The sequence below is a fragment of the Gorilla gorilla genome, chromosome 7 (genome assembly GCF_029281585.2).
Source record: "Gorilla gorilla gorilla isolate KB3781 chromosome 7, NHGRI_mGorGor1-v2.1_pri, whole genome shotgun sequence".
In the NCBI taxonomy this organism is placed as follows: domain Eukaryota; kingdom Metazoa; phylum Chordata; class Mammalia; order Primates; family Hominidae; genus Gorilla; species Gorilla gorilla.
In genome coordinates this window covers 78,861,390-79,138,612 of record NC_073231.2, presented here as the reverse complement: position 1 = coordinate 79,138,612, position 277,223 = coordinate 78,861,390, and the positions used below count along the sequence as shown (strand labels likewise).

Here is a 277,223-nt window from a genome sequence, read left to right as displayed (position 1 = left end):
TAGATACATTTTTTCCTCTCAGTAAGTACAGCTAAACTCCTTGGTCACATAAACAAACACAAGACTCTGAAAGGTAGAGATAAGACGGAAGACTATCCCTGGACCTTGGGATCTGAGGAAGGACTCTGGTAGTTATTCCGTGGCTTTTCTTTTTGTCTCAAGGTTGAGTGCTGGCTTCGGAAGGCCAAGGCGGGCGGATCAGGAGGTCAGGAGTTTGAGACCAGCCTGACCAACATGGTGAAACCCCATCTCTACTAAAAATACAAAAATTAGCCGGGTGTGGTGGCATGCGGCTGTAATCCCAGCTACTCAGGAGGCTGAGGCAGGAGAATCGCTTGAACCCGGGAGGCGGAGGTTGCAGTGAGCCAAGATCATGCCACTGCATGGGTGACAGAGCAAGACTCTGTCTCAAAAAAAAAAAGATATGAGTGCTGGAGAAGCCAACCAATGGGCACAGACAAGAAAGCCTGCTCTCTCTACCTGCGTTAGTTTCCTAGACCTGCCCTAGCTAGTTACCACAACTTTGGTGGCTTAAATGACAGAAACTTATTCTCTCCCAGTTCCGGAGGCCAGAAGTCTGAAATAAAGGTGTGAACAGGACCACACCTCTTCTGAAGGCTCTAGGGAGGTTCTGTCCCTGGTGGGGTCCAGCTTCTGTTGGCTTTAGGCAATCCTTGGCTTGTGACTGCATCTCTGCCCCTGGGTCATATTGCTGCCGCTTTCTCTGTCACATCTCTGCTGTGTATCTCTTACAAGAATACTTGCCATTGGATTTAGAGCCAATTTGAAAAATCCAGGGTAAGCACTTTGTCTCAAGATGTTTCATGTAATCACAGTTTGCCATATGAGGTAATGTTCACAGGCTGTGGAGATTATGATGTGGACATCTTGGGGGCCACCATTCAGCCCACTACAGTCCACCCTCTGGCACCCCAAAATCCATATTTGTCCTACATGAAAAAGACATTTATTCCTCCCAACATCTCCCAAAGTCTCAACTCATACAGCATGAACTAAGACCAAATTTGCATCTATATATTAGCTCAGAAGTCCTGCATCTCATCATCTAAGTCAGATGTGGGTGAGACCCCGTGCATGATTCATTTTACGATTAAATTTCTCTGGCTGTGGACCTGTGATACTACAGGTTATCAGCTTCCAAATAACTTTGGAATTTGGATAAATAAATTTATTTAAAATGATGTAATAGGCATATGATAGATGTTCTCATTCTGAAAGGGAAAATTGGAAGGGATAAAGAAGTCACCATTCCCAACCAATTTTGATCTAGCAGAGAAAATTCCATTGGGATTCAAGGCCTGCAAATAATTCCCTAGCTTGAAGTGCCGCCCACTGGGCCCACAGCAGTTGTGCAGACCTTTGTGTCTGCTCACAGCAGAACCATGGGCCTCTCTGTACCCATGGTGGATCCATAGGCCTCTGAGTCTGCTCACAGTGACCTCATAGGCCTGTGTCTCTGCATCCATCACTTCTGTCTGCTCCTCTGGCCTCTGCCTCTGTGCCCCTGGCTCTGCCCTTGGAGTCATTCTTGCTTTTTCTTGAAGGATAGCATGTTTGCAGCCCAGTAGCTCTATCAGCCCATTTCTTGCCTGTAGCAGTTTGGATTTCAACAGCCTTTTCTCATTTCACACTGTCTCTGTCACTTCCAGGCTAAGCTGTCTCTGCTGATGTAACATTCTCAAAAATCTTGTGAGTCCCCTGTGTAATGTCATGGAGTTCAATGCCATTAGACAAGAGGGTCCTTCACAAATTTTCTGGGATAATCCCATCTCTATTCCTGACTTCTACTGAGATGGTTGAGTGAGTCCAAGAGTCCCATGCTTCATCTCTTCGTGCCACCACACCCAGTACATTTTTCTTATTTTTGTAAAAGAGATGGGGTCTCGCCATGTTGCCCAGTCTGGTCTTGAACTCCTGGGCTCGATCCTCCTGCCTCCACCTCCCAGAGTGCTGGGATTACAGGTGGCCGTGTTTGACACTTCAGCAAAACTGCAATTTAAGTTATTAACTTTATTGAGTACTTATGTGGAAACAAAAATTAAGTCCCTTCTCCCGTGGAGCTGGTATTGCACACTGGTGGGAGGAGGAGCGAGCAGGGAGTGCATAATGTGCAACCACGTGTGAAAGTTTCCAGTCGTTCTTAGTACTGTGAAGGAAACACACAAGTAAAAACCTGGGCCTGGTCCAGGAACGTGACAAGGGTGTGACTGCCAGGCTGGGACCTGAATGATGAGAAGAAGGCAGCCAGGGAAAGAACCATACAATGAGGGGACAACGCTGAGCAGGCACATGTATGTATGAAATACGGGCGTGCGTGTGTCCTAAACAATGAGAAAAGTGGCAAGAAATGCAGTAGGAGAGCAGGCAGGAGGTGGATCACATAAGGCCTTGTGGGCCATGAAAAGGAGCTTGGATTTTTTTTTTTTTTTTTTTTGAGACTCACTCTTGTTGCCCAGGCTGGAGTTCAGTGGCCTGATCTTGGCTCACTGCAACCTCCACCTCCAGGGTTCAACCTCCCTGCCTCAACTTCCCAAGTAGCTGGGATTACAGGCGCCCACGACCACACCTGGCTAATTTTTGTATTTTTAGTAGAAATGGGGTTTCACCATGTTGGCCAGGCTGACCTTGAACTCCTGACCTCAGGTGATCCGCCTGCCTCAGCCTCCCAAAGTGCTGGAATTACAGCTGTGAGCCACTGCGCCCTGCCAGGAGCTTGGATTTTATCCTAAGTGCAGTGGGAGGGTGTATAAATAGGGACATATTTTGATACTACATCCTAAAAAGATCACCCTTCCTGTTTGGGGAATGTTCTATAAGAGGACAAGAGCAGAAGCAGGAAGCCCGCTGAGGAGGCTTTGGCAACAGTTCAGGAGGTCATGGGAGTTTGATCTAGGGCAGTGGCAGCTCGGGATGAGAGGTCATCCAGTTCAGCACATACTCCTGGGACAGAACAGACAAGGTCTGCTGGCAGACGGGATGTGGGGTGTGAAAAGAGCAATTAAAAATGACTCCTATGGGTTTGGCCTGATAGCAGGGTGGATTAAAATGCTATTAACTGAGATGGGGGAAAGTTAAGGAGAAGCTGGTGGGGCAAGAGTCAGGAGTTCTTTAGGACATTTTATCTTTGAGATGCCTATTATGGACTAGAGCTATCCAGTAGACAGCCTGATATATGAGACTGGAACTCAAGGGAGAGGTCAAGACTTGAACTATGAGTTTAGGAGACTTTCAAGCTAGACATGCCATTTAAACAGGTAAAACTGGACAAGTTGGAAAAGCTGGTTAGAAGACTGAAGTGTGAAGCCATTTCCCATAAAGGCTGGAGAGTGGAGGAGGAGCTGGGAACCAGTGCTCAGGCGCACATGCGCGCGCACACACACACCCTGCTGAGGACTGGCCAGTGAGGAAAAAGGAAACCCAGAGCATGTGGAATCTTAGAAGCCAATTGAAGCAAGTTATTTCAAGAAGAACTTTGTGAAGCAGATCAAATGTCGGTTGTTCTAAGACGATAAGGACAGACAATGGATTATTTTCCTTGGTTTCTCTGGCACTAATTTTAAAAATATAATATTTGTAAAAATGGGCTGGGTGCAGTGGCTCACGCCTGTAATCTAGCACTTTAATAGGCCAAGGCGGGTGGATCACTTGAGGTCAGGAGACCAGCCTGGCCAACATGGTGAAACCCCATCTCTACTAAAAATTAGCTGGGCATGGTGGCGGGATCCTGTAATCCCAGCTACTCGGGAGGCTGAGGCAGGAGAATCACTTGAACCCGGGAGGCAGAGGTTGCAGTGAGCCGAGATCGTGCCATTGCACTCTGGCCTGGGGGACAAGAGTGAAACTCTGTCTCAAAAAAACAAAAAAAATTTGTAAAACTGATCCCACAATTCCCTACATTTGTAACTTTTAAAATTCAAAGGTAAATACATTTTTATTTAAGGAGGAATAATTCTTCAGAGCAAAATAATCTGAATATCACCTGGAATAGAGATTGGACAGAAAAAAATGTGAACAGGGAAAACTAGGACAAGTCATATATGTAAATGAGAGTATAAAGAGAGTAAATGAGAGTGGTCACAGCTCACTGCAGCTTAACTAATCAGATAAGTTGCAGGCATAAAGTTTTTTTTAACTTTTATTCCTCAAGTAATAAATTGAGGAAAATACAAATATGTACAAAATTTTTACAAAAGCTATCCATAAAAGGGCAAGTAGTAATATATAGAAAAGATCTACCAGATTAGTAACAAACTACCCCCATTAGGAAAATGAGTAAATGATATGAATAGGAAATTCAAAAAAAGAAGAATTACAGATTTCCAATAAGCATAACTTAAGATATACACTGATATTGTAAGGAAACACAATCACCACAACCTTGCTAATCAAAGAAACTAATGATATTTATTGGAAAATAATCGGAATTTTTAATAGACTGGGTTAGAAGACTAGAAGTGTACGTCCCAAAATATTAATAGTTCAGCTGTAGGGTGAGATCACTGATTTTAATTTTCTCCTTTTATACATTTTTCCAGATTTCTCTACAGCAACTACGTATCATTTTGTAATAAATTTTAATTTTTCGATGCACAAAGCAATTGCCTGGAATTGCAGTTCGATATGAACCCAGGAGTTACGCTTGTAAAATAAACTATTGCTGATGTGACATTTCCATTTCTCAAGCAGACTGTAAATTTCTCAGATGTAGGTCATCATGTTATAATTAGGGTTCCATTGCTCATGATCTAGATAAAACACTTCTCCCTTTCTTGTGGTCTCTTCATTAATTTGGTCCCTACCGCAAAGGCAGGGGGATTAAAAATAAAATATCTTTTGACACTGGTTGGCAGGTGTACTAACACGTTGTGTGCGGGAGGATTCCTGTTCTCGGCATGGTTCACGCCGGGCTCCGGCAGCGCCCTAGTACGTAAGGGGCTGCACTGGAGTGTGGACTGCCCGGTATCCTTAGAGAAAGTTTTGACAGTGTGACGCCAGTGTCGCCTCTAACCACGTACAAAACGCGCCATGCATTGGGTAGCTATTACAGTGCACATTTTTGTGCAGGAAGCTACCCCACCAGCTCAAGTATTTCAGAATCAAGATCGCACTCCCGTTTCCCCTTCTAGGGAAAGGATTCCAGATAAACACTGAGAAAACAGATTTAATATCTTAGGTCAAAACTCCAGGTCTTCCAATAGGAAGGCCCCTGGGCTGTCATTCTGAGGTGCCTAGTTCCCCCGCGCCGTGTCCACGTCCACGAGTCCACGAACCCTCCGGGTTCTCTCTCCTCACCTGCTGAGGGCTCGCCCCTCTAGCCCCGCCCCGCCCCGCCCAGGACGCGTGACGTCACAACAAGCGCCGTGCGCCCCGCCCCCCGTCGGGGGCAACCATTGTTCTGCCGGTCACGCCGGTGGCGCCGGAGCTGGGTTGCTCCTGCGCCGGTCTCCAAGTCCTGGTACCTCCTTCAAGCTGGGAGAGGGCTCTAGTCCCTGGTTCTGAACACTCTGGGGTTCTCGGGTGCAGGCCGCCATGAGCAAACGGAAGGCGCCGCAGGAGACTCTCAACGGGGGAATCACCGACATGCTCACAGGTTAGCACCGGGCCGGGCCCCGCTGGCTTTCTTCTTTCCTTCCAGCCCCTTCCCCTGCCTTCCTTCTCTCCCACACCGACAGTACAGTGGGTGGGGTAGGTTCCTTGCAGCGGGTCGTCTTCCGTGGGGATCTCCCTCCGGCGCCCCTGGCTGGTTGTCAGTCCTGCCGGCTACACCTGGGCCATCGCTTGGGCTGCTTTTGGTCTGGCCCTTGGAGGAAACGGGTGGTCACTGTCTCTTAGAGGCTGCCATATCCCCTTCCAGAAAACAGTTCTCGTTTGTTTACTCGTGGTTCTTGTTCACCCGAGCCTTCTGTTGCCTTTCAGAACTCGCAAACTTTGAGAAGAACGTGAGCCAAGCTATCCACAAGTACAATGCTTACAGGTGGGACAGTGCAGCATTCTCGGGTAGCATACGTTCTGGGATACCCTGTTTAGTGTGGCAATTAACAGGACTGAGGGCCCAGTGGATATTTGGTCCATCTGCAAGAGCGGGAAAAAGCAAGAATCGAGGCTGGTACCTTACTATTTCTTGAAGAATGTGGGCAGTGCGTTATAGGATCAGTTCAGATAAGTTCCCAATTCTGATTGCAGATAGCTGTAGCCTGATACGTATTTTGTCATCATCAAACATGAATTACTAGAAATGCGGTGTAATTTTAACGGTAATGAAAGACAGCGGATGAAGTCCATACTGTGAAATATATGTGGTTCAAGGAATCACATTTTTTCTTTTGGTTGGTCTGAAACTGATCCTGTGGGATCCTGATCTCACCTTCATGGGGTCCTGTCCTTGTTCATCTCACCAGGGGCCTTATCCTATTCATTCTTTCCACATCCACCTGCTTCTACTCCTTAGCCTATATTTATTTATTTATTTATTTATTTTTATTTGAGACGGGGTCTCGCTGTGGCATGATCATGGCTCACTGCAGCTTCAACCTTCCAGCCTCAAGTGATCTTCCCATCTCAGCCTCCTGAGTGGCTGGGACTACTACAGGTGCACGCCACCACACCCAGCTAATTTTTTTTTCTTTCTTTCTTTTTCATTTTTTTTTGTAGAGACCGGGTTTTGCTATGTTGTCCAGGCTGGTCTCCAACTCCTAAACTCAAATGGTCCACACACCTTGGTCTCCCAGAGTGCTGGGATTCCAGGCATCAGCCTCGGTGCCAGCTCTCCTTAGCCTATAAATATGTCCAAGTCCCTCAGCTCTTAAAAGCAAAACCAAAACAATCTTAACTTCCCTCTAGCTAGCACCTTCCCTCTTTTCTCACTTTATGGTGAATCTTCTTGAAAAATCTTCATTCCTTGCCTGGACTTCTTAATACCTAATCATTTACTCAAGAAGTCCCAGTCCTTGCCTGGACCTACCACTGCTCTGAAAATCCGCTCACCTACGTCTCATCTTATTGGACTCTCTGTGGCATTCACCCCTGGCTCATGCTGTGAATATCTCTTGACTTCTGTAATGGCACTCTTTCTGGTCTTTCATCTCTTCTTCTGTCTTACCTTTTAATGTTGGTATAGGTTGAGCATCCCTAATCTGAAAATTTGAAATGCTCTAAAATCTGGATGATTGCCGACATGATGACACAAGTGGAAAATTCCACATCCGATCTCATGTAGTAGGTGGCAGTCAAAATGGTCAAAACTTTGTTTCATGCACAAAATTATTAAAACGACTATATAAGATTACCTTCAGGGTATGTGCGTAAGGTGTGTGAGAAATATGACTGAATTTTGTGTTTAGACTTGTATCTCCCATATCCCTAAGATATCTTATTATGTATACGCAAATATTCCAAACCCTGAAAAAAATTCAAAATCTGAAACAATGCTGGTACCAGGCATTTCAGATAAGGGATAGTTAACCTGTGGTTCCGGGGAGTCTGCCTGCCCTTAGCCCTCTTTTCTTACTTCTGTAGTTTCCCTGGCAATCTTGCCATTCTTGACTTTGAAATGCCACTTATGTCAGTGACTCCAAATCTGTGTATCACTGGACTTTTTTCCACATTTTTAGCCCTATACTGTCTTTATCCCAAGTCAGCTCCCTTCTTCCATTCCCACTCCACACAGTTCAGAGCTGATTGTGCTCCCTCCTTCCCTTACTTCTGTGACTTCTTCTGTAAATTAAAATAATTGTATTATCATCCATACATTTGATGATTCAAAATTACAGAGATATTCAACTTTGTATTCTATTTGGATCACAGCAGGCCTCAGAAAGGAGGTGTTTAGTTTGAAGAAGCTCATCAGGGGATAAGTGAGAGGGCCAGCAGTCTAGACAAATAAAATGTGCCAAAGCATTGAGACATGAAGGGTATAACGTTTTCTGGAAGTCAGGTGTTCAGTTTGCTTAAGGGGTATGGTATGAGTGGGAAATAAGTCTGGAAAAGCAGGTGATTCCCTACCACTCCTGCATGCTCCTCCCTACCCCAGTAGACATTTCTGTTGATTGTGGCCAAAGTATTCTTTTGAAAATAGTTATCTGATCTTGTCATTCAAATAATTAAATAATATTTTCTCTTTACCTTGATAAAACCCAAATACATCATAGCATACAAAAGGCCTTCCATCTGATTCTTCTTCCCTTTTAGGCTTTGCCTCACAGTGCCAATGACCTGGAACTACTTGCCTTTCCTGAAATGATCCCCTCCATAAACTGTGCTTGCCTGCTCCTTTACTTATAAATATGTCTTTTCAGATTCATCACCAGTCATGTGCTTAGAGAGAAGTTCAAATCCAAATATAAAGGGTTATTTGTGCTATAACAGAATGAAAATCCAAGGTTCCAAAGACTATCCAGTGTTTATGCTTTTGACTTAGCTGTACTGTCACTTCTCATCAGCATCAACTCTGAATTACATTTTGCATTGAAATTATAGACAGAATACCATCAGCGAGCTCCCAGGGTGTATCCAATCTGTCACCAGATTAACAAACTGGATATGTGCGGAGGTGGGCAAGAATTATAGGTCACCGCTTTATGCTGAACTGCAGTGGGAACAATTTTTTTTTTTCTGTCCGTAAGTTTATTGTCTTTATCTGAAAAATCCTCATAGAAAATTGTTTGGTTTAGCTCTCAGCAGCCCGCTCCTGAGCCCTGGGGAAGCTTGCCTTCTTTTGAGCTATGCGATCTTTCTTCTGAGCAAGGGACATTTTGGGACAGTTCCACCTCTTTTTAACTTCTTTCTTGAGCTTCTTTTCATAGACTGGATTCTCTCCTATAGCAGCATGAGCTTTCATCTCCTTCATCATGTCTGAAGTTATGCTATTCTTTATGTATTGAGAGAACTGTTTCTTGTAAGCATCTTTATCTTCCATTAAGTAGTGCATGTAATCTGCAACATTCTGGCCTATGATGTGCTTCTGGTGTAATTCTGCATTGAATTCCTTGCTTTCAGAATCATAACCAGGGAATCATTTGGTACTTTGAGGGATAGACAAGCCTCCATCCAGGTCGCCAAAAACTTTATTGCCAGTGGTAGTTCTGGCAAGGCCTGCATCCAAATAGCAGGTGAAAGCACCTGGCTGACCATCAATGCTTTCTACGTTGTATTCATCGCCAGTCACCTCCACTTGGCCTTCATAGATCTTGTCCATGCCAAACCTATTGAGAAGCCTGTGGGCCAGCAGCGGGCCAGTACAATATGTTGCAGCATAATTTGTCAGGCCAACCTTCACACCATATTTTGGCAGTTCGTGTGCATATGCTGCGCAGACTATCATATCCCCCTCTATACGGGCATAAGCAATCTGACAATTGATATCTCTTTGTTATATGAACTATCATCCTGTATTTGGGTGTGTTGTATTTATTTTTATCCTGTATTACCAAGCGTTTCTGAGCATAGTAATCAGTTTTACCATCTTGTCATCTTTAAGTTTCATTTGGTATCTCTTAAAGTAGGCCTTGTTCTTAACAACTTTAACAAAGTCCATCCTGTGGAACAGAGACCTGCAGGCCCAGCAGCACTAGGGGGTGGAAAGGCGGGAACAATTTTTAAAAACTGATGTAGGGGCCAGGCACAGTGGCTCACGTCTGTAATCCCAACACTTTGGGAGGCCAAGGCGGGTGGATGGCATGAACCCAGGAGTTAAAGACCAACCTGGGCAACATAGCAACACCCCATCTGCATTAAAAAAAAAAATTGATATAGGGACCTAAGGGAATGCAGTTTGAAACTGTGAATTTTAAAATAGCTATCCAAGGGCTGCGTGTGGTGGCTCATGCCTGTAATCCTAGCACTTTGGGAGAACGAGGCAGGTGGATCATTTGAGGTCAGGAGTTGGAAACCAGCCTGGCCAACATGGTGAAGACCTGTCTCTACTAAAAATAAAAATTGGCTGGGCGCAGTGGCTAACGCCTGTAATCCCAGCACTTTGGGAGGCCAAGGCAGGCAGATCACAAGGTCAGGAGATCGAGACCATCCTGGCTAACATGGTGAAACCCCATCTTTACTAAAAATGCAAAACATTAGCCAGGCGTGGTGGCGGGTGCCTGTAGTCCCAGCTACTCAGGAGGCTGAGGCAGGAGAATGGCATGAACCCGGGAGGCAGAGCTTGCAGTGAGCCGAGATTGCGCCACTGCACTCCAGTCTGGGAGACAGAGCGAGACTGCGTCTCAAAAAAAAAAAAAAAAAAAAAATATATATATATATACACAAAATTAGCCAGGTGTGGTAGCATACACCTGTAATCCCAGCAACTCAGGAGGCTGAGGCAGGAGAATGGCATGAACCCGGGAGGCGGAGCTTGCAGTGAGCCGAAATTGCGCCACTGCACTCCAGTTTGGGAGACAGAGCGAGACTGCATCTCAAAAAAAAAAAAAAAAAAAAAAAAAAAAATATATATATATATATATATATATATATATATATATATATATGCAAAATTAGCCAGGTGTGGTAGCATACACCTGTAATCCCAGCTACTCAGGAGGCTAAGGCAGGATAATCGCTTGAACCTGGGAGGCAGAGGCTACAGTGAGTCAAGATGGCGCCACTGCACTCCAGCCTGGGTGACTCCATCTCAAAAAAAAAGTAACATAGCTGTCCATAAGCAGATCTGGTGTCTAATAATTCAAATGTGGCACATTTTTATGAGGAAGTTATGAACAGTTTCTAAAAACTGGCTATTTTTAAAAAGGGGGCCCAATGATAATTTCTACTTACTCCCAAAGAAAGACAGCTGGTCTCCCCATCCCTGGAGTATTATGTATACAGTTTAAATCACTTTGTTACTCAGCACAAATCAAAACAAATCACTTTGTTACTCAGTACAAATCATACTCTTTGACGTATAGAGTTTAAATTCAGTTATTCTCAAATGTGGAGCTTTTCAAGATACTTTAAAAGTTAGACGTAGGCCAGGCGTGGTGGCTCACGCCTGCAACCCAGCACTTTTGGAGGCCAAGGTGGGCAGATCACAAGGTCAGGAGTTCGAGATGAGCCTGGCCAACATGGTGAAACCCTGTCTGTACTAAAAATACAAAAAAAATTAGCCAGGTGTGGTGGCGCATGCCTGTAATCCCAGCTACTCAGGAGGCTGAGGTAGGAGGATTGCTTAAACCTGGGAAGCGGAGGTGACAGTGAGCTGAGATCACGCCGCTGCACTCCAGACTGGGCGAGACTCCGTCTCAAAAAAAAAAAAAAGAAGTGGCCGGGAGTGGCGGTTCACGCCTGTAATCCTAGCTGGTTCACACCTGTAATCCTAGCCTCCTTTGGGAGGCTGAGGCTGGTGGATCACCTGAGGTCAGAGTTTGAGACCAGCCTGGCCAACATGGAGAAACCCCATCTCTACTAAAAATACAAAAAATTAGCCAGGCATGGTGGCGGGTACCTATAATCCCAGCAACTTGGGAAGCTAAGGCAGGAGAATCGATTGAACCCCGGAGGTGGAGGTTGTGGTGAGCCGAGATTGCGCCATTGCACTCCAGCCTGGGCAACAAGAGCAAAACTCCATCTCAAAAAAAAAAAAAAAGTTAGACATATATTAGGTGGTCTGTCAGCTCATCTGAGTTTTAATTTCCATATGGAGGTAGAAAATTAGGCCAGGCGCAGCGGCTCACTCCTGTAATCCCCGCACTTTGGGAAGCCAAGGCGGGTGGATCACGAGGTCAGGAGATCGAGACCATCCTGGCCAACATGGTGAAACATCATCTCCACTAAAATACAAGAAGGTGCGCCTGTAGTCCCAGCTACTCGGGAGGCTTAGGCAAGGGAATCACTTGAACCCAGGAGGCGGAGGTTCCAGTGAGCTGAGATCGCGCTGCTGCACTCCAGCCTGGCAACAGAGGGAGACTGTCTCAAAAAAAAAACAAAAAAAAAGAAAATTAGTTATCTTGGTGAAAGCATAAGCATAGATATTTGCTTGTATATGTATTCCAGTTTAAGAAAAATTAAGGCCTTGCTGGATTTCTAATTGGTTTTCCTTTTCTTCTTTCCTTATAGAAAAGCAGCATCTGTTATAGCAAAATACCCACACAAAATAAAGAGTGGAGCTGAAGCTAAGAAATTGGTAAGTTTAGTTAGCATGTTGATCGAAGAGTTCACACGTGTCCAAATTTGGTGGGTTCCCTCCAAACCAAACTTGCCTGTCTGAAGCAGCCTTGACCCTCACAGGCTGATTTCACTACTCCTGATTTCTTGGAATAACATTCATGCTGTTTCATACACACTTTTTCAAGCTCAAAATGTTTTCATTTGGGGGAAGATGGGTTAAAATTTTTAAAAATATATGTAATTACAGTTTTCTTTCTCTCTGTTACAATATATACATGTACTCACGTTGAATTTCAACTTGAGTGTTGGTTTTTAAGAAGAGTGACCAAGTGGTACTAGCATATCTGGTCCCACCTATTTTTCTCTGATCCCCAGGTGTAGGAACCTATGTGAGTTAGTGAGAGTGCGTGTTCCCCAGAGAGATCTTACTAATAAGCACATGATTAAGACCCTTTTGTTTTATGGCATTTAGCCCTGTTCTCTGTAATTTCCACGAAGCCTTGTGTACTATGTCACAGTTTCTAGAGGGTCACATGCCTTGTTAATTTGTAATATAATACCCCTTATCTGAAATGCTTGGGAACAGAAGTATTTTGGATTTTGGATTTTTTTTTTTGAATATTTGTATTTGGTTGAATATTCCTAACCGAAAAATCTGAAATCCAAAATGCTCCAATGAGCATTTCCTTTTGAGTGTCATGTCAGCACTCAAAATGCTTCAGATTTTGGACATTCTGGAATGTGGATTTTTGGATTAGTGATACTCAACCTGTAATATCACTGAGAATATCCTGAGATGGTCTATCTATTGATAATCAGATTGTTGTCTCATCTAAATCTTACTAAATGATTCAAAGTTCCTTAAATTTAAGGACCATATCTTATTCATCTTTTGTGAAAGATGTCACATTATCATGGCTTTTTTGTTTGTTGGTTTTGAGACAGAGTCTCACCCTGTTGCTCAGGCTGGAGTGCAGTGGCACGATCTTGGGTCACTGCAGCCTCCGCCTCCAGGGTTCAGGTGATTCTCCTGCCTCAGCCTCCCGAGTAGCTGGGACTACAGGCATGCGCCACCACGCCCAGCTGATTTTTGTATTTTTGGTAGAGACAGGGTTTCACTGTGTTGGCCAGGCTGGTCTCAAACTCCTGACTTCAGGTGATCCACCGCCTTGAGCCTCCCAAAGTGCTGGGATTATAGTCGTGAACCACTGCACCCAGCCTGAGATGCCTTTTGAGTAGTCCAGGTCCTGATAGTTATCACCTCCTTTTGTTCTTTACCTATTAATGTTTCACAAACGTCCTCTGGAATTTAAGAATTAATATTTGATTATCTTTAACCTTCTCAGGAGATGAGCCATAATTGCCCTTTTTTTTCTTTTTTTTTTTTTTTTGAGACAGGATCTTGCTCTGTCACTCAGGCTGGAGTGCAGTGGTGGCATAATCACAGCTTACTGCTGCAGCCTTGACCCTCCCAGCCAAGCAATCCTCCCACCTCAGCCTCCTGAGTAGCTGGGACTACAGGCATGCACCATCACACTCAGATATTTTTTTTTTTCAATTTATTTCTTTTGTAGAGATTGGATCTCATTATGTTGCCCAGGCTAGTCTTGAACTCTTGGGCTCAAGTGATCCTCCTGCCTCAGCCTCCCAAAGTGCTGGGATTACAAGTGTGAGCCACCATGCCTGGACCATAACTGCCGTTACATTTTTGCCCTTCAGAGTCATAACATTACCATAAATCTTGGACATCGTGTGATTTAGTGACAGATTGTCCACATTCAACATGTGCCACATCTTAACCTTGACTTCGCTACTCAGTACAAATCATGCTCTGATATATAGGCTTTAAATCCTTGTGGCATAGACAGTTCTCAGCATCAGTATATCCTCCTTAAATAGACTAGCCAAGTAAGTTATTACTTTAGACTTTAATTCTGAGTTTCTGTCTTGGTGAACTGACCCATTGATAGTCTCAGGAACTACTCCTGCTTCCATTCACTTCCTCTTTTATCCCTACAGTACTTCCTTTTTTATGTTTATTGCAAATAGCCTGCTCATTTCTTAGAGAAAAACTGAAAAGCTCTGATACACTTCATCTCAAATCTGCGCTTATGGTATATTCCTAAAAAGAATATAAAGGTATCCAAAATTCCTTTTGCATAAGACTGGTTGTAAAAATCTCATCATTATTCCTTTTCACAATTATTGAAGAATCACAGAGTTGCTATCTAGCCCATTTCTAGAATTACTCCTCAGTAATTCTAGAAATTATTCTAGAATTAATTCTCAGTAATTCTAGAAATTATTCTAGATTATCTAATCTATTCCTTCTTAGTAACGGAAGTAATGGATTCTTCTTAGATTATCTAATCTGTTACTTCTCAGTAATTCTAGAAATCTGAAATTTCCAGAATGAGTAGTTTGTCTTTTATTCCTTAATGTTTGGTATAGAAAGTAGCTTGGGTCTAAATTGCTTGAGGTCAGTATGTTATTGAGTAAAATTATTGTAGCACTATGTGTAAAGGGAAAAATAATTACCCTTTAAAAAAATATTGTGATACAGGAAATGAGCCTGAGCAGTTTCCTTTTTCTAATCTATTCTGCTTCCTAAATCTTTTGTTCATTTCTATCTGGTAATTGCTGTTTTCCAAGCTTGAATATGCTTTCAGTAATTTGGGGACATTTATTAAACATTAAATAAATCAAGAATATTGATGAGTGAACCTAGGCCTGAGAGGCAGTAGGAGATAACTGGCACACCTGTTATTAAGCATGCTGAATGTTTAACTAAAAAGGACAGGACATTTTTCAATACACATGAAAAAAGTTCAATTTTACTGATACCAAAGTTGCAAATTAAACAAGACACTATATAGTGCCCATCAAATACATGCAGTGTGGAGAAAGATGTGAAAAAAAGGACCCTCATTTATTGCCCATGAAAGTGTTGGTTGTTACAGCCTTTCTGAAGGCTGCTTTGTCAGAATGTATATATCCTTTGACCTAGCAATTCCACTTTGACGTATGTTTCATAAGGAAAGTAATAGAGATATGTATCTACTAGGATTCATTAATTCATAATTTTTGATCACCTGTATGCCAGTCACTAGGGATAAAAAAATGAAAAGACAGGATCTCTGCTCTCCCAAAACTTAGATTCTAGAGAAGTGCTGCCCAATACAGCAACCACGAGCCACATTTGGCCATTGAGTTCTTGAAACGTGGATGTTGTGACTGAAGAATGGAATTTTAAATTGTAATTAATCTAAACTTAAATTGTCATATGTGGCTAGTGTACCATGTTGGAATGTGCAGTTCCAGAGCAGCACTTCTTAGAACAAGGTGTCTAGGCCAGCAGCATCAGCGTCCCCTGAGAACTTAGGCATATTCTTGGCCCTACTCCAGACATGGTGAATGAGAAACTCTAGGGTGGGACTTACATTCTGTGTTTTACGAAGTGCCCCCATGTGATGCTGATGTATGCAGAAGCTTGACAACCTCTGTTCTAAAGGAAGTTATGAATATTATTATACTGTCAAATAATTGGAAACAATCTACATGTTTACCTGTAGGGTATTTGCTAATTAAATTATTATGCATTTATACAATGATATACTGTGTAGCCATAAAACAAAAGTTAATTTTAAATGAGATATAATTATTTTCTCAGAGTTTCCCTTTTGTCATTCATGTAAGCAGTCTGTCTTTGGGAGAATTTATTTTCACTGGGGTTCAATTTTCTGTGTCCTTTATTTCAAACCTTATCACATGGTATTCATTTGTTTTTCATTTTCTGCTTTTTACTTTATCTTTTAGTGATTTGATAAGCATTATATTCATATGACTTTTATATTTCTAATTTTCCATGTAGCCTGGAGTAGGAACAAAAATTGCTGAAAAGATTGATGAGTTTTTAGCAACTGGAAAATTACGTAAACTGGAAAAGGTAAAATTTTAACTTGTTTACTTCATTAATTATAGTATCTGCCTTTATGGCCACTATGTAGCGTCATTGCAGGGTGACCAATGCCATTCACTGTAGTGAGACTCACAGGAAATGAGGTGAGTGGAGTTGATGGCTTTAACTTTTTGAATGTTATTTCCATAAAATGTTCACTTGTTTTATGTGGCATTTAAGAGACTATTAACACCCGTAATAGAGTTGGCTCATCGTTTTCAGTACTATTCAGAAAAGAGATTATAAACTTTGACTGAAAGATCGTTATCTTTTAGAATTTCTTTATTTCTTTATTTATGTTTTTGAGATGGAGTCTTGCTCTGTCGCCCAGGCTGGAGGGCAGTGGCGTGATCTTGGCTCACTGCAAGCTCCGCCTCCTGGGCTCATGCCATTCTCCTGCCTCAGCCTCCTGAGTAGCTGGGACTACAGGCACCTGCCACCACACCCAGCTAATTTTTTGCATTTTTAGTAGAGACGGGGTTTCACCATGTTAGCCAGGATGGTCTCGATCTCCTGACCTCGTGATCTGCCCGCCTCGGCCTCCCAAAGTGCTGGGATTACAGGCATGAGCCACCGCACCCGGCCATCTTTTAGACTTTCTATGTTTACACTCTCCCAAGCATTTTTATGGTTTTATTTCACCCCATGATAGTAATTATATCACTTCTGATCTGTTAAGAATAGACCTTTTAAAAGTATTGGATAACTTAGAGATGAGACATCTTCAGTTACTCTGTTATTCACCTATTACTCCTTAGGTTACTTGTGAATAATTTTGTGTGGGTCACCCAGGCAAATGTAAATAGCTCTTCATGTCTTTTAGCAGACTGGTATGTTTCCAATAAGATCATTTAAGTCCTCAAAGCATTCCTAAATCATTGTTAAGACTTTTTTTTTTCTTAAAGATTCGGCAGGATGATACGAGTTCATCCATCAATTTTCTGACTCGAGTTAGTGGCATTGGGTAAGAACTATTTTTTAAGCAGACACAATCGTCAGTTAGTTTATTTTTCCTCTTAGCCAAAGTAAATTACATGCTGTTTCTCAAAACCTGTACTTCACCACCTCTGTACCTTAGCCATACAGTTCACCCTTCCATAGCTTATGATCTGAGGCCGATTCTTCAGATAGTGTCTCTAGTGTAAGGTCCCCATCCAAGGCAGATGTTACCTCCTTCATGAAACCAGTTTGGTTACCCAGCCAGAAAGAACCTCTCCCTCCTCTGAACTCCACTACCACTTCCTCCGTGTGCATCTATTTCCTGCTCCAGCTTGGCCTCTTTTGTTTCTCTGAGCATGATATTTATCATAGCACCTCATGAATTTGGAACAAGCCCTCAAGCTTTTTTTAAATTATTTTTTGAGACAGGGTTGCTATGTTGCCCATGCTGGTCTTGAACTCCTGGGCTTAAGTGATTCTTCCTCCTCAGCATCCCGAGTAGCCTGGATTATAGGTGCACGCCCCCTTGCCCAGCTTCAAGCATTTTTAAATGAAGGAATTATTATCTTAAAATTTGAGCTGGTACCAAGGTGGGCTTTTTTGACACTGGCTGAAGTAAAGATTAACATTGAAATATTAAGGCTTTAGTGCTCTCATCTTTATGGCATGGGGCATTCCTTTAAATATAATGATTTGTTCTTTAAATGGCAGCATTTTCAGTGAAAGTTATTCTAAAACATATTAAATTCTTAAACCTAGTATATTGAAAATGAAAATGACTGCTTGGGGACTCAAGGCCGTTATAAAATTTTCACTGGAAGAATTACAAAAATTTTTTTTTTTTAGAGATAGTGTCTTACTCTGCTATCTAGGCTGGAGTGCAGTGGTGCTATTATACCTCACTGTAACCTTGAACTCTTGGGGTAAAATGACTCTCCTGCCTTAGTACTCCTTTTGAGTAGCTGAGACTACAGGCTTGCGCAACCATGTGTGGCCAATTTTTGTATTTTTTGTAGAGAAGAGGTCTCCCTATGTTGCCTAGACTGGTCTTGAACTCCTGGCCTCAAGCCTTCCTCCCACTTAAGCCTCCCAGAGTGCTAGGATTATAGGTGTGAACCACAAGGTGTTTTAGAGAGCATCTATTATCCTTTTTTTCTAGGCAAGAGAACTGAAAGTTGAATATAGAACATGAGTAACCATGGCAGAGCCAGATTTGAACCCATATCTTCTGACTCCGAGTTCAGTTCTGTTTCTTCTATGCTGCATTGCCTTCCTAACATCAGTATCAGTTTCTATATCACAATATAATGTGATGATATTTGCATAGCTTACTGAATGATACAGGTTTATTTGTCCCGAAACACTGTGGCCCCAGACTATTGTGCTTGTATGTTTATATGTGTGTGTATGCATTTCTTTCTGTTCCCCGCTCCTGCTTTATTATGCTGTAAACTGGTACGGTGAGAAGATAGTCAGGAAATCTGGATAATGGTCTAGAGCTAGCACCAGCTAGATTTGTGACCTTAGCAAATCGCTTCATCTTTCTAGGTTTCAGTGTCCTTCCTTATGAAATAAGAGAGAAATTTGGTTAATCAGTAAGCTTCCTTCTGTCCCCATCCTATAAGAGCATCTTCAGTCATTTCTGACATTCTGATTTATTTATATGAATAAAGTGATATTTTAGAAACCTAAATCAGATTTTATCATTGCTTTGTGCAGTGTCCTCTAATAGCTTTCCATTGCACTCAGAATAAAATCCAAACCTATCACCATGGCTCTAAAAGCACAGTAGAGTGTAACACCTGCGTACTGTTCCATAGCACCTCATACCATCACTTACATCACTCTATGCATCCTAGTTTTTCTCTTCTCTTGAACAGGCCAAGCTCATGCCAGCCTTAAGGCCCTTGCACTAATTGTTTCCTTTTCCCAAAATGTTTTTCTCTTTGATCCCCTAGATAGCTGGTTCTTTAGTCATTCAAACCTCAGCTTAGATACCATCTCAGAGACCTTCTACCACTCAGTCTAAAGTAGGACCCAGCCATTCTGTCATATCATTCTATTTTAATTTATCCACCTGATTTTTTCTTGTTTATGTAACTAACTATTGTCTCTATCTACCCACTTATATTCTTATTCCTGCTACATTTTCAGCACCCAGGAAAGTATCTGACACATAATGGCCCTCAGTAAATCTTAGTTCAATGAATGAACAGTTTTCAAGTGCCATCTGTACATGGGCACTATGACAGCAGCTGCTTAGACATCCTTTTTATGTCTGAGTTCACAGTTGTCTTCCTAATGATTGAAGCTTCAATAATTCGTACTTCGGATACAGTTGAACATTACCAACGTAGCCATGCAACATTTTAGCAGGTCTTGTTTAGCTTAATAGCAACTCTTCTTACTATTAAGACATGGTTGTTACAAGGATCCCAAGTTTCACCCAATATTGAGATAATGCTTTTCTTTTTATAGTCCATCTGCTGCAAGGAAGTTTGTAGATGAAGGAATTAAAACACTAGAAGGTGAGTATGACTGTAGGTCACTAATTCCAGATTAAATATGGTCCTGAAGGACCGTTAGTGCTCTAACAAACTTCAACTTGAAAAACCCATTCTCAATCAGTAGATACAAATGATAAGATTTTCTTTATAACTCTGTAGTACAGTAGATATAGGGTATAGTTTATATTACCATCATAAACATTTTTAGGTTTGTAACTAACTCAGAGAAAACTAAGAAGACCAAGAACCAGGGCCAGGCGTGGTGGCTCATGCCTGTAGTCCCAGCACTTTGGGAGGCGGGTGGATCACTTGAGGTCAGGGGTTCAAGACCAGTCTGGCCAACATGGTGAAACCCCATCTCTACTAAAAATACAAAATTAGCCGGGTGTGGTGGCAGGCACCTGTAATCCCAGCTACTCAGGAGGCTGAGGCAGGAGAATTGCTTGAACCCGGGAGGCAGAGGTTGCATTGAGCCGAGGTGGTGCCACTGCACTCCAGCCTGGGTGACAGAGTAAGACTCTGTCTCAAAAAAAAAAAGAAGAAGACCAAGAACCAACCTCTTGACTTAAAAGCAATGAAATAGTTATCATTTGCAGATTTTTCAAATATCTAAATTGCCTTTATTTCTTTTTTTTTTTTGCTCTGCCTCTCAGGTTCATGCCATTCTCCTGCCTCAGCCTCCCAAGTAGCTGGGACTACAGGCGCCCACCACCACACCCGGCTAATTTTTTTTTTGTATTTTTAATAGAGACAGGGTTTCACTGTGTTAGCCAGGATGGTCTTGGTCTGACCTCATGATCTGCCCACCTCAGCCTCCCAAAGTGCTGGGATTACAGGCGTGAGCCACCGCGCCTGGCCCCCTTTATTTCTTTAATAAAATTTTAGGCAATAAAATCTTATATCAGATTAAAAGCTAAGTTATATATTATTGAAAAAGATTCTGTAAGAGATTTGTAATGGTTATTAAAGGAATTTTTGCTTTCAAAGAAAAGATAAAAATAGAACCTAACAAGTAATTACAAAACGTTTTCCTTAACTATAGTAATCCTTTACATGTAATTTATCTCTTTATACTTTTCATGGGTGTATGTATACATATGGATTCATTACAGCATATCCATGGCATTTGGGATTTAGTATTTGTGAGTATTTGCAAGCAGCCCAATGGTTAGGTAGGCAGGTTTTGGAGACTGACCTGGCTTTGAATCCCACCTCCACTACTTTATTAGAGTGGGATGACCTTATTGCGTCAGTTTCACACCTACAAAATGGGTATTTCTGCCTCATACAATTAAGTGCAATAAAATATGTAAAGCACTTAGAGTGCTTGGTACATAGTAAGTACTACTTAAAAATGGTAACCAACTCTTATGAGGCATGATTAGTAGTATTACTAAGTTAAGAATTTGTGTGAGCCACATTGCTAGAGAATGAACTCTACATGTGCATCTCATACAGGGTTTATGCTTTGATGCCTGTGGTATAGACAGCTTAAATGAGAGAATTGATTGGCTAAAGAGGTCAAGAATCTGTGGGTTTCTTGGAGGTATTGAGTTGCATCTCTTGGGAGTGTCAAGGATCTACTGTTCTGGTTTTTATATTTCACAATTCACACATAAGGAATACAACTATTGATATCTGTAACTATATCTGTATAACATACTCAGTATTTCCACTTCTTCAGTTTTAGTTGTATACTTTAGCGTTTTCTACGTGCACATAACCATAGGAAATATTAAGTGCTCTATATTTCATAAAGATGCTTATTTTTCTCCATTTTATATCTCCAGAGGGAATGTGTATATTTGTGACTATAAGGGGGCTTGTAGGAATTGCTTTTGAAGCATGCTTATCTTGCTGTTTAACAAGGCTCACAGCTGGATTCATGCCCAGTAAAGGGACACCTGAATGGAACTGAGTCACTTTTAGACTTAATATGGGATGTTATGACAATTCTTAAGTTAAAAAATGCAGGTACAGTAATAATTTTCCTTTCAATGGAATTTTTTTTTTTTTTTTTTTTTGAGACACAGTCTTGCTCTGTCTGCCCAGAAGTACAGTGGCGCAATCTTGGTTCACTGCAACCTCCGCCACCTGGGTTCAAGTGATTCTCCTGCCTCAGCCTCCTGAGTAGCTGGGATTACAGGCGCGCACCACCACGCCTGGCTAATTTTTGAAGTTTTAGTAGAGACAGAGTTTCACCATGTTGGTCAGGCTGGTCTCGAACTCCTGACCTCATGATCCTCCCACCTCAGTCTCCCAAAGTGCTGGGATTACAGTCATGAGCCACTGCGCCCGGCTCAACAGGATTTTGAGCACAACGACTGCACAAATCTACTACTCAGTACTAATGGAATGAAAGAGTGAAAGAACAAATAAACAATATGAATAAACCTAGTTAATCAGAAAACATTCAGAAGTTATGGTTACTACTGTTGCTCTTAACAATAAATTAAACCATATTGGTTCTTATAAGGTTGATTTTTGCTGTAGTCAGTAAAATTTGGTGTGATTCTGGTTTTTTTTGTTGTCGTTGTTGTTTTTTGAGACGGGGTCTTGCTCTGTTGCCCAGGCTGGATTGCAGTGGTGCAATCTCGGCTCACTGCAGCTTCCACCTCCCAGGTTCAAGCGATTCTCTTGCCTCAGCCTCCCAAGTAGCTGGGATTACAGGGACACACCACCATGCCTCGCTAATTTTTTGCATTTTTAGTAGAGATGGGGTTTCACCATGTTGGCCAGGCTGGTCTCGAACTCCTGACCTTGTGATCCGCCCGCCTCGGCCTCCCAGAGTGCTGGGATTACAGGTGTGAGCCACCACGCCTGGCCCTGAAGAGTCACTTTTATCTAGCTCTTCATATCTGAAATTTTTGTCTCATTGTGTTTTCAGTCATTTCAATGTATTTGTTCCCCAGGTGGTTCTTTATAAAAAGGGTCATTGAGTTTAGCATTTTCCCCCCAAAAAGCATTTAAATTAACATGTCAACTTTATTTATCTTCTATACAGATCTCAGAAAAAATGAAGATAAATTGAACCATCATCAGCGAATTGGGCTGAAGTAAGATGGCAGATTTTCTTTTGACACTTGAGATATAAAAGTAAATTTTTTATAGACATTCTTTTATACACCAGAAGGACTCTTCAAACGTAGCTAAACCACAACCATTTTCCTATTCAGAAGTGCTAAGATTTGTGGACTCTTACAGAGTATCTGCCTGTGTTCACACAATGCTTTCACTTTTGCTTTCTAGTTTACTTGTTTTGAGGATTTCCCTTATTCTTTTGACTTTAGCAGGGAACTTCCTCTTAAAATACCTAAGACTGAGTGTATCAGGCAGTCAGCGGGTGTTTATTTCATGCTGACATTGTACAAAGCACTACACTAGGTCTAGGGTAAAGATACAGAGAGGTTGAGTGTAGCTTTTAAGGAGTTTATAGTCTACCCGAGAAGATAGGACATGAATATGAAAAACTAAATTTAAAAAAAGGGCAAACCTCATACCTAAATAACCATATAGGAATAACTACTAGGCATGTTTCTATATCAGCATCAATAATTATTTTGTGTGCCAGATATAGTCTGGGAACCCCTTTTCTAATTATTTACAGTTATAGTGCATAAGCACTATATGTATCTCTTCTGGCATTATATAGTGTTGTGAGTGATTCAGTCCTAATTACCTTTTGAATTTTCCTGTTGATGCTTTACCATAATATTTTAAACTTATACTCCCATTCCAAAATCTTGAGCCAGTAAGAGACCTGGATGGTATGGTTCTTGCTCTCCTGGCATTTCTGTAGTAAATGGAGGTGTTCTGAAGAACTGGTTTGCTGAGAATTGGCTGTGAATAGGCGCTTCATCATGCTGAAGCATATGCTTAGTTGCTGTTTCACACTGAATTTCCTAACAGCCTTATTGAGATGTAATTCATATGTCCTGTAATTCATCCATTTAAAATATACAATTCAGTGACTTTTAGTATATTCACAGAGTTGTGCACAGTGTAGGAACCATCACTACAGTCAGTTTTAGGACATTTTTGTTATCTCAGAAAGAACCCTGTACCTATTACTAGTCATTCCCCCATTACCTCCCCTTACCCCCACCTCAGACCTAGGCAGCTGCTCATCTACTTTCTGTCTGTACGGATTTGCCTATTCTGGACACTTAATGTAAATGAAGTCATATAGTATGTGGTCTTTTGTGACTGACTTCTTTCACTTAGCATATTGTTGTCTGAGTTTATGTTGCAGGATAGTATTTGAAAATATAATTTTGCAGGATATAAGAGCGGTAAACTGTAACCCCTTGCCTTGTCAGTAGACAGCAGTCTACTTTGAAAATAATGCCCTAACTTAAATATATTTATTTACTCTTGTTACATGAACACATAGTTTATTTACAAATAAGTTTAGATGGAGCCTTTGAAATATTACAAAGGATGACACTTAAGGATTTTTATCCAGTTTAGGAATAAACCTCCCCCCATTCACTCCACCCCCAATTTTGCTGTTGTCATCTCAATGAATTCGTTCTAGCCTTGATTTGTGAGAATGATCTGCTGGTATGGCACGGACAATTGTTATAAAAGGCAATTTAATTTTTAAGGAGATTTAAATTTTACGAAAATCTTTTGTCTACTTATTCTGTCTTTATAGATATTTTGGGGACTTTGAGAAAAGAATTCCTCGTGAAGAGATGTTACAAATGCAAGTAAGATGTGTCAAATTATATTCTTTGATTAGAATTGAGAGTGTCACTTGGTGAAAAGCCATTTTGGGAATACTGACTTAATTTTTCTTCTATTAGGATATTGTACTAAATGAAGTTAAAAAAGTGGATTCTGAATACATTGCTACGGTCTGTGGCAGTTTCAGAAGAGGTAACATACTTCCTAATCTTGGGTTATTTTTGCCCTGATGTTAAAATTGCCTAATATGTGGGAAGAATTTGGATTAAAAAGATGTAATTTGTGGTACCTCATAGACTCGCTAAGACCCAGTAGTATTAGTTAAGGGTATTTGTTTATAGATGGGAATATGTAACTAGGGGAAATTCATCCTGATTTTATTATAGGATGATATTTTAATGACTAGTTTTAACGATGTTTATTAAATGACTTTAAGTATATTGAAATGCTAGTAATGGTTGTCTTTGGCTTTTTGGCTAGATGATAATGAAGTTGTGGGTAGTTTTGTTAATTTACCTTTCTTTTTCCTTTTTTTTTTTTTTTTGAGACAGAGTCTCACTCTCTCGCCACGCTGGAGTGCAGCGGCACCATCTCGGCTCACTGCAACCTCCGCCTCCCGGGTTCAAGTGATTCTCCTGCCTCAGCCTCCTGAGTAGCTGGGACTACAGGCACGTGCCACCATGCCCAGCTGATTTTTGTATTTTTAGTAGAAACGGGGTTTCACCATGTTTGCCAGGATGGTCTCAATCTCTTGGCCTCGTGATCCACCCACCTCGACCTCCCAAAGTGCTGGGATTACAGGCGTGAGCCACCGTGCCCAATTGCCCAAGTTTTCTATAAGAGAGCTAAGAATAATGTCTTAGAAGTACCAGTTCAAAACCAATTCTTACAACAACCGGGTTCATCAGAAGAGTTCTGCTTAGTGTGTGAATGTGAGCAAAGTAAGAACCATATAATCCTGGTGTCTTACTGGTTTAAAATGTTGAAAAGCTCATACATGCTTAAAAATATTAACTTTTGGCCAGGCGCGGTGGCTCACGCCTATAATCCCAGCACTTTGGGAGGCCGAGCCAGGCGGATCACAAGGTCAGGAGATCGAGACTATCCTGGCTAACACGGTGAAACCCCATCTCTACTAAAAATACAAAAAATTAGCCAAGCGTAGTGATGGGCACCTGTAGTCCCAGCTACTCGGGCGGCTGAGGCAGGAGAATGGCATGAACCTGGGAGGCGGAGCTTGCAGTGAGCCGAGATCAAGCCGCTGCACTCCAGCCTGGGTGACAGAGCGAGACTCCATCTCCAAAAAAAAAGAAATTAACTTTTAAAATTGGAATAGAAAAACCTTATTTGAAACATTTTAGAGTAGATAGAGTAGATACCTGAACTGAATCTCTGGCCACCTATGGAGTTTTGTCTAGGAAGTAGGTGATGGCCTATCAGGAATACTCTGGGTAGCTGATGTAAGAATCTAGAGTTGGAGAGAGAAAACTAAATCCATACTCACCGATCAGTAGAAAGAACATTGGACTGGGGTCAAAAGACCTGGGGTCTGAGGCCAAATCTACCACTATTATGTCTCTCCTGATCTTAGATTCCATACTCGCAAAATGAGAGAACTGAAGTTAACCAGATTTTCAAGTATGTCTGCATCAGAAATACCTAGGACTTAAAAAAAAATACATATTGTTGTACCCTTCTGCAAATAAGAATCTCCTTAGGTGGGAACTGGGATTCTGTATTTTCAAAATGTAGATTTGGAAGCACAGCAAGCCAAATGCATGCTATGTTGGCTATGACAGCCTTCCTGGATTTATTTATTTCTATTTTAATTTTACTTTTTTGGGGTATGTTGTATGGTTATATGCTTTCACATAAAAAGGTATACTCTAAGACATCTCACTTCCACAGTCCCTGTGCACTCTTTCCTACTCCTGCCTGCTAAGTCCCATTAAGAACCACTTCCCTATGGATTCTTGTAATGTTTCTTCATGAAAATACAACTAAATACTAGTATACCATCTTTATTTCTTTCTTCTCCCTTTCTTTCATAAAGTTACATAATATATATGCAATACTATACGTTGCTTTTTTCACTTACAAATAACATCCTAGAGATTTTTCCATATCAATATATAGAAAACTTCCTTATTTATTTATTTTTTGAGATAGGGTCCCTCTCTGTCACCCAGGCTGGAGTGTAGTGGTGTGATCTCGGCTCACTGCAACCTCCGCCTCCTGGGCTGAAGTGATCCTCCCACTTCAGCCTCCAGAGTAGCTGGGACCACAGGCACGTGCCACCACACCCGGCTAATTTTTTTTTTTATTTTTGATAGGGACATGGTTTTACTATGTTGCCTGGGCTGGTCTCAAACTCTTGGCTTAAGTGATCCGCCCACCTTAGCCTCCCACAGTGCTGATATTACAGGCATGAATCACCATGCCCGGCCCCTTATTCTTTTTTGTAGCTGTGTAACATTCAGTTGCATGCATGTATCATACTTCATTTATTTATCCAGCCCACTATTAATGGACCCTTGGGTTGTTTCTGTTTCTTTGCTCATACAGTTTGTTTTTGTTTTTTTTAAATAAAGTGAAACATTTTTGTTGGTAGGCGGACAGTGAAAGACATCTAGCTTTTAGGAGAAGGAAATGAGAAGAAGAGAAGGCAATAGAATTTTCTTGATTAAAATAGCTTCCATGGATGTCCAGTACACATTCAGTCTAGTCTTCTTTTTTTTTTTTTTTTTTTTTTTTTTTTGAGGCAGAGTTTCGCTTTGTCGCCCAGGCTGGAGTGCAGTGGTGTGATCTCAGCTCACTGCAACTTCCACTTCCCAGGTTCAAGCAATTCTCCTGCCTCAGCCTCCCGAGTAGCTGAGGTTACAGGCATACACCACCATGCCCAGCTAATTTTTGTATTTTTTTTTTTTTTAGTAGAAAAGGGGTTTCACCATGTTGGCCAGGCTGGTCTTGAACTCCTGACCTCAAGTGATCCGCCCACCTTGGCCTCCCAAAGTGCTAGGATTACACGTGTGAGCCACTATGCCCGGCCTGGCCTTCTTTATATTTAAATATTTGGTTAAGGCACTGTGGCTCATGCTTGTAATCCCAGCACTTTGGGAGGCTGAAGTGGGAGGATCGCAAAGACACTGCAAGCTCTTTAGTTACCAAAAGTGTGTTTGGCCTCTGTTGTACTTATCAAAATGAAAGGGAGGAGATAGATTGGATTCTTTTATGCTGTATACCAGGCACTATAGTGGATGCTTTTACATATGTTCTTATTTACTTACACAATAGCATATGAAGTAGTTTTTAGTAGTTTACGTATAAGAAAACTTGAGGTCTAGAGGAATGAAGAGTCCTCACTTGCAACACTGAAAAAAAAGTAAAATGAAAAAATTCCATCTCAGTGGAGACAGAATTTCATAGAATATAGGAAAAGAAAGGTTTAAATAGCTGTATATAACTTGCCTGAAGCTATGTGGTTGTAGAGTATAGATCTATTAATTGAGTTCAATCATAAGAATTGAAATGAGTTTTCTTTTAAAAAAAAAAAAAAGAGAGCGCCTGGGTCTCTCTGTGTTGACTGAGTTGGTCTCGAACTCCTGGGCTCAGCGATCCTCTGGCCTCAGCCTCTCAAAGTGCTGGGATTACAGGCATGAGCCACCGTGCCCGGCCGAAATGAGTTTTCTGATTAACCTTTATAGAGTTAGAGTATATTGTTTAATTTGAGATTTTTACATATAGAGTTGTTCATAGGTGTATTTTAAAGCTATTTTAAAATATTGTTTTTATTCATTATTGAGTAGTTACTTAGGTGCATTTTTAATACATTAAATTAACTCGTTGTATGCAATGTATATCTAATGCCGATTACTGTTGTCATCACAGATTCTGCTGTCTACATCAATACACCTGAATAGTTGGACAGAAAATTGAAATCTTTTAACTAATTCTGACTATGAAGCACAGTGAAATAGAAAGTTAGGCTGTAAGAAGTAAGGCTCTTCTGTGTGTCATCAGCTTGGTTCCATTTGCCCAATTGATACATTTACATGGACAATCTCATATGTGTCTTCTGTCATCGCAGGTGCAGAGTCCAGTGGTGACATGGATGTTCTCCTGACCCATCCCAGCTTCACTTCAGAATCAACCAAACAGGTGCCTCAGAGTTTATAATCAATGGTGATCAGTCTTACACAACAGTGAATTTCACTTTTTAAGTGATAGTTGGGTATTTTCAGAATAAGTTTTGTTTTCGCCTTCCTGAAAAGTCTGAAGAGCTTTGTACTGATTGAATTCTGCGAAAGGCAAATTTCTCGAAAGGGATACCTATTATTCTTCCATGAGTTGCTGGGAGGACAGTCTAACATTTGAAAGAGATAATATTGAATACAATAGTTTTAGAACGATTTACTGTCTGTGATAAATAGTTTAGAAATACTATAATCAGATTTTCATTAAATTTTATCTTAAAAAATGAAATATTGAGAAACCTTACTTCTATTAGAAAACCTGTGAAGGCAAAACATTTTTTATTTTAGAATATATGCCTTTGGAAGGTGAAACAGCTGACTCTTTGATTTTTTTTTTTCCCCGTGAGCCATTTCAAGAACAGGAAAACTCTTTGATTTAAGGAAACAGATAAATACAACTGATCATTGTTTTTACAATCGTAATACCTTAAACAGTGGTTTCTAAAAATATGTTTCATTTGATAAGATGAATTTTCTATTAGAGGGAAAAAGTACTTGCTCAGAACATTAGAAAACATAGAGATGGCCGGGCACGGTGGCTCACGCCTGTAATCCCAACACTTTGGGAGGCCAAGGCAGGTGGATCACGAGGTCAGGAGATCAAGACCATCCTGCCCAACATGGTGAAACCCCGTCTCCACTAAAAATACAAAAATTAACCGGGCGTGGTGGTGCGCGCCTGTAGTCCCAGCTACTCGGGAGGCTGAGGCAGGAGAATCGCTTGAACCCGGGAGGCAAAGGTTGCAGTGAGCCGAGATCGTGCCACTGCACTCCAGCCTGGCAACAGAACGAGACTCCATCTAAAAAAAATAAAATAAAATAAAATAAAATAGAGATTTCTCCATAAATAATCAGAAAACTCATGTTAAAAATGTTTTCTTCCTGGGCTCGATTCCCTGCCAAAAAAAAAAAAAGTTTTCTTATTCAGGCATGATGTTGTTCCTGGTACTCTGGATGCTGAGGTGGGAGGATCACTTGAGTCCAGGAGTTCAAGGCTATAGTTTGCCTTGATTGTACCTGTGAATGGCACAGTCTCCAGCCTGTGCAATATAGCAAGACTGTGTCTCTAAAAATATTGTTAAATATTTTCTTGCCATTACAAAGTAATTACTCTTTTTCTTATTCCCTAATTATGATTCTACAGCCAAAACTGTTACATCAGGTTGTGGAGCAGTTACAAAAGGTTCATTTTATCACAGATACCCTGTCGAAGGGTGAGACAAAGTTCATGGTAAGTACTTGTTAGAGTTAGCACATCTAAAAAAAAACTTGGAGACTGTTCAGTAACCATTCTGAGTGTGTGACTTCATGGTAGCTTTGAATTACAGTCACCAAATAGAGCATCCATGAGACTTTAAAGAAAAATAATAGCAGGGGCTGGGCGCGGTGGCTCACGCCTGTGATCCCGGCCCTTTGGGAGGCCGAGGCGGGCGGATCGCCTGAGGTCGGGAGCTCAAGACCATGCTGACCAACATGGAGAAACCCTGTCTCTACTAAAAACACAAAATTGGCCGGGCGTGGTGGCGCATGTCTGTAATCCCAGCTACTCGGGAGGATGAGGCGGGAAAATCACTTGAACCCAGGAGACGGAGGTGCGGTGAGCGGAGATCGTGCCACTGCACTTCAGCCTGGGCCACAAGAGAGAAACTCCGCCAAAAAAAAAAAGAAAGAAAAATAATCAGCAGGATGCCTGATTCTCATAGCTACTCTCAGAATATTTTAGGAAAGAATTTTCTTTTAATTCTCCACTTGTAAATAACACGTGTCATCAGAATAGTTAATTAGGCCTGGGCACGGTGGTGTAGTCCCAGCTCTTTGGGAGGCCGAGGTCAGCGGATTACAAGGTCAGGTGATCAAGACCATCCTGGCGAACATGGTGAAACCCCGTCTCTACTAAAAATACAAAAAATTAGCTGGGCTTGGTGGTGTGCGCCTGTAGTCCCAGCTTTTCGGGAGGCTGAGGCAGGAGAATCACTTGAACCCGGGAGGCAGAGGTTGCTCTGAGCTGAGATTGCACCACTGCACTCCAGCCTGGGTGACAGACCGAGACTCTGTCTCAAAAAAAAAAAAAAAGAATGGTTAATTAGGCATAATCTGCTTTTTGAAAATACCAGTAATGACTTTGACACACAGTAAGTTTTTCCCTAAAATAGCAAATGGTTCTCATCTTCTCTGACTCAGAATTCTTCAGTAACTAAAGTAGTTAGAATTGATTGAAAAATATTAATCTATTTCAACCCCAAAGAAAGAAAAGTCATCAGGGTCTGTGATAGAACACTCAGGGGAAGAAACATGTTACATGGAATGATAACGAGGGAAGTTGATTGGGGGGGAATTAAGACTTAATAATTCAAGATGAATGGCTAGTGGATTAAAAGCAGATTAATAAATGATTCTGTATAAACACCAACAGGAAGGCAGATAGAAATCTAGAATTACAATTCTTTTTTTTTTTTTTTTTTTTAAAGGAGTTTCACTCTTGTCACCCGGGCTGGAGTGCAGTAGGGAGATCTCGGCTCACTGTAACCTCTACCTCCCGGGTTCAGGCAGTTCTCCTGCTTCACCCTCCCGAGTAGCTGGAATTTCAGGTGCCTGCCATCACGTCCAGCTAATTTTTGTATTTTTAGTAGAGACCAGGTTTCACCATGTTGGCTGGGCTGGTCTCAAACTCCTGACCTCAGGTGATCCGCCTGCCTCAGCCTTCCAAAGTACTGGGATTGCAGGCATGAACCACCGTGCCCAGCCTAAAATTAAGATTCTTAGTTCCTTTTTTTTTTGAAACAGGGTCTTGCTCTGTCACCCAGGCTGTAGTGCAGTGGCGAAACATGGCTCACTGCAGCCTCACCTTCCAGGGTTCAAGCAATCCTCCCACCTAGTAGCTGGGACTACAGGTGCGCACCACCATACCTGGCTAATTTTTGTATTTTTTGTAGAGGTGGGGTTTCACCATGTTGCTCACACTGGTCTCGAACTCCTCAGCTCAAGTGATCCACCCTCCTTGGCCTCCCAAAGTACTGGGATTACATGTATGAGCCACTGTGCCCGGGCCTCTTCTTTCTTAAGGTGACATTTAGTGTTCTGTCACCTATATATATCATTTGAGTCCATTTTCTCCACACCCCACATTTCCCGGGTGATATGACTGAAAGGAAAGAGACTGTGCTTTTGGAGAGTGGATGTGCTAAAATTAGTAAGAGTCTCAGTGCATAGATTTGACAAGAGTTTTAGCCAAAACTAGAAGATAGTTGAGAAAGATAATTAAATTGTCATGTCATTCAGAAAGTAGAGTGGTGTTTGCCAGGGCCTGGAAGGAGGGGGTAATAGGGAGTTCCTGTTTAAATGGCACAGAGTTTCAGTTGGGGAAGATGAAAACATTCTGGAGATGGATGGCGGTGATGGTTGCACAACGTGAATGTACTTAATGCCACAGAATGGTACACTTAAAAATGGTTAAAATAGTAGTCAGGCGCAGTGGCTCATGTCTATAATCCCAGTGACTTGGGAGGCTAAGGTGGGAGAATGGCTTGAGCTCGGGAGTTCGAGGGTATAGTGAGCCATGATCGCACTACTGCACTCCAGCCTGGGTGACAGAGCAAGACCCCATCTCAAAAAAGAAAAAAAAAAATTGATGGCCAATAGATGGTAAATTGTATGTTGTGTATATTTAACCCACACACATACAAAAAATCATGTCATTAAGTTCAGCATGGTGATATTAGTGGGCTGTGAAAGTGTATTTTCTAAGCTGGTCACACTTTAACAATGCTTCCAAACGAACTTTGGAAAGATAAAAGTAAAGGTTCTAGTCAGTCTTGGAAATTAAATCTCTGATTTGTTCTCTTGACTCTGTCAAGTTTTGAAGTCTTACTCTGTTCCCAAAAGTATATACATACATGAGATGGTATTAAAAATAGGGCTTGTGTATGCCCCATGAATAGCCTTTTCAAATTTAGGTGGATTTTAATTCACTCAAAATGAATGTGCATGAATCTTACATTTAAGAATATTCAGTCAGATAAAATCCTAAAAACAGTATCTGCTAGACAAGTTGGATGTTGTGCACAGTAGAAAAGTGTCTTGCTACATCTGGGCATATTTTGGGGACCTCTCTGGCCTAAATCTTTCTCAAGTATCATCCCTGTGAAAGTCACTAGAAATCCTTACTGGGAAGTGTGCCAACTGTTTTCAAAGTTAATGACCAGGAAGGTATTTCCACACTACCATGGCAGAAGATGTTTTTTTATAATCTTAATGGTGTTCTGCTGTGCTCGAAGAGAGATCCAGAGGAAAAACCAACAGAAGCTATAGGAATCCAGCTAGCAAGAATACAAGGTAAAAGGGCCAGGCATGGTGGCTCACGCCTGTAATCCCAGCACTTTGGGAGGCTGAGGCAGGTGAATCACCTGAGGTCAGGAGTTCAAGACCAGCCTGGCCAACATGGCGAAACCCCATCTCTACTAAAAATACAAAAACTAGCCGGGCGTGGTGGCGGGCGCCTGTAGTCCCAGCTACTGGCGAGGCTGAGGTGGAAGGATCGCTTGAACCAAGAAGGCAGTGGTTGCAGTGAGCTGAGATTGTGCCACTGCATTCCAGCCCTGGCGACAGAGCAAGACTCCCTCCCAAAGGAAAAAAAAAAAAAGGAAAAAGTATAATCTAGTGGGCTGGATGTAACCTGAAAAGGAAAGGTGGTGGGTAGCCAAGTCTTTGTGATCTTGTTGATAGTGTTGGACTTGGGTTATCCCAGTACATGTGCCACAGGAAAGAATACTAAGGCCACTCACCCATCCTAGGATAGACCCTATCTTGACTTCCCTGTCTTTCAATCATACATCTGGCAGCACATCTACCGGTATTGCCAGGAAAGGCATCCCCCAGACATATTTCCAGAAGAAAACAGGCTAAAAAACAAGAAGACTGGGTTTGTTTACTTGTTTTTAAAGTATAGAAGATTCAGGTGACAATAAGAACAAGAAACTAAGGCCTTTATGTTGCGACATAGGAATCCATCTCAGTGGGTGGTTTTTGACAAAGTTTGGATGTTATACCTGTGGTTCATAGTCCCTGGAACTTAAAAAAATACCATAGTTGAGTATGCTGTTTTGACATTTGTAATCATTGTTAGGAAGAGAAGCACTCGAGGTCAACTTTCAAATCAATTTTAGAGACAGGTAAGAGGTGGTTTGTATCTTTCATTATAGAAGAATAAATTTGGATACAGAAGATAGAGGGTCTTATTCTGGCTCCATTACTAATACTCTGTATGGCATTGGGAAGGTGGATTTACTTCTAAAAGGCCTGAGTTTTATCTTTAAAATTGATATTTGCCCTACGTCAGAAGACCGTTATGCAGATCAAAATTAAATAGTATATGTGGAAACTTTGAAGAGTTTGTACAAATATTTGATGTACAAATAAGAATTTGCACAACTTCAAAGATAATGGATCTTCCAAGAGTTGTACAAAGAGAGCTGCACAAATATAAGATGTCATCTGTGTGGAAATGGGTCAGTAGAGGCAGGTGACCTGGTAAGGGTTAGATTGGGGAACAAAAGAAGGCATAGAAAGAGAGAGGATGGTGCCATGAAAGGAGAACAGAATGTGGAGAGTGAGCACCCCCAGGGCAGCAGTTGTATTCAGTCAGTTCAGCAAATACATACAAGCATGTCCTCCATTCCAGGCACTGTTCTCGAAGCTTGGGATGTAGCCATGAATTTAAGTAAAACTCATATTTGAGGACTGTGGGAAGGGACTGATAGTTAACAATGAACATAATAAATATGTGAATTATATAATAGGTTGGGTAGTAAGTGTTATTTTTTAAAAAGGAAGAACAGGGTGTAGGGGAGAGGAGAGTGAAGGAGGCAGTATTAAATAGTGTGGTTGGAGGCAGCCTCATTGAGAACATGAGACTTAGGGAATGACATAGGGAGTTAGCTAAGCAGGTATCTGAGGGAAGAGATAGCCAGGCAGGAGTCCAAGCACCAAGCCTATGGGAATGAGCATGAGCAAGATATCTAAAGAAGCTAAGAGCTCTAGACTTCTAAAAGGAAATTGGCTGCAAAATGAATTCAACTTAGGTAGTGAAATAAACCATTCTCATTCCATATCCCCTTTTTTTGCAAAACCTCTTCTTGCTATCACCACTTACTAGTCTTAAAGGTATGCCTCTTCATGTGTTTTTCAAGTTATATGCAAGACACAAATTCCTTTAAGCTAATAGTAATCAAACCTTAGGAAAGCCATGGTTATTCCAGATCATCTTGTGCAATCATAGTCTTTAGATAATTGAGCTATACTATATTCCTGTGAATATAGTAACACTCAGAAGAAAAAAAGTTTCCTCTGCATTTAACTATTGGTTTTATATAAGGTGAGTGCCATTCAAATTTCAGTATTTTGTGCAAGTTTGGCCTTGGGTGATTTTCTGTGAAATATCTGCAGTAAGAATTCAAGGGACAATAGGAGATACCATGGCTACCCCGAGGAAATGAAAGAGGCTTTATTTCCGACACTCAGTATGAAGCTACCCAAATGAAATGCCAAACAAAGCTAATCCACTCAATCTAATACAGAATTTACAGTAAAACAGAGAAATTCTTTAACATTAGCACTTCAGAAAAAGTGCAGGAAATAAAATTAGCCTTGAGGAAAGGAACAAAGCCATGAGATAAAATCCTATTACTGATGTGACAAACAGCAACATCATTCCCTGTGGTATCTAGACATCCGCATCCGCAAGGTAATACCTCCTGGTAATTCCAGGTGGAAATGACTTCTGATCCACTTGAAGGTGGAAGTTGAGTTGGAACTTGTTAGTGCCTAAGAAGGTAGGTTTCATATTTTGAAGGTAAACATATTTCATTAATCTTTCTTCCATAGGAACAGCTAAAGAATTAGTTTAGATTTTAATTTTTCTATTTTGCTGAGTGAAAAAGTATGGCTTTTAGTGGCATGTGTTAACTTGACCACTCTTGAGGACCAGAAGCTTGTCACTTGTGTATTTTTCTTAGAATGTAGCATTTGATACTTTTAATTGGAAATTTGGTGGTGCTTATATCTTGTTTTACATATGTATGGGTTGCTGACCAGTCCAGATTTTTTGTCCATTTTTCAGGAAAGGGAAAAGATAAAACAGACTTGGATAACTTTTGTTTGGAAATTGTAGAAGTATAATGAAAAATTACCTGTGAAGGAAGAAAGTGATCCTCTCATTTTCTGATCTCATATTTTTCTTATTTTCCGTGTCTTTCTCCCTTCTAGTGTCTGAGAGATTTCTTCAATTTCAAACTCTTTTACTTCTGCTACCTATCATTTTAAATTTTGATTTAAACCTTTCCCTGAGGGTTTTCTGTAGTATTCTGTTCTTACTTCATGGATAGAATATCTTCCGTTATTACTGGAAGCTTTTTTGTTTGAGACTATACTGGTAGCTTTTTTGTTTTCTTCTTCCTGCATAATCATCGTTTCTTCCACGTTGCTCTCTTCTGTTTATTTTGATGTCTGTGTTTCGTGTTCAGTGTTTTCTTTGATTAGTTTCTTGCTTAGAATCACACAAAGGCCAAATCCTCATAAAGAGAATCCTTATTTGCAGTTTTGTATAGTTCTCTAATTATCATGAAGTGTAATAGAAAGATGGGGATAGTGTATTGCTCACAGAAGCTGCTAAGTTAAAAGTGCTCAGAATTCTAGAGCTGCTAACATTAAAAACAAAAATGGCCTTGTGTTTTACTTGATTAAAATTAAGCCTTAAGTTTAGAACATCTTTAAACTTGGTTTAAAATATTCATTTTAGGGTGTTTGCCAGCTTCCCAGTAAAAATGATGAAAAAGAATATCCACACAGAAGAATTGATATCAGGTATTGTTCAGACTTTGTTGCTGACCTGTTAACTTTTCCAAACTTGTCTCGTTTTCTCCCTCCCTGTTTGTATCTTGGAGTTCACATTCATATCTAGAGCCTTTTTTACTCCCGAGAGCCATATGTTCTTGCCAAATGCAATGTTTAGCTCCAAAGTACGTAAAGAATAATGACTGTCTACAGACTCCGATTTATTTTCTCTAGATTTGCACCTCACCATGATGCCTTCCACAGCTCAAAAGTCATTTCCTGCCTGGGCTAAGTTAGTTGTAATAAGTGATAATGCAGTTTCATTTCTCCACATCTCTTTCAGAACAAAGTTCACAGAAACCTAAACAAATTACAAGGTTGGGGTGATTTGAGCAGTCTACCTCATGATAGTCTTCTCTTCAAATTATTAGACCACTTAGGCTTATCTTTGGTATTTTGTTCCTTATTGATTTTAGGAGTCCTAGATTTGCTAAACTTGAAATGCATGGTAAAAAAATGTATCTACTGTCCATTTTTTTTAGGTTGATACCCAAAGATCAGTATTACTGTGGTGTTCTCTATTTCACTGGGAGTGATATTTTCAATAAGAATATGAGGGCTCATGCCCTAGAAAAGGGTTTCACAATCAATGAGTACACCATCCGTCCCTTGGGAGTCACTGGTGAGTGTCCATGTGTGTATTAGAGATCATCTCTCATCTAGAGAGAAGGTTATTTTCAAAGATACTTTGGTTTAGTAAACCTAATAACTATGCCAGTTAGTGTAGTTTCTTTGTATTTTTAGTCCTTCAGGCAACAAGAGAGGATTTAACGCATAACATGCTCCTAGGCCCTCAGTTGAAGGCCATCAAGGCAAGCGTTAGTTCCAGCTTTGTTAAAATGGATTAAATCCTTGCATGCTCAGTAAAATATCTTATTCATCTAAAAGGGTTTTTTTTTTTTTTTTTTTTTTTTTTTGCTGTTGTTTAATGTACCTCTAGGACCCCTGAAAAACTCAAGTATCATTGTTTTCAGTGCCACATACTTTGCTTTTAGTGCCATGGTATCTTTGGCCCCATGCTTTTAAAGTTTAAAGAATAAGGATTGCTGAATCTATGCTTAATGGGTCCTGTTAACATTTCACAGTATACTATGTGGTTTACTGTTCTCTACTAGGAGAATGAATTTTTGTCATTTTGTCCTCAAAGTATAAAATACTTTGTCCTCACAGTATAAAATACTTTGTCCTCACAGTATAAAATACTTTGTCCTCACAGTATAAAATACTTTGTCCTCACAGTATAAAATACTTTGTCCTCACAGTATAAAATACTTTGTCCTCACAGTATAAAATACTTTGTCCTCACAGTATAAAATACCTCATCCCTGGTAGACTAGGGCAGTGCTTCTCACAATTCAGTGTGCATACCAGCAACATGGGGGCCTCACTAAATTCAGATTCTAATTCCTTTGGCTTGCAGTGGGGCTCAGGATTCTGCATTTCTAGTAAGCTTCTAGATCAGAGCTTACCAATCTTTTAGCTTCCCTGGGTCACATTGGAAGAAGAGTAATTGTCTTGGGCTACACATAAAATACACTAACACTCACGATAGCTGATGAGCTTTAAAGAAAAAAATCACAAAAACATCTCATCGTGTTTTAAGACAGTTTATGAATTTGTGTTGGGCCACATTCAGAGTGGTGCTGGGCCACATGCAGCCGGCGGGCCATGGGTTGGGTAAGCTTGTTCTAGATAATGCCAGTGCTGCTAGTCCAAGAACCGAGTTGCAAAGGAACTCACTAGAGTATATAATACATAGTGGCTCCAGCAGAAAGGACAATCATGAGTGAGGATGACTTGAGTGGCCCTAGCTGGGATCCCCAGGTTCCCTTTGTGGCACTGATGACTCACGAGATGAAGCTCCAGCACAGGCTCCTGGGAGAGGATAGAGGTAGTCAGTGTCTTTTTTTCTGAAATGGAGTTTCGCTCTTGTTGTCTAGGCTGGAGTGCAATGGCACATTCTCGGCTCACTGCAACCTCTGCCTCCCAGGTTCAAGCGATTCTCCTGCCTCAGCCTCCCGAGTAGCTGGAATTACAGGCATGCGCCACCACGCCTGGCTAATTTTGTATTTTTAGTAGAGATGGGGTTTCTCCATGTTGGTCAGGCTGGTCTCAAACTCCTGACCTCAGGCGATCTGCCTGCCTCGACCTCCCAAAGTGCTGGGATTACAGGCGTGAGCTACCACATCCGCCAGTCTTTTTTTTTTTAGTGACTTGGTTACCATTTTCTTTTTTCTTCTGAAAGCAAGTCCCACACAGCTCTTAATCTTGAACCCTCTATAACTAAACTATAAAACTGGTTCTTACAATAAGTTTTTTCTCTCTGTACTTGCAGGAGTTGCAGGAGAACCCCTGCCAGTGGATAGTGAAAAAGACATCTTTGATTACATCCAGTGGAAATACCGGGAACCCAAGGACCGGAGCGAATGAGGCCTGTATCCTCCCTGGCAGACACAACCCAATAGGAGTCTTAATTTATTTCTTAACCTTTGCTATGTAAGGGTCTTTGGTGTTTTTAAATGATTGTTTCTTCTTCATGCTTTTGCTTGCAATGTAGTCAATAAAACCTCATGTACTATTATTGGATGATGATGATCTTATTTTCTTAGCAAGTATGTTTAGTTTAAATTTTCATATTGTGTTCATGATCATACTTTACTATGGGTTTTGTAGAGAGAAATATGAGATGATAGCAGATCTTTAATGGGAATTTTTATTTTCTCATATTCTGCTCTATGCTATAAACCACATTACCCCTACTTACTGATCAAAAATTAGTTAATTAAGGTACACCCAGAGACTAGCCTCTGGAAGACTGTTCAATATTTTCTAGAAACTGGGGGGGCCGGGCACGGGGGTTCATGTCTGTAATCCCAGTACTTTGGGAGGCTGGGGCAGGTGGATCGCCTGAGGTCAGCAGTTGGAGACCAGCCTGGCCAACATGGTGAAACCCTGTCTCTAACAAAAATACAAAAATTAGCTGAGGGTGGTGGCATATGCCTGTAATCCCAGCTACTTAGGAGGCTGAGGTGGGAAAATTGCTTGAACCCGGGAGGCGGAGGCTGCAGTGAGGCAAGATCACACCAGTGTACTCTAGTCTGGGCGACAGAGTGAGACTCCATCCCAAAAAAATAAACTAGGGACCTTCATAAATTTAGTTTTTTGTTGGGCCCATATTTGATTGTGTCAGTCCATTCTTGCATTGCTCTAAAAGAATACTGGAGACTGGGTAGTTTATGAAGGAAAAAGGTTTAATTGGCTCATGGTTCTGCTGACTGTATAGGAAGCATGGCACTGGCATCTGCTAAGCTTCTTGGGAGGCCTCAGGAAGGTTTTACTCATGGTGGGAGATGAAGTGGGAGCAGGCACTTCACATGGTGAAAGCAGGAGCGAGAGAGAGGAGGTGCCACACTTTTAAACAACCAGATCTTGTGTCAACTAACAGAACTCACTCATCACCAAGGGGATGGTGCTGAGCCATTCATGAGGAATCCGCCCCCATGGTCCAGTCACCTCCCACCAGGCCCCACCTCCAATACTGGAGGTCACATTTCAACCATGAAATACAGAGGGGATAAACGTCCAAACCATATCATTGAATCTTGTAATATAAACTTATAACCTGAATAGAAAAACAGGTGTATGATTTATCTCTTAAATCTGTAGCACTTGCTTGAAATCCACTAGAAAGAGCTCCCCTAAGCACAACCACTTCTATGCACAAAATACAGCCCTTTTAAACTTCAAACAAACAAAAATTTCACTTTTTTGCCGGAGTTCTCCTCTGGGCTTTTAAGCGCAAGTGGTCAAAATGTGTAAGTAAAAACACTCCTTGAAAGCCCTGCCTTTCAAATATTAAAATTATATAAATATATACAAAGTTATCACATGGTAAGTAAAGCTACTGAAGACGTGAAAATGCTTTATAACTTGCAAAGGACTATACAAACATAAGATATATTTTGAAACTTCTTTATTAACCAAATTATTTTGTAGTGAAATGCCATTTCCCTTCTAAGAAATGAATGGAAATAAACAATAGAGTTATTAAGGAAAAATATAGTATTTGCCGTGATAATTTTCCTGGTAAGATATAAGAATTAATTTACTTTTAACTTCAGATGCTATCATTTTTTACCCCCTAGGATACTGTCAGGCACCAGCCCTTCACCAGAAATTGTTTAAAGATTTATTTGGAGAGAGAGATGTGGCTTGGTTATAGTATATGTATTTCAAAACATCACACAGTACACTTTAAATATATACAATTTCAATTCTTCTTGTTGTTGTTGTTTTGAGACCGAGTCTCGTACTGTCACCCGGGCTGGAGTGCAATGGTGCGATCTTGGCTCATTGCAACCTCCGCCTCCCGGGTTCAAGCAATTCTCCTGCCTCAGCCTCCCGAGTAGCTGGGATTACAGACATCTGCCACCATGCCCAGCTAATTTTTTGTATTTTTTAGTAGAGACAGGGTTTTACTGTGTTGGCCAGTCTGGTCTCAAACTCTTGACCTCGTGATCCACCCACCTCGGCCTCCCAAAGTGCTGGGATTACAGGCGTGAGCCACCACGCCTGGCTTCAGTTCTTAAAGATTTGAATTAATTGAGTCCCTAGATTAGAAATAATTTTTTTGTTAACAGAGTCCCGTCAGTTTTCTGGAAAAACGGACAAAAGGCTAAAGCTAGTTTCATTCATCACAAGGTCGCCATCTCTTAGTTCTATAGTTTCAGGCTATTTCACTTGCTACAAGATTTGATTTTAAGAGAGATCTGTATGGAAGCATTTTAAAGTTAATGTCCAAGATTGAGCTCAAATGCAATGTGGATTCTTCTTTATTTTGAAATATTTATAGCTTTTCTATTTTTTGGCATACTCTTAATCGAGCATGCTGCTGATTGCTGGTCAATTGGCTTCGACACAGTAGTCCAGGGCCACAGTCGCAACGCTGGAAGATTTCTGGAGCTTGAGCAGTGTCTTTATGCCCTCTCCTGGAGCAGACCTGTCCCTCCAAAAGGACTGGCTTACAAATTTTCGTCCAAAAATGACGAGCACAGCAAAGTCCAGGGCCACAGTCAAAAGTTCTCAGACAACTTTCTCCCTCTTGTCCTGTAACAAGGTTAATGCGGGCTTTAGTGATAAATAAGGAAAGTGGCCTGCTGGGGGTTTGCTACTGGGATAAGGGAATGGGACCTATGACTGACAGCCACAAAGTAAAAACAGACACAGCACGCAGGTCTCACAGAGCTAGGTGTTATGCTAAAAGCAGTAATGCCATGGACTCCACCCCTACCCATCAGAATTGATCGTTGTTACTGGCTGCAGACTACCTTAGGCTACTCTCTATGTGACCCCCACAGCTTCTTACAGAAAGAGATAACAAACAGCACATGCTTCCTAAATGTTTCTGGGATGGAGAAGAATAAAATCAGTCTCACCCTATCCTTAAGAGGCTGGGAGGAGAAAATGCATTTCTGAAATAAAATATCCTGCGAATGCTGTTCTTACCCTTCCTGCCTTGTGATTTCTTAATACTTGGCTTCCTTTTGGGTTGGTTTTCCTGGACTGGGTGCCCAGTTGTTCCTTCTGCATGTGTGCCATCTTGCTCATCAAGCTGCCTTTCTAATATTGGGGTTGCATCTTCCATCGTAGTACAAACATCTGAGGGACAACCAGGTGTAACTAGAATTATTAACTTCAAGGGGGAGAACCACAGACACACTAATTATCCTACTGTTGCATAGTTTGGCAGCACCTCTGCCTTCAGTTTATATATAACTTTCTAGATTTCTGGAACATGTGCTAGATATTTACATGCTCGCATGTGGCAGAGAAAGTAGCTAAGTGGAAATTGGATTCCATTAAAGGTAGTTAATGGTATCCAAGTGGAAATGGAAGTATTTGAATGATTACAACTTGAGTCTTTCCTTTAAAATCATTATCTCCAAGTCATTGGCAAGAGCTGTTGCCAGGAAATAAATTATTTTGTCTCATTAAGAAAAGGCAGGCCGGGTCAGGTGGCTTACGCTTGTAATCCCAGCACTTTGGGAGGCCGAGGTAGGTGGATCACCTGAGGTCAGGAGTTCGAGACTAGCCTGACCAACCTATCTCTACTAAAAATACAAAAATTACCCGGGCATGGTGGTACATGCCTGTAGTCCCAGTTACTCCAGAGGCTGAGGCAGGAGAACCACCTGAACCCGGAGGCCGAGGCTGCAGTGAGCTGTGGACAACAAGGGCGAAAGTCCGCCTCAGAAAAAAAAAAAAAAAAAAAAGGAAAAGAAAAGGCAGCTGCATACATTTACTTCAAGCATGAATCTAGGAAGCACCATTAGAGAGTGCCTACCCTGGAATATTCTAGTCTATGGGGCTTAGACACTACCTTCGGTTTAAAAACCACTGTTGGCGTTATGTCACTCACCGTTCACACAGAGTGTCCCAGGGCAGCACATGGCATCTCGCTGGCACCTCCTCCGCAACCCACGACATGTAGCACAGAACGGCTTCTCATTGTGGGGCTGGAGGCAGAACTTTCTGGTATTGCAGTCCGTGTCAGACAGGCACTGTGAGCCCTGTGGAGGGAATCTGTTATCACAAGGCTAGGAAACCCGACACGATGGAAGATGACTTATTATTGAAGGCAGGAGGCGGAGGGAGCCAAAGGACAGTAGCGCTGTGACAAACCCTGGGCAGCATCTTACTCTCCAGTGGAAATGGTTTTCTCCCACAAAGGGAAGCTCACGTCACCCAGGGAGACCTAGGCGCTGCAAAGGCTATTTGAGTTTGAAAAATTGACTTAACTCAGAATTTAGTTTTCCTGTGCTCTTTGTGAAAATGGGAAAAAATGTTTTCCTATGTGTGTCTTAACAGGTGAGTATGAGATTTTCAATATATCTTAACTCTAGAAGCTGGCTACAGTTTCATTAAACATACTATTGATGTTTGTGGCATTCCTATTTGATTTTTTACTCTAGTGAATCACATTTAGCTTAGAGACCCTTCCCTAAGTGAACTGTCCTTTGATTTTCAATGATGCCTCATTGACATAGAGAAAGAGATACCGAAGATCAATTGTTCTCATACACAGTTGATGCTTCTACATAGACATACAACGTAGGTATAGCATATATGATATATGTAATAATATATAAGATATATAATAACATATACACATACATAAAGCGATTCCTAAAACAACCCTCTCTCTGAAGTTAGATGGTGACAAGGCAATGCATCATGGCCCTCTGTTTAAATTCTCATTCCCATGTTTGCTTGCTGGCTGTGTGAGCTTGGGTAAGCTCTTCAACATCTCTGAGTCTTATTTCCTCATCTGGAATTAGGGGATGTTTCACCTATCTCAAATTGTGAGGAAGAGTACATGAGGTATTACATGTAAAAGAGCTGGCACATAGTAGAGCTTCCAAAGTGTTCGTTTATTCCGTGATTTATAGACAAACGTATGGCCGAATGATGTGAAAAGCCACTGTGTTTATTTCATACATTCACACTAAGGCCACTGATCCTACCAGGATGCCCTCCCAAATCCGAAACCAATTCAATTTACCTGCTAGGTAAGACATTTCACACATGAATCAGAATGACTTACTAAAGCCTAAACAAAACACCCCAGCTGTCAGCAGTCCCGTACCTCGCCCCCCTCCCTAGCAGCCTTACCTTCCGGGCCCCATGCAGGTCAGCAGAGCTCCTGATGTTGTTGAAGTCCAGGACCAGAGCTCCCAGAGGAGAGCAGAGCCAGCTCAGCCCCAGCAGGACGGCCGCCACCATCCTTCAATCCCGGGGCTCCTGGAGGGTCCCAGCACTGTGCGTCACCAAAGCGAGGCTGCTCTCCACCCAGAGCAGAGCTTCCACTAAGCTGGCAGCTCAGCACATCGTCTGTTTGTCACTGCTTTTTCTGAAAGAGAAGTAAACCTTAGTCTGAGTAAGGTGCGTGAAATCGGCTGAGCAAAGTCTGACCAGCAGGTTCCTCCTGAAACTATTTATAACCAGATGTGCCTCCTCCTCACTCTGTTCCTTCCTCCTGCCCCACACAGGCTTCAACAAATCCCTTCAAATCTGTTTGATCAATAGTTCAAAACAAGGACTCAATAGAAGGAGAGAAGAGGCAGGGCCATGTGGCTTCTCCTCCAGGGGTTCAATCCCTCTTAATTATTGCATATCAAAGTTAGTTCAAAGGGCCACGGCAGAGCAGGATGTCTGTATCAAAGGCAAACTCTGATAATCACCTGCATTTCCTACCTTCAGTAATCCTTTGGGGGTAGGGAGGGAGTCTGCCCTAAGATCTGTTTTCACAGCTAATTGTGCTCAAAGAAAGGATGAATCATACTGGCCAATATGCTATAGAGGATGCCAAAAACTAATGAGGTACAAAATACACTGAGAAGCTGTAAACTGGGCTTCAGATAGTGAGGACAGATAGAAAAAGAGAAAACGCCCCCTGATTAGCTCTGGCATCCAGATGTCAAAATCCCAACAGCTTAAAAGTTGTGAACGTAACAGCACCTGTTCTGACTAAATGCCATTTGGGAAATTACTTTCCTTTAAATGAAAATTGAACTGTTTGAAGTTAGGGTTATTAGGAAAATAATGTAATTTATGAAAATCCCATTTTTCAATGGTGGGAACAATGATAGCGCATTTTACACAATTCAGTACGAAGCTTTGGGTCCATTTTATCAGCAACATATTTAATTTGTGTTGCATTATGTAAAACTCACTTAAGCAGAACAAGGATCCAAGTCTCTGGCTGATTTCAGATGAAATTTCATGTATTTCCAATTTTCCTAATATGAATTTTTTAAAACTTCTGCTTTATCCCTTTCCTGACTGATTTTTTTCCATTTGGACTATTAGTCAGGTAATTTAGACATGTGCTTATCACTGTCTTAAATACTTTAAGGGTAGAACAATCTAGATCTGGATCAAAAAATCATTTTTTCTCTTCATTGTTTCATTGCTCTTAGCATAGAGTCATCTAAAATGCATTTTTTCTATGCCATAAATGATAATCTTATTATTTACTACATTTTCCTGCAGAACAACCTAACATCAATTCATTGACATGAATCTCAGCATTCTGTGCATGGGAACATTCTCAATTTTGAGTAATGCAGTGCCATTCCGAAGGTGATGCAGGTGATTCGAGCCTTCCCACTACTTGGCCCTCGTCCTTGGGTTGGTATTGCTTGTCTACCTCTCGTACGGAAGTTACTTATTTTAATCCCTTAAACTGACATCAAACAACACCCTTTGATAGCATGATAACCCTGGTGACTAGGGGTGTTACAGAATTTATTTTGAAGTTGTACAATTATGACCAAGGATAAAGGAAAGAGCCTCAGGGTTCTGTCTCTGCTGGGTTTCTCTGCTTCCTGCTGCCTCACTGTAAGGGAATTTCAGGTTACCAAAGGCCCCTGGCAATATACACAGGCGAAAGAACTGACGGGAACTCCTGTAACACGGCACAAAGAGCCACTGCGCACTTAGAGCACTTGGCATGGAACAGAGCCTCGGATTACATGTTAGGAATAAAATTTGAAACTCCAATGGCCAGGCACAGTGGCTCACACCTGTAATCCCAGCACTTTGGGAGGCCAAGGTGGGAAGATCTCCTGAGCTCAGGAGTTCAAGACGAGCCTGGGCAACATATTGAGATCCTGTCTCCACACACACACACAAAAAAAGTAGGCCATGTGTGGTGGCTGATGCCTGTAATCTCACCACTTTGGGAGGCTGAGGTGGATGGATCACCTGAGGTCAGGAGTTCGAGACCAGCCTGGCCAATATGGTGAAACCCTGTCTCTACTAAAAATATAAAAACTAGTCGGGCGTGGTGGTGGTCACCTGTAATCCCAGCTACTCGGGAGGCTGAGGCAGGAGAATTGTTTGAACCTAGGAGACCGAGGTTGCAGTGAGCCAACACGGTGCCACTGCACTCCAGCCTCGGCAACACAGTGAGACTCCATCTCAAAAAAAAAAAAAAAAATTAGTCAGTCATAGTGGTGTTCACCTGTAGTTTCAGCAACTCAGGAAGCTGAGGTGGGAGAATCATTTAAGCCCAGGAGATTGAGGCTATATATATATAGAGAGAGAGAGAGAGAGAGAAAGATCCAGACAGAAAACTTGTATGTATGGATGACACAGCCTGGGTGACAGAGAGAGAGAGAGAGAGAGATCCAGATAGAAGACATGTACATATGGATGATTTCAATGTATTATGACAAGCACTAAAATAAAGGTATAAATGTAAGGGTGGAGGACTTATGAAGATATAAATACAGATGAAGGCATGATTTAGACTTTCTAGAGAAATAAAGGAATGTGTTTACAGATGAGGTAATATTTGAGCTGAATTTTGTCGGTTGCATAGGAGCTTCCTAGGTTGGGAAGTCGGAGATATCCTCACCTGGGCTCAGAGGGTGAGGTGTGTGCAAGAGGGAGGAGGTGCACTCAGGTGCTAGTGAGAGATTGTGTGGCTGCGGCAGATGATGGAAGGATGAGATGAAGCAAGATGCAGACCCTGATATGCTGTGCTAAGAAAATCAGATTCTATTCTCTGCACAATGTAAAGTCATTGGAGATATATCAGACTGAGAATGCCATGATCCGCTGCGTGCAGTGGCTCATGCTTGTACCCAGCACTTCGTGAGGAGGATAAAGCAAGAGGACCACTTGAGGCCAGGGAGCAGCCTGAACAACATACCAAGACCCTGTCTCCACAAAAAATAAAAAACCTGGGCATGCCAGTACTTGCCTGTAGTCTCTGTTACTTGGGAGGGTGAGGTGGGAGGATCACTTGAAGCCAGGAGTTCAAGAGCAGCCTGGGCAACATAACAAGAACCCATCTCTACGAAAAATACAAAAATTACCCTGGTGTGGTGGCACGTGTCTGCAGTCCTAGCTATTCAGGAGGCTGAGGTAAGAGGATTGCTTGAGCCTAGGAGGTCAAGGCTGCATGATCCTATCACTGCACTCAAGCCTGGGTGACAGAGCAAGACCCTGTCCTCCCACCAACAAGAAGGAAGGGAGGGAGGGAGGGAAAGAGAGAAAGAGAGGCAGAGAGAGAGAAAGAAAGGAAGGAAGGAAAAAAGAAAAAAAAGAAAGAAAAGAAAGAAGGGAAAGAAAGAAGAGAGAGAGGAAGGAAGGAAGGGAGGGAAGGAGAGAGGGAGGGAGGGGGAGAGAGAGAGAGAAAGGAAGAAAAGAAAAGAAAGAAGAGAGGAAGGAAGGAAGGGTGAAAGGAAGGAAGGAAGAAAAAATGAAAGGAAGACAAGCGGAAGGAAGGAGAGAGAAGGGAAGGAGAAAGAAAAAGAGGAAGAAAGAAAGAGGAAAGAAAGTGAGAGAAAGGAAGGAAGAAAGGAAGAAAAAGAAAGAAAAGAAAAGAAAGAAGGGAGGAAAAAAGGAAGGAAGGAGAGAGTGGAAGGAGAAAGAGAGAGAGAGAAAGAGGAAAAACGTGAGAGAAAGAAAGGAAGAAAGAAAGAAAGAAAAGGAAGGAAGGAAGGGAGGAAAAAATAAATGAAAAAAGGAAGGAAGGAGAGAGAAAGGAAGGAGAAAGAAGGAGAAAGAGAAAGAGAAAGAAAGTGAGAGAAAGAAAGAAAAAGAAGGAAAGAACGAACAAACGAAAGAAAGAGAGAAAGAAAAAGAAAGACACTGGTGTGATCTAATTTGCTTTCAGGGCACAATGCTGGTGGCAGTGTGGTGCTTAGGTTGCACTGGGAGAGAGGGGAGGCTGGGGGCCACTTAGGACTCAGTTGTCATTGCCCCGATGACAATGAAGAGGTCCAATTTGAGGCAGTGACACAGTGACAATTGGAACCAAGCAAAGGATGGGAGTCTGAAGTTCGAGCTGCATCACTGGATGTGGGAGTGGGGAGGGAGGGGAGGAGGAGCTGGGATGATCCTGCCTTCTCTGATTTGGTGCACTGGGTGGGTAGAGGTGGGCCTAGAGACAGAGAATTCAGGATGAAAATCAGGTTGGGGGAGCAAGATAAGAGGGTGCCTTGAGAAAAGCTGTCCGCACAATCAACTGTTTGCAGGATATCTACTGTGGAGATATAAGAGTAGCCATTGTGTCTTCCACGAACCAGGCTCTCCGTTTTGCCTCTGAGAGACAGAGAGGAGTGGGTGCAGGCACCAGATGCCAGAGGATCACCAACAGAGGGTGAACAACACTGAAGAGCGACCCTGTGCCTGTCTGTGTCTGTCCATCTCTGTCTCTGTCTCAGCACTGAGAGAATGTGGGCTTTGGGGCCGGGCCTGACTCTATTACCAGCTGGGCCTCCTCTCCCCTGTCTGCCCTGATCTGTGCATACGTCAGCCTGTCACAGCGCTTCTAAAACCCCACTGCAATCGCCTACTTCTTTGTCTCTACAACTAGACCATGAGCTCGAGCCAGGCGCGGTGGCTCACGCCTGTAATGCAAGCACTTTGGGAGGCCGAGGAAGGTGGATCACTTGAGATCAGGAGTTCGAGACCAACCTGGCCAACATGGTGAAACTCCGTCTCTACCAAAATACAAAAATTAGCTGGGCATGATGGCACACACCTGTAATCCCAGTTACTCGGGAGGCTGAGGCAGGAGAATTGCTTGAGCCCAGGAGGCAGAGGTCGCAGTGAGCCAAGACTACACTACTGCACTCCAGCCTGGGCGACAGAGCAAGACTCCATCTAAAAAACAAAAACAAAAACACGACAAAAAAACCTCTAAACAAATGCCTCTCATCCATTTTCCAGGCCAGAACTTTCCATCTTCCATAGACTTTAGTGCCTAGCATCTCCCATGGCCCTGCCTTAGCAGGCTGTCAATGGACATGTGTTCGATACAACTCATCAAAGAAAAACCTCCCTTAATCTGAGGCCTCATTTTGCAATAAGACTAGGGTTACGGTCTCTAAAAAGCCAGAGCAATTTTGGAGGAAAGTAGGTATGTGAAGTAGTTTTGGGAAAATGACATTCGGTATATTTTCAGATTTCCCAAGGCTGCTTGCCTGCTACTAATCAGCGCAGTGTCCCTCAGCGAGAATGCCAACAACTGAAATGAGATGCCCCCCTGTGGCAGTGTCTACTGCCAGGAGCCCGCATCTCCATGATCTGGGGACTAGAGATGATGGGGCAGTGGGGAGAGGATGCACGGTGAAGCAGGTGTGGAGAGGAAAACTTAAAAAATGTTTCTGCTTAAAGGGCATCCTCTCTGCTCTTAGGTCAGGCCACAAGCTTCACGGCACAGGCCACAGCAGCAATGACCTCGCAGAATTCACTCCACAAGGCCTCCTGAGCGGCACCCGGAGCCGTGGCTGTCTTTTGAAAAGCGGCACCACAAGACACTCCTTTAGCCACAGAACAAAGGAAGCCGTCGTGCGAAGTTCTGGCCAAGGTGCTGCCACACTGACGCCCCCTGGCAAGGATTATGGGTTAACTGAAAAATCTCAGGCTGATGCTTCAAGTTTTGCAGTGAGCACCTAGCCCATGGGAACACTAAAATCGAGTAATACTGACTAAGCTTAGAGGAAATGAAATTTCTCAAAAAGAAATTTCCAGAGGTCCCAGTTTCTGCACTGATTCCACTCTTTGGGTAAAAATTGCAGACTCGTGTTTGAGACCTGCCACCTGTGTCCTCCCTCGTGACAGCTGCTGTGGTTCATGTCAAAGGCTGGGTGTCAGAACCGATGATTTATACTCACTCGGGAATGGAAATTTTTATTTGTTATGCCTCCTGTGTCAAAACCAGTCTGATTTCCATAAATTTTGCTTTCCTTGAAACAAAATCAAAGTAACGGAAGCAAGCAGGTCCTTGGCAGAATCTCACAGGAAATGTTCCATCAAATAAAAGATGAGAAGGGGCATGTTGATGGGGCAGGCAGACAAACCACAGGATGTGATCACAGAGATGACAGAAATGTTGCCATTTGGTTCCCTGAGGTCAGAAGGTAAGGGCAGCCCTCCACAAGGCTGGGGAGTGAAGGGCAGCACCCAGGGACAGCACAGGGGGGACGCCAGGGTGGCTGGTGCCAGCCACTTTTGCAGATGGTATAGCCTCTGGCAGGTCATGTCACACTCAGCCTCAGTTCCTTCTGGTCTTGAGGGCCTTTTACACACCAGTGTTCTGGGAGATTGGGCTGGCATCTGCCATGGCCTCCAAGTTGCTCAGCTCCAGGAGGCACCTTTGGACCATGTTCCATGCACGTGGCCCACGCCTTTGGAGCTGTGCAATGTGCTGGTGCAGGGAACCTCCCTTTCCAGCAGCAACAGCCTTGGAGTTGTCCTGACTCCACATCAGGCATCTGGCTGGGAATAGCACCAGGGTCCCTGGACCCTCCTTCCTCAAAGATAGGCTCTGCCATTGTTTTGTTTTAAAATAAAATCAGGTTGGCCGGGCACGGTGGCTCACACCTGTAATCCCAGCACTTTGCGAGTCCGAGGCGGGCAGATCACTGGAGGTCAGGAGTTCGAGACCAGACTGGCCAACATGGCGAAACCCCATCTCTACTAAAAATACAAAAATTTGCCAGGCATGGTGGTGCGCGCCTGTAATCCCCGCTACTCAGGAGGGTGAGGCAGAAGAATCACTTGAACCTGGGAGGCAGAGGTTGCCGTGAGCCAAGATCATGCCACTGCACTCCAGCCTGGGGAACAGAGCAAGACTCTGTCTCAAAAAAGAAAAAAAAATCAAGTTGTGTCCATTTCTGCCTTCCTAGGTCCTAAGGGCCACACCCCCCGCACCCCCCTACCCTGTTCCTGGGCACTATCCCGCTTTCCTTTCTGTGTGCCACGCTGCGGCTGACATGTTCATGGGACACAAAACATGGTGGGGGAGGTCTGCCCTCTTTGGATCTGGGCCCTAAGATGCAGACCAAACTGGGTCTCATTCTTCAATTCTTTATTTTTAGGGACAGGGTCTCATTTTGTCACCTGGGCTGGAGTGCAGTGGTGCAAGCACAGCTCACTGTAGCCTCAAACTCCTGGGCTCAGCTCCCCGAGTAGCTGGGATTATAGGCGCATGCCACCGCAACAGCTAATTTTTGTATTTTTTGTAGAGATGGGGTCTTGCTATGTTGCCCAGGCTGGTCTTGAACTCTTGGGCTCAAGCGATCCTCCCACCTTGGCCTCCCAAAGTGCTAGGATTACAGTCATGAGCCACAGTGCCCAGCTACATCTGATTCTTTTGTTTAGATTTAAGTGGTGAATCCTGTTGCGTTAGGAAACCCAGTCTTTCTAGGTGTTGAGGTGTATCTGGTTCAGCGGGTGTGATCTTGGCCCCTCTGTCCCAGGCTCCTACCTTGAGTGTCGTCCAGGCCTTCCCAGGACTTTGGCCAAAGAAAGCCACCTGCAGCTGAAGCCTCTCTCTTGGGGGACCTTACCCAGCCAGGAGTTTCCCTCTGGGTGTCTCCATGTTAAAAATGAAGACACCGAGACTCGGAGGGACCACTAATCTGCCACAGGCCCACAACGAGGGGGCTGCAGACCTGGGATCTGAACACAAGAATTCTGGTTTCAAAGTTCATTCTTTCCTCTATGCCTGCTACACATGTCACTAACTGACGTCTATTTCCAAACACCAAGTTGATGAAAACAACATAAAATCACAAGGAACACTGCCTAGGCTATTTTCCAATTACGACTCTGGTTGTATGTCACCTCCTTCTTTCCCAAACTGTCTCTGATTAAATGGAAGCTAGAGCTTCACTAGGAAGTGACTGAGACTAAATGACTTGTAGGTGGTGTCATCAGGGCTGTAACATATCTGTGTGTGGTATGGTGACAACATTGGTTTCTCCATAAAACAACTTAGTAATTACTTGCTGCCCTTCTGACATTCAAATTAGACTTGTGGCCAGGCACTCTAATTCCAGCACTTTGGGAGGACAAGGCAGGAGGATTGCTTGAGCCCAGTAGTTTAAGACCAGTCTGGGCAACATAGTGAGACCCCATTTCTACAAAAAAATAGAAAAATTAGCCTGGTGTGGTGGTTCACACCTGTAGTCCCAGCTACTCGGGAGGCTGAGGTGGGAGGATCGCTTGAGCCTAGGAGGTTGAGGCTGCACTGAGCTGAGATGGCACTGCTGCACTCCAGCCTGGGCAACAGAGTGACACCCCGTCTCAAAAAAAGAGAAAAAAAAATCTAAAAACGATACACAAATTAGATTCTGACTTTGGTAGAAAGTCCTCAGACACAGCTCAGATCCTAATTCATAGCTGTGTTCATAACCTCATGAAGATCTTGGGTGAGGCTCTGCGGACACATGGGGAGTGGGAGGGGAGTTTGTCACCTTGGCCCCCCCATACCGCCCCTGCCCCCACAGGTCTGGCTTCTCTTTTACCTTGTCTCCTTGCTCCCCCTTGTGGCAAAGAGTGAGGTGCACATTCAGAAGGCCCAGCACAAAGTCCAGGCTCGTGATTCCAGGAGCATTTCCCAATTTCTGGTGGAAATTTCCCATGGAATAGCACTGTCCTTCTCATACATCTAGGTTCTTCCCCAACTTATGCAAGTGAGCCTCACTTTTTCAATTATAAAAGAAATACATTCCCAAATCTTAGAAATGTTGGAAAATACAGAAAAGTATGAGGAAGAAAATTAAAGTCAGATATCTAGAAATTTTGGTAAAATTTTCCCAATCTTTCTCTATGCAGTCATGTATACATATGTACATGCAGCATTTATTTAATATGCAATATAATTAATCTACTATCAGTTCCAAAATTAGCCATTACTAATGCCTACATCTGCTCATGTGCGCCTCTTCTTCCCACTCCCTCTGTCTGCCTCCCCGGATTGGAGGTATACACTGAGGTTGCTGTTTTCAGAGACGAAGTCTCACTGTGTTGCCCAGGCTGGAGTGCAGTGGCCATTCACAGGCAGGATCAGAGTGCACTACAGCCTGAAACTTCTGGGCTCAAGTGATCCTCCCGCCTCAGCCTCCCAAGTAGCTGGGGATATAGGTGTGCACCACTGCACCCAACTTGATGTTTATGTTTATTGCTCCCTTGCTTCTTAAAATTACAATACACACACACACACACACACAATTGGGATTACACTGTACATATACTTTTGTTCCCTCCTTTTTCTTTTTTCAATGAGCCTTTCTTCAAGATCATCAAATATTATCAGAACCCATGGCTATACCACAACCCAGAATATGGATGTATTATAGTTTATTTAATGTCCTCTAGATGTTGGCCATTTGGGTTCTTTTGGCTTTGCTTTGTTTTTGTTTTGAGATGGTGTCTCACTGTGTCACCCAGGCTGGAGTGCAGTGGCGCCATCTCGGCTCACTGTAGCCTCAATCTCCTGGTCTCAAGCGATCCTCCCAGCCCCTCCTGAGTAGCTGGGAACACAGACGTGCGCCACCAAGCTCAGCTAATTTTTTATTTTTTATAGAGATGGGGGTCTCGCTATATTTTTCAGGCTGATCTTGAACTCTTGGCCTTAAGCGATCTTCCTGCCTCAACTTCCTGAGGTGCTGGGATTACAGGCGTGAGCCACCATGCCAGGCCAGCCCTTTTTCTTTAAAGAAACGGAATTGAACTACACAGCTGGCTTCAGAATCATATCCTACACTCAGGGTAATTGAGCTATGAAGTCTTTACAGAAGAGCTGCTGTTCTCAGCTGTTTTTTCAATCTCTGAGAGTAAAACTATACTAACCTTCCAAGATTTTTCTCTGAACGAGGCCACAGGGGGTTACCTTGGCTCAGCGGGTGACCTGGGCTGGGAGCCTGCTCCCTTGGGGACAGCATCTCCCTGGGCCTCTGCACTCAGATGCTCTGGGTGTTTCCCTGGATGGCAGCTCTGAGCACTGTCATTGTGCCCTGGACACGAAAGACGCTTAGCAAACATCCCTCAAAGGAAGGCATTGAGAGTCCCTTCCCAGTTCTAAAATTCTGATTCTATTGATTTGACAGGAGAATGCCATGGGTATTGGTATCAGGATTCGGACTGAGAAAGCCCTTTCCACACTTCCCAAGAGTTTAGATCGCAGTGTGGGTGGGGAATGAGAATGTGAGAACGAGTGCATTATTTGGCTGTAGTTCTGAGGTAGTGAAGGCCAGTCTTTTTTTTTTTGAGATGGAGTTTCACTCTTGTTGCCCAGGCTGGAGTGCAATGGCACGATCTCTGCTCAATGCAATCACCACCTCCCGGGTTCAAGTTATTCTCCTGCCTCAGCCTCCTGAGTAGCTGGGATTACAGGTGCCCTCCACCATGCCCAGCTAATGTTTTTGTATTTTTAGTAGAGACAGGGTTTCACCATGTTGGCCAGGCTGGTCTCAAACTCCTGACCTTAGGTGATCCACCTGCTTCAGCCTCCCAAAGTGTTGGGATTACAGGTGTGAGCCACTGCGCCCAGCCAATGAAAGCCAGTCTTGATAAGGACATTAAGTGTGAATCTAGACCGAGCTAACTGGACAGGACTAGAGGGACAGGAAGCAAAGGATGGATCCTTCCTGCAGCAGCTGACTTCCTCCACGGTTTTCTCATCACCTTCTTGCTTCAGGTCTTTCTGGATTACCTGGGACTCGTGTTGTCAGGTTCTTTCAGAAGAAAGACCTTCAGATAACAGAATGTTGTGAAATTTCCATTAAAAAATTTTTTTTTAACAGATAAGGATCTTGGTCTGTCACTCAGGCTGTGGTACAGTGTATGATCATAGCTCATTGTAGCCTTGACCTCCCATCCCAGGCTCAAGCCATCCATCCTCCCACCTCTGCCTGCTCAGTAGTCAGGACTACAGGAGGCCACCATCACCCTCAGCTAATTAAAAATGTTTTTTTTAGAGACAGGGTCTCACTATGTTGCTCCGCCTACACTTGTACTCCTCGCCTCACAGGATAGTCTGAAGTTGTGGCTCTAATATTCACATGTATATGAATAAATGTGAGTTTTGCCTCTATAGCTTTTAAATTCCTTTCTTTTCTTTCTTTTTGTTTTGTTTTATTTGAGAGGGAGTTTCGCTCTGTTGCCCAGGCTAGAGTGAAGTGGGGCAATCTCAGCTCACTGCAACCTCTACCTCCCAGGTTCAAGCAATTCTCCTGCCTCAGTCTCCTGAGTAGCTGGTACTACAGGCATGTGCCACCACGCTCGGCTAATTTTTGTATTTTTAGTAGAGATGGGGTTTCACCATGTTGGCCAGGCTGGTCTCGAACTCCTTATCTCGGGTGATCCACCCGCCTGAGCCTCCCAAAGTGCTAGGATTATAGGTGCAAGGCACCGCACCTGGTCTAAACTCCTTTCTTTTCTTTTCTTCTTTTATTCAATTTAATTAATTAATTAATTAATTTTTGAGATGGAGTCTCACTCTGTCGCCAGGCTGGAGTGCAGTAGCATGATCTTGGCTCAGTGCGACCTCCGCCTCCCAGGTTCAAGTGATTCTCCTCCCTCAGCCTCCCGAGTAGCTGGGACTACAGGCGTGCACCACCATGCCCAGCTAATTTTTGTATTTTTAGTAGAGACGGGGTTTCACCATGTTGGCCAGGATGGTCTCGATCTCTTGGCCTTGTGATCTGCCTGCCTTGGCCTCCCAAAGTGCTGGGATTACAGGCGTGAGCCACTGCGCCCAGCCAACTCCGTTATTTTCATGTGTTATTTACTGATGAACATTTTCTATAAGCCAGGTAAATTATGCACTATGGTTACATTATTTGTTTGTTTTTGGAGATGGTGTCTCCCTCTGTCGTCCAGGCTGTAGTGCAGTGGCGCAATCACAACTCACAGCAGCCTTGACCTCCCTGGGCTCAAGTGATCTTCCCACCTCAGCCTCTCAAGTAGCTGGGACTACAGGCACATGCCACCCATGCCTGGCTAATTTTTGTATTTTTTGTAGAGATGGGGTTCAACATATTGCCCAGGCTTCTCTCAAACTCCTGGGCTCAAGCAATCCACTGCCTCAGTCTTCCAAACTGCTAGGATTACAGGAGTGAGCCATGGCACCCGGCCTGGATACATTATTTGATTTAAGATCCACTACAATCCTGAGTAGATATTAAGTTAGTTCTGTTTCACAGATGTGGAAACTGAGGCAGAGAGAGGTTAATGCTTGCCGAAGACCACAGAGTTGGCAAAGCTGAGACACAAATTCAGCTCTTTGGACTCCTAAGCTCACTTTATTTCGGCTACTAGGTTATACTACTTTGCTTATGACATTGACCATATTTGGCCTCGTTCAGCAGATATTTGTCCAAGTCTTACATTATGAGTCTCCTGGGGACATGTATCTTACTTATCTCTTATTAACTTCAAATACCATTCACACAGCAGTCAAATCTGATATTTGCCTTTTGATTCAAGCAGCAACTTGGTATTGTGTACTGTGGAGTATCACAGACTTTGTGGGGGACTTTTCGTCTCTTTTTATTTCAAAAAAAATTTTAAACTCAGTGGAAAATTTCAAGAATAGTTCAATGAAAACACATATACGTTACACCTCGATTAACCAATTGTTAACATTTTATCATATTTGCTTTTTCTTTTTTTCTGGATCATTTGAGGGTTAGTTGCAGCTACATGATATTTCACTTCTAAATACTTCAGCATGCATCTCCTAAAATCAAGGCCATTTCTGCATAACCAACGTACACTATCCTTAGAATTTTTTTTTTTTTAGACGGAGTCTTGCCCTGTCACCCAGGCTGGAGTGCAATGGCACGATCTTGGCTCACTGCAACGTCCACCTCCTGGGTTCAAGTGATTCTCCTGCTTCAGCCTCCCCAGTAGCTGGGATTACAGGCACCCGCCACCATGCCCAGCTAATTTTCTGTATTTTTACTAGAGTCGGAGTTTCACCATGTTGGCCAGGCTGGTCTCGAACTCCTGACCTCAAGCGATCCGCCCCCCTTGGCCTCCCAAAGTGCTAGGATTACAGGCGTGAGCCACCGCGCCCGGGGCCCCCTCAGAAAATTTTACATTGTTGCCATACTAATCTACTCTCCATTCAAATTTCCCCGATTGTCCCAATAACGTTCCTCAGTAGCTGGTTTTGTTTGTTTGGTTTTTATTCAGGGTCTAATTTAGGATCACACGTTGCTTTTAGTGTCATATCTTTTGCTTCCTTTAACCTAGAGCAGTTCACTAGCCTTTTTCCTAATCTTTCACGAAACTGACATTTTTGAAGACTGGGCAGTTGTCTTGCAGGTCTCTCAGTTTGGATTTGCCTGATTGTTTCGTCCTGAAGAGAGGCAAATTACACACTTTTACAAGAATATTATCTCTGCGTCCCTCTCTGTGCCTCACACCGGGGGCATATGTCAGTCCCTACCATCCCCCGTTTGATCAATCTCTTTGATGTGAAGGTACCTTCACATTTTCTCTTTAGTGAGTAATCTATGGGGGGTGATACTTTGAAACCATATGAACATCCTCAACGGTCCACTGATCATTTCAGCCTGAATCAATTATTATCATGGTGGTTCCAAGACGATGATTTTCTATTTCTGTCATCTATTCTACCTTTATTAGTTGGTCTTCTCCTCTACAGAAGAGCTTTTTCTCCTTCACATCCTCTGCCCCTTTGAATTATCATCTCTCACTACTTGTGGGATCTTGAATCAACCACTTACTCCCTGGGGACCTGTGTATTCTCATCCTTAAGACGAGATGACCTAAGAGTGACACTCTTGAAGTCTTGTCAGTCTGAAATGAAATTCCCATAAGGGGCTGGGCGTGGGCTCAGGCCTGTGATCCCAGCACTCTGGTAGGCGCAGGCGGGCGGATCACTTATGCCGTGGAGTTCGAGACCAGCCTGGAAACATAGGGAGATTCCCGTCTTTACCAAAAAAAAAAAAAAAAAAAAAATTAAATTAGTCGGGCGTGGTGGCGCGCTTCTGTGGACCCTCCTACTCAGGAGGCTGAGGCAGGAGGACGGCTTGAGCCCAGGAGGTCGAGGCTCCAGTGAGCCAAGATCGCGCCACTACACTCCGGCCTGCGGCATGCCTCAAACCTGGGGTCCGGCACCCCGCGGCCTTTTCGCGGCCGCACCCATGGCACCAGTTAACTAGCAACCTCGCGCATTCTCGCGAGAATGAGTCCCCTCAAGGGCACAGGTGCGGTCCCCGGCCTCTTGGGCCCCCAGTCAACCTCACTGTCCACACCGAGCCCTCCTGCGCACGCGCGCTGCGGAGCCGGACAGTTGGTGGTGCTGGCTTGGCTCAGCTGTTCGTCTCCGCGTCTTACTCCGAAGCGCGCGACCGTGGCGCGACACACCGACGCACAGGCGCTCTCGGGGAGGGGCGGCGCGCAGGCGCGGCTGGGGGTGCGAGGCTGCGCAGGCGCGGACGGCGTTGGTTTGAAGACCTTCAGCGTTGCCCTGGCGGAGCAGAGACAGGCCCTCGGGGTGGAGGTGAGGAGAGCTGAGGCCGCGCGGGCTCCAGTCCCGGAGAGCGGTGGGCCGCGGCCGAGCAGAGCGCCAGGCGGGAGGCGGGCCTAACGGAGGCTCTGTGGGCAGGGAGCAGGCTACCGGGGCGCGGGGGGCCGGGGCCGCTCGCTCCCGCCGGGACCCGCCCGGGCCACCTCAGGCGATGGAGCCGCAGCACGGCGGGGCAAGTGGCCTCCGGGCGCGGGCAGCGACCTATCCCGCTGGCGTGTGGACCGCACTTTCCTCCCAGGGGTCAGCTAGAAAGGAGATCGGTTCTAGGGAAGTTGGATCCTCGAACCCCACACCCGTCTCCCGCCCGCCCCTGCCCCCTCCTTACGGCCGAGGGAGGGTGCCCTGCGTGCAATTCAAAACGGAGAAGCGAGGAACGAAAAGGGCTCTGTACTGGCTGTCAAGTTAGTGGCTTTGTAAAGCAGTAGCACCCAGCTAACGCCTTTCCCCGTCTGCGTCTCCTGCAGCCCCTGTGCAGTGTGCACATCTATGGGCAGGTGCATTCTGTAGAGCTGGTGGAGACGTGTGGTTGTAGCTTTACTCTCGAGGAACATGAAGTTTCTGTTGTTCTCGATTTTTGCTTGATCATACTAGCAGCGCATTTCCCATCAGAGTCATAGGCCTGAAAAAGTCAGCTTGAACTAGGCAGAATTGAGGTCAGTTAGTATACTAAACCAGCTACGTGACTTTTGCATAGTATCTGGTACTGGTTTTGAAAAATAACAAAACAAAATGCTGAAATATTGTAAATAGTCCCTAGACGTATATATGGTGCTTCTAAACATTTCAGTGTATCTTTTCTCGGCAGTATGAAAAACCAGACTGTAAAGCTTTAACATTTCTATTTCAATATATACTGCCTGCATTTCTATACTTACTTCCCAAATTACAGACTTCTGGCAAAATTTCAACAAATATCAACATCAGTTGTAATCATAAAGAGTAATATCAAATTGCAATTGGGATAATATAAAAAGCCTAGAATTGATCACTTTAGTACAAGGGATTGAATTGTAAAATAATCGTTCTGTAAGTGAATTATGAAACCTGGTAGCTTAGAGCAAAGTTTTACTATGGAATGAGTCAGTACATTTATACCACCGTTTCCTCTAATTTTTTTCTTTTTAGTTTTTTATACTAGTCTCTTTATATCATAGTGTCTGTCATATTTGACAGGTTTATGTTAAGGAACAAAACTTAAATGCATTCCCATTTAAGTGCATCATATGTATATGTTTGGTATGATGGGGTAGGCAGAAGCTTAGCAGAAGTCTGGATTAAGAACTGGGCTATATATAAATAAATATGAGCTTAAATGTGTAGATCATTCAGGCGTAGCAATTGCAAGGGCTAGCTGGTACTCTGGATTTTTCTGACATATGGGCTAACGGCACTGCTAGAGGTGGCTCTGTAATTGGTTAGACATAGCTTTTGAGTCTGCGAGAGGAATACAGAAGAACCTGCTGCAGAAAGATTTCCCATGATACAAAGAGGGCAAAGGAATGAGATAATCATCAGTGTTGATAGCTCTGAGAATTTGATATGAGGGTCATATTACCAGTAGCAAAGCTGGGCAGATTTTTAGTAGGCAAGATGAAAAATCAAGGCACCTGAGGTTTTTGAAGGCTTTAACTTCAGAGTTTACACTAACTTTTGGTAAGCAGGTTGCTGCAGGTAGAATCTATCATATTTCTGGTTAATGGGTAAAATTATAGCACTTTAAGAAGAGCTTTGAGAGAAGATATATTCTAGATGAATACACTTCAATTCGTATGGTAAATTCTTATTTTAAGAACTGAATTTTAGAGGAGAAAAATGTTAACCCTGAGGATTTTGATTGCATCTTTCAACAGTTTCTTTAAAAATTTCCATTGTTGTCTTATACAGGTCTTTGGTTTCATAAGAGCCTGAGAGAGATTTTTCTAAGGTAAATTTTGCATATATTTTTAAAAGAAGTCCAGTTTAACATAGCATCTTTTTCATCCTGTAAGAACTTACTTTTCTTTGAAATGCAATCAGAAAGATGACCTCTGAATCTCACAGGAAAACTGTTTTATTCTCAGTATTCTGGAAAGGTCTGTTTTTTAAGGAGCAGACTGCTGTCTCATACCTTTGATTGCATTAAAGCATTAATGATACACAGGAAGAGAAAACTGTATACCCCTTCTCACAGGATTAAACAGCAGAAGAACTGTGGGTGAATAAATACTAAATGGTTATTTTTATTCCTTTGCCCTGTTTTTCTTTATAAGATATGTGTAACACACCAACGTACTGTGACCTAGGAAAGGCTGCTAAGGATGTCTTCAACAAAGGATATGGTAAGTATGCTATTGTAACTTTCCAATTTGGGGTAAAGGTTAGTGTTGAATGCCTACTGTGTGTAAATACTGTGTTAGTAAAATAAGGGTAAGTCAGCATTATTCCACTTCACAAGATTTAAGGGGATAACTATTAACAGGCTATTAGACCTCATTCTTTAGAGGCAGAACCCCTTACAAGCATTAAAAGCAATTATATACATATACAGATGCATATACATGTCCATATTTAATGTTATCTGGAATGTAGAATAATATATATAACATTTATGTCTCTTTGTCTGGCCCTGAGGACAATTAAATTAGGGGGTAGAACTTTTCCTCCCTCCAAACAGTGGCATTGTTTTTATGAAAGTGACAACATAACTTTTGACTTCTTTGGAGTAATGTATATTCTGATCCTAAATAAATATTTTTTAGGTTTTAAAATTTAACTTAAATTTATGTGCTGTACGTATTTGATTTTTTCTTATTAACTAGTAATGTTAACTATATTTTAAACGATATATACAGCAGCACACTATTTTCAGCAATTTTGATTCTTGGAATAGTGCATATTCCTTTCATTTATTTTTTTCTTTAACTTACATTTTAAAAGTATATCTGTATTCATTTTGAGTGCTTGAAAATTACACTGCATTTATTTGGTTATAATTCAGTTTCTTGAGGAACTCTCACCCAATGAAAATACTATGCATTTTTCATATGGAAGGTACTATAGGCTATTTCATAATTTCTGAGTTGCAAAAACTAGTGAATGTCACATTTTGTACATTACTGTGTTTTTGTGTGTGTGTATAGGCTTTGGCATGGTCAAGATAGACCTGAAAACCAAGTCTTGTAGTGGAGTGGTGAGTATCTAATATATTTTTAATGAATGTAACATAATTAACTTAAAGGAATCTGTTTAAAATCATGACAGTCTAGTTACTTGAACCAGCACCATGCTGTCTTCCCCACAGCTTTGTCCTCTCAGATTCTAAACAGCATTCTTAGCCAATTAAAATAAACAACCAAGTTGAATTTTTGAAGAGACCTTTTGTGTTTCTCAGAGTATACTACAGCTTTCACTCAGAAGATGTAGAATATATATTTTTTGACCCATGTCATATGTTTATACTTTCATGAATATGTATATGGGCACCACAAAACCTTACTTCCATGATAATGGGTTCATGGAAATTTTATTACCCTTTTACAAAAACAAATTAACTTTACTCTGCCCCTTCATGATTAGTTGAAACAAAATATGTAAATAAAATGTATTTCTGCATGTATGCATGTACATTATTCTACAGTTTTTAACTGATGTTTATAAAGTTTTTTTTATTGGAAGTAAAGACTATAGTAAAGGCTATGTTGGCATATTTTCAAAGTATTATTAACAATAGCTTTTGGCTGGGCGCAGCGGCTCACACCTGTAATCCCAGCACTTTGGGAGGCCGAGGTGGGCGGGTCACGAGGTCAGGAGTTCGAGACCAGCCTGGTCAACATAGTGAAACCCCGTCTCTACTAAAAATATACAAAAAATTAGCTGGGTGTGGTGGCACGCGCATAGTCCCAGCTACTCGGGAGGCTGAGGCGGGAGAATCTCTTGAACCTGGGAGGTGGAGGTTTCAGTGAGCCGAGACCAAGCCATTGCACTCCAGCCTGGGTGACAGAGTGAGACTTTGTCTTAAAAAAAAAAAAAAAAAAAAAGGCCAGGTGCGGTGGCTCACGCCTGTGATCCCAGCACTTTGGGAGGCCGAGGCGGGCGGATCACGAGGTCAGGAGATCGAGACCATCCTGGCTAATATGGTGAAACCCCGTCTCTACTAAAAATACAAAAAAATTAGCCAGACCTGATGGCGGGTGCCTGTAGTCCTGGCTACTTGGGAGGCTGAGGCAGGAGAATGGCATGAACCCAGGAGGCAGAGGTTGCAGTGAGCAGAGATCGTGCCACTGCACTCCATCCAGCCTGGGCAACAGTGCAAGACTCCGTCTCAAAAAAAAATTGTTTTTATTTAATCTCAGCAAGTAGGTTAAGTTTTAATTTACTTTACTCTGATTTCTCCTCATTGGCTGCATCGTTTTTGGTATTTATGCATTCAAACCCATGCAAATTTTATTTCTGAATGTATAATTAGAAGGACAAAGGCATGTGGAATTCTAATGATACTGTGTATAATCATGGTTTGTGACCATCATTCTTTCCCTGGGTTTCTCTAAAGTAAATAAATATATATGCACCTCCCTTACTAAGATGGGCACACTGTATATATAGTTCTGTTAAAATAGAAGAATCATTCTCATTTTGTGTAGGTTCTAGAATTTGCTCATTAGGTTTGTGTTGCAAAAATTATCAACTAAAATTTTATCTCCCTTTCATGCTGCTGTTGTGTGGTAATATTCATTCAGATGGTAAGAAAAAAAAGCTTATTCGTATGCTTGTTTTTATGGCTGCTTTTGGTTTCTGGTATTGATTTAGGATAAATTTCAATCATTGTTCCAAATTTCTTAGATTGTGTCTTGATATTTTTCTCATATGCCATCTACTTAACAGTAACATTTTTGTTTGTTTTGTTGCTTACTAAGCATTTAATGTAGAGCTGTATGCATGTTATATGCATGTTATAAATGTGTTTTGCACTTGTTTGACCAAATTATGAAATTAGACACAAACTGAACTGTGAATCGTGAGCCTGGAACTCAACTTAGAACAATTCTAGCCTTTTTTTTCTGAGATTTGTACCTGTGGCATTTTAGATTCGTGACAGACCTTCAAACTAAGAATTGATGCTGACAAGGGAGAAATGTAGACTACCTTAATTTTGTGCATAAGGTTTTTCTAACACCAAAATTAAGATTTGCATTTGTTATACTTGTCAAGTTTGTGAAAAGTAAATGTAAAAAATAAAACACTAGATAGTTGGATCTACTAAAAGAAAAATGATTGTCACATTAAAATAATTATGTGAACAGTTAAACATGATTAACATGTTATCATTTTTTTTTACTAAGGCCTTCCCCTAAATGTGCAGCATGATACTCTCTTTGAAACCATTCTGTGTGGTGTTGATAAACAGAACATAGCTTCCCAGTTGTCTCATCTGCCTGTAGAACTAGAGTTAGGGGGCAAGGCATTTGTTAAGGAGAGGATTCATGTTGCAGGCAGTGAAAAAGACTGGTCAGGGTTGGCAGCATCTCATTACTGTTGGCAGGATTTCAGAAATGCTCCCTAAAACAGGACCAATCAGAATGTTTTTTCTTGACAGTTCATAGATTGTCAGTGACAGGTGCTGTCTGCTTTCCCCAGAAGGAGGTCTATTTCTAATTGCTTATTGTCATATGACTTAAAGGGCACTGAACTAGGGCAAAGGATGTATTTTATTTTATTTTATTTTTTTGAAACAGAGTCTCATTCATAGTAACTGTTTGATAGAAAGCACTCTTAAAGGCAGACAGGATAGAAAGGGGGAAAGAAGGATAAATTATAGCATTCTACTTTATTTTGAAAAATGGGTAGTACTTTCAAATATTGAAATTGTCTAAGCAGAAGTTTTGCAGTTTTGCACACAAAAGCATTAAAGTTTTCGCAGCAGTGTGACTGTACTTAATGCCACTTCACTGTACACTTAAAACATTATTAAAATGGTAAAATGTATGTTACATGTATTTACCACAATAAAAAAAACCATATTTTTAAAAGGAAGTAGTAAAGTGTTGACCCTATTAAAAAGGAGGAGGGCAGTATTTTGGGATTTTTAAGGACCTTGAAATTAACTGATAGTTTGAAACATATAGCAGAGAACTGATAATCTTTTTTTAGGTCATGAAAGTAAAATGTTTAAGATACAATATTTTTGGTCTTTTTAGTAAAGGCATTTGTTTTCAGTAAAGATACTTCTTTTTTAAAGGAGAGAATTTAGGATTACCATTTAGTAAGAGAGTATATGGAACAAGAGATATCAATAAGAGAAGTAGAGTAATGGAAAGATCTGAAACTGGTATTGAGCTGTCTCACTCCGTTGCCCAGGCTAGGGTGAAGTGGCATGATCTCGGCTCACTGCAACCTCTGCCTCCTGGGCTCAGGCTGGGACTACAGTCGCGTGCCATCATGCCTGGCTAATTTTTTGTATTTTTTGTAGAGATGGGGTTTCGCCATGTTGCGCAGGCTGGTCTTGAGCTCCTGGACTCAAGGGATCCACTCGCCTTGGCCTCGTAACATGCTGGGATTACAGGCATGAGCCACTGCGCCTGGCAGAACTGGTTAAAATATTTAGGGACTGGAAAAGCAAGGGGAAAGGAGGAAAGAAGTTGCTCTAGAGTAGGGCTGTGGCAAGCAGTAAATGGTATTGTTTTTGATGCATTGAACACTGCTTTCCAAAGTGAATATTTTCTATTTGATGAGCTAATTTTAAAGTAATTATTTTTTCTTGCTTACCAGGAATTTTCTACTTCTGGTCATGCTTACACTGATACAGGGAAAGCATCAGGCAACCTAGAAACCAAATATAAGGTCTGTAACTATGGACTTACCTTCACCCAGAAATGGAACACAGACAATACTCTAGGGACAGAAATCTCTTGGGAGAATAAGGTAAGAGAACGCATTAGAAGTTATTCATAGGTTCAATTTATCCTGTAGATTGAATGATGAACATACCCCAAATATAATCAAAAGAGATCTTACAACCTATCTAGTAGCCATATTTTTTCTCTGCATGTGGCCTTTTTTGATGTCTTATGTTTCTAGAAAATAAGGCTTTGTTTGTGAGTACTCTAATTACTATATTACATCTTTGTTCTGACTGGTTCTCTGTTACACAGCTGAGCTTCTCCTGGGTAGAACAAACTATTTGCGGAAATTTGGTTTAGTTTTGTAATTGTTGAAAAATTGGCTTGACAGAAAAATTTTTCTAAAATGTTCTCATGTTTTCAAGGAGAAAATCTATTAGATATTTGTCAAGTGCCCACTATGTACAGGGCACTGTTTTTGATAGAGATACCATGTATAGATAATGTACATGCAAAGCTGAGTAAAATGACTTAGCTTGCTTGTTAACTGTCAGGTTATCTCATTACCGCTCTTTCAAGAGAGTATCAAGATGATTTTGTTGTATGGGAATTCTGTTTGGTTTTGAACTGTATTTTATGTAACTTGCTAAAATAGGATTTGCCCCATTTTTTGGTGGGAGAACCATGATGAAGGCTGGGGTGAGGGGACAGGAGGATGGAGAGCTTACTTATTACATAATTTAATATTTTGCTTTCTTGAATGACTTCTTTTTTTTTGTTAAAGAACTCAGGAAACTATAGAATTGGTTTCTTGGAGTTGGATAAATGATTGAAAATTACTAATTATTTATTTTAAATCTTTATTTTTCAGTTGGCTGAAGGGTTGAAACTGACTCTTGATACCATATTTGTACCGAACACAGGGTAATTATTCAAATCCCATTTCCTGAAACATTTTTGGAGCCTGAAAGGGTAGAGAGCTTTAGAATAAGGAGATACAGTGCAAAGTTCAGAGGCAGGAAGAACTCAGAAGGTTGCTATAAGTAATATTGGAGACCTTGTATAGGTAATACAGATAAAGGAAGATCCCTCCCCACCAAGGCAGGATGAACAATTTGAAAACTGAATAGATGAGCAAAAATGTATAAATGTATTTCAGAGAGACACATGGTAGAAAAAATTTAGGAGCTAGAAGAGTCTTGAGACCATAGATGAATCTTAAGCAATTCTGAAGATTGATGGACATGGTATTCTGCTGAGAAAGTTAATTCCTTTTGGCTGGGCGTGGTGGCTCACGCCTGTAATCCCAGCACTTTGGGAGGCCGAGATGGGCGGATCATGAGGTCCGGAGATGGAGACCATCCTGGCTAACACGGTGAAACCCCATCTCTACTAAAAAATACAAAAAATTAGCCAGGCATGGTGGTGGGCGCCTGTAGTCCCAGCTACTCAGGAGGCTGAGGCAGGAGAATGGCATGAACCCAGGAGGCGGAGCTTGCAGTGAGCCGAGATGCACTCCAGCCTGGGCAACAGAGCGAGACTCTGTCTCAAAAAAAAAAAAAAAGTTAATTCCTTTTTTTTTTCCCCTCACCCTCTCTTATGGTGCTGAAAAGTTAATTTCTTAAGAAGGTGTTCTGGCTCTCAGATGCTATAATGATTAGTTCTGCTGCCTACTTGATTTCTTAGCCTCTGTAAATCCCCCAACTTCTTGACCTCAATTTCCTCGTGAAAAAAAGGGGGATTGTGTCATTTCCTATCTGCCTAATGTGGGTCCATGCTATCTGAAGGACGGAGGTTGCTAGATGAATGCAAAGTGACATTTGTCTCAGCCGTAACAACAGGTGTGTTCTTTTTGCCACACACTTCAGTTATCTTTAGGACAAATATTCTTTTTTTTTTTTTTTTTTTTTTTTTTGAGATGGAGTCTTGCTCTGTCACCCCGGCTGGAGTATAGTGGCACTATCTCAGCTCACTGCAAACTCTGCCTCCTGGGTTCAAGCAATTTTCCTGCCTCAGCCTCCCAAATAGCTGGGACTACAGGCATGCACCACCACGCCCAGCTAATTTTTGTATTTTTAGTAGAGACGGAGTTTTACCATGTTGGCCAGGATGGTCTCTGTCTTGACCTCGTGTTCCTCCTGGCTTGGCCTCCCAGAATGCTGGGATTACAGGCATGAGCCACTGTGCCCGGCCAGGACAAATATTCCTACAAGAGGCTTGATTGGAATAGGGTTATTAAGAACTAATTTCGTTTTTTCAGTATTGTCCTTCAAAAAAGCATGCTTCTCTCCATGATATGTTAATAATGTATATTGGGGGTTAATTCTTTGTGGCATTTGGCATTTGGAAACATTTAAAGAGATTTGGCTTCTTGTACATCTGTATACATACACCTTCAGATTATTAATTTGGCACTGAAATATCTTATTCATTCTTTTTTTTTTCTTTTGAGACGAGTCTCGCTCTGTCGCCAGGCTGGAGTACAGTGGCATGATCTTGGCTCACTGCAACCTCTGCCTCCCAGGTTCAAGTGATTCTCCTGCCTCAGCCTCCCAAGTAGCTGGGACTACAGGCGTGTGCCACCACGCCCAGCTAATTTTTGTATTTTTAGTAGAAACGGGGTTTCACCATGTTGGCCAGGATGGTCTCAATCTCCTGACCTCGTCATCTGCCCACTTTGGCCTCCCAAAGTGCTGGGATTACAGGTGTGAGCCACCGCACCCAGCTTCTTATTCATTCTTATACTTTTGTTCATGCTTTTATGAAATAAATCATGAAGTATCCTATCATTTGAACTTATAATGAGTAATAGATGATAGTAGTCTATACATGTCTAATCCTAACAAAATTATATTTGTAGAACTAGGTCATTTGAAATGTTTTTACTATATATGTGGCATGTACCAAAATAATATTTACATTGGGAGATGAGAGAGAGGATCTTACTCTAAAAATTCCTAGACAGTAGTAAGAACTCATGTTGTTTTCATCATTTGCTTTTGTTTGTTTGTTTGTTGCAGAAAGAAGAGTGGGAAATTGAAGGCCTCCTATAAACGGGATTGTTTTAGTGTTGGCAGTAATGTTGATATAGATTTTTCTGGACCAACCATCTATGGCTGGGCTGTGTTGGCCTTCGAAGGGTGGCTTGCTGGCTATCAGATGAGTTTTGACACAGCCAAATCCAAACTGTCACAGAATAATTTCGCCCTGGGTTACAAGGCTGCGGACTTCCAGCTGCACACACATGTGTGAGTGTTTATAATTTATTCCTTAATATCAGTGCAGTTGCCCAAAATATTGTAGCCATTAGCATGCTGAGAAGTGATGGTACTTAGATTTAGCATGCCTTGGTGAATATCCATCCTTGTGGTGCTATCCTCATAGCAAAACCTTGCCAGGAGGCTGGTGCACGTGGTGTGCAGGCTGTGCTGCTGGTGGTCACTGGCCCCTCAGCCTGCACCCCAAACTTGAGGAAGCTCCAGCCTCTGTAGAAGAACCACTGGGATGGAGGGAGCCCAGAGCATGGCTTACCTCATGGTAAGATGACCCTTTGGAGATGTTACTGCTTCCTCTGCTGCCCTCTCATCTTGACAGTATCTGGAAGCAGGTCTGTTTGGGTCACCAACAACCACCACCAAATTGATCTGAGCATCCTGGGACATCCCGGTAATTCTGTGGAGGTTTCAGGTATTGGTATTCTCGGTTGGAACCCAGGTACCGCTAATGCATTCAGAAGTAACAGGTGCTCTGAAAGAGTCCTGGGATTCAGTTATGTAGGCTGCACCATGTTGGTGGGATGAATCGGAACTTTTACGTAGTATTTTATGTTGAGCCTACTGGACACTGCTACTATACCAGGAAGAAAAAGCAAAGGGCAAACTATGTGTTTTTAAACTGTTGCAGATTCCTCTCTGCTAGATGCTCTAATTTACTTATGATGGCTAAAACAAAGGCAAGCAGTGGTATAGACAGTTACTGAAATTGATGAAACAGTATTATCAGGAAAACCATGTGAAAACCCAAGGACTCACCTCTGGCATGCTTGGAAGCAATAACTAAGGTGGTTTTCTGGAGCAGTGCACCCTAGGTATTGTAGGAGGGTGCTTTCTAACTGTAGGATTGTGTTTTAAAGGAAATCCAGAATTGGTTTTATTCCTATACCTCTACCTTTTTATTTTTTTGCAGAATCTTTATTGAACTCTACTTTGAAGTTTCTAAGTTCTATGAACTTCTCAGAGACCTATAGATTATACTTACCCGAGGTGTCTGCCTTTGTGCTTAATTGAATTGTCTTAAGAAACTCACATCATGTGGAGGAGCCAAGTAAATGGATCAAGTGTTAACGTTTTAATTAAGCAGTCATTACTGGCATAGCTGGATTTAGTTCTGTGTTTTGTTTAGTAGTCATTTATGCTAGAAATTTGCTGAAATCTATAGTTACAAAATGGGATCCTTGTTTAGATAGTCTTAGAATTTGTTTTCATACCATAATAACAATGGTACAAACTAGATATTTATGACGTTTTCTTATCTATGAAAACAGGAACGATGGCACTGAATTTGGAGGTTCTATCTACCAGAAGGTGAATGAGAAGATTGAAACATCCATAAACCTTGCTTGGACAGCTGGGAGTAACAACACCCGTTTTGGCATTGCTGCTAAGTACATGCTGGATTGTAGAACTTCTCTCTCTGTAAGAATGTGCTGCCAGATTGGATCTGCTCTTATGTTTGTGTCTAAGTTTTCAGAGAATGTTGTGATATGAGTGTAGTTTGCTTGTTCTTTATTAATTTTAATAAGCCAGCTCATTGTGTAGTGAAAGGAATATAATGTGGCCAGGCTCACGCCTGTATTCCCAGCACTTTGGGAGGCCAAGGTGCATGAATCACCTGAGGTCAGGAGTTCAAGACCAGCCTAGCCAACAAGGTGAAACCCTGTCTTCACTAAAAATACAAAAATTAGGTGGGCGTGGTAGGTGACGCCTGTAGTCCCAGCTACTAGGGAGGCTGAGGCAGGAGAATTGCTTGAACCCTGCAGATGCAGAGGTTGCAGTGAGCCAAGATCACACCATTGCACTCCAGCCTGGGTGACAGAGCGAGAGCCTATCTCAAAAAAAAAAAAAAAAAAAAAAATTATGCTTGACGTCAGGAAATAGGGGTTCTTCTAGTCCTAGCTCTTCCTGTGTATCTGTTGTCTGACCTTGTCATTTTATCACTTTGGCCTCAGAATTTTCTTATTTGGAAATTCATGGGATTAGATGACTATTTCTGTTGCTATAGTAACTCATTAAAAATAACACTGAGCTGTTAAATTTCATGTACTGTGCTAAGGGCTTTATGTATATTATGTCATTTAACGCTCACAACCACTCCATGTGGCGATTAGTGTTATCCTCATCCCTGTTTTACAGATGAGAAAACTGAGCCTTAGAAAGGTCAGCTAACTTGCCTAAGGTCACATAGTAACTGGCAGTGCCACAATTGAACCTAGGTCTGTTTTTCTGTCACCCAAGTTCATGCCGTAACCACTGTGAGAGATTGTCAGCTGGTATCTCAGAGAATTCAGGGTGTTTGGTTGTGGTTGTGTAGTGTTTAAAAATTTTGCTTGAGGCCTTGAAGCATGCATTCTCAGGGTACGTCCTACCCCTACAAGTCCTACTGACTTCTTAATCAGTAATTCCGGCTGGGCACGGTGGGTCACGCCTGTAATCCCAGCACTTTGGGAGGCTGAGGCAGGGGATCACCTGAGGTCAGGAGTTTGAGACCAGCCTGGACAACATGGTGAAACCCCGTCTCTACTAAAAATACAAAATTAGCCGGGCATGGGGGCGCATGCCTGTAATCCCAGCTACTTGGGAGGCTGAGGCAGGAGAATGGCTTGGACGTGGGAAGCGGAGGTTGCAGTGAGCCAAGATCGTGCCATCGCACTCCAGCATGGGTGACAAGAACAAAACTTCATCTCAAAAAAAAAAAAAAAAAAAATCAGTAATTCTAGATTGGCCCTAGGGTGCTTTTAGCATTGGAAACCTAATGCACAAAGTGATGGTTAATTGGACTGATCTGTAATTCACTGTTTTCTGTTATTATTCTATCTCTTAATCTTAGGCTAAAGTAAATAATGCCAGCTTGATTGGACTGGGTTATACTCAGACCCTTCGACCAGGTAAGTAAAGGAATTAGTAACGGAGGGGTTGAGGTGGAAGGTGATAGAGAAAACAATGAAAATAACCTGCAGAACAACCTGTAGTCACTGTAAGTTGATTCGGACCATTTTGTAACATTTGGTTGTTCAGACAGAAAACAATACAGATCAAATACTTTTGCATTAAAAAAGTATGTATTTCTAACTATAATGTGGTCACTTTGGCCTTTGAGTTTGGTTGATCACTCATTGCCCTTAACCCTGAACTTCAGAGAAAGTTTGCCATGATCATGCTTTCCTCGTTACACATCAGATAGTTATAAATAACCGATTGAGTAATAGCTGTTTGCTTATAGCTCGTATACCCAGCTACAATCCACACCATTGATTCCATCTGTTGTTTCTAGAAAGTTCAGATCTAATTGTAATACTTGTTTCAAGTGATTGTGGTGTTTTCTTCTTCCTAGGAGTCAAATTGACTTTATCAGCTTTAATCGATGGGAAGAACTTCAGTGCAGGAGGTCACAAGGTTGGCTTGGGATTTGAACTGGAAGCTTAATGTGGTTTGAGGAAAGCATCAGATTTGTCCATGGAAGTGAAGAGAAATGAACCCATTATGTTTTGGCCTTAAAATTCTTCTGTGAAATTTCAAAAGTGTGAACTTTTTATTCTTCCAAAGAATTGTAATCCTCCCCACACTGAAGTCTAGGGGTTGCGAATCCCTCCTGAGGGAGACGCTTGAAGGCATGCCTGGAAGTTGTCATGTTTGTGCCACGTTTCAGTTCAGTTCTGAAGTGTTATTAAATGTGTTCCTCAGCGACAGTGTAGTGTCATGTTAGAGGAGACGATCTGACCCACCAGTTTGTACATCACGTCCTGCATGTCCCACACCATTTTTTCATGACCTTGTAATATACTGGTCTCTGTGCTATAGTGGAATCTTTGGTTTTGCATCAGAGTAAAATAAAATAAACCCATCACATTTGGAACATAACTGCTCATCTGACTTGCTGGTGATGGTTTTCTTACCTTTGATGTGATTTGTTTTAAGAAGCACTTTCACAGGCGAGATTTGTGTCTAAAGTATCAGGGCTGCCGTCTGTCCCTTTCACTTCTCTGACCCCTGCTCTTCTCTTGCTCTCACAGGGCAGGCTGAGGAAGGAAGCAGTGAACATGGTTGTGCTGGGGAGTGGCACATCTGTTGTGCTTGTGGTGTGACAGGGTTGCTTCACCCCGGGAGTTGTGTGCAGCTGCTGAGAAAGTGTGGATGTGAACGGGTGAAAAGACGGTTGAGGGACGAGTGCATTTGGGGAAGCATGGGGAGGAGAGACGGTGGGAGGAGGCCAGAGCTGGGTGGACACTTCTGGGGCTCCTCCTGGGCTTCAGAAACATGATTTTTGATTACTAGTATAGAAAAATGATAACCAAGGAATGAAGTACCAGTTTAGAGAAGAAATGAGCAGACTATAAAATCCTCAGGGCTCACTGGTAAATCATCTTCCTAAAAGTAGAACTCCTTTTGAAAATCTTTTTTTTTTTTTTGAGTTTAAGAGCAGAGGTTTAATAGGTGAGAGAGAAGAGAAAAGCTGTCTCTTGCAGAGAGAGAGGGGGTTCCTGAGTGGGTCTTCAGTTTTGTGATGAAACGCACAGGGTTTTATAGGCTAGCTTGAGGAGGTGGTGTCTGATTTACATTGGGTCTGAGAGATTGATAGGACCAGGTGTGCTGTTTGCACAAAGAAGCTGGCCATCCCACCCTAATCTTTTATTATGCTGATGGGGTCTCTACCTGGCTGGTGCCATGTTGCCTGCCTTTTTACTGCACATGTGACAAAAAGGAAGAGGGAGCCTCCATGTTGAACATGCCTGGCCCCCCAGATAGCCTTTTCCTGTTGGCACAGCTGCTGGCATGCACCTGTGCAAGCTTCCAGCTTGCTTATCTATGCTTGCAGCTTGATTTTCTTCAGGCTGCTTTTTGTTAGAAATGATTTGGGGGCTGCTTTTTATTGAAAAGAAACCTTACCAACGACTCTCTTACCCTCACTATCTGCCTAAATAACTTCTTTCTAGCTCCGGTATCATTTCCCCTATAAGGAGTGGTAACTCACTGCTGTTAGGGGGTGTTGGATGATGACTCTTTCTGGCTACTTCCTGCTGAAGAGGGGTGTCATGTGGGGAACAGCAGTTAAGGCTCCTCCTGGGGTTGATTTAAGGGTCCTTGGAAGAAAGGTGTGTCCATGCGTGGCTCCATCTGTAGCACCATCTGGATGTTCCATCTTCAACATTCTTTCCGATAAATGTACTTTCCAATCCTGGACGGGGCCCCAAAATGAAGTGGCGTTGTTGTCTGGGGTAAATACCCAAGGTTCGTTGTCCCATGCCAAGGAAATCGAGGACATGGACACACAAGAAGTGAGTTTAAGAGTGAAGGTTTAATAGGCAAGAGAAAGGAAAGAAAAGCTCTCTCCTGCAGAGAGGGGCTCCTGAGTGGGTCTTCCCTGCATATCTCTTTTTAAAAATTACAGCAATGCAGTTTGCTGTTTGAATTTGTTTCTAAACAAGTTCAATTTAGAAGTAAATAAAAGTGAAAATTCTCATTCTTCTAATTCCTGTTTCTTCTGCCACTGACAGTTTGATATGTCCTTGAAGATATGTTTCAGTATTATGTAAATATCTATTTATATATACAAAACGTTAAAATGGATACCTTGGCCAGGCGCAGTGGCTCACTCCTGTAATTCCAGCACTTTGGGAGGCTGAGGCGGGTGGATCACCTGAGGTCAGAAGTTCGAGACAAGCCTGGCCACATGGTGAAACCCCATCTCTACTAAAAATACAAAAATTAGCTGGGCATGGTGGTGGGTGCCTGTAATCCCAGCTACTCAGGAGGCTGAGGCATGAGAATCGCTTGAACCCAGGAGGCGGAGGTGGCAGGGAGCCGAGATTGCGCCATTGCACTCCAGCCTGGGTGACAAGAGTGAGACTCCCATCTAAAAAAAAAAAAAAGGATATCTTGTTTTGCAGTATACTATTTGTTCACATCTGCTTCATATTTTTGTTATTTGCATGCTTTAGTATAAATGTGACATTATTTAACTATTCCCCTTTTTTGCTTATATTCAGTTTTTTGCTTTATAAACAGTGCTGCGTTGAATGTCCTTGTCTTTTTTTTTTTTCTTTCTCTTTTTCGACATTGAGGCTCGCTCTGTCTCCCAGGCTGGAGTACAGTGGCACAATCTTGGCCCTCTGCAACCTCTGCCTCCTGGGTTTAGGCAATTATCCTGCCTCAGCCTCCTGAGTAGCTGGGACTACAGGCGTCTGCCATGATGCCTGGCTAATTTTTTTAGTAGAGATGGGGTTTCACCATGTTGGCCAGGCTGGTCTTGGACTCCTGACCTCAAGGAATCTGCCTGCCTTGGCCTCCCAAAGTGCTGGGATTACGGGTGTGTGCCACCGTTCCTGGCCCCTTGTCTATTTCTGTGACTGTTCCTGTGCCAGCACTGCCCAGCAGAGCTTTCTGGGTGATGAAGGTGATCTGTCTCTGCACTCTCCTGTGTGGCAGGCACTAGCCACATAGGACTGTGGAGCACTTGAAATGCAACTAGGGGAACTGAAGAACTAAGATTTTAATTTAAATTAAGTTTTTGAGACAGTCTTGCTGTGTTGCCTAGGCTGGAATGCAGTGCTGTGATCATGACTCACTGCAGCCTCAACCTCCCCAGGCTCAGGTGATCCTCCCATCTCAGCCTCCTGAGTAGCTGGGACTACAGGCTCATGCCAGCACACTTGGCTAATTTTTGTATTTTTTTTTTGTAGAGGTTGGGTTTCACCATGTAGCCCAGGCTTAATTTAATTTTAATTAAATTTAAATAACGTGGCCAGTGGCTACTATATTGGATATTGGACAGTGTAGTTCTGTAAGATAGATTTCTAGAATTGAAATTGCTGAGCCGTAGGGCATATGCATTTGCTAAGTAGTACAGACTTGCCCTCCAAAAATTTTGTACCAATTTCTGTTTATACCAGTGGTGTTTGAGTGTCCATTTCCCCACATCCTCAGGTTTGTTTTTTTTTTTAATTTTAATTTTTATTTATTTTTCGAGACGAGTGTTGCTCCAGTCACCCAGGCTGGAGTGCAATGGGGTGATCTTGGCTCACTGCAACCTCCGCCTCCCAGGTTCAAGCAATTCTGCCTCAGCCTCCTGAGTAACTGGGATTATAGATGCGTGCCACCACGCCAGGCTAATTTTTCTATTTTTAGTAGATGTGGGGTTTCACCATGTTGGCCAGGCTGCTCTCGAACTCCCAACCTCATGATCCTCCCGCCTCAGTCTCCCAAAGTGCTGGGATTACAGGCGTGAGCCACAGTGCCCCGCCCATCCTCAGTAATATTTTGACTGTTACCTAATTTTGAAGTTTTTACGTTTTATGGGTGGGAACGATTGTTTTATTTTGCTTTCCCTCCATGGCCAGTGAGATGGAACTGTGTTGACTGGTTATTTACAGTTCTCCTTTGCCCGTTCAGATTCCTTGCTGCATTTCCAGATGAGTTGTCTTACAACTAGACACATTTGCTTTTTGAAAAATGTCAGTGCAAGGTATCCCCCCCAAAGATGATCTTAACTAGACAATATCCTTTACCCAAATTAGGGGTAACTGGGTAGGAACTAGATGGCATGTATGTCAGAAAACATCTATGATACCAACCACATGACAGTTTTATTTCTCTGACGTTATCTTTGTGAGTTGAACCACCATTACCAGAGATAAAGTAAAACAAATGGAAAAGGGGTGAGAAGGGGTGAACTGTAACTTAGTATGAGTCCAATTCACCTTGTGTCTTACTGGAAAGCCCTTCCCTGTAGCGCGAGTGTGGAGGGAGCCCCATGGGCTGACCGTGGCTGCAGGCATCCCTCTGGGGTGTGGGGGATGAATGAGCTGCCCAGGACCCTGGCTCTGTGTCAGAGGCAGGACTGTTCCACCTGCACGTAAGGGACAGAGAGGAAGTGGCAGCAGAGGAACCCTGAGGCCTCTTTGTTCCTTGGGCAGAAGTTATTTGTATTGATGGCCTGAAGTGGATGAAAGGGATATGCCTCTAGGTTTGTATTAATATTTTATTTTTAAAAATGTGAATGCAAATATAGAAGAAAATGCTCCAAAATGTTAATATTCATTATTTCAGGAAGGTGGAATTATAAATATCCTTATTTACTGTATACTTTTCCAGTTTTCTAAAGCAAGTTTTGCATTATTTCTGTAATCAGGAAAAAGCTCTTAGGACTGTTACAGTTTGGAGGAGGCAGAGGCCCAGCGGCTGCACGGGCGGGCGGGCATCCCACGTGGAGCACGGTTCCAGCCTAGGCGAGACGCCCTGGCTTCCGCTCGCCGCCCTTAGCGAGGCTACCCCGATGGAGGGTGACGCAGGAGGACGAGTGTTTCTTGTGGTAAGAGACTAACAAGCATGGGGTTTTTCTTTTCTTTTCTTTTCTTTTTTTTTGTTTTTTGAGACGGAGTCTCAGTCTCAGTCTGTCGCCCAGGCTGCACGATTTCGGTCCCTGCAACTTCTGCCTCCTGGGTTCAAGCAATTCTCCTGCCTCAGCCTCCTGAGTAGCTGGGATTACAGGTGCCTGCCACCACGCCCAGGTAATTTTTCGTATTTTTAGTAGAGGTTGGGGGTTTCACCATGTTGGCCAGGCTGGTCTCGAACTCCTGACCTCGGGTGATCCGCCCGCCTCGGCCTCCCAAAGTGCTGGGATTACGGGCATGAGCCAAATGTTAAGGGAACGCATCCTATTTTACATACCGATTTTCCCGCAAGTCACCGGGAGGATGTCACTGTGCATAGCTGACCGTCGTCCTGTGCCGAGGGTCTGCTCAAGGGACAGAGGAGGACGGTGCTGTCCTGGGGTTTCGTCTGGCTTCCTGTGCCTGTCCTCGGAGGCTCGCTGTTACCTTTCTGAGCCTCAGCTTCTAGCGCAGGGGCTGGGAAGGGAGCTCAGAAGGGGCCGGAGCGGCGCGGCCCCCTGAGCGTTCTCGGTAAACGCTCGGGGTCCCCACTCCAAGCCCGGCCTTCCGCATGCCGCTTCCTCGGCTACCCTTGAGAAGCAAAGCCCCCTTTTCCCTTGCCCACCACGCCAGTGCTGGCGCTCAGGTGCTGCCTCCCCTGTAACCCACAACCCGGTTCTGGGTGCAGGCGTGTGTGTTAGCGCGAGGGGCGTTTTCACATCCCGCGCGCCCTTAATCGTGGGCTCCTCTGCGCCCCAGCGGCCTCTCAGGTAAGGGTGGTCGGATACTAGCGCCACCGGCCTTGCCCAGCTTTGAACAAATCGTGGCCGCGCGGTGGTTCACGCCGGGAATCCTAAAACTTTCGGAGCCAGAGGAGCCCTTAAGCCTAGGGATTCTAGACCAGCCTGGGCAACATAATGAGAACCCCGTCTCTTAAAAAACAAAACGAATTGTAAATTAGGACAGGGTGCCATTGGATGGACCTCCATGAATGTCGCTTTTCCCACTGAGAAAGGCCCGGTGAGGCTGTGGCTTAGGGTGAGTCACCAGCAATGTCGGGCTGGGCAGGCCTCCCCTCCTGCCGAGGTTGGGTGGCGGGGAGGAGACGGGGGCGCCTCCCAAGGGGGGCTGACTCCAATACGCCCAGTTCCTTCTTCCCCAACGTAGTTACCGAATACACTCCTTTCCTCTGGCGGAGTGGATTAAAGGGGGTAGGAAGCAAAAGTGGATTCCAAATGGGGTCCAGTCACGTGGAAGGAAGGTTAAGGACGGGGCTCAGCATTCCCGTGCAGTGTAGGCACAGTCAGCTCTGCCCCTCTCCGGGATCTGGCGGCCCACCTGGGGTGGGCGTCCAGGCCTGGGGCTAGGAGAGTGGAGCGTGTTCTGCCCGCCTTCCGACCGGGCTCATAACCCGCCCTGCTCCGTAAACTGCCACTCCCACCTGCCTCCCGGACGGCTGCCTCCTGAAGCTCTTTCCCGAAGCATTTCTCCATCGCAGAACTCCCTCTTGAACTCCAAACCTTTATTTCAAGCTGCCTGGCAGACGTCTCTTCTCAGAGATTCTGCAGGCATCCAGAAGTCACCGTTCCCCAGGCGGAAACCGCGCTGGGTGCCCTTCGCACGTGGAGTCTCGGCCGCATTGCCGCCTCTGCTCTGACAATTCCTCCTGACCTCCCAGCTCCAGTGAACACAGCCTCGGCAGCAAGCGTTGTGCTGCAGCTGCGTGCCTGTCTCCCCTCTGCCCATGAGCGCTGGAGGCCTCTCTGTCTTCATTCCAGCAGCGGCCAGGCTGGCGTGTGCCAGGTGATAGGCACTGGTGGATGATGATTGCTGAACAGGAGCCCTCAGGCAAGCGGGCTTGGTCGGGCCTCCCAGGCAAGGGGATTTCTGCTTAGGGACCGAGGTTCTCCTTCAGCAGGCGCTCATAGTTCCCTGTGACCACCAAAGAAACACAGACCATTCCTGGCACTTCTGAGCATCTCTTGCAACTCTGAATTATGGTATAATTAACACTCAGTGAGGTGACTTCACTGCTGCAATTGAAAGGGCCAGAGATAGTCTGATAGGCCAGAGATAGTTGCAATTAAACTCGACCCCACCAGGTGCCGCTGTTGTTGCTGCCAAACAGAGATGCCCACAGCTTCCTCGTCCGTGCTTTCTGCCTGGAGCCCTTTAAGTCCCTCTTTTGACCTCCTTGCCCCACTCCCTACCACTCATTGCAGTCTCTAATTAGGGTCAAGTTTAACCTCTAAATGGCAAGTCTTGGGAAAAGCAAGGAAATTCTCCATCTTACTCTGGCCCAAATCCCTTTCGCTGTGTAAGCAGATTTTGTTCTAGCCACACGGAGAGCAGATGGTCATCCTCACTGAGTCTGAAACCCTTCACTTAAGATCATATTGAATTCTCGTGTTTCCTTTATAAAAACAGGCGGAATGAGCCCTCACCCTCTCTTCCTAGGCTTCCTTTCCAAGCTCCTAATCACCTCTTGCAGTGCTCCTTCCTGGAACTTCCTCCCGGGCCTACCCACAGTCCCCTTTTATGGAGACCACAGCTGTGGACGGGCCTGGCCGCTGCTGAATCGGAAGACTCCAGATAAGGTCAGGAAGCCTGAGGCCTGCCCTGGCCCCGGATGAGTTGGCCCCGAAACTTTTTCTCATTCTGGGCTTTGGTGCCTGCAGTGGCCGGCCAGCTCCACATGTTTCAAAGATCCAGTAAAATAAGGGAAATGAAAATGTTTCAGAAGGGTGGTGGCAGGATGATGGGATGTAGGTGACTTTTTTTTTTTTCATAATATTAGTCATGCTTTTTTTTTTTTTTTTTTTTTTTTGAGACAGAGTTTCGCTCTCGTTGCCCAGGCTGGAGTGCAATGGCATGATCTCGGCTCACTGCAACCTCTGCCTCCTGGGTTCAAGCGATTCTCCTGCCTCAGACTCCGGAGTAGCTGGGGTTATAGGTGTGCACCACCATATCTGGCTAATTTTTTTGTATTTTTAGTAGAGACGGGGTTTCACCATTTTGTCCAGGCTGGTCTTGAACTTCTGCCCTCAAGTGATCCACCCGCCACGGCCTCACAAAGTGCTGGGGTTACAGTCGTGAGCCACTGCGGCTGGCCTATTGTTTTTGCAATATAATGAAGGATAAAAATATTTAAGAGGGTGACAGTTAATCCAAGAGCAGAGCTCCACTGCCTGCTTATGTAACCACATTCTATGGGTTTCCCCAGTCCCCCATCATGCAGGGAACTGATTTGCTAGCGTCCTTGTCTCTAGTGGTTTTGTTTAACTGTGGTCTCTTTTCTATTCCTTTTCTTCATCATCCCATTAATGCTCTCCTGAGAGCCATCCTCCTGAGGGGACTCACCCATAAAAATAAAGGATTCACCCACAAGAGAGGGACAAATGCTTGCCCGAGGAGCCCGTTTGGTGCCAGGCCCTGGGGTGATCCCTTTTTCATGCCGATGCCCTGATTCCTCACACTCCCGGGAAAGGGTCCCTTGGCCCATTTTGTACACAAGAAAACTGGCTCTAATAGGAGCGATGGAAGTGGCCCAGGGTTAGTGAAGCAGGAGCTGAACTCTGAGCCTGGTTCCGCCAGACTCCAGGAGCCTTCAAGGCACCAGCAAGTGTGATCCCCCACGGGCAAGCACAGTCCAGCAACAGCCTTGTCCTGGGATGCCTCAAAACTCACTTTGCCAGCTACACAGAGGGCCTTTTCACCACCTCACTTTGTCATCAAATAAACCCAGAGGCCAGAGATCTTTACATGTCATCCTGAACTGACTTTAAATGTTTGCTGATTTTAAATGTTTATTCTGCAGCTTGAGATCTCTACTGCTTAAGAATTCAGCTTCTTTTAAGAAGGCGAGGTGGAGAGGGCTTATTTAAAAAATTGTCTTGTTGAAAATGAATCCATTGTGTTTAGATATTTGCTCAAAAGAAGTTCATTCCTGGCCCGAAGTGGTGGCTCACACCTATAATCCCAGCACTTTGGGAGGCCGAGGCGGGTGGATCATGAGGTCAGGAGTTCAAGACCAGCCTGACCAAGACGGCGAAACCCCGTCTCTACTAAAAACACACAAAAAATTAGCCGGGTGCGGTGGCAGGCACCTGTAGTCCCCACTACTCAGGAGGCTGAGGCAGGAGAATTGCTTGAACCTGGGTGGCAGACGTTGCAGTGAGCCGAGATTGTGCCATTGCACTCCAGCCTGGGCGACATAGTGAGTCTCCGTCTCAAAAAAACAAAAACAAAAACAAAAAAATACAAAAAAAAATTAGCCGGGTGTGGTGGTGGGTGCCTGTAGTCCCAGCTACTCAGGAGGCTGATGCATGAGAATCGCTTGAGCACGGGAGGCAAAGGTTGCAGTGAGCTGAGATCACACCATTGTACTCCAGCTTGGGCTACAGAGACTGTCTCAAAAAAAAAAAAAAAAAATTCATTCCCTTTGGAAAAGCAATAATAAAGTAAAAGACCATTGTCTCAGAACTCAAGCTCCTCTGACAGCATCCAGATTTTCCCCCCTCAGAGGAGCCCAGACAGCAGGAAAGAGGCGTCTCTAGGCCTCCCCATGGTTCTGTCAGGTGGAGTAAAGGGATCCCATGAAAAGAATCGCAGTGAGCAGCACTGCCCACACCGTCTGTGTGAGGTTCCCTCTGTCTGAGGACTCTGCATTATTAGAGGAAGAAGCTGGTGAACTCAGGAAAGATTCTCTGGGTAGAACTGTGGGCTGGTGGCCCAAGACAGGGAGCCTCTGCCAGTGTCCCCTCCAGCTTGGAGATGGTCCATGCTTGGCCTCAGCTGACCAAACCCTCCCAACCACCTCGCTTGGCTCCCTGGGCACTCTGCTTTCCCGCCCTTGGCTTGCAGCACCCCCAGCCACCCACAGGAGCCACCTTGCAGAGGGAGGGGTCCCAGGTGAAGTGACTTCCCTCCCTCGCAGGCGATCGGCTGGCCAGGTGGCCCTGTGTGTCAGATCACAGTGAGGCCGGGCAGGGGTGTGGGTAGGCGAGGCTTCTCCCAGAACTGCCACTGAGGCGCCTGTGCTCAGTCATGAGAATGCTCAACGTGGTGAGTGTGGCCTGTTTCCCTCTCACCCCAAGATGCTGCCTCTGCTGTCCTGCCTGCTGGGCCGGGCCGGGGCTCCCAGGTGGCAGCCCTCCTCCCTGGACAGGGGTGGCTAGCGTCTCTGCCTGAATCCCGCAGACTGCTTAGGCTGCACAAGGTTCACCTGCATTGTGTTGTGCTGTTACTTGAAGGAAATGAAGGGCTGAAGGTGCCATTTTAAACACCAGAAAGGGCAGGGCTCTTAGTGGAGATGCATTTTTTTTTTTTTTGAGATGGAGTCTGTCTCTGTCGCCAGGCTAGCGTGCAGTGGCGTGATCTTGGCTCACTGCAACCTCCGCCTCCCGGGTTCAAGCAATTCCCCTGCCTCAGCCTCCCAAGTAGCTGGGACTACAGGTGCATGCCACCACGCCAGGCTAATTTTTTTGTATTTTAGTAGAGATGGGGTTTCACTATGTTGGCCAGGAAGGTTTCCATCTTCTGACCTCATGATCCACCCACCTCAGCCTCACAAAGTGTTGGGATTACAGGCGTGAGCCACCGTGCCCGGCCACAAGATGCATTTTTCACACCTGCCACTTTGCCTCATCTGTCACCTTCACAGCTCCTAAGGGAGTCGGAGCTTGTGCCACCACCGCTACAGAGGATTAAGGGGTTTCCCTCTGGGGGCTCCAGAATATGCAAGCCAGGGTGTTTTTGGCTGCCTGAGCAAAGGATAAGACCTGCACTTCCCTGCTCGGTCCTCAGCCCTGAACATGGCAACCGACTGCTCCATGAGCTGCTGACTGCGGGTTTCTGAATGCGGGGCGGGGACGCCGTGCCTCCCTTTCCTGCTCACCTGTGTTTTCTGTACAAGCCCGTAACAGTAGTCAAATAAGGGAAACCAACAAAAGGTATGTGAAAAATACAAGGGCCAAATTATATAGCTTTGGTTTTTGTGGAAACTCTGAAAGAAAAATTGTCAATATTGAGAAAAAGGCTTCAGAGGCAAACTTCTGAGGGGCATTTTTTATTATAAATTTAATATGGTTGATTAATGAAAAATGACAATGAAGTACCAAGAAAATGTTTGTCAATATAAAAATTTTAGCAGCATTTCCATAGTTTCAGGCTCCAACATTAGTCGTACTTCCTCCCTCCCACTATCAAAAAAAGAAGAGACTCCAATGGGATGGAGTAGAGCCTGGGGGTGTCCAGCTTTGTGTGGGCCTCAGAGAAATACTCCATCCAGCATCCAGGATTCTCCCTCCCTCTCATCCCTGAACTGCTAGAATGTCAAAGCACAGAAAAAGCCTCCTTTGTGCTGACATTGGAGATAAGGATCCGTTCTTCAGGCTGCAGGGAGAATTGGGATAGAAACTGACCCTGGACTTGACATGTAGTGCTCAGCCACACGCCCTCACCAACACCTGTGCATTCTCTACTCTGATGACAAGGAAAGGCCACTGCAAGGTGGGCGGGATCTGGGGTGTGGTGGCAGTGGCACTGCTGGTGGGAGCCATGGCGTGGCGCATGCTGGGTGACGGTGTCACCCCCACACGCTGCTCCAGGGCAGGCATGATTAGTGAGGGTGGGAGACACACAATGTGAAAACGTAACACTGGCCAATGATTCCCCTGCTTCTTTGGTACTTTCCAAAATTCTCTGATCAAAAAAGTATAAGGGAAGCACACCATTAAAAAATTACAGTTTTACGTATTTACAAAAGCAATGATGATATATTACACAAGAATCAATACACAGTATATGAACAAATCTTCAGTGAAAGCACTTGTGAGCTCCCGTCCCGCTGTCATCCCACAGCACGTGACCTCTGCAGGGTCAGGTCGCCTGTTCTGAAGCTCATTACCTTACAGTATATTAGAAGGGAAAAACATCATTTGGAAAAAAAATCATTTTCCAATCTACACTTTCCTTTTAGAAGGCTTAACATTTGCCATCGAAATAGTTATGTACAAGATTTATTGAATATTGACTTCTAGGCAATGATCTCCACTCCCAACTTGAATATGTTTGAAATAATGCTGCCTATTCTATGGATACAATAGATATTTAATATATAAGTAACCGCACCACATTATATCACCACGATACCAGTTTAATACATATTATTATGTACAGTAGTTAAGTTAGCTCGGGAAGGTGAGTCTCCGCAGCCTGGGTGAACAGTGTGGGATGGAGGCTCCTGGAAGGGAGGCAGAGAGCTGGTCATGAGAGAGCCGTGCACGGCCAGGATGTGTATGTGCGGCACGAGCACACATGTCTCCCACACGCCAACACCAGACCATCCCTTTAGCTGTTTGCAGCTGGAAGAAGACAAATCACACATATGGAAGGATCCCATACATGAGAAGAGCCATGACAGCAGCGCTGAACAGCCCAGCCACAGGGACGGTCACGAACCAGGCCACGAAGATGTTCCGAAAGAGGCGCCAGTCCACAGCCTTGCGGGAGCGGATCCAGCCCACGGCCACCACCGAGCCCACCTGTGGGAGCACAGACATTGCAAAGTAAAAACAGGTGAGCCACAAAGGCTACACTCTACCAATGTACATGGGCTAATCTCAGAAACAAGCTCTAGTACAACATTACCCAGTCCCCTACATTTGTTAAAGCTTTTAAAATAGCTTAGATTTTAGGTAGAATTGTTTGGGGATTCTTCTCTTCAGCATATAGCTCTTTATATAGTTGTTTTATATAGTTGTTTTGAGACAGAGTCTCACTCTGTCACCCAGGCTGGAGTGCAGTGGTGTGATCTCAGCTTACTGCAACCTCCATCTCCCAGGTTCAAGCAATTCTCCTGCCTCAGCCTCCTGAGCAGCTGAGATTACAGGCGCATGCCACCACCCTTGGCTAATTTTCATATTTTTAGTAGAGACGGGGTTTCACCATGTTGGCCACGCTGATGTGGAACTCCTCACCTCAAGTGACCCTCCCTCCTCGGCCTCCCAAAGTGCTGGAGTACAGTGGTGCAATCTCAGCTCACTGCAAGCTATGTCTCCCAGGTTCAAGCGATTCTCCTGTCTCAGCCTCCTGAGTAGGTGGGATTACAGGCAAGCACCACCACATCCAGCGAATTTTCATATTTTTTAGTAGAGATGGGGTTTCGCCATGTTGGTCAGGCTGGTCTCAAACTCCTGGCCTCAAGTGATCAGCCCACCTCGGCCTCCCAAAGTGCTGGGATTACAGGCGTGAGCCACTGTGCCCAGGCTGGATTTTGGCTTTAAAAATAATATTCCCGGCCGTGCGCGGTGGCTTCCGCCTGTAATCCCAGCACTTTGGGAGGCTGAGGCGGGCGGATCATGAGGTCAGGAGATGGAGACCATCCTGGCTAACACGGTGAAACCCCGTCTCTACTAAGAATACAAAAAATTAGCCAGGCGTGGTGGCAGGCGCCTGTAGTCCCAGCTACTTGGGAGGCTGAGGCGGGAGAATGGCGTGAACCTGGGAGGCAGAGCTTGCACTGAGCTTGCAGTGAGCGGAGATCATGCCACTGCACTCCAACCTAGGCGACAGAGAGAGACTCTGTCTCAAAAAAAAAAATTCCCTGAAATCGACTGTAGTTAACAGGGAACATTTAAAATGTATCTTGAAATAATTCAAAACTTAGAGAAAAGCTGCAAGAACTCCTGTTTCCTCTTTACCCAAATTCACTATTTTTTGACATTTGCCACAATCTGTGAAGAGACATTTTAATATGATTAAAATATCCTGCATCTTATCAAACCTCACTTTCCCGTTCTGCTAAAGATTTCACAATCCAATGTTTATGACGATGGCTATAAAATGGTGATTTACCAGGCCGGGCATGGTGGCTCATGCCTGTAATCTCAGCACTTTAGGAGGCCGAGGCGGGTGGATCACCTGAGGTCAGGAGTTCAAGACCAGCCTGACCAACATGGTGAAACCCTGTCTCTACTAAAAATAAAAAAAATTAGCCAGGTGTGGTGGTGCATACCTGGAATCCCAGCTACTCGCTTGAACCTGGGAGGTGGAGGTTGCAGTGAGCCAAGATCGCGATACTGCACTCCAGCCTGGGCAACAGAATGAGACTCAGTCTCAAAAAAAATAAAATAAAAAATAAATAAAATAAAATGGTGATTTACCAAAGTCCATTCCAATTTCTCACATGGAGTTCTACTTCAAGGAAGAGCTCTTTCCTCTCCCAACGTGTTTTAGGACCTTAATACATAATGACAAATAGTTTTATAAATAGCTGTTAATGTAGTGTCATCCATAATCTGTGAATATCAGCACATGATATCATGTAAGTTGCTCTTTTTTTGGCTAATTAACCGGCAAAAAGATGCACTGTTGCTGCTTTAATTTGCGTATCTTTAATTACAATTAAGGCTGAACTTTAAAAAATATATTTACTGAATTTCACTCTCTCTAGCTTTCACATATACAAATTGTCGGCCAGGTGCAGTGGCTCATGCTTGTAATCCCAGCACTTTGGGAGGCCAAGGCGGGCGGATACAAGGTCAGGAGATCAAGACCATGCTGGCTAACAGGGTGAAACCCCGTCTCTACTAAAAATACAAAAAATTAGCTGGGCGTGGTGGCGCACACCTGTAGTCCCAGCTACTCGGGTGGCTGAGGCAGGAGAATCGCTTGAACTGGGGAGGTGGAGGTTGCAGTGAGCCGAGATGGCACCACTACACTCCAGCCTGGGTGACAGAGTAAAACTCCGTCTCAAAAAAAAAAAAAAAAAAAAAAAATTGTCTCTTCATGTATTTTGTCTATTTACATACTAAAATCTAATGTGTTCCTTATTTATTTATGTGTAGTCTTCACTGAATAATATTAACTCTGTGATATCGAATACACATTTTCTTAAGGTAGTATTTTGCTTTGTTTCACTTTCAAGTTTCTAACTTCATGCAATAAAATATGCTATAATTTTCTTCTGTGATTTATCCTTGGCTTGAATATTTGATAAATATTTAATTCCATTTTATTTTTCTAAAATAAAATTCCATTTTACTCTAAATTTAAGAATATTTTAAAAATATTATTTAAGCCATCAGATTTATGTTCATGTATTTTGAGAGTGGTCTAATTTTGTTTTTCTAGACTGACAGTCAGCTATCCAACCTTTCAAACACTTACTGGTTAAATTTTCCCTTTTTCAAAATACATGCTCATATAGAACAGGTTCCATCCATTGCTATCTACTCTGTTCTTGTCCAGGTATCTACTTTTAAAAATTATTGTGGTAAGATATACATAACATAAAACTTACAGTTTTAGTAATTTTTCAGCATACCATTTAGAGGCATTAAGTACAATCACATTGTTTTGCAAACCATCACCACAATCTGTCTCCAGAACTTTTTCATCATCCCACATGGAAACTGCCCCATAAAACACTAACACCCAGTTCTAGCCCCTCCTCCCAGGACCTACTCTTGACTTTTGTTTCCTTATATGACTTTATACGTCAGGTAAGGCTAGTTCCTCCTTTCAGTTTTCTTGTTAGATCATTTTATATTGCTGATAATTTATTTCACCAAAATGTATTCTTTAGTCTCGTTTTGTAAAATTCCAAATAAAATCCTGTTCAGGTTGTATTTAGGGAGAAGTGACTTCATTACAACATCTGGTTTTCCCATCCAATAGCACATTACGTCTCATATTCAGATTATCTTTTTATACCTCTGAGCAGTTTTCTGCCTCTTCCATATATATCACTCATATTTCTTTTCTAAAAAATTATTTGTTTAGTTATTTAGAGATGGGGTCTTACTATGTTGCCTAGACTGGTCTTGAACTCCTGGGTTCAGGCTGTCCTCGTACCTTCAGCCTCCTGAGTAGCTGGGACTATAAGAACACACTATGTGCCTGATGCCACTCACAGTGCTTATTAGGATTATTCTGAGATAACTTTTATTTTTGCTGCAATTATGGTGGCAGTTTTTTTCCCTCCTGTTACATTTTCTAATTGACTATTGCTGATGAACAAGTGCTGGATTTTTCTATTTTTACCTTGGACTTGGTCACTCTTACGAACTCTAGTAGTGTTTTAGAAATACTGAATATCGGCCGGGTGCGGTGGCTCATGCCTGTAATCCCAGCACTTTGGGAGGCCAAGGCGGGCAGATCACCTGAGGTCAGGAGTTCGAGACCAGCCTGACCAACATGGAGAAACCCCGTCTCTACTAAAAATACAAAATTAGCTGGGTGTGGTGCTGCACACCTGTAATCCCAGCTACTCGGGAGGCTGAGGCAGGAGAATTGCTTGAACCCGGGAGGTGGAGGTTGTGGTGAGCTGAGATCATGCCATTATGGCACTCCAGCCTGGGTAACGAGTGAAACTCCGTCTCAAAAAAAAAGAAATACTGAATATCATCAAATGTCTTTTTGGCTTATATCTCAACAGAGATCTTTTTTTTTTTTCAAGTGGATTGCTAAGGCATATTATACTGAAGCTGCCTATATACCCAACTTGAGCCCCTGCGAGGACCTTGCCCTGCACAGCCTGCTGGTGGTGGGTGATGCAGTCCTGCCCTGTCATGAAGGGAGCCCACTTTCTGGTAATCTTGATCAATTTGGTCCTGCTGAAAGGTTCTTGTATAGTATTGTTTTGTTTTGAGATGGAGTCTTGCACTGTTGCCCAGGCTGGAGTGCAGTGGCACAGTCTCAGCTCACTGCAACCTCCACCTCCTGGGTTCAAGCGATTCTCCTGCCTCAGCCTCCCTAGTAGCTGGGATTACAGGCACCCACCGCCACACTTGCCTAATTTTTATATTTTTAGTAGAGACGGGGTTTTGCGATGTTGGCCAGGCTGGTCTCGAACTCCTGACCTCAGATGATCTGCCCACCTCAGCCTCCCAAAGTGCTGGGATTACAGGCACGAGCCACCATGCCCAGCCAAATATTGTTGATGTCATTTTTCAGCATCTTGCTTAAAGTTTTTACAATCAATATTCATCGGTAAACATAGATTTCATTGTTTGTGATATTTTAAATTAGGTTTGGTATTAGCGTTATTCAGTGTATGCCATAGCACAAATGGGAGAGGTTTTTTAGTTTTGTTTTTCTTCCTACATTGTGGGAAAGTTGAGATCGTGTGAGAGCTGGGTTTTTTTTTTGTTTAAATGGAAAAGATTCTAATGAATTCATCTAGTCAGCAGTATCCTCACCCGTCCCACCCCTAGCCCCTTTTTGCTTTTTTAGGTGGGAACAATTATTTTTGGAGAACTCCCTTAATTTCATCCTATTGTTCTGGGTCAGATTTTCCACTTTTTTCTACTTCTTAGGCCAATATTTCTTTGTCACGTATATTGTTGCAGAAAATAATTCACATGGGTTTTCAAATTCTTAGCATATAGCTGTGTGGTTTATTTAATAATGGAAACAGTTCTCTTCTCTGTTGTTACAATGTCTTCCTCCTTCCCCTCCCTCTTTTCCTTAATGTGATCTGATATTTTATTAGTAGCCACTTTCCTCTCCCCTTCTTATTTTGTTTTAAATTAATTTTGCTTCTATATTTCTTACAACCTGTTTCCTCAATTCTTACTGTCCTGGACTTTTTACAAAATCCTAATTTTAATACTTGGTTATTTTATTTTCCCTTTGATCAATTAAACCATTTAAAGATATGAATTTTCATCTTAGCATAACTTGGTTGCCACAGGTTTTGCTGTTTGTATCCACCCACAGACACACAAATTTGGTTTTTATTATTTTCCAAGAAAGCTATCCTTGTATTTTTCTAAACTCCTTAATTCAATTGTTACCTTAAAAAAGCATTAAAAAGTCTCCATTGGGATACATTCTTATTTCAATATACAATTAATTTCTAGTTTAATTTTATTGTAATTAGAGATCATGGTTAGCACAACTTATGTTTAAACTTTTTTTTTAATTTAAATTTTAACTTTTATAAAATAGAGACAGGGTCTCACTATGTTGCCCAGGCTGGTTTCAAACTACTGGGCTCAAGCGATCCTCCTACCTCTGCCTCCCAAAGTGCTGGGATTACAGGTGTGAGCCACCATGCCAGGTCTGTTTTTAAAATTTTATAGAGATTTTTATCATGGTCTTCTGATTTTAGGATTTTTATAAATGTTTCACGATGCTTGACAGGAAGGCATATGATCAGTAGGGTAAAAACTTGTACATATTTATTAATTATGCTGTTCTAAATAAACGTTCAAATTCTTCATATTCCCACATACTTTTTCTATACTTCATTTATCATACGCTAAGACAGTAATTTCTGAGTTCTTAACAATTTTATGTATTTAGTTACATGTTATTTGATTCATAAAAGATCCAGAGTACTATGTCTTTGCTACTGATCATGTCTTCTGTGAATGTAAAATGGTATTTTTTTGCTGTGTTCTAACTTCCCTTTTAATAAATCGAGTGTGTTTCCAGTTTAAGGCCATCATCAGGTACTTATAGCAAAAAATTGTTGAGAAGAAGGGGGACCAGAGAGCAAGAATTAGAAATTAAATTAGAAATTATAATCCTACATTTGAAATCAGTAGTGTTCCCTGTATGCTGTTCCAAATTGAAATGGTGGTTGAATCATCATCTATGTCATCAGTGAGGATTGACAATGTGGGTGATCCACAAACAGGAATAATCTCGATCCACCCAGTATGGAATTAAAACATTCTGCAGAACATGACTTCCAAATTCCTATTAAAGAGCACACACATGAGCAACTGTGCTCAGTAGTGGCACTGTGTGTTATCTGGTAGGGCTAAAGACCAAAGGTGATTAAGGGTCACAGAAGGGAAGAATGATGAACGAATTGCTGAAACATAACATCTGAGGATTCTTTTATTTTCAAAACCGGTTTCTATGTCTTCGATTAAGGCTTTTTTGGGGGGGCGCGGGGGCGGGGGTAGTTTTGCTCTTGTTGCCCAGGCTGGAGTGCAATGGTGCAATCTCCACTCACGACAACCTCCGCCTCCCGGGTTCAAGCAATTCTCCGGCCTCAGCCTCCCGAGTAGCTAGGATTACAGGCATGAGCCACCATGCCTGGCTAATTCAGGCTTTTGACCCTACTCAAAGGTATTATTCCAGGAAAATATCTGATAAACTGAGTCCTCTGATATGAAATACAAAAAGTATAAAACCAGAATACATACAGAGGGTGTAACTCATCAAACAGACTGCCTTATATATGCCTTCTGGAATAAAATGTGATAACAGGACTTTTCTAATTGTTTTTTCCCAAGTTATACATTCAGTTCATATATCACATAATATAGTATGGTTTCATAAATGTTTTGAAATAGGCTACGACAAAATTTAAACTATGCACTTAGGCCGGGCGCACTGGCTCATGCCTGTAATTCCAGCACTTTGGGAGGCCGAGGCAGGCAGACCACTTGAGGTCAGGAGTTCAAGACCAGCCTGGCTAACATGGAGAAACCCCATTTCTACTAAAAATACAAAAATTAGCCAAGCATGGTGGTGCATGCCTGTAATCTCAGCTACTCAGGAGGCTGAGGCAGGAAAACTGCTTGAACCCAGGAAGCGGAGGTCGCAGTGAGCCAAGATCAAGCCACTGCACTCCAGCCTGGGCGACAAAGCAAGACTCTGTCTCAAACAAAACAAAACAAAACAAAACAAATCTATGCACTTAGCCATGTACGCTTAGAAGGAAGCATAAATCAATAACATCAACCTAGATACATGAAAAACCTCATTTTAAACAACAGTTTCCATCTTATTTCCTGCCAAGTCCCCAACTTCTCCCTACTTTCTATTAGATGGCTCTAAGCATGAAACTTAAAAATCAAACACAGGATAATTATCCTGAAAACTGATGCAATTCAACTATGACTCTATGTGGACATCAATACCCTTTCAATGTTTCCAGATTCACAGTCTCACTTACAGAGGGCCCCATTCTTCACGCCATCCCACAGCTCTCATAGTTCATCCCACATTTGCCATTTGGGGACTGTTGTGTGCAGGGGAAATATGTGATATGAGAGAATAAGTGTTATGGGGTAATGACAACTGTGAGCTCTTCTCAGCACTTCTATTATTTGGACTCTGATGAGAGCCATCTGCTCTCCAACTACACTGCAAGTTCCTGAGAGCTGAGACTCTGTCCTTAGTGCTCACAGGGAATAGCTCTAGGCTTTGTCCAGAAGTCCACGATCAATGATATCGGACAAACTTACTCAAATCCAAGTTGTGACCTGTCTTGTCGATTTTATAGATGGCACCCTGCTGCAGTCCCATTCAGGGAGACCTGCTTTAAGTGCCAAGAAGCTATCCTAATACTACTCATCACCAGCTCAAAGGAAACAAAACTGGCTGGGCACGGTGGCTCATGTCTGTAATCCCAGCACTTTGGGAGGCTGAGGCGGGCGGATCACGAGGTCAGGAGATCGGGACCATCCTGGCTAACACAGTGAAACCCCGTCTCTACTAAAAATATAAAAAAGTAGCGTGGTGGTGGGCACCTGTAGTCCCAGCTACTCAGGAAGCTGAGGCAGGAGAATGGCATGAACCCAGGAGGCGGAGCTTGCAGTGAGTGGAGATGGCGCCACTGCACTCCAGCCTGGGCGACAGAGCGAGACTCCATCTCAAAAAAAAACCTTATCATGTACTTTGTACAGGTATTTTAGGATAATGATAACATATACATCTATTCACTAAGGTCCTGTACAAACTGGATGTAAATCTCTTAGTCACGCATCATTATAGTATATATATCAATACAGTATTGGGGAAATCACACATATAGATAATTCAAGAGTTTGGCTTTTTAAATAAGCATTTTATACTTTTCATCTATTCCTATAAACTGTATTCTAGAGTTTAGTGTTATTAGCAAAATCAGTACTGTCCATTCCAACACTGTATACAGTATACATACAAACAGATTAGACTGCTCATACAGTTAGCTAAGTAGCACCAACCTGGAAGAACCAAACCTGTGCTGGTTTTTCAAAAGCTCTTTCAGGCCAGGCACGGTGGCTCACGCCTGTAATCCCAGCACTTTGGGAGGCCGAGGCAGGCAGATCACCTGAAGTCAGGAGTTCGAGACCAGCCTTGCCAACATGGTGAAGCCACGTCTCTACTAAAAATACAAAAATTAGCTGGGTGTGGTGGCGCATGCCTGTAATCTCAGCTACCCGGAGGCTGAGGCAGGAGAACTGCTTGAACTCAGGAGGCAGAGGCTGCGGTGAGCTGGGACCATGCCACCGCACTCCAGCCTGGATGAGAGTGAGACTCCATCTCAAAAAAAAAAAAAAAACAAAACAAAACAAAAAAAGCTATTTCAACTGGTGTAGAAGAGTCTGCCTTCAGCAGTCTTGCTTTAGTGTAGGTTAATCATTAAAAAGATGGCATTACATCTGTTTAAAAGCATTCCAAAAGACAACTGATGCCTATAGAAAAGTCATAAGCCCGTGTCCTTGGAAAAGAATGTATTTAGCGACACGCGTCTCCTCCACGCTCCACACACCACAGTGAATGGAAGTGACGTGGAGTCCAGGGAAGATGTCACTTTTCATTCCTTATAGTCTTGTATTGTTTGAAATATTTCAGTGAATATGTGCTTCTCTGGTAAGTTTTAAATAACCCACATTAGGAAACTCACAATGAATGGGTGGCGGGCACACCTGCACCTCTTCCTGCCTTCCTCCCCCATGCTTGCCAGGCGGAGCCGGGGAGGAGGACGCTGGCCATGCCGTCCATGTGGGAGCCTCAGCTGGGCTGCTCCCTGGCTGTGTAATCTCGGGCATGTTACTTAACTTTCCTCTGCCTCAGTTTCCTCATCTATGAAGCTGGGGAAGCTTCTTGGGGAGACCGCCAGTGGAGTGCTTGCCCCAGGCACCTTGGCCATGGTCGGGCACCACGATGGTGCTGATGGGGACCTGAACGAGAAGGTGTGTGGCCTGAGGTGAAGATCTGAATCCTGGATCTATGACATGTGGCCGTGTGCAAGTGGGAAGCGGCTCAGCTCTGAGGGAACCCAGTCTCCTCACCCGTGGACTGGGAGTGACAGTTCCGCCCCCAGAGACTTGCTGTGGAGAGGGAACGGTGCGCCATGCGTGTGGTGTTGAGCACGGTACCCAGCACTCTCCTGATGATCAGTAAGTGGGGGGATTTGTATACAGAAACTTTGCGGAAATTGAAGTATTTCTGTATATGGTAGCAAAAAAGGAAAAAACAAACTCTTTCCACTGAGGCTGATTCTTCATGCGCGGAGCCCCAGCTTTGAAACACGCTGCTGGGCCACTCCAGATACTCTTGTGAGGGCCACCTGACCTGGGTGTTTGAAGCATGAAGCCACTTGCCTTTGCTTGGCATTGTCTTTTAAACATACTGGCTGGAATCTTAAAATTGTGAGTAAATACAAACGTGGTGGCTCTGTCTGTTTTGAGGGCTCATATATTCCTCCTGGTGCTGAGAGCTCTGCTCCCAAGCAGCAAACACCAATTAGTTTTTCTTGAATAATACAAATGAATGAACCTAGGAAAAATCTCAAAGTGACTTTCGCTTTGTTGAGACTGGTGAGTTTGTCTGTACACAGAGGCTCACCTGAGCTATTTTAGAAGTATCTGCAGATACTGGGCAGAGTTGGGTGATGAGACTGGGGCTCTGGTCCTCCCCACCTGGGTTCTGGTCCTCCCCACCCTGGCCACCTGTGGATCACTCCCTGAAACTCCCGGAACCCACTTCCTCTTCACTGGTCTTCAGGGCTCCTCCCTGCAGCTCCAACTTTCCACACCATGACCAGGAGCCCTCTCTTGTCCAGGTGCAGGTTTCAGAGCACTCCGCAGTGGTCAGTATCAGCAATTACCCCTCGTGGGGAATTTATGGCAATATAGTCACTTTGAACATCATATAAGGAACAAAACCAGAAACAACTGTGTCCTACAATTCCACAGAGATGATTTGTGTTAATTTCTAACACTGTCAACCCCCAGTCCCCTCATTGGCTGGACCAAGTGGCAGGCTCCCAAGTGAGCCCACAGGTATGCCCAGCGCACACAGGACGCCAATCAAACTCCACCGTGGAAACAGTGGGAGGATAGCAGGCCAGTCCCAGGCAGGCCAGCCCTGGCATTCTGCCTTGGAAAAGCCAGGTCTGAACGAGAGATAGTGTCATCCTGCCGAGAGGAGGACGGTGGAGGGGACAGATGGAGGAATACAAGGTCCTGGAGACCTGGAGAACCTGGAGCTGCATTTTGCACAACCATCTACAGAGCCCTACAGCTTCCCTTGCATGCGCTCCGGTGGCCCTGGACCTGTCCCAGCGGCCTGGGGAAGGGCTCCCGGCTAGCAGGGGCCTACCTTACAGTGCGTGGTGCTGACTGGAAGCCCGATGTTGGAGGCGATCACCACCGTGAAGGCTGAGGCCAGCTCGATCGTGAAGCCGCTGTGGGGGGCGCATGAGACACGTCACAGGTGCCCTCTGTATCAGCCTCCCTGACACCCCGTGGGTGCCAGAGGCTCACCAGAACATTCTCTGGGGTGACTGCCAACTGCTGACTGGGCAAGATCAATTTTAACAGAATAAGAGGCCGCTGCTCAACAACAGCGATTCCCACTGCATTTTCCTGTGCATGGGCCCTCAGCAGCCTGGCCTTCTGATACGTTTTCAAAGACCACACACTGCAGTAACTGGGCCAGACATTCCTGCTGTGCAATAAGACAGTAAATCAGTCATTTCTAAAACGCAAAGGAAAAACTATGCTCTCATTTTAAAAATGTGCACTAATTACAAAAGAGTGTATTTTTCTCGGATTACGAATTTTTCTTCAAATCAATCTTCTAAACTATCTTTTATTGAAATGAATTTCAAGTGAGAACTTAAAACTAGAAATTTTAAGTCTGTGTGTATATAGGAGGCTCACTGGAGCTATTTTAGCTTTCTCTGCAGATGCGGGGCAGAGCTGCGTGATGAAACCTGGGTTCCGGTCCTCCCCACCCCAGCTGCCTTTGGATCACTTCCTGAAACTCCCAGAGCCTGTAGGAAAAGGAAACTTCCCACATGTTTTAAAAAGACAGAGATTTCCTACCACAGGTGGCTCCAAATTTTGGTCATATTCTGAAAGTTCTGGAAGTTCCTTTAACCCCTGATGCAGCTGAAGGCTATGCGGTTGAGAGACCACATTTAAAGCCTCCAGAGCTCACCCACAATGGCAGGGGGCGCCTCCCTGTCTGGCAGAGCAAGAGGAAAGTAACCCCAGCAGGGTGGTTGCTGAGAGCTGGGGTGGCCAGAGAACTTTCAGGAAAGGCCAGCCCAGGGGCCTGTTTAAGTCTGTGCCCTCCCTGCCCACCTGCCTTTGGCCCCCGTGCTGGCTGAGGGTGAGCTTCTCCTCTCTTCCCTGCCTGCTCTGCTCCACTACTCCTGCTTGTCTGCCCTTCCCACTCCTCATCTCAGGGATCCTATGGCTGGGGGCCGGGCACAGTAAGGGAGGGCAAGGATAGGTGGCATGCTAGGTGGGGCCATTCTTGCCCACTGTCTCCTCCTCCCTGTGACCCCCTGCCAACTGCCGGTGCTGAGCAGGCCGTTCAGACACAGCCGGGAAGCTCTACCCAGGCCTCGGATGACAAGACCTTCCCTGCTCGTCCACCAGCCCAGGCTTACCTGGACGGCGTGATGGGAGTGAGGTCCTTTCCCATGGTCTGGATCACTCTTCTCCCCCAGACCCAGAGGCCTGTGCAGATTCCAACTCCTCCATAAAACAGCAGCCAGACGGGTGTAGCTGCTTCTTGCATTACCCCGCCTTGTTTGTAAATCAGCCACAAGGCTACCAGGGGACCGATGGCATTACTGGGAAAAATAAAGAGAAAAGATTAACTATATATGCAAGCGGCACTGTACGTGATACAGGTGACTTTGTTTTATTGTGCTTCACTTTATCACACTCCACAGATATGATGTTTTTCTTTCTTTTTTTTTTGAGACGGAGTCTTGCTCTGTTGCCCAGGCTTGAGTGCAGTGGTGTGATCTCGGCTCACTGCAACCTCCACCTCTCCGGTTCAAGCGATTCTCCTGCCTCAGCCTCCTGAGTAATTGAGACTACAGCCGCGGGCCACCACGCCCAGCTAATTTTTGTATTTTTAGTAGAGATGGGGTTTCACCATGTTGGCCAGGCTGGTCTCGAACCCCTGACCTTGTGATCTGCCCACCTTGGCCTCCCAAAGTGTTGGGATTACAGGCATGAGCCACTGTACCTGGCCTTCAGATAGGATGTTTTTTATGAATTTGAGGTTTGTGGCACCCCCACACCAAGCAAGTCCGCTGGAGCGATTTTCCAGCAGTATGTGCTCACGTCATGTCTCTGTGTCACATTTTGGTAATTCTCACAGTATTCCCGAATTTTTCATTATTATCATATCTGTTATGGTGATCTGTGATCAGTGATCTTTTATGTTACTATTATAATTGTTTTGGGGTGCCATGAACTGTTCCCATATGAGACGGTGAGCTTCACTGATAAATGCTGTGTGTGTTCTCCCTGCTCCACTGACCGGCCACTGCCTTGTCTCTCTCCCTCTCCTCCAGCCTATTTCCTGAGATATTGCTATATTGAAATTAAGCCAATAAATTACCCTACAGTGCTCTCTAAGTGTTCAACTGAAAGGAAGAGTTGCATGTCTCTCAGTTTAAATCAAAAACTGGAAATGATTAAGCTTAGTGAGGAAGGCATGTCAAAATCGGAGACAGGCCAAAAACTAGGCCTCTTGGGCCAAACAGTTAGCCAAGCTCTGAATGCAAAGGGAAAGCTTCTTGAAGGAAATTTAAAGTGCTACTTCAATGAACACATGAATAATAAGAAAGCAAAACAGCCTTAGTGCTGATATGGAGACAGTTTGAATGGTCTGGATAGAAGATCAAACCAGCCACAACATTCCTTTAAGTCAAAGCCTAATCCAGAGCAAGGCCCTAGTTCTCTTCAATTCTGTGAAGGCTGAGAGAAGTCAGGAAGCTAAAGAAAAGCTGGAAACTAGCAGAGGTTGGTTCTGGAGGTTTAAGGAAAGAAGGCATCCTCATAGCATAAAAGTGCAAGGTGACGCAGCAAGTGCTGATGGAGAAGCTGCAGCGAGTTCTCCAGAAGATCCAGCTAAGATCACTGATGAAGGTGGCTACACTAACAATAGATTTTCAATGTAGAAGAACAGTCTTCTACTGGTAGAAGATGCCAGGTAGGACTTCCATAGCCAGAGAGAAGGCAATGCCTGGCTTCAAAGCTTCAAAGGACAGGCTGACTCTCTTCTCAGAGGCTAATGCAGCTGGTAACTTTAGTTGAAGCCAATGTTCACTTACCATTCCAAAACTCCTATTGCTCTTAGGAATGATGCTAAATCTACTCTGCCTGTGCTCTAGAAATGGAACAACAAAGCACATCTGTTTACAGCATGGTTTACTGAATATTTTAAGCCTGCTGTTGAGACCTACTGCTCAGAAAAAAATATTAATATTTCAAAATATTACTGCTCATTGACAATGCACTTGGTCACCAGAGAGCTCTGATGGAGATATGCAAGGAGATGAATGTTGTTTTCCTGTCTGCAAACACAGCATCTGTTCTGCAGCCCATGGATCAAAGAGCAATTTGACTTTCAAGTCTTATTACTTAAGAAATACACTTTGTAGGGCTAGAGCTGCCATAGATAGTGATTCCTCTGATGGGTCTAGGGAGTCCATTGAAAACTTCTGGAAAGGATCCCCCATTCTAGATGCCATTAGAACATTCGTGATTCATGGGAGGAAGTGCAAATACCAACATTAACAGGAGTTTGGAAGAAGCTGATTCCAACTCTCACGGATGACTTTGAGGGATTCAAAACTTAAATGAAGGAAGCCACTGCAGATGTGGTGGAAACAGCAAGAGAACTAGAAGTGGAGCCTGGCAATGTGACTGAACTACTGCAATCTCATGAAAGAACTTGAACAGATGAGGAGGTGCTTCTTATGGATGAGCAAAGAAAGTTTCTTGAGATGAAATCTACTCCTGGTGAAGATGTTGTGAACATTGTTGAGATGACAACAAAGGATTTAGAATATTCCACAAACTCAGTTATCAGAGCAGAGGCTGGGTGTGAGGGGACTGACTCCAATTTTGAAAGAAATTCTATGGTGGGTAAAATGTTATCAAACTGCATTACATGCTGCAAAGAAATGTTTTGTGAAAGGAAGTTAATTGATGCGGCAAATTTCATTGTTGTCTTAATTTAAGAAATGGCCACAGCCACCCCAACCTTTAATCACCACCACCCTGATGAGTCAGCAGACATCAACATCAAGGCCCAGACCCTCCATCAGCAAAATAATGATTTGCTGAATGTTCACAGGGTTGCTAGCATTATTTTTTAGCAATAAAGTATTTTCAAATTAAGGTATGTACATTGTTTTTAAGACACATTTAATAGACTATGGTATACTATTACAGAAACATACTTTTCTATGTACTGGGACACCAAAAACTTCATGGGTATTGTGAAACTTGTTTTATTGTAGTGGTCTGGAATGGAACCCACAGTGTCTCCCAGGTGTTCCTGTACATGGTGACTTTTGTCTTGAGCATAGCTCAACTTGGTGTATTTGAGGTTCACCTATATAATCTATTCATGGTCCAAATGATTTTTTTTAATTTTGGTAAAAAGCATAACATAAAATTTACCATCGTAATCATTCTTATTTATAGTTCAGCAGTGTTAAGTATATTTACATTGTTGTGAAACAGATCTCCAGAACTTGTTCATCTTGCAAATGTGAAACTCTGTACTCTTTAAACAAATTCCCACTGCCCCTCCCCGCAGCTAATGGCAACCACCATCCTACTTTCTAGTTCTAGGAATTTGACTGCTGTAGACAGCTCATAGAAGTGGAATCATAGAGTATTTATCTTTTTTTTTGAGATGGAGTCTTGCTTGGTTGCCCAGGCTGGAGTGCAGTGACATGATCTCAGCTCACTGCAATATCCTCCTCCCGGGTTCAAGCAATTCTCCTGCCTCAGCCTCCTGAGTAGCTGGGACTACAGGCACATGCCACCACGCCTGGCTAATTTTTTCTATTTTTAGTACAGATGGGGTTTCACTGTGTTAGTCAGGATGGTCTTGATCTCCTGACCTCATGATCCGCCCGCCTCAGCCTCCCGAAGTGCTGGGATTACAGGCGTGAGTAGTATTTATCTTTCTGTGATGGTTTATTTCACTTAGCCTAATGTCCTCCAGGTTCATCCATGTTACAGCAGGTGACAGGACTTCCTTCTTTTTAAAGGCTAAATAATATTCCAGTGTATGCATGGACATAATTTGTTTCCATTCACCTGGCAGTGGACATCTGGGTTGTTCTCCCCTCTTGCCTATTGCAAACGGCAGTGCTTTGAACATGTGGTACAAATATCCCTTTGAGACTCTGCTTTCAATTCTTCTGTATGTATACCCGGAAGCAGGAATGCTGGGTCATAGGGGAGGTCTGTTTAATTTTTTGAGAAGCCTCCATCCTGTTTTCCATAGTGGTTACACCATTTTACACCCCCACTAACGGTGCACAGGGTTACAATTTCTCTACATCCTTGACAACACTTGTTACTTTTTTTTTTTAAGTGGTAGCCATCCTAATAGGTGTGTAATTTATTATTATTATTTTTGAGAGAGTCTCCCTCTGTTGCCCAGGCTGGAGTGCAGTGGCACAATCTCACCAGGCTGGAGTGCAGTGGTGCAATTTCGGCTCACTGCAACCTCCGCCTCCTGGGTTCAAGTGATTCTTGTGCCTCAGCTTCCTGAGTAGCTGGGACCACAAGTGCCCAGAAACAGGCCCAGCTAATTTTTGTATTTTTAGTAGAGGTGGGGTTTCACCATGTTGTCCAGGCTGGTCTTGAACGCCCGACCTCAGGTGATCCACCTGCCTCGGCCTCCCGAAGTGTTGAGATTATAGGTGTGAGCCACCACACCCGGCCTATTAAATGGATTATTTTTTTTTTTTTTTGAGACAGTCTCACTCTGTCGCCCAGGCTGGAGTGCAGTGGCATGGTCCCAGCTCACTGCAAGCTCTTGTCTCCTCCCCCAGCCAGCTGTGTAGACTGGATATCACTGAGTCACTGAAACTGGATTCCAATTTGGCTTTGGTTTTGCTGTGTGGCCCTGAGCATCAGATCCCATCTCTGAGAGACACCCGCCCCTGGCTCAGAGGGATGTTAGAGACAGGGTGGGACAGGCCATGGCAGCTCAGTGCTGAGGCCTCGGGGCTCAACCTCGTGCTGAATGCATGGACGCCTCTTCTCACTCAGATGACTTCTAGAATGGTGCTTTCACCAGACGCCCTCCCTGCTCCAAAGCCCCAGAATAGTCCCCACGCTGCAAGCAACTGTTCGCAATTCTACAGTCACCCTGAGCAGCCACTGCCTAGATGCTTCCTTTGAAATGAAACACGGTGTGTGTGTGTGTGAATGTGCGTGAGTCCACGTGTGAGTGTGCGTGAGTGGGCATGTGAGTGTGTGTGCATGTGTGTGTGTGCATCTGAGTGTGCGAATGTTAGAGAATGTGTTGTTACTTTTCCATGGATATGTTTTTCTCATCTCCCTAACTGGCGTTTAAACTTCTAATGGACGAGGACCCAGTTCCTAGCGCTCTGCCAGTACCAGGCCTTCTGGAAAGAATGCTTGATGAGGAGGAGGAAGCGGGACGGTGTGGGGGCAGACAAAAAGTTACTAACATAGGACAGAGCATGCTGTCTCCAAGAAAATACCAAATAAAATACCACAGAAATGCCCATGTGATGCTGAGCAGAACATAAGATGCCCAGGTTCATCTGCAGCGAGACTTCTTTTACGAAGAGCAGAGTTACAGCTGCACGTGGGGAGGCAGTGTGCGTAGCCCATGGGGAGTCACTGACTGTGACAGAAGATGACAACGGCACAGTCCCCTGAAACATCAGTGGACTCACCATGACCGTGATGGCAAGAGCAGAAACGGACAGAAACCGAGCGAGTGGGGAGCACCATCTTGAGCATATTACACAAGGGAAGCCTGGGAGGTTGGGACTCGTTTTCCCCCATTTTACAGATTGGGAAACGGAGACTTCGGAAAAGCACATGCCTTGTCTAGGGGTTACACAGCTGTAAGACGACAGCAGAGACCCAAACTTGGGGCTCTCGGGCCCCAGGAGGCCGCCCTGCTTCCTACACACCAGGCCTGGGTGTGGGGTGGGGCAGGTGGGGTGGGTGGGGTCAAGGTTGGAGGGTCATATCTGCCCATCCCTACACACTCATTTGCAGGATGCCTGTGACATTACCATGTGGAGTGACCTGCAGGCTCGGGCAGCAGCTCCAGCGGCTGCATCGTGCAGTGGGGAGAACTAGGGCCCACGAGTGGGACGGAGCCTTCTCACTGGGGTTGAAGATGTCACTGAAGGATGGCCGGGCGTGGTGGCTCACACCTGTAATTCCAGCACTTTGGGAGGCTGAGGTGGGCGGATCACCTGAGGTCAGGAGTTTGAGACCAGCCTGGCCAACATGGGAAACCCCGTCTCTACTAGAAATAGAAAAATTAGCCGGGCCAGGTTGGGGAGCCTGTAATCCCAGCGGCTTGGGAAGGCTGAGACAAGAGAATCACTTGAACTTGGGAGAAGGAGGTTGCAGTGAGCTGAGATTGCGCCACTGCACTCCAGCCTGGGGAACAGAGCGAGACCCCGTCTTAAAAAAAAAAATTAAATCACCTCCTAGGAAGTTCTCCTAGCATCCTGGTTCAGCATACCTTCTGGCTGTTTCCTCGGTCTGTGCGCTCTGCCTCCTGCCTGCCTGCCTCACTGCCCCAGTGCTCCTCCACCCACGTTACCTGCTCTGCACCCAGCCCGGCCTGTCCTGAACTCCGGCGTACACGGCCGCTGCCTGCTCAACCTGAACAGCAGCATCGCGCCCTGGCTGCATCCAGGGCCTCCGTCATCCCTAACAGACAGCAGCTCCACTCTTGTCTTTGCCAAGGCCACGGCTCCGATCTTGGCAGCTGCCTCTTTCCTTCTTCTCTCACATCCGCATCCAGGCCGTCGTCCAAAGCCAGTGCCCCTGTCAAACGTGCCCTGTGTGGCCCCTGTCAAATGTGCCCTGTGTGGCCCCTGCTCACAGCTCCACGGCTCCCCTCTCGAGGCGAGGCCTTCCTTCCTGTGTCCATCGGCCACGTGCTCTGCATCCATGACCTGCAGACCGGCGACCTCCTAGCTTGTCCTGGAGAACACAGGTGTGTGCCCGCCTCAAGACTGCACCTGCCGTCCTGCTGACGCCACGTGGCCGCCCCTGCACCTCCGTCACCGGCCAGCCCTTCCCTGGAAGCCCAGGTCGCACTGCCATCCTGGCGGCTCCTGCCCTGTGTCTATCTACCTTACTTTCCTGTTAACACTGTTCGCTGTCCCGCACTCAATGCTGACTTATGGGTCTGTCCACCGCCTGCGCACCCCTATCCCTGGCAGGGGCTTCCATCGGTGCCGTTCACTGCTGGATCCCGGCACCCGCACAGCGCTGGCCCCTGGCGGAGCCTCAAGGACCCTTGTTGAATGAATGAATGAAAGCACCCACCTCACGTCATTGCCGCCGTGAGCAAAGGACCCGAAACAGGCGGTGAGGACCTGCAGGAAATGGAACAGGAGGTGAACCTCGGGTGCGTCCTTCTCCTCCTTCTCCTCCTCTGCAGGGTCCTCTCGCGGCTGGTCAGGGTCGGCCAGCTCCGACGCCAGCTTCATCTCCACGCCGCCCTCCTCCGCCTCGATCTCCGCCTCTGCCACCGCGTTACAGTAGCTCGAGTAGCTGTCGTAGCGCAGCCTCTTCTTGGAGTAGGACACGGTGTCGCCCACCAGCTTCTCACTGTCCTCTGGGGCCGATGAGTCCGCAGCTCGAAAGGTGGCGTGCACTGGCAGCCCACAAATGGCTGCGGTGTAGCAGGTGTAACTGTTGTTTCGGCGCAGCAGCCGGTAGTTGCTTTCCTGGGCCGGCTTCTCCTCGGGGCCCCTGTCGATATGGATTTTGTGCAGCAGATCTTTGTAGAGCCCCGAGTCTTTGTGCACGGTGTGGTACACATGACCGTCGCTCCTGGTGTGGCCGTCGAAGCCGAAGGTGCCGTTGGAGATGGGCGATTTCACAGAGCCATGGGTCATGGACAGTGCTCTTCCTGAAAAGGGTTAGAGAAGGTCTCATTTTCCAGTCTTTTTTTTTTTTTCTTTTTTTTTTGAGACGGAGCCTTGCTCTGTCCTCAGGGTGGAGTACAATGGCGCAATCTCGGCTCACTGCAACCTTCGCCTCCCGGGTTCAAGCGATTCTCCCTCAGCCTCCTGAGTAGCTGGGACTACAAGCGCGACACCATGCCCAGCTAACTTTTTTGTATTTTTAGTAGAGACGGGGTTTCACCATGTTGGCCAGGATGGTCTCAAGCTCCTAACCTCATGATCCGCCCACCTTGGTCTCCTAAAGTGCTCGGATTACAAGCGTGAGCCAACGTGCCCAGCCCCAGCCTTTCGAATATAAGCGAAGGAAACACTCCCTACTATTTCATGGCACTTATCTCCAGAAGGCTGGGGATGACTTATTAACATATACTTTCTTTTCTAGGTTGGCCATAAAGGACATGTAATATGGTTACCACTAAAAAAAACAAAAACAAAAAACAAAAAACAAAAAAAAACATGGAAACATACAACAAAAGGGTAAAACTAATAATGTGGTATTTTCAAAACATCTTAAGTTCTGCTAAAAAGTGTCTTCCAGAAATTACTATGGCACTTGGCACATTTTTTCTGTTTCTAGAAACCAACACAAGGAGAATCTTTTTAAGAAACTCATCTTAGAGAAACTTCATACATGAGACAAAACCCACTTCGTGTGAGGTAGATATTCCAGGTGCCTCTGTTTTGATTTTGTTTTTAGAGACAGGGTCTCAGCTCTGTCACCCAGGCTGGAGTGCAGTGGTGCAATCATAGCTCACTCCAACTCCTGGGCTCAAGTCATTCTCCCGCCTGAGCCTCCCAAGCATCTGGGACTACAGGTGTGCACCATCATCCAGGCTAATTTTTTAGGTGCATCTTAAAAGGTCAGTCATGAATGTCAAAGGCAGTATCTGAGATGAGTCAGGCAAAATGAATTTGCTTTCTCTGGGCCACATCTGAGACTGCACCTGTGGCAGGCAGGTGCCAGAACCCACCTTGCAGAGGTGGCAGTCACTGGGGCAGGCTTCGGTGATGCCGTGCTCCCCTGGCACTGCCCACAAACATTGAGAGTCTAAAGGACACAGAATGGTCTGGATTTTTTCTTTTCTTTTCTTTTCTTTTTTGAGATGGAATCTCACTCTGTTGCCCAGGCTGGAGTGCAATGGCGCAATCTCGGCTCACTGCAATCTCTGCCTCCCAGGTTCAAGTGATTCTCCTGCCTCAGCCTCCCGAGTAGCAGGGATTACAGGCACCCACCACCATACCCAGCTAATTTTTGTATTTTTAGTAGAGATGGGGTTTCACCATGTTGGTCAGGCTGGTCTTGAATTCCTGACCTCAGGTGATCCATCCACCTTGGCCTCCCGAAGTGCTGGGATTATAGGCGTGAGCCAGTGCACCTGGTCAGTCTGGACATTTTCTAAGGTTTCTGTGATTCAATGGTGGGACCACCTCCTTAGTTACAAATTTAGCTTTCTCTTTGCATCTTCCATAGTAAGCTGGGTTAACCAACGTTCAGCAATTCAGTAACTCCTGGGGCATGGAGATCTGCATATGTAGCTGAGTGGGTGCAGCACAGACATACAGTGCGTGGCCCCAGTGCCTCCGGTGAGACTATAAACAGCTCTTGGAAGAAATCACAGGACAAGAGTGAGCCTGCTCTGCTGACTACGGAATGGTTTCCTGAGGCCTCCTAGCTTCTGGGTTTTCTCAAATTATAAAACTGGGGGATCCTTTTGTGCATTAAAACCAGATTGCCCACACCCAGGCCCAGCTGGTCCTCCCCAGGGAACTTCTCTGTGCTGCCACGGAACCCAAGCTCTCCAGGCACATCTTACCGTATGCAGCCCGAGGGTGGCTGCCCGCAGAAGTGCCTTCCGAGGTCCCCGACGTCTCCCCTGCTGCTCCCGTGAGCGGGATGGTGCTGTCATCATTAGCCTTGGCACCTGGTAGCTCTTTAAATACTGGGGACTCTGCTTCCTGAACCTTACTGAGGCTTTCGTCAGATACTCGTGATAAAGCACCTTCTTTTTGTAATTTGCCTAAAGAAAACAAAGTCATACTGAACATTCTGGAAGAGAGTTCTTATTATTGAAACATGAATATTAAAAAGTGAATCTATATCTTTATGCTTTAGCACTGATTTTGGAAACAAAAAAAAAAGTTATAGCTAGATAGAGAAAATGAAGTTGAGGCCAGGTGTGGTGGCTCACACCTGTAATCCCAGCACTTTGGGAGGCCGAAGCAGGTGGATCACCAGGTCAGGAGTTTGAGACCAGCCTGGATAATATGGTGAAACCCCGTCTCTACTAAAAATATAAAAATTAGCCGGATGTGGTGGCAGGCGCCTGTAATTCCAGCTACTTGGGAGGCTGAGGCAGGAGAATCTCTTAAACCCATGAGGCAGAATTAGCAGTGAGCCAAGACTGCGCCACTGCGCTCCAGCCTGGGTGACAGAGTGAGACTCTGTCTCAAAAAAAAAAAAAAAAAAAAAAAGAAAGAAAAGAAAAGAAAGTCAAAAGTTCAATTAATTACCTGGAAAAACTCTAGCCAGAAAATTCAGCAATTGAGGAAAAGATGGAAATTTAGGGCCCGAGTTATCATATCCAAAAACAACCACCAAAAAAGGGTTAGATCCAAATACCACAGTTCCCTCCAGCACTAATGTTCTGTAAATCTATAGCCACCCAGACTGGCCTTCTGTTTTCTTAAACTAACCTCAGAATCAGAAATTTCAATTTCTGAAAAATTGCCTTTTTCAGAAAGTCACATAAATAAAATAATAAAATATGCGATTTTTGAGACTGGCTTTTTCTACTCAGCATAATGCCTTTGAAATCCATCCACGTTGTTACATGGATCAATAATTTGTTCCTTTTAATTGCTGAGTAGTATTCAAATGTACAAAGGCACCACAGTTTATTTATTCTGTGGATAATGTGGGTTTTTGGAGATTGCATATAAAGGTGCTATAAACATTCATGTGCAGATTTCTGTGTGAATTTAAGTTTTCATTTTTCTAGGGAAATATCTAGGAGTGGTTAAGAGTATATTTATGGCAAGTGTTAGCCATATAAGAAGCTGCCAAACAGTTTCCCTGTACCATTTGACATTCCCATCAGCAATGTACGAGGTTCCAGTTGCTCTTCATTCTTGTAAATACCGACAAAATTTAGTACTGTCAGTATTTTTCATTATTTATTTATTTATTTATTTTTGAGACGGAATCTCACTCTGTCACCCAGGCTGGAGTGCAGTGGCTCTATCTCAGCTCACTGCAACCTCCGCCTCATGCGTTCAAGCGATTCTCCTGCCTCAGCCTCCCGAGTAGCTGGGACTACAGGTGCGTGCCACCACGCCCAGCTAATTTTTGTATTTTTAGCAGAGACGGGGTTTCACCATGTTGGCCAGGATGGTCTCGATTTCTTGACCTTGTGAACTGCTTGCCTCAGCCTCCCAAAGTGTTGGGATTACAGGCGTGAGCCACCATGTCTGGCCCCATCTATCTTCTTTGGTGAAGTGTCTATTCAAATATTTTGCTCTTTTTTTTTTTTTTTTTTGAGATAGAGTTTCACTCTTTTTGCCCAGGCTAGAGTGCGCTGGAGTGCACTAGCGTGATCTCCGCTCACTGCAACTTCCGCCTCCCGGGTTCAAGTGATTCCCCTGCCTCAGTCTCCTGAGTAGCTGGGATTAGAGGCGCCCACCACCATACCTGACTAATTTTGTATATTTAGTAGAGATGGGGTTTCACCATGTTGGCCAAGCTTGTCTCGAAATCCTGACCTCGTGATCCGCCCACCTCGGCCACCCAAAGTGCTAGGATTACAGGCATGAGCCACCGTGCCCGGCCTATTTTGTTCTTTTTGTTTGTTTGTTTGTTTGTTTTGAGACAGAGTCTTACTCTGTTACCAGACTGGAGTGCTGTGGCACGATCTCGGATCACTGCAACCTCTGACTCCATGGTTCAAGCGATTCTCCTGCCTCAGCCTCCTGAGTAGCTGGGATTACAAGCATGTGCCACCACGCCCAGCTAATTTTTGTATTTTTAGTAGAGATGGGGTTTCACCATGTTGGCCAAGATGGTCTCAATCTCCTGACCTTGTGATCCACCCACCTCGGCCTCCCAAACTGCTGGGATTATAGTCGTGTGCCACTGCGCCTGGCCTATTTTGCTCATTTTTTAATTGAGTTATTTGTTTTCTAAAATGTGTTTTTATTTTTTGAGTACAAGTCCTTTGTAGTTATGGGATTTGCAAACATTTTTTCCCATTCTGTTCCCGGTGCTTCTCACAGAGCGATAGTTTGAAATTTTGATGAAGTACAATTTATCAAGTTGTCCTTTTTTTTTTTTGAGATGGAGTTTTGCTCTTGTTGCCCAAGGTGGAGTACAATGGCACGATCTCGGCTCAATGCAACCTCTGCCTCCCAGGTTCAAGCAATTCTCCTGCCTCAGCCTCCCAAGTAGCTGGGATTACAGGCATGAGCCACCACACTTGGCTAATTTTATATTTTTAATAGAAACAGGGTCTCTCCATGTTGGCCAGGCTGGTCTCGAACTCCCGACCTCAGGTGATCTGCCTGCCTCGGCCTCCTAAAGTTCTGGGATGACAGGCGTGAGCCACCATGCCTGGCCCAACTTGTTCTTTTATAGAACATGTTTTTGGTGTCATATCTAAAAACTCTTTCTCGACCCAAGGTCACAAAAGTTTTCCCTTATATTTTTTTTTTCTAAAAGTTTTATTGTTTTTTAAATTTTATATTTAGATCTATGATGCATTTTAAGTTAATTTTTAAAATAAGGTTTAGGTTAATGTTCTTGTTTTGGCATATGGATGTCAAGTGTTCCAAAACCATTTGTTGAAAGACTGTCCTTTCTCCACTGAACTGTTTCTGTACCTTTGTTTAAAATCCATTTGCCACATTAGTGTGGGTCTATTTCTAGACTCTATTCTTGTTCCATTAATCTACGTGTCTCTCTCTTCCACACTGCCTTGCGGCTTCATAACAAGTCGTGAAGTCAGGTTAATATGAATCCTCCAACTTTTTTCTTTTCCAAAATTGTTCCAGCTCATCTAGTTTCTTTGACTTTCTACATGAACTTTAAAAGTGGCTTGTCTAAATCTACAAAATATCCTGCTGGGATTTCTATTTAAATTGTCTAAAGTCTAGAGATGAATCTAAGAACTGGCATCTCTACTATACTGTCTTCCAATTCAGGAGCATGCTTTGTCTCATGTATTTTGGTCTTTTTCAAAAAGTGAATTTCCAAATGCAGATATATCCATACCGAAATGTGACCCTATGGTACATGCTGAGACCAAATGTAAATACCTGTTTTTTGAGAGTTCTGTAAAAAGCATGTGGCTTCAAGGCTTGAAATTCAAATATGGGGAACTGGGAATAGGAAAACAGCCCTGGCTGACTTCCTAAGCCATATTCTTCTTCTTTTTAAAAACTGTTTTCCTTTTAATAACATGTGTTTTATTTTTATTGCTTCGTTTTATTATATATGTTATAATTACTATAACTATAATAATACAATTATTATAGTACTATACAGTAGAGTACTATATTGTATATTATACTATACAGTTATTGTATAGTATAATTGTATTATACCACAGTATAATTATTACAGTACTATAATAATACAATTATTATTATAGGTTTTATATATATATATATATATATAAAATAAAATGTATACTTTTTTTTTTTGAGACGGAGTCTTGCTCCGTCGCCCAGGCTGGAGTGCAGTGGCACGATCTTGGCTCACTGCAACCTCCGCCTCCTGGGTTCAAGCAATTCTCCTGTCTCAGCCTCCCGAGTAGCTGGGACTACAGGCACCTGCCACCAGGGCCCAGCTAATTTTTGTATTTTTAGTAGAGACAAGGTTTCATTTACCTTGTTGGTTAGGCTGGTCTCCTGACCAACGAACTCCTGACCTCAGGTGATCCACATGCCTCGGCCTCCCAAAGTGCTGGGATTACAGGTGTAAGCCACCATGCCCAGCCAAAAATGCATACATTTTAAGCATCCAGGTTATGACCTGCCGCAAGTGGGCACACTCTAAACCCCTTCCCTGATGAAAACAAAGACATTTCATGTCCCTGATAAGTTCCTGATCTGCCTTCTCCAACCCCCACCCATCCCAGGCGATCAGTGCTTTCTGTTGCTATAGATGAATTTTCCATATTCTTAAATTTAATGGAAAGATCCATAAAACTTTTAAATGAAAATTTATGAAAATGTTATGAAAAATGCCAGCATGCAGAATAGGTGCTCTTCCGGATCATGGGCTTCTGCTCAGTATCACGGCTGTAGGATGCCTTCAGCCGTCAGGTCCCCAGCAGTTCATTCTCTCTATTGCTGCGTGGTCGTCCATCGCATGAATTTACTCAATTTGGTTACCCATTTGCCTGCTGACCAACACATGGGTTGTTTCCACTTTGGGCTATTATGACAAAAAGATTTGTATACAAGTCTTTTTACGAACACGTTTTCATTTCTTTGGATAAATAGCTAGGTGTGAAATTACTGGCTCACATGGTAAGTGTAAGGTTAACTTTATAAAGAAACTGCAAACCTAACTTCCAAAGTGGCTGCACCATTTTAAATTTCAGCATAAACCTGGGAGAGTTCCAATTATTTCACTTCTTCACCCACATATGGAATTGCAGGAACTTTGTACTCTTAGCCATTCTCGTGAGTGGGAAACAAAATCTCCTTGTGGAGTTAATTTGCATTTCTATGAAGGCTAATGTTTTTCCACAGGCTGGCAGAACTGCACTGCACGGTTAACTTCCAGTTACTGATGGCAACTGGGACCTTGCTGCCCACCTGGGTTACAACTTATCAAGAAAATGTATGAGCCAGAAAGCACTCAGGAACGCAGAGACAGAGGATGGGGTATGTTCTGGAGTCACCCACACTTCCATTTCCTCCATTAGTAAGGATCATGGCATGTTACATGTGAGGTTTTGGGAATCGGGAGCATTTCTGTAAATCAGAAGAATTAAAAGGCCCATACCTGTTATTTTCCTCCGCATCCACGGACACACGAAGAGCCACACAAAAAAAGAGAACAGGAGGGCGACACCAAAGGAAATGAGGGCTATGGCCCACATGGGGAGAACCAGGCCGAGCACTGGGAAGGAAAATGAGAAGCAGTGTCATTACTGGAAACTTCTACAAGGTCAGGCCTCAGGGCAGTGGACTTCCCACTCCCCAAATCAAGAACGAATCACCTGGATTTTGTAGTGAATAAAACTCTCAACCAAAAAAAACATGCTATACTTTTTGGAGTAGAAAGCTGTATGTTCAAGACATCTTATATCTGGTGAATATGTGCTTAAACTAGTTAGTAAGCTAATTATTAAAGTTTTACCAACTGGGGGCCAGGCATGGCGGCTCACACCTGTAATCCCAGCACTTTGGGAGGCCAAGGTGGGAGGATCACCTGAGGTCAGGAGTTCGAGATCAGCCTGGCCAATACAGTAAAACCCCATCTCTACCAAAAATTCAAAAATTAGCTGGGCGTGGTGGCGCATGCCTGTAATCCCAGCCACTCGGGAGGCTGAGGCGGGAGATTCGTTCGAACCTGGGAGGGGGATGTTGCAGTGAGCCGAGATTGCACCACTGCACTCTAGCCTGGGCAACAGAGCGAGACTCCATCTCAAAAAAAATAAATAAATAAAATAAAAATAAATAAATAAAATTTTAACAACTGGGCACAAACAGCATATTTAAGTTGGGATGAAATCCATTTACATATTATTTCAATATCTAAATGGCTGCACAACAAATGTGGCTGAGAAGGGAGTCAGCTGAGGTCGGGCACGATGGCTCCCACCTGTAATCCCAGCACTTTGGGAGGCCGAGGTGGGAGGATCACTTGAGGTCAGGAGTTTGAGACCAGCCTGGCCAACATGTTGAAACCCTATCTCTACTAAAAATACAAAAAAACTTAGCCAGGCGCGGTGACAGGCGCCTGTAATCACAGCTACTCAGGAGGCTGAGGCAGGAGAATCGCTTGAGCCTGGGAGGCGGAGGTTGCAGTGAGCTGAGATCGCGCCATTGCACTCTAGTCTGGGCAACAAGAGTAAAACTCCATCTCAAAAAAAAAAAAAGAAATAAAGAAAAAAAAAGAAAGGAGTCAGCTGTCTTCCATCCTGATGCCCACCTCAGCCCAGCCCACCTGCGGCAGGAAGCTGCCATCTGGACACTGCCTGGCTCCACAACTGAGGCCTCGCCTAGTTCCTCAGCAGCCAGTAGCCCTACTTTAAACGGACATGTGCCCTAACCACATACACAGAACTTCTTTGAAATCAATTGAGAAATAAAAGGATTTTTGTTGTTGTTTATTTATTTTTGTTTTTATTTTTATTTTTTTAAGAGACAAGGTCTTGCGATGTTGCCCAGGCTGCTGTCAAACTCCTAGCCTCATGGGATGTTCCTGCTTTGGCCTCCCAAAGAGCTGGGATTACAGGCATGTGCCACCTGGCCCAAGGAATAAGAGTTTTTTAAAAGGACACTGACCTTCAAATTTAACTCTTCTTTGAAGCATCAACTTACGGAATTACAGTGCAGAAAAACTTTTCACTCAAATCCCATAATGCACACTAAGCAATAATAACATTAGCCAATCCAAGGGTGGAAGTGCACATGGTTTGAGAACGTCATCTTTTCATAGCACTGTCATGTCTCCAGCCCTCATCACCCTGAATTTTGTTCATCTGCTGTCAATGGTGACAATAGGCACATTCACACACATTCATATGTGCACAACTTGAACACTTATGCTCATACATAAACTCACAGGTAGATATGCAAGAATACTCACCACAGCATTATTTGTAATAGTAATAATTTGTAGAACAACTAATATATGCATCATTATGAAAATGTGAAGTAATTACTGTAGACAGTCTTATGAATTATGCAGGTCTATATGTACTGATAAGGAAAGAGGCCCAAGATCCAATGAGTAATGCAGGCTAGTTGTATGATATACACATGGCATGATGCAATTTATGTTTGAAAAATAAAACATCCACCTTTCCACATTCCTGTCATATCTGTGAATTTACAGAAAAAGTTCTGGGAAGATACAGTGGTTTCCAATTTCTTTATGGAGAGATGGGAGACTGGAGTGGGAATTTCACTTTTTATTACACATACCTTTATAGTGGTAACTTAAAAAATATATACAATAAGATAAGGATCTGGGAGAATTTACTAAAAAAAGTAAAAAACAAAATATAAAAAAGAAAAAGAAATAAAAATATATATAAGAATGTCACTTTTGTAAATTGTTAAAAAATTTAATTCAAAGGGGTTAACTATTTAACACTTTGCTCTTAAATAAATTTGCAGTCTTTGTTTTATTGTTAACCATTTTATACATACAAAGCAGCACAAAGTTACTCAGCTGAGGTACTATTAGGCTGGGCAGGGTGCCTCATGCCTGTAATCCCAGCACTTTGGGAAGCTGAGGTGAGAGGATCACTTGAAGCCAGGAGTTCAAGACCATCCTGAACAACACAGTGAGACCCTGTCTCTACAAAATAAAAACAAAAAGATTAGCTGGGAGTAGTGGTGCACGCCTGTAGTCCCAACTACTTGGGAGGCTGAGGTGGGAAGATTTCTTGAGCCCAGGAATTTGAGGCTGCAGTGAGCTATGATAGTGCCATTGAACTCCAGCCTGGGCACAGAGTGAGATCCTGCCTCAAAAAAAAAAAAAAAATTAACATACTATAAAAAAAATTAACATACATTTGGGCTGGGTGCGGTGGCTCATGCCTGTAATCCTAGCACTTTGGGAGGCCAAGGCGGGCAGATCACAAGGTCAGGAGATCGAGACCATCCTGGCTAACACGGTGAAACCCCGTCTCTACTAAAAATACAAAAAAATTAGCCGGGCGTGGTGGTGGGCACCTGTAGTCCCAGCTACTCCGGAGGCTGAGGCAGGAGAATGGCATGAACCCGGGAGGTGGAGCTGCAGTGAGCCAAGATCACACCACTGCACTCCAGCCTGGGCGACAGAACGAGATTCTATCTCAGAAGAAAAAAAAAATTCTTTTTTATAATTGTAAGAGATAGTATGAATAGAATAGGTAGTTAATACTATATATAGTCAGAATTAATGTACATAAGTATTAAAAACAAAAATCCAGAATCACCTAGCACAGTGATAGCTAAGGTCACTGGGGGAGGACAGGCACTTAACTGCTCAGCTCCCATCCCCCTGACTACATCAGAAGGCTGACTCAGCTCTGCCATGCGGCTGTACTGACACCAGCAGGCCCCATCCAACTCAGGCTCTGCCCCTGCACCCAAAGCTGAGAGCCGCTTGTGCGACCCCTTGGTTGGTTGCACTGGGCTGTGTCTGGGGCCAAGGCTTCCCAGCGTCTGCTGTCCACCCAGCGTCTGCTGTGTATGTAGGGGTTTATACACGCAGCAAAGGATTGCACCAAAGCTGGTTCTTGCCAACTCGAATGGTACCCGCTCTTTACCAACCTCAAACTAACAACTGACGCCAACACCGATCCCACGCATGGCTTCAAAGCATGGTTCCTGAAGAGGTTTCCCTGCTTCTTCTGTGGTTTTGCTGATGATACAATTACTAATTGTGCTACTTTCGGCTTAGTGCTACTGCGCCAAACTGATCTAAGAGAGGCAAACCCTAGAGACCACAGGGAGAGAGAAACAATCTGGGATACACATTTTAAAAATGAGTGAACACTTTTGCTATCAGGCCCTATTTTTACCATTCATGCTGAGCAGGGCCCGAAAGAGAAGTCAAGAAGGGCTACTTGATGGGTTCCTTCTAGGACCACGCCAGGCTCCCAGCAAGGTCACATGGGGTCCCAGATGGCGTCAGGACCAACACCAACAGGGTGAACCTGAGGTCGGGGGCAAGACTTCTCACCCTGTGCTTAGACTTAAGATAATATCACCTGCCCTTTGCACCTTTGCCGTCACACCTGCCTCTACCACTGATGTGGCCTGGGATATAGCCAGAAAACTCTGAAATCACCTCCCAGTCATGAGAAACTGGCAGGGGAAGCAGGAGAGAAACGCATCACCCAGGGGAAGTGGTGGGGAGACAGAGTAACACGTCACGGAGGAGGAAGAAGAGAGAAGGAATCTGGGAAAACAGGGGAAGCTGTTCACAGTAGGTGAGAGGGGGAGCAGAATGGGGACAGGATCTTACTGAAGTATTCCAGCAGTTTGGTGATTTAGCAGAGAATCAGATGAGCACAAGGATTTACTTTTAAGGCCTGCATGTGAAAAAAGTAAACTGACAGTTACCTGTGTTACACAGCTCCAAATTGTACTAAGTATATAAAATCCAGTTTCGTGGATAAAAAACAATTCAATACAAAGATTCAGCACAGGACAGCGCCTGAATCAATGCACACCCAAGGCAAACGGTTTTTCTCCTAAAAACTCAAGACTGGCTTCTACACAACAACATTTTTGACAAAAATACTTTCTATTAAATTGTCTTTCTGGTACGGATCTCAAATTGTTTCCAAACAATTATGGCTACATCAGGCAGTAAGACACGGCCGTCATTTCCCCCTGCGGATGGACATACTGGGGCACAGCCTCCAGAGGCTCGTGTTCACTCAGCCAAAAGTAGCTGCCAGGAACCAGCGCAAGGAGCTCTGGGTCTCCGTTCTGGGTTCTAGCCACTAAAAGGCGCAAATGTCAAGCGCCTTTCATTTGCGGAGCAGCTAAGATACAATGAATAGTGATTTAGCTCTAACCTCAAGCATCTTTACAATTCTATTCCAAATTCCCAAAAGATTAGACGAATATTCAAGCCATTTAGGGAGAAATACATAGAACTTTTTATACGAGCTCACTCTCCATTGTTATTGCCTTGTTGTACTTCTTGTTTTTCACATCTAACACTCATGACTAAGGATCTATAAACAAATAAAACTTATATGGGACCAATAAGGCTTTAGTCCATATCAGTTTCCTTATATCATGACCCATCATCTCCCTACACTCTTCCTTCTTATTGACTCAATGCAGATTCTTTGTCTTCATTATATAAATAATCCATACTTATCGTAAAAATATCAGCAGTACCTACAAAATTGTATGATGTACAAATATGAACCTTCCTCATCATCCTCCCCTCTTCAACTTACTTCCCAGGGAGACAGTAAGAACTATTTCGTGTGTGTGTTTCCAGGCATTTTCTAGGTAGGCACGGACACCATGTCGAACATTTATTTTTCTTTTTTCCTTTTATTAAACAGAAGCAGAATCCCACTATATACTATTCTATGCTTTTGTTTGTCACATAACAATATGCTGCGGATATCTTCTCATAGTAAACATTCACATTCATGTGTGCACACACATGCACACACACAGAGATTACCTCCTTTGCAGAACTGCTCTAATATCTTGCCTTATAAATTGAGCTTTGTCTTTTGCTCTAGATCAATATATTCAAAGCATTAGAGGGGCTACCTATGTAATAGGAATTCTGAAACAACTTAGTTGAGAAAATAAAATAAAAAAATGTGATTTCCTAATTTGCTCTATAAGTAAAAAATACACATATATATTTTTTGCACATGGTACCAAGTATTTTTTTTCATTCTTTCTTTTTTTTTTTTTTTTTGAGACTGAGTCTTACTGTATTGCCCAGGCTGGAGTAAAGTGGTGCCATCTTGGCTCATTGCAACCTCCACCTCCCAGGTTCAAGCGATTCTCCTGCCTCAACCTCCCAAGTAGCTGGGATTATAGGCACATGCTACTATGCCCAGCTAATTTTTGTATTTTTAGTAGAGATGGGGTTTCACCATGTTGGCCAACCTGGTCTCGAACTCCTGACCTCAGGTGATCCACCTGCCTCAGCCTCCCAAAACTGCTGGGATTACAGGCATGAGCCACTGCGCCCGGCCTCTTTTTTTTTTTGAGATGGAGTCTCGCTCTGTCGCCCAGGCTGGAATGCAGTGGCTCAATCTCCACTCACTGCAGCCTCCGCCTCCCAGGTTCAAGCAATTCTCCTGCCTCAGCCTCCCAAGTAGCTGGGATTACAGGAACTCACCACCACACCCAGCTAATTTTTGTATTTTTAGTAGAGACAGAGTTTCTCCATGTTGGCTAGGCTGGTCTCTAACTCCTGACCTCAGGTGATCTGCCTGCCTCTGCCCCCCATAAGTGCTGGGATTACAGGTGTGAGCCATGAGCCTGGCTGGTACCAACTTTTTCAAACCAGGGTACATTTGTAATAATTTTGAAAACGAGGTGAATTTAAATGACCCTGTTTTGAATCCAGCTCTTGGTGATAACTGGAGACTCTTCTCACCCCAAGGCTTCCCCAATCCAAGACTAGGAATCACTGTAACGGCAATTTCTGGCTTCTCCACAGCCTGCACTTCACAATCACAGCATGGAAGAAAGAGGCCCTCTGAGTGCAGGGCTCCTTCTCACAAAGCCAACTGGCAGCCTGAGAGGTTTCTGATGTCCTGGTTTCCTAGAAACTGGATCAGAAGCAGCTGCAACTGGAGGAGGAACAGGGGGAGGAGGAAGAGGTGGAAGAAGAGGAGGAGGAAGATGAGAAGGAAGAGGAGAAACCAGAGGAGGGGGATGAGGAGGAGAAAGGGGGCAAAGGAGGAGGAGAAACAGGAAGAAGAGGAGGAGGACAGGGAAGAGAAGAGATGGAGGAGGAGGAAGAGATAAGGAGGAGGAGGAAGAGATGGAGAAGGAGGAAGAGATGGAGGAGGAGGAAGAGATGGAAGAGGAGGAGGAGGAAGAGATAAAGAGGAGGAGGAGGAAGAGATGAAGAGGAGGAGGATGAGGAGGAAGAGATGAGGAGGAGACAGAGATGGAAGAGCAGAAGGAGGAAAAGATGGAGGAGGGGAGGAAGAGATGAAGAGGAGGAGGAGGGGGAGGAGGCCACAGGAGGCTGCAGAGGCAGGGGCAGGCATGTCTCAGGTACAGACATGCTCTGGGAAAGTCAGGAACCAGGCCTGGTTAAGTTGGGAATTCCTTTGCTGGTGGAAAAGAGTGAGCAAAGGTTGGGTTAGGGTTAGAACTTTTGGGAGTACCGATTACATTAGAACGGTAATGAGGAAGCCACGTTTCTGGTAAGAGACGTGCCTAGAGCAGTGGTTCTCAAACTGCAACATGCTTCCAAATCACTGAGGCTCCCCTATTAAACCACAGGTCACTGGGCTGCATTCAGTGGGTCCAGGGCTGGGCCTCGGAATCTGCATCTTGACAAGTTCCTGCATGCTATTGCTGGCCAGGGACCACACACTGCCTTAGAAGGTGCCTACCAGAGGCTTAACTGGGTGACCTGCTTTGACTGTTCAAAGGGGCATGCCATGAACTTTAGCATTCACTGTTTAAACACTGAACAAAAACCTGGCCCCACACAACTGAAGACTTTTTCATTAAAAATGAAGCTTAGGCTTGTATCCAACCCAAGTAAGCATTTTATTTCCTAAAGTTATTTTTTAGTCCTTGCAAGTCATTTTTTAAGAACAAAAATGCAAAGACAATTTTTTAAAAGTGCGAACTTAGTCTTTGAAGTGTAAGAATGACTTTTGAGAAAAGTCATGTCAAATGTAAAGTAACACAAATCAAACTAAGCCTAAGAAATAATCAACTTCACAATAATTAAGAGTAGAGAAGCAGAGGAAATCAAAACAAAACACCAAAAACACGAACTAGGACACCACGGCTATTGATGACACAGCTGGACTCGCAGAGATACCCCATATGAGGAAACAGTATGTAATGAAAGTCTACACTGAAGGACAAAAGACCTTCAAGGCTTACATAAAAATAAGATTTTGACTCACTCACTGGACATTCTAGAAACATTCCCCTGGAATCAAAATATTAGCAAAGTCCTTTTTTGACTCATCAGAGGAACAAAATGGTGGGACCTTCAGAGCCATGACCTTCTCCTCTAGGCAAGCCCCTTGAGAAACTTCAAGTACGAATTTTTCCATACAAAGATGTGTGGAAAAACAGAAGGACAGGATGACTCAAGAGTTTCTGGCAAGTTAAGGCCAAAAGACTGGGTTAGGTTAATTATGACTGATGGTAACAAAACAGCCTCTAACAGGCACGGTTGGCCTTCTCCATCCGTGGTTCAGCAGATACTGGCGGCCAACCTAAGGGACTTGAATATCCATGGATTTTGGTATCATTTTTTTTGTTTGTTTTTGAGACAGAGTCTCGCTCTGTCTCCCAGGCTGGAGTGCAGTGGTGCGATCTCAGGTCACTGTAAGCTCCCCCTCCTAGGTTCATGCCATTCTCCTGCCTCAGCCTCCCGAGTAGCTGGGACTACAGGTGCCTGCCACCACGCTGGGCAAATTTTTTTATTTTCAGTAGAAACAGGGTTTCACCATGTTAGCAAGGATGGTCTCGATCTCCTGACCTCATGATCCGCCCGTCTTGGCCTCCCGAAGTGCTGAGATTACAGGCGTGAGCCACCGCGCCCAGCTGAATTTTGGTATCTACGGAGGTCCTACAGCCAATCTCCGAGGAGAGGGAGGGACCAATGACTGTATGAAGCATTGATTATGTGCCGGGCACTGTGCCAGGTACCCCGCCTGCATTATCTCAGGGACTATAGTGTCCCTTGAACGGAGATGCTACTCCTGGCCTTACTTTATAATCAGGAAATAAGACTTTGGGAGGGGAGGTGATGTCACATTCCTGACAGAACAGCCACCCAACTACAGAACCTGACACTAACTTCAGGACTGGGAATAAATACTGCTTGTGCTTTGAGGGAATAATGAACTTCAAGATCCTTACACAGATTTTTTTTTATTTTTTTGAGACAGGGCCTCGCTTTGTCATCTGGTTGAGTGCAGGGCCACGATCATAGTTCACGACAGCCTTTACTCCCTTACACAGATTTTACAATTATTATTATTATTATTGTTATTTTGGTAGAGATGGGGTCTTGCTATGTTGCCAAGGCTGGTCTTGAACACCTGGCGTCAAGTGATGCTCCTCCTCAGCCTTCTTAAGTGCTGGATTACAGGTGTTAACCACCATGACCAGCCCAGATTTTTTATATTCCTAATTAGGAGGTGGCTGCTTCTTCACACTAACTAGTATATTAAATATATACAAAAATAGCTGGGCGTGGTGGCTCACGCCTATAATCCCACCACTTTGGGAGGCCGAGGTGGGCGGATCACCTGAGGTCAGGGGTTTGAGACTAGCTTGGCCAACATGGTGAAACCCTGTCTCTACTAAAAATTAAAAATTAGCCAGGTGTGGTGGCGTGCGTCTGTAGTCCCAGCCGCTTGGGAGGCTAAGGCAGGAGAATCCCTGAACCCAGGAGATGGAGCTTGCAGTGAGCTGAGATCACACTACTGCACTCTAGCCTAGGAGACAGAGCAAGACTCCGTCTAAAAAAAAAAAAATATATATATATATATAGAGAGAGAGAGAGACAGAGAGAGGGAGAGAGAAAGAGAGAGCGCGCATGCACTCCAGGTTCCCAAATATACCAGAAGACATTTTAAAGAGAGTTAAGAGAAGAGAAAGAATTTGTTAAGGTTGAGGCTGGGCGCGGTGGCTCACGCCTGTAATCCCAGCACTTTGGGAGGCTGAGGCGGGCGGATCATGAGGTTAGGAGATTGAGACCATCCTGGCTAACACGGTGAAACCCCATCTCTACTAAAAATACAAAAAATTAGCCGGGCGTGGTGGTGGGCGCCTGTAGTCCCAACTACTCAGGAGGCTGAGGCAGGAGAATGGCATGAACCCAGGAGGTGGAGCTTGCAGTGAGCTGAGATTGCGCCACTGCACTCCAGCCTAGGTGACAGAATGACACTCCGTCTCAAAAAAAAAAAAAATTTGTTAAGGTTGATGCAATTTTTATTATCATTAACTGCTACGTTACATACCAGGTATTATACGTGGTGTTTTAAACTACCTCCCACATCTGTATAATGTCACAACTAAGACCCCAGGGCTCAGGACTGGAGGCATGGTTCAAATTCTGGTTCTGCATCCTATTAGTTACAAGACCTTGGGTATTCAGCATTGCCCTGCCTCAGTTTCCCACCTGTAAAATGAGGTTGTTTGTATTGCCAATTACCAAGCGTAGTTGGGAGGACTAAAAGGATTAATCCGCATAAAGCTCAGTTCAATACAGTTACATTATTTATTTCTCACAATAACCCTATGAAGTATTTATATTAGTATTTATATTATTCTTAGAGTCTCATTCATCACACAGTTTAATTTTCCCTAGGATAATTTACTCTCCCAGTAAGATGATATTTTTAGCGAATGTGCCAACTGCAGCCAAAAGATGGGGAAAAGAAGAGATGAAAAAAAAAAGGCCATGTATAGAAAAAGTCAGACTTTTATTAAAAATCATAATTGTCTTCTGACAGTTGGAAGAAGAACCAGGAAGCAAGAAGAATAGAGGGTAGAAAAAATAAAATGCAGAAATGAAAAAACCCCATCCATATCGATGCCAATTCCCATGTTCAGGACTTGGCACCACAGAAGGCGTCCTCAGCTTTCACTGGCTCAGTCTCTTAAGTCAGCAACCTGGGAGGCGTCTGGTGATTGCAGGAGGCTTTGCTTTCTGTTCAGCTAACTTGAGCTCTAAAAGCCCATATAAAATAAGAACAAAGGGCAAGGTGCAGTGGCTCATGCCTGTAATCCCACTTTGAGAGGCCAAGGCAGGCGGATCACGAGGTCAGGAGTTTGAGACCAGACTGGCCAACATAGCAAAACCCCGTCTCTACTAAAAATACAAAAAATTAGCCAGGCGTGGTGGCAGGCGCCAGTAATCCCAGCTACTCGGGAAGCTGAGGCAAGAGAATTGCTTGAACCCGGGAGGCAGAGGTTGCAGTGAGCTGAGATCATGCCATTGCACTCCAGCCCGGGAGACAGTACGAGACTCTGTCTCAAAAAAAAAAAACAAACAAAAACAAACAAGGACTAAGATATCTCCCATTATAGAGTTCACTTCCAACCCAGTGCTCCAGGCCTTCCAAATACCTGGCATTATGAGATGTTTGAGGGATTCACATGCTAGGTGGTGCGCTTAACTCCATGGTTTGGAACTGACTTTTCTCTGTCACTCACTTAAAACAAATTTTTTTGTTTTGTTTTATTTTTGAGATGGAGTCTTGCTCTGTCAACGAGGCTGGAGTGCAGTGGCGGGATCTCGGCTCACTGCAATCTCCACCTCCCAGGTTCAAGTGATTCTCCTGCCTCAGCCTCCCGGGTAGCTGGGATTACAGGCGCCCGCCACCATGACCAGCTGATTTTTGTATTTTTAGTAGAGATGGGGTTTCACCATGTTGGCCACACTGGTTTAGAACTCTTGACCTGGTTCAAGTGATCCGCCTTCCTCAGCCTCCCAAACAGCAGGGATTACAGGTGTGAGCCGCCGCGCCCAGCCTCACTTAAAAAAAATGTATCCTGGGGCACACACTTCAAAAAGCTGTGACAAACACACTTCCTGGTCCATGAATTATATAACCTAAAGGGGCAGCAGGCTGCTGTTACCTGTGACTGGGATTTCACCTTCCTCCCACTCTCCTCATCAATCTTACCTTTGCTTCCTGCTTTCCTAGAACCTAAAGCAGCTCTGGCACTCCCCTTTCCTTCATCCGCAAATCACCCAAAGTCTGGAAGCCCCACAGTGAGTATTTAAACTTTTTTTTTTTTTTTTGAGACAGAGTCTCGCTCTGTCACCCAGGCTGGAGGGCAGTGGTGCAAGCTTGGCTCACTGCAACCTCTGCCTCCTGGGTTCAGGTTCAAGCAATTATCCTGCCTCAGCCTCCTGAGTAGCTGGGACTACAGGCGCGCACCATCAAGCCCAGCTAATTTTTGTATTTTTAGTAGAGACAGGGTTTCACCAGGTTGGCCAGGATGGTCTTGATCTCTTGACCTTGTGATCCACCCACCTCGGCCTCCCAAAGTGTTGGGATTACAGGCATGAGCCACTGCGCCCGGCTGAGTACTTAAGCCTTTAAGATCAATGTTCTGAACACTACACAGATACCACAGTAAAAGGTTATATAATGTTAGAATCATTTAGGAATAATTTATTCCCAGTACTGAAACATACAAAATATAATTAGATATTCTTAATAAAATCTGAGGAACATTACATTGAGAACTCCTAGTTTGAGAAAGTAATAAGGATTTCCACTATTTTGGAAGAGGGCGCTTTTTGATTATGATAGGACATGTCATTTAGCAGAAATTTCATCTTTAAAACACAGAGAGGGAGCCTTTTCTGTCAACATGGCCAATAACCAAATCTTCATCCATAACGGACATTAACAAGATGAAAACCAGCACAAACTAACACATCTGTTGATGTCACAGATCCCACAGTCTGGCTGTAGGAGGTGCATCTCACAAACAGAAGAGGAATATTCTCTAGCAAACATGTACAGAAATGTTTAACAGAATGCTACCAGCTCATCAGTGCTGAAATGGGTGCAAATAAGAATACCATACATAAGCTTATTCATTTTCCTATTCAAGGTCTAAAAGAAAAGAATTAGGCCAGGTGCAGTAGGGCTCACACCTGTAATCCCAGCACTTTGGGAAGCTGAGGCAGGAGGATTACTTGAGGCCAGGAGTTTGATACCAGCCTGGGCAATATAGAGACCCCATCTCTACAAAAAATAAAAAATTAGCTGGGTGTGGTGGCACACACCTGTGGTTCCGGCTACTCAGGGGGCTGAGGTGGGAGGATTGCTTGGGCCCATGAGGTCAAGGCTGCAGTGGGCTATGATTGCACCACTGCATTCCAGCCTGGGCAATAAAGAAAAAAAAAAAAAAAAAAAGGCCGGGCACGGTGGCTCACGCCTGTAATCCCAGCACTTTGGGAGGCCGAGGTGGGGCGGATCATGAGGTCAGGAGACTGAGACCATCCTGGCTAACATGGTGAAACCCCTGTCTCTACTAAAAATACAAAAAATTAGCTGGGCGAGGAGGAGGGCACCTGTAGTCCCAGCTACTCGGGAGACTGAGGCAGGAGAATGGCATGAACCCAGGAGGCGGAGCTTGCAGTGAGCCAAGATAGCGCCACTGCACTCCAGCCTGGGCAACAGAGCGAGCCTCTGTCTCAAAAATAAAATAAAATAAAGAAATAATTTTTAACCCCCTCCACAAAAAACCTCTGAACCTTTATACAAAAGAACAAAAGCGGCCAGGCGCAGTGGCTCACGCCTGTAATCCCAGCACTTTGGGAGGTCGAGGCGGGCGGATCACAAGGTCAGGAGTTTGAGACCAGCCTGGCCAACATAGTGAAAACCTGTGGTGTGCTCCTGTAATCCCAGCTACTAAGGAGGCTGAGGCAGGAGAATCGCTTGAACCTGGGAGGCGGAGGTTGCAGTTTTCCAAGATCGCGCCATTGCACTCCAGCCTGGGTGAGAGAGTGAGACTCTGTCTCAAAAAAAAAAAAAAAAAAAAAAAACATAAAAAACAACAACGAAATCCATGAGAATGACAAGGAAAGGAGTAATTCAGCAAAGAAAATCATCATTGGCTTCGGTATCTAAAAAAACAAAGCATGGCTTCTAGTCTCTGGATAAACTGGTCTGATATTTCCAGGGGTCTGTACTCTGTGCAGTGAACGGCTTTAGAGCTCCGCTGGGCATTGCTGATGTGTGGACTGTCCCGCTCACTGGGTGCCAGGCATGGCCCCAGGTGCTCCACACCCTCTCCTGACCCCTGCACAACACTGTAGGCCTGTGGGATTAGATCAGGTTCTGAGGCTCAGAGAGACTAAGCTATGGTGGCAACACAGCTGTGTAAATGGCAGAGTGGGGATTTAATTTTTTTTTCTAACTTGAAAGTCTGCTGCCTTTGTACTCTACATACCTCTTGGGTATTTAATTAAGACAAGTAAATGCATTTACCACTCTTTTTACTATTCTATAATGACCATGAGTAACGCATTTTGCTATCAGCCAACAACTCCAGCACCTATTCCATAATGACCATGAGTAATGCTTTTTACTGTCAGCCAACAATACCAGCACCAAATAAACTGATACTGTTAGAATACAATGCACTTTGCCCCTGGAGTATGCTTCCAAGGGATCCTTACCTGGTGCTCCTGTGTACATGATGGAAAAGACATTGATTGCTATGGTAGCAGCATAGAATACTGGGAGTGCCCGGAGGCCATTGGGAACAGGGTCTTCCTGTAGTACAAGGAGACAGAGTGGAAGGTCAGGATCCCAGCAGCATTTGGAGCCAACACAGACAAAATGATACAAAATACTGTTACAAGAAACTCTTCCCAAACCCCAGTGTGGCCAAAAGGATGGGCGTTGTCACTGCCTGTGATCTGCTCCACTTCTGCAGAAATGGCATTGGCTGGGGCCATCTCTCCCACACAAATGCAATGTCAAAGAGCCCACTGTTGTGGCCAGCAGACACATTAAAGCCCTGGAATCACATGAGCTGATGTCAGACTTGGAAACAGAAAAGAACTGTTGGGTCAAGCCGGTTCCGGAGGACCAAAGCCCAGAGCTCAGCATCTCCTTCCTCAAAACCCGTAGTGCTCACTACAGCCAAGTCCAAGTTTGGCCCTAACTGGCTACATTCAACAAATAATTTGAGATTCCAACCTCCAATCATCCTCTAAGAGAGTCAGATGACTTCAGCATCACTGCATTACCATGAGATTTTACAACACTCTATTACACAATGCATCTTAGCTATGTTACCATGTGCTATGAATTTCCGAATCTTTTCCCAAGGTATAGTATTTAACCTTCGACTATTAGAAGTTAAAAAGAACTGCAGTTCCTTGTTGAATAATTTATTTGCCATTCGACATTTATTAACTACTTTAGGCTTCTGCTACAACACTCCCTAAATCTAGTAAGTTCAACAAGAATATGTTTTCAGTTAAATAACATCTAAGAGAATATGAGGCATTTAGAGTTTTTAGCAGATCTACAGAGAATTTTGAAGTAAAAATATGGGCCAGAAACTCCCATCAATGTAACACTGGCACACAGATGTGGCTCAAATAATTCAAAAAGGGGCTAACTTCTAATAACCACGAAGGCCACATTTACATGAACATGCTACCTGCCATGATAAAAGGAAAATTAGGTCTAAAAATCGATGACAGCAGCAGAAGTATGGATAAGCATCTCAAAGACTGCTACTGCCAAATGCAAACACACCTGGAAGTCAAGTATGTTTGCAGAACAGTACAGGCCATCAAGGAGCTGTTCTGGAATGTCTCAAGGGGCCAAGAGCACTTGTCAAGAGGCTCGAGTTGAATGCAGTGAGGCGTGATGCAGCAAGAGCAGGGCAGAATGAGACTCAAGTGTGGGAGTGTCACACCAGACCAGGCAGGGGAGGCAGCCATGTGGCAAACACCAAGATTAATGGGCTGGAGCCTGGCATGAGTGACACAGCCAGTTATGATCATCTGTGATGTATCACGTGAAAAGAACCCAGGATGAACTGAAAACAAAATGCTGGGAGGCTCAATGCCTATGACCTATGCCGTTTCCATGGCATTGTTTTCTTAGGGACATTGCTAAAGAGAGATTCCCAACCAATAACTTCTGCAGGTGGACAGCCCCGAGTCTGTGTTTTCAATTAAATTACCGTATGTTTTTTCAAATATCTTTTTTTTTTTTTTTTTTAGACAGAGTCCCACTCTGTTGCCCAGGCTGGAGTGCAGTGGTGCAATCTTGGCTCACTGCAACCTCTGCCTCCAAGTTCAAGTGATTCTCGTGCTTCCGCCTCCCAAGTAGCTGTGACTACAGGCGTGCACCACCATGCCGGGCTAACTTTTTGTATTTTTAGTAGAGATGGGGTTTCGCTATGTTTGCCAGGCTGGTCTCGAACTCCTGACCTCAAGTGATCCACCGCGCCTGGCCTAAAGTAACTTATTCTTGAAACTCATTGACAGACTTCTTGTTTGACCTGTCTCCTTTCTTCCTTCCACTTCCTTTCTCTCTCTCCCTCCCTCCTTTCCATCTATCCATCCCTCCATCTGCCACTCATCCAAGCATCTGTCATTCCCTCTGCCTAAATATTTACCAAGTGTCTTGTAAGTGCTAAGCACAGTGCTGGGCCCTAGAATACAGAAGTGGCCAGGGCAGTCATGCTTTCTGCTCTCACAGATCTTACAGTCAAATAGTGAACAGGCAACTAAGCAAGAAATGCAGCACCATATGACATGCTAAGTGCCATGATGGCAAGGTGGACTGTGGCCGGAGCTCAAAAGAGAGGGGACCAGGCGAATCTGGGGGAGGGGAGGAGAGGAGCAGCTTCCTAGGAAGTGACACCTAAGGGCGGAGTAGGGCTTGCCAGGTGAGCATGGATTCCAGAGACAGGAGGGGAGGGGTGAAGGCTGGCAGGCTAGAGAGGGGTGTGCCTTCCAATATGTGAATATGAGTGTTCCTGGTCCCAGGAGAAGGAAGGGTGAGAAAAGAAACGGTGAGGGCAAGTTGGTGCTCTCCGAGAGAATGGACCCTTCAACAGACGGCCAAGCAAGGCTGCAAGAAAAGGGCTGCGCCAGCTTCCAAGCAAGGTACAACCTGGAGGGTACGTCCCTGCCTGCAGAGGAAGCGTGCACTCAATAGTTATCAAACACTGCAGCAACCCCGTGACTGCCAAACAAAAGAAGATAGCCACGTTTTGTGTCTAGAACACTGATCTCAGTAAGCACTAATTTTTTTTAGACAAGATGTACCCAATAGGTGTATTTCCTTCTTTTTATCCTTTCCTCAAATTGCGTCAGTGTTTCAACCTTGCTCTCTCCATTAAAAAAAAAAAAAAAAAAAAAAGGGAACACACCTTCACATTTGGGTGAGGAAATTCTCCAGCTGTTTTTTAATGACAGTTTCAAAATCTTAACGCTATCTCATTCTATTCTGCTTAACATTCAGGAAATAATTACCTTTCCTTTTTGAGGTCTCAGCACAACTCCTGGGAGTGTTGATTAATGAACTAAAGTACAGAGCCAAGAAACACTATTTGCAGTGCTTGTTTCTGGGGGAATCTCTGGGTAGTTTACCTTGGCTCTTTCTGGCTATTTATAATAACATCTGACGCTAACTGCAGGGTGCTGTGCCTTAACAATGTATGAATACAATTATTCCTCTAACCCATCTCATTATTAATTTCTACTGAGTAGAGCCAAAAATAGTTCTTAAGATTTAATTAAAAGTAGCAGCCCCACTTACCTTTTTTAAGATGAAAATTCTGATGAGTACAAACAGCAGGCCAGACATGAAACCAGACAACAGTGGAGATATAAACCAAGAAGCAACTGAATAATTAAAAAAAAAATCTAATGAATGTTAAAATTCATTCATAATTATGGTCCTATTCATAGAACACAATGATAAACAAAATGTATTACATACATTCATAAGTATTTCCAGAATTATTTACCTTTAATTCAGAACCTAACAAGCCCTGTGACTTGGCAGAGCTGACCTTCACACATTTATGGCCACACTCAGACATCAACACACAGTCACACACCACTGACCACACTGCCAATGCAGGGTCAAGAAACCCCTGCCCCAAGCTCGGGCCTCAGAAGACAGCATCCTGAGTCCTGCCTCCCACGGAGTCTTTCTGCCTGCCCTTCTTATCAACACATATGGAGACTCGGTCGCTGTTCCAACAGTAAGGGTTATTTAAAAGCTGGGCCAACTTCCATTTCCTTTGCCAAGGCCAGCCGGGTACTTTCATTCCTGCCATCTAGCTGCTGGAACTCTGAAACTTTTAGCCTCTAGCCAAGTAGTTCCCGCCTCTGGGTGCACAGTGGAACCATCTGGGGCATTTTCAAAAACTTGTTTGGCCCTGGCTGGACCCCCAGAATTCTGATTTAAAAGGTTGGGAATGGGGTTTGGGCATTGGTATTTTTAAATCGCTTCCCCGCGTCATTCTAAAGTACAGCCAGAGTTGAGAACCACTGTTCTAGAAGCCTGGGATGGAAGGTGGGTTTCCTTGTGGTTTGTGCCCCTGCCTGGCAGCTCAGGGATCCCATTTGACCCAGGACTCCTAAGGCCATCATGATTCTTGTAAAAAAATTGAGTAACCCAGAATATGGAAATGGAGTAAAAGAGTATCGTTCACGATGGGTGGGATGGTATTTGTGGAGGTGAATGGATTTACCTCTTCCTAAAAGCAGAGCCAAGGCACTAACTTGTTAGACACCTGATAATGGGTGCAGGCTTACGTCTTGGTCCCTGCCAGGCAGGCTTACAAGGTAGAGAGGACACTTGACAGAGTGTTTCTTCCCAAAGGGCAGGCTGGATGACCTTTTTTTTTTTTTTTTTTTTTGAGACAGGGTCTTGCTCTGTCACCCAGGGGCTGGAGTGCAGTGGCATAATCATGGCTCACTGCAGCCTCAACCTCCGAGGTACAAGTGATCCTCCCACCTCAGCCTCCTGAGTAGCTGGGACTACAAGTGCGCACCATCACACCAGGCTAATTTTCTTTTCTTTTCTTTTTTTTTTTGTAAAGATGGGCTCTTGCTACGTTGCTCAGGCTGGTCTTGAACTCCTGGGCTAAAGCAATCCTCCTGCCTTGGCCTCCCAAAGTGATGGAATTATAGGCCTGAGCCACTGCGCCTGACCTGGATGATCTGTTGAAGGCAGGGACATAACACGGGGCTCACTTTGAGGCTTCCCCAAGACTATGAACTCCTGGATTCCAGGCATCTTCCTCACTTGTGCGCAATCTTTCTCTGACCTATAGACTGACTTCAGTCTAACACATTTCTTACCTGCCTGGGAAGAACAGAGGGTGATTTCCAAAGCTGGATGACAAGGTAACATTTCAAAAGAATAGAGTTAAACAACTGTCCAGCACATAATAGTTCACTATCTCTATTAACAGGAACTTTGGCCAGGTGCGGTGGCTCACACCTGTAATCCTGGCACTTTTGCAGGCCGAGGCAGGTGGATTGCCTGAGCTCAAGAGTTCAAGACCAGCCTGGGCAACATGGTGAAACCCCGTCTGTACTAAAATACAAAAGAAATGAGCTGGGCGTGGTGGCATGTGCCTGTAATCCTAGCTACTCGGGAGGCTGAGGCAGGAGAACTGCTTGAACTCGGGAGGCGGAGGTTGCAGTGAGCCGAGATCGCGCCACTGCACTCTAGCACTCCAGCCTGGGTGCCAGAGCGAGACTCCATCTCTACAAAACAAAACAACAAAACATAACAAAACAAAACAAAAAACAGGAATTTTAAGGGAAAATATATTACTCTTACCATCTATGTCTTTTTTTTGAGACGGAGTCTTGCTTTGTTGCCCAGGCTGGAGTGCAGTGACTCGATCCCGGCTCACTGCAAACTCTGCCTTCCAGGTTGAAGTGATTCTCCTGCCTCAGCCTCCCTAGTAGCTGGGATTACAGGCACCTGCCATCATGCCCGGGTAATTTTTGTATTTTTGTAGAGATGGGGTTGAACCATGTTGGCCAGGCTGGTCTTGAACTCCTGACCTCAGGTGATCTGCCTGCCTTGGCCTCCCAAAGTGCTGGGATTATAGGCGTGAGCCACCATGTCTGGCCCATCTAGGTCTTTTAAACCTTAACATTTGAAGAAAAAGATATAAAATTAACTTGTGGCTGGGCACGGTGGCTCACGCCTATAATCCTGGCTCTTTGGGAGGCTAAGGCAGGCCGATCATGAGGTCAAGAGATTAAGACCATCCTGGCCAACATGGTGAAACCTCATCTCTACTAAAAACACAAAAATTAGCCGGCGTGGTAGCAGGAGCCTGTAGTACCAGGTACTCAGGAGGTTGAGGCAGGAGAATGGCTTGAACCCGGGAGGTGGAGGTTTCAGTGAGCCGAGATTGCACCACTGCACTCCAGCCTGGCAACAGAGTGAGAATCCGGGTCAAAAAAAAAAAAAAAGTAACTTGTAATAAAACTTACTCTAGAAAATGTAAACTTTCCTTCTTATGGGTAAAAGAAAATGCCAATTACCAATCTTGACAAGCTCCATCCACTGCACACCTTTGGTACCGATTGCGACCAGTGAGAATCCTATAGTAGAACCCACAATGCAGTGCGTTCCTGAGATTGGAAGCCTCAGGAAGGAAGCAATCAGCTGCCACACAGCGGAACCTACAGATTGAAGGACAAAAAACCATCAGATACAGAGTACAGAGGTGCAGACACCAAGGGAAGAAATCCAAATGTCTTCCATAACAACATCTCCCAGAGTTTAATTTTCTGTGAATTGTTTCTTTACAAAGCGCTACAGGCTGGACAAAAATCACTCAATTAACTTCAGTTAAAGGAAAGCTTCTGCCTTCCTCAACACAGAGGGGACAGGGATGATGGTTATTTATTTATTTTATTTATTTATTTTTTGAAGCTAGTCCCGCTCTGTTGCCCAGGCTGGAGTGCAGTGGCCTGATCTTGGCTCACTGCAACCTCTGCCTCCTGGGTTCAAGCAAGCCCTCTGGCTAATTTTTGTATTTTTAGTAAAGATGGGGTCTCACTATGTTAGCCAGGCTGGTCTCGAACTCCTAACCTCAAGTGATCTACCCGCCTTGGCCTCCCAAAGTGCTGGGATTACATGCGTGAGGCATCGTGTCCGGCCAGATTATGCATTTAAAGGCAAGTCTCCTGGCGCTACACACTGACTGCCCTTGTCACTTTTCAGTGAGGGTGCTGTGGATGAACTTGTTCTGGGGTGAAGTTTGGCCAAAACCAAGCAAGAGATTAAAGTCTCGAATGAACACAGAAAGACAAGAAAGGCAATATATTGGGAAAAGATTTTGTTGTAGTTCTGCCTTACAGTCAAATAATGAAAAGGACCAGATATTGGCTAGGTCATATTATCTATATAAGAGAGTATAATACCATGTTGCTTTTTTCTTTTCTTTTCTTTTTTTCTTTTGTAGAGACAGGGTCTCACTCTTGCCCAGGCTGGAGTACAGCTGCAAAATCATGGCTCACTGCAGCCTTAAACTCCTGGACTCAAATGATCCTCCTGCCTCAGCCTCCCAAGTAGCTGAGATTACAAGTGTGCACCACCACACCTGGTTAATTTTTAAATTTTTTTGCAGAGACAGGATTTTGCTATGTTACCCAGGCTGGTTTTGAACTCCTGGCCTTAAGCAATCCTCCTGCTTCAGCCTCCCAAAGCCCTGGGATTACAGGCATGAGCTGCCACACTCAGCTAATTATTAAAATTTTTTTGCAGAGACGGGGGTCTTGCTATGTTGCCCTGGCTGGTCTTGAACTCCTGGGCTCAAGCCATTTTCCCACCACGGCCTCCCAAAGTGCTGGGATGAGAGGCTCACTGGATGCAGTGAGCCACTGCACCCAGCCCATACTGCTTGTTGATGGTGCCTCTCCTATGAGAAATAACTATGATATTTAACCCAAATTTGGGCATCTGCTCTCAGATCCTACCCAGAATGTTGGACCTTTTATTTGTGTGTCTGATTCCTCGTTGTTAAGAGGTTCTCACTAGTGTTGGCTTTGTGTCCTTTTACCTCAATTTCACCAACTCTTTTCTAGGTTTCATGTTTTTCTAGGCTACAGTTCACTTCAAATATTTTCATAAGCAGATCAGATTTTGTAGTGAGTATTAAAAGCATCAACCGGGAGAGATCACTTTCAGAAGCAGTTGTTGAAAAGCTCCCATGGAACTGTAGGGGAACAAAGGGCCTGGCTGATAAGCTGGGCACGTTATTAATCCCAAACGTTAATTCTGGAAACCTGGTTGCCTGGCAGCAGCAGCACTTTTCAGGGGACCCCTGGCATTTCCTTCAAAGGCATCTGAGTTGCAGAAGGATCATTTATGGCTGTGCAGGACCCAGTCTATGAAGCAACACACACAGTTGCTGCCATGAGTGCTAGGCGTGCTGACCTTTGAGCTGAGGCCGGCTGTGACCCTGTGTCAATCCTTAAGGCGTGCGTTGGGAGGAGAAGGGGCCAGCCTTGTGCTGCCAAACCCATATCAGGCTCCATGGCAGCTCCAGGCCTACCCGTGGACACGTCCTTAAGCCTCCACATCTGAGCCCTGGGCTCCTCGGGGACTAGTGGTTTTAAAAAGAAAGCCAGGGTTTGGAGCATGTTTCATAGCACGGATTCATAGCTTAGAAAATACATGATATGGTTTATATTCTTTTTTTTTTTTTTTTTTTAGATGGAGTCTTGCTCTGTCGCCCAGGCGCAATCTCGGCTCACTGCAAGCTCTGCCTCCCGGGTTCACGCCATTCTCCTGCCTCAGCCTCCCGAGTAGCTGGGACTACAGGCGCCCGCTACCACGCCCGGCTAATTTTCTGTATTTTTAGTAGAGACAGGGTTTCACCGTGTCAGCCAAGATGGTCTCAATCTCCTGACCTCATGATCCGCCTGCCTCGGCCTCCCAAAGTGCTCGGATTACAGGTGTGAGCCACCGCTCCCAGCCTATATTCTTACAATTAAAATAATCTCATGATGTGAGACAGTGATATCAACCCACCCAACTGAATTCAGACCATAAGATTTGTCCTTCCTGAAAGCTGCTATATTTTCTGTGGCTGACTTTACAAAATACATCCTGGAGGAGGAGAGTTTGTAAAGAAAGGTAGGGAGTAATGGGACCACCTGAGAGAGGGAAGAAGGAGGAGAGAGGATAGCAGGGAGGGGAGGAGACAGGGGACAGCTTAGGGAGGGCCTGGTGGGGCCAGGAAATACCTGCAGGAGGGCCTGGGAGTAGGTGATAGCGCCTTAGCCTCAGGGGTGTCTGAAGACAAATAGGATCACGTTAGTGTCAGGAAGAACAGAGGGAAAAAGACATACTTTAATGTAAGATAATGGCATCTGACAGAGGAAAGAGATGAAGCATGGGATAAGAGTGCAAACCACGACCTAGGGAAAGTGGGGAGATGGGCATCTCAGAGGCCGCCATTCCCGTGCAGATGAAAGAAACAGCAGAGCAAAGGCTCAGGCTCCAGGGAGGCTGCCGGGCAGGGGTGGGGTGGCAGAGTGTGGCTGGGCAGAGGGAGCTGGAAGGGGGCTCTGTGCTTCTTAAGGGTTTCGAGGAGCTGGCTCGTTTGTGCTAGTGTGGGTCTTTCCACAAAAAAAGATGCAGAGTTTTGAATTCTCAGATTTTTGGAACCATTGGTGGTTTCCTACAAAATGGACAGACTACTGCTTTAGGGCTGAGCTAGTCCCACAAGATGACTTGTTCAGGACGTTTCACTGGCAGCAATAACTTCTACCCAATCACCTTAACTCTAACACAACTCTGTCAGGAAGCACAGACGCCCAGGGGCTTGGGGAGAAGTGACTAACAGAGAAAACAAAAGAAGCAAACAGAATAGAATTAAGGACAGAAGGAAAGAGGGAGAAGAAAAAAGGACTGTTGGATTTAGAAGAGGAAGACTGGAGAATTCAGGCATCTGGACAGAATCAGCTGTGGTTTTGGCCAATGGTAATTACACTACCATCTTAAATTTATAGCTCCCAGGGCAAAGAATCCGATTTTACGAATCTAGGTAACTCATACAAATTCCCAACAAAATAGGCTTTGAGATTCATTTAACCACATACCCAAAAAAAAAAGTTTAAAAACCAAAGCAAACAAAATCAAGTTATTCAAGCAAAACCCCAAATTGCTTTGGTAAACCCAAATTCTAGTTGAGGTAAGTATCCTTCATTCTTTCAGTAAAGAGCCAAACGCCAGGGGTGGGGAACGGAGAAATGAAACAAGTTATCCCGTCTGCAGAAAGAGTGAGCAGATGAAGCCTTGTTCATGAACCCTCCTGTCACACGGAGGTCTTCAGCGTGGCTTCCCTAACAAATTTCTTTAATAAGCAGAACCATGCCTCTAAAGTTTATCCATCAAAAGGAAAAACTTCAGTTAAGATTTAACTTTGTGGCCGGGTGTGGTGGCTCACGCCTGTAATCCCAGCACTTTGGGAGGCCAAGGTGGGAGGATCACGAGCAGGAGTTCAAGACCAGCCTGACTAACATGGTGAAACCCCATCTCTACCAAAAATACAAAAATTAGCTGGGTGTGGTGTCGGGTGCCTGTAATCCCAGCTACTTAGGAGGCTGAGGCAGGAGAATCGCTTGAACCCGGGAGGCAGAGGTTGCAGTGAGCCGAGATCACGCCACTGCACTCCAGCCTGGGCAACAAAGCGAGATTCCATCTCAAAAAAAAAAAAAAAGATTTAATTTTGTCAGTGTTTTTCTTGATTTGTCCCATACTTTCAACACATCTAGTCAGATTTTCCTGACTAGAAAAATCTTAATTTCCACTTGATGGAATTAAATCTTAGATATCTATCACAACTAAAAAGGTGAATTTTACAAAGAACGGTTATTTTTCTAAGAGAAATTTCCATTATATCTGACTATGCTGAGATATACATATGTTCCATGAAGGTAAGTAAAATTCAATAATGACTATAGTTGTTGGAATGAAAGTGATCTTGAACCTGATTTTTTTTTTTTTTTTTTTTGAGACAGGGTCTGGCTATGTCACCCATGCTGGAGTGCAGTGGTACAATCACAACTCACTGCAGCCTCAACCTCCTGGGCTCAAGCAATCCTCCCACTTCAGCTTCCCAAGCAGCTAGGACTACAGGCATGTGCCACCATGCCCAGCTAATTTTTTAGTGTTTTTGTAGAGACAGGGTCTCCCTATGTTGCCCAGACTGGTCTCAAACTCCTGGGATCAAGTGGTCTGCCCATCTCGGGGGCCTCCCAAAGTTGAACCTGACATCTTTACAACACAAAGCGTCAAGCTGAGAAGTAGGAGCTCCCTGGTGTGTGTTACTGGCCTACAGTGCTTGGTGAATATGCAATTCCTTAGTACAACAGGCTGCTTCTTATCAGACGCCTCGTAATAACATAAGATTGGGCCATTGTGAACTTGGTCAATAATCTCTAAATTCCGGGTGTTTAAGAAATGTAAGTGACAGGCCAGGTGTGGTGGCTCACGCCTGTAATCCCAGCACTTTGAGAGGTGATGGTGGGTGGATTGCTTGAGGTCAGGAGTTCAAGACTAGCCTGGCCAACATGGTGAAACCCTGTCTCTACTAAAAATACAAAAATTAGCCGGGTGTGGTGGCACATGCCTTTAGTCTCAGCTACTCTGGAGGGTGAGGTGAGAGAATAGCTTGAACCCAGGAGGTGGAGGTTGCAGTGAGCGGAGATCACGCCATTGCACTCCAGCCTGGGCCACAGAGCAAGACTCTGTCTCAAAAAAAAAAAAAAAAAAAAAAAAGAAAAGAAAAAATGTAAGTGACAAAATAAAGAACTTGGGGGAATGTGGCTGTATTCTTAGTACACCAGCATCTTACCTCCTGCTGCAGGACTCTTCCTACAAGAGGATATGTCCTGTTGAAAGCAGAAGGTGGTAGAATTCCTCTCTAACCCTCTTCTCCCTAACCAAATTACCCGTATACATCAGCTGTCTGTTGTGTCGTCATCTCTACCTAGAGGCAAGCAGAAAAAGAATCCTGTCAGCTGCACTTAACACACGCCTGCCGGGAAGGTTCTTTTCTGTCGTAGCGAGGGCAGTGATGGGAAGACCCACGGGGCCGAGATCTGTGTCCGCTTAGGCCATGGGGACATCACTCTGTCCAACCAGCCACTCTGCTTATTCACACAGTTCACACACCTCCACACTTCATGTAGACAACTTGAAACTGCAATAAAAGGTCATGCTATCACCAGGCAACATGCACATTATTTTTTGGCTGGAAAACAAAACAAACATACCAAATGGAGCTCCCAGAGGTAGAATCAGAAAATCAAAACAAAAGCCAACAAAAGGATGACAAATAATGTAAGAGACCAGAATTTCTTGAAACACACGCACTTAAGATTTATTTGGTAACTTCTTTAGAACTTAAACTGTGAATATAAAAGTTAGACTAATAAATATTATTTTTGACATCCAAGTTTTCAAAACATTGCCTCCTAATTGATGAAAAACCTTAAGAAAAAAATCTAAATCAACCTTCCTGGAAATTTCATACATCAACCTTGAAAACACATTCGCTTAGACAACCTTCAAACAACTCTAAAATAATAAAGCGCTGTTCTACAAAGGTCTTTTTCTGTACTTTCTGAAAAGTATTCACTTAGCTGAAATCTATTTTAGCAACCAAGTTTGCTCAAAAGTTCAGAAAATAAATGGTTGCCTGATATTTAAACACTTTAAAAATCATAAATTAATATGCAGAAAGCAAAAATAAGAGAGTAAATATGAAACATCCAACCAGTTTTTGAAAAGCCAAAGCAAAAATCACATTTATGGATATGGGCAAAGTACTGCAGGGAAGCGGGTCAGTGGGCGGATGTCCCATCGGTATAGAGAAGAGGCTACTCACCAACCATGGCACTAACTTCCCCAGCCATGAGAGTCTCCACCGTCTCGTTGTACAGGTTCACATCAATGATACCTTTGCGAATGGTTTCTCCTACTTTGGCTCCTAGTAACACGGAGCCGGTGGTTTCAAATATTGAAGCTAAAATGCATGCCTGCCTCAAGGTCACCACACCAGAGCCCACGGCTGTACCAAAGGAGTTGGCAACATCGTTTGCACCAACAGAAAAGGCCAAGATGAAAGCTATGATGAAACCCAAAATGACCATCCACAAATACTCATCCATGGCCATTTTGGAAAGTGGGTGCCGGGTACTTTTCTTTTGCAGGAATATTTTAAATAAACAAAGCTTGAGGTTATAAACTTCGTAAGGCCAAGAGTTCTTGTAAACAGTGAGTTTGCTCTGGAAAGTGCTGGACAATGTTAGAGGCTGGACAAACTGCTAGCTGCTGGTTTGCAAACTACTGTCAGGACAGTTCATTTGGTTGTGTTCAGTCAGCGGTAAAACACATTCCATATTTTTCCTCCCGATCTGGGAAAGCTGTGATGTCTCCTCCTGTAGCAGAAAGGAAACAAAAGAAATCAATTATACTCAGCAACCTGTAACAGTTTGTTCTTTCAGAAATAAATGTTTTAAGCCTGCTAATGGGATCTAACTTTGGCATGTGACGGACCTAACCATAAAGCAATTCAAGGAAGATTATAATTAGGATAACCACCCCCAACCAAAAACAACAAAAAAACCTGCTTTCTAGAATTGTCAGGAGTTGAAGCATGCTTAATAATTACAGACTAATAGTAATCCTTACTAGGTTACATTTTTCATGCAATCGGAAAAACATATTTGGTCATTATTTTCAGAGAGGAACAAGTGCCTCAAATGAGCACAAGATTAAGAAATGAGAAATTTAGTTGCATGGCTTTTCAAATATGTGGAATGTGTCCAGTTTCCTGGAACAGCAATAACCAAATCTGAGTCTGTGATACCACTGGGTGTGGCCAACGACCCACCTCCACATTTACGCATAAGCAATGAGCACAGTACATTATCATGCGTGTGTCTGGCGAGAGGTCACTCATCTGGAGGGTGACCAAGGCAGGAACTGACAGGCCCCAGAGAGGAAAAGAGGAGCCTGGAGAATGAGGCAATCCTATCACTATGCCACTATCCCATCTCACTAGGAGGAAAAGCTAGAGGCCCCGCCAGGGTCAGGAAGACCCTTCAGGCCTCCTCGCAGCTCACTGGCCTTAGCTCCTCTCCCCTCCCTCACAATGCCCTGGTGTCACTGTCCCCTTGCAATCCCTTAGAAAGACCAGGCACACTCTCACCTCAGGGCTTTTGTACCTGAGGATCCCTCTGCAGAAAGAATCTTCCCCCACAGCTGCACAGCTCCCTCCTCCCTGCATTCAGGTCCCTGCTCAAATATCACCTTTAAGAGAGGACTTCCCTGACCCCAGAAGGAGCAGCCCCTCCCCCATGCCACTGTTCCTGCTTCTGGGAGGGAGAGGAGATGCCATGAGATACATCCATGAAATAAAAATGTCACTGCAAGCTTCATAATTATGGTATTCTATTATTGGAGAGCCAAGGCACTGTATATTTTATTTGAATGGTATCAAGCATATAAATGCTTATTGAGTTGAACTGAATAAATACCACACCATATACAATATAATAATTTGACCCATCAATAAGGTTATTTAAAGGGAAAAATTAGGACACACAATTTTATGTACACTGTGATTATGGCAATGTTGAAAATGCATATAAAAGGCCGGGTGTAGTGGCTCATGCCTATAATCTCAGAACTCTGGGAGGCCGAGGTGGGTGAATCACTTGAGGTCAGGAGTTCGAGACTAGCCTGGCCAACATGGTGAAACCCCATCTCTACTAAAACTACAAAAATTTGCTGGGCCTGGTGGCAGATGCTTGTAATCCCAGCCACTTGGGAGGCTGAGGCAGGAGAATCGCTTGAACCTGGGAGGCAGAGGTTGCAGTGAGCCAAGATCATGCCACTGCACTCCAGCCTGGGCGACACAGCGAGACTGCATCTCAAAAATAAAAAATAAAAATAATAATGCATAAAAATACCAAGGGGTATATACTAAAATTATAATAGAGGTTGAATAGTAAGGTTACAGACAATTTTTTCCTTTCCTCCCCAAACTGTATACTGTGGTTACATGCTTTTCAAATGAAAATAATATATAATAAACAAATCTACAAACATATTGAGCATCATCGATGTGCAATGCTATAGGCACACAATGAAACAGAAAATATACATTGATAGTTGTTATCATTTCTAAGATTTTTCAGCCTTTGCAATTTTGGAGATTCAGATCCCAAGTGAGACAAATGAAAAGACCACTCTAAGGGCAAAAGACAACATTCCACTGAAAGAGTATTTTATTAATATGACAGGCACACTAAATCAATGCATGAAAATCAAAACTTTAAAAATTGGGGGCCAGTATGATCTACCTCAAGATATAAACAAATTATTGATAAAATCTTGTTTGCCGGGCTACCTTGCCAATAGGACAAACATGAATAATATTCAATTATTGATTGAGAAATACGGCGATGAACAAAAATGGATGTGGTCCTGGCACATCTGGGAAGTCCAGTGAAGGAAACAGACACTAATCATAGCAACACATAAATGTCTATAAACTGGTGGCAAGAACTATGCAGGCAGGAGACGGTGCCACACAGTGTCGTGAGAGCACAGCCGGCGGGACGTGGTGTAGCAGGCAGCAAAGGCTCACCTGAGACCTCAGACGGCCAGAGTCACGCTGGGCCTGGTGTGGGGGGTAGGGGGGGACACTCATTCCAGATGGTTCTCATGGTGGGAAGGAGGGGCCAGGAGTCAGGCCCGGGTGAGGGGAACCAGGATGAAGGTCGGGTGGGTCTGGTTAAAGACTGGCCACCATGTGGACAGTGGGGTGCCACCGAAGGGTTTTAATCAGAGAGGGGTATTGGCGTGACCAGACTTGGCTTTTCCTTTTTTTTGCTCTGTCACCCAGGCTAGAATGCAGTGGCACAAGCATGGCTCACTGCAGCCTTAACCTCCCAGGCTCAAGCGATCCTCCTGCCTCAGCCTTCTCAGTAGTTGGGACTACAGGCGTGCATCACTATATCCTGCTAATTTTTAAATTTTTTGTAGAGACGGGGTCGCCCTATGCTGCCCAGGCTGGTCTCAAACTCCTATCCTCAAGTGATTCTCCTACCTCGGCCTCCCAAAGTGCTGGGATCACGGGTGTGAGATAACATGCCCGGCCCAGACTTAGGAATTTTTCTGCTGTCTTTGAGACAAAGTCTCACTCTGTCACCCAGGCTGGAGTGCAGTGGCGCGATCTTGGCTCACTGCAACCTCTGCCTCCCGGGTTCAAGAGATTCTCCCGCCTCGGCCTCCTGAGTAGCTGGGATTACAGGCACCCGCCATCATGCCCGGCTAATTTTTTTGTATTTTTGTAGAGATGGGGTTTCACCACGTTGGCCAGGCTGGTCTTGAACTCCTGACCTCAGGTGATCCACCCCACTTGGCCTCCCAAAGTGCTGGGATTACAGGCATAAGCCACCACACCAGGGCCCAGAAGATCCTTCTGGCTGCAGTGTGGCGACCACATTGGATACAAGGCAAGCAGAAACATGGAGGATGAGTCAGGAGCCCGCTGCATGGCTTAGGCATGAGATGAGGCATCCGGGACCAGGCTGTGGACGGTGGTGGGTGGGAGGGAATACGATGATTTAAGAGAACTGCAGCGGCAAAATCCAACAGGACTAGATGGTGGATTAAACATGGGGTTGGAGAGAGGATACATGGTTTATGGAACCGAACTGAAAAATAACCGAGTGGGTTTTTCTTCTCTTTTGCATTGTTTTTAGTTTTGCTTTTTGGGGCTAGGATGGGGTCTGACCACAGGTGCGCTTTTGATTGGGTGAACTAGCCGGGTTTACTGTGTCTTTTTTTTTTTGACACGAAATCTCGCTCTGTCGCCCAGGCTGGAGTGCAGTGGCGCGATCTCGGCTCACTGCAAGCTCCGCCTCCTGGGTTCACGCCATTCTCCTGCCTCAGCCTCCGGAGTAGCTGGGACTAAACAGGCGCCCGCCACCACGCCCGGCTATTTTTTTTTTTTAGTACAGACGGGGTTTCACCATGTTAGCCACGATGGTCTCAATCTGCTGACCTCGTGATCCGCCCGCCTCAGCCTCCCAAAGTGCTGGGATTACAGGCTTGAGCCACCGTGCCCGGCCGGTTTACTGTGTCTTAATGGAGGACTCCCTTGCTGTGCACCTTGAATATGGCAATGGCTGTACTACTGTACATGCTGTCAAAACTCATGAAATTCACACAGGTGAACCACAGGAGCGCCCTGGGTGGGAAGAGCGGCTGGCACAAGCCCCGAGCAGCTTCGCCATGGCCTGGTTTTGCTTGGGGACGTTGTTAATCACCTTGATGTTCCCCTTGGCACTGTGTCAGCCCGGAGATCCCCTCTCCTACTTAAACAGCCTTAGACAACTCATTTCCACAATTGTGCCTATGCTCTTTAACGCGGCTTTTCTTCTTCACACTCACACCCTCAGCCCACCAGCCTAAGTCCAGCAAGCACCTGTCTGAGGAAAAAGGCTTGCCACCTTCTTTCCTCTCTGTGGTTACAAAAGGAACATTCATTTCTCCCGCGTGGAGAAGGGCAATGAGCACAAGACCTGCAGTCGGGGACTCTAGGTCCATTCCCGTCCGGCCAGCTCCTGGCTATGCAACCCTGGGCAAGTCACCTCAATGACTCACCTGAACCGTGGGGACTGTGGCAGATGCCTTGCCACTGGTTACATGTAAACGCAAAGGCCAAAGCTCAATGCCAGCAATCAATATGTGGTGACTGTTACCATTCTTAGCAGATAAAGCCCTGGGGCAAAGGTCGGAAAGCATAAGGCCCCGTCGCAGTTCTGTTCCTCTCTAGTGGCTGACCCTGGGTACCTCAACACACTTTTTGAATTGCGGCATGTATAAAATGGAATAGTGATGGCGCATGCACTTTACAGAATTATTGTGAGGAACAAGCTTAATTGGGTAGAAGTGTTTCACCTCAAGCAACCTGTAATTACTGGCATCGCTGTAGTCACAGGAAGAATAACAAACGAGAGGTTCCAGAATCCTTCTGGAAGGATCTTTCTCAGGCAGCCCTGTGCCCCACTCTCTTCCCAGTCCTGTGGGTTTCCCCAGCCTTCTCCCTTAGACCTGCTCTTCTTCCTCAACATGCAGACACTGACCTTGTTTTTGATTAAAGACTGACACATGTTGTGAGGGACAGGGACTTTTTTTTTTTTTTTTTTGAGACCGAGTCTTGCTCTGTAGCCCAGGCTGGAGTGCAGCGGCGCGATCTTGGCTCACTGCAACCTCTGCCTCCCAGCTTCAAACAATTCTCCTGCCTCAGCCTCCCGAGTAGCTGGGATTAAAGGCACGCACCACCATGTCCAGCTAATTTTTGTATTTTTAGTAGAGACAGGGCTTATCACCATGTTGGCCAGGCTGGTCTTGAACTCCTGACCTTGTGAACTGCCCGCCTTGGCCTCCCAAAGTGCAGCAATTACAGGCATGACCCACTGCACCCGGCCTGGACAGGGACTTTTTAAGGGAAGAAGGGAGGCAAAGAGGTAGAGAAGAGAAACACTAAAAGGGCGCTAAGAAAAAAACCACTCAACGTGGTAAAGACACTTTGGAAAACTATTGGCAATTTCCTTTTTTTTTTTTTTTTTTGAGACGGAGCCTCACTCTGTCACCAGACTGAAGTGCAGTGGCGTGATCTCGGCTCACTGCAACCTCCGCCTCCTGGGTTCAAGCAATTCTCCTGCCTCAGCCTCCCGAGTAGCTGGGGCTACAGGTGCGCATCACCACGCCCAGCTAATTTTTGTATTTTTAGTAGAGACACGGTTTCACTATGTTGGCCAGGATGGTCTCGATCTCTTGACCTCGTGATCAACCCGCCTCAGCCTCTCAAAGTGCTGGGATCACAGGTGTGAGCCACCATCCCTGGCCAATTGGCAATTTCTTTTCTTTTTTTTTTTTTTTGAGATGTAGTCTCACTCTGTCGCCCAGGCTGGAGTGCAATGGTTCGATCTCTGCTCACTACAACCTCTGCCTCCCAGGTTCAAGCAATTCTCCTGTCTCAGCCTCCCCAGTAGCCAGGATTACAGGCATGCACTTCCTCCTCCAGCTAATTTTTGTATTTTTAGTAGAGACAGGGTTTCACCATGTTGGCCAGGCTGGTCTTGAACTCCTGACCTCAAGTGATCCACCTGCCATGGCTCCCAAAGTGCTGGGATTACAGGCATGAGCCACCGTGCCCAGCCAACTATTGGCAATTTCTTAAAAGTGAAGTGTACACTTGCCATATGACCCAGCAGCCTCAATCTAGGGTGTATTTACCCAAGAGAAACAACTACCCATGTCTATACAGGGAGAGCTCTGCTGTGCACCTTAAGTATGGTGGTGGCTGTATTACTGCATGTGTTGTCAAAACTCACGAAACTGTTCACTCACAACTGCTGAGCTTTATTTATTGAGTTATATACAGTCTACCTCAATAAAAGTGATCAGAAAAAATGCTGGTCATAAAAGGTAATGTTCACTTTTGATATTTTCCCTTATCTATATTGCAAGCATTGCCCCCCACCTCCACCAAGTCCCCTAGGATGGTATATAGATTATACAGTGAAAAAAAGAAAAAAAAAAAAAACACAGTTCTCTTTTCAGTGAGAAAGGGAATCTTCCGCTGAGACACAGAAAACCCAGCCAGTTCACTCAGTCGAGCAAGGATTCAGGGACGGGTGATGTCACAGCACATTTAAAACAATGGCAGCGAGGAGACGGATCGAGGAGGGGCTCGGGACGTGACTCTTCCGGGGCCAGGGAAGAGAGGAAAGGCCTGCTCCAGGGCCAGCCTACGGACCTCCCTTCAAATTCACAAGGAAAAGAAAAGCTGGCTTTCTGCAGACAAGCCTTCCAGATGGCTTCTAGAGGATCTCACGGTAGAAACCCATTCGTTAGTATTAAGTTTACGCAAATATAAACATTTCAGGTGAAAATCATTCCCATGGGGAACCACAGACTGAAGATCCTTTAAATGTGAAGTTCTGGGCACTTCATAGACCAAGAGCTGCAAGGACGTCACTCAGACAAAGTCTGAGTGTGGGCAAGCTACAATCACAGGGTCACTCTGATCTGTGACCCCAAAGTCAACTCTGAAATCAGTTCTGCAAGAGTAACTGTTATGTTATCTGTGATGAAAGTTTCTGTAATGGTATCTACCTAAGTACAGTTAGAAATGGTTTACACAGTTCTTAAAAAAAAAAAAAAGTAGTTATCTTCTTATTGAAATGGTTCTTAGCTGGGCGCAGTGGCTCATGCCTGTAATCCCAGCACTTTGGGAGGCCTGAGGCGGGACCATCACTTGAGGTCAGGAGTTCAAGACCAGACTGGCCAACATAGCAAAACCCCGTCTCTCCTAAAAATACAAAAATTAGCTGGCATGGCAGTGTGCATCTGTAATCCCAGCCACTCGGGAGGCTGAGGCAGGAGCATCACTTGAACCTGGGAGGCAGAGGTTGCAGTGACCTGAGATTGAGCCACCGCACTCCAGCCTGGGTGATGGAGTGAGACCTTGTCTGGAAAAAAAAAGAAAAGAAAATGGTTCTTGTCAACTCACCAGGCCAGGTCAGATGCATGACAACTCCAGGGCTCTAGATTGTGAATGAGGAGCACTCAGGGGGTATGGGTGCTCTTTATGACATCAGCCTCAACTGCTCAAGCAAATAGGCAAAGACTTTGAAATGTGGGCAAATAATGCACAGATGTGGACTGTGGTGTCATCTATTATGATCATAGAAAAGAAGAAACATCTAAATGTTCCCAGTCAGGGGTGTGGCTAAGGCAACTTCTTCTAAAAGATGAAATATTAGGTAGCCACTACAATGATGTAACTTGAGAGATTTTCATGACACTGGAACACAGTGATCCTAGGTGAAACATGGGAACACACAATGACATTAGCCATATGACCTCCGCTATGTTTAAGAGAGCACCGGCTAAGACTTTCAGGAAATAAGCCCAAAGGTTAATTGCACTTCTCTCTAGGTCTCTTTTTATTTTTTTGACGTTATCCAAAATTTTCTACGATGTGCAATGACCACTTTTATCACTGGAAGACCCTTCAAAACACTACAAGGTACATTTTTTAAAAAAAAGTTAGGAACATATCACAAAAATAGGCTTAGTTTTCTTAAATAAACAAAATGAATTTACCATGAATCTATTTATGTTTTCAGCCAGGGCCTCAATTTTTCTCCAGGCTTACTACCTACGATGTAAAACATAAAACACATTTTGTATTCCCTTTATTTACCTTTTTCACTGTCAAGAATATCCTTTTGTCTAGTATTGGAGCACTTGGTAAAAAGGTCTCTGCATGGTGTGGAGTCTTCTACTATATTCCAGTTATTTATTTATTCCTTTATTTTTAGTTTTGAGACAGAGTCAGTCTGTTGTCTAGGCTGGAGTGCGGTGGCATGATCATGGCTCACTGCAGCCTTAAGCTCCTGGGCTCAAGCAATCCTCCTACCTCAGCCTCTCCAGTAGCTCAGACTACAGGCACATGCCATCATGCTTGGCTAATTTTGTTTTCTTTTTGGTAGAGACAAGTCTATGTTGCCCAGGCTGGTCTCAAACTCCTGGGCTCAACTGATTCTCCCGCCTCAGCCTCCCAAAGTGCTGGGATTACAGACGTGAGCCACTGTGCCCAGCCCTATATTCAATTTATATTCCAAAGGGCCCATGCTCAGTCACAAAGAGTCTTTCTCAGTTCTTCCCTCATCTTCCTTATCCTTCTCTTGAGGTTTGGCCCTCAAGACTGAACTGAATAGAAAATATCTCGATGGTGCCAAGGACTCTGCTGGCCTCTTTTCTCCTGAAACTGTTTGAAGCTAATGCTTACAAGAAGCAACCTATAATTAAGCTTTTATTCCTGTTTTGGTTTACAGAGTTAGAAGATCATAGAACATTAGGGTCTGAAGGGACTTTAGCAGTAATCGAGTCCAATTTTGGTCATTTTAAAGATGTGGCTGCATCACTGAAAGTAGATTTAAACAATGAGTCCCTAAATGCACTGTCTCCTTCCCATGAGTCCACACCACACCACACGAGGGTAGGAGGCACTGAAATGAAAGCAATGCCGAGAAACTAGGAAGTGATGCTCCTGGCTGGCACTTGCCAGGCACTGATGATACAAGGTCCAACTCTGGGCGCTGAGGTTCTCTGGGTTCCTGGCCTAAGCTGGGGGTGGGCAGGGAGAGAGACATGGGAAGGAGGGAGGCTAATAAAGAGAATGGACTCACAAGAATGCTGCCGGGCTCTCACCCTTCAAAATTGTCAAGATCAGATGACATCTTCTGGTCCTGTCCAACTCTATTATTCTACATCAACCAGAGACCACAGGGCCAGGAAGAGGCCGTTTAGCCTGGAGCTGTGAGCCACAGGATTGTCCTGTAGGGAGGGGTGGAAAATTCTGACCCTGTCTTGAGCAGTGCAGTCAACGGCCTTCTTGGACTTATGGGACATGAACAGACTTACTTTGGCGTTTGGTTCTCTAGCTAAGATTCCTGCTTCGGACCCTGAGGGTTCAGCCTTCCCTGCCCTTTTTCCTTCCAGGTCTCATTCCTGCTCTGTCCACACTCCCTCCGCATTCTTCTCATTTCCACAGGGAAGTTTCTTCCCAGCCGTAAAGCTTCTGTGATATTTAGATGTTTTCCACACAGCCTCTTACTCTCTGGGAAGGCATTGCATAAATCTACAATAAATAAATCTAAGTGCATATATTTTTAAAGGAAAAGGAAACAGCAAAAAATAATTAAAATGAGAAAAAGTTAGAGGAGTTAGGATGATTTGGCCTGAAGAAAAGATTTCGAAGGTACGACATGACTTACATGGAAAATATTTTTTTTTAGTAGAAAGGCTGCCTCAGGATATGTAAGTGCCATCCTTGGTGACATTCAAATGGAATCTGAATGAACGTATGACAGGTAATTGTAAGATTTTATTTGTTATTTTCCTTTTACATTTACAATTCAATGAGTCCGTGAAAAAGTTATTATTAGGAAATATATCAGCCTCTCTTTATCTAATTTGAGGACACAGCACAAGGAAACAGTCTTTCAGGTAAGAAAAAAGACTGTTATTTAGGCTGAGTGAGGTGGTTCATGCCTGCAATCCCAGCAGTTTGGACACAGCACAAGGAAACAGTCTTTCAGGTAAGAAAAAAGACTATTATTTAGGCTGGGCGAGGTGGTTCATCCCTGCAATCCCGTCAAGGTGGGCGGATCACTTGAGCCCAGGAGTTTGAGATCAGCCTAGGCATCATGGAGAAACCCCATCCCTACTAAAAATACAGAAATTACCCAGCTACCCAGGAGGCTGAGGTAGGAAGATCACCTGAGCCTGGGAGGTCAAGGCTACAGTGAGACTGGAGTGTTGCCACTGCACTCCAGCCTGGACAACAGAGTAGGACCCTGTCTTTAAAAAAAACAAAACTGTATTTGGCTGGGCACGATGGCTCATGTCTGTAATCCCAGCACTTTGGGAGCCCAAGGCAGGTGGATCACCTGAGGTCAGGGGTTTCAGACCAGCCTGGCCAACATGGTGAAAATCTCTCTACATGGTGAAAATCCGTCTCTATTAAAAATACAAAAAATTAGCCAGGTGTCGGGGCAGGTCCCTGTAATCCCAGCTACTCAGGGGGCTGAGGCAGGAGAGTCGCTTGAACCCGGGAGGCAGAGGTTGCAGTGAGCCGAGATTGTGCCATTGCACTCCAGCCTGGGCAACAAGAGCAAAACTCAGTCTCTTAAAGAAAAAGAAAAACAACTGGGCCGGGCACAGTGGCTCACGCCTGTAATCCCAGCACTTTGGGAGGCCAAGGTGGGTGGATCACTTGAGGTCAGGAGTTCGAGACCACCCTGGCTAACATGGTGAGACTCTGTTGTTTCCGTCTCTACTAAAAATACAAAAATTAGGTGGGCATGGTGGCAGGTGCCTATAATCCCAGCTACCAGGAAGGCTGAGGCGGAGGCATTGGTTGAACCCAGGAGGCAGAGGTTGCAGTAAGGCGAGATCGTGCCATTGCACTCCAGCCTGAGTGACATGAGCAAAACTCCGTCTTAAAAACAAACAAACTAACTAACTGTATTTGGATAGGAGAAACACATTTATAACGGAATAGGTTGCAGCCCACCGAAGTGAACTCCCACTGGAAATGTGGACTCCCCAGCAGTAGAGACTTTTAAAGTAGATCACCGCCTTGCTGGAGAGTCTGAGGCACACTACTGTCTGGAAGCGAGGGATGAGAATAGCCAAGCTTTATGAATTTATTCCCACTCTCTAACACAGAAAAGACTCTTCAACATTTTCTCCTTTCTTCCTTTCTGTATGCACTATAGATGGATTCCCCGCCCTCCCAGATATTCTAGGTATTTTCTTCACTCATAACCAAAAATAGGTAGATATTCGTGAGCAAATCGCTTAACATATGAAACTTCTATCAAATGACAAACCTAGGATCACTTGTTCCAATTCTGTGCCCTGAAATGTTGGACTGTTTGGCTAAGTTCCAAGAGCTATATTAGGAAAATACTTTCCCTTCAGAGACAGTTTAAAATGGAACCATGTATGAAAATAGATATGGCTCTTACATGTTTATTTGCTAACTTTGTTTTGATTCTACTGGAGGTTCAATAAAAATATGGATGGTAGTTATAAAACTTTTTGTTCCTGGTACAACCGCATATTCTTTCCATTAATGCAACATTAATATAAACAGAGGAACTGACAAATGAAATTATCTTAACTCCTTTCCATGCTCAACTTGCAGCCCCATATTTCTTATCATTCCAGAGATTCTTAAGCAATTGTTCTTAGCCAGCAGAAAAAACAACAGAGGACAAATGATTATTAAGTTGATCTAGGCAGCCTCTTCCTCTTTGCCATGTGGGAGAATCTGTTCAATTCTCTGAAGTGCTTCATCAGAAATCTGAAAACCTGATTCCACTTCACTAATAACTTGCTAAATTGGCAGTATAAACACGCTAAACAAGGCAATATAGTCCCAAGAGCGTTCATTTGATTGGTAAGTCAGGTAGAAATTTAGCAGCTCCTCTCATCTTCTATGGAGACTGAGAGTGAAATCTTTTTACTAAATTAAGAAACCATGAGCACTGGCTTGATATTATTAATACCTTCACAAAACCATGGGATGGCAGTAAAAAACACAAAAGAGAAAAGACATTTTATAAGATTTCTTTGAAAACTATTTCCTCACTCTGAGAATGCTCATGGCTCTTAATTCCCTATGCACGATAAAGATCATCTTTCTTGCACTCTGTGCTTTCAAAGCTATCTTCCAGCTTTGCAGGAGAGACCATGGGGGCAGAATGGGGTGCAGCCCCATGGTGTCCCCTGACAGATCCAGTGTACAGTCTGATGAAGTGTGGGTGGGTGTGGTCTATGGCTGGCAGCCACCATGATCCAAGAGAGCCTGACTTGGGAGGGCAGCCAGGCAGCTAAAGGCTGCTCCCATATCATGCGGGAGCACCTGGGCCTGGCCTTCCAGACCCCGAGGGCATCCAACCAGCTGGGTGTTCTGCTTGCTGGTCTACACGCAGCCACTGAGCATCTCGGCCATGCAGCTGGCCCTGAGACAGCAGCAGCACAAAAAGGCCTCCAGGCCAAGAGGTGAACAGGGCACACGACTAAGCACAAGGCCTGCATTTGGACCAAAGGGCACCCTGGCAAACCTAAGCCCGGAGTGAGCCCTCGAAACTGCGGGAGGGAGGTGCTAACAGCCCAGCCTCCAGCCCACCTTTCCTCCTTCCCAGACCTCAGGACAATCACAGCCCTTCCCTTCTCCCACCCACTGTGCCTGTAAAGGGGGGCTGAGATGACCAGGCATCAGAGTCACTCATTTATTTCCTCACCGCTTCTCTCACTGCATGGAATGTTCAGGGAGGTCAGCTGATTTCCCTGGGTACACTCATGGGGTAATGGACACAATGCGTACAAATAAAAGACCGAGAAAGCACCCCCCTCCAAAAAAGGGGAGCTTGTCAAGCTCCCTGTGCCTGCATTTTTCCTTTAGAAAACTTGGGGCTAGGCCGAACGCAGTGGCTCACGCCTGTAATTCAAGCACTTTGGGAGGTCGAGGCGGGTGAATCGCCTGAGGTCAGGAGTTTGAGACCAGCCTGGCCAACATGGTGAAACCTCATCTCTACTAAAAATACAAAAATTAGCCGGGTGTAGTGGCGGGCGCCTGTAATCCCAGCTACTCAGAAGGCTGAGGCAGGAGAATCGCTTGAACCCAGGAAGCAGAGGTTGCAGTGAGCCGAGACCGTGTTATTGCATTCCAGCCTGGGTGACAAGAACAAAACTCCGTCTCAAAAAAAAAAAAAAAAAAAGGCCAGATGCGGTGGCTCACACCTGTAATCCCAGCACTTTGGGAGGCTGAGGCGGGCGGATCACAAGGTCAAGAGATCAAGACCATCCTGCCCAACATGGTAAAACCCCATCTCTACTGAAAATACAAAAATTGGCTGGGCATGGTGGCGCATGCCTGTAATCCCAGCTACTCGAGAGGCTGAGACAGGAGAATCGCTTGAACCCAGGAGGTGGAGGTTGCAGTGAGCCGAGATCGCGCTGCTGCACTCCACCCTGGCGACAGAGCAAGACTCCGTCTCAAAAAAAAAAAAAAAGAAAACTTGGGGCTAGAGAGATTGTTTCAAGGTCAGCATAGAGCTTTCTTATAAACTGGAGGGCAACCAGATAGAAGCTGCTCTTTCATATTTTAAATTAGTTAAGAAAGAAAAACGAATATGTAACTATATTGTCTTTTATCATTAACTACTTATCTTTAGCAGAGCTCTCTCACTGTGTGTGTGTGTATGTGTGGACTCAAATTACTGTCTAGTGTCACTTTCTTTCAGCCTAAAGAACCTCCTTTAGTATTTTTTTATTTAAATTTTTTTTTTGACACACAGGTTGGAGTGCAGTGGCACAATAATGGCTCACTGCAGCCTTGATCCTCCTGCCTCAGCCTCCCAACTAGCTGGAACTACAGGTGTGCGACACTGTGCCTGGCAAGTTTTTTTTGGTAGAGATGGAGTTTTACTATGTTGCCCAGGCTGGCCTAGAACCTCCTGGGCTCAAGCGATCCTCCAGCCTTGGCCTCCCACAATACTGGGATTCCAGGTGTGAGCTGCCACGTCTGCCTTCCTCTAGTGAGGTAGTTCTGCTAGCAATGGATGGAATCTCTGTTATTTATGTGGCAGTGTTTTTATTTTGTCTTCACTTTTGAAAGACAGCTTTGCTGGATGAAGGATTCTTTCGGCACTTTAATATGCCATCCGCTGCCTCCGGGCCTCACTGCCTGATGGAAGTCAGCTGTCCATCTTACTTGAGTTCCACTGGACTTGACAGTCACTTCTCTCTTGCGGGTTCCAAGAGTTTCTCTCTGTCTCTTAAACTTCTTGACTGCAGTATGTCTGTGTTTATCCTAACTGAATTTGACTAAGTTGTCTGGATGTGTACATTAGTGTTCTTCATCAAATTTGGGAAGTTAAAATAAATTACTACTGATTATTTTTATTTTTATTTTTTTTGAGACAGAGTCTCGCTCTGTTGCCCAGGCTGGAATGCAATGGTGTGATCTCAGCCCACCACAACCTCCACCTCCTGGGTTCAAGTGATTCTCCTGCCTCTGCCTCCCGGGTAGCTGGGATTACAGACATGTGCCACAACGCCCGGCTAATTTTTGTATTTTTTAGAAGCACGGTTTCACTATGTTGGCCAGGCTGGTCTGGAACTCCTGACCTCAAGTGATCCACCCACCTTGGCCTCCCAAAGTGCTGGGATTACAGGTGTGAGCCACCGTGCTTGGCCATGGTTTCTTTCTTTTTTTTTTTTTTTTGAGACAGAGTTTCATTCTGTCGCCCAGGCTGGAGTGCAGTGGCGCGATCTTGGCTCACTGCAAGCTCTGCCTCCCGGGTTCACGCCATTCTCCTGCTTCAGCCTCCCAAGTAGCTGGGACTACTGGCGCCCGCGACCACACCTGGCTAATTTTTTGTGTTTTTAGTAGAGACGGGGTTTCACCGTGTTAGCCAGGATGGTCTCGATCTCCTGACCTCATGATCCACCTGCCTCGGCCTCCCAAAGTTCTGGGATTACAGGCGTGAGCCACCGTGCCCGGCCTATTTTTAAGTGTTGAAATACTGTTTTCTGCTTTCTGCCCCTTCTCTGTCGGTTCTCCCACTGATGCACTGAATCGTGGCCCACATTTCTCTGGCTCTGTTCATTTTTCTTCATTCCTTACAGCAACATCTCTATTGTTTGGGGATCTTTCTTCTGGCAACTCTAATTTACTGCGAAGCCTCTCTAGCGAACTTGTCATCTTGGTTATTATACTTTTCAACTGCAGAGTTTCTTTTACAAAATGTTTTTAAATTGTGGTAAAATACACATCGCATAAAATTTACCATCTTAACCATTTGAAAGTGTACGGTTCAGTGGCGTTAGGTATATTCACAGTGCTGTGCAACCACTGCCACCATCCAGCCACAGAACTCCTTTCATTTTCAAAACTGAAACTCAGTACCCATTAAACAATAACTTGCCATTCTCGCCTTTCTCCAACCCCTGGCCACCAACATTCTACCCTTAGTCTCTATGAATCTCACAGCCTAAGGAGCTCAGAGGAGTGGAATGACACAGCATTTGCCCTTTTGTGACTGGCTTATTTCACTTAGGGTTCATCCACGTTGCAGCATGTATGAGGATTTCCTTCCTTTTTGAGACCAAGTAATATTTCCTTGTAGGTGTAGACCACACTGTGTTTATCCATTCATCCATCAGTGGACATTTGTGCTGTGACTTTTAGCGACTGTGAATAATACTGCTTTTTTTTTTTTTTTTTTTTTTTTGAGACAGAGTCTCCCTCTGTGGCCCAGGCTGGAGTGCAGCAGCTCGATCTCTGCTCACTGCAACCTCTGCCTCCCGGGTTAAACCGATTCTCCTGCCTCAGTCTCCTGAGTAGCTGGGATTACAGGTGTGCACCACCACACCTGGCTAATTTTTTTTTGTATTTTTAGTAGAGACGGGGTTTCAGCATGTTGGTCAGGCTGGTCTCAAACTCCTGACCTCGTGATCCGCCCACCTCAGCCTCCCAAAGTGCTGAGATTAGAGGCGTTGAGCCACTGCGCCTGGCCATAACACTGCTATTAAAATGGGTATACAAATATCTTTCCAAGACCACACTTTCAGTCCTTTTGGATATATACCCAGAAGTGGAATTGCTGGATGTGGTCATTCTAATTTTAAGTTTCTGAGGAACTGTCATACTGTTTTTGACAGCAGCCTCACCATTTAGTATTCTCACCAATAGTGCACAAGGGTTCCAATTTCTCATTACCCTCATCAACACCTGTTATCTTCTGTTGGTTTTATATTTTTATATGATAGCCATCCTAATGGGTGGAGGTGGTAGCTCACTGTGGTATGATTTTTCATTTCCTGAATAATTTGTGATATTGGGCATCTTTTCACATGCTTGTTGGCCATGTGTATTGTCTTCTTTGGGGAAATGTCTATTAAAGTCCTGTGCCCATTTAAAAAATCAGGTCATTTGCTTTTTGTTTTTGAGTTATAGGAGTTTTTTTTTTTTTTTTTTTTTTTGAAATGGAGTCTTGCTCTGTCTCCCAGGCTGGAATGCAATGGTGCAGTCTCGGCTCACTGCAACCTCCGCCTCCTAGGTTCAAGCGATTCTCCTGCCTCAGCCTCCCGAGCAGCTGGGATTACAGATGCCTGCTACCACGCCCAGCTAATTTTGTATTTTTAGTAGAGACAGGGTTTTGCCATGTTGGCCAGGCTGGTCTCGAACTCCTGACTTCAGGTGATCCACCCGCTTCGGCCTCCCAAAGTGCTGGGATTACAGGCATGAGCCACCGCGCTTGGCCAGGTTCTTTTTTTATTTTATAATTTCTATCTCTTCATGAATATTGTTTGATGAGTTTGCCAGTGTACCTTCTTTCCATTACTTAAACACGGTTTTCTTTAGTCTTTGAACGTACGCGTAATGGATGCTCTGAAGACTGTCTGCTAAGTTCAGTATCTGGGCCCCCTCAAAAGCAGTCTCCACTGTCTGCCCCCCCCACCCCACCCCATGTGTGTTTCACACGAGCTAGTTTCTTTACATGTCTTATAATTTTTCATTGAAAACTGGATCTTTTAAATAATAAACTGTAACAATTCTGCTCACTGATACTCCCACTTCCCAGAGGCCTGCAGCTGTCACTTAATTGTGTGGGTACTTGGTTGAACTATTAATGATTCTCTGAAGTCTATTCCCCTACAGTGTGCAGCTGCCAGCCCCACTCAGACTTTCCCCTTGTTTTTATATTTTAGTCTAACTCGCTAGGGATCACTTGTGGGACAGCACAAGCCACTTAGTGGCCAGAGGTTGTGCTGAAGCCCCCGTAGCCTGCGAAGTTTCACCCTTGACCATGGCTGTGTGTGGCTCGAAGACTCCTTCCACAGTTCAGGGAGTAAGGGTTGAAGGCAGGGTCTGAATAAAGGGGCAGCTCAAGAGTGGCCTTCGGGAAGCTGGAGTTATTCTGTATCCTGTTTGTGGTGGTGGTCACAAAAATCTGTGCATGTGTACAAACTCACAAAACTGTATACCAGAAAAAGCAAATTTTACCATGTGCAAATAAAAAATAACCAGGATTTGTTGTTAGAAAAATATACTTTTATATCTGTATTGGTCTTACAAAGCTGGATTCAATTTCACTGCTTGAGTTCTTAGAAGTTCACTGCTTACTAGTTAGTGGGGAGATAGAAAATAAAAGCTTTCTTACACCATTGGTCACTGAGGATAATTTCTTCTCAGAATACAATAAAAATATAAACTTAAAAAAATTATCATTATAATAGTTAATAGTATGATACTGTCAGGCTTTTATATCTGACCAGGAGACATTTCTTCTGGATGAGGCTTTTGAGTCTTTTCAAGTAAAAACTCTGGATTTTGGCTGGGTGTGGTGGCTCACGCCTGTAATCCCAACACTTTGAGAGGCCGAGGCGGGTGGATCACTTGAGGCCAGGAGTTCAAGACCAGCCTGGCCAAAATGGTAAACCCTGTCTCTACCGAAAATACAAAAATTAGCCGGACATGGTGGCATGCACCTGTAATCCCAGCTTCTCAGGAGGCTGAGGCGGGAGAATTGTTTGAACCCAGGAGGCGGAGGTTGCAGTGAGCCAAGATCCTGCCACTGCACTCCACCCTGAGAGACAGAGTAGGACTCCGTTTCAAAAACAAAAACAAAAAAAACCCAAACTCTGGATTTATTTAATTGTTGCTGACATGCCTCACAGGCCTGAAGACACTATGACTTAAAGATGAGGTGGAAACCAAACAAATGTAAACAAAAGCAGAGATGGCAAAAATCAGGCCCGAGAGAAAGAGGTGAGTTGCCGGGCACGCTGCCTTCTAAGTCCCTAGGGACACTTAACCGCACAGCAGCTGAGGCAGAAAGTCAGTGATTCCCTCTTCCTGTGACAGCTGCCACTTTAATTTCAAGTCAGGTCTAAGGCAATCACTCTTTTAAAAACCTTTATAACAGATGAGCTCTTTTATAACTCCTAACACCTACGTTAACTACATTCATCTCTCTTACTTTTGCTTTTAGTCTTCAGAGTAAAGATAAAAACAAACAAGCAAACAAAAAAACAAGTAAACAAAAAAAAGACAAAAAAGAGGAAAACAAATGCAATTCAAGTTTTTAAGCTGAGATCCACTCTTCTTCCTCTTATAAAAGTCACCCTCTTTCAGGCCAGTGTGGTGGCTCACGTCTGTAATCCCAGCACTTTGGGAGGCCGAGGCAGGCAGATCACCTGAGGTCAGGAGTTAGAGACCAGCCTGGCCAACATGGCAATACAAAAATTGGCCGGGTACGGTGACTCATGCCTGCAATCCCAGAACTTTGGGAGGCTGAAGCGGGCGATCACCAGGTCAGGAGTTCAAGACCAGCCTGGCCAACAGTGAAACCCCGTCTCTACTAAAAAAAATTTGCCAGGCATGGTGGCACATGCCTGTAATCCCAGCTACTCAGGAGGCTAAGGCAGGAGAATCGCTTAAACCAGGGAGGTGTAGATTGCAGTGAGCCAAGATCACGCCACTGCACTGCAGCTTGGGCAACAGAGTGAGACTTCGTCTCCAAAAAAAAAAAAAAAAAATTAGCTGGGCATGGTGGCGGGCACCTGTAATCCCACCTACTTGGGAGGCTGAGGCAAGAGAATCGCTTGAACGTGGAAGGCGGAGGTTGCAGTGAACCGAGATCACACCACTGCACTCCAGCCTGGGTGACAGAGTGAGACTCCATCTCAAAAAAAAAAAAAGCCACTCTATTTCTCTTGATGACCATCAGTTTTCCTGCCTTGTCCAACATAGTCTCAGAAAACCATTTTTATCTGCTCTATCCCTTCTAAGGAAGTAAAAAGACATTTTCTTTCTTCTTTTAAGGCATTCAACTTGCCAAGTAACCAAATTTTAACACCTACTATTCCATCTTGATGTGGCATTATTCCATCTTGATGTGGCATTATGCACATCTATACTCACTTGGTGTGCAGGAGAGCTTTGGGACTCAACTCAGTTAGAACTACTTGGCAGCCAGGACATGCTCATGTCCTGGGAATTGTCCCCCCACAATCTCACTGGGAACAGTACTCTATTCATTGAATATGTGACTATTGAGTGAAGGTGTTTACCCACACCTCTTTCTTCTCCCCAAAGAAAATGAAGACGCACTGGGCTGGGTGCGGTGGCTCACGTCTGTAATCCCAGCACTTTGGGAAGCCGAGGTGGGTGGATCACGAGGTCAGGAGTTTGAGACCAGCCTGGCCAACATGGTGAAACCCTGCCTCTTCTAAAGATACAAAAAATTAGCTGGGCGTGGTAGTGGGCGGCTGTAATCCCAGCTACGCAGGAGGCTGAGGCAAGAGAATTGCTTGAACCCAGGAGGCAGAGGTTGCAGTGAGCTGAGATCGTGCCATTGCACTCCAGCCTGGGCAACAGAACGAGACTCTGTCTCAAAAAAAAAAAGAAAAAGAAAAGAAAACGAAGATCCGCCCATGCAAGGTGTGTCTTCACTTCCTAAGGAAGTAATACTGCAGAGAGGAATGTCATGACTACTCCTCTCATATAATTGCAGTAGAAAGACACGAGATGATGAAGAAAGGAAGGCGAGCATAAAAAGAAGAGCATTCCTTATATGGATGACAAATGTAAAGAGGAAACTTGAAAAACCAGCTTTCTCAGTTCCGAGCATTCCAGGAAACATTCTCCTATGAGTAACAAAGGTTCTAAACCAAAGGCTAGGCCAAAACATGGTAGCACATGATTCCAGATTCCTTTCAGTTTATCAAGGCACTTGGTTTTCTTTTTTTTTTTTTGAGACGGAGTTTCGCTCTGTCACCCAGGCTGGAGTGCAGTGGCGCCATCTCGGCTCACTGCAAGCTCCGCCTCCCATTCTCCTGCCTCAGCCTCCCAAGTAGCTGGGACTACAGGCGCCTGTCACCACGTGCCCGGCTAACTTTTTGTATTTTTAGTAGAGAGACGGGGTTTCACCATGTTAGCCAGGATGGTCTGGATCTCCTGACCTCGTGATCCACCCACCTCAGCCTCCCAAAGTGCTGGGATTACAGGCGTGAGCCACCGCGCCCAGCCTTGGTTTTCGATTAAGTTTAAGGTCTTAGTCCTGTTGAAAGCAGATTCAATTCAGTCTGAATTTCAGTCTCAATGCCCAAAGGAAACCTAGTGACAAATGCCATTTTGCTCCAGGCCCAGGCTTAGGAGAGACTCTCTCAATGACCATCAAAAGTACTAATTCTCATGTGGCACTGTATAAAGCAGGTGGAAAGGGGGGCCTGCTTTAGTGGGAAGTCCCACTTTGTTCAAGATTTTCTTAAATCAAGTGCCACAGGCACCAAAACAGTTACCCAAAATAACCTTCTGATTCAGGCCATGAGGACATCCTGGCAGCGTCTGGCAGAAATGACTGAGGGAGCCAGTACTTTCTTAAAGTGCTCTCACATGTAGTGAACGCTGGTGAGATACACCGTGATACTACACAGATAAGTGCCCTGGAAACACTGGCTAGGGGATTCATTCTTTCCATCATCCCTCATCACTGTCACTCAAAATATTACCTGAGGCCTACTGCACATGGTTCCACTGTTCACTGCTTTGAATTTAACATTCTGAACTCCGGGCCCTTCTGAAATTTTAATGGATAATCATAACACCAGAAGTGTTATTTTAATTGACTTAAAAATCTGCTAAAGTCCCCAGCTTGCTGCCATTGCTCTCCAAATAATACTGAGTCTGAGATCCTGGCCAAAAATGAGATGATTATAGAGTTTGTTAAGATCCAGTGTGGTAGTGAAAGCAGACACTTCCTGGATACCTCTAATACTCCAGAATTAACAGAATTAACCTTTTTCAATGACCAGTACACATCAGTTTACGTGGGTGTCTTTCCAAAAGCCATGATCCCAAGTCTCTGCCTTAAAAATGAATCAGATTTTTCCAGTGTAAAAATAATATTGGCTGGGCATGGTGGCTTATCTCTGTAATCCCAGCACTTTGGGAGAGCAAGGCAGGACTGCTTTAGTTCAGGAGTTCAAGACCAGCCTGGGTAACATAGTGAGACCCTGTCTCTATAAAACATTTAAAAAATCAGCCAGGTGTGGTGGTGTGTGCCAGTAGTCCCAGCTACTTGGCAGGCTGAGTTGGGAGGATCGCTCAAACTGGGGAAGTCAAGGTTGCTGTGAGCCCTGATGGCACCTCTCACTCCAGCCTGGATGACAGTGAGACCCTGTCTCAAAACTAATAATAATAATAATATGTGCTCATAACAAATTTGATAAATATAGAAAATGAGAAAGTAAAACAAGGAAAAATGCTACTGGCCCAGTACTGCAAAATAACCATAATTAACATATTGGTGTACTAGCTTTATCAGCTGACTAGGCACTACTTATATAAGCCAACTGAGAGGCCACTGCCAAATTAAATAAAATATAAAGTCAAAATAAAAATGAATTAAAATAGTTACTTTTTAAAGAGAAAGTTTTCTATTATTACATAAGTAATCTATGCTTATTGAAGAAAAAAATTAACATACAGGTAACCAAAAAGAAGGGGTAAAAATCACATATAAGCTCACCTCCTAGAGATAGTTATTGCTCATAATAAATGCAGCATTCTTTTCTCAGGTACATACATAGGTGTGCCTTGCTTTTATAAAAATGGGGTCATAAATACATAATGTTTTGTAACCTGCTCGTTTTTACTTGATATACATCCAACGCCATCATTTCAAATGGCTGCATAGTGTTCTATGCTGTGGAAATACCATAAATTATTTAATCAGTAACTTATTAGGTTGTTTCTGGGGATATTTTATTCAATTATCAGGTCCATAAATCTTGTATAGTCTAATAATAAGTAAAATTTTTTACCTTTTTCTTCAAGTTTAATTTTTTTGACTGGACAGCTATAATGAGACAAAGTTTATTCCAAACCACTTAACCACTCTGTTTTGTTTTTTTGAGATGGGGTCTTGCTCTGTCACCCAGGCTGGAGTGCAACGGTGCGATCTCGGCTCCCTGCAACCTCTGCCTCCCGGGTTCAAGCAATTCTCCTGCCTCAGCCTCCCGAGTAGCTGGGACTACAGGCATGTGCCACCACACTTGGCTAATTTTTTTGTATTTTATTTTTTTTTAGTAGAGATGGGGTTTCACTGTGTTAGCCAGAATGGTCTCGATCTCCTGACCTCATGATCCACCCACCTTGGCCTCCCAAAGTGCTGGGATTAAAGCCATGAGCCACTGCGCCCGGCCACGTCTCTTATTTTTAATGACACATTTGTGAACTAGCTACAGATTGATTTTAGAAACGTGATTTTTCCAAGGAAGAAATACCAAGAAAAGAATGACTACTTAGTAATTCCTCTTTGTACAGAAATGAAAATAGCTTTTTGGCTGCCATTATTAAGAACCAAATTAAACAGACACTTGGAATGTTCCCTACTGGCTGTATATTTATTGGAAGTTCATGGGTTTCACAGACTCTACTTATATTGAAAGGCTCATTCAGGGTTAAGATCAGCTCCCTGTGCCCTCTGGAGTGGGGAGACACATCGGTCTTATCTCTGTACAGACACCATGTTCATTGGGCCTCATATGTTCTGAAAACAGACACAGATGTAGAAAATAACAGTGCATGCAGCAGCTTCATGTCTGAGAGGTCAGTTTTTTGAAACATAATGAGGTTGAAAGATTGAAAGACTGAATAGTAACATCAATATCTTATGACCAGGCAAACTACAGTTTGGCTCAAATGTCCTCACCAGTCTTTTCTCACCTCAAGCAATTTTTAGTACTCTGCAAACATGTAATTAACTATGCTATAAAAGCCAAGGATTCTACAGATCCCTCCCCTTTTTTTTTTTTTTCCAGACAGAGTCTTGTTCTGTTGCCTAGGCTGGAGTGCAGTGGTGTGATCTTGGCTCACTGCAACCTCCACCTCCCAGGTTCAAGCAATTCTCCTGCCTCAGCCTCCCAAGTAGCTGGGATTACAGGCGTGTGCCACCACGCCTGGCTAATTTTTGTATTTTTGGTAGAGAGGGGGTTTCACCATATTGGTCAGGCTGGTCTCGAACTCCTGACCCCAAGTGATCCACCCACCTTGGCCTCCCAAAGTGCTGGGAATACAGGCGTGAGCCACCGCACCTGGCCAGATCCCATTTTCAAGTGCTGAAATATTAGGGCCACAATTTCCTGGCTAAGGTAGGGCGGGTCTTTTTCAGACATGGCAGTGTGTCACTTGTGTGACAGTTTTTATTTTTATCTTTATTATTATTTTTAAAAACCTAGCTCCTGCAGGAAGTATGACACTTTTTAAACAGCACTGGCAAAACGTCCTCAGAGAGCCCTTTCTTCATTATGAGCACAAAAAGGTTTTATTGTCCTAAATGCTATACAAAGTATAACAAATAGACACTCTCAGCAGCCTGTGTTTTCAACCGGAGACACTTCTGTCAGGCGAAAGCACAAAGGAAAATATACAAAAGGGCACAGGCATAACTAAATTCAGATGCATTTCTATTATGTGCAAATAAAGGTGGGTGGAAGAGAGAGCAGAGAGATGAATAGGGGACTCCTAGGAGTAACTGTTTTGATTGGGAAAGGTGAGAATGGCCACCTTCCTGACTCTAGAGAACTCATTACAGAGGAGAAGGCAGAGCACTTACTTGTGGCCTTAGCCATTCCAATGGAATTAGAATTTATTTGTATTAAGTCCATCCTATGTGTGCCCCTGGGCTATTTGTTGTAGATACAAAAATGTTGAGATAAAATGTGTCCCTCTCCTCTATCTCTAGTGAGAGCTGACATACAGATAATACATTCCACTGTGCTTAGATTCGTTAGGGCCTTCTACGTTGCTCCCTGCTCCTAGGGTGTAGTGGGTAGGGTCCAACTTTCCCTGCAGCCCCCTCTCTTCTGAAATGGGCTGTGTGAAGACAGGGACCAACCTGGCCACAGTCTGTGATGTAAAGTGCTCATGAGCCAACATTAAGCTCCCCACCCCCCATATGGGCTACACGCTACCTCTGCCCAGATCCCCTGCAGGTGGCTGTGAGGTCAGATGGGGAGGAGAGTCTGGTAACACTGATAAAATACAGTAGATCCATATGCTAACACAATATTATTCTCACATTATCTCAGGTGAGCCTCATTTGAGAGGAACACTGTCTTAGCTCAGAAAAGTAATTGCAAAATTTTCCTGGTTAATTATTAATCTTCTCTAAGTGACAAAAGGAAATCCAGAGCAAAGTCAGGGCTGGAAGGGACTTTGAGAGGTCATTTATCTCCTGACTTTAGAGAGTACATTGAAAACACTGCAAACAAATATAATCCCAGGAAAAAGGGTTACATTTTTTGGCATCCAGATTCCCCATTTTATAATACCCTCCATCTTTGCATCTCATCCAGCAGACCTCAAATGTCAACGTGCACCAGAATCACTTGGGAGATTTTTTAAACACAGGCTGCCGGCCCCACCCCATGGTTTCTGATTCAGCAGGGCCTGGGTGGGGCCTGAGAATCTGCATTTCTCACATGTTTCCAGGCGGTGCTGACGCTGAAGAAACAGGGTCCCCACTGTCGGCACCTCTGTTCCAGCCCAACCCTTGCTGGACCTGACCCTTTTATTCTAGATGGAAATAGATACCAGTGGGTCACCATTCTTTGCCACTGAGACACACATATACTTGAAGAACAATTCAAGAGTCTCCCGGTCATTTGTTTCCTCTTCCAGGCTAAATAATAGAAGTTCCCTACCCTCTTATCATAGATATCATTTTCCAACCCTCAATTGGTTTTTTTTTTTTTTTTTTTTTTGAGGTTCTTTGTGGAGCCAAGTCTCTTTGTTGTGGAGCCATGAACTAGACCCAGAACCTTAGAGACTGGCTGAGGTTGGGCACGGGGGGAGGGACTCACAGACTCACAGAACCATGCAGGCCGCTCATGTTATTACTCCCCAGTACCCAAGCCTTCCTATCAGCCCTTCTTCTGATTCATGTGCTTCTAACTCCTTTACAAGCTGCAATAATGCTCAGTAGACCTTCATAATGCCTTTCCTCTGAGAAGCTGAAGGCATTTCCCTAACTAATATTACAGTTGACTCAATATCCTAAACCAGTGCAGGGTTAAGTAACTTGTTGAATTGCAAACCAGTTCAGGAAGGGAGAATCTGGAACTCCAGATTTCTATCTAAATATCATTTTATGGAGAAAGATGCTTTGATATTTATTGGACTTTATAACAAGTTTACCCCCTCCACATAATAATAATAGTTTTAGGTGCAAGTGAAACTGTGAAGCTTCTCCTCTTTGTAGGAGGATTGCAACGGAGGACTGAGAGTGGGGGGCAAGGCTTCTGGGGTCAGTCTTGTCACTTGTCCCCATCACTTCCCAGCTATGGAGGAGAAAGGGAAGGCACAGCCCAGGTGGCACAGCTGTCTGTCCTAATCGTCTTTGGCAAAAGCTCAGAGGAGCTGAATGCTGAAGTATCCTCAACCCACCCCACTCATCTTGTTTCCCTTTTCCTCATTTTCACATTTTTTTTCTGCCAGTGTAGTTACTGAATGTCAGGGGGCCTAGTTTCTGTGTCCTGCCTTGTTGTAGCATGTGGGTTGGAACTATGCTTTCCTTGTGCACCACATGTGCTGTGGGGTGCTTAATACATGTTAAATAATGACAGCAGTACCCCGTATGCCCGAGAAACCAGCCTTCCTCCTGAGGGCCATATCCCATTATGTTACACTTGTTTTTAAGATGGACGGAAGCTGAAGGCATCCCTCCCGCTCACTGCTCCTTCCACTTTAGATGAACAGCTGGAACTCACATAACACAGCCTCTTCCGACAAGATTTCCTTTAGAGAGAGAACATTCTAGGGATGTGATCACTGAGCATCCGGGCTCCAAGCCGAAAGGCAACCTGTTACATAGCGCAGTTCCCATTTAGCCATGCAGGCAACGGACCCATTAAAACCTCATGTGAGGGAAGGGGTCCCAGAGAAAAAGTTCCTCTCTGCGTCCCTGAGAAACCCCTCAAAGCTTCTGAGCAGAAGGCTATCCCTCTAGGCAGAAAGTAACAGCGAAATAAATCTCCTGCAACCGGCAGCGATTCTGTCAGAGCCTCTGGGTCTGTAACTATTTTAAGACGTGGAGGAGTAGGATGAGAGCACGGGCAGCTGGACAGAGTGGCTCCAACAGGACTGCAGGGGAGACGTGCGGTCACCTGCGGCGTGGGAACAGCAGGGCAAGGGCAGGCGGGCTCGGCTCCTGGACTCCTCCTGCGGCCACAAAGCTGCCCTGTTTCTCCGCACCTGGGCCCCCAGTGTGTGACTCTGCATAGAGCTCATCATGATTTGTCGCCCAAGGTCATAACCAGTCACAGCCAGCATCATTTCACCAGGCACACGGGGTAGAAGCAGCGAAGAGAATCGCAGCACCGGCAAACACGAGGAATTCCGGCACTAACACTTATATAATGAAAACCCTCTCCGCTCTCACTCACCGCTGCCACTCTCTCACAGCACGTAAATCATTAAAACGAACACTCCTCAAGTGTTTATGCGCATTTTAGCAACTCATCATAAAGCACATGCTTCCTAGTAGTAGAAAAACCTACAGAAACATCTGTGAAATTAAACAATGGATAAATTCGAATCAGCTTTTCTCTTTTGCAGGACTAAGAACTACAATAGGTCAAGTGAATACTGGTGTGAAAACTAATACCCAACTACAGTGTACCTTTAAAAATGCTCCACTGAGATTCTGATGGTGCCTTATTAACAATTAGAAGTAAGAAGTAATAGCAATAAGTCAGAATTTTTTGGATAAAAATATATATTATGAAGGATTACCGGAGCAAAACCCCTTTTACTGCTGAAGATGACATTAGAGGCTTCTGTTATCATTATAATTCATCTGGGCAGCAAATTTCTCTTCAGCTCAATAAAAACTAAGTATGAAGTAATTTTCTTCATACTACTTTCCTTTCTTACACTCTTTTCCTACTAAATGGAACACTGAAGTATTTCCTTTCATTGTTGACACTTTATGTCATTTGCATTTAAAATCAGACAATACATAATAACAAAGAAGTCTTTAACTAAATCTTTTCAAAATGGGAAAATGGCTTTCACAATACTAACTGAGGACCTGCCTCCTTCCTTGCTCTAGAGACGACAGGCACAGATAGCTGGTGAGCACCTATCCTATCGCCTAGGAGAACTGTTTTATTAATATCAATATTCCTAAAGCTGATACATTTACTTGCTAATTGATAAAGAAATTCCTGCCTGGTTCTCTGCTGTAAGCAAACTGTTTGGCTTGAGGTCAGTCCACATTGAAAACACACTTCTAAATAAGCAAGATGATTCAAATTTAATTTAAAATATTCAATATCAAAATCTTTTGTTTTCTTCAGTACAAATTTAAGTTGGTAATAATGTGTTAGATGAACTGCAGTTAAGGTTACAGAATCCCATGGCCTTTGGTTACTTTTGATAACTAACTCAGTCTAAAAGAGGATGCTTTAAATTATTCTCTAAAACCTTCTTCCTAAATTAATTTTTTAAAGTGCTTCTCTTTAGGCATATATGGGTTTATTTTTTAAGCACAAAATCCCCTTTAAAAGGATAAAAAACTGTCCATCTATACATTCAAGAAAATTACATTTGACACTCCATTATTTCTACAAAATAAACTTGTAGCACAGAGTATAACAGGAATTAACTTTCAACATTTTTTTCTCAAGAATTAGGTTACCATAGTAGAAAACAAAGCTCAATGACACAATACAATGTTTCTGTATTTACAGAAACCATATCCATTAATCAAATATTTTAACATAAAATAATAATCTACAGATTGCTTTTGCAAAAATAAGTAAGAATCGAAAACTTTTTCTTGGGCAAACTGAATAAGGCAGATTTATTGCAGTAGGAGACATTTAAAGAAAAACCTTTTGCCACCTCTCTTAGCTTTCTCTAACGTACCAACCTGAAAGCTTCCAGTTTTCCCAAGAGATAAACATTACTATGACGGTAACATTGGGAAGATTTAAGGAGAAAAGAACAAAGAGAAGTCTTAAAATTCCACCCAGTACTTACAAGTAGTTTCCAAGAAAACTGAGCCACAATTCTTCAGAAGACTGCTCTCCTGATCACAAACACAATCTGAAGTCTAAAATAGATATCCTACCACATTAGGCCGAGAAGTCACATTTCAGCTTGCTAACTTCTACTTTTACAACTCATAGAACTAACCCCGGCTAAAATTAACTGCAGCCAAGCGGCAGGCAGGAACACGCTGATTTGCATCATGTGTGCCGGGATTTATTCACTAGGACAACATCGGTGTCCTCTTAATGGGAAATGCGGCCAAGGGGCGTGCCCTGGTGAACAATACATAGCATCATGATTATGCTAATTACTGAATTCAGTCCAATAATACTAACTTCTTTTAAGTTGTTTTTGCAAGTACTGACAAAGAGAAGGAGTAAGCTTTTTCCCAACAGGCATTCACTTGATTTTTAAGCACATTCAAATCAGACCAAACTTTGGCAACAAGGTGGCAGTGCTGTGTGCTCTTCACAAGCAAAAGCAAAGCAAAAGGACATTCTGTCCGATTATTTAAACAGCGTGATTAGATGCAGCACTACGTGAAATTAAATAGACACAGAATATACATATCAGTAAGTCTATCCACCAGAATCCTGAAATAAAAGCTTTTTCTTTCTCTATAATGAACTGATTGCAGGGACTTGCTTTCTGGCTCTGCCTCCTCCTGCACCTCCCAAGGAGTCGCTATGAAGACACAGATTCAGTAATAAATCACAACTGAGAATAAACATCTCAAATATTTGCAAAGGCATTGTCCTTGGCAAGAAGCATTTTAAGGTGGATTTAACTCCTTGGCTAGAAAAATTGTCCTCTGTAGGTGACTGACCATCTACAAAGCATGTTGGAACTCAAGTTAACAGGTAAAGACCCCAAACATACAGCTGACACTGAAAAGAAAATCAGAACATGAAAAACTTTTTCTCGAAAATATGAGCACAACTTATAACAAAGACACAAAACCGCTTAGTATCTACTTGAGATGGTTTTGGACTAGTTTGCTTTAGACTAAGTTCTGATGACATATTCTGCTCTTATTGAACACTCTATGAAAGATATCAAAGCACTTTACAAACATCAATCAAATCTCCAAGCATCTTTGGGAGATGTCATTTTCCTCTTTTTTTTTTCCCACCGACAGGTAAAAGACAGGGTAATTCCATTTCAACGACTTCAACCAACCCTGGATCACCCCATCTCCTCCTGAGACCTTTATAACATCTTCCGTATTAACCACTTACCTATAATCCTATAGACCTTTTCAGAGCCATTTGTTTTCCTCATTTTAAAATGTCCTATGTTAGTTTGGACTTCAGGAGATTCACTCTACTTAACACCCAGATGCCAGGCCTGAACCCCAGGGGCTTAAAAAGCCCTCCTTGACTCTCTCTTGCAGACAGGTATCCTGCAACACGGATCCCTAAAACATGGCGATGCCCTCAGGAGGCACTGTCCATCTGCAGCCTGCTGCCCAAAGCACAAACCGGTTGATCTTCATTGGTGTGAGTTGGACATCACCAGCACAATCTGCCTCCTGTTGTTTACAAACACTGCTGGCTGCTGATCTGAGATTGCATCCCCTCGGCCTAACCTGAGGCTCTGTGCCAGCACCTGCCCCACCTCTGCAAGAGGGTGGCTGGTATGCATTCCCCTTCACTCCAACCCAGAGTCATGGGAGGCAGGCATTTCCTGCTCTGTGCTGAAAGGAGAGAAGTCAGCACTCATCAAAGATGGCTAGCTGCGAATGAACAGAATTATTCTCAATAATCCACCGCAAACTCACTCCAGAAGTCTTAATGCCAAAAAAGACCTTGTAAGGCTATTTTTGACACGATATTCTTATCCTATTATGTCATAGTTCAGGACAAAAGTCTCTAAGCCAAAATATTATTTCTGCCCTAAACCAGAAAGTAAGAAAAAGCAAATACACCAAGTGCATTTCTGCATCAGAGTTTGTATTGGAGAGGAGCAATCTGATGTATGATGGATCCTACATCCATTCATCGGAAGGCAGGGGCCCCTGAGCAATGCTCCGGTTCCTCACATGTCAGATATGCCTAGTATGACTTTGCTGTTTCAACAGCAGCCACACCTGTTCCACAGTGGAAGAACCAAAGCATTCCAAATAAAACAGTCTCCTCCAATTTACATTAGTCATTCTGCTGCTTCCTTTTCATTAGTGAAACTACTTGAGTCAACAGTGCTTTTGTTCTAGGTATACTTATGACAGTAGATAAAAATCTGTATCAGAGTACCTTTAAAAGCAGAGTAAATTCTTCCCATTTGTTCTCATTAATTTTTGGTGGTAGAGGAGGGACAGGGAAGGCGGTGACCTATGGGATCTTTAGTTCAACGAATCCATGAAATTAAAGAAAATTACTATGTTTATGAATGTCCACTAATGAATTAACCCAGATACCAACCTTCTATGAGCAGTTACATGTATAATTTAAAATTTTCTAGTAGCTGCTTTTAGAAAAGTAACAATAAAGAGGTAAAATTAATTTAATAATATATTTTAACTCAATATATCCAAGATATGATCATTTTAATGTAATAATCATAAAAACTATTAATGAGATATCTTCATTCTTTTGTTTGTACTGCCCCAAGCCCGTGCAATCCTGTGCGTATTTTACAATTAGTACATTCCAATCTGGACAATCCACATTTCCAGTGCTCAGTACCCACATGTGCCTGGTGACTATCATAGTGGAAAGCCAGAGTGTACAAATATCTTCCTGACAACAGCTTTTCTACAACATGTACTAATATTTACATGTTTCTGGGCATGTGCACACTTATATACACTCAAGAAACATCAATAAATACTGGGCATATAGGATGAAAAACGTCTAGTTTTTGTCCTCAAGGAGCTCAAAGTTTAGATACTTGGCATCCTTTGTTTTTTAGAGCTAGGGTCTCATTCTGTCACCCAGGCTGGAGTACAGTGGCACAATCATGGCTCACTGCAGCCTTGACCTCCTGAGCTCAAGCAATCCACCCACCTCAGCCTCCTGAGTAGCTGGGACTACAGGCACGTGCCTGTAAAATTTTTTTGTAGAGACGAACGAGGTCTCACCATGTTGCCCAGGCCAGCCTCGAACTCCTGGGCTCAAGTGATTCTTCCACCTCAGCCTCCCAAAGCACTGGGATCACAGGCATGAACTACTGCCCCTGGCTTCTTGGCATTCTTTACCTTTGAAATAATATGCAAAATATTCTGTGTTCTCTGTGTGTATTCTTCTGGGGAGATAACTTTCTTCATCACTTTATTAAAGGAGTCTGTGTCTCAAAAAGGTTAAAAGCCAGGAGACTAGACTAGTAGCAGATGCTGGGAGAAATGGAGAGCTAAGGAAAATCAAGGAACTGAGACAGATAGAAGGGGAAAGATCCGAGGAGAAAGAAAGGACTAAAAGGAAGATAAGTAAACAAAAAAGAGAGAAGAAGAATTTCATTGCTAGACATGAAATTTTAGTTATAAAATCATATAATAAAAATTGGCGGCCAGGCGTGGTGGCTCACGCCTGTAATCCCAGAACTCTGGGAGCCCAAGGTGGGTGGATCACGAGGTCAGGAGTTCAAGACCAGCCTGACCAACATGCTGAAACCCTGTCTCTACTAAAAATACAAAAAAAATTAGCCAGGCATGGTGGTGCACGCCTGTAGTCCCAGCTACTCAGGAGACTGAGGCAGGAGAATCCACTTGAACCCGGGAGGCAGAGGCTGCAGTGAGCCAAGATCATGCCACTGCCAAGATCACACCAGCCTGGGCAACAAAGTGAGACTCCGTCTCAAAAAAAAAAAAAAAAAAAAGTCATGTTCCAGTTACTATGCCAGGTACTGGGGACAGATACAGAGATGAAAGACAAGGTCTCTATGTCCAGGGAGTTCACATTTTAGTGACAGGAACAGACTCACCCAGGCAGATACAATACTTGGGTAAGTATGAAGACGCAGTTTATGTGCAATGTGCTATGGCTACAGCAGGGAGAGGAAGGAGGGTGCCACACAAGAGGGACGCAATATCCCCCCAACCTTTTTTTTTTTTTAATTGAGAAGATGTCTCACTCTGTCGCCCAGCCTGGAGTGCAGTGACACGATCTTGGCTCACTGCAACCTCCACCTCCCAGGCTCAAGCGATCCTCCCACCTTAGCCTCCCAAGTAGCTGGGACTATAGGTGTGCACCACCACACCTGGCTAATTTTTATATTTTTTGTAGAGATGGAGTTTTGCTATGTTGCCCTGGCTGGTCTCAAGCTCATAATAGGACAGTAAATAAATAGGCTGGGCTCAAGCAATCCACCCAACTCAGCCTCCCAAAGTGCTGGGATTACAGGCGTGAGCCACCATGCCTGACCCCTCATTTCTTAAATGAAGGTTATTTTCTGATCAAATTTTAAATCTATGTTCTGGAATAACTCAAGATTCTGCATTTTAGTTTGGAACCTTAGAAAAGCATGGATAGGTCATGGAGAAATCAGGTATTCTAAAATATTTTAAAATGACATCTGGAAATAGCAGTGAAGTTTCTATTCTGAGCTATTTATCATCAAATTGAACCTGGTTATTTGATCCAACTATTTAAGGTTGAGACAGGAGGATCACTTGAGGTCAGGAGTTTGAGACCAGCCTGGCTAACGTAGCGAAACCCCGTCTCTACAAAAAACTTAGCCGGGCACAGTCACACATACCTGTAGTCCCAGCTACTTGGGAGGCTGAGGCATGAGAATCAGTTGAACCCGGGAGGCGGGGGTTGCAGTAAGCTGAGATCACGCCACCACTCCAGCCTGGATGACAGAGCGAGACTCTATCTCAAAGAAAAAAAAAAAAGCCATCAAAAAATGAACATTGAAGAAAAAACTCTTCAACTCGTTAAGAATTCTCTGTATTTATTTATTTATTTATTTTGAGACAAAGTCTCTGTCACAGTAGTGCAATCTCGGCTCACTGCAACGTCCGCCTCCTGTGTTCAAGGATTCTCCTGCCTCAGCCTCCTGAGTAGCTGGGATTATAGGTGTGTACCACCACGACCAGCTGATTTTTGTATTTTTAGTAGAGACGGGGTTTCGCCATGTTGGCCAGGCTGGTCTCAAACTCCTGACCTCAAGCATCCACCCACCTTGGCCTCCCGAAGTACTGGGATAACAGGCGTGAACCACTGTGCCTGGCCCACGTTAGGAATTCTTTGGATTGTAGCTGTGGACTCAGCAAGACCTGGGTTCAAAGTGTACCCCACGACCTACTAGCTGTCTGACCTCGAGCAATTGAGCTCACCTCTGTGACTCGGCTTCCTCGCCTGTAAAATGGGGATAATGTTGCTGACATCAAGGGTTGGTGTTGGAAGAAAGTGAGATGTATCTAGCACAGGCACACAAAGAGTCTCAATAAACGGCCAGGGCCATTATGCTCACAGCAGGTCTAGCAGCAATATGGTACTTGCTGAAGGGCAATTTGGGATATTTACTGAGTGCGGATTAAAGGCTCCCTGTTTTTATAGCATGAAGCTTCTTCAAAAAATAAAATGTTGAAAGGAACTTCAAATGGTCGTTAAGTATTTCAGGGAAACCAGGGTTTGTAAACTCCTTTGGAAAACTCTGTAGCTGCGCCAGCCTATTTAATTTTCTCCGTGATATGGTCTCATGTCCCCAGCCAGAGGTTAGCACAGGATTCAGGGTCACTGACTGAAGAACACATGCAAATCATGTGTCTGGGCAGATGGCTGCTGTAAAGTCCCCCTATTCCTTCCTTACCCTAGGGAGTCCCTTCCCGCACTGACTCTGGGCTTGGCCAGTAGGACAACAGCAAACATAATGCTGGGCCCTGGAAAAAGCTGGTGCATGGGGGCTCACCCTCTCTTCCAACTTCAAAATGCCCCGCCCTGGCTTGCCTACTACAAATGAGAAGGCCACATGGAGTGGGGATGCGCCATCACTGCTGAGTCCCTGCCACTGGTCAGCCCGCTGAGCACCTGATGGGTGGGTCAGGCCATCCTAAACCACACAGCCAGCCAGCTGCCAGCTGACTGCAAAGTCCAGCCAGGCTTGCTCAAGTCAGAACCACTCTGGTGCCCTACAGAACTGTGAGGTACAGAAAGAAATGTTTGTTTTTTTGAGCCACTAGTATCAGGTGGTTTGTTATGCAGCAAAAGCTGACTAACACACATTCCTCCAAAAAGGCTGCATGCTCAGGAGGGCTACACCAGTGTGATCCACAGCGATGCAGTCTTCACACTTCAGAAACGGACTCAATTCACATACATACAAACAGAGAGCTCTAACTCTACACAGAAGAAATTGGTATCCTCTTCAGCTAAAAAAAAAAAGGCACAAACTCTTCAAGACAGTTCTTTAAAAAACCTTGATAAATAGCTAATTCAGCATAATTTTATGACAGTTTTTATCAGGATTGTGAAAGTAAAGGCAGCATTATGACTGCTGTTGTTTGAATACTCATTTTAACATAGTTGATTTTTTAAATTATATTGGAATTCTCTTAGGGCTTTCATACTGCTCTACATTCAGAACAGCCACCTATTTAACAAACATCTGTTAAAGCACCATCAGGAAACTCCCAAGCATTTGCAAGATTTGTATAAGTGGCAGGATGCCCATGACCACAGCAGAAAGTGGTGTCAATGACAGTTCTGCCTTTAAGAGGCTCATAATGTGATGAGTCATGACACTGTCCCACTGTCCATAAACTTATCATATAAGGGAGTAATTAGTAAGCATTCCAAAAGTTAAAAGTTCATTCCAATAGGAACATAAGCAAAGAAGAGGCTTCCAGTTGTGTTAATCAAGAAAGGTTGGCCCGGCGCGGTGGCTCATGCCTGTAATCCCAGCACTTTGGGAGGCTGAGGCGGGCGGATCACCTGAGGTCAGGAGTTCGAGACCAGCCTGGCCAACATGGTAAAACCCCATCTCGACTAAAAATACAAAAAAAATTAGCTAGGCGTGGTGGTACACGCCTGTAGTCCCAGCTACTCAGGAGACTGAGGCAGGAGAATCTGCTTGAACCCAGGAGGTAGAGGCTGCAGTAAGCCAAGATCGTGCCACTGCACTCCACCCTGGGCAACAGAGCAAGACTCTGTCTCAAAAAAAAAAAAAAAAAAAAAAAAAAAAGAAAGGCATCTTCAGCCAGGTGCAGTGGCTCACACCTGTAATATAATCCCAGCACTTTGGGAAGCTGAGGTGGGAAGATCGCCTGAGGCCAGGAGTCCCAGACCAGCCTCAGCACCATATTGAGACCCCATCTCCATTTTTCAAAAAAGGGATCTTGGAGGGAGTGGTATTTGTTTTTGTTTGTTTGTTTGTTTTGAGATGGAGTCTCGCTCTGTTTGTTTTGAGACGGAGTCTTGCTCTGTAACCCCAGGCTGGAGTGCAGTGGCATGATCTCAGCTCACTGCAGCCTCCACCTCCCAGGTTCAAGTGATTGTCCTGCCTCAGCCTCCCGAGTAGCTGGGATTACAGGCACCTGCCACCACGCCTGGCTAATCTTTGTATTTTTAGTAGAGATGGGGTTTCACCATGTTAGCCAGGCTGGTCTTGAACTCCTGACCTCAGGTGATCCTTCCGCCTCGGCCTCCCAAAGTGCTGGGATTACAGGCGTGAGCCACCACACCCGGCCTGGGAGTGGCATTTGAATGGAGGCTTCTCCTAAGCTCTCAACAGTAGCAGGAGTAGAAAGAACACTATACAGAAGCAACACACAAGCAAAGATGGAGAAAAAGGAAAGCTATAATGTTTGTCTAGGGGACAGCTTGATTGAGATTCAAGCTCCATCAAGTAATAGCTGCTTTGATGACTAAATTACTTAATTTTTCCAAATCTAGGCTATAAAGTATCCAATGAAAGTGGCATCTGCAGCAAGGCTACCTGGTTCAAATGCCAGCTTCATCACTTTGTAGTTGTCTTGGGCAATTACTTTCTCACTGTGCCTTCATCACTTTTAAAATGGGAATAATAATTATACATGCCTCACGGGGTTATTATGAAGACTAAATGAGTTTTTCATTTGTAAAGTATGTAGAATAGTGCCTGGTGTAAATGTTTTGTTAAATAAACTTACGTGTTTATGCATACACAGCAAACAGTTATATAGATATAGATAGGCATGTATGAATGTAGATACAGAGATACAGCTTTATCACCAAGAACAGTACCTGGTATGTAGAAAATGCTAAACACACTTAAATGTTTCCCTTCCTCCTCCATTGTCTGGAGTCCACAGAGATCTAGAGCACAAGGTCAGACACGTTCCATGCACCCCAACATCAGCCTCCACTCAGTTAAAAGAACACAGGCTGTCCTTCCTCTACTTTCACACTGGAAGCTTTCTCCTTTCTCTTGGGGGCAATAATTCTGCACTTGCTGATACAAGATGCTAGGCTTAGCCAGGCACAGTGTCACGCCTATAATCCCAGCACTTTGGGAGGCCAAGGACATAGCATTGCTTGAACCGAGGAATTTGAAACCAGTCTGGGCAACATAGTGAGATTTCGTCTCTAAAAATAAAAAAAAAAATTAAAAATTAAAAATTAAAAAAAATTAGCGGGTACAGTGGTACCCGCCTGTAGTCCAAGGTACTTGGGAAGCTGAGGTGGTAGGATATCTTGGGTCCAGCAGTTTGAGGCTGCAGTGAGTTATGATTGTGCCAATGCATTCCAGCCTGGGCAACAGAGCGAGAACTTGTCTCAACAAAACAAAACAAAACAAAACAAAACAAAAAGATGCTAGGCTTGAAACCACTAGAGACAGATACAACACGGCCACTAGCTTCAAAACAAAAGAGCACTAATACCACCTTATGTGATATATGCACCTCAAATGGAAAAATAAGCACAGGCTTATTAAGTGCAACCTTCACTTCTATAATTTATTACTATGCAAGCTAATCTAAAATGAGAAACTCTGAATGCAATAAGATTTTGGGGAAAAAGTCAAAGATTAGATTTAAAGCCACAGTAATTCGAAAGTTAGGTTAACAAAAACCTTACTAAACCCAGACTAATTTGGCTTGAACTAGATATATATCTAAACTGAAAATACTTTTAAATGCAGTTTTATTACTTGAATCAACAGATATTAAACTGAGTTTCCTCTGTTTTTAAAAGGAAAGTAGTAAGGATAGTTACTGGATTATACTAAAAACAAAAACAAAAAACCCATTAAAAGTGCTTGAAAATATTCGACTATGTTGAAATAAGTAACATTTTCCTGCAATCTTACAGTATTTATTTGTTTAGAAACCACTTTTTCATAGGTATCACCAAGGTAAACTCCACCCATCACAAACAAAGCCTTATTGTCAATTCTGTATTGGATAGAATGTGAAATAATGAGTTGTGCTAAACTGCTAATCATAAACATCCACTTCCCAGTTTACTCCCTCCGATAATAGGAAACCTATTAAGTATCAAGCAACGAGCTAATTGCCCAAATCTTTTGATACACAGTGTATAAAATACTAATTTTTGTGATTTCAATCTATACTGTTTCACAATCATTCAAGTCTGTTTCAAGAGCACTTAGAGTCTTTAGGTAAGGATTACCCTACTTTTAACTTGAAATTTAAGGCTTTCTGAGGAAAAGAGGGCTGTAGGAGTCTTTTAACAGGGCTATATTCCTGGGTTCAATCAAACTGAACCAATTGCTAGCTTTGAGACAGTAGGCAAGTTATTTAACAGAGTTCTCTCTGCCCATCTGTAAAATGAGGATAAGGATCCATCTACCTTCTAGGAATGTTGCAAAAATGACTCAGTGCACATAAAGCACTTACAACAGAGCTTGGCATGGATTTTTGAAAAAAAAATTTTATACATGGATTTTTTTTAAAAAAGAAAATATACATATAATATATATATTTTATATGTAAGCTATATAAAGTAACGATGAAGGAGAATTCCTAGTTAAACCACCTGGCCATGGTAGGTAGAAAATCTGTTCTGGGGCTCTGGGGCTTTAGGTCCCCTTGCTACCTATTTCAGGTAGACAGGGAACTTGCAGGGTATGCCTGAAAGGACCCTCAAAATGACAGTGGAGAGCTGCCAGCTTCACTGTGAATAATTTCAAGTCCATTCTCAAGACTCCTGCCTTTTCACTATCAGGTCTCTGAGCATCTATAAGAGGCACTTGAAGGGCAGATGCCCACGTGTGTGGTGGAAGACAATACTTGATACCAATTTTCCAAGAGACATGGAAATCAATAATTTGTTTTCTAATTTGTAATAGTTTTGCTGTAAATGGGTATGATCTGTTTCCAAACAGATAAACTAAGAAGTGGTAGCAGGTGCCTGTAATCCCAGCTACTCGGGAGGCTGAGGAAGGAGAATCGCTTGAACCTGGGAGGCAAAGGCTGCAGTGAGCCAAGATCGCGCCACTGCACTCCAGCCTAGGTGACAGAGCAAGACTCCATCTCAAAAAAAAAAAAAAAGAAGTGGTCACTGTTAGGGTAAGCAGTTCAAAGTCAAGCTCAAATTAAGAGATAAAATATTTATAAGAGGATCTAGTTGCACCTGGCTATAAGAATCCAGCAGGTGACTACTTCCACAGGTCTCTTGATAAACGTACATGATTGTATCCTTAGGTATTAAGTATTTCATTTAAAAAGTACTAAAAAAATGAGTGTTCGTTTTCAAAGTAGCTGTGATAAGCAAAAAACAAACAAAAAACCCCACCAAAAAACCATAAAACCAAACCCAGAAGGATCAACAACTCAGCTCTCAGAACTATAATAGCCCAATAATTATAATAATCCAAGAGACCATTCTGAGAAACACCAGAGACCAGTTCCTTCATAATACAGGGGGATGGTTCACAAAAGAGGAGTGGACAAACAGTACTGGGATAGTCATAGTTGATTGTAGACTGCGAAATAAAAGCCAATTATCCATTTTAGACATTAATGCTTTCATTTTAAGAGTTGGTTTCTTCTTTTTGACATTATATTCTTGCCTCTCCAATTGCCAGGACAGGATTCATTTCCCACTTCTTTGACACAGATCTGTTTTTTAAAAATGCTCTTTGAAAACAACTGAAAATTATCCTTTTTAGTTTCCCAAACTAAGAACCTTTTATGTAAACCATAAAGAACAGCTCTGGATAGATCCAGATTTCTTTACGGCTTAAAAAAAAAAACTTGAAAAACTCTTTGGTTTTTTTTTTGGAGACGGAGTCTCACTGTGATGCCCAGGCTGGAGTGCAGTGGCGCGATCTCAGCTCACTGTAACCTCTGCTTCCTGGGTTCAAGCGATTCTCCTGCCTCAGCCTCTCGAGTAGCTGGGACTACAGGCGTGCGCTACCACACCCAGCTAATATTTGTATTTTTAGTAGAGATGGGGTTTCACCATATTGGCTAGGCTAGTCTCGAACTCCTGACCTCAAGTGATCTGGCCGCCTTGGCCTCCCAAAGTGCTGGGAATACAGGCCTGAGCCACCACGTCCAGCCCAAAAAACTCTTTTTCAATAAGATGGATAAAAATGTAAAAGGGCAACGTATTTATAAGGTCCAACCAACATTGTGACTTTGAAAAAGAAAATTCTTGCCCTTCTTATTTAAAATTATTAAAGTAATAAGCAGCTAGTTAGACAAAGAGCATTCAAGTTGTTCATACACAGCAGATCAGAACTATGCATTCCCAAATCACAACATCAGATTAGTAGTCACTGTTCTTTGTATCAGCTTTAAATACACCATTTCTTCTCATAAGAGTGTTGTGGTGGTCAGTGCTCAGGAAAAATAATTAAGATAAGGAACGAATAACACAAAACACCCCTCAAACAGTATCCAACAGAGTATCTCTGAGATCATTTACTAAAGTAATCTCTCTCAAAACCACTTTTATGCTTAAACTAATCCTAGGCACTGAAAAAACAGGAAGAATAAATCACATTTAACTTGCCATTCTTTAGAATGCTGGACAATTCTGAGATGCATGGAGGAAAAAAAGTATCAAAAATAGCCAAGAGAAGGATTAGACAGCAGCTAAAACACAAAGGCCAGGGGTGAGATCAAAATTAGAAACATATAACGTCTGGAGAACTGTCCATATAAGGGCATCCTCATATCAGTAACTCAGTTGGAACAATCCACTGGGCAGAATTAACAGCTGCCACCATCACAGTGGCTGCCTCTCCACCTCTCATTCAGAAACCGCTGGAGTCTTGGGAGACACATATGACATGACTTTATGCTGTTATATTCAGACAGTCAATGTTTGGGGGTATTTTAAAAGCTGGTCTTAACTTTCCTCGTCCTAGATGATAAACTTCATATATTTTGATCTTGCCTTTTTATACAGGTATGAAAAAGCAATAGAAGAGGATAAAACTTTGCTGAGCACTTTTAACCACTCCTATACCACATTGACTTGCATTCCCCAACCCCATAGATTTCCTGACTCCCCTGAGCAGGCGGCTGGTTGTACATTCTCATGTGTTCATTTATCCATCAGGCTCTCAGGGAGCTTCCTAACCTGGTGACAAGTGCTTGAGAAAAGAAATGAATAGGATCTTATCTTGCAGGAGTTCAGTGTGCCCTGGAAGACAGGTATATAAATAATTATAATACAGGTAAATCCTGTAACGGAAGTAAGGGATGAAATTCTCTCTGGGGCTTGGGGGAGATTTTGCGATGGAAATACCCAGGCAGAAAAACAGTGAAAGGCATTCTAGGAAGAGCAATCAGTACAGGCAAAGGCTCAGGGGTAGGAAACCATGTAGCATGTTCTGGGAATAGCAAGAAGTATGTGTTCTGAATACAAGTGATGGGATATGAATGGGAGAAGAGGTAGAAGATTAGGTTGCAAAAATAGATTGGTGCTAGATTGCTGGGGCCTACAAGCACCATGCTAAGGAGTGGGTCTATTATCCTGTAGCTCTGAGGCTCTCAACTCTGGATACACATTAAAATCTCCTGAGAAGCTTTAAAACAAAATGCTGATGGCCTGTTATTTGTTAGCAATAATAATTGGGTCCAGGCATCAGCAGTTTTTAAAAACTTCCCATGTAGCAATTCTAACCTGTGGGCAAGAACCACTCCTGTGGGCAACAGGGAGTCAACACCACTGCATCAGCTTAGGACAGCAATAGAAAAACATTAAAACTATAGTTAACTGGGTAACCGTGTGAAGAGAAGATTAGAAACAGAGACTAGGGGAGAACTGTCGGTTAGTTTATAGGCTACTGGAAACAGGCAAGAGATAAGAGTAATTATTAGCCTTTTTTGGGTTACGGACTTGCATGAATGCCAACGATAAAAGCTAAAAAGCCCTCCCCTGGCTGGGCGCGGTGGCTCATGCCTGTAATCCCGGCACTTTGGGAGGCCGAGGCAGGTGGATCATTTGAGGTCAGGAGTTAGAGACCAGCCTGGCCAACATGGTGAAACCCCATCTCTACTAAAAATACAAAAACTACCCGGACATGGTGGTACGCGCCTGTAATCCCAGCTACTTGGGAGGCTGAGGCAGGAAAATTGCTTGAACTCAGGAGGTAGAGGTTGCAGTGAGCTGAGATCACACCACTGCACTCCAGCCTGGGCAATGGAGTAATATTCTGTTTGAAAAAAAAAAAGAAAAAAAAAAAAGCTCTTTTCCTAAGAAACATGCAGGTATGTCAAAAAACGTACATGTAATTTCTGGGGCTGATGAAGCTCTGTGAGTGATGGATTCAGCTTAGGGAAGCCTGGTGTAAAGGCAGTGATGGAAAAAGAGAGACTCTGGAGGTAGAATCATAGCACTGATGACTTCAGTGGGGAAAAGAAGAGGAATTAAGGATGACACTATCACTTCTAGTGTGAGAAGTATAAACAATAAACATGTACTGTGCACCTAAGTGTCAGGAACCGTACTAAGCACTTAACATGTATTGATCTCACTGATTTTTCCCAATTCTATAAGACAGATTGATATCACGTCTGTTTCATAGCTGAAGAACCTGAGATTTACAGATGTTAAATTAGCTTGTCCAAGGTCACATGGAGATAAGTAGCGGGGCAGGAATTGAATCCCAGACAGTTTTGACTCCGGAGCTTGTGGTATTAACCTCTCCCCATGCTATCTCTGATGAATGGTACCTGTGCATTAAACAGGGGTGACAGGAGAGTACGGCAGGAGTAGGTTTAGGATGAGCAAGGTGGGGTGGGGATATAAAAAATTAGTTTTAGACATGCTGTGTTCAAGATAATACAAGACATACAGATGACAGTATCTGTTAAATCAGAAAAAAATAGGAAAGAGATCAAGAGGTGAGAGAAGGTGGTGTGGTAACAGAATATAGTATTTCTGAGTTCTCTCCAGGTGCCGGCGCTGTGCTGAGTGCTTACTCACAATGGCAAAAGTCTATCACTATCTTTCTTCTGCAAGTGAGAGAACAGACCTAGGAAACCAGGGTCACACAGCCACTAAGTGCTGAAGCCAGATTTGAATCCACGAGGCTACCTTCCTAACCTCTAAGCCACCCCTCCCTGGCACTCTAAAAAGTAGAAATCCTGGGGTCATAAGTGACTGTAACCCCCACCCCAACAGTTCTAAGACTGCTAGTGTGTCTTAGAACAGGGGTCTAAGATACAGGGTTTTTTAAACAAAGTTTTATATAAAAATGTTTGACAATATTTATGTATTTCCACAGCTTCAAGGATTTTTATATTGTTTCAATTATCAAAGAGTCATAAGGGATAGCTTAGTCTCAACCAACAAACATTGGCAGTGCACTTCCACAGGTCGGTATGCAAGCTTGGGTGCAAACCATGGGCATGACACAGCATCACACCAGTGCCACACAGAGCTGCTATGCAAGTCAGAAGCCAGGACAACTAGTCTAGTGGAGACTGTGCTTCCTGAAGCCATAGCGAGGGCAGGAAGTGATGAAATTTCCTTTTTTAATCATTTTTGTAATTTGGAAAACTGTGATTCTTCTCCTCTCTAAAGTAACCAAAATGAAATCTTAAACACTATCCTACAAGTCCAGACTAGTTACTTCAGGTGGAACAGCAGAGTAACTTACGCACTGCAGTTTCAGATAAAAATCGGTTATATTTCAATTCTCAGCACCTTTGAAATACCTGTACTGACAATCACGTAGCCTTTGAGTCTAAAGCACTCCTTCCATAAAAGTACTTTTAAAGGGAATACAATATTATCCTAGAATTTTTTCCTGTTTTAGAATTAAGGTACCTAAGAGAAGAAATATAAAACTCCAGTTAAGAACTTCTGAAGTCCTGTTGTATAACCTCTGGAGCTCAGACTTGTCCATGGCTTGGCTTGAAGGGTTCCCCAACCTGGGAGGTCATTGCTGTCTAGGGCAGCGCATCCTATTGCTGGAGAGCTCTCACCACCACAAGATGCTGTCTTAGACCAAGTAAAAATCCTTTGCCTTATAATCTCTATTCATTCATTCAGTTACTGAGCACAGAAGAGCTACATACCATCCTCTGGTCTTCCTATTCCCTAATCTATAAGGGCTGCTACCACTTTCCTTTTATACCATCCTTCAGACCCAACAACCAAACTCCTTCAGCAGCAGTTCCTGATATGACTTCCTTTCTCCATCCACCACTAGTCCTGCCTCCCTCGTTTGCCAATGTCTCACCTTAACTGTGGTTCAGAGACTTAAACACAATTCATCAACGGTGCTCTAACTAACCCACAAAACAGGACAACAGACTCGATGTAATCTAGGCACGCATCAGTGCAACCTGAGCTTGCTGTTTTTAGCAGCCACATCACAGAGATGCCTCACATAAGCCTGTGCCTCAATAAACTCTGAGCTATTTTTCATCTCGTGCACTTGAGACCGTCCACCACCCCCCAAGCATTTCTCAACTCCTGCAGATCATTTATCCTTAGTATCTCATGTTGCTGATTTTAGAACATTATTACAACTTATTCAGATCATTCTGAAACTGGAATCTGCTATCTATAGTATTAGTCATCTCTCCTAATTTTATGTGACCTGGAAATTAGATAAACTTACTTTGATCCAGGTCTTTACAGAAAGAGGATACTGTGATTTAAAATGTGCTATTCAGGCTGGGCGAGGTGGCTCATGCCTATAATCCCAGCACTTTGGGAGGGTGAGGTGGGAGGATCACCTGAACCTGGGAAGTTGAGGCCGCAGTGGGCCGTGTTCGTGCCACTGCACTCCAGCCCGGGCAACTGTAGTGAGATCCTGTCTCAAAAAAAAAAAAAAATAATAAAATAAATAAATAAGTAATAAATAAAAATGTGCTATTGATGGGAACTTAGAGTACCTTACAGGTTTTTTAGGCTTGGTAATATTCTCTGACAATATATTATCAATTTTTAACCATATCTGCAGCAAGAGCCCCTTTGAAAATCTGATGAAAGCCATAAAATGTATAAGTGTACACAATTTTGCCATCAATACCATGTGGTTCATGGACCTCCATGAAGCCCACCATGGTCCTTCTGTTGAGGAGCCCCATCCTAGGGATTCTAGGGCCTCTGGAAAACATTCTGGTTGCCAGGATTCATTAGTATCCAAATATTCCTAAAATAGTTGATTATCCTATTAATGCCCAACTTAATATCCAGAAGGAGTCAATTAACTGGAAGTCAACTGACACTAACTCATTTATTCTAACAGAGAAGACATCCAGAAACTAAGAAATCTGACCAAAACCAAATCATGGATTATAAGAATACTTTAGGAAAAAAGCACAAGTCCCTAAGGTTGTATGTACAAAAACATTGTTTGTAGTGGCAAACTTTTTTAAAGAATTATTTATTTATTTATTTTTGAGACTGAGTCTTGTTCTGTCGCCCAGGCTGGAGCGCAGTGGCGCAATCTCAGCTCACTGCAACCTCCGCCTCCCAGGTTCAAGAGATTCTCCTGCCTCAGCCTCCACAGTAGCTGGGACTACAGGTGCGTGCCACCACACCCAGCTAATTTTTGGTATTTTTAGTAGAGATGGGGTTTCGCCGTGTTAGCCAGGATAGTCTCGATCTCCTGACCTCATGATCCTCACACCTCAGCCTCCCAAAGTGCTGGGATTGCAGGCATGAGCCACCGCGCCCAGACAACTTTTTTTAAAGAAAGGAAACATCCTGAACGTCCCTTCAATGTCCATTCAGAGGGAAATGGTTGACTATATTATTTTACATAAAGCCATACCAAATGGCTATTCATATTTTATTCATAATGGCTATCAAATTTTATTCACATTTTTGAAACAAGAGTTAAATCTATATCTATTGACCTGGAGGCATATCTATGATATATTGAGGAGGAAAATCCGGCTTCAGAATCATGTTCAGAGTTTGAGCCTATTTAAAAAACAAAAATCTAACAAACCCTATGTCATTATACATGCTTTGGAGTACAGAAACAGGTGGGGAGGAATTCACATCAGGCTATGAACATGGGTGGGACATTAACTCTTGTTTTTTATTCATCCGTGTATACTTTCACTTGTTACAAGTAAATAGTTTTACAAAGTAAACAATTAAGCTAGAAAAAGAGAAGAATGTGGCCCACAATAGGCTCTGTCAGTACTCAAGATGGCTCAGCCCCACACTCCACACAGGTTTTCTAGATGCTCAATTTCCCAAAAACCTTCCCACCCATCCCACTTCAAAGTAGATGAAGCCCACTTTCCTTTTTGACTACTCAGTGATTCTGAATTTCTCACTGTTTTGGGTATTTGATTCCACTGCATAAGCACTATCCTGCTGTACATACTAAAGCTGTGATCTGAAGTTTAAATGTGTCCACCATTCACAAGGGTGATTTTCCCCACCCTCAGGAAAATACTAATCTCAGCAGTGCCATAAATAAAAGCTATGTGGAACGCACAGTAGTCTAATGCACAGAGGACAGATGCAGGCACTGTACTCAAACTGTAAGGCACTGAAATTTGAGCACAGATGCTGTTCCTGTTAGTTCAGTGGTTCTCAGTCTTGGCTTAACAGAAGTATCACCTTGGCAGCATTTTAAAAAAATACTGGCCAGGCACGGTGGCTCACGCCTGTAATCCCAGCACTTTGGGAGGCCGAGGCAGACAGATCACGAGGTCAAGGGATTGAGACCATCCTGGCCAACATGGTGAAACCCCGTCTCTACTAAAAATACAAAAATTAGCTGGGCATGGTGGCATGTGCCTGTAGTCCCAGCTACTCGGGAAGCTGAGGCAGGAGAATCGCTTGAACCCGGGAGGCAGAGGTTGCAGTGAGCCAAGATCGCACCACTGCACTCCAGCCTGGGCGACAGAGCGAGACTCCATCTTAAAAAAAAAAAATACAACCAACACCTGGGTGCCACTTTCGGAGATTTTAATTGAATTGGCCCAGCATAGACACTTGCTTTGTTTTTAAAGCTACCTAGATATTTTGAATATGCAGTTGGGGTCAAGAACTACTGCTTTTTATATTTCACTCTTTTCCTTCTCTTTTTCTAACTTCTTACAAAGAGCACTTCCTTTATCAGTTATGTAAAGGCTAGCCAGATACATCTGGGAAGGCCAAAACCTATGGACCAGCCCCTGCCTGTCTCCCATCCATAACCTGGAATGTCCTTATGTTGGCTTTTGATGCCCAACTTAAAGTGACTTAAATTTATGGCTGTCATAGTTAGAAGCCCCTCACATGTCAAAAGAATATTTGTAGCCTCACTCTGATAATTTATCATGTATAATTAGCCTGGAAGACAATGATTTTATAAAACATATTAGGACCCCAAACATTTTGGAAAACAAAAGTGCCAGTGGTGCTCTACCAATCAGTTGAAATGTTGCTGGACATTAGTCAATTAATGAGTTTCCCAATTTCCCAACTCTTTATGTTAATCTTTTTTTTTTTTTTTTTTTTTTAAGACAGAGCCTCACTCTGTTGCCTAGGCTGGAGTGTAGTGACATGATCTCGGCTCACTACAACCTCCATCTCCCGGGTTCAAGCAATTCTCCTGCCTCAGCCTCCCAAGCAGCTGGGATTACAGGCACCCACCACCACACCTAGTTAATTTTTGTATTTTTAGTAGAAACGGGGTTTCACCATGTTGGCCAGGCTGGTCTCAAACTCCTGACCTCAAGTGCTCCGCCCGCCTCAGCCTCCCAAAGTGCTGGGATTACAGGCATGAGCCACCGCGCCCAGCCTCTTTATGCCAATCTTTATAAGTATTTTAAAAATTCTTCATGTCCACCCAGGAACACCAAAAAAATAAATAAGTAAAAATTAACCTCTACCACATTACAAAGAATTGATTTTTTAAAAGCCCGTTACTTGAGGCTGGGGGCGGTGGCTTACGCCTGTAATCCCAGCACTTTGGGAGGCCGAGGTGGGCGGATCACGGGGTCAGGAGATTGAGACCATCCTGGCTAACACAGTGAAACCCCATCTCCACTGAAAATGTAAAAAATTAGCCGGGCGTGGTGGCGGGCGCCTGTAGTCCCAGCTACTCGGGAGGCTGAGGCAGGAGAAGGGCGTGAACCCAGGAGGCGGAGCTTGCAGTGAGCTGAGATTGTGCCACTGCACTCCAGCCTGGGTGACAGAGCAAGACTCCACCTCAAAACAAAAAAAACAAAAAACAAAAAACAAACCAAAAAAAAAAAAAACCCCATTACTTGAAATATTTTCCCCATCCAAATGTACTGTCTGAGAACGGTAATTATTCCCCACAAGAAAAAGCTCAATAGGTGTCGGCCGGGCTGGTCTCCAGCTCCTAACCGCGAGTGATCTGCCAGCCTCGGCCTCCCGAGGTGCTGGGATTGCAGACGGAGTCTCGTTAACTCGGTGCTCAATGGCGCCCATGCTGGAGTGCAGTGGCGTGATCTCGGCTCGCTACAACCACCTCCCAGCCGCCTGCCTTGGCCCCCCAAAGTGCCGAGATTGCAGCCTCTGCCCGGCCGCCACCCCGTCTGGGAAGTGAGGAGCATCTCCGCCTGGCCGCCCATCGTCTGGGATGTGAGGAGCCCTTCTGCCTGGCTGCCCAGTCTGGAAAGTGAGGAGCGACTCTGCCCGGCCACCATCCCATCTAGGAAGTGAGGAGCGCCTCTTCCCGGCCGCCATCACATCTGGGAAGTGAGGAGCGTCTCTGCCCGGCCGCCCATCGTCTGAGATGAGAGGAGCACCTCTGCCCTGCCGCCCCGTCCCGGATGTGAGGAGCGTCTCTGCCCCGCCGCCCCGTCTGAGAAGTGAGGAGACCCTCTGCCTGGCAGCCGCCCCGTCTGAGAGTGAGGAGCCCCTCCGCCCAGCAGCCACCCCCGTCTAGGAAGTGAGGAGCGTCTCCACCCGGCAGCCACCTCGTCCGGGAGGGAGGTGGGGGGGGTCAGCCCCCCACCCGGCCAGCCGCCCTGTCCGGGAGGGAGGTGGGGGGATCAGCCCCCCGCCCAGCCAGCCGCCCCGTCCGGGAGGGAGGTGGGGGGTCAGCCCCCCACCTGGCCAGCCGCCCTGTCCGGGAGGTGAGGGGCGCCTCTGCCCGGCCGCCCCTACTGGGAAGTGAGGAGCCCCTCTGCCCGGCCAGCCGCCCCGTCCGGGAGGGAGGTGGGGGGGTCAGCCCACCGCCCAGCCAGCCGCCCCGTCCGGGAGGGAGGTGGGGGGGGTCAGCCCCCCGCCCGGCCAGCCGCCCCGTCCGGGAGGGAGGTGCTGGGGTCAGCCCCCCGCCTGGCCAGCCGCCCCGTCCGGGAGGTGAGGGGCGCCTCTGCCCAGCCGCCCCTACTGGGAAGTGAGGTGCCCCTCTGCCCGGCCAGCCGCCCCATCCAGGAGGGAGGTGGGGGGGGTCAGCCCCCCTCTCGGCCAGCCGCCCTGTCCGGGAGGTGAGGGGCGCCTCTGCCCGGCCGCCCCTACTGGGAGGTGAGGAGCCCCTCTGCCCGGCCACCACCCCGTCTGGGAGGTGTACCCAACAGCTCATTGAGAACGGGCCATGATGACAATGGCGGTTTTGTGGAATAGAAAGGGGGGAAAGGTGGGGAAAAGATTGAGAAATCAGATAGTTGCCGTGTCTGTATAGAAAGAGGTAGACATGGGAGACTTTTCATTTTGTTCTGTACTAAGAAAAATTCTTCTGCCTTGGGATCCTGTTGATCTGTGACCTTATCCCCAACCCTGTGCTCTCTGAAACATGTGCTGTATCCACTCAGGGTTGAATGGATTAAGGGCGGTGCAAGATGTGCTTTGTTAAACAGATGCTTGAAGGCAGCATGCTCGTTAAGAGTCATCACCACTCCCTAATCTCAAGTACCCAGGGACACAAACACTGCGGAAGGCCGCAGGGTCCTCTGCCCAGGAAAACCAGAGAACTTTGTTCACTTGTTTATCTGCTGACCTTCCCTCCACTGTTGTCCTGTGACCCTGCCAAGTCCCCCTCTGCGAGAAACACCCAAGAATGATCAATAAAAAATAAAAAAAAAATAAATAAATAAATAAAAAAAAGAAAAAGCTCAATAAAACATTAAAAGGGATTCATTAAGAAAAGAAAATAATATTTGAGTACATGTTGTCTTACAGTATACATAAGACAGGGTTCTATATGTTGGACTCAGCTGCAAATTATACAGAAAGATATTTTAAAACAAGGTGCAATGTATATTATTTATAATGGTTGCCATTAAGAAATGACTGTTTATAAGTGCTGACTGCATTAGCATGTATATTCAAAAAAGCCTAATGTTCCATTTAAAAAAAATTTGATGTAGCAATCACACTCTTCAGCATTTTTCCCACAGAAATGAAAACTTAGGTCCACAGAAAAACCCGTACACAAATGTTCATAGCAACACTATTTGTAAAAACAAAATAACCCAAATGTCCTTCAATGGACAAATGGCTAGGCTGTGGTATACCTGCATCATGGAATACTACTCAGCAGTAAAAAGTACCAAACTGCTGATACTCAGGACTCAATGCATACTCAATACTCAACGGATCTCAAGGGCATTATGCTGAGTGAAAAAAGCCAATCTCAAAAGGTTACAGATTGCATGATTCCATTTATATAGTATTCTCAAAATGATAAAATTACGGAGATGAGATCAGATTAGTGGCTACCAGAAGTTAGGGGCTTGCTATAAAGGGGTAGCAAAGGGAAAGCCTTGGGGTGATGAATCGATTCTGTACTTTTTTTCTTCTTGAGACAGGGTCTCCCTCTGCTGCCCAGGCTACAGTACAATGGCACCATCATCGCTCACTGCAGCCTCAACCTCCTGGGCTCAAGTGATGCTCCTACCTCAGCCTCCTGAGTAGCTGGGACTACAAATGCATGCCATCACACCTGGCTGATTTTTGTACTTTTTGTAGAGATGGGGTTTTGCCATGTTGCCCAGACTGGTCTCAAACTCCTGGGCTCAAGCGATCCTCCTGCCTCAGCCTCCCAAAAGGCTGGGATTACAGGTGTGAACCACTATGCCCAGCCAATTCTGTATCTTGATTGTGGTAGTGGTAACACAAATCTACACGTGATCAAATTGTACAGAACTATGCACACGCTTCACCAATGAGTGCATGTAAAACAGGGAAATCTGAATAAGCTCTGTGGGTGACTCAGATTTATGGCAATTTTCTGGGTTTTTGGGGAAAACTGAGTAGAGGGTAAACAGGACCTCTCCGTACTACTTTTTTAACTTCCTGTGAGTCTGTAATCATTTAAAAACAAAAAGTTTTTTAAAAGTTTGTGAAGAGGGTTGCCTATTTAGGAGACATAAACCATTTTTCCTAACCTAAGTGAAGGTACAAACACGTAAAGGGGAAAGATGCAAATGGATGGCTAGAGAGGAGAAGACTGCCGGAATAATAGTGAGCAAGCAGTTATCACGTCCCAGGTACTAGAGCCTATCTCATTTAACTCAACAGACAATCCAATGAGGTGGTTGCTGATAAATATCCTTACTTTTCAGATGAGGACACCGAAGGATGGAGAAGACAAGAAATTCATTCAACTTCAGCTGGTAAATAGCCAAGGTGTCAAAGTTAAGAAAAGTAATACAATTTCAAAGCAAAAAGGGTTAAGAAAAAGCACTACTGGCCAGGCATGGTGGCTCACGCCTGTAATCCTACCACTTTGGGGGGCCGAGGCGGGCGGATCACCTTAGGTCAGGAGTTCGAGACCAGCCTGGCCAACATGGTGAAACCCTGTCTCCACTAAAAATACAAAAACCAGCTGAGTGTGGCAGCAGGTGCCTGTAATCCCAGCTACTTGGGAGGCTGAGGCAGGAGAATCACTTGAACCCGGGAGGCGGAGGTTGCAGTGAGCTGAGATCGTGCCACTGCACTCCAGCCTGGGCGACAGAGCAGGACTCCATCTCAAAAAAAAAGGTATTATTGTAGCAAAAAGGGTTCTTTTCTCTTCTTTAGAGACTTGTTCTGTCACCCAGGTTGGAGTGTGGTGGTGCGAGCATAGCTCACTACACCCTTGAATTCCTGGGCCCAGGCGAGCCTCCTGCCTCAACCTCCTGAGTAGCTAAGACTATAGGTATGCATCACCACACCTGGCTAATAATAATAATAAAAAAAATCTGTAGAGATGGCGGGGGGGGGGGTCTCTCTGTGTTGCCCAGGTTAGTCTTGAACTCCTGGCCTCATGCAATTCTCCCACTTTGGCCTCCCAAAGTGTTGGGATTGCGGGCATGCACCACTGCTCCCAGCAAAAAGGGGTTTTAAAAGTAGCTTAGAGGCCAGGTGCGGTGGCTCATGCCTGCAATCCCAGCACTTTGAGAGGCCGAGGCGGGCGGATCACGAGGTCAGGAGTTCGAGACCAGCCTGGCCAATATGGTGAAACCCCGTCTCTACTAAAAATACAAAAATTAGCTGGGCGTAGTGTCGCATGCCTGTAGTCCTAGCTGCTCCACAGGCTGAGGCAGGAGAATCACTTGAACCTGGGAGGCGGAGGTTGCAATGAGCCGAGATCGCGCCACTGCACCCCAGCCTGGGCGACAGAGGGAGACTGCGTCTCAAAAAAAAAAGTAGCTTAGAACAGATAGAGTAGGTAAAAATACTAGAGAACTGAATCTTAAATATACCCACAATTCACATACAGCATACGGGCTGAACACTGTCTCCCAAGAACCTCAAATCCATAATATACTTCAGCCTACAATAACTGAATATGCTTGACCAGGGATATATTTGAAACTGTGGTTATTTTTATTAATCTTTCAAATTTTACTCAAAAACAAAAAGAAAACTAACATTGATTTCTCCTTTTGAAAAGGTATTCACTGAATGGAAATAAGTAGATAAAAGCTAAAATTCAGAAATAATACAAAGAGAGTGCTCAAAATGGGAGGGGAAAAAAGCTAATCCAGTATAACAAAGCCTGTTCAAGAAAGAAAATAGGGAAAAGGAAAGTCAGCAATGTTGTCAAAAGCAAAAGGCAGAAAAGTCCAACCTTAGGTTAGAGCAAAACACAAATCTGTATATAATGAACAATACTGGCTAGCAAATGAATATTTCCAATAAAAGTTTTAAATAAAATCATGCAGTTAAGCTTGGTTTCATCTTGCTTACAAAAAGCAAGAGGAAAATTTCTGCCTTTTTCACCTCATCTCCAATTTAGACATTTAAATTGCGTATTTTGGCCGGGCGCGGTGGCTCACGCCTGTAATTCCAGCACTTTGGGGGGCTGAGGCGAACGGATCACCTGAGGTCAGGAGTTCGAGACCAGCCTGACCAACATGGAGAAACCCCATCTCTACTAAAAATACAAAATTAGCTGGGCATGGTGGCACATGCCTGTAGTCCCAGCTACTAGGGAGGGTGAGGCAGGAGAATCGCTTGAACCTGGGAGGTGGAGGATGCGGTGAGCTGAGATTGTGCCATTGCACTCCAGCCTGGGCAACAAAAGCAAAACTCTGTCTCAAAAAACAAAATAAATTAAATAAATAAATAAATAAATTGCATATTTTAACAGTATGTGAACAAACAGAGGCTATTATAGCATAAATTCAATGCAAGTAAATGGGTATTTAAAAGGAAATTTGCTGTTCTGGTTATAAAGTTTTTGAGACAGGGCTAGTATCTCACTTAAAGATCAAGTGAAACCCCAGGAAAAGACAATATTTAAAACACCAAGAGTATTAATCATCCTTTTAAGTCATCAACAGTCAAGTAATCCACTTAATGTGCTGCTTGAAGAAAATAGAATAAGCACTGTCCATTCTGCCTTTGGGTTCATCTCTGATATCAGGGGTATTCTTTCCTCTGAAGTCATCTTCTTAAAAACAAATGCAAAATCAACATGTTGGTTTTCTTAGAAGCTTTGTAAAGTCCCAATGCAGGAAATTACACGTAAGAATCTTACTTGACCTTCAGAAATCCCTCACAGAAGATCTGAGTGGAACAGCTCCACCACCACATTCCCATCCGTGGCTTCGGCTAGTGGCGAAATCTGAAAAATAATTCTTCTTGTGATATGTCCTTGGAATTTCTTCCTCACGTACAAAGCTTAAGAGTTAATTAAGGTAAAAAAGCAACAATATATAGTTAGGAGAGATCGGCCATACAGTCATTATCAATCTTTCGGCCTCGAAGAACTCAAATAGGAGATTATTACTTCCAACTAAGACCCTCAGACAGCAGATTTTGATAAAAGCTGTAACCCAGGCCATTCTGCTGGTGGACAGAATCTCTCCCTAATTGCTGGGAGAGTATACCAAGGAACTGTATTTTCACTAAAGCCACATTTTAATTCATGATAAACACAACTTCTGGAAATTTTTACAACTAAATATTCTTAAGTAGAAAGGCTTTTAAGATATGAAAATGGTATTATGGCTATGCTTTGAAAAAAGTTTTTTCCTTTTGAATATACTGAAATATTTATAGTGATTTAATATGTGGGATTTACTTCAAAATAACATGGTGGTGGGGGGAGTGGGTAGAAGTTTTAACACGATTGGCCACAAATTTATAAAGCTGGGTGGTGGGGACATGATTAATTACACTATTTTGTCTTTAGGCTTAAAAATTTCCAACATAAAAAATTGTGCATATCCTTGCATGAGATATAAAATATACCCATGTAGGCTGGGCGCTGTGGCTCACCCCTGTAATCCCAGCATTTTAGGAGGCCGAGTCGGGCAGATCACAAGGTCAGGAGTTCGAGACCAGCCTTGCCAACATGGTGAAACCCCGTCTCTACTAAAAACACAAAAATGAGCCAGTTGTGGTGGCGAGCGCCTGTAATCCCAGCTACTTGGGAGGCTGAGGCAGGAGAATCACTTGAACCCGGGAGGCAGAGGTTACAGTGAGCCAAGATTGTACCATTGCACTCCAGCTTAAGCAACAAGAGCAAAACTCCATCTCAAATAAATAAATAAATAAAAATAAAAATAAAATAAAATATACCCATGTAACAAGAAATTCTGAGACTGAGGCAGAAATCCAGATTCTTAAATGCTTTTGCTACCGCGTAATCCCAGGCAAACCATCTCACCTAATAAAAAGTTTCCTATTTCTAAAATCCACTGCTAAAGCATGATGACTTCTAAGGTTGCTTCCAGGTCTAATATTTTTACTCTGAGAATGCTGTTTTGTTTTTTTCTGAATTGAGTTTTAGTTCATCTTTTGTTAGCTGTCTACAGTAGCTGACTCTATATTGAAAAGGCACAGGTGTCTCAGACAAGTGTGATCTCAAAGCAGCTCTTTAGGACTGCTGGTGCCACACCCACCATCATCCCTCACTAAAGGAAATACAGAAAAAGGAAGGGAGGCAACTCTGGTGACAGATACACCTCTATTTTTCGTGAGAATGCTCACGCCTCGAAATCTGCTTACGTATTATTAAGAGTCACATATCACATGAAATGTAAAATGGCTGGGCACGGTGGCTCACCCCTGCAATCCCAGCACTTTGGGAGACCGAGGTGGGTGGATCACTTGAGGTTGGGAGTTTGAGACCAGCCTGATCAACATGGTGAAACCCCGTCTCTACCACAAATACAAAAATTAGCTGGGCATGGTGGAGATCACCTGTAATCCCAGCTACTCAAGAGGCTGAGGCAGGAGAATTGCTTACACCTGGGAGGTGGAGGTTGCGATGAGCTGAGACTGGACCACTGCACTCCAGCCTGGGCAAGAGAGCAAGACTCTGTCTCAAAAAAAAAGAAAGTAAAATGGGCAGACCTTTCTGAATACATGATCGACAATCTTCATAAATGTCTTCTGAAGACTGCTTATCACAGTATTGTTTACAACTGATTTGATACCTCAATTGCCATCAATAAGGGATTGGTTAAATTATAGTAGAGTACATTCTTACAATGGAATACCATGCAGATATTTAAAAAATTAAGATATAAACCCACGATGATAGGGATATGGCAAGGGGGCACAGGAACCAACTGAAACAGCTCCCAACGACAAAAGCTAGAACAATCTGAGCAATAAATAAAGTAGCATTGAATTATAACCCAGGGTATATTCATGAGTATATACAGATATAAATGGAGGAGATAGATACAGCTCCTGTACAGAACTCCAAATCATCTACATAGATATTCTGCCCTCAAGGAGGTAGGCATAACTTCCCACTCCTGAAGCGTGGGCTGCCTTCCCAAGAGGGAAGCACAGAAACAGGTAAGAAGGAGGAACTCTGCAGTGGTGAAGCTGGGCAAACACGACCCCAGCAGAGTGAGCCAAGACTGCGCCACTGCACCCCAGCCTGGGCGACAGAGAGAGACTCTGTCTCAAAAAAAAAAAAAAAAGAAACTGTCACAGCCAATGACTGAAATCTGAATAAAGTATGAAATTTTGGTGATAATAATAATAATGTATTGATATTGGTTCATTAATTTTAGCAAATGTATGACATGAATGTAAAATGTTAACAATAGGAGAAACTGGCAACAGGTGCACTGGCTTCCACCTGTAGTCTCAGCACTTTGAGGGGTCACGGTGGGTGGATCACTTAAGTCCAGGAGTTTGAGAACTGCCTGAGCAACATAGCAGGACCCCGCCTTTACAAAAAAATAGAAAAATTTGCCATGCATGGTGGCGTGTGCCTGTAGTACCAGCTACTTGGGAGGCTGAGGTGGAAGGACTGCTTGAGCCTGAGAATCGAGGCTGCAGTGAGCTGAGTTCGTACCACTGCACTCCAGCCTGAGTAACAGAGTAAGAGCCTGTCTCAAAAAAAAAAAAAAAAAAAAAAAAAAAAAAGTGGGCCGGGTGTGGTGGCCTGTAACCCCAGCACTTTGGGAGGCGGAGGCGGGCAGATCACCAGGTCAGGAGTGTGAGACCAGGCTGGCCAACATGGTGAAACCCTGTCTCTACTAAAAATACAAAAATTAGCCGGGTGTGGTGGGGTATGCCTGTAATCTCAGCTACTGGGTAGGCTGAGGTTGCGGTGAGCCAAGATCGCACCATTGCACTCCAGCCTGGGCGACAGAGCAAGCCTCCATTTCAAAATTAAGGAAAAAAAAAAGAAACTAGATGTGGAGTATACAGGAGCTCTATTAATCTTTGCAACTTTTCTATAAATCTAAAACTTTTCTTAAAAACAGTTCATTTTTAAAAATGGGGAAAAGGCCGGATGCAGTGGCTCACACCTGTAACCCTAGCACTTTGGGGGGCTGAGGAGGGCGGATCACCTGAGGTTGGGAGTTCAAGACCAACATGGAGAAACCCCATCTCTACTAAAAATACAAAATTAGCCAGGCGTGGTGGCGCATGCCTGTAGTCTCAGCTACTCGGGAGGCTGAAACAGGAGAATCGCTTAAACCCAGGAGGTGGAGGCTGCGGTGAGCCGAGATCGCGCCACTGCACTCCAGCTTGGGCAACAAGAGCGAAACTCCATCTCAAAAAAAATAATAAAGGAAAAAATTTTGAATGAAGATATAAATGTATAATGACATAGAATGGCCAAAATATAATAAATGAAATTAGAATTATAAACAACATGCCTATTATAAATCTATTTGTATTTTAAAAACATGTGTATGTGTTTATACACCAAAAAGTCAGCGAGACTATACATCAAAATGTTAACCTCTGGGTGGTAGAATTACTAGTCATTTTCACCGCTCTCTTCTTTATACCTTTCTGTATTACCTGATTTTCTATTACCACTAAGCACTGATTGCTCTTAACACTGAACCTCATTACTTCTACAACCAGGAACAAAGATATGTTATTTTGGAAAAGGTGTATACCATAGGATATTGATAGAGTACTCCTTAGCTCAAAAGAATGTGCATTTATATGACAGGGCGCGGTGGCTCACACCTGTAATCCCAGAACTTTGGGAGGCCGAGGCAGGCAGATCACGAGGTCAGGAGATCGAGACCATCTTGGCTAACACGGTGAAACCCTGTCTCTACTAAAAGTACAAAAAAATTAGCCGGGCGTAGTGGTGGGCACCTTTAGTCCCAGCTACTCAGGAGGCTGAGGCAGGACAATGGCGTGAACCCGGGAAGGAGAACTTGCATTGAGCAGAGATAATGCCACTGCACTCCAGCCTGGGTGACAAAGCGAGACTCCATCTCAAAAAAAAAAAAGAAAAGAAAAAAGAATATGCATTTATATAACAGCCAAATTTTACTTTTTCAAGGGGAAATATTTGAAAAGGCAGTACAGTAAAGTGGTTGAAAGCACAGGATTTAATCAGACTTAGATTAAAATCCTGGCTTAATCATTTACTTTCTGCACGATCTTGGGTAATTCCATCATATCCTGCCTCAATGTCCTCTTTATTTTTTTTATTTTTTTTGAGATGGAGTTTTGCTCATCGCCCAGGCTGGAGTGCAGTGGTGCGATCTTGGCTTACCACAACCTCTGCCTCCTGGGTTCAAGCAATTCTACTGCCTCAGCCTCCCGAGTAGCCAGGATTACAGGCATGCGCCACCATGCCCGACTAATTTTTGTATTTTTAGTAGAAACGGGGTTTCTCCATGTTGGTCAGGCTGGTCTCGAACTCCTGATCTCAGGTGATCCCCCCGCCTCGGCCTCCCAAAGTGCTGGGATTACAGGCATGAGCCACCGAGCCCGGCCTATTATTATTATTATTTTTTGAGACAGGGTCTTACCCTGTCACACAGGCTGGAGTGCAGTGGTGTGATCGTACCTCACCATAACCTCAAACTCTTTGGCTCAAGCAATCCTTCCACTTCACTTTCCCAAGTAGATGGGACTACAGGCACATGCCACCACACCCAGCTAATTTTTTTCAAAGAGATGGAGTCTTGCTATGTTAACTAGGCTGCTCTAGAACTCCAAGGCTCAAGTGATCCTCCTGCCTTGGCCTCTCAAAGCACTGTAATTACATGTGTGAGCTACCTCACCTGGCCCATTTCCTCATTTTTTTAAATGTAATAAATAAGAAATTTTAAAATTAAAAGAATTTTTTAAAAAATAAAATGTAATACAACCAATCTGGAGGACTACCCCAACATCTATTTATTTACTTATAATCACATATTCTATGAGTATATTAAGAAAATATGTTTTATCACATCATTTTATTAGAAAATTACATAATAGCAATGGGTTAATGTATGTCAAGAACCTACTGAGGCTCCATAATGGAAACTGTTACTATTAATAGCATTAGTAAATAGCCAAGAAAAACTAAACACTGTCAGGAAAAGCTCAGTTTCTCAAAAAGCATAATAGGGAACCATGAAAGACAAAACCAGTACCTCAGCTCATCCTACATCTCAGCAATGCCTCAGACATTTCTGCTAACAAGACATACATTATGGAGATGACACATGCTGTTGTTCACATGCCCACAGGACTACTGAGAATCTTCCAGAGAACACAAATGAAAGCCACTTTTCTAATCATCACCAGCTTAAACTAAGCTTTGGATATTAATGCACCAAGTCTCCCTTTCTATGGGAATGCAGTTTTCCTCTCTCTGAATCGATACAAAATAATACTAATCATAAAATATACACTAAACTTATTTAAACCTTTTGATTATCAGTGAAATAACTTTTAAAAAAGTTTAGATACAGTATATATTTTGATCTTTATCAAAATCCTGGGCTGGCAGTTCTATCCAAATACCAACATTTTAAAATTACCCCAGCTACAATCCTCATAACGCACAAAATCACAATCTGATGGACAAGTTTAATCATGCAATGAGTATGTGATTTTTTTTTTCCAAGCCAAACAACCTGGGTCAAAAGAATGAATTTTTTCAGGTGAAAAATTTACCCAACCTAATTTATCAGATGGTATACAGGCCAGAGACCCATATTTTAAAGAGCTGATAATTTAGGAAGATAATAAACCATAAACAAAATTCAAATCACTGTGCCATATTTTTTCTACATTAGAAATGCAGGAAGTTAATTTAAACAGCAACTTTTAAAAAAGCAAAAAAGTTAACTTTGTCCAAGTCTCCAAAACAGATATTATTCAGAAAATATACTCAGGTTGGTATTAAATATATATAACCCAGTGTTGGGATTACAACTATAAAAATACTTAGTAATTTTCTAACATACTCCAAAACTTCTGTATCCATAAATTTTACTCAAATCTTCCCAAAAGTAGTCATTGCGAAGACCTACTCCAATAATGTTGACATGCTTTTTCTTGAACAGGCTTCAGAAGCCTGTGGCACATTTTGGTCAAATATGCTCAACTGTTGCAAATTTTGAGAATGGATTTATGGAAGACACAAAAGTCACTAAAAAAGACATCTGGTAAACTGATCAGGCTAAATAAACTTCTTTTAACTAAAAAAAGGGTGAGGTGACTGACTATAAAGTAATATGGTTAGTATTTTTGGTTTTGTTTTTGAGACAGTCTTACTCTGTCACCCAGGCTGGAGTGCAGTGGCATGATCTCAGCTCACTGCAACCTCCACCTCCCGGGTTCAAGGGATTCTCCTGCCTCAGCCTCCCCAGTAGCTGGGATTACAGATGCCCGCCACCACGCCTTGCTGATTTTCTTTGTATTTTTAGTAGAGATGAGGTTTTACCATGTTGGCCAGGCTGGTCTCGAACTCCTGACCTCAAGTGATCTGCCCGCCTCGGCCTCCCAAAGTGCTGGGATTACAGGGGTGAGTCACTGAGCCCAGCCAGACTCTCCCTATTAATCAGTTCTCCTCTAATAGCTGCTACACACATATATTTTAGCATCTGCCACACTGTACTGCTATCATTCACGTATTAATATTCCCTATTCAATTGTGAGCCTCCAGAGAGAAAGGACCATACCTTATTCATCTCTATAGTTCCAGAACACAGGCCGGACCTAGCACATCTACATAAGTTCCTTGCTAGTAGCCTAACTGTGGCTTTGTGGCCATTCTTTACTAACTGCTCAGGGATGGTGAATATTACAGGACCATTAATGGACTCTTAGCCATTCTTTTAGCTCTAAGATACCCAAACAACCACCCTCGCAATTAAGGCAGGCTCAGCAGAAAGAATCTTCAATACAATCATCCCCTCTTTGTAGGGCTGTTCTTATATCTTAAACACCATGAATGTGATATATAAGGGTTTTTAAGTTGAAAAACTGCACTCACATCAGTCTACCTCCAGCAGTTCACATATATTATAATAATTAAATGACAGGACAGCACCATATTCATAGAATATAGAAGAATAAAGGAAAAATATGAGACAATGTGAGTCAACAGCATAATACAAAGTTTTGCCAAAAGCTCCATTTTCACAATGCTACAACTACAGGGTCCAGAGGGGCAAGACCACACAATTTATGAGCTTTCCCACACAAGAAACAAAAAGGGTTGGTTGTTAATGGCATTCTGACACTATTACAGTATAATTACAAAATGACATAGGTTAATATTTAAGGAGACGTTAAGCCTCTCAAAAATAAAATGAATATTTACAAGATTAAGTCTCTGCTTTTTTTTTTTTTTTTTGAGACAGAGTCTCGCTGTCACCCAGGCTGGAGTGCAGTGGCGCGATCTCAGCTCACTGCAACCTCGGCCTCCCGGGTTCAAGCAATTCTCCTGCCCCAGCCTCCCGAGTAGCTGGGACTACAGGTGCCTGCCACCACGCCCGGCTAATTTTTTTTTTTTTGTATTTTCAGTAGAGACTGGGTTTCACCATGTTGGCCAGGATGGTTTCAATCTCCTGACCTTGTGATCCACCCAACTCAGCCTCCCAAAGTGCTGGGATTACAGGTGTGAGCCACTGCGCCTGGCCAGTCTCTGTCTGCTTTGTTAACTACTGAAGGTCTTAAAACTTAAAGGAGAATGTAAACTACAAATGACCCAATACTAAAGCTAGTTAACGGAAGTACTGATACTTTTTATTCTTTTCAGGGACCTTTTATCTAAAAAATGTTAAGGCTTATGCTTTCAGATCTCAGTCCAATTTCTAGAAATTAACGATGAGTCCTTTTATAGCACTTACCTTTCTCTTCCTGCCTTCCTCACCTCCACCCCAAACTTGCTTTGGGTGTTCTTTAATCTTTCAAGGGAGTGATAAATGTCACAAACTCTTAAATAAAGGGCTGAAATGGCAGCGTATGACTGTCTTGACTGTCTTTAAAGTAGTATTAGTCTTCTAGAATACTAATCTAATTCTTAGAAACAGAAAACACAGGAAGCTCAATGTTCGAAGGAAAGTTAATAATAATTGATTCATCCTGGCTACCCAGGAAATGCACAGTAAGGATGTGTGTTCTATGTAAAGGCAGACAACAAATCCATCTAGTAATACCTATTAATAGAAAAAGAGCTCAAGGACCAAGTGCACAAGGACTAACAAGCACAGGAAGAAAACAAAATAAATGTGGAGACGAGAAGGAACCAGAGCTAGATAAGACACACGGGAGACCAAGGCAGTGGAGAAGAACAACGCAGGACTGACCGGGCTGAGTGGAACGCGAGTGGACCACAGGCGAGGGTGAAGTGGCAGGTGCGCAGGCGGGAGGGCTAACAGCAGCAAAAGACGAGGTGGCCCAGAGGAAGGCACACCCAAGTCCAGAGAGGGCGGAAAGACTAGGCTGAATCATGGAGAAGGGAGGGAGTAGGCAAAATACAAGAAACTAAATAAGAAATTCTGGACCGAAGAGGAAAAATATAGAAGTGGGACCAAGTGATAAACAGGGCAGAAGGAAGCTAAAAGAATGATGCAGAACAGGCCTATCAGGGAAAGAAACACTATTTTCAAAATGATGTATGGAATTTTGCTTCATTAAATTAAAAATATGTTCCTTTGTTTATATTTCTCCCTGCTGGGTAAGACTTCATTCATAAAAGCAAAAATTGTCCTCAATTTACAGAAGAAAAAATTGTTGATGAGGTTAACTGACTTAGCCATAACAGCTGAAAACAATGACATGCACTTATGGCAAGTGCTCTTCGTTCTAATCAACAAACTACTTATTAAAAAAAATGTGTCTATTGGGCCAGGTGCAGTGGCTCACACCTGTAATCCCAGCACTTTGGGAGGCCCAGGCAGGTGCATCACTTGAGGCCGGGAGTTCAAGACCAGCCTGGCCAACATAGTGAAACCCCGTCTCTACTAAAAATACAAAAATTAGCTGGGCTTAGTGGCGCATGCCTGTGATCCCAGCTACTCGGGAGGCTGAAGCACGAGAACTGCTTGAGCCCAGGAGGTGGAGGTTACAGAGTAGGTTTATATTTACTGAGATTGCATCATCATCACACTCCAACCTGGGCAACAAACTGTCCATGCACATTAATGGCCTTAATGATCAACTGTTCTTTTTTTTTTTTGAGACGGGAGTCTTACTCTGTCGCCCAGGCTGGAGTGCAGTGGCGTGATCTCAGCTCCCTGCAACCTCCACCTCCCAGGTTCAAGCGATTCTCCTGCCTCAGCCTCCTGACTAGCTGGGATTACAGGCGTGCACCACCATGCCTGGCTAATTTTTGTATTTCTAGTGGAGACGGGGGTTTCACTATGTTGGTCAGGCTGGTCTCGAACTCCTGACCTCGTGATCTGCCCACCTCGGCCTCTCACGCCACCATGCCCGGCCCTGTTCGTTACTTACAAAAACTTCTCCCTCTCTCTCTTTGTGCTTACTAGCATTTGAAGAAATCCCTGCTTCTTACTGCCTGCCCCTCAAAACAACAAAAGGGGCCAGGCATGGTGGCTCATGCCTGTAATCCCAACACTTTGGGGAGGCTGAGGTGGGTGGATCACCTGAGGTTGGGAGTTCAAGACCAGCCTGGCCAATATGGTGAAACCTGGTCTCTACTAAAAATCCCAGCTACTCGGGAGCCCAAGGCACGAGAATTACTCGTACCTGGGAGGCAGCGGTTGCAGTTAGCCGCGATCGCATCATCGCACTCCAACCAGTCTGGGCGACTGAATGAGACTCTGTCTCAAAAAAAATAAATAAAAAGGAAAGAAGAGGTAACACTGACATCGATATTGCTAAAAAAGAAGCTTAATGCAAGTTTAACACAATGGTTAAGAGACCTCATAAATTTTCTATACATTTCTACTACCCAGGTTTTTCTGGTTTCCCAGAAAACTGAAAATAGAACATAGAGATTACCCTTCATTTCCACCTAGAATATGAGAACAACAAAACACTGAACAAGAACATATGAATAGTAAAGAGTAATGCTGGAAAGAACAGAAATTGTTCTATTCTTGATCCTAGAATAAATAACCTAGGGTAGAATGCAACTATACCAATGGTCTATTTGTGAAGATATAATTTTTAAACTGAAAAAATATGGTAATCAGATCTTCAGTGCCAAAAATTACTTTTAAAAATGTAGGCATATACAGAGGCTGGGAGTAGATAAAGGTGAAATTAAAGTCATAAGAGTATGAACAAGAAGCAGCACATCACTATGAAAAAGCAATTCAGCACACAACACCCTTTAGGAATTATTCAATGAAAGCCAATTTCTGGGGACCAACATCCCAGTGAACTGTTCCTATTTGTTCTCCCACTGTTGTTACCTCCTGTTTCTCTGTCCATACAGAGTAAAACTCTGAGCCTAAGTAAATTACTAGCCATTGCAGTAGTGGAAAATAACTCAATATTATACACAAAAGCGGACGGGTTAACAAAGATAATGTAAGAAACAACTAAAAAAATGTGCTGGAGTCCTGTCACTCATATTTTCAGAACTTTCTTCTTCAGCTGCTCAAAAATCCTCGATGGAATTGAAGGTGCTTCTAGAATATGCCTTTTCTTTGGTTTTTGACTATTCTTCCGTGAATATCTTCATGAGTCATTTGGCCAGGCAGTCCACTCACAGGCATCTGACACATTATTATTTAGTCCTGGAAATGGTTGCCGCACCACAGGCTTTAGGAGGCTTCCTGTGGGAATAAGCCTGATGTACTGGTCTCTGCTGCAGACATGCTGAAACTAGGTTTATCTCTCACATTCAAAGATGGCATTGTTTCCAAGGAGATGCCTTTAAAAAAGAAAAGTTGAAAATCAACTAGATTAAAAAAAAAAAAACTAATAATGCAGTGCAAATTTTCATACAATATTGTATTTCAGCTAAGACTGAAAAATAATTCTAATAAGAAATTTTAATGTTTCACTTCAGTTTTAAGTATACAGTATTTTCAAAAAAACTTAAAAGGGCATCACAGGGTATACAGTAAAAGAACCGCAAATAATTGAAAAGCATGGTTTACACTCCGCTGTAAGATGAACTACTGAATTGATGACTTGGTAAACTTCTTCCAGCCATAGGATTCTGAAACTGTATTATCTGGTGACTAAATCTTGGTACCACTGAACCAAATCTAGGCAAGTCATTTGTTTGCGCAGGTTTTCTTAAATATAAAATACAGGGCTGGTTCTTCTTACTGGAGAAAAGGCACCAGAATCACTTAAGGATGGTTTAATACTGATGTCCGGGGCCTGTGGCAGCAGCTCTACCAAATTTGCGTCTCAGGAGTTAAGTGAAGACATCTGCTACTTTCAGGATAAACCCTGGGTCATTCTGCTGTACATTCCTAGTTAAAGAATAGATCACGTCCAGAATCCAGCTCTCCAACCCTAAAATTCATAACATGGGACTGGTAGAGATTTCATTAAATTATCCTAGCTTCGTAGGCTGAAAATAAATTAATCAGTATATCATTCTCTCTTTCCCTAAAAGTTTCCCATTCAGGGAAGAGCCTGAAATGAAGATTAGGGCTAACGTGCAAATTGGATAAAAACTTCAATATAGACTATTTTAACTCAAGTTTTCCCAAATTACTTCCTCAGATACTTAAACAGAACACAAGGTATAGGTCAATATTCATTATTACAAGTTTCTTTTATGCAGGCCATCCCAAAATATGTAATGTTCTTCTTAAGGGAGCATAACGAAAGCAGCAAGTCATTTCATCACTGACTCAAATTCTGAAGCTACCCCCAAGATAAATGACATGATATCCTTCCCAGCAGAAACAATCTGTGTAACACAGAATACTGTACCTGCAACGTGTGTGTGTCCTCCCTGGCTGCTAACCAGGCTTGCAGCCCAGGCTTCATTCAAGGGCACTTCCTCCTAATTTCTGGACAGCTGGTGTGGTGATGTATACACTCCCCTATCTGTGGAGCCATTTAGATTCAGTGACTGTTGATGCCCGATGCCCCCAAAATCATACTGTCAGCTCCCAACAAAAGGGAGACATACTGGGACTTTCAGAGAAATACCACTGTTCTTCATCTTGCTGAAATTTATAGGCCCTCATCTAATTCTAAACAGCTTCAAACTGACTTTATTCCAGGTGTGTCACCAAATCAATCACACAATTTTACATTTTTTTCCACCAAAAGAGTATTACTTGGTTTGAAGAGACCTCCTGACCCCAACAGCATTCTCTATTGCTCAATACAACCTGAAAAAGTGAATCAAGATTCTACAAAAAGGTTGGGCACGGTGGTTCACACCTGTAATCACAGCACTTTAGGGAGGCCAAGGTGGGTGGATCACCTGAGGTCAGGAGTTCAAGACCAGCCTGGCCAACATGGTGAAACCCCGTCTTCTACTAAAAATAGAAAAATTAGCTGGGTGTAGTGGCAAGCACCTGTAATCACAACTATTCGGGAGGCTGAGGCAGAAGAATCACTTGAATCTGGGAGGCAGGGGCTGCAGTGAGGCAAGATCGCGCTGCTGCACTCCGGCCTGGGCAACAGAGCCAGAGTCTGTCTAAAAAAAAAAAAAGATTCTACAAAAAGGCCAGGCACAATGGCTCACTGACGTACCCAGCACTTTGGGAGGCTGAGGCAGGAGGAGGGTTGTTTGAGCCCAGGAGTTCAAGACCAGCCTGGGCAGTATAGTGAGACCTCATCTTTACACAAAATTTAAAAATTAGCTGAGCACAGTGGTGCGTGCCTGTAGTCCCAGCTACTCTGGAGGCTGAGGTGGGAGGATTGCTTGAGGCAGAGGCTGCAGTGAGATCACACTACTGTACTCTAACCCGGGCGACAGAGTGAGACCCTGTCTCAAAAAAAAAAAAAAAAAAAAAAAAGATTCCACAAAAAGATAAAGCAAATGGACAGAAGTGTATAGGAAACCTTTAGTAATACCCACATTAAGGTAAATTACTACCACTAGGGCTTCAAATCTGGTAAGTGTTTAAAAAAAGAAATGCAGTAAGATATCCAGTGTCATTCAATATTATTTTATTTGGCATAAGTTTTTTGATACTAAATTAGTAACAAGCAATCATTGTCCTATGTCCTGGTGAATCACTGTTCTAGAATTCAGTATCTATAAAAAATCATAATCCTCAGCTTTGAGATTCAAACTTCAGTTTCTCTCCACCATCTTTAGTCATTTCAATATATAATGTCCCCTTAACCATTCCATTATCAATGTCCTCTATATAGAAAATCCAGCATTCCTTCTGCAGTTTAGAGACACTGCAATCTCTTAGGCTACTTTGAAACTTTTAAAAGAGCATCTCTTACAGCTGCAAAAGTAGTGCTTAGATGTCCCTTCGAAGTATAAAGTAAAGCTCCCCAGAGAAACCACACCGCCTCTGGAGCCAGACTGCCTACTTATGATTTCCGGTATGATCTTGAGCAACAAACTTAATTACTTTGCTGTGTCTCCATTTCTTCCTCTGAAAAATGAGGAAATAATTGTACCTACTTCAAAGGATTGTTGTGAGGTTCACATTTTAAGCACGACATAAGTATTAACTCTTATTTAGCTCCAAATTCTAGTACTGTTTCACATGTGTACACTAGGTTTGCCTAACTAAAATATAACCTACCATTTTGAGTATCTTTGATGTTTCCCCACGGTATGTAACATTCATTTAATAGGTAAATATAAACCTACTCTGTATATATACATGTATATTATATATATTATATATTACATATATTACATTATATATTATAGGTATTATATAATATTATATATTATACTGGATACCAAGGCAATTCTCAAAAATAGGACATCCTGTAGCCTTGAAAAGCTTATATTTTGGGTGAGGAAACAAAATACATGAAACACTCATGTATCAATATAAAGCTATAAAAGATTCACTGTCACAGAGTGTGGTATACACAGTTAATGTTCAAAGAGTCATTGTGGGCTGCAGATTGCAGAGAAAGTCAGGCTGGAGTGGCCCTGCACCTAAAAGCAGGTGGGATCTTCACTAGTGGAAAGTGGAGAGAGGATTCCCCAGGGAAAGTGCTCATTCTACAAAGGTTTACATAGCACTCTCAGTTTGCCAGGTTCTGTTCTAGGCCCCAGAAAAAAGACAATGAGTGAAACAGAAGAAGTCCCTGCATTCAGGGAGCTTAAAGGGCACTCCATCTGAGAGCCAAATTTTGAAGGAATGAGAAAGGCTTGTCTTCCTGTCATAGGAAACACATCATTTAAATGCCTTATGAACAAGAGCCAATGCTGTTATTACACTCACTATGGCTTTCCAACAGTGAAAAACATACAGAAATTCCAAAATTTTTTCATGTACTGTAATATACTGCATTCTAAATCAGTTCCATCTTTAAAAAGCACATAGGCCAGGCACGGTGGCTCACACCTGTAATTACCAGCACTTTGGGAGGCTGAGGAGGGCAGATAACGAGGTCAGGAGATCGAGACCATCCTGGCTAACACAGTGAAACCCCATCTCCAGTCACAAATTCACTCCAAAGGAAAACATGTATACATCTTTTTTATTCTAAGATCCTTCCATTAATGACAACTCTCAACTCCTCCCCTCCCCAAAGAGAAAATGCCTTTAAGTAAAGAAACCCTCTTGTAAATACTGACTAGCAAAGCATTCTTAATCTTTTCCTCTTCCCAAAGATGGACCACCAGAATCTTCTGATAGCTAAGTTCCAGCATGCTTTTTTAATCACAAAGAAGACACACATCCAACTCTCCAGTCCTTTCAACTCCCAAGAAAATGTGAACTGTTAAGTTAAACCCTACGCTCATCTCGGAATCATTGTTAATTGTAACTGTTATGCCTACACAAATCATTAAATTCTATCTTCAAAATAAAATTAAGGAAGCCAAAACTGTTCAATTAAATCCAATCAAAAAACTTACTATTAATGCACAAAGTACTGGACTCAATACTAAGCATATGTTCAAGACATTTAAAGGCAAACTAAAAACTCAGACACACAAATCTTTCACAACTAGCTACAATGTAAAAAACATCCTTAACATTTAAATGCCCAGTAAAACTGTGCTAGACTCATCAACAAAGTAATAGCCAGTCCACTGTTTTTTATTTTTTTAGTTTGGTATTGGAAAATTAGCCTTGTTTCATTATGTTTGTTTACCCTTAATTAGGAATGTCACTTAGAAATTAAATATGGAAAGAGGGGGCCATTTAAGAAAGGACCATTAGGGCTTTCTCAATATTTACCTTTTTCCAATGTCCTAGCATAGCCTGTTCACTGGGTGACAATGTTATATAATAGAAACTCTGATAAGTAAGAGACACGGGGCTTTGGAAACTATTCAGCACCTAAATAAACGGACTAATTGTACTTCTATGAATTTTTAAAGCCATCTTCCAACTTGAAAAACACATTAATTTACTCTATGGGTAACATTTTATATTGCCAACACTCTTATTTTACAAAGGCATAAACAAGCATTTAATTGCACACGTTTGCCGGGCGCGGTGGCTCACGCCTGTAATCCCAGCACTTTGGGAGGCCGAGGCGGGCGGATCACCTGAGGTCTGGAATTCGAGACTAGCCTAGCCAACATGGTGAAACTCCGTCTCTACTAAAAATACAAAACTTAGCTGGGCGTGGTGGTGGGCGCCTGTAATCCCAGCTACCTGGGAGGCTAAGGAAGGAGAATCGCTTGAACCCGGGAGGCGGAGGTTGCAGTGAGCCAAGACAGTGCCATTGCACTCCAGCCTGAACGAGAGCAAAACCCCGTCCCCAAAAAAACAAAACAATAACAATAATGTACACGTTTCACATTTGGACACACTGAAATCAAACTCACGTATTCAAATTTTTTTAGATTAAGTTACATAAAGCATGCACACCATTTGGCACAGGCCCGGCAAACAATCAGTACTCAACATCACCTGTTATTTTCCTGATTTTCCAACTTTAGAGTCAAACTAAATGTTATACAATTATATGTATGATTATGTATATACAATATACATAAATACATACATATAAATACCGTAAATTAAGCTAGTATGTTATTGCGTAAAGTAATGGTCTTACCCTAGACAAAGGTGAGTTTAATTGTAACAGATGAAACAAAGAATAGAAAACTTGTTAAGAAGTGTTCAATGTAAGCTCTCATCTCTGCAGGGTTTCATGTGACTTATAATTACCAGTCAGCTGGTCCTAGAGAACTTAATCAAAATGTATAGTAAAGACGAACTACGTGGACCAGTGGCCATTTATTTGCAAGGTGGCACCAACCACTGACATCTGATCACTTCCATACTGATGCTGAAATCCTATGCAAATTCATTACTTATGTCAAGCTGGGAAACACTTCTGTCAAGTCACTACACAATTAAATAAAAATACCCAAAAGGGACTTACACTGACAATGCTATAGCATCCTGGCCATATCCAGTTTTGAAAACACTACGGTGTCAGCCACGCACCATTTAGGACGGGGAGAATGGAAAGCCAGTTTGGAGAACAGACGCTTTCTTAAGAGTACACGTGAATATGAAAAGGGACTCTATGCTCTCAAGACCAAAAAAGAAATCATCTGCGCCGCCCGGCTTCATTGCGCCTGGTGGGACAACGTACACGACCCCTCCCCCGCCGAGTCCCACCCCAAGCGCGCACAGAGGAGCAGGAGGCGCCCGGCACTCGCAGGTAATGCCCGGTCCCTGCCACTTCCGTCGAGTTTTCGCAAAGGCGCCGCACGGCAAGCGACGGCCAGGTCCACGTGGGCCAGCAGGCGCGGGGGACGCAACCCGCCGCCGCCGCGAGCCCCGCCGGCGCCCGCCAGCCCCGGCCCCCACCCGCGGGAGCCCGGGAGTCGGGCCGGGGGCTCGCGGGAGGCGGCGCGCGCAGCCCGGGCGGGGGTCGCGGCGCGGTAGGGGAAAGGAGCCCGGCTCCACTCACGCGCCCGGGGGCGGCACTGGGGCCGCCGCTGCGTCTCTCCGGCTCAAAAAACTGAAAAGGGGAAAGGAAAAAAAAAAAAAAAAAGACCTGGCTCCTCGTTTCATCCGGAAACTGACCGGCCGGCAGGAAATGACGAAGGCAGAGGGCGTCCAGGTCCGCTCAGTAACCGTTTCCCGCGCGCCCGGCCCCGACTCCGGGGTAAAGAGCCCCGGAGCGGAGCAGCGCTGGCCGCGTGCCGCCTCCGGAGCCGGCAGCGTGAGTGGTCCCGCGTCCCCGCGTCTCCCGGTCCCCGGCGGGGCCGCGTCACCCGGCCCCGCCCCGCGCCGCCCGCCCCGCCCCGGACGCGGGGGTAAGGGGGGTGGCTGCCCGCCTGCCCTCGGTCCCGTGCGGTCCCCGAAGCCCCGAGCACCTGCCCGGTCCTGGGGCGGAGCCCCTCGGCGTCGCGTGGAGCTGCGAGTCGCCCGCTTCCGGAAGCGCACACGGGCCAGTTGCGGCGGCCCATCTGCCAGGGCGGCGGGGGCTCGGCGGGAGGGTTGAGGCTGAATCACGCGCAGCCTGCGGGCGGCGGAAACGTCCCTAGAGCCTCGCCGCCCCGGGACCCGGGCTGCTTCCTGGGAGAGGATTACATTTTCTCCCTGCTCCACTTGACTTTCTTCCGGAAGGAGCAGGTCTCGCAGGATCGGGGCCAAGACTGGAAGAGTTCAGGTTTGGGAGTCGTGTGTATAACAGCCCCGCGCCTCCACGCCCAGGCCCGTGTGGCTTTGGGCAAGTTATATAACCACCGCCGCCACCCCAGTTTCTTCTCCTGTAAAATGGAGCTTTAGTGCCGCCCAGCAGGGTTGTTGGGATAATTCAGTGACTCTGTGGACTGCCCAGCACCTGTGAATTGCTTTCCTGGATGTTGGGTGAAGGCCTGTGAGCTTGTATGTACCCTTCGGCTTCGAATACCAAGCCTTTAGTGTTTCAGAGGGATGAGAGAAAGAAATCCCATTTTTTGATGCAGAGGATTTTGTTGTAAGGGACTGTAGGAACTAAGTGGTTCCAATGTGAATTTGTATCAAAGTAACAAAGTTCTAAGTGAGAGACAAAAATGATAACATTCAAGGCACGATGACAAGCGGTGGTCAATTTTAGAACCACCTAGACATGACATCAGGAACCCAAAATCACGACACAGATTTTAAAGCTTATGATACAGTGACCTAGTCCCTAGAAAAAGTAGTTCTTGGCTGGGCACGGTGGCTCACGCCTGTAATCCCAGCACTTTGGGAGGCTGAGGCGGGCGGATTGCCTGAGCTCAGGAGTTTTGAGACCAGCCTGGGCAGTATAGTGAGACGACCCCCACCCCACCCCCGTCTTTAAAAAAAAAAAATAAGAATTACCCAGGCATGGTGGCACTTGCCTGTATTCCCAACTACTTGGGAGGCTGAGGCAGGAGAATCCCTCGATTCTGGGACGTCGAGGCTGCAGTGAGCCGAGATCGCACCACTGCCCTCCAGCCTGGGTGACAGAGTGAGACCCTGTTTTTGTAAAAAAAAAAAAAAAAAAAAAGAGTAGTTCTCATCCTAAAAGTTTGTCAATCTAAAACCAACCCCTAGTTGTAATATATTGGCAAGTTTATATACTCTTGTTTACTTGAGACTTAATTCAGCCCATCCTAGCCTCTCCTTACTGAAATAGTTCAAGCATTACATTACAGGAAAATGTGAAAAAAGGTGTCTTGCTTTAGATTCCAGAGGAAGGCTGTGGTGATATGCAGTAAGCACGCAGCAGGTGTATGTGTGTACACTTGGTTACACTGTGGCATGCCGGGGAGGAGAGGACGGGGTCATAGTTCAGGCTGCCTGTGGGCTGTGGGTCTGTACTGTGACTCAGGACCAGAGCACTCCTTACTTCTGGCAGCCTTACAAAGTCATGCCATTGATCATGATTGAGGACTGGGCGGGAAAGGCCTCCCCTCTGCAAATCTTTCACAACTACACTCCTAAAAATAACTCAAGTGCATGTGCCTGGAAGCGCAGAAGAGTGACCTCATGACATACCAATCATGTTGTATAATATAGGTTGTATAATTCACGTTAAAATTTTACTGTTCTATGTCAGCAGTAATTAGAAATTTTTTCCTAAGTGTAATTAAAGACCTGCATATTTGGGGCAGGAGGAAGTAGCGCTTTGAGTAGGAATATACCATTTACTGAGTGGCACATGGACAGAATCTTGTGAAAAATTAAAGCAAGAAATTAACCTGGTTCTGATCCATTTTGTCATTAGAAAATAGGAAACATTTTGTAATTTGTCAGATAAATGACACCCATGAAATGTTCTAGTGGCCAGTGCTGTATGGCTCCCCGTTTCTTGCCTAATTTGTTAATAACTGTCAATCCTGAAAGCTGCCTCCCTTGCTGCATAATTGTCCTGGGCCTTCTGCAGCATCTCAAATCAGACACATAAAGTCATCTTTTTTTTGCCAAACACGGTGGTGGTTGTTGCTATTTTACACTTTGGCACCAACGAAGTTTGAGATTCCATAAATTATAAAGACAGTTATAGTGTCTGGGCTTCCAAAAGTTTCCATGTCTAAAGTAGGCTGATTACTTACTATAAACCATAAAGTTACATTCAGAGGAACTCTGGAATTTAGTTTTGAGGAATAAGAATTGAAACTCTCAATATGTCAAATACCGGCCGGGCGCGGTGGCTCACGCTTGTAATCCCAGCACTTTGGGAGGCCGAGGTGGGCGGATCATGAGGTCAGGAGATCGAGACCATCCTGGCTTACACGGCGAAACCCCGTCTCTACTAAAAATACAAAAAATTAGCCGGGCGCGGTGGCGGGCTCCTATAGTCCCAGCTAGTCAGGAGGCTGAGGCAGGGGAATGGTGTGAACCCGGGAGGCGGAGCTTGCAGTGAGCCGAGATCGTGCCACTGCACTCCAGCCTGGGTGACAGAGTGAGACTCTGTCTCAGGGGAAAAAAAAAAAAAAAATGCCAAATGCCAAATACCTCTGTACCTCTCACTCAAAAAAATCCACAGCCAGTCTTCAGTATCTAGGAATTGGGTATAGTCTAGTGTTTAAACAATATTTAGATAGTGCATCTGCAAATTTTTACAACTTAATTTCTGTTTTTATTGTTCTCCGGCTAATTTTCATGAGACAAATCTTTATATTCAGCAGACACCCATAGTTTAGTCAAATCACTCCTGCCCTCAGTGTGAAGAGTTGAAGTTAAATGGCTGTTCATGATACTCACTTTATTCTAAAGGAGTACAGTATGTCCCCAAACATCTGACAAAGACAAGTTGTCAGAAAGGCAGAAACATGCCATGTGGCTTAGGAACAGACCTCTCCTGAAATTTCATTTTTCTCATATAGAGGCAAGCTAAAAGAAAGAACTCTGCCCTCAAAACATGTATATTAACTAGCTGGCCAAATCTACACTAATGAACACTTTGGAGGTTTACAGCATGGACTCCTGCAAGACATTTTAGTGAAAGAATTTTTGCAATGCCTTCATTGTTGTAGGCAGCGTAGAAAAAAATCACCAAACAACTTTTTAGACTGTTTTTCTTGGTATTAGAAAATGACTGATTCTCAGAAACTACAGTGCAACTATCACTTATATTTGTCCATTTTTCTCCTGTATATAGAGTGTCTAAAACAACACTTCTGGATTTTCTTTACATATTAGGTCATTTTACTTAGACTTACGTTTTATGTCCCAACACAAGGGAGGAACTCTCTCTTTAAGGAAAAATTCAGTTAGCTTCTCAAACACAAAGAAGTCATTACTTTTACTTGCTGTTTGATGCACTTGCTGTGACCACTCTAACTTTCTGTGGGAATGTCCAAAGAATGCATTTCCTAGGGTAGATGTCACAGCTGTGTCAATAGCAAAATGTATCTTTTCATCCCATAGCTTCTTTCAACCAAATTTGTCCAGCAGGCCAAAACTAGATAAAGCTCTAAACGTTTCCCAGTGTGGGAGGCATGCGGGGTGAGAGAGCCATGTTCTGGCTGTCACATCCTTGCTAGGCTGCTGTGCAACACTTTTGTAGCAGCACAGCCAGGTGTTGAGTCTCTGTGGTTTTTGTTTTTTGAGATGGAGTCCCGCTCTGTCACCCAGGCTGCATTGCAACGGCCTGACCTCGGCTCACTGTAACCTCCGTCTCCCAGGTTCAAGCAATTCTTCTGCCTCATCCTCCCAAGTAGCTGGGATTACAGTCACCCGCCATCATGCCCAGCTAATTTTTTGTATTTTTAGTAGAAACAGGGTTTCACCATGTTAGCCAGCTGGTCTTGAACTCCTGACCTCAGGTGATCACCCACCTTGGCCTCCCAGAGTGCTGGGATTACAGGCCTGAGCCACCAGGCGCAGCAGAGTCTCTGTTTTAAAGTATTCTGTTACTTTCCTCTGGGTGTTACAATTTGGAAACTGCAATAACATTTCAAGCTCAGTCCTTTTAGTAATATTATTTTTTATCCCAAGTTTCCTAAAGGGCCAGATTGTAAATATTTTAGGTTTTGTGGGCTTTGAAACAAAATCAATATTGTGTAGGTGCAGTCCTTGGTATTTGGGAGATTGGTGCCAGGACCCCCTCAGATACCAAAATCCATAGATGCCCAAGTCCCGATATAAAATGGCATAGTATTTGCCTATAACCTAAGCACATCCTCTATGTACTTTAAATCATCTCTAAGCACTTACAGTACCTAATACAATGTAAATGCTATGTAAATAGTTGGTATAATGTATTTTTTTAAATTTGTATTTTTTTCCAAATATTTTCCATTCACAGTTGGTTGATTATGCGGATGCAGAACTGTCAGATAGAGAGGGCCAACTGCACCATTTAAAATGTGCCACTTAGAAATGTAAATCTCATTCTTGGCTCATGGGCCACACACAAACAGGTGGTGGACTGGATTTGGCCAGCAGGCCATATGTTTGCCAACCCTTCTCCAGACAGTGCTACCATCATTAATTAAAAGAAACCCTGCTTTCTTTTCTCTCTTACAGCCCCATGGCTGGGGGTTATGGAGTGATGGGTGACGATGGTTCTATTGATTATACTGTTCACGAAGCCTGGAATGAAGCCACCAATGTTTACTTGATAGTTATCCTTGTTAGCTTCGGTCTCTTCATGTATGCCAAAAGGTAAATTTTTGTTTCTCAGGGTAGATAAAAACTGTGCATTTACAAGTTTTGCTAGTTTAAGAAATATGAACTGAATGCATAAAAGTGATTTCATCAGGCTGGACGCAGTGGCTCACAGCTGTAATCCCAGCACTTTGGGAGGCCGAGGTGGGCAGATCACGAGGTCAGGAAATTGAGACCATCCTGGCCAACATGGTGAAACCGTGTCTCTACTAAAAATACAAAAATTAGCTGGGCGTGGTGGTGCGTGCCTGTAATCCCTGTTACTTGGGCGGCTGAGGCAGGAGAATCACTTGAACCAGGGAGTTGGAGGTTGCAGTGAGCCGAGATCGCACCACTGTACTCCAGCCTGGCGACAGAGCGAGACTCCGCCTCAAAAAAAAAAAAGAAATTTCGTTATAATTTTTGTTCTAGTGCTGAAAGACACTGTCTACTCTGGTCTCAAGCATTGGTGGCCAAGGTTTGGCTCTGAAAACCCCATTGCTGGCCAGACACGGTGGCTGACACCTGTAATCCCAGCACTTTGGGAGGCTGAGGCTGGTGGACCTCCTGAGGTCAGGAGTTCAAGACCAGTCTGGCCAACATGGTGAACCCCGTCTCTACTAAAAATAAAAAAATTAGCTGGGCGTGATGGCGTGAGCCTGTAATCCCAGCTACTTGGGAGGCCGAGGCAGGAGAATCACTTGAACATGGGAGGAGGATGCAGTGAGGCAAGATCGTGCCACTGCACTCCAGCCTGGGCGACAAAGTGAGACTCCATCTCAAAAAAAAAAGAAAACCCCATCACTTTAAGAAATGAAGAGTTAAGTACCACTCTCAGCCCCCAGGCCAGCTGCACTAAACTCTCAATTCTGCAATTTCTAATATAGCCCAATTTTATCATCCAGCCTGGGTTCATTGTCACCCTTCATTGAGCACATTTTTTTTTGGCTTAAGTCCCTGAATGCGGAAACACTGACTCCTATGTATTCAGCAGATCTCCCTTTAGCCAGTATAAGCTTTTCCTTGTTTTTTGTGCATGACTATATCATAGCACTTATTAAACAATGTTAGTCTTATCTGATTACTTGTCTGTCCATTCCACAACATGTCTTTTTTGTCTTTTACTTTTGGGTCCTTGGTGTGCCATATAGTGTAAATCTTCAATAAGTATTTCCTGCTTTAATTCCAGATGTTGTAGCTTAATTTAACTGCTTTTCCACATTTCCTGGCTCCTTTCCCAGAAGTACAGTAAAAAGGGGGAGGTGCAGGGATGCTTTAAAAAGAGGAAGAGCAGTGTTAGATTGGGATGCTTCTGCAGACACATGCTTTACAGGTATCCTGTCCCAAGGTAAAAAGGCATTCGAGAGTTCAAGGTAATTAGTAATCCAGAAATAATTTACGTTTGGCCTGAGGAATCATTCAGAGCCCGCACTTGCGCCCAGATCTCAGCTGAACCCTCCTGGAGCAGCTGGCCTGTTGGCTGCTGAACTCTAGGGGTGGTGAGAGGAGGCACCCTGACCATCACTGATCACCTGGCAGGTGACTGCTTTCCTCTAAAAACAGCCACAGCCGCCTCCCCATGTTTCTTTTAAAAGCAGAGGCACGCTGTTCTTAATTTTAAAAAGATGTCTCCACTAAGCCCATCCTATTGTATTTAAGAAATACGTTTATTCATTACTTTCCAAAATTAAGGTCTGCTCACATTCAGTTTATTCTCCAGCCCAGTCATTTAGCTTTATCTGGATGTCATGAAAGGGAGGAAAAATCAGCTGTTTTCTTGTTTGTGATTTTCTCATAGGATATTTGGCTTTTGGAGGATTGAGGAGAATCACAATGGAGGAACTTCACTTTGTTGTGTTAAATGGATGTGTTCAGCTACTTTTCTCACAGCCTCATACTTTTTAGTGAAAGAAAGAATACTTTGAGCCAAGGAAGCAGCTCTCAAAGACAAAATAGAAAGTAAAATGGTCTTGTCATTTAAGTCCTTTTACCACAGCTTCTGATGACCAGGATCATGAGCATATTACAACTCTATAGACATTAATACAAACATCTCTTCTGCATGGATTTTGTGTTTAGGAACAAAAGGAGAATTATGAGGATATTCAGTGTGCCACCTACAGAGGAAACTTTGTCAGAGCCCAACTTTTATGACACGATAAGCAAGATTCGTTTAAGACAACAACTGGAAATGTATTCCATTTGTGAGTATATTCTGTGCTGAAAGATACACATATGCACGTTTAAAATAGATTTTCTGGAATTGAGTTCATTTAGCAAAATGTTATTAGAAATTGTAAGTAATGAAAACTTAGTACTTTTTTCAGATGTTTAATATGTTTTTCAGATACTTATCCTTTGTTCCTTTTGTATTTTATACCATTTGCATGTGTTACTGGCTCAAAATAAGACATATAACTTAATTCAGCATAGCAGCATTATTCACAATAGCCAAAAGGTGGAAATCAACCATAAGTCCTCAGCCCATGAATGAATAAACAAAGTGTGGTGCATACAATAGAATGTTATTCAGCCCTTAAAAGGAAGGACATTCTGGCCGGGAGTGGTGGCTCACACCTATAATCCCAGCACTTTGGGAGGCTGAGGTGGGTGGATCACAAGGTCAGGAGTTCAAGACCGGGCTGGCCAAGATGGTGAAACCCTGTCTCTACCAAAAATACAAAAATAAGCTGGGCATACTTGCGGGTGCCTGTAATCCCAGCTACTCGGGAGGCAGAGGCAGGAGAATCGCTCGAACCTGGGAGGCAGAGGTTTCAGTGGCCTAAGATCACACCACTGGACTGTAGCCTCGGCGACAGAGCAAGACTCCGTCTCAAAAAAAAAAAAGAAGTACATTCTGACATGCTACACATGGATGAACCTTGAAGACAGTACACTAAGTGAAATAAGCCAGTCACAACAGGACAAATATTGGATTATTTCACTTACGTGAGGCAAATCACAGAGACACAAAGTAGAATGGTGGTTGCCTGGGGCTACGGAAGAGGGGAATAGGGAGTTTAATGGGTCCAGAGTTCAGTTGGGGATGATGAGAAGAGCTCTGTGGATGGATGGTGGTGATAGTCCCAGCAATGCAAATATATGTAATGCCACTGAACTGTACACTTAAAAATGGTTAAAATGGTAAAGTTTATGTTATGTATGTTTTACCACATTAAAAAAAATCCTTTTAAAGAAACATAAGTATTGTTTAAAAAAAAAAGTACAGAGCCTTGGGGCCAGGTGTGATGGCTCACGCCTGTAATCCTAGCACTTTGGGAGTCTGAGACGGGTGGATCACTTGAGGTCAGGAGTTTGAGACCAGCATGCCAACATGGTGAAACCCCATCTTTACTAAAAGTACAAAAATTAGCTGGGTGTGGTGGTGGGTGCCTGTAATCCCAGCTACTCAGGAGGTTGAGGCAAGAGAATTGCTTGAACCCAGGAGGCAGAGGTTGCAGTGAGCAGAGATCACACCATTACACTCCAGCCTGGGGGACAAGAGTGAAACTTCGTCTCAAAAAAAATAAAAAAAAGTACAGAGAGCCAGGAGCTCTGTATGAAAAATTCTAAGTAAAGAACTAAGTTTTTATTGACACGTACACAAAAGTTATTTGCTGTCAGTAATATGCTCAGTAACATAGCAGATACATTACAAACCCACAGTTTATTTCTTTTTTGATGGAAATGATATAAAATAAAATTGATCCAAATTTCTGTTTGCAAGGTGTATCAGTTTTCTATTGCTACTGTAACAAATTACCACAAATGTAGTGGTTTAAACCACACGAACATGTTGTCTCACGGTTCGGTGGGTTAGAAGCTCCACAGCAGCTGCACCGTGCTAACTTCAGGGTGCCTGCACAGTTCTGTTTTTCTAGAGCCTCCAAGGAAAATCCCTGTCTTTGCCTCCTCCAGCTTCTCAGGGCCATCCACACTCCTTGGGTCACAGTCCCTTCCTCCATCTGCAAAGCCAGGAGCATTGCATCTTTCTGACTATTTCATGTCCACATCTCCTTCTCTCAGAACTTAGGCAGGAAAAAAGCTCTGTAATTTTAACGGCCCATCTGATTATGTTGGGCAGATAATCCAGAGTCATCTCCCCATGTCAAGGTCCCTACCTTAATCACATCTTCGGAGTCCCTTTTGTCTTGTGAGGTAACATAGGCACAGATTATGGGTTAAGATGTGGACATCTTTGGGGGCCATTATGCTTATAAGCAGTGAGCACATGTGTGGATTTGCACATTTAATGAATCCCAGCATAATGGGTCCTTAGTGTTCGTGATGTATTTTGTCCTGACAGAGTCTAGTGGTTCCAAAGACACAGGCAACAGAATTCTTTTTTTAATAGAAGACTCCCGAAGTTGTAAGCTTTGGGCTACAAAAATCTGGATCTACCCTGAGTAGCATAAACAAATAGTATCTCTTTCTTGGCTAGTAAAAAACTTAGAAGAGATTGGCCAGGCGTGGTGGCTCACACCTGTAATCCCAGCGCTTTGGGAGGCCGAGGCGGGTGGATCACCAGGTCAGGAGATTGAGACCATCCTGGCTAACACAGTGAAAACCTGTCTCTACTAAAAATATAAAAAATTAGCAGGACATGATGGCGGGCACCTGTAGTCCCAGCTACTCAGGAGGCTGAGGCAGGAGAATGGCGTGAACCCAGGAGGCAGAGCTTGCGGGGAGCTGAGATCACGCCACTGCACTCTAGCCTGGGCGACAGAGCGAGACTCAAAAAAAAAAAAAAAAAACTTAGAAGAGATTGAAAGTTTTAAAGCTAAGCAGTGGATGACACAAAGATTTTTAGCCCTGTATTTTCTCTAGTTTCAAGTTAAGACAGTTTTTCTTCAATAAACGTTCCTTAGAAGTACAAAAAGACAGAATTGCATATCTATTTTTTCTTCTAGTTTATATTGAAGACATTTATTATATGTTTAATCAACAATAAGCCTGTTAGGTTTTTAAGTTAAAATATAGTCAAATTCCTTATGTGTGGACAAAAGCATTATTATTAACTTTAAGATGGAAATGACAGGTAATAAAGGAAGAAATTACTAAACATTAATTTTAATAGCTTAGGTCAGGCATGATGGCTCACACCTGTAATCCCAGCACTTTGGGAGGCCAAGGCAGGATGATCGTTTGAGCCCAAGAGTTCAAGACCAGCCTGGGCAACATGGTGAAACCCTGTCTATACTAAAAATAAAAAAAATTAGCTGGGTGTGATGATGTCCACCAGTAGTCCCAGCTACTTGGGAGGCTGAGGTGGCAGGATTGTTTGAGCCTGGGAGGTCAAAGCAGCAGTGAGCCATGATTGTGCCACTGCACTCCAACTTGGGTGACAGAGTGAGACACTATCTCAAAAATAAATACAGTTTTGAAATTTTAATAGCTTAATGTTTATATTTTAAAGCTATGAATAATCCTGATACATGAATAATAATAATAAACATATAAAAATGGGCATCAGCAGTGTTGAGAAATTAGAGGATCATGAAGTGTAATACATCTTTTCCAAAGAAACAAAATTGTTTTAATTCTAGACTAATTACTTAGCGGGGCGCAGTGGCTCACATCTGTAATCCCAGCACTTTAAGAGGCCAAAGCAAGAGGATCACTTGAGGCCAGGAGTTCAAGACCAGCCTGGGCAACATGGCGAGACCCTATCTCTGCAAAAAAATTAAAAATTAGCCGGGTGTGGTGGTGTCTGTCTGTGGTCTCAGCTACCTGGGAAGCCGAGGTGGGAGGATTGCTTGAGCACAAGAGGTTGAAGCTGCAGTGAGCTGTGATTGTGCCACTGCACTGCAGCCTGGGTATCAGAGGGAGACTCTGTCTCTGAAACAAACAGACAAAAACTAATTCTTCATTGAGAATCATGACTTGACTGTAATGTAATGTTGTTAAGTAGTAATCATTTTGCAGTTTTATTAATTTTATCTCTTCTTTTTCTTGTTGTGAATAGCAAGAAAGTACGACTATCAGCAGCCACAAAACCAAGCTGACAGTGTGCAACTCTCATTGGAATGAAACCTCAGAAAATGAGCAACAGAAGTAATTGTTTCAAGCCCCTGATTCTTTCTACTAAATCATGAACAGCTTTAAAAACATTTCTGTCTGCATAAAATTATTTTACTTGTAACATTTCCCCAATTGTTCTGTGCATTGTTTTGCCTTTTTAAATTACATCTCCAAGTGGCTCAAAAGGCCTTGACACAGGGAACCTGCACATATCCAGGATATGTGTAACCAGCGATGGTGACTTGACCTTGCCAAGACCTGTGATTCTTTCAGGATACAATCAGTGAGAAATAAAAACACATCTTGGGAAGTGGGAATCCTGGAGTTTATGCCATTTGCAATATTAAAAAGTAAAAATGCAAGTTATTATTTCAATAATAACTTCCTGTTTGATTGTGTTCTGTTGAGTGATAAGTGTCAGATCAATAACAGATTAATTTGTTGTTAACAGCTCTTTTTTTTTTTTTTTTTTTTGAGACAGAGTCTGTTGCCCAGACTGGAGTGCAGTGGCACAATCTCTGCTCACTGCAACTTCCGCCTCCCGGGTTTAAACGATTCTCCTGCCACAGCCTCCTGAATATTCTGTTAACAGCTCTTTAATTAATGATCTTTGCTTCTTCAGAACTTGTATGGTAGACCATCCTTTCTACATCATGATGCATACTCCTGTGCTAATTTTAGAAGCTTTCTGTAACTAGATTTTTTCCTCATTATGCTCCCAGAAGCGAGTTTGTTTTTATCCCCGTTTCATTTCTACCAGGTAGCTCTACTTTAGGCAATACTGGGGCCCTGCTGTTGAATAAATGGATGCCTGTGTATTGGTGTTGGCAACTCTGCGGTAGTAGTGCTACCACTGGCGAGGCAGTATTACTACCACTGGTGAATGTTGCTGTCTGGTTACTGCTGAATTTTTGGCATGCTAAGCTTTCCTAAAGAGCCTCATATCTTTTCCCATGCTGTACTGTACAATGAAATGTTTTTACCTAATTTTTCATGTTTATTTAAATAAAAGCTGACTGGGTAATAGTGGGGAAGTTTAATTGTCCACATAAGTCAAAAGAATCCGTTTTTGAACTAGAGCTATTTTCAATTATAAGAGTGAGCTGGCTGGGCATGGTGGCTCATGCCTGAAATCCCAGCACTTTGGGAGGCCAAGGTGGGAGGATCACGAGGTCAGGAGTTCGAGACCAGCCTGGCCAACATGGTTAAACCCAATCTCTACGAAAAATACAAAAATTTGCTGGGTGTGGTGGCATGCGCCTGTAATCCCAGCTACTCAGGAGGCTGAGGCAGGAGAATTGCTCGAATCTGAGAGGTGGAGGTTGCAATGAGCCAAGATCACACCACTGCATTCCAGCCTAGGCGACAGAGCAAGACTTCGTCTCAGAAAAAAAAAAAAAAAGTTAATAATGGCTTCAAGTATTTCCTTTTCCCCTTATTGTGAAATAAAATATATACATTTTAAATGGAAATAAAGGTTTAGACCAAATAAAATCATTCAGGGAAATTGCATTTACTTTTAAAAATGTGTTGTTCAAAAATGTATATATAGTACAAAGTGAATTGACCAAACAGAATAATTCTTAACTCACAAAGGAGTTTGAGCGCACTTCCTACATGTTGAATTTAAATCTGACTAAAGGATTGTAAACAGTTGTAATTATGGGTTGTAGTAACAGAGCAACAAGGGGACAATCTTCTAAACTTGCCTTTGCCTAGGAGAGCTAGTGTATATTTCCACAAGTGAATTTAATCAGCAGTAGGAGTGGTTTACTCGTCACTGACATGTGGCACAATCTGGACAAATTACACAAACTGGCTATATCAGATGTGTAAAATTAATGTACATAAATAAACAGTCACACAATGAATTTTCTTTGTGTCCACTAGATAGAGATGGTCATAACTATGAACTAGTAGATTATTTGATGAGCATCAAGCCCTGGCAAGTGACAGGAGATTAATTCCTCTCCGTTTTTTCCTTAAAGCAAACTGATGGGAATTGCACACACCCCACTGGCAGGAACAACAGCAAGCCGGCTTTGAAGTCTCTTCCCTGCTTCAACAGCTGAATTGGGGAGAGCACAAGCCCTGCAGCCACACTTCAAAGCGGCGCTGCCTGGCTGTCCTGCTTCTACCCAACATCCACCTGAGACTCAACAGAACTGTTTTCTTTGGAAGAAAAGTGGAACTACTAATAAGCTAGTAATTAACCCTTGTATTCTTTTTCTGGTTTCATCTTCCTGTTTTAATGTGTAAGATATTCAGCAGTAAGCACTGGTCAGCCTGCCCTGGTGCACAGCTTGAGTGTGTTAAATAACTGGCTGTTTAGCTGATGCCAGCCAGCTGCGTGAAGGGGAGAAGGCCGCCTCCAAGGACACAGATGTTTGCTGTTGACCTCACGCTGTGTCTGGTTGAGTTATTCATGATTCATCGGAAAATGACATGCAAGGTTTATGGTAAAACTGCTGTACAATCAGAAGTATTTTAAGTATGCATTAGAAGTAAGATAAAATAGTAATAAAAATAGTTTCAGATGTTAAGATGATACAAGAATAAATTTAACCTAGAAAATAAAGGGAGAAGGAATAAAAGAACGTTGTATAGAGCCAAATAATTCATTCAGTGGTTGGTTCTGGAGTGTTTCCCCTGTGCTTGCTGTATGTGATCCTCTTCCATAGGCTATTCTAATAGCAGAACTAGAATAAGAGGTGCCAGAAAACCAGCGGAAATAGGAAGGGCACTGAGCTAATCTCCAACATGTTCACAACAGTGAGGACCAGAGGGCAGGGGCTGGAGCTCAGTGAGTGTATTTCCCACTTGGCTCCTTAATGAAGCCAGAGCCAAACTTAGACAAAGCTATAAAGCAGGAAAAATGTCCCACCTCTCCCTTTTACATGCCTCTTTATCCTCCCATAAGCCTGTGACTGAGACAGGTCTTGAATGAGGATTTAAGAATGGGAATGAGTAACTCAGAACTAAGGTGGTGAACCCTACACACCATAGCAGACATGCAAACTTTCTTTGACCTCTAACCCCAAATAAGTGGCATTCAGCATCGGACCTTATACAAATGAAACCGGTACTTTTATTTTATTTTATTTTATTTATTTGAGACGGAGTCTCACTCTGTCACCCAGGCTGGAGTGCAGTGGCACCACGTCAGCTCACTGCAACCTCTGCCTCCTGGGTTCAAGTGATTCTCCTGCCTCAGCCTCCTGAGTAGCTGGGATTACTGGTATGTGCCACCATGCTGGGCTAATTTTTGTAGTTTTCATAGAGACGGGGTTTCGCCATGTTGGCCAGGCTGGTCTCAAATTCCTGACCTCAGGTGATCCACCCACCTCGGCCTCCCAAAGTGATGAGATTACAGGCATGGCCACTGCGTCCAGGCTTACCTTTATTTTATTTAGATATAGTAAAAAACTAAGACCATTTGTGGAGGTTAGTAACACTCCACAATCCAGATAGGAAGGTGGGGTAAGTCAAAGGGAGGCCCCTCCCTGGCCCCAGTTTTGATGCTGAAGGAACACTGTGCTTTCACCTCCTTCAGGGTGATGTTTCTAGCGCTAGAGTTTCTTTTCTTCCAAATGGAGAAGTGACAGAGGTCTCACTGTTAGGAAAGAGTGACTCTATCTCTGGGGTTTTTATTTATATATATTTTGACAAATTTCAAACTAGCCAAAGAAAATTGAGAATTTTTAACTACAGCTGATTTGGTGGTGGTAACTGCAAATGCTTTTGGGCTCAGCAATCAGAATTTATTGAGAAAATGAACCACAAAAGTGTAAAATGTCTATGAGACAACAAGTAAATGTACATGGTATTCCTTTAGTGGGTAGGGAGAAGGGATTGTAATGTCCCTGAATAACATCTTTATTTTGAGGTCTAAAGAACCAGGCCCATTCAAGTTGACTTTAGTTTTATATAATTCTTTATATCCGAAAGGATTTCTAGCACCTAGTATTGGCATAGTAACTAGCCCAAAGTAAATGCTCAGTAACTACTTGTTGAATTAATTAATTTAGTTGTAATGGTTTATAGAGGTGATATTTTTTATATGTGTTTTTTTAAAGTATAGTCTCTGCTTCTGGTAATGGCAGAGTAATTGTGTCAGGCTAATTCTTGGAGATAGTGACAATAAGTTCAGGACAAAGTATTTAAAAAACAACTATTTGGGCTGTGTGCAGTGGCTCACGCTTGTAATCTCAGCACTTTGGGAGGCCAAGGCAGGTGGATCACGAGGTCAGGAGTTCGAGACCAGCCTGGCCAATATGGTGAAACCTCATCTCTACTAATAATACAAAAATTAGCCAGGCATGGTGGCACAAGCCTGTAGTCCCAGCTACTCAGGATGCTGAGGCAGGAGAATTGCTTGAACCCGGGAGGCAGAGGTTGCAGTGAGCCGAGATCGCACCACTGTACTCCAGCCTGGGCATTAGAGCACGACTCCATCTCAAAAAAAACAAAATGAAACAAACAACCCCCCCACCCCCAACTATTTGGGGGTAACCCTATGCAGACAAACAAACCAGAAGGAAGATGAGCCTTGAGAGAAAGGCACCTGTTGAGATTCTCATTTCTATGGTTTTTTGCCTGAAGGCATTTCCCGGTCCACAGCTCAGGACTATGGGGGAACACAGGCAGAAGGCCACAGTCTCTGAGGACAGAGCTCAGGGACTCTGGAGAGATGACAGTGACAGGGACATCCCAGAAAGAAGTGAGCCACGGAAGAACTGCATGTAAATTTGGGCAAGTCTTTGGCTGATCCTTGAACTATGCGACTATACTCTCTCAGGAGCTTAGCAGGAAGCAAATCGCTAAAAAGGCTGAAAGAGGCTGAGGTGGCAGTGAGCCGAGGTTGTGCCACTGCACTCCAGCAGCCTGGGCAACAGAGCAAAACTCCATCTCAAAAAAAAAAAAAGCCGAAAGAACTGAGCAGTTTTCAGCTGTTGCCACCACAAGAATTGCCATTCGAGCCCTTCCAAATTAATTTTGCTTGCTAGAACAAAAATCCGCACTTTTCAGAGAAAGATAACAATCTAGAGACTTTGTATCACTCACAATGTCCAATATGCAATAAAAAGTTACAGGAATGTGAGAAGAACATGAAAATGAGAACAGAAAGAACAGGAAAATGAGGCCACAGTCAAAGAGAAAAAAATGGGACAATGCAGTCCGTAGCCGAGAAAAAGCAGTCAATAGAAACTGACTTCAAAATTACCCAGATATTGGATTAGCAGATAAGAACTTTATTTAATTTTTATTGATTTTTTATTTTTTTGAGTCGGGGTCTCACTCTGTCACCCCGGCTGGGGTGCAGTGGCAAAATCACAGCTCACTGCAGCCTTGACCTCTTGGGCTCTGGTGATCCTCCCAACTCTGCCTCTTGAGTAGCTGGGACTACAGTCACACACCACCATGCTGAGCTAATTTTTTGTATTTTTAGTAGAGACGGGATTTTGCCCTGTTGCCCAGGCTGGTCTCGAACTCCTGGACTCAAGCCATCTGCCCACCTCAGCCTCCCAAAGTGCTAGGATTACAGGCACAAGTGCTACCGTGCCCGGCCAACAGATAAGAACTTTAAAGCAGCTATTACAAATATGTTTAGAGAAATGAAATACTTTCAGATAAATGATCATTGAAAGGATTTATCAGCAGCAGATCTGTTTTACAAGAAATACTAAAGGAAACTATTTGGCCTAAAGAGAAGTGACAGCAGATAGAAACTCAGTTCTCAGCAAACTACAGGCATATGAATGAACAGATGAGGAGAGACACGGATGGAGCAAGTGGGGATTTTACCAAGTGGGGATCAAAAGCATGTAGGAGTTTCTTGCACTGGAACAACTTTTTCTATAAGCTTGAAGTTTATAAATTTATAGAAAAAGCATTTATGAATCCATTTCTTATTAAACCAGGTTTTGTTTTTCCTCTCATACCAATCATCAGTAAAATTGAAAAACAGGTGAGGTGTCTAAGGTGTCTTAGACAAGCTTAAGCTTCTTTCTTCTCTACTTAGTCCCATAGTATCCAATATCCTCCTATTCCCTATCAAAATCTACTTCCAGAAAGGAATCTAAAACACACTTCCACAAAAGTCTGCATGACTGATAACAGTCAAAGTGTTACACCTATAGGGCGTTTGGTCTGCATTTTAACAGAGAGAGGTTTCAATAGGAAGGAAATGAAGTTTTTAGACATTAGAGAGCAGTGGTAATTCTTAGAGATGAGAAAGTGTTTATGGCCTCTGAAATCACATCATGTAAGCAATTAACTAAACTCCGCCTTCTTGTTTGGCCACCACTTCCAGTTCTGCTCTCCTCTATCATCTTTTTTTGTTTTTTTCTCCCCCCTACCCTGAGACGGAGTTTCACTCGTGTTGCTCAGGCTGGAGTGCAGTGGCGCAATCTTGGCTTACTGCAACCTCTGCCTCCTGGGTTCAGGCGATTCTCCTGCCTTAGTCTCCTGTGTAGCTGGGATTACAGATGTTTGCCACCACACCTTTTTTCGCATTTTTAGTAGAGATGGGGTTTCACCATGTTGGTCAGGCTGGTCTCGATTGACCTCAGGTGATCCACCTGCCCCAGCCTCCCAAGGTGCTGAGATTACAGGCATGAGCCACTGTGCCCGACCCTCCTCTATCATCTTAAACATTAGCAATCAGAGTGTCAACTGTTCCCCATCAAAATTATTAAATGCACTGGAACTCCTAAAAAAAAAAAAAAAGTTATTCTGGCCAGGCACAGTGGCTTACGCATGTAATCCCAGAATTTTGGTAGGCCGAGGTGGGTGGATCTCGCCTAAGCTCTAGAGTTTGAGACCAGCCTGACCAACATGGAGAAACCCCCTCTGTACTAAAAATACAAAATTAACCGGGCGTGGTGGTGCAGGCCTGTAATCCCAGCTACTTGGGAGGCTGAGGTAGGAGGATCACTTGAACCTGGGAGGCAGAGGTTGCGGTGAGCCAAGATCACCCCATTGCACTCCAGCCTGGGCAACAAGAGCAAAACTCTGTCTCAAAAAAAAAGTGATTTTACAGTTTTGAATCCATTTAAAACAGGGCTGTCAACTCTATTGTCTTATCCCCTTGAGACAGGAAGACAAGAGTGTGTCCAGAATTGGTTCCTTCCGGTGGGTTCTTGGTCTGGCTGACTTCAAGAATGAAGCCGCGGACCCTTGTGGTAGGTATTACAGTTCTTAAAGACGGTGTGTCCAGAGTTTGTTTCTTCAGATGTTCAGGTGTGTCCAGAGTTTCTTCCTTCTGGTGGGTTCGTGGTCTTGCTGACTTCAGGAGTGAAGCCGCAGACCTTCACAGTGAGTGTTAGAGCTCTTAAAGGTAGTGCGGACCCAAAGAGTGAGCAGCAGCAAGATTTATTGTGAAGAGCGAAGGAACAAAGCTTCCATAGTATGGAAGGGGACCTGAGCAGGTTGCTCCTGCTGGCTTGGGTGGCCAGCTTTTATTCCCTTATTTGGCCCCACCCACATCCTGCTGATTGGTCCATTTTACAGAGTGCTGATTGGTGCATTTACAAATCTTTAGCTAGACACAGAGCATTGATTGGCATGTTTACAATTCTTTAGCTAGACAGAAAAGTTCTCCGAGTCCCCACCTGACCCATAAGCCCAGCTGGCTTCACCTCTCAATCCCCGTCTAAACAGAACACCCCAACTGCTGCTGGGAATTGGCCGATGACTGCTCTAGCTACTTCCTGCTGGATAGTGGCAAAGAAGGGGCCCTGCAGTTGTAGTGTCCTCCAGAGGGGAACTCTCTAGACCAGTGAAAGGGCCAGCGGGTCAGTCCAGGGTTCCTCGGTAGAAGTTGTTAGTTGAGCTCATTTGGGGTTCCATTTGTAAGACCATCTGTAGCTTGATGGCCTTGATCCCAGAGGAAACAAATTTGACAAGGAGGTTAAAAATACAGGGCCTGAAGGTGAGTAATAGCAAGATGGCTGCCATGGGACCTAGAAAGGGGAGAAGCCACGTTGCCCAACTCCAGAGGTTAGTATGAGTTTGAAAGGCATTGTCTGATTTCAGAAGCCTTTTCCTGTAAATGCCGGGCAGCATCTCATACTATCCCTGACTGGTTAGTGTAAAAACAACGCTTCCCCTAAGAGGTGCAGAGTCCTCCTTTCTCAGCAGTGAGGAGGTCTAGGCCTCGGCCGTTTTGGAGAGTTACTGCTGCCAAAGAGTCTATTTGGGATCGTAGAGTAAGGATAGATTTCGTTATTTCTTGCAAACTGTCTGAGAAATCCTTTGAGAGTGTGTGGTAGTAGGATAATGAAGTAGATTAACTGGCTATTCTGGTTCCTGTAGCAGTAGCCATTACTAACTGTATAAGTAGGGGTATTAGTTGTATGGCTCTGCACTGACGGACTTGAGCTTTGAAGGGTACTGATAGGGTCTGATTTCCTGGGGCAATGTTAATGTTGGGACTTAGAAAGACTAAGGTGCAGGTGCCTGTCCAGTTAGTGGGGAGGCAGATATAGGTCGACGTTCCACATAAGAAGAATATACCTTGGCTGGGCAGACAGAACTGGTTGTATATGTTAAAAAGGTGTGTGAGTTTGTTGTTTTCATTTTCCCATACTCCTAGAGTACTTGCCAAGGTAGCCCCGGTGAGTGGCGGAAAGGGGTGTTGGGGGCAAACTGAGTGGGTCCCTGTGTTCTATTTTATTTTCGTCCTGGCAGGAGCTACAGTATATAGTATGGTTAGTATGCTGCTTAATAATATAATGAAATAGTAAAAGGATTCCATTAAAGGGGCAAGGAGAGGTGGTAAAGATAAAGATTTGTAGGTTTTCACTTATCTTTTTTAAGGAGGATGGGGTTTTTCTTCAGGATCAGTGGTAGGAGCCTTTTTAGTCTGGGATGTTTCCTTCTGAAATAGGAGATGCAAGTCCTCCAATGGTTCGCAGGTGTATTGAGGCTGGTCTGGCTGATCTTGGGACTCCTGAGCTGACGGTCCTGCAGGTTCCTCAGGGGGTGTCACAAATTTGACTCGGGTGTGGTGAATCCAAGATTCCACTCCTATCACCTTAACTGCAGTGGGGGTAGAGAGGATTACTGAGTATGGTCCTTCCCACAAAGAGTCCATAGATGGGGAGGTAGAGGGGAGAGATTTGACCAACACTAGATCTCCTGGTTGAAACAACTCTGTACCCTTTTCTCTGTGACATCCTTCAGGTAGGTTTTTAAGATTTTGTTGATATTTTGCCAAAGAAGTTATATCTTTGACCAAATTGGCTGTTTCCTGCTCAAGTGGAAGGTCATTAGTGAGAAAAGGTCGTCCATACAGCATTTCATATGGACTGAGCCCCATTTTGTGGGGAGAATTTCGGATTCTCAACAAGGCCATGGGCAAAAGAGTAGGCCATGAGTTTCTTGTGTTAGTTTCCTTAACTGCCTCTTGAGTGTCTCATTTGCCTTCTCCACCTTCCCTGAGGATTGTGGCCTCCAGGCGCAGTGGAGGTGATATTGTATCCCAAAACTCTGGAAATTCCCTGAGTTATCGTGGCTTTAAAAGCTGGACCATTGTCACTCTGTAAGCTTTGGGGAAGCCCAAATCTAGCAATTATTTCATGAATTAGGACTTTAATCACTTCCTGAACCTTCTCTGTTTTGCAGGGGAAAGCTTCTATCCAATTTGTAAAGGTATCAACACAGACCAACAAGTATTGAAATCCCTTTGACTTAGGCATATAGGTGAAGTCTAACTGCCAGTCCTCTCCAGGATAGTGACCTATTCTTTATTCCCCCAAAGAGGCCTTATGAGGGACAAAGGGATTATTCCTTTGGCACACCTCACAGGCTTTGATGATCTGTCGGATAGTCTGGAGGAGAATTGGCCCTGTAAATAGGGATTTGGCCATCTGATGAGTGTTTTCAATACCCATATGAAAAGTTTGGTGGAGGTTTTTAAGTATTTTCCACTGGCTGGTTTCGGGTATAAGTACCTTTCCTTCTTCTGTCGTTAACCACCCCGAGGGGAGAAAACTATGCCCCTGTGAAAGTCCCCATTCTGTTTCAGTCAGGGAATACTGGGCTTAATCTCTTGGAGGGGGTTGTTCCATACCAAGGGTCCTTCTGTAGGTATTTCTAATGGGAGGTTCCTCCTGGCAGCAATTTTGGCCTCAGCATCTGCCTGATGGTTTCCTTCTGCCTTTTCTCCTTCACCTTTCTGGTGGCTTTGGCAGTGTAAGACTGCCACCTTCTTGAGTTTTTGCACTGCATGCAATAACTCCATAATTTCCTTGTGGTATTTAATGGGGGTTCCCCCAGAGGTTAGGAGCTCCCTTTCTTTCCATATTGCAGCATGGACATGTAGGATTAGATAAGCATACTTTCTATCTGTACACACATTTATTCTTTTTCCCTTTCCCAGTTCTAAGGCTTGGGTAAGTGCCACTAGTTCTGCTGACTGGGCGCTGGTCCCTGGGGGAAGAGGCTTACTTTCAAGCATGGTTACTTCACTATGGCATAACCTGCCCTTCATATCCCATTTTCCACAAATGAACTTTCATTGGTATATAGATTAAGGTCAGGATTAGCTAAGGGGACTTCTAAGAGATCATCTTGGGTGGCATAAGTCTGGACTATAATTTGTTGGCAGTCATGCTCGATTGGTTCCCCATCCTCTGGGAGAAAAGTGGCAGGGTTGAGGGCCACACACATACATATTTGAAGCACCGGTCCCTCAAGGAGTAATGCCTGGTATCTAAGTAGGCAGTTGTCTGATAGCCATAAGCTTCCTTTGGCACCTAGTATGCCGTTTACATCATGAGTAGTCCAGACAGTGAGATCCTTTCCTTGTATTATTTTGATAGCCTCTGACACTAAGATGGCCACTGCTGAAACTACCCTTAAACAGTGAGGCCAGCCTTTTGCTACTACATCAATTTCCTTACTTAGGTATGCCACTGGTGTGGGGTTGTCCCACAAGTCTGAGTAAGGACTCCAAGAGCTATCCCTGCTCTCTCTCTGTGATGTATAAAGAGAAGTTTTGTCCTGTGGGAAGGCTTAAAGCTGGAGCTTGTACTAGGGCCTGTTTTAAGGTTTTGAAGGCTCTTTCTGCCCCTGGTTCCCATTCTACTAGATGAGTATTTGCTCCATGGGTCTCCTTGATTAGAGTATAGAGTGGTCTGGCCATCTTGCTGTATCTGGGGATTCATAGTTGGCAAAAGCTTGTGATTCCAAGGAACCCCTGCAACTGTTTTAATGTCTTAGGGCAAGGATAAGCCAGTATAGGCTGTATTCATTCCTTCCTGAGGGTCCTGGTCCCTCTGGCTAAGATTAGGCCTAGATATTAGACCTTCTGTAGGCAAAGCTGGGCCTTCAACCTAGATGCCTTGTACCCTTGATTAGCTAGAAAGTTCAAGAGATCTAGAGTAGCCTGCTGGCATGAGGCTTCTGAACTGGTAGCCAAAAGTAAATCATCCACATACTGAAGGACCAGAGTGCCTGGATTTGAGAAGTGGCCTAGATCTTGGGTCAGTGCCTGACCAAACAGATGAGGGCTATCCCTAATCCCTTGGGGCAAGAAGGTCCATGTAAGTTGGGACGTGTGGTCTGTGGGATCCTCAAAGGCAAAGAGAAACTGTGAGTCAGAGTGTGGGGAATACAGAAGAAGGCATCCTTGAGGTCCAGAATAGTGAACCATTCTGCTTCCTCTGGTATTTGAGAGAGCAGGGTATAGGGGTTGGGTACAACTGGATATAGAGGAATTACTGCCTCACTGATGAGTCTAAGATCTTGCACTAGTCTCCACTGACCATTCGGTTTTTGTACTCCTAGAATTGGGGTGTTTCAGGGACTGCTGCATTTCCTTACTAAGCCTTGAGCTCTTAAATGTTCAACAATATCCTGTAATCCTTTATGAGCTTCAGGCCTTAAGGGATATTGCCTTTGATAAGGAAAAGTGGTGGGGTCTTTTAGCCTGATTTGGACTGGGCAGGCATTTTTTGCCCTTCCAAATTGTCCTTCCAATGCCCAGACTTCAGGGTTGATTCCCTCCTCAAGTAGAGGACAACAAATGGTTAACTTGTTCCTCTTATTCATATAGATAATAGCTCAGTTTTGGCTAATATATCCCTCCCTAATAAGGGTGTAGGACTTTCAGGTATAACAAGAAAGGCATGTGAAAAGAGTAAAGTCTCCCAATTACAACTGAGGAGGTGGGAGAAATACCTGGTTATAGGCTGTCTTAAGATTCCTTGGATGGTAATGGACCTTGAGGACAGTCATCCAGGACAGGAGATTAACACTGAGAAGGCCACGCCAGTGTCCAGGAGGAAGTCAATTTCCTGGCCCTCAATGGTTAAACATACCCGGGACTCAGTAAGGGTGATGACATGAGCTGGCACTGGCCCCAGGCACTCTCAGTCCTGTTGTTGGATCATCTGGTTGAGGGCTTCTGGCCCAGAGAACCATTTCACTCTGGGGCAGTGTGCCTTCCAGTGATTGCCTCAGCATAGCGGACATGGATGAGGGGGTGGCTTGTTTCTTGTTGGACAATCTTTTTTAAAGTGTCCTTGTAAACCACACTGATAACAAGCCCTACCAGGTGATTGGCCTGATCCATTTTCTGTCCTCTCTGAACCACCAAGGTTTGTTTGTCTGAGGGCCATGACTAAGGCTGTGGCCTTTCTCTGATCTCACTTTTCCTTTTGGGCCTGTTCCTCTCGGACCCTATTATAGAACACTGAGGTTGCCAGGTTTAATAATGCCTCCAGATTTTGTTCAGGGCCCAGGGCTCGCTTTTGGAGCTTTCTTCCTGTTATCTGCAGCTGAATGGGTAATAAACTTATCTTTTAGAATCAATTGACCCTCAAGAGAGTCAGGTGACAGGGGAGTATATTTTCTTAAGGCTTCCCATACCCGCTTGAGGAAGGCAGGATTTTCTTCCTTTCCCTGAGTTATGGTGGACATCATTGAATAATTCATGGGCATTTTCCTAATTCTCCTTATTCCTTCTAGAACACAGGTCAACAGATGTTTGTGACTCCAGTCCCTATGATCTGAGTTGAGGTCCAAGTGGGGATCCATACTGGGGACAGCTTGCTGACTGGTAGGGAATTTGTCCTTTTCTTTGGCTGTCATTCTATCACTTACTTGACTAAGATACCAGGTATCTCCAAACCCTTGGGCTTCAGCTAAAGCCGCATTCTTTTCATTAAAGGCCAGGGTTTGATCTAACAATAGCATGACATCTCTCCAAGTGTGATTGAAATTTTGCTCTAGACCCTGTAGGACTTCTACATACCTATCAGGATCATCTGAAAGCTTCCCCAGGTGTGCCTTGATCTGCTTTAAATCAGAGAAGGAGAAGGGGACATGTACCCGGGTTGGTCCAAATTCCCTCCCCCTACAGCTTGAAGGGGACATAACTGGATAGCCCAGGGGTTTTTGTGGTCCTTTAGAGATTTCTTTGCTTGTTTCCTTCTTGGCAGGGGAGATTACAGGAGGCTTATTAATAGGAAGGGGAGCTATAGGGAGGCTAGGATATGGGGGTAAGCTGAGAGGTCCTCCTGTGGGATGTAAATTGCAAGCTTTGCATACTTGTGGATTCTCCTTCAATGAAAAGAAAGCTCAGACATAAGGTATTTCACTCCATTTGCCTTCCTTCTTACAGAAAATGTCAAGCTGCAGGATAGTATTGTAATTTATGCTTCCCTCAGTTGGCCATTTTTCCCCATCAGAGAGAGAATATTGGGGCCAGGCCATAGTGCAGAAAAAAATGAGCCATCTCTTTTTCAGGGTTTGCAGGTCAAATTGGTCCCAATGGCTTAGGATGCATTTCAAGGGTGAACCTGTTGTTGCCTGAGTGTTTCCCATCTGAAAGACAAAACCGCCCATGGTTTTGGTTTGTTTGTTTCTCCCCCTGCCCAAGAACCCACAGCGGTCCCTGGATCCTGCTGATCGGAATAGTTGCGCTCACTGAGGCAGCAGCAGAAACACCTCTTGCCCAAGAACCCACAATGGTCCCTGGACCCTGCTGATTGGAATAGTTGTACTAACCGATGCAGCAGCAGAAACGTCTCTTGCCCAAGAACCTGCGGTGGTCCATGGACCCTCCTGATCAGAAAAGTTGGACTCACCGACACAGCAGCAGAAACACTAGTTTTCCTCCTAGACCATAAGGAGGATGGAGGAATGTCAGATCAGATTTAGTGGCTCTTACTGATGCATTCTCAAAAACCTGCACCCTTGCCTGTCCTCCTAGGCTGCAAAGAGGACTGAGAAAAATCAGATTTAGTGGCCCTTACCAATGCATTCTTGAAAACCTGTTAGAGTCCTAAGCATTCTCCTGTTAGTATTGGGACTTTACCTGTGTCCCATAAAGATGTTATCCCCCAAAAATGAAGCAGAGGGCCATACCCTGAGAGAGGGAAGGGATCTCCAGAGTTGGAAGGGTGATGCCTTTTGTCCTCACTAATATGAATAGGAAGGATACACTTTCTGAGGCTCCCCATATCTTAGCTTCAGGAATAGCTTTTTTTAGGCCTGCTGGTCTGAGGAGGGATCCTAAAATTCCAGATAAGATAGTCCCCCCCCGCCAATGGGGCTTTGGGCAAAAATTATATCTTTCTGATTGGTGAGCCTGGGTGCCTAAAGAAGGTAACAGAGTCCTGGAGTTTATACTAGAAATAATTCTTATAGGAGAAACTAGAAAAGCACCAGAGACAGGGAGTGGTTTTTAGAAGCGGGACTAGCCTTGGAGAAGAGAGGCGAGAGGAAGTTTGTCTGACAGGCATTAGGACCCAGGAGGCAAGGGTCAGGATAGATAGGATAGACGGGTGAGTCTCGCTTGGGCGATGTGACTTTGAGAGTTCCACTCATGGCTGCAGGGTCAAACAACTTGCTGTCAGGACCCTAGGAACTGAATGGCTTTCCTCTCTGTTGACCTTAGGCTCAGCCCAGAAGTACAGGAAAAGCAGAAGCTGGTTCCAGGCAAACCAACACTCCCAACTCCAAAGAATCAGGGGTTGTTAGAGAGCCCTTTCCCAGAAAGCCTGACACCTGTGTCTTTAGTCTGGCGGCCACACTAGCCGCTTTTAACTGGCCAACAGGTGTCCAGTATTTAGCCCCCGAATTCTAAGGAAAAATAGGATAGAATAGCAAGCGAAAGGGGTCTGATGGTACTCACCACTTGGCGATAGGCAATAGTTCCTTCGTGATCACCAAAATGTGTCCAGAGTTGATTCCTTCTGGTGGGTTCCTGGCCTTGCTGACTTCAAGAATGAAGCTGCGGACCCTCATGGTGAGTGTCACAGTTCTTAAAGATGGTGTGTCTGGAGTTTGTTCCTTCAGTTGTTCAGATGTGTCTGGAGTTTCTTCCTTCCAGTGCGTTTGTGGTCTCGCTGACTTCAGGAGTGAAGCCGCAGACCTTCCCAGTGAGTGTTAAAGCTTTTAAAGGTGGCACATCCAGAGTTGTTTGTTCCTCCTGGTAGTTTCGTGGTCTCACTGACTTCAGGAGTGAAGCCGCAGACCTTTGCAGTGAGTGTTACAGCTCTTAAAGGTAATGCAGACCCAAAGAGTGAGCAGCAGCAAGATTTATTGTGAAGAGCAAAAGAACAAAGCTTCCACAGCATGAAAGGGGACCCAAGCAGGTTGCCACGGCTGGCTCGGGTGGCCAGTTTTTGTTCCTTTATTTGGCCCCACCCACATCCTGCTGATTGGTCCCTTTTACAGGGCGCTGATTGGTCTATTTTACAGAGTGCTGATTGGTGCATTTACAAACCTTTAGCTAGACACACAGTGCTGATTGGTGGGTTTACAATCCTTTAGCTAGACAGAAAAGTTCTCCAAGTCCCCACCTGACCCAGAAGCCCAGCTGGCTTCACCTCTCAAGAGGACAGCAGATAATAATCTTTTTTTTTTTTTTTTTTTTTGATGGAGTCTTGCTGTCTCACCCAGGCTGGAGTGCAGTGGTGCAGTCTCGGCTAACTGCAACCTCTGCCTCCCAGGTTCAAGCAGTTCTCTGCCTCAGCCTTCTGAGTAGCTGGGATTACCATCACCTGCCAGCATGCCTGGCTAATTTTTGTGTTTTTAGTAGAGATGGGGGTTCAGGCTGGTCCTGAACTCCTGACCTCGTGATCCACCTGCCTTGGCATCCTAAAGTGCTGGGATTACAGTCGTGAGCCACCGCACCCAGCCAGCAGATAATAATCTTTTGGTCACCACCTTAGGCATGAATAAAAGTGAACGTGTGAGTGACCCTTCCAGTCCTGAACTTTTGCAGTGTTGAGAAATGTGAAGATTAGATAGGGAAAAAATGTTTGCCCCAGGGCAAATGGGAGTGTTACAAAGGCAGGTATATAAAAAGATGGTTTCTGACAAACATATGGTAAAATACTATATATACGAATGTTTTTAACTTAGAACTGGTTTTAGAAAAACACACACACAAATAAAACTTTATTTCCTTTCCTCTCATGTCAAGTTTTTCCTTGATCCACTGTAGTACCTTGAGATAGTGAGAGGTGAAGCCAGCTGTACTTCCTGGGTCGAGTGGGGACTTGGAGAACTTTTCTGTCTAGCTAGAGGATTGTAAATGCACCAATCAGTGCTCTGTGTCTAGATAAAGGATTGTAAATGGACCAATCAGTACTCTGTAAAATGGACCAATCAGTACTCTGTAAAATGGACCAATCAGCAGGATGTGGGCGGGGCCAAATAAGGAAAGAAAAGCTGGCCACCCGAGCCATCAGCGGCAACCCACTCGGGTCCCCTTCCACACTGTAAAAGCTTTGTTCTTTTGCTCTTCACAATAAGTCTTGCTGCTGCTCACTCTTTGGGTCTGCACCATCTTTAAGAGCTGTAACACCACAAAGGTCTGCAGCTTCATTCTTGAAGTCAGCGAGACCTAGAACTCACTGGAAGGAATAAATTCCAGACACAATAGTAGGTGTTTAACAAATATTTACTTAATCAAATCAGGTTGAATCCAGTGCCATGCTGTCTCAGAAAGCAGCAGGTCTATGGAATAACTTCATCCTCATAGTTTTTTCCCCCCAGCACAAAAGAGAGGAACAGGGATTCTACCATTCTTGCAGCTCTTTGCTGGCAGTCCAGTGCATGTTGTGAAAGTTAGTAAAGCCTCACAACTTATGCTATTAATACCCTCCAAAAAGCAGAATGGATTTTCCCCTCAAAAAGGAAGAAAGGATTTTCCCCTCAAAACACTCCAGAGCACAGTGTTCTAGATATTTTTCAGGTTTTGTTTTTGTTTTGAGATAGAGTCTTGCCATGTTGCCCAGGCTGGAGTGCAGTGGCATGATCTCAGCTCACTACAACCTCCACTTCCTGAGTTCAAGCGATTCTCCTGCCTCAGCCTCCCTAGTAGCTGGGATCACAGGTGCCTTCCACCATGCCCAGCTAATTTTTTGTATTTTTAGTAGAGATGGGTTTTCACCATGTTGGCCAAGCTGGTCTTGAACTGTCAACCTCAGGTGATCCACCCGTCTCGGCCTCCCAAAGTGCAGGGATTACAGGTGTGAGTCACCACACCCAGCGAGGAGTTAAAATTTTTAAAAAATATATATAATTATTCTTTAAAAGTGTTCAGTAACAAACTTTCCATTTATCATGCCAATGAAAGTGATTACATGGAAAAACTGAAAAAGCAAACAATCCAAGTTACACATTTGCCTTTCCAAATTAGTTTGCTATACCAGTATTTTAATTGGTTTGCCATCTCTAAGCTCCTATAATTAATGATCATTCCAGCAAACACAAATCCATTTGCATTCTAAAGGGAAGGAACTATAAAGGGGTTGCAGGTGATCTACAAACTTCCCAGTTGTTATTTGGGCAATCTTGGGTGGACCAATCACATGTTTAACCCTATCTTATGTCCCATTTTAAGACTGACAAAAACCAAGGCCGGGTGCAGTGGCTCATGCCTGTAATCCCACCACTTTGGGAGGCCGAGGCAGGTGGATCACAAGGTCAGGAGATTGAGACCAGCCTGGCCAACATGGTGAAACCCCATCTCTACTAAAAATACAAAAATTAGCTGGGTGTGGCAGGAGAATCGCTTGAACCGGGGAGGCAGGTGTTGCAGTGAGCCAAGATCCTGCCACTGCACTCCAGCCTGGCGACAGAGCGAGACTCCGTCTCCAAATTAAAAAAAGAAAGGAAAAGAAAAGAAAGAAAAGAGTAGTCATGGTGCAGGTGATTTTATTACACATTAACTTTTCCATTTTTATATTCAGACTTAGCAAATTACCACAGTAGTCCAAGTGTCACAACATCATGTTTTGAATTTATTTGAGTCACCATCTTCCACAGTTTATAGTATTTATTTATTTATTTATTTTTGAGACAGAGTCTCACTCTATTGCCTAGACTAGAGTGCAGTGGTGTGATCTCGTCTCACTGAAAACTTTGCCTCCTAAATTCAAGCAGTTCTCTGCCTCAGCCTCCCGAGTAGCTGGGATTACAGGTGCCCACCACCATGTCTGGCTAATTTTTGTATTTTTAGTACAGATAGGGTTTCACTATGTTGGCCAGGCTGGTCTTGAACTCCTGGCCTTGTGATTAACCCGCCTCAGCCTCCCAAAGTGCTGGGATTATAGGTGTGAACCACCACGCCCGGCCCTTTTTTTTTTTTTTTAAGATAAAGTCTGGCTCTGTCACCCAGGCTGAAGTGCAGTGGCATGATCCTAGCTCACTGCAGCCTCCACCTCCTGGGCTCAAGCAGTCATCCCACCTCAGCCTCCTGAGTAGCTGGAACTACAGATTTGTGCCATCATGCCTGGCTAATTTTTTTTTTTTTTTTTTTTTGAGATGGGGTCTTGCTCTGTTGCTCAGGCTGGTCTCAAACTCCTGGCCTCAAGTGATCCTCCAGCCTCCCAGAGTGTTGGGATGATAGGCGTACACCACCACACCCTGCCCACAGCTTATAGTTCTTAAGCAAAGTCTAACATCCCATTACTGTCTTACATATCAATAAAACATTGATAATCAAACATTGTGTATTGGAAACTGACTGCTACTGAGGAAATATGTCAACAGCCCAGATCACTGAAGAAGGTGCCAGCCTGGCTAATCACAGATAAACTTTACACCCCCTTTTGAGCAGTCAAGGCTTTTATCAGCAAGTCTTTCTGGGAAAGGATTTGCTCCCTTTCTTCTTGGAAACTTTTGATCATCAGAGTCAGCTCTCTCTTTTCATCTTTCAGACTTGTGATGTTTTCCACAGAGGACTGGAGACTGGGTTTTAGACATGCAAGTTCCAAGGACAGATTTTCATTTATCTACAAATTATAAATGAATAAAAAGTGGTTGAAAAGTTAATTACTCAGAATTTGCTTATTTAATTGCATTCTAACTTTACTTGAAGTTCTGGATGTTTTTGGCCCCTTCTAAGCTGCCTTATTTAATGGCCTGTGGTCCGTTGCCACGGCAAAACAGAATTAACAATTCTTACTTATGCAAACTTAATACTTGTCAAATATACGCTTTCTTTGTTTAAAAAAAAAAGACCTTGGCAAATCTAGTAGGCTTCAAAAGGATTATAAATTTTTAGAAACCTACTCCTTAATTATAGCCGTTTAGAAATTTGAGATGAACACATTAACAACATATGACAAATGTAGACACAGTTCTGCTCACTAACAGCTTTGACTGAAGCTTGACATTTGCTTTTTCAAGCTGTTTGAAAGTAATTTTAGCTCCTAACTATTCTGAATGGAGGGAAGTCACTTCATGGTCCAAATAATCTTTTTCCTTCTGAACTCTATTATTACTTGTCGTTATTGGCCAATTGAAAGGATCAAGTTTATCTTTCTCCTAAGTAATTAAAATAAAATTTGACTTTTGTTCAGTTTGTATTGTTATATTTAGTGCAATCAAAGGCAACTCTATGTTTCTGTGTATTATAGGACAAGTTTGAAAGCACCAATGTAGGTAGAAAATGAGTTAGGTAACGACTCAGTTAATAGAACACAGGACTAGAAACAGTTCCAGCATATTCCAATCTATGCTGTATCTGTTTGAATTTGAGGATATTATTATTATTGTTGTTGTTGTTTTTGAGATGGAGTCTTGCTCTGTCACCCAGGCTGGAGTGCCGTGGCGCGATCTCGGCTCACTGCAAGCTCCGCCTCCCGGATTCAGGCCATTCTCCTGCCTCAGTCTCCTGAGTAGCTGGGACTACAGGTGCCCGCCACCATGCCCGGCTAATTTTTTGTATTTTTAGTAGAGACGGGGTCTCACCGTGTTATCCAGGATGGTCTAGATCTCCTGACCTTGTGATCTGCCCACCTCGGCCTCCCAAAGCATTGGGATTACAGGCGTGAGCCACCGCGCCCGGCCGAATTTGAGCATATTATTAACCTTGGTAGGCTTCACTTTGTTCATCTGCTAAGAATAAGACTTCCTTTACCCTAGAATGTTCATTCTAAGTGATACACAATTTAAGCTCCTTGGAAGACAATGTAAAATCCTTTGTTGTTATTTAATGTAGTTTTTAATAGGTTACCAATGTATATACTCAAGAGTCTGAAAGAGTAAAATCAGGTATGCATGGAGTCTCTAATCCCTCCAGGCTATGAGAGTTTGTATTTTCTAGCTTTCCCTGCCGTCCCAGGTAAAGGTACTGGCAAATGAAATCTTCTGAAGTACACGAAGCAAGCCATCTCAACAAACTGCCATCTATGAACACATAGCTAGGTATCCCTCCCTCTGAGTACATTTTTAAAGCTTTCAGTTTTCTGTATCATCCTTCATATCCCTGTTTTTCAGATAGAAATACGGACACAGAGAAATTAGAGGAGAGGGAACATTCAAAACTAGAATTGTGTTATCTCTTAAGAGACTTTCCAGCCGGGCGCAGTGGCTCATGGCTGTAATCCCAGCACTTTGGGAGACCGAGGCGGGTAGATCATGAGGTCAGGAGATCAAGACCTTCCTGGTCAACATGGTGAAACCCCGTCTCTACTAAAATACAAAAAATTAGTCGGGCATGGTGGCACACACCTGTAGTCCCAGCTACTCGGGAGGCTGAGGCAACGGAATTGCTTGAACCCAGGAGGCAGAGGTTGCAGTGAGCCGAGATTGTGCCACTGCACTCCAGCCTGGCAACAGAGTGAGACTCTGTCAAAAAAAAAAAAAAAAAAAAAGACAGACTTTCCACTCTATGTTTCTATGATTCTCCTAATAGAAACAGAAAGATTTAGAGGTCCAAGCATTGTTTCCAGGAGAAAAATAATACAGATATTATTCCTGAGGAATAATGTAGCATGCCTAATTTATCAGATAACAAAGCGACCTTATTATTCAAGTCCATTTGAGATAAAGAAAAGTCAAGCAAATGGCAGCAAGTAATTTTTTCTTACAATATTTTTAAAGTATCATTTTCAAAAACTCAAATATAAGGGATTCTTTTTTTTTCCTTTGCGTTCACATGATTACCCCACAGTTTATAAATCACAGGTCTATTTTGTACACTTTGTACCAGGCAAGTCTGGGCACGCAAAGATTGTAGCAAGTTCACAAAAGCCACTTCACATACTTGGTTGTCATTTAGGTTATGACTTTGAGAACAAAAGAAGACAAACTTTTATAATGATAGGCAGGTTTACATAAAATTGCTGCACAAACCAAATTCAGAATAACTTCCTGTTGGAAAAGTTATTCTTTTACTGACACTCTGCCATAATACTTTCTGATATTTTAAAAACTATCCTCAGTGGCCAGGTGCAGTGGCTCACGCCTGTAATCCCAGCACTTTGGGAGGCGGGAGAGGGTGGATCACCTGAGGTTGGGGGCTCGAGACCAGCCTGACCAACATGGAGAAACCCCCATCTCTACTAAAAATACAAAAAATTAGCCAGGCATGGTGGCACACACCTATAATCCCAGCTACTTGGGAGGCTGAGGCAGGAGAATTGCTTGAACCTGGGAGATGGAGTTTGTGGCAAGCCGAGATCACACCACTGCACTCCAGCCTGGGCAGCAAGAGCGAAACTCCATCTCAAAAACAAAACAAAACAAAACAAAACAAAAAAACTGTAACCTCAGTAATTTATAAGTATGACATGAAGGTTTTGGTACCTTTTTCTCCTCTCTTTTTTATTCCTTCTGTGAGTCACTGAGTCTGCAGCCACCCAGGCTTCCAACTGATGACTGGATGAAGTCTAGCTTTTCCCCCAAAGCAGTTATCCTGACACTTTATAAATCACAGAAAGAGAGTCAAGAGTCATAGCCTTAGGAGCACAGATAAGACTTGAAGTTTGTTCATTTCCTTCCTCTAATGGCTCTTTTTGCTATAGTTTCAGTTCAGTGACTTAAGAATATCCAAGTTAAAAAAGAAAAGAAAAAAAAGACCCCCCTGCAGTTCAGGTATATGCAGTAAACAAAGCCAGAGCATGGAATTCAGTAGCTACATCCCCCAGGCATATATTGGAGGGATTAGCAATGGGAGCTATGACCAGAGACAGACCTGGGTGAGAAGGGACCGCGTGCTGGCAGCCCTCACTCACTCTCAGTGCCTCCTCGGCCTTGGTACCCACTCTGGCTGTGCTTGAGGAGCCCTTCAGCCCACCGCTGCACTGTGGGAGCCCCTCTCTGGGCTGGCCGAGGCCAGAGCCGGCTCCCTCTGCTTACAGGGAGGTGTGGAGGGAGATGCATGGGCAGGAACTGGGGCTGCGTGCGGTGCTCGTGGGCCAGCATGAGTTCTGGGTGGGCATGGGCTCCACAGGCCCCGCAGACGGAGTGGCCAGCCAGCACTGCCGGGCCCCAGGCAGTGAGGGGTTTAGCACCTGGGCCAGCAGCTGCGGAGGGTGTGCTGGGTCCCCCAGCAGCACCAGCCCACGGTCGAATTCTTACTGGGCCTCAGTTGCCTCCCCATGGGGTGGCACTCAGGACCTGCAACCCGCCATGCCCGAGCCTCCCTCCTTCTGTGGGCTCCTGCGCTGCCTGAGCCTCCCTGACAAGTGCCGCCCCCTGCTCCATGGTGCCCAGTCCTATCGACTACCCAAGGGCTGAGGCGTGTGGGCACACAGCATGGGACTGGCGGGCAGCTCCCCCTGCGGCCCTGGTGCGGGATCCACTGGGTGAAGCCAACTGGGCTCTTGAGTCTAGTGGGGACTTGGAGAACCTTTATGTTTAGCTAAGGGATTGTAAATACACCAATCAGCACTCTGTGTCTAGCTCAAGGTTTGTAAACGCACCAATCAGCACCGTGTGTCTAGCTCAAGGTTTGTAAATGCACCAATCAGTGCTCTGTGTCTAGCTAATCTGGTGGGGACTTGGAGAACTTTTATGTCTAGCTAAAGGATTATAAATACACCAATCAGCACTCTGTGTCTAGCTCAAGGTTTGTAAATGCACCAATCAGTGCTCTGTGTCTAGCTAATTTAGTGGGGACTTGGATAACTTTTGTGTCTAGCTCAGGGATTGTAAACACACCAATCAGCACCTGTCAAAATGCACCAATCATCTCTCTGTAAAACAGACCAAACATCTCTCTGTAAAATGGACCAATCAGCAGGATGTGGGTGGGGCCAGATAAGGGAATAAAAGCAGGCTGCCCGAGCCAGCAGTGGCAACTTGCTCAGTCTCCTTCCACACTGTGGAAGTTTTGTTCTTTCATTCTTTGCAATAAATCTTGCTGCTTCTCACTCTTTGGGTCCACACTGCCTTTATGAGCCATAACACTCACCGCGAAGGTCTGCAGCTTCACTCCTGAGGCCAGCGAGACCATGAACCAACCAGAAGGAAGAAACTCCGAACACGTCTGAACATCAGAAGCAACAAACTCTGGACACACCGCCATTAAGAACTGTAACACTCACCGCGAGGGTCCGTGGCTTCATTCTTGAAGTCAGTGAGACCAAGAACTCACCAATGCCAGACACATGGGGACCTGGGTTTAAATCGCAGCTTTTTTTCTTTCTTTTTTCTTCTTCTTCTTCTTCTTCTTTTTTTTTTTTTTTTTTGAGACAGAGTCTTACTCTGTCACCCAGGCTCAAATGCAGTGGCACGATCTCGTCTCACTGCAACCTCTGCCTCCCGGTTTCAAGCAATTCTTGAGCCTCAGCCTCTGGTGTAACTGGGATTACAGGTGCCCGCCACCACACCTGGCTAATTTTTTGTATTTTTAGTAGTGATGGAGTTTCACCATGTTGGCCAGGTTAGTCTTGAACTCCTGACTTCAAGTGATCTGCCTGCCTCGGCCTCCCAAAGTGCTGGGATTACAGGCGTGAGCCACCACACCTGGCCTCAGCTCTTTTTCTTACCAGCAGTGCCCTGTGCCCTCATTTATGAAATGGAGATGATATCTCCCCCATGAAGAATTATTTTCAGGATTAAATGAAAAGTCCAATGTTAACTGCTTGGCACAGTGTCTGACAGAATATGTATTCCATTACAGTTGTTATTATTGGTGGTGTGCTTGCTTTGAGCCACTCTATATAAGTTATGCTAAAAATAAGGTGAGAGGTGGGCATGGTGGCTCATGCCTGTAATCCCAGCACTTTGGGAGGCCAAGGCAGGAGAATCACTTGATGCTAGGAGTTTGAGGCCAGACTGGTCAACATAGCGAGACTCCATCTTAAAAAAAATAATAATAAATTAGCAAGATATGGTGGCGCTTGCCTGTAGTTCCAGCTACTCAGGAGGCTGAGTTGGGAGGGATCACTTGAGCCCAGGAGTTTGAGGCTGCAGTAAGCTATGATCATACCACTGCACTCCAGCCTGGATAACAGAGCAAGACCCTGTCTCTAAAATAAGTAAATAAGGAAATAAGTAAGTAAATAAATAAATACATTACTAGGATAAATCAGGAAAAAATCATTATTAGTAAAATATTTGTATTATATAATTTTTAAAATAATGAAGTTTCGTACTTTCAATAACATACAGTAACAGAACTACATGCATATGTTATGCCAAACCTACTTGAATGAATAGATAAGAACCCTTCAGAATTACCATAGCAGGATTTAAGGGGTAAGGGGTGTTAGACCTTGATTTCTTTTCTTTTCTTTTTTTCTTGTTTTTTTTGAGATGGAATCTCATTCTGTTGCCCAGGCTGGAGTGCAGTGGCATGATCTCGGCTCACTGCAACCTCTGCCACCCGGGTTCAAGCGATTCTCCTGCCTCAGCCTCCCGAGTAACTGGGATTACAGGTGGCTGCTACCACGCCCAGCTAATTTTTGTATTTTCAGTAGAGACGGGGTTTTACCACCTTGGACTGGTTTGTCTTGAACTCCTGACCTTGTGATCCACCTGCTTTAGCTTCCCAAAGTGCTGGGATTACAGGTGTGAGCCACCACGCCCAGCCAATTTATTTCTTTTATCATTTTTATTTTTATCTTAAAATGGGGTCTTTCTCTGTTGCCCAGACTGGAGTGTGGTGGCACAATCGTAGCTCACTGCAGCCTTGAACTCCTGGGCTCAAGTGATTCTCCCACTTCAGCCTCCTGAGTAGCTAGGACTATAGGCGTGCACCACCACTCTCAGCTAATTTAAAATTTTTGTTTTGTAGAGACGTTGTCTCCCTATGTTGTCCAGGCTGATCTTGGACTCCAGTCCTTAAGCGATACTCCCGCCTTGGCCTCCCAAAGCATTGGGATTATGAGTATGAGAGCTGCCATCCCTGGCAGTTTGGTTAATTTTGAAAGATGAATCAAATTGTATAAGGCCTCATGATTTCAGTAGTGGTAAGCATAGTCATGCCCACTTCAAGAATAAAATGTGTACAGTCTGGCCAACATGGTAAAACCCTATCTCTACTAAAAATACAAAAATTAGCTGGGCGTGGTGCACCTGTAATCCCAGCTACTCAGGAGGCTGAGGCAGGAGAATCACTTGAAGCCAGGAGGCAGAGGTTGTGGTGAGCGGAGACCGCAACACTGCACTCCTGCCTGGGTGACAGAGCAAAAAAAAAAAGAATAGAAAGTGTAATTAAAAAAGAGCCCAGCGGGCTGGGCACAGTGGCTCACACCTGTAATCCCAGCACTTTGGGAGGCCGAGGTGGGTGGATCACCTGAGGTCAGGAGTTCAAGACCAGCCTGGCCAACATGGTGAAACCCAGTCTCTACTGAAAATACAAAAATTAGCTGGGCATGGTAGCAGGCACCTGTAATCCCAGCTACTCGGGAGGCTGAGGCAGGAGAATCGCTTGAACTCGGGAGGCGGAGGTTGCAGTGAGCCGAGATTGCTCCATTGCACTGCAGCCTGGGGCAAAAGAGCGATGCTTTGTCCCCCCAAAAAAAAAATTAGCTGGGCTTGGTGGCGGGTGCCTGTAATCCTAGCTACTTGGGAGGCTGAGGCAGGAGAATTGCTTGAACCTGGGAGGTAGAGGCTGCAATGAGCCTCGCAATGAGATCGCACCACTGCACTCCAGCCTGGGCAACAAAAGCGAAACTCTATCTCAAAAAAAAAAAAAAAGAAAGAAAAAGAGCTCAGCTAATGACAAGCTGAATGTCTAAGTCCACTTTTGTGGCTGTAAGAGTTGAGAAGATGAGAAGATGCCTTACCTATAATAAATATATATTGAACAAGTTAATACTATTTCCAGTGAACAATGTGAAAATAGCAATTATTGTTTATGTACAAAATATATGAATCACTACTGTAGGGATTCTATGCTTATAAAGAAAAAGGACCTACTAAAGCTTTCTCAAGGTCAAAGAAGACAGAGATATGAACTCCAAGGCTTCATAAGGAATCAGAACCAGGAACTGGAAACCTGTTGGGAACCAAGGAAGATCCAGTCTCTCTCCCCTTCCCAGCTCTTGCTCTGTTTTGCTCTGCAGGACAGCTTTCTCCCTGCATACCACCTCTCAGTCTCAATCCCTGATCATCAGCACAGCTTTCCCTTCACGGCTGCTTGATGCTACATGACCCCTTGGGGCCAGCATCAGATGCGAACTGACTCAGTCTGTCTGAGCCCCAGTTCTACATTCTTAGGAAAGAGATTCTGATTCACTCAGTGTGAGCCAAGTGTCCACAAATGGTCCAAATTACTGTGAACAAGAGACCATGGGAGTGGAAAGTTCTTGGCTAAGGCATTGTAGGGGTGAGAAGAAATGAATTCCTAGAATTCAACGTAGACAATGACATGGCCACTAAAATGGGTCATTCCTTCCTTCCACCAGCACTGACTATCATGAGTCAGGCTGTGCTGGGGACTCAAGGATGAATAATTCCTAGTCTCTAGCCTTGAGGAGGTCAGACTTCAGAAAACAAGACAGGACAACTAAAGAAACGCTTTAACGAGGACAAAATACAAGAAGTATTAATTCATTCAGGACTCTAGGGGAGTTGATGACTAATTTGATAGAGGGTGTAACAGCAGAAAGATCTGGAAGAATGCATTTAAAAACTCACAAAGCACATGCATTAGGCTAAACATGAGTTAACTTATATCAATTTTAGAATTTCTTTTCATTGAAGGACACTATGGACAAAGTGAACACAAATGACAGGTCCAAGAAAAGGCTTTCTCAATCATGAAAACTGACAGGAATTTCATGCAAATCAGTAAGAAAATGATGGTTGCTCCACTGGGAGACACGCACACGTTATACACAAGTAATGCTCATACCAGAGGAGAGAACCAAAAGTGTCAGGTTTCTGAGGAGATGATAACACTCATCCATGATCACTTTACACCAACAAGACCAGCAAAACCAGTAAGCTGCAGGTGCCCACTGTGGGCAGAGCTTGAGCTCTGGGCTGGGAGAGCTGACCCATGCATCCGTCCTAGAAGGGCTTCTCAAGGAAGATGAGGATAGAGTGAGGAACCAGCTTGGAAGGGTTTCTGACTCCCAAGCTTGTTGTTTTGATTCTAAAGACAGTGGAGAATCAAGAGAAGATTCTAAGCAGACCCGCGACACAGCCAGAACAAAACTGACACAACGCGAAGTTAAAAACAGACTGGAGACAGGACTGGCTGCTTAGGAAATGAATTGAGGGACATGTTATATAAAATTACATACAATGATTAAAGAAGAATGCAAAATAGTGTGCCGAGACTAGCGATTATTGTTAAGATTGGCAGAGTATGTTTACTAAGATCAGAAGTGAATCTGTAATTGAGCATATCATGTTTAACATTCAAACGGTTCTTTTTTCCCATGCAGCAGCCTGTTTATGTTTTTTTTTTATTCTACAAAATATTGTTTAGAATCCTGGGGCCTAAACATTAAGAGTGTTACTTAAACAAACAAAAAGTACACAGAGATTAAGTCTAGAGTCATTATTCTTTGATCCTGTCTGACAGGTGAAGTCTCAACAGACTTTGTTGGTTTCTGACAGTTATTTTTTATATGACAGTTATGAAAATTTAAGCCAGGCACAGTGGCTCATGCATGTAATACTAGTGCTTTGGAAGGCCGAGGTGGGAGGATTGCCTGAGGCCAGGAGTTCAAGACCAGCCTGGGCAACATAGCGGGAACCTGTCTCTACAAAAATTTTTAAAAATTAGCTGAGAGTGGTGGCATGTGCCTGCAGTCCTAGCTACTCAGAAAGCTGAAGTGGGAGGACTGCTTGAGCTCAGGAGTTTGAGGCTGCAGTGAGCTATGATCTCACCATTGCATTCCAGCCTGGGCAACATAGTGAGACCCTATCTCTACAAAAAATTAAAAAATTAGCTGGGCATGGTGGCATACCTGTGGTCCTAGCTCCTCGGGAGGCTGGGGCCAGAGGATCACTTGAGCCCCGGAGTTTGAGGCTGCAGTGAGCCATAATCGTACCACTGCATTCTATCCTAAGTGTCATAGCAAGACTTTGTCTCAAAAAAAAAAAAGGAAAGAAAAGAAAAGAAAATGTAAAGCCTAGTTATACATAAATCACTCTTTACAGAATGTAACTGCTCTGAGTTTATGAGATTATGGGTAATTTTTCAAAATGTCTTTTGAAAAAGTTCCTATGGTGTCTACAATGAGGTTATACCTCCACCCTTAATCTGTACCCAGTTTCTCTGTGACACTAATTGGTTATCCAGCTGGCAGCTAATGTCACTGTTGCCCAATCATGGGGTGGGCAGAGCAGCTGGCTCCCTGAGGAGGGCAGGAAAGCAAGGCCCCATCTATGGGCAGGTTGTCTGCAATGATGGCACCTACGCAGTTCTCGTGATTTTAAAGACATGAAGCTCACCAGTCCAATGAAGTAGACAGTCAATAAATGCTTGTTAGCTTCTGCTTTGTATGTGTAGAGATTTAATTACCTCTACTCTTAAAAAATGGTTCATTTTGGCTTCTGTAACCTGAATATTAATTAGCATGCCATTCTCTTTCCTGTACATCTCCCCATCTCAGAGCAATGCCAGCACTGAGAAAGCACAAAGTCCTTTTTCTTATTTGCTTCCAGTTTTCTAATTTTACCTTCTCCCTCTGCCTTGCTCCCTGTTTTGTCTCAGCCCCAGTCTCTCATCTTTCCTTTTGTACCCTGTGTCCTAGGCTCGATGGCTATGTTCTCACTCATCCATGAGCAGGCTGCATGGAGACCTAAACATAGTACAGACAGACGAACCCTCAGAGTAAAATATCAAATCCAGCTTATTTGACAATCAAGTATTCGAGCGAACATCGAAGAAGCACGTACACGTTATGTTACTTGCTAGGATGTTAAAAAAAAATGAGATACTTTTTTTTTCTTTTGAGACAGAGTTTTGCTCTTGTCGTCCAGGCTGGAGCCCAGTGGCACGATCGTAACTCACTGCAACCTCCGTCTCCCGGGTTCAAGCGATTCTCTTGCCTAAGCCTCCAGCGTAGTTGGGATTATAGGTGCTCGTCACCGCGCCCGGCTAATTTTTGTTTTTTTTTGTTTTTTTTTTGAGACAGAGCCTCGCTCTGTCGCCCAGGCTGGAGTGCAGTGGCGTGATCTCGGCTCACTGCAATCTCCGCCTCCCGGGTTCAAGAGATTCTCCTGCCTCAGCCTTCCGAGTAACTGGGACTACAGGTGCGTTCCACCATGCCCGGCTAGTTTTTTGTGTTTTTAGTAGAGACGAGGTTTCATCATGTTCGCCAGGATGGTTTTGATCTCCTGACGTGATCCATCCGCCTCGACCTCCCAAGGTGCTGGGATTACAGGCGTGAGCCACCTCGCCTGGAATCATTTTTGTATTTTTAACAGAGATGAGATGGGGTTTCACCATGTTGGCCAGGCTGGTCTCGAACTCCTGACCTCAGGTGATCTTCCTGCTTCAGCCTCCCAAAAACGCTGGGATTACAGGTGTTAGCTACCATGCCAGGCAAAAACATTAGATACTTAGTATGTAGGCTTTTTTTTTTTTTTTTTTTTTTTGAGACGGAGTCTTGCTCTGTCACCCAGGCTGGAGTGCAGTGGTGCGATCTCGGTTCACTGCAACCTACGCCTCTCAGGTTCACGCAATTCTCCTGCCTCAGCTTCCCAAGTAGCTGGGACTACAGGCGCACGCCGCCACGTCCGGCTAATTTTTTGTATTTTAATAGAGACGGGGTTTCGCTATGTTGCCCAGGCTGGTCCCGAACTCCTGAGCTCAGGCAATCCGCCCACCTCAACCTCCCAAAGTGCTGGGATTACAAGCGTGAGCCACTGCGCCCGGCCAGGCTAGCTTTTTATTTGGTAATCAGTGGTGCCAGGGATCACGATATGTGCCGGATTGTGTCAGGCCCAATTTTCTTTTATTCTTTTACTTTTTTTTTTTTTTTTTTTTTGGTAAGAGACAGGGTCCTTGGCCAGGCACGGTGGCTCATGCCTGTAATCCCAGCACTTTGGGAGGCTGAGAGGGGTGGATCACGAGGTCAGGATTTCAAGACCAGCCTGGCCAACGTAGTGGAACCCCATCTCTACTAAAGATACAAAAAATTAGCCGGGCATGGTAGTGCATGACGGTAATCCCAGCTACTCGGGAGGCTGAGGCAGGAGAATCACTTGAACCCGGAGGCAGAGGTTGCAATGAGCCGAGACTGGGCCATTGCACTCCAGCCTGGGGGACAGAGTGAGATTCCGTCTCAAAAAAAAAAAAAAAGAGTCCAGGCTGGAGTGCAGTGGTGCCATCTCGGCTCACTGCAACCTCCACCTCCGGAGTTCAAGTGATTCTCGTGCTTCAGCCTCCTGAGTAGCTGGAATTACAGGTGTGTGCCACTATGCTCAGCTAATTTTTGTGTTTTTAGTAGAGACAGGGTTTCATCATGTTGGCCAGGCTGGTCTCCAACTCCTGATCTCAGGTGATCTGCCCGCCTCAGCCTCCCAAAGTGGTGGGATTACAGGCATAAGCCACCATGCCCAGCCTCAGGCCTAATTTTCTTATTGGTTTTAATTTAAGCACCTTTAAAGATTTGCTTCATACTTTTCAGCCATTATATATAGTTTAAAATATTTAAGTAGGCCTGGTGTGGTGGCTCATGTCTGTAATCCCAGCACTTTGGGAGGCCAAGGTGGGCGGATCACGAGGTCAAGAGATTGAGACCATCCTGGCCAACGTGGTGAACCCCCGTCCCTACTAAAAATACAAAAATTAGCTGGGCGTGGTGGAGTGCACCTGTAGTCCCAGCTACTCGGGAGGCTGAGGCAGGAGAATCGCTTGAACCCGAGAGGTGGAGGTTGCAGTGAGCCGAGACTGCACCACTGCACTCTAGCCTGGCAACAGAGCGAGGCTTTGTCTCAAAAAAAAAAAAAGAAAGAAAGAAAGAAAGAAAAAATTTAAGTAATAAATGAATAATAAATAATGAACATAGCTGCATTCTACTTAATGTAATAGGTGAGTTCCAGAAAAGAAGTATATGAATAAAATTATGAATAGAAAGAATAGAACTTCAAGTGACTAAGTTCTGTGAAGGAATTCTGTTGTTAATTATTTAATAATTAAAGAATGATCTTGTAAAACAAGGTGGCAGCATGATAAAGTGGGGTAATAATGGGATTCGGAGAAGTAAAAGCCAAGCTTCAGCCCTGAGTTTGCAAAGTTGAGCTGGATTATATCCAAACACCCTTAGCCACAGTTTTCATCTATAAAACCAGAATTATTTCACAACATTATTGCACTTTGCAAATGATAAAGTACTATACAAGTATGAGCTGTTGCCATAATTATCTGCAGATACTTTTATTTTTTATTTTTTTATTTTTTTTTGAGACGGAGTTTCACTCTTGTCACCCAGGCTGGAGTGCAATGGCGCAATCTCAGCTCCTGGGAGAAAAGAACCAAATACATCTAACGTGGCTTGGGAATAGCCAGTAGTTCTGCCTGTCCTCACGCCTTAAGGATCTGTTTTGGAAATGAGGAGAAGAAAGACATTCTCAGCTTCCATGAATCTCCTCAATTCTAGTCATTCTAGCCATCAAAATGGCCTGTGATTCAAAATATCCTTTCTTTTCTTCCTGAGAAACCACAATGAAATTATTTCTTGATTACTAAAGGAAATGGAAGATTTTCTGTTTCAGATGGCAGACCGAGTACATAAATTTAGAAACTCTATTACAATGCTAATTAATAATATTTTTAAAACTCCAACAATAAAGAGAATAGAAAAGGGTATGATCAACAAACAAGAGAATTCAACAAATTTCTGTAAACACAAAGTGCACAGAAGTGGCAGTGAGAGATGAGATCGGTGGAAAGCCTAAGTTACTGATGGCCAGGGCTGCGACTGCAGGGCTGGGGCTGAGCACGACCCAGAGAGCAGAGCCTAGAAAGCCTTCAGACTCCTAGGCAGGTACAAAGTGGGTCTGAACACAGGGGGATTTATCACAGTTTTCTTCATTTCTTTGTTTATTTAGAGATAGGGTCTTGCTCTGTCACCCAGGTTGGAATGCAGTGGTGACATCATGGCTCACTGTAGCTTCAGCCTCCCAGGCTCAAGTAATCCTCCCACCTCAGCCTCCCAAGTAGCTAGGACCAGAAGTGCGCACCACCACGCCCAGCCAATTTTTAAACTTTTTGTAGAGATGGGGTCTCCCTCCCTATGTTGGCTAGGCTGGTGTTAAATTCCTGGGCTCAAGTGATCCTTCCTCCTTATCCTCCTAAAATGTTGGCTTACAGGCAAGAGCCACCATGCCCCAGCCCAAAGATTTATAAATTAAATTAAAATCAATCCTACCCCTAGAGTCCCCAGCTTGCCTATACAAAATGTCTTGTAGCCAGGTGTTTAAACCCCAGGCAAAGAAAAGGCATCTTTTCTTTCTTTTCTCTTTCTTTCTTTCTCTCTCTCTTTCTCTTTCTTTCTTTCTTTCTTTCTTTCTTTCTTTCTTTCTTTCTTTCTTTCTTTCTTTCCTTTCTTCTTTCTTTCTTTCTTTCTTTCTTTCTTTCTTTTCTTTCTTTCCCTCTCTCTCTCTCTCTCTCTTTCTTTCTTTTTTTGTGACAGAGTCTTGCTCTATCGCCCAGGCTGGAGTGCAATGCTGCCATCTCGGCTCATTGCAACCTCTGCCTCCCAGGTTCAAGTGATTCTTCTACCTCAGCCTCCCGAGTAGCTGGGATTACAGGTGCATGCCACCACGCCTGGCTAATTTTTGTATTTTTAGTAGAGACGGAGTTTCAGCGTGTTGGCCAGGCTGGTTTCGAACTCCTGACCTCAGGTGATCCGCCCCCTGAGCCTCTCAAAGTGCTGGGATTACAGGCGTGAGCCACTGCGCCCTGCCTTGGCTTGGAATTTTTTTTTTTTTTTTTTTTTTTGCATCCCCACCAGCAATGAATGAGTTTCTGTTACTACAGATTCTCACCAGCATGTGATATCGTCAGTAGTCTGAATTAATGCCATTCTAATAGGTGTGTAGTGGTACTTCATTATTTTAATTTGCATTTCCATGATGACCCATGATGTGGAGCATCTTTGCATTTGCTTATTTGCTTTCTGTATATCTTCTTTGGTGAGAGATCTGTTGAAGTCCTTGGCCCATTTTTAAATTTGGCTGTTTGTTTCCTTATTGTGGTATTTGAAGGGTTTTTTTTTTTTTTTTTGCATGTTTCACGTAATATTCCTTTATGTCTTTTGCAAAAGACATATCTGGAATATGTCTAAATATGTCTAAATATCTGGAATATGTCTTTTGCAAATATTTTCTCCCAGTCTCTGCTTGTCTTTTCACTCTCTTGAAAGTGTCTTCTACAGAGAGAAAATTTTAATTTAAGTGAAGTCCAGCTTACCAATTCTTTCACAGATCATGCCTTCTGTGTTATATCTAAAGTCATCTCCAAGGCCGGGCGTGGTGGCTCACGCTGTAATCCCAGCATGTTGGGAGGCTGAGGCAGGGGGATTACTTGAAGTGAGGATTCAAGACCAGCCTGGCCAATATAGTGAAACCCTGTCTCTACTAAAAATACAAAAAAAGAAACAAATTAGCTGGGCATGGTGGCACGCACCTGTAGTCTCAGCTACTCGGGAGGCTGAGGCAGGAGAATTGCTTGAACCCAGGAGGTCGAGGTTACAGTGAGTCAAGATCATGCCACTGCACTTCAGCCTGGGCAACAAAATGAGACTCTGTCTCAAAAATAAATAAATAAATATAAAGTCATCTCCAAACCCAAAGTTATAGGTTTTCTCCTACGTTATCTTCTACGAGTTTCATAGTTTTGCATTTTACATTTAGTTCTATGATCCATTTTGAGTTAATTTTTGTGATGTGTGTAAAGGCTGTGTATAGATTCATCTTTTTTTTTCCATGTGGATGCCCAGTTGTTCCAGCACCAACGTTGAAAAGACTGTATTTCTCCATTCCAGTGCCTTTGAGCCTTTATCAAGTATCAGTTGATTATATTTATGTGGGTCTATTTCTGAGCTTTCTATTGTGTTCCATTGACTTATTTGTCTATTCTGACACCAATACCACACTGTCTGGCTTACAGTAGCATTGTAGTATGTCTTGAAGGCAGGTTGTGTCAGTCCTCTGACTGTCTTCTCCTTCAATGTGGAAACTGAAAACACGGTAACAAAATATATAATCTACAGAGTTGATTCTGCAGAATATCAATAAAGAAAACAAAGAAGGCCAGGCGCGGTGGCTCACTCCTGTAATCCCAGCACTTTGAGAGGCTGAGACGGGCAGATCACCTGAGGTCAGGAGTTCGAGACCAGTGGGGCCAACATGGTGAAACCCCATCTCCACTAAAAATACAAAAATTAGCCAGGCATGGTGGCAGGCACCTGTAATCCCAGCTACTCAGGAGGCTAAGGCAGGAGAATCGCTCTAACCCAGGAGACAGAGGTTGCAGTGAGCTAAGATTACAGCACTGCACTCCAGCCTTGGAGACAAGTATGAGACTTCATCTCAAAAAAAAAAAACAAAAGAAAAATGTGGTAGACTGATCACATTAATGGCACTAATTAATAGTCTTCCTCTATCCATGCCCTTTGCCCTGTAACTTTGAAGTCCCATCTGCTTTGATTTTGGTCTCAGCCATGTGACTTGTCAAAGAGACATTTGCATACTTGACCTACACAGAGACTTTACTGCTCCTCTGTCTTTGACGTGAGATCATATGCAGGCTTGCCTTCAGGAGAATGAGTTACCGCTTCAAGTAGAACCGAGTCATTTCAACATTAGCTATGACTAGCCTGCTAGTGAGCCCTCCAGCTGACCACAGACACAAGAGCAAGCCAAGCCAAGATTAGCTGAGTCCAGCCCAGGTTTACAGAACCACCTAGCTGACCTATAGATTTGTGAGAAATTCAGCCTGGGCAACATGGCAAAACCCAGTCTACCTACAAAACATACAAAAATTAGCTGTGCATGGTGGCACACCTGTAGTCCTAGCTACTCAGAAGGCTGAGGTGGGAGGATTGCCTGAGCCCAGGAGGTCAAGGCTGCAGTGAGCCATGATTGTGCCACTGCACTCCAGCCTGGGCAGAGACCCTGTCTCAAAAAAAAAAAAAAAAAAATTTTGTGAGAAATAGTTTTAAGCCATTACATTTTGAGATGGTTTGTTACAGCAGTAGCTGATAACACAAACTTGAGAAAGCATCCCAGAATTTAGAGAAAATAAAGAAACAGAGGCTGGGCATGGTGGTGTGCACCTACAGTCTCAGCTACTCAGGAAGCTGAGGCAGGAGGATTGCTTGAGCCCAGGAGTTCAAGGCTGCAGTGAGCTATGATCACGCCACTGCACACCAGCCTGGGTGACACAGTGAGTTGCTGTCTCTTAAAAAAAGAAAGAAAAACAGAAAGCAAGAAAGAGAGAAAGAAAGAAAGAAAAACAGAAACAAAGAGAGAAAACATGGATGCAGAGGACAGAGAAAGGAAATCCAACATATGGATAACTAGTATTCCTGAAGAAAACATAAAAATAAATCAAACAGAAGTAATTTTCTTTTTCTTTTTCTTCTTCTTTGTTTTTTTTTTTGAGATGGAGTCTCGCTCTGTCGCCCAGGCTGGAGTGCAGTGGCGCGATCTCCACTCACTGCAACCTCTGCCTCCCGGGTTCACGCCATTCTTCTGCCTCAGCTTCTGGAGTAGCTGGGACTACAGGCGCCTGCCACCACACCCTGCTAATTTTTTTTTTGTATTTTGTGATTTTGGTAATTTATGACTTCTCTCTTTGTTTCTTTGTCAGTATGGCTAGGGGCTTTTCAAGTTTTAAAAATCTTATCCAAGAAGTAGCTTTGGTTTTTATTGATTTTCATTGTTTTTGTTTCCAATTTTGTTGCTTTTGGCTCTTTATTATTTCTTTCCTCTGCTTGTTTTGAGTTTAATTTGCTCTTTTTTTAGTTTCATAGGGCAGAAGCTTAGATTATTAATGTGAGGCCTTTCTTCTTTTCTAATAAAAGGATTTAGTACTGTAAATTTCCCCTAAGCCCTGCTTTTGCTGCATTCTACAAATTTGGGTATGTTTTTTAATTTTCATTCAGCTCAAGATATTTTCTAATTACTCTTTAGACTTCCTTCTTGATCCATGGGTTATATGCATTGTTTAATATTTTAGGATTTTCAGGTATCTTTCTATTACTGACTTTTGTTATTGTCACAGAACACATTTTATGTGATTTCAATTTTTAAAAATTTTTTAAAGTTTGTTTTATGGCTCAGAATATGACAGATGTTGGTGAGATAATAGCTTTCCTTGTTGTTTAAGAAAGGGTAGGTTGAGCTAAGCCCATTAGTGCATGCCTGTACTTTCAGCTACATGGGAGGATTCCTTGAGTTGAAGAGTTTGAGTCCAGCCTTGGTAACATAGGGAGACCCAGTCTCAAAAAAGAAAAAGAAAGAGTAGGTTATTACTTGCAAACCATCTAGCTGATACAGCATTTCATTCCTAACTTTGACTGAAAGCAAGAAACAGGGTAATGGGAGTAGCTCCAAATAAACCAATTACAGCAATAAATGTATAGGCTTTAATCTATTATATTCCTCCTTATAAGTCACAGGTTTTCAGATTGAGTAAAAAACAAGATCAATCTTATTTCCTTATAAGAAGCGGCTTAAAGCAAAAAGTTTCAAGTTAAAGGATGGGCAAACATATTGGGCAAATACAAACAAAAATACAGGAAAAATTACATTATTATATGAAATAGAATTTGATGTGAAACCATTTAATGAAACCAAGAAGATATGTTCATTATAAATCTTTGTATTGAATGTATAAAGCAAAAACTGACCAGAACTTTACAGGAGTGTGAGTATTTAATAATACCTCTGGCCAGGCACGGTGGTGCACGCCGGTAATCTCAGCACTTTGGGAGGGCATGGTGGGTGGATCACCTGAGGTCAGGAGTTGGCAACCAGCCTGACTAACATGGTGAAACCCGTCTCTACTAAATACAATAAAAATAGCCAGGCATGGTGGCTCATGCCTGCAATCTAAGCTACTTGGGAGGCTGAGACAGGAGAATTGCTTGTACCTGGGAGGCAGAGGTTGCAGTAAGCCGAGATCACACCATTGCACTCCAGCCTGGGCAACAAGAGCGAAAGTCTGTCTCAGAAAAAAAAAAAATCCTGTAAATATTGGATAGAGCAATTAAACAAGAAATGTTGAGCATATACAGCAGGGGCCAGCAGACTATTTCTACAAAGGGCAAGACAGCAAATTTCTGTTTTAAATATAAATATATATTAAAGAGTTTACAAACACTGAATTTCTATGTACAACCACAACTGCACTCATCCCTCATCCTAAAGGAGGGAACCCCATATCCCTTTCAGCTGTGGACATGGAATCCACGGTTTCCAGGGAAAGACATTCCTTTTCTTGGTCAGTCTTGATTTGTACCTCCTTTCCATCCTGCACTGTATGAACTAAATCAGCAATTAACCCACGTCTTCACCATGCACATCAAAAAAGGGGGTTGTCTTGAAGCATGAACAAGTTACACTGTGCTGTAATTATCCAATATTGTGAAGTTCTGATATTAAAGTTATATTAGCTTGGTGAAATGAATGGGAGATTATTCATCTTTTTCTGTGTTCTGCATAATTTTAGGTAACATTAACATTATCTACTTGGAAGTTGGACTCAACTATACAGCTACCTGCTGCATGTGCCTGCTTCATTGGCAGGTTTGTTTGTTTTTTTTTCCCCAATAACAATTTCAACTTTTCCAAGTTTATTGTTCTGTTCAGTTTTGCTACTTCTTTTTGCATTAATTTTGGTCATTGATATCTTTCTATAAAATCATTTATTTTGTCCAGCTTTTCAAATAAATTTATTTGTAGAAGGTGTTCTTTTATATTTAACTGTCTTCTGTATCTAAATTTGTCTCCTTTCTAATGTTTAATGTTACATATTCATATTGTATGAATGTGTCTATTTTGTTTGCCAGATAAGTGTCTATTTTGTTTCAGAGAAACAACTCCTGAACTTAATACCATTTTTGCACTTAAAAATACATTTTAGCTCTTATCTTTCTCAATTTCTTTCTTCTGCTTTCCTTAGACTTAATTTTTTTCTACTGTTTCTTTTCTAACTTCTTGAGAAAAATTCTTGATTTATTTATTTTAACTTTTTCTTAATTAATAATAAAATCATTTCAGGTCATAAGTTTTCTTGAATAGTTTTTATCTTATTCCATAATTGGAGTGTTTTAAATGTTTATTGACTGTTTTTATTTACATTTTTATTTTTAATTTCTAATATTATTGTACTGTGATAACAGAATGTGGCCTAAATAATTTTTTTTTTAAATTAACTAAAGTGCTTATTTCTGATGAATAGAGAATGGATCTTTGTAAATAGTTTCGTAGACTCCTGGGGATATCTGGCCAGCTTAGAACCCCTTTCTTTGAGAATTGTACTCTCTGTGTTCAGGGTGGGTTTCTGTAGCATGCTACCCCACTTTCCATTCCCACATCACAGCTGCCTCCACCTCCCCACTGGCTAACTGGATTGGGAAATGCCTGACCCAAGCTGAGCCAGTCAGGTTTTTTACTCCCAGGAATTGGGAGTTGAGGTTTAGTGACTTGATACAGATCTCTACTAGTTGAGAAGAAGCCACGTTCTACCTCGTGCAGAGAAGAGAGACAGAGAGAGAGCAACAGCACTGCTTCCTGGCAGCTTCCCAGCTTCCTGCTTTATTCTCTTCTTGAGGTCTCATTATAATTCCAAAATTTGAGTTCCAACATTGAGCTCTTGTATTCCACAGTAAACTTTCTTTATTGGCTTAAGGTAGTTTGAGTAGATTTCTATTACCTGTGTAAGCAAGGTATGAAGGTTCAGTCTATTTGGATGTAAAACCGAACTCTGTCTTTGTTTCATTAGAAGCAATTTGCCTCACTCTGTGGGGCAGAAAAAGCTCCACTGCAATGAAGCCAACAGTGACTCTCTCTCCAGGAAGTGGAGATCAGAGAATGGTGGTATCTAAATACTGAGCCGTCTTTGTCCATGAGAAAGAGGAAAACTGTTCCATTTTTCTTGACAATCAGGGCTTTTCCTAATTTAGAATCAAGGGCTATTAGAAAAGAGGACAATAAGGCTTTCTGGTGTGGAAAGAGACTTGGGCTGAAAGATAGAGGAGGCTGGGAAAGAAGTTGGAACTGGTGAGATTCTCAAATGGGGCTGTTTTCCAGGAAGCACCAGGCTAGCGGGAAAAGAGGGACCTCCGCCAGTGGCAGGTTTGCTGCATCGGAGACTGACCTCACTGGCAACAACTCAGGTTGTTTTTTTTTTGTTTGTTTGTTTTGTGCTTTTTTTTTCTTTGGTTTAGTTTGTTTTTTGAGATGGAGTCTTGCTCTGTCACCCAGGCTGGAGTGCAGTGGCACGATCTCAGCTTACTGCAACCTTCGCGCCCCCACCTCTTGAGTAGCTGGGACTCCAGGCGCACGCTACCACGCCCGGCTAATTTTTGTACTTTTTTAGTAGAGACGGGGGTTTCACCATGTTGGTCAGGCTGGTCTCGAACTCCTGACCTTAGGTGATTCGCCCACCTCAGCCTCCCAACATGCTGGGATTACAGGCGTGAGCCACCACGCCCGGCCAACAACTCATGTTTTTAGTCACGGAGTTGCACAAAGCTTTACTCTTTTATTTATTTTTGCTTATATTTTTACTCCCCTTTGCCTAACCCCCAAACCGTCCTAATGTATTTGAAGTTAAATATCTTTTTATTTGTTCTTATTAAACCATTTACTATTGTTTTATATACATGCATTTTTAAGTTGAGAAATATAATTCACATACTATATAATTTACCATTTTAACATGTACAACTCAATGCTTTTTAGTATATTCATTATATTGTGCAACTATCACTGCTATCATGCATGTTCTATTTATTTTACTTTGTTTTGTTTTATTTTATTATTTTGAGACAGAGTCTTGCTCCGTTGCCCAGGCAGGAGTGCAGCCGCGCCATCTCAGCTCACTGCAGCCTCTACCTCCAGATTCAAGCAGTTTTCCTTTCTCAGCCTCCTGAGCAGCTGGGACTACAGGCATCTGCCACCACGCCCGGCTGATTTTTGTATTTTTAGTAGAGACCTGGTTTCACCATATTGGTCAGGCTGGTCTCGAACTCCTGGCCTCAGGTGATCCACCTGCCTCAGCCTCCCAAAATGCTGGAATTACAGGTGTGAGCCACCATGCCTGGCCTATTTATTTATTTTTGAGACACCTAGAGGGTCTTGACTATCACCCAGGCTGGAGTGTAGTGTTGCGATCACAGTTCACTGCAGCCTCGACCTCCCAGGCTCAAGTGATTCTCATACCTCAGCTTCCCAAGTAGCTGGGACTACAGGTGCGCACAACCATGCCTGGCTAATTTTTTATTTTTTATTTTTGGTAGAGACAGGGTCTCATTATGTTGCCCAGGCTGACCTTATCTCCTGGAATCAAGTGATCCTCCTGCCTCAGCCTCCTAAAATGCTTGGGATTACAGGCATGAGCCACCGTGCCAGCTCGTATACATATTATTGATTTACATACAGGTATTGTGCTGTATTGTCTTTCTGTTTCCTGTGATTGTCATCGATCGCTGTGTTTCTAAAGACAATCTATGTTGCTGCATGTGCATGTGGCTCATTGCTTCTCACTGCTATGGAATATTCCATAGTGTACATCTGCCACAATTTTTCTTACCCATTATCTCTGCGATGGACACCTAGGCTATCTTCACATTCCCACAGTAACAGCCAATGCTGCAATGAACATCCTCTTTCATGTCCTCTGTGGGACAACTATATGGATAAGGTTTAACCTTAGTGTTGGAGTCTGCAATTGTGATGGAGGGTCCATGGTGGGAACCTGAAAGATGAGGTAATTGCTCTTTTGGAGAGGAATTACTAGTCACAGGCTAATCCCTGACTTGACCAAGTTCCACCAGGTAGCTTTCTAGACTAGCTGCCCCAGTCCACAATCCTGCTGCAGTACTTACTGGCTTTCCCGACACTCTCAGTATTATCAGCTTTCTTTTTCTTTTCTTTCTTTTTTTTTTTTTTTTTTTTTGAGACTTTAGTTTCACTCTTGTTGCCCAGACTAAAGTGCAACGGTGCAATCTCGGCTCACTGCAACCTTTGCCTCCTGAGTTCAAGTGATACTCCTGCCTCAGCCTCCCAAGTAGCTGGGATTACAGTCATGTACCACCACACCAGCTAATTTTGCATTTTAGTAGAGACGGGGTTTTGCCATGCTGATCAGGCTGGTCTCGAATTCCTGACCTCAAGTGATCCACCTGTCTCAGCCTCCCAAAGTGCTGGGATTACAGGCGTGAGCCACAGTGCCTGGCCATTATTGGCCTTTTTTTTTTTTTTTTTGAGACTGAGTCTCGCTCTGTCGCCCAAGCTGGAGTGCAGTGGCGCGATCTCCAGTCACTGCAAGCTCCGCCCCCCGGGTTCATGCCATCCTCCTGCCTTAGCCTCCCGACTAGCTGGGATTACAGGCGCCCGCCACCACGCCCAGCTAATTTTTGTGTGTGTGTGTGTGTGTGTGTGTGTGTTTTTAGTAGAGACAGGGTTTCACCGTGTTCGCCAGGATGGTCTCGATCTCCTGACCTCGTGATCCACCCGCCTCGGCCTCCGAAAGTGCTGGGATTACAGGCATGAGCCACTGCGCCCGGCCTATTATCGGCTTTCTATGTCATGCCCTAGCAGGTCTGAAGGGCTATATTCCTGTTTTAGTTTAATTTCCCTGCATATCTTCATGGGTTTATTCGCCTTTTGGGCTTCCTCTTCTTTCATTGCCTGTTGTTGTTGTTGCACTTGTTTGGGTTCGCACCCTTCTCTTTCTCTTTTTCAGCGAGGTTCTTGTCTTTCTTTTCTTTCCCTGTATGCTCTAGATATTAGTCCATGTTTGGGTTAAGAAGCTACAAATATCTTCTCCCATCTGATCTCACTCTTATTTTTCCCCATGGTCTCTCCTTCTCCACGCAGTTAGAGAATTCAAATTGTCTGCACCCAGAGCCTGTGCCGGGCAGCTGCCAAGCACTCAAACAGGTAGAAACCTCACTCTATCTGCCACAAGCACCCTTACCAGCCAACCACAAAGTGGAGGAGACCCCCAGCCTCTTCTGCAGGTCCCTGCTGCCATCTGGCTTCCCAGTGATAACTTCCAAGAACACTCCCTCATCCTCTTACCCCTCCCCGCAAAACTATAAACCTATGGGTGACATTGACACCTCATGAGGTCATAGGGGAGGACAATCCTCATGTGGAGTTGGTGGTGAGGGGAGTGCAGAAGAGTGGAGAGCTAAGCCCACTGGAGAAACTAGAGATGGTGCAGAGAGCACAAACACTCCACTAAGCTTCAGGAGGAAGGTCTTCGTGAAGGCAGAAATTGGTACAGAGAGGCTGGACGCGGTGGCTCATGCCTGTATTCCCAGCACTTTGGGAGGCCAAAGTGGGTGGATAAGGAGTTCGAGACCAGCCTGGCCAACACGGTGAAACCCTATCTCTACTAAAAATACAAAAATTAGCCAGGCGTCGTGGCATGCACCTGTAATTCCAGCTACTCAGGAGGCTGAGGCAAGAGAATCCCACTTGAACCTGGGAGGCAAAGGCCACAGTAAGCCGAGATTGTACCACTGCACTCCAGCATGAGTGACAGAGGGAGACTGTGTCTCAAAAAAAAAAAAAAAAAAAGAAAGAAAATAAAAAAAATTGGTACAGAGAGTGGGTTTCTAGTAAAAGGCTCTCAGGGAACATGTGGATTTGGGGGCCACTGTAGATTCCCCCGTAGCAGGGAGACAGCTGATGATCTATTCTGTCAGCAGACAAGGCCCTTGGGATGCTAGGGAGTTTTGCTGGATTACAGCCCCCTTAAACTGGAACTCTAACTCAGATATCAAAGCCTTTAACAAAACGTATCATCAAAGTGACAGATTCCAGACCAAGGTGGCTTGGCTGGAAACAGAAAAAACAGAGCCAAATATTTGAAAATGCTGAGAACCAGTTTCATAATCACACCAAGCTGCAATAAATGAATTCTGTACTTTGCTCCTAACTGTATGGCTAAGGTTTAACCTTCAAGTTGAACTCTGGCAATTGCAATCGAGGGTCCGTGGTAGGAACCTAAACAATGAGCAAACCCAAACTTCTGGGGCAGCCAGGCCCTGGGTCTTCCTGGGGCACTTCCCTCACGTACCACTGCTGAACAAATGCCGGGAGGAAACCTTAGGAAACCTCTTTGGATGATAGGGTTGAAATACAGCAAAAGTGGATGTTTATGCAAAGGAAAGACCCCTTCTGCAAACTACCCCATCAATTCTTCCTGTCCATATACTGAGACTCCAGGGTTTTAGTGGGAAGCAGAGCCCAGCCTACTCATTCTGTCAAGAAACCAGACAAGGTGTGGTCCAGCTCCAACTGTGTTCAAGTCACTGAGAGCTGCCTGGCCCAGCATGACAAGATGATAATGTCTGTATTGGATTTTGGTGAATAAAATGACCAAAAATAACATTGCCAGGCAGCCTCCTTAGGCTCTAAGGAGTTTTGTCACTAGGAAAAAGAGGCTGTTAAATGGGACCTGTAGTTGACTTAAATATCTTGGCTCTGTTTATGGTGCACCTGTCTGAAAATGAGAACCAGACAGGAAGAAGCAGAGCGGAGAGATGGCGTGGCAGATTAATTAAGATGTCATATGAATCCTCCAATTCAGCCATGACCAAAGCTACATCTGTCCAATCGGTACTTTTGTTTCTTGCTTAAGACAGTGTATTAGGCCATTCTTGCATTGCTATAAAGAAATATCTGAGGCTGGGTAATTTATAAAGAAAAGAAGTTTAATTGGCTCACAGTTCTGCAGGCTTTACAGGAAGCATGGTGCTGGCATCTGCTTCTGATGAGGCCTCAGGGAGTTTTTACTCATGGCAGAAGGTGAAGTGGGAGCAGGTGCCTCACATGGTGAGGACGGGAGCGAGAGAGAGAGGCGGGAGGTCCCGGCCTCTTTTTTTTTTTTTTTTTTTTTTTTGAGTCTTGAGTCTCGCTCTGTCCCAGGCTGGAGTGCAGTGGTGCAATCTCGGTTCACTGCAACCTCCGCCTCCCAGGTTCAAACAATTCTCCTGCTTCAGCCTCCTGAGTAGCTGGGACTACAAGTGCACGCTGCCACACCCAGCTAATTTTTTGTATTTTAGTAGTGACGGGGTTTCACCGTGTTGCCCAGGCTGGTCTCGAACTCCTGAGCTCAGGCAATCTGCCTGCCTCGGCCTCTCAAAGTGCTAGGCTTACAGGCATGAGCCACCACGCCAGGCCTGGTCCCAGGCTCTTTTAAACAATCAGCTTTCACATGAACTAACTGAGAACCAACTTACCACCAAGGGGATGGTGCAAAACCATTCATGAGGGATCTGCCCCCACGGTCCAGTCACCTCCCACCTCCAACTCTGAGGATTACGTTTCAACATGCATGAGATTTGGAGGAGACAAATATCCAAATCCGATCAGTGTTGGGTTTCTGTGTGTATTTCTTTCTCTTTTTGTGACAAGGTCTCTTGTCCAGAGTGGAGTGCAGTGGCACAATCATAGCTCACTGCAGCCTGGAACTTTTGGGCTCAAGGGATCCTCCTGCCTCAGCCTTCCAAGTAGCTAGAACTACAGGCATGTACCACCACACCCGGCTAATACTTTTTATTTTTATTTTTGGTAGAGACAGGTCTCACTATGTTGCCCACACTGGTCTTGAGCTCCTGTGCTCAAGTGATCCTCCCACAGTGGCCTCCCAAAGTGCTGGGATTAGAGGTGTGAGCCACAGTTCCTGGCTTAGTTTCTATATTTCTATTGCTGCCAACCCAAAAGTCCTGATTAATATAAGCAGTATAAACATTGGAAAGTAAAGTGGAACTTTCATTAATTACATTTATTACTTGGAAAACTCCAGAGAATGAGCTGAACACTAATTCAAACAAATAGAAGAAAGGATGGATTTTTTTTTTCAACAAATGGTATTGGAACATCAGATCCCTACCTCATACCAAAATAACTTTCAGCAAAATAAAAGATTTAATTAAACTGTAAAAGGAATAAATAAAGGTATGGACAATTTTTTTTTCTGATTTGAGAGTAGGAGAGGTTTTTCTTGGCATTCAGGCAAAAGCAGAAAACAAGAAAAGACAGACTTGAAAATAAAATTAACCCTTCTCTGTTTTAATAATAGTAAATAATAATGAAGCACAGGATGAAAATCCATTGAGATTAAGATAATTAGGGAGGAATATCAGGTTTGGGGCTTCTAAGGGGTATCCTTGCAGGTGGAGAAAGTGATGGATTTGATTTTAGACATGTTGATCCTTGTGGGACCACTCTGTAAAAATGAATTAAGAGACATACACATGCACACGTATACGGCCCAGGAGGGATGACAAGGATTGAGACATACATGGTGGAGAACTCAGCATGCAGATGATAGTTATTAATAAATTTACTAGAGTGGATGGGATTACCCAGGAATGAGAAAAGAAATGGTCCTTAGAACCCTGCAGAACACTGACATTTAAGGAACATAGAGGAAGAAAAATCCAGGACAGTCCAGGAGCAGCGGCTTACGCCTATAATCCCAGCACTTTGGGAGGCTGAGGCAGGCGGATCACCTGAGGTCAGGAGTTTGAGACCAGCCTGGCTATAATGGCAAAACCCCATCTCTACTAGAAGATGCCAAGCTCCTTCAGGACAGGAGAGGTTCCAAGTTGGATTTGTCTCTGTGACTAGATAATACCTAGCACTGTGCCACATACATGAGGATATCCAATACACACCCTTTTGTACATGAGAATATCCAATACACACCCTTTTGATCGTTTCCTTTTTTCAAAAAACATATACTAATGTGTCCAGAATTGGTGGGTTTTTGGTCTCACTGACTTCAAGAATGAAGCTGTGGACCCTCGTGGTGAGTGTTACAGTTCTTAAAGATGGTGTGCCAGCAGTTTGTTCCTTCTGATGTTCGGACATGTTTGGAGTTTCTTCCTTCTGGTGGTTAGTGGTCTCAGTGGCTTCAGGAATGAAGCTGCAAACCTTCACAGTGAGCGTTACAGCTCATAAAAGCAGCGCAGACCCAAACAGTGAGCAGCAGCAATATTTATTGCAAAGAGCAAAAGAACAAACCTTCCACACCACTGAAGGGGACCCCAGTGGGTTGCCGCTGCTGGCTCAGGCAGCCTGCTTTTATTCCCTTATCTGGCCCCACCCACATCCTGTTGATTGGTCCATTTTACAGAGAGCAGATTGGTCCGCTTTACAGAGAACTGATTGGTCCGTTTTGACAGGGTGCTGTTTGGTGCATTTATAATCCCTGAGCTAGACACAGAATACTGATTGGTGCATTTATAATCCTCTAGCTAGACATAAAAGATCTCCAAGTCCCCACTAGATTGGCTAGACACAGAGCACTGATTGGTGCGTTTACAAACCTTGAACTAGACACAGAGTGCTGATTGGTGCATTTACAATCCTTTAGCTAGACACAGGGTGCTGATTGGTGTGTTTACAATCCTTGAGCTAGACACAGAGTGCTGATTTGTGTATTTACAATCCTTTAGCTAGACATAAAGGTTCTCCAAGTCCCCACCAGATTAGCTAGATAGAGTGCTGATTGGTGCATATACACTCCTCCGGCTAGACATAAAAGTTCTCCAAGTCCCCACCCAACTCTGGAGCCCAGCTGGCTTCGCCTAGTGGATCCCATGCCAGGGCCATGGATGGAGCTGCCCGCCAGTCCTGTGCTGCGTGCCTGCACTCCCCAGCCCTTGGGCGGTCAATGGGACTGGCCACTGCAGAGCAGGGGGTAGTGCCTGTCGGGGAGGCTCGGGCTGCACGGGTGCCCACCACAGGGCGGGGGGAGGGGGGGTGGCTTGGGCATGGCGGGCCTCAGGTCCCGAGCCCTGCCCCGCAGGGAGGCAACTGAGGCCTGGTGAGAATTTGAGCATGGTGCAGGCAGGCCGGCAGTGCTGGGGGACCTAGCACCCCCTCTGCAACTGCTGGCCCAGGTGCTAAGCCCCTCACTGCCCAGGCCGGCAGCGCCGGCTACTCCAAGTGTGGGGCCCACTGAGCCCATGCCCACCCGGAACTCGCGCTGGCCCACAAGTGCCGCGCGCAGCCCTGGTTCCCCCCCAGCACCTCTCCCTCCACACCTCCCCGCAAGCAGAGGGAGCTGGCTCCGACCTCGGCCAGCCCAGAGAGGGGCTCCCCCAGTGCAGTGGCGAAGTGCTCCTCAAGCACGGCCAGAGTGGGTGCCAAGGCCAAGAAGGCGCCGAGAGCAAGTGAGGGCTACCAGCACGCTGTCACCTCTCACTAATTTAAAAATAGGTCAATTTATGATTCAAAATTTAGTAGGAGTGAAAGGATATCTTCTTGCGGCTCCTCTTCTTCAGCTATTTTCCCCCGTGGAATTTATGAATATTATGCTTTCTGTGTATCCTTGCAGAGATATTTTATGCATATGGAAGTAAATCAGAATACATTTTCTTCTTCTTCTTTTTTTTTTTTTTTTTTGAGATGGAGTCTTGCTCGGTCGCCCAGGCTGGAGTGCAGTGGCGTGATCTCTGCTCACTGCAAGCTCTGCCTCCCCGGGTTCACGCCATTCTCCTGCCTCAGCCTCCATAGTAGCTGGGACTACAGGCACCCGCCACCATGCTTGGCTAATTTTTTTTGTATTTTTAGTAGAGACAGGGTTTCACCATGTTAGCCAGGATGGTCTCGATCTCCTGACCTTGTGATCCACCTGTCTCAGCCTCCCAAAGTGCTGGGATTACAGGCGTGAGCCACCGCGCCTGGCCACATTTTCTTCTTTTAAACCTACTGATTTCAGCTCCCTTTCTCAATTGACACAGTTTTTTGGAAACTGTGTTAGGTCAATAAAACTTTTTCATTCTTGTGATGATTGTATAGTATTTGTTTTAATACTAATCTATATGTTTTTACAGATTACCATCATTTGTTTAATGAGAAAATTGGTGATAGTTTATTTGGGTTATTGCTTTAACTAGCAATACTGGAATAAAACGCCTTGATCGCTTATCATTTCAGGGTGATGGTTTTGAGATGTGTCGAGTTGATTAGGTCGAACTACAGGCCTCAGAATTCCCTTTCCTGTGGGCCTCCTGAGAGAGTGGGCCAAAGGAGACACTTTTTTCACAGGAGATTGGAGGACAAATGTGAAGAAGCAGCCATATTGTTTTTACCCCTGGAAGGTCAAGGCAGGATCCAAGTGCTTTTCTATTAAATAGTTAATGGGAGTTGTTGCTTAACTCACCTCACTGGACAGGAGCTGCAGCTCGTCAGTACTCCCTCTAGGCTTATAATAAATTCTGCTATGATTTCTATATGCTTATACAGCTTACATATATTTATGTATTTATTTATTTTTTGAGACAGAGTCTCACTCTGTCGCCCAGGTTGGAGTGCAGTGGTACGATCTCGGCTCACTGAAAGCTCCACCTTCCAGGTTCACGCCATTCTCCTGCCTCAGCCTCCCGAGTATCTGGGACTACAGGCGCCCACCACTACGCTTGGCTAATTTTTTTGTATTTTTAGTAGAGACGGGGTTTCACCGTGTTCGCCAGGATGGTCTCGATCTCCTGACCTCGTGATCCGCCCACCTCCGTCTCCCAGTGCTGGGATTACAGGTGTGAGCCACCACGCCTGGCCTACAGCTTGCCTTTTTCTGCTATGATTTCTATATGCTTTTACAGCTTGTTTTTTTTTTTTTCTTCTGAGACAGAGTCTCACTCTGTTGCCAGGCTGGAGTGCAGTGAGACAATCTCGGCTCATGGTAACCTGCACCTCCTGGGTTCAAGCAATTCTCCTGCCTCAGCCTCCCGAGCAACTGGGATTACAGGCACACACCACCACACCCAGCTAATTTTGTATTTTTAGTAGAGACGGGGTTTCACCTGTTGGTCAGGCTGGTCTCAAACTCCTGACCCCAAGTGATCCACCTTCCTTGGCCTCCCAAAATACAGCTTGCTTTTTTATGTTTAAATATGTGGCCCCTTTGAAACGTGTCCATGTGTTTGTTTACCTTGTAGTTCTAAGACCATTTATTTTAAATATTCGGTTCTAACTGATTTTAATGTACCTTCATTATGTTATCCATTTCTGTATGTATTCCAGTCTATTTATCAACTTTCTTTTTTTTTGTTTGTTTTTTTTTTTTGAGGCGGAGTTTCACTCTTGTTGCCCAGGCTGGAGTGCAGTGGCACGATCTCAGCTCACTGCATCCTCTGCCTCCCTGGTTCAAGCGATTCTCCTGCCCCAGCCTCCTGAGTACCTGGGATTACAGGCATGTGCCACCATGCCCAGCTAATTTTTGTATTTTTAGTAGAGGCAGGGTTTCTCCATGTTGGTCAAGCTGGTCTGGAACTCCGACCTCAGGTGATCTGCCTGCCTCGGCCTCCCAAAATGCTGGGATTACAGGCGTGAGCCACCATGCCTGGCCTATTTATCAACTTTCTAATCCTTTCTACTGATGTATGTGTAGCATTATTTTATTTTTTGAAGGTTTTAATATTTTAAAATATCTGGTTGGTTCAGTTCCAGTTCTCCTTAATTACTCTTTTTTTTCAGAATTTTATTGGAAAATCATATTGATTTTTATATACAAGGTTTAGACTATACTTCTGTGATTTAAAAAATCCATTTAAAAATCTTACTGGAATTGAATTAAATTTATAGATCAACTTAGGGAGACTTGATATCTTTCACATATGGAGTCTTCCTAGCTAAGAACATAGTGGATCTTTCTAGGTGATTAGTTTTGTGTCCAAGAGTAAATTATAAAATGTTCTTTATGGCAACTGCACATTTATTGATAAATTTATTTTTAGCTATTTTTATCTTTTTTTGAGACAAGAAATGTCTTTTCTTCCATTATATTTTCCAATTGGCTATGATTAATACACAATTTTTTTCCATTAGATTCTTAAGTGGAACACATCTGAACTAAACCATTGGCAGGCCAACGTCATACTATTATTGTTGCTATTTTTTTCTTTGTAGGTTTCCCAGGCAGTCTTAAAAACAGTAAATTCAGTACTGGAGCTCTTGCAAATTTCTCCCTTAGCTGCTCAGTTCTAAAATTCCTTAGCAAGGTCACAGATGGTGTCCCTCTCTGCTGGTATTTTAGTCAAATCAAGGTTTTTGTTTATGCTTTTTTCCCGCAGGCCAAATAGTAGAGATATTTTTGGTGAAAATTGGAGTTTGATCTCATCAAGCCTCCAAACTGAGCACTCAGGATGCTGGGCAGCAGTGGTGTTATCTGTTCTGAGGACCCCCACTGGAGCAGGGCATTGTGCAAGTCTGTGGAAATTGCTAAGGCCATATTTTTGTACCCTCTTGTGAACTGAGACAAGTTTGCAGTGCTTGGAGTATTAAAATTACTGCACTTTCATCACATTAATTAATTAGAAGTGGTTAGAACAACAAGGGACTTTTGAGATCATGAATGTGGTCTAAAATTTTCATTTTGCAGAAGAAGGCCATGTTGAAGAGACATGTCACCTACAGTTTAAAAATGAGGAATGAAAACCGAAGACTTCAGGTGCTAGGGCTGGTGCTCTCTCTCCTAACTTAAACTCTCCTTTCTCCTTTAATTTATAATGTCAACATTTCGAAGGAGCCTTCTCCAAACATTCATTGTTTCCCATTGCAAGTACCAGAGAGAAAAACGCCTGCTCAACCACAAACACCCTCATTGATAAGTCAGGCCAAGTGACTGTGCTTGACTTCTGTTTGTCTATCTCTGACTGTTTTGCTAATCTAGCGGTTCTCAAAATGTAGTCCAGGGATCCCTGTAAGACTGCAAGACCCTTTTAGGAAGTTTGCAAGGTCAAAACTATTTTTTTTTTTTCGAGACGGAGTTTCACTCTTGTTACCCAGGCTGGAGTGCGGTGGCGCGATCTCGGCTCACTACAACCTCCACCTTCCAGTTTCAAGTGATTCTCCTGCCTCAGCCTCCCAGTAGCTGGGATTACAGGTGCCCACCACCAAGCCCAGCTAATTTTTGTATTTTCAGTGGAGACGAGGTTTCACCATGTTGGCCAGGCTGGTCTCGAACTCCTGACCTTGTGATCCTCCCTCCTCAGCCTCCAGAGGTAATAAGTGCTGGGATTATAGGCATGAGCCACTGTGCCCCGCGGTCAAAACTATTTTATAGTAATATTAAAACATTATTTGCCTTCTATACTCTCATTTGCTTAGAAACATTTTCTGGAATTTTCTAAGAAGGTAGGTTTAGGATATAAAGATGAACATTTTCAGAGATGAACTAAGACTGTCTTCACTACTCCTGAGCTCTTGCTACTTCCAGTTATACTTGCTGTATTCCCTTCAACCTCATTATTGTTCAATTAATTATTACTTTGAAATCCTGAAGTTTGCCTTAAGCCTACGTCTCCCCATTTCCTCCACCTTCATCCATGGTAACCAGCATTTCAGTCTCTATCTCTGTGTATTTGAGCCCTTTTTAAAAAAATTCCACATGTAAGTGAGCTCATGCAATATTATTTCTGTGTCTGGCTTATTTCACTTAGCATAATGTCCTCCAGGTTCATCTATGTTGTGGCACATCACAGCATCTCCTTTTTTTAAGGCTGAATAATATTCCATTGTTTATATATACCACATTTTACTTATTCATTCACCTGTCAATGGGCATTTAAGTTGTTTGCATATCTTGGGATTGTGAATAACCCTGCAATGAACATGGGAGTGCAGAGATCTTTACAAGGTGGTAATTTCACTTCCTTTTTGGTATATGCCGAGAAGAGGGATTGCTGGGTCATATGTTAGTTCTATTTTTAATTGCTTTAGGAACCTCCATACTTTTATCTATAATAGCTGTACCAATCTACTTCCCACCAACAGTGTATTAGGGTTCCTTTTCTGCACACCATTACCAACATTTGTTATATCTTGGCTTTTTTTTTTGTTTGTTTTTTTGATAATACCAATCCCTATGGGTGTGAGATGATCTCATAGTGGTTTTAATATGCATTTCCCTTGTGATTAGTGATGTTGAGCACCTTTTCATGTACCTGTTGGCCATTTATATATCTTCTTTGGAGAAATATCTGTTCAGGTCCTTTGCTTATTTTTTAATCTAGTTATTTATCTGCTATTGAGCTGTAAAGATTCTTTATAAATTTTGGATATTAACTCCTTATCAGATATGTGGTTTGCAATAATTTTTTCCCAGTCTGTAGGTTGCCTTTTCATTTTGTTGATTGTTTCTTTGTCTATGCAGATGCTGTTTAGTTTGATGTAGTCCCATTGATTTATTTTTGTTTTTGTAGCCTGGGCTTTTGGTGTGACATCCAAGAAACCATTGCAGAGGCTAATGTCTGGGAGCTTCTCCCCTGTGTTCTCTTCTAGGAGTTTTATGGTTTCAGGTTTTACATTTAGGCCTTCTATTTATTTTGAGTTGATTTTTGTGTAAGGTGTAAGATAAGGATCCAATTTAATTCTATTCCATGTGGAAATCCAGTTTTCCCAGAAACATGTCTTGAAGAGTGAGCCGAGATTGTGCCATTGCACTCCAGCCTGGGCAACAGAGCAATACTCTGTCTCCAAAAAAAAAAAAAAATTTTTCTTTTGCCTAATCTAATCTTCTGTTGGAACTCTCACATGTATTTTTCATTTCATTCTTTGAATTCTTCAGCTCCAAGATTTCTATTTGGTTATTTTAAAATGATATCTATCTTTAAAAATTTTTAAATTTATATTATGAATTGTTTTTCTGGTTTCATTAAATTGTCTATATTCTCGTCTCACTGAGTTTCTTTAAGATCATTACAGTAATATTTCAACTAATGATGGGATATGTTCTGAGAAATGTGTTGCTAGGTGATTTTGTCATTGTATGAACATCATAGAATGTACTTACATAAACCTAGATGGTATAGCCAACTACATACCTAGGCTATATGATATAGCTTATTGCTTCTAGGATACAAACCTGTCCACTGAATACTGCAGGCAATTGTAACACAATGTTAAGTATGTGTATCTAAACATAGAATAAACACAATAAAAATACAGTATAAAAGATAAAAAATGTTACACCTTTATAGGGCACTTACCATGAATGAAACTTGAAGGACTAGGAGTTGCTCTGGATGATTTAATGAATGAGTGAATGACAAGTGAATGTGAAGGTCTGCAGCATTACTGTATACTATTATTGAATTTTTAAACACTGTACACTTAGTCTACACTGTTTATTTAAAAATTATTTCTTTAATAGTAAATTAACCTTAGCTTACTATAACATGTTCACTGTGTAATCTTTTAAATATTTTAAAATTTTGGACTCTTTTGAAATAACACTTAGCTTAAAACACAAAAAGCTTGTATAGTTATACAAAAACATTTTCTTTCTTTGTATCTTTAGTCTATAAGCTTTTAAATATTCTAAAATTTTTTATTTTTTCACTTCTTAAATTTTTTTGTTAAAAACAAAGACACGAACACACACACTAGCCTAGGCCTATTTATTAAGATCATCAATATCATTGTCTTCCACTTCCACATTTTGTCTGGACTATCTCCTGAAGGACCTGCCTGAGGCTCTCCTTCAGGAAGTGTCACTCTTTTCAGAAATATGTCCATGGTGGTTTGCTTAGTTTCATTTAGTTTCTTTCTTTCTTTCTTTTTCTTTTTTTTTTTTTTTTTTTTTTGAGATGAGGTGTCACTCTGTTGTCCAGGCTGGAGTACAGTGGTGTGATCTTGGCTCACTACAACCTCCGCCTCCCGGGTTCAACTGATTCTCCTGCCTTAGCCTCCTGAGTAGCTGGGATTACAAGCACCCGCCACCAAGCCCAGCTAATATTTGTATTTGTAGTAGAGATGGAGTTTCACCATGCTGGCCAGGCTGGTCTTGAACTCCTGACCTCAGATGATCCACCTGCCTTGGCCTCCCAAAGTGCAAAGTGCTGGGATTACAGGTGTGAGCCACTGCACTCAGCCTAGTTTCTTTTTTTAAATCATAGATTTGCTTGGTGACATCACTCCAAGAACCAAACAAGTTTCTTGATGCAGTCATAGATGTTGTAATCCTTCCAGGATTGATCAATGTCTTCTCCATGTCTTCCTCAGTTGCAATAGCCTGGGTAAAGGTCTTCTGAGGTAGTAGCCCTAAAAGTGGCTGTAACTCCTTGACCCATTGTTTGGATAAAAGAGATGGTGTTTGGAGAAACACCACATTGATATTGGATGAAGGTGACAAATAGGAGGATGTGTGGGAACATTATCAACAATAAGCAAATTATTGAAAGGTATGTCATTCTCCAAACAGTACTTCATTTTGCTGGGATAGCAACTGGAAGGGCATCTTGGAAGATAAGATGTGTCATAGGCAGGAAGATTGCATGAGCCTGGTAGTTGAAGACCAGCCTGGGCAACAGAGCAAGACCTTGTCTCTACTTAAAAAAAAAAAAAAAAAATTAGCCAGGCATGATGGCTCACACTTGTAGTCCCAGCTACTTGGGAGGCTAAGGTGGGAGGATTGCTTGAGCCCAGAAGGTCAAGGCTGCAGTGAACTATGATTGCTCCAGTGAACCTCCAACTTGGGCAACAGAGTGAGACCCTGTGTCTAAACAAACAAAACCTCAAAAGTCAGAAAAAGAGTGGTGGACAAAAATAGGAACAACAGGCAAAGGCAACAAATAGAAAACATTGACAAATACAATATCTACCATATCAGGAATCACTTTAAATGACAATGATCCAAAAACTCCAACTGAAAGAGATTGTCAGAGTGGATCAATAACAAGGTTCAGCTATATGTTGTCTACAAGAAACTCACATTAAATATTAAGACACATAGAGATTGAAAGCAAAGAGAGGAGAAAGACAAGCCATGCTAACACTAATCTAAAGAAAGCTGGAACAGGCTTCAGAGCAAGGAATTTTATCAGGAATATAAAGGTGGAGTACATAATGACCAAGGGATCAATTCTCCAAGAAGACATAATAATCCTTCATGTGTATGCATGTAACCACAGAGCATCAAAATATGTGAGGCACAAACTGACGGAACTACAAGGAGAAATAGATGACTCACCACTATACTTGGAGACTCTAGTGCTCCTCTATTAGAAATAGACAGATCCAGCAGGCAGAATATCAGTAAGGGCATCCTTGAAATAAACGGCACCATTAATCAACTGGATATAATTACATTTATAGATTGCTTTATCCAATAACAACAGATTACACTTTCTTCTCAAGCCCACATGGAACATTCATCAAGATAGAACCACATTCTGGGCCATAAAATGTGTCTTAATATCTTTAAAATAATAGAAATCTTGCAATATCTGCTGTAATACCCCAGTGGAATTAAACTAGAAATCAATAGCAGAAAGAAAACTGGGAAATTCCAAAATACATGGAGATAAAATAACACACTTCTACATAACACATGGTTCAAGGGGAAACCTCAAGAAAAAATAAAAAATGGGCTGGGCACAGTGGCTCACGCTTGTAATCCCAGCACTTTGGGAGGCCGAGCTGGGTGGATCACCTGAGGTCAGGAGTTTGAGAACAGCCTGGCCAACATGGTGAAACCCTGTCTCTACTAAAAATACAAAAATTAACCAGGCCTAGTGGCAGGCACCTGTAATCCCAGCCACTTGGGAGGCTGAGGTATGAGAATCACTTGAACCCAGGAGACAGGGGTTGCAGTGAGCCAAGATCCTGCCACTGCCCTCCAGCCTGGGCAACAGAGAGAGACTCCATCTTAAAAAAAAAAAAGGATGGCTGAGCACGGTGGCTCCCACTTGTAATCCCAGCACTTTGGGAGGCTGAGGTGAGCTGATCACTTGAGGTCAGGAGTTCAAGACCAGCCTGGAAAAATGGTGAAACTCTGTCTTTACTAAAAATATAAAATAGCCAGGCATGTTGGTGGGCATCTGTAATCCCAGCTACTCGGGAGGCTGAGGCAAGAGAATCATTTGAACCCAGGAGGCAGAGGTTGCTGTAAGCTGAGATTGCACCATTGCACTCTAGCCTGGGTGACAAGAACAAGACTCCATCTCAAATAAATAAATAATTAAATAAATAAATAAATAAAAGAAAAAAGAAAAAATACGTTGAGCTAAATGAAAATGAAAATACAACTTATCAAATTTGTGGGATACAACAAAAGCCGTGTTTAAGGGGAAATTTATATAATAGTATACATTAGAAAAGAGGAAAGATCTCAAATCAATAATTGAAGTTTCCACTTTAGAAAACTAGAAAGAGAATGTAATCCCAGCACTTTGGGAGGCCGAGGCGGGAGGATCATGAGGTCAGGAGATCGAGACCATCCTGGCTAACACAGTGAAACCC

At 43.8% G+C, this 277,223-nt stretch overlaps 5 protein-coding genes, 1 long non-coding RNA gene and 1 pseudogene across 19 annotated transcripts; 3 read left to right on the top strand and 4 right to left on the bottom strand.

Moving 5' to 3' along the window:
* The first annotated feature begins 5,097 nt into the window (after positions 1-5,097).
* Positions 5,098-38,928, top strand: POLB (DNA polymerase beta). Of its 2 annotated transcripts, XM_019032212.3 has the most exons (14): positions 5,098-5,611; positions 5,938-5,995; positions 12,064-12,130; positions 15,986-16,060; positions 16,978-17,036; positions 19,490-19,539; positions 22,523-22,574; positions 24,176-24,230; positions 24,327-24,399; positions 28,295-28,365; positions 29,605-29,691; positions 36,253-36,317; positions 36,830-36,969; positions 38,683-38,928. In XM_019032212.3, exons 1-14 carry the CDS (start codon positions 5,551-5,553, stop codon positions 38,775-38,777), a joined length of 1,008 nt encoding a protein of 335 aa, XP_018887757.1. In that variant the 5' UTR covers positions 5,098-5,550; the 3' UTR covers positions 38,778-38,928. The 2 variants fall into 2 exon arrangements, with proteins under 2 accessions (XP_018887757.1, XP_018887758.1); XM_019032213.3 differs by lacking the exons at positions 36,253-36,317; positions 36,830-36,969 and having other exon boundaries at positions 5,379-5,611.
* On the bottom strand, positions 8,674-9,565 carry LOC109028028 (large ribosomal subunit protein uL18-like; annotated as a pseudogene).
* A 1,315-nt stretch (positions 38,929-40,243) lies between the features above and the next one.
* On the bottom strand, positions 40,244-44,535 carry DKK4 (dickkopf WNT signaling pathway inhibitor 4). The gene is made up of 4 exons (XM_004046956.4): positions 44,019-44,535; positions 42,766-42,916; positions 41,853-42,005; positions 40,244-41,453 (listed from the first exon to the last, which is right to left on the bottom strand). The coding sequence occupies exons 1-4, from the start codon at positions 44,127-44,129 to the stop codon at positions 41,194-41,196; spliced, it is 675 nt and encodes a 224-aa protein (XP_004047004.1). The 5' UTR covers positions 44,130-44,535; the 3' UTR covers positions 40,244-41,193.
* Positions 44,536-57,244: 12,709 nt separating this feature from the next.
* On the bottom strand, positions 57,245-58,510 carry LOC129524230 (uncharacterized). Its single transcript, XR_008667977.2, has 3 exons — positions 58,425-58,510; positions 57,798-58,089; positions 57,245-57,516 (listed from the first exon to the last, which is right to left on the bottom strand). It is a non-coding gene; the product is annotated as an uncharacterized lncRNA (long non-coding RNA).
* Positions 58,511-58,557: 47 nt separating this feature from the next.
* VDAC3 (voltage dependent anion channel 3) lies at positions 58,558-72,664 on the top strand. Its single transcript, XM_004046959.4, has 10 exons — positions 58,558-58,686; positions 60,598-60,637; positions 60,963-61,031; positions 61,833-61,882; positions 65,458-65,610; positions 66,400-66,452; positions 68,549-68,776; positions 70,072-70,222; positions 71,634-71,691; positions 72,138-72,664. The coding sequence occupies exons 3-10, from the start codon at positions 60,965-60,967 to the stop codon at positions 72,227-72,229; spliced, it is 852 nt and encodes a 283-aa protein (XP_004047007.1). The 5' UTR covers positions 58,558-58,686; positions 60,598-60,637; positions 60,963-60,964; the 3' UTR covers positions 72,230-72,664.
* A 10,559-nt stretch (positions 72,665-83,223) lies between these two features.
* On the bottom strand, positions 83,224-209,178 carry SLC20A2 (solute carrier family 20 member 2). Of its 8 annotated transcripts, XM_055349183.2 has the most exons (13): positions 208,417-208,553; positions 203,848-203,964; positions 202,362-202,825; positions 137,699-138,251; positions 131,337-131,477; positions 128,575-128,660; positions 125,463-125,559; positions 111,393-111,509; positions 106,201-106,404; positions 103,743-104,331; positions 96,812-96,997; positions 95,512-95,596; positions 83,224-84,716 (listed from the first exon to the last, which is right to left on the bottom strand). In XM_055349183.2, the coding sequence occupies exons 4-13, from the start codon at positions 137,985-137,987 to the stop codon at positions 84,552-84,554; spliced, it is 1,959 nt and encodes a 652-aa protein (XP_055205158.2). In that variant the 5' UTR covers positions 137,988-138,251; positions 202,362-202,825; positions 203,848-203,964; positions 208,417-208,553; the 3' UTR covers positions 83,224-84,551. The 8 variants fall into 8 exon arrangements, with proteins under 8 accessions (XP_055205158.2, XP_063565370.1, XP_063565368.1 ...); XM_063709300.1 differs by lacking the exons at positions 202,362-202,825; positions 203,848-203,964; positions 208,417-208,553 and adding exons at positions 171,239-171,354; positions 209,041-209,154; XM_063709298.1 differs by lacking the exons at positions 202,362-202,825; positions 203,848-203,964; positions 208,417-208,553 and adding an exon at positions 209,041-209,178.
* On the top strand, positions 208,640-222,729 carry SMIM19 (small integral membrane protein 19). 6 transcript variants are annotated; one of them, XM_055349188.2, is made up of 5 exons: positions 208,640-208,701; positions 213,972-214,109; positions 216,171-216,295; positions 220,057-220,145; positions 222,101-222,729. In XM_055349188.2, the coding sequence occupies exons 2-4, from the start codon at positions 213,976-213,978 to the stop codon at positions 220,119-220,121; spliced, it is 324 nt and encodes a 107-aa protein (XP_055205163.1). In that variant the 5' UTR covers positions 208,640-208,701; positions 213,972-213,975; the 3' UTR covers positions 220,122-220,145; positions 222,101-222,729. The 6 variants fall into 6 exon arrangements, with proteins under 6 accessions (XP_055205163.1, XP_055205161.1, XP_063565373.1 ...); XM_055349186.2 differs by having other exon boundaries at positions 220,057-222,729; XM_063709303.1 differs by lacking the exon at positions 208,640-208,701 and adding an exon at positions 209,078-209,208 and having other exon boundaries at positions 220,057-222,729.
* The last annotated feature ends 54,494 nt before the right edge of the window (positions 222,730-277,223 follow it).

What these genes read in the sequence shown, in the direction of transcription:
- POLB (XM_019032212.3), top strand. Translation starts at nt 5,551, where the DNA reads ATGAGCAAACGGAAGGCGCCGCAGGAGACTCTCAACGGGGGAATCACC. An exon ending in AATCACCGACATGCTCACAG is followed by an intron (nt 5,612 to 5,937) that starts GTTAGCACCGGG and finishes GTTGCCTTTCAG; the next exon opens with AACTCGCAAACTTTGAGAAG. An exon ending in CCGTCCCTTGGGAGTCACTG is followed by an intron (nt 36,970 to 38,682) that starts GTGAGTGTCCAT and finishes CTGTACTTGCAG; the next exon opens with GAGTTGCAGGAGAACCCCTG.
- DKK4 (XM_004046956.4), bottom strand. Translation starts at nt 44,129, where the DNA reads ATGGTGGCGGCCGTCCTGCTGGGGCTGAGCTGGCTCTGCTCTCCTCTG. An exon ending in ACCTGCATGGGGCCCGGAAG is followed by an intron (nt 42,917 to 44,018) that starts GTAAGGCTGCTA and finishes TTCCCTCCACAG; the next exon opens with GGCTCACAGTGCCTGTCTGA. An exon ending in TGGGACACTCTGTGTGAACG is followed by an intron (nt 42,006 to 42,765) that starts GTGAGTGACATA and finishes GTTGTCCCTCAG; the next exon opens with ATGTTTGTACTACGATGGAA.
- VDAC3 (XM_004046959.4), top strand. Translation starts at nt 60,965, where the DNA reads ATGTGTAACACACCAACGTACTGTGACCTAGGAAAGGCTGCTAAGGAT. An exon ending in AAATCTCTTGGGAGAATAAG is followed by an intron (nt 65,611 to 66,399) that starts GTAAGAGAACGC and finishes TTTATTTTTCAG; the next exon opens with TTGGCTGAAGGGTTGAAACT. An exon ending in TACTCAGACCCTTCGACCAG is followed by an intron (nt 71,692 to 72,137) that starts GTAAGTAAAGGA and finishes TCTTCTTCCTAG; the next exon opens with GAGTCAAATTGACTTTATCA.
- SLC20A2 (XM_063709298.1), bottom strand. Translation starts at nt 137,987, where the DNA reads ATGGCCATGGATGAGTATTTGTGGATGGTCATTTTGGGTTTCATCATA. An exon ending in CCACCCTCGGGCTGCATACG is followed by an intron (nt 104,332 to 106,200) that starts GTAAGATGTGCC and finishes AACCCTTTTCAG; the next exon opens with GAAGAGCACTGTCCATGACC. An exon ending in TCAGCACCACGCACTGTAAG is followed by an intron (nt 84,717 to 95,511) that starts GTAGGCCCCTGC and finishes GTGCTCCCACAG; the next exon opens with GTGGGCTCGGTGGTGGCCGT.
- SMIM19 (XM_055349188.2), top strand. Translation starts at nt 213,976, where the DNA reads ATGGCTGGGGGTTATGGAGTGATGGGTGACGATGGTTCTATTGATTAT. An exon ending in CTCTTCATGTATGCCAAAAG is followed by an intron (nt 214,110 to 216,170) that starts GTAAATTTTTGT and finishes TTTTGTGTTTAG; the next exon opens with GAACAAAAGGAGAATTATGA. An exon ending in ACTGGAAATGTATTCCATTT is followed by an intron (nt 216,296 to 220,056) that starts GTGAGTATATTC and finishes TGTTGTGAATAG; the next exon opens with CAAGAAAGTACGACTATCAG.